The following is a 250,365-nucleotide window of genomic DNA, read 5'->3' as shown; positions in this document are numbered from 1 at the left end:
TGGGGTTTTTTTGCTTGTTTGTTTGTTTTTTGGAGAGGCCCTGCCACCCACTGGCTAGATTTATAAACTGCATGCCAGACTAGAAATAAAATATCAACATTCTAAAACATTAAGCACCTACTATGTGGGAGATGTCGTGCTCCATGCTGTAGGGGAACAAAGATGAACAAGACACAGTCCTTCCCTCAAGTAGTTATCTGGAGTCACGGACTTTTATTGGGACTAGATCTGTGATTTCACTCGCATACTGTCATTCCATCATTTTTCAGTCTTGTCAGACTCTTCATGACCCTATTTGAGGTTTTCTTGGCAAAGATATTGGAGTGGTTTGCCATTTCCTTCTCCAGCCCAATTTACAAATGAGGAAACTGAGACAAACAGGGTTAAGTGACTCACCCAGGGGTCACCCAGTTATTAAATGTCTGGGGTCAGACTTGAACTCAGGAAGATGAGTCTTCCTCAGTTTCCTCATCCGTAAATTGAGCCAAAGAAGGAAATGACTCCAAAATGGGGTCACAAAGAGTCAGAATTGAAAATGACTAAAAGTCCCATTCTACTCATTTTACAGATATGGAAACAGGCCCAGAGAAGGGAATTGACATGCTTAAGGTCATATATCAAGTTATTGAGTCTAGAAGAACCTAGGTTTCCCAAGTTCCAGCCCAGAACCTCTTTGTACCACATCATCTCTTGATGAATCAGCATTTATCGGATGAAAACTACCTAGCATTTGATCCATCCTTCCCTCAATATACCCACACTTCCTTCCAATCCCCTACTGTTGGCCCTACACATACATTTCTGGGATGTAGGTTTCTGAAAGGAGAGGTGCTACACAAGCTCTCATCTCTATGGAGGGAGGAAAAAGGAAGAAGAGGCTAACATTTCAGCAGAAGGGAAAGGGTCAGGGTGACACAAGAATTGGGGTAGGAACATGTTTTTTCTCTCAAGATTTTAAAGAAGTTGAGACATATTTCTGAGCTCTGAGAGAAGCTGTTCTGGGGAGGAAAAAAAAAAAACCTTCCTTGCCACCCACTCTCACATTAACTCCTTGCGATTTGGCTTCCTCCCTGACTCTTCACTAAAACTGCTCTCTGAGAGATCACCAATGACCTCTTTATTTCTCAGTCTACTGGTCTTCCCTCAGTCCTCATATTCCTGACCTCTCTATAGCATTTGACATTGCTTATCATTCCCCTTTGAATTTATGAGCATCGTATGTTATCTGTTTTCCTTGTCTGTTTCACCAACTCCTTGGGTAAAACCCACCTTTAGTGAGCATGACCTGGATGAAGATCCATCAAAGGAGATTGAGAAGGAAGAGTTAAAAAGGTAGGAGGAGAACCAGGACAGAACAGTGCCATAGAAACCTAGAGAGGTAGCAAGGTGAAGAGAATGAGAGGCAGAGTCAGAGGCTTCAGAGAGGTCAGGAAATGAGGGTTTCTATGTTTGTACCTTTGCAACACCTTTCCTCTATGCCCCCTTCTCTCCTCTGACACACCTGTCATCCTGGCACAGGTCTTTATCATCTCACACCATACTATTGCAACAGCCTCCTAACTGATCTTCCTACCTTGAGAATCTTTCCACTCCAATTCATCCTTTACTCAACTACTAAAGAGATCTTCCTAAGGCATAGACCTGAACATGCAACTTCCCTACTCCATAAATCCCTATGGCTCCCTAATACCTTGAAGACCAAACATAAAATCCTCTGTTTGACATTTAAAGCTCCTCACAACCTGGTTCCTTCCTACTCTAAAATCTGCTTACACTTTACTCTCTCCTACATACTCTGTGATCTAACAATCTTGGTCTTCTGCATTTTCTTGGTACACAATTTCCATTTCCCAATACCATTCTCATACCTTTTCATGGGCTGTCCTCCAGACTTGTAACATTCTCTCTCCTCACCTCTGCCTCCTGGTTTCCCTCAAGACCTAGTTTCAAATACTGCCTTCTGCAAGAAGCTTTTCCTGATTCCCATGCCACCCACCCATTCCCCAAAGTTAATGTCTTCCCTCTGAAATTGCCTCCAATTCATTCTGTATCTATCTCGTATGTCATGTCTTGACACGATCATAAATTATGACTTACATATCTTTTGAGAGGGCTGGGAATACCTAGATGAGAGGTTGGATAGAGATTACAGACCTTTCATCTGCCAGGGTAGGCCCCAGTTGCTTAGAAGTTTAATGCTGTATCATTTAATTCTAATTTCATGCAATAAATTTTTGCTAATTTTTAACAAGAGTATTTTCCTTTTGAGTCATGTGAAGGGAGATAAAAATCTAAAGGGAAAATGAAGCATATATTGAGTATTTTCCCAGAGTTTAAACTCTGGGTGGAGGCAAATGAATCAATTTATGACAAATTTATGAAATATTGTATGGGAATGAGTTTACATTTTAAACACTAGATTGACATTTGAAACACTGGGAAGAACCTAGGCCAGAGCACTAGGAGCTGGGGATTCAAAAGGCCTCCTAGGCATTAATGCCTTCATACCTGTCCTTCTTGCTATGCCTATGTAAGGAACAGGTATTTCTATATATATCCACTTGATTTTTCCCTGTATGGAAAGGTAGGCCAATTTTTTTGGAATAATCATAGAGGGAAGGACAGGATCTGGAATTTTATTGCTATAGAGAACTCTCAGATGGGGAATCTCCCTCTGTCAATGTACCTTGGCATCTTCTCTATATGGTCTTTGAGAATTGCCTAGAGCATTAAGAGGTCACACACCTAGGGTCACACGGTCAGGACTTGAACTCAGGTCTTCTTGACTCTTAGACCAGTTCTCTATCTATTATACCAAGCTACCTTTTATTGTAACTATGGATAGACTAAATATCTTCATCCTGAGAATTTGAGAGTGAGACTGGAGGGAGGATAACAGACAAAAGATGGGAAAGATCTGCAAAGATGTTTATAACAAACTCTTTTTACTGGATAGTGAAGTCACCACATTTTGCACATGAATATAGAGGTAAATGAACTTTAAAATAACCTTAAAAATACAAAGAAACATTTGAAGTGAAGAAGAATGAGAAAACAGCCAGCAGATGACTACAGTAAACATAGAGAGGCAACAGAACTAGTCAAATAGAATGGTCAATGGTCATGTGTCAGGGCTATTCCCCACATGTCCATGGGCTCTGGAGGAGAAAGTGAGGCTGGTGATCTTGTACAGCCCTCCCTCACTCAAATCAAAGTCAAGTGCAAGTCATGTCATCATCTTTATGTCATGGTCCTCTTCACAAGCATGGGGATATCATTGTGTGGCTTGAAGGGAGGCAGAATAGATATATCCAGCTTCTTCTACTCCTACCCTTCTCCAGGGGAGATTTTAATTCCCATCAAAAGGGAAAGGAAGGAGTTTGGGTCCAGAGGTTACTCTGCTCTCCTCAGAGAGAATGGCTACTGAACTAAAATAATATCGCTCTGCTCCCTTAAATACTGCTAGTCTAAGGGATATAATTTTTTGCTTCAAGCTAACTTCTGATTGCTGTTTCATTCATAAAGGAAGCAAGACCCCAAGCTTTATATCCAAGGCTTGACTCCCATCCCACTGAATACTAGCTCCACAATGGACATACATAACAACTAGCAAAGAAACCCTTCCATCCAAATTGGTAGTAAAATAGGAGTCACAGAAAGTATATAGAGAAGAATATGTGCCAGACAATACAGTGAAGGAGCTCTCCCACTGGGAGCAAAGTAACTCAGCTTAATTAAGAGAGTCTCAGATCTCATATAGGGGAAACTTCCCTAAGTCTCTAGTATAGCAAATGAGGATAGGGACACGGTGGAGATTGCCAACTCCTCTCATATAGACTTCTCTCTAGATTCTTTTACTTCAGCAATCTGATCTGGAGTTAGCATCTCCCATCTTCTCTCTCAAAATGGGAAGCCAAGCACCTGAAGGGACATGAAGAAGACTGAAGGGCCCCAAATAAAGAAGACAGTGGAATAGCCGAGGTAAAAGTGATTGGCACCTGAACTAAGGTGGTAGTTGTATTAATAGAGAGAAGGGGATGGATTTGAGAGATGCTGTGGAGTAAGAAATGGCAATATTTGGCAACCGATGAATATATGAGGTGATGGAGAGCGAAGAGTAGGGAATAATGTTAAAAACCTAGAAAAATAGAAGAATGGTAGTACCCTCATTAGAAACAGGGAAACTTGGTAGAGGACTGGGTTTAGGGGAAAAGATAAGGAGTTCTGCTTTTAGATATGTTGAGTTTGAGATGTCTCTGAGACACATAAGACTGTACACTAAAAACTGCTCATCTGTTGAAGTGGAAATGAACTAGAGAAACTAGAGCTTAGATCATAACCTGGTATCTTATAGAAATATTGTGCTGCAAATTAACTGTCCCAGTTCAGTACCCCTTAAGCATTGTTTCTGCATATCTCAGAGTTAGCATTGCCAAAGTCAAGGGACACATTTATACTTACTCTTAACAGTTTGGGGCTCTTGGGGGAGCGTGGAGAATGTATTTTATGAAGGAATTTATTCATTTGCTTTTTGGGAAGAATAGTTGAATCTGCGTAGACTTCTGGGATTTGGATCTACTCATCCCCTGAGGTAAGGAAATATTCCATGGATTGGAATTAGGCTTGGACCACAAAGCCTACTAAAAAAAGAGAAGAACACATGCTTAGCAGAGAAAGGGTACATACAGCACTAACACCCAGCCACTCAGGGACTATGGAGTGACAGAATCCATAAAGAATATAGAGCAGGGCTGGGAGGACATTAAATTGTGCAACCACATATTGACTTAGAAAACCATATAGTAACATTATCTATGTTCTATTGTGTTTTGAGGGCAGTTAGATGGCACAGGGGATAGAGCAATGGGCCTGGAGTCAAGAAGGCTTGAGTTTAAATCTGGTCTCAGACACTAGCTGTGTGACCCTGGGCAAGTCATTTAACCCTGTTTGCCTCAGTTTCCTCATTGGTAAAATGGGCTGGAGAAGAAAATGGCAAACCATTCCAGTATCTTTGTCACAAAAATCCCAAAGGGGCTCATGAAGAATTGGGCATGACTGAAAAACAATTAAACAACAAAACTGTGTTTTTATTTATTTTGTCTAATATTTTCTAACTGCATTTCAATCTGATGAGTGCCATATTTGGGGAGTGTTACTGGATGTGGGTTTGACACTTCTGGCCTACATCGAGTGGGAGCTGATGTGGTAGTGAAAAACAGTCAAGAGATACAGATTTCCAGCCCTATCTTCCACCCCTGGGGATACAGAGAAAGTAAGACTAGACAAAGGGGAAGGGGATTGGTTGTCAAAGAGATGTAGATCTGTGATGGTTGATCACAAAGTGAAATATTTCTATTTTTTACCTCTTTAACTGGTTATAGCTGGTATTCATTTCTAAGCATGTTCCATCATCCTGTTATAAACTTCATTTTAAAGAACTAGTTTTATTCCTTCTAAGAACCTGTGATTAGCAAAACCAATCAAGACATCTGAAAACTCTGAAATTATATTCAATATACCACACTCATAGAGCCCCACCTCTGCAAAGGAACAAAGGGAGGTTATTTCTCAAATATCTCCTTTAGATCTAAGCTTGATCTTTGTTTGAAACATGTAGTTTCAATCATTTTGGTTTTTGTTTTTCATACTCTTTGTTGTAGCCATGTATATTGTTTTCCTAACTCTAACTACTTTACTTTGCATCAGTTTCTATGTTTTTTATCCTCTGTATTCATTTTTTTTCTTATAGCACACTAATATTCATATTGCATTCATGTAACACAATTTGTTTATTCATTCCCCAAATGATGAGCATATACTTTGTTTCCAATTCTTTGCTACAACAAAAAGAGTTGCTAGAAATATTTTTGTGTACATGAAGCTTTTCTTTTTGTCCGTGACTTCTCAAGGTATGTTCCTACCAGTGTAATCTCTGGGTTGTTTTCTACTCTGTTAGTCTTTTTCTTGTTTCCCTATTTACATAGTTGCAGCTGGCCTTGCTGCTTCGAAGCTCGGCTCCTCCTGGTGCACCAAACTTCACACTAAAGCAAGATTCCATCCCTTCTCCACCAAATCTAGGGTAGCTCCAATAGAGCTCCAATAGATCTCCAAGAAAACAATAGAGTTCTCTTTTCCAGGATGCTATCTCATTAGTCCATAGAGACTTATAGGAGGGGCGGCATTATGCTATCTTTTAGTTTTAGATAGACAATTTATCATATTTTTAAAAATTCCTTTTATGCCTATGTTTCATAGGAGTTTTTTTTTTTTTAGCATAAATTAACATTGTACTTTGTTATAAGCTGTTTCTGCATCTATTAATAGAATCATGTGGTTTAGGGGATTTTTTCCTTTTTTAATATGATTAATTACATTCATTATTTTCCTAATGTTGAACCATTCTTGCATCCCTTCTATGAATTCAATGATTTTTTGGATGGATTGTTGCAGTCTATTTAAAGCCTTTTAATTTATATTCACTAATATTTTTGCAGGCCACTAAGTTGCACAGTGGATAGAGTACCAGGCCAGAAATCAGGAAGACTCATCTTGAAGAATTCAAATCTGGCCTCAGACACTTACTAGCTGTGTGACCTTGGACAAGTCACTTAACCTTCTTTGCCTCAGTTTCTTTATTTGTAAAACAAGCCAGAGAAGGAAATAGCAAACCACTTCCATCTCTTTGCTAAGAAAACCCCAAATGGTGTTACAAAGGGTTGGACATAACTGAACAACAACAATATTATCGATATATACTTTTCCTTCTTTGCTTTGTCCTTCCTTAAATTAGGTATCCATGATATATTTGTCTCTTAAAAGGAATTTAGTGGAGTGCTTTCTTTTTTTGTGTGTAGCATAGGTATTAATTCTCCTCTAAAATTTAATGAAAATCTCCCAGAAATCCATCTGGACCACAAGGTTCTCCTCCCCTCCCCCTTTAGTAGTCCCTTTTTTTTCTGAGACTGGATACTTTAAAAATTTAGTTTGGTGTTCTATTAATTTAGATCCTGTATATTTGGTAGATAATCCTCTCTTGAATTCCATTTTCTTGGCCTGTATCTATCTATAGTAGATTCTGATTTTTTTTAATTTAAACAAGTTTTGTTGTCATTTCACCTTGATCATTTTTAAAAATTTTATTTTCCTCCTTTTTTTCTTAATTACTTTGACTAAAGATTTTGTCAACTTTGCTAGTCCTTTCAAAGAATCAACTTTTAGTTTGATCACTGCTTTAGTTTTTTTGGTTTCTAATTTATTTATTTCTTCTTTAATTTTCAAGATTTCTTTTGTGCATATTTTGGGTATGTTTGCTTTCTAAATTCTAACTGCATATTGAGTTAATTAGTCCTTCTTTTTCTATTTTGTCAATGTATATTTTTAGGGATATAATTTTTCCTCTGCTGTGTTACAGATATTTTGGTATATTATCATTGTCTTTCATAGTTATTAATTTTTTTTGTGATTTGTTCTTTGTCCCACTCATTATTGAGGATTTCATCAATAAAGTTACATTTAGATCTATGTATTTTGCTTGTGTTATTTGTGTTTTTATTGTATGATAATCTGTAAAGGATACATTTAGTATTTCTGCTTCCTTACATATATTTGGAAGTTATCTGTGTCCTAATACATGTTCTACTGTGTAAAAAGTAGTACTGAAAAATATGTATATGCTTTGGTGGCATTATTTAGTCTTTTGATTCTAATTTCCCCAACAGTTTATGCAGTTCTATATTTTCCTTTTTGTTTATCATTCTGTTCGATTTGTTGATCTCTGAAAAAGAACCAGTAAGGTCTCCTACTATTTTGTTATCTCAGTCTATTGCAAGTCAGTTTATTTTTCCTTTATGAATTTAGATGTTCTGCCATTTGCAAACATATGTTTAATGCTGCTACTTGTTCAGTTTCTTTCTTAAAGTTCTTTATAATAATTATATTTATTTTTCAGTTGCAAAAATCCACTTTCCCTCCATTCCATCCTTCCCCCCAAACAGGAACAAAAGAAAAACAAATCCACTGTTATTAACAAATATAATTAAGCAAAACAAAGTTTTTCACTTGCCATATTAAAAAAATAAAACTTCTAAGTGCATTCTTCACCTCTCTTAGGAGGTAGATAGCATGTCTTACTATTAGACCTCTGGAATCATTATCCATTATGTTGATCAGAGTTTCTAATTCTTTCAAAGTTGTTTATCTTCATAATATTCTTGTCATTCTATAAGTTGTTCTCCTGACTCTGCTTACTTCGCTCTGCATCAGTTCATACAAATCTTTCCAGGTTTTTCTGAAATCATTTCCTTATCATTTCTTACATATTCCATCACATTTATATACCATAACTTTACCATTACTAAATGATGATCCCCTGCCTCAGATTCCCATTCTTTACCATCTCAAAAAAAGGTATATTTTTGTGCATCATTAGTTTGTTTTGTTTATAATTAAACCTGTCCATAATCTACCTTCTAATTCTCCCTTCTCCTCTTTCCTTCCTATCTCTCTATTGAGTGACATGTATTTCTGTATTCAGCTCTGTGGGTATATGTACATTTTCCCCTCCTTTGACCAGTTCAGAGTGAAATTCACATGTCAGTCACTCCCTCCATCTCCTCTTCCTTGTTTGTACAGATATCTGTTTGTACACTGATTATGTGAGATTATTTTCTTTAACCTTCCTTTCCCTTCCCTCACCCCACCCTCAGTATATTCCTCTTCCCTTCCCTTTCCGTCATCAAAACATAATGGATCCACTCTCAGGCCTTGTCTAATTAGGCTTCCTCTGTGAACTTTGATGACAATAGGGTTTAGAGGGCACACATGCAACCTCTTCTCATAGTTAAATAGTTTATACCTTTTTTAGTCCCTTATAATTGTTCATTTGTGTTTATATTTTCATATTTCTCTTAACTCCTGTGTTTATCAGGAATGGATCATTAAAAGATTCATTTTCTCCCCTGTAGGAGTATACTTAATTTTTCTGGGTAAGTTATTCTTGGCTGTAAATGCATATCCTTTGCTTTCTGGAATATCATATTCCATGTTCTCTGATCCTTCACAGTGGTAGGCTCCTAAATAGTGTAAAATCTTGACTGTAGCTCCTGGGTAACTGAATTCTTTGCTTCTGAATTCTTGCAGGATTTCTTCTTTGACCTGGAAGTTCTGGATTTTGGCTCTCACTATCCTGAGAGTTTTCATTTGGGAGTTTCTTTCAGGAGATGACCAGTAGATGACCAGATTTCTTTCTATTTCCATTTTGCTGTCTGGTTTTAAGAGATCTGGGTGGTTTCCTTTTAAAATTTCTTGAAATATGATGTCTAGGCTCCTATTTTGGTTATGACATTTACATAGTTCAATGAGTCTTCATTTTTTTCTCCTTGCTTTTATCTAGGCCAGTTGTTTGTATTATGTGATACTTTACAGGTTTTGGGTTTTTTTAGCCTTTAGATTTTGTTTTAATATTTCTTGTTGTCTCATGGAATCTTTGGCTTCTTTTTTCATCCATTCTAGTTTTCAGGAAGTTTGTTGCTTGAGCAAGGTTTTGTACTTCTTATGCCTAGCTGTTAATTCCCTTTTCAATTCTTTCTTTCATAGCTCTCATTTCTTTTCCATTTTTTTCCTCAACTACTCTCATTCCATTTATAAAAACAGTTTTTAACTCTAGCTTCATCATTTCCAAAAATTCTATTTGAGTTTGTCTTCAAGCTGTGTTTTTCTCTGGGGCAATGCTTATAGAAGTTCTAGAATCATTCTCTTCTTCGTTTGTGTTTTGAGTACCTCTGCCAGCATAATTGCTCATTACAGTGGGGTTCTTTTTTTTTTTTTCGGTTAGTCCAGTCTTCCAGGGACTTAATATTCGGGCTGAGCTCTGTGTACTTCTGGAGGGAAGGTTTGTTTAGGTCCTGTTGCTGCTTTATTGAGTATTGTATTATTCTAGGATCTCAGGGACAGGCTGGAAAAACCTTCAAGTTTTCAGTGCTCCAGGGCAAAGTCTGATGTCTGCCCCGCTGGTCTGAGCGATGCAAGTTCCTGACCTAGATTTGGGTCAAGCAAGAGTAGAATGGGCTCAATCAGCCAAATAAAGGAATCTGTTGGTTCAAAGTGACAGAACTATTCTGGGAGTAACGTCCTCATTATTCTGCTTCTGCTACTGCTGCTGCTGCTGGCTTCTGAACTTCCTCCTTTTACATATACCATTCAATGCTACATTGAAGGTCTCCTTCTCACTCTGCCCTGTACTTGTGACCCAATACTGGGAAATAGGTGACAAAGCTCCCAGTTGACACTTGTCCTCATTGAAGTACCTGTGTGTGGGTCCATGGGAGCCCCATTATGGGGCTGAGACTTCCTCTTGCTGTGGTGTACAGCCTCTCCCTTCAGTGTTCTTCCTTTGCCAAATTGTACATTATTGAAGAAATTTCCCTTTGGCTGGCTAGTTCCAACTCTCAAACTCAGACACTGGATCTCTTGGGAACTATACAAGTTAAGAACCTGAAAACTCTGGATTACCCACAAGATAAACTCTAATGCTAGAACTGATCCATCCTCAGGATCATTAGGCTCTGATCTAAAAAAGGAATCAGAAAGGCAGAAGGCATACAAGAACTAGAGATCCAGAACTGGAAGTGGGGTGTGAGACCCCACAAAGACCCAAGTACCAGGGGCAAGTTGCCTGAAGAAGAATTCACAGACTCAAGCATTGTTGAGGTTAAGGTAAAGATTTCTTATGTTTTTCAGAGGGCAAGAGTTCTTAGGGAACCTGCAACTTTAGAGGCATATAGGTAAAATTTATATAGGATATTCTATAGTGAAACATGTGCCAAATATACTAACTAGGTGTTTTGGGGTGGGATTAGGGAGTGGTTAAGGAGTGGTTAGTTCTTAAAGGAACATACAATTTTGGTATCTACTGTGCTGGTATTTTACCCAGAGTCACTGGGAAATAGCCCAAGGTGGGGCTACCTGGAGATGTGGTTTTAGGCCTGAAATATCACTAAGTCAACTAATGGTCAGGGCTGGCTCAGAAATACCAGGTTGCTCTCATCAACATCTTGTTAGACAAGATAAATGTAAGGGAGTATAGGTATGTCTAAATCTAGGATACCTGGGTTGGTTGATGAGTAGTAAATGTCATGCCCAGTGCACAGCTGGTTTAATCAGCACATAATTGGTTCAGACTAATAAATTCTTTAGGTGCAGCTGGCTGCTGTATCGGGAAGGGAGATAACATTGTTGCTGGGGCAGGCTGTGTCCTTGGGCTGGGGAGAAACTGCCTGAGATAGTATTTTGAGGCTAGGGAAAAATGATTGATTTTAGAATTGGGCCCAAGCACATGCACCCAAGCACCCCATCACTGGGAACCTCCACCCCCACTTTTCAGCTCTTTTGTGTATTGTCTTCCCCTGTTATAAATTCTTGAGGGCAGGGACTATCTTTCTTGTTTTGTATTTGTATCCCTAGCACTTAGCACAGTACTTGGCACATAGTAAGCACTTAATAAATGTTTATTGACTATTGATCAGAGACTACAGCTCAAGAGAGAGATTAAAGCTGCAAATTGGATCTGGGAATCATCTGTGGAGAGATGATAACTGAGCCCATGAGAACTGATGAGATCCCCAAATGAGAGTATAAAAGGAGAAGAGTCTTGGAGGACCTCTAAATTTAGTGGGTGTGGTCTGGATGAAGATCTAGCAAAAGAGATTGAGGAGTGAGGGGTTGAATAGATTAGAAAAAAAAAAAACCTGGAAAGAGCAATATCACTAAAATTTAGAAAGGAGAGAGTATCCAGTAGAAGGTGATTGATAGTGTCAAAAGTTACAGAGAGGTCCAAAAGGTTAAGGATTAAGAAAAGACTATTATATTTGACAGTTAAGAGAACATTAGTAACTAAAGAGAAAACAGTTTTAGTGATGAGGTTAGAAGCTAGATTGCAGAAGATTTAGATGTGATAGGAGAGAATATGGAAGCATTTAGTATAAATAACTTTCTCAAGCAGTTGAACTGTGACAATTACTAATGTGAATGTTGGATCAAGTAAGGATTTTTTAAGAATGAGAGAAATATGGCAGCAGGTAAAAAGTCAGTTGAGATAGACAGACTAAAGACTAGAGAGTGGGAGTGATAGAGGGGGCAATCTGTTGAAGAAGACAGGAAAGAATACGTTATGGGTGCATACTGAGAGGTCTGTCTTGTCAAGAAGAAAGGATATTTCTTCTTATGAGGAGAAAAAGGATATAGTTGGGAAATCTGAGTGATGTGAGATGCAGCAAAATCAATATACTGTAATCTCTTCAAATTGATTGAGAAGAACTCATTAAATTGATCAAAGGCTTCCTGATCAACCAATCTTATTACATTATGTTGGTGTCAGATTTTGCAGTGTCTTACATGCCAGCCTGTGGAATTTTTATTTTACCACAGACGGAACAGGAAGCACTAAAGGTTTTTAAACAGATCAGGCCCAAGATTATTTTGGCAGTTGCGTCGAGAATGGATTGTCAAGGGAAGAGACTTGACGTAGGTAGACTGTGAGAAATGATCCCAACCAATAAGCTCCCAACTGTGAGAAACATGTTCACCTTAAACAAAGAACCATACCTGTGAAATCAGGAAAGCTTTTATTAATCTTTATGTTTACTCCCCCTCAATGAACAGGTAGCTCCCAAGTAAGGGTACAGGAAGACTACAATTTGTTCAGACCAATGCAAGCCCTTTATATTGTTCCAAATTTTGGACTTCCCGCCACACCCTCTATTGGCCACATGACTTCATGTTCTCCTCTCTAATAGGCTTCCCCTAACAAACTTGTCAAACCTGCACACAAGTTTCTGACCTTTTACCTGACCATGCTAGGTCACAACTCCGATCACTTAAAGCTGGGAGGAATTTTAACCCTGTGGAAACAGAACTCCTTCTTTTGTTTCCCACACAGACCAATTTAAAGGCTATTACAATATTTCAGAGAAAGCATCCTGAACTAGGGCAGTGACTATATGAATGGAGAGATGGGAACTGATTGACCAAAGAAATTCTGTGGAAGTAGAATTCAAGACTTGGCAGCTATCTAACTAACTAAGACTATCCCCTTCCACCACTGCACTGCAGTGAGAAGAAAAAGCTGAGGATGACTCCAAGGTGATGCTTGGGTGCATATAGAAAGATGTTGGTATACTGGACCAAAGCAGAGAAGTTTGTTGAAGTCTCATTGATCTTTAAAGTTCAACTCAAATACCACCTACTCCACGAAGCTTTCCCTCAGTCAAGCTCCATAAACACCCTTCCTGCTCAAATTTCACATAAAAATTCTGGCGCCCTTGACGTGATAAGCAGCATAAGCAATATGTGGCATGCTGGATTTGCAGCAAGGAAGACCTTGGTTCAAATTCTACTCCAGTTGTATGACTTTACACATGTAACAACTTTTTTTCAAACTCAGTTTTCTTATCTGTAAAATGGATATAATAATAACTGTACTACTTGGTTGTCTTGCTGATTAAGATAATCTTTATGAAGAATTCTGTGAACTCAAAAAGTGCGATAGAAATGTTAGTTATTATAATTACATATTGCATATATGTAAATACTGCCCTTTTCCTCATGTGGGCATTTAACTTATTGAAGAAAGAACGAAAAGTACATTTGAGTAAGAAACAGAAAAGCAGCCTCAAGAGAAATATATTGCTCTGAGAGGGCTCCACTGAAAGTTGCCCCTTTTGTTGGCAAAACTACTGACTGAAGGCCGTAGTCCATTGTTTCCCAGCATCTAATTTAAATATGATTGCTTTAAAGACATGGAACTTTCCTTCTATGGAAATGAGTCAGGGAACTCTGAAAACCTTGACTATGTCACATCTGACAAATGTGAACTTGGTGTTTCTCAATCTAATACAGAGGTGGATAACTATCTAGGTGGAGTCCCTAATTTGCTAAGGGAAAGTTGATTGAAAAGCCAAATGAGAAGCTGGGGAATTAGATGGTAGAAGCCAATGGGATAAGCTGTTTACAGAAACTGAGACATTCCAAGCCAGAAGACAGAAAGTCAACAGATAATATCCCAGCTGATTCCAGCTGACTAATAAGGCAGAGGTTCTGCTGTTGGTGATATAGGTTGCTGATCTTATTAGAAGGAGCTCCAGCTGATCCTGGGAGATAACTGGAGAAAGGCTGCCTTGGTCTTTAGTACCATCCATATTTTGAAAGTGGGGAGACTCTTTGGAGGTTTGGCTACTTTGCCCTTTGTTGCTCTCAATGGCTAAAGAAGGAGAAACTACTCAAAACCAGAGAACAGACTTAAATAGTGTTATACATACTAGGCTTACAGGAAATGCTTTTCACTGAAAGTGTGTAATGCTGCCTCAGCATTCAGCCAAGGGAGTAGATCTGAAAAGCATTGCAGATTCCAGGCTTAAGTATAGAACAGATGAACAACATAGCCTACAGTAGCAAGGAAGCAGCTTTTTTGTCTGTCAGGGGAGAGGAGAGGCCTAGACAAGACTGGGCCATAAAGAGAGTAAGTGCTGCGGTTTGGCATGTTAGGTACCCTGAAATTCAAGGGTTGAGGGCAGGGGTCTGCCTTGAAAGAATTTGACCACTCAAGCCTTCTTTCAATCCAAGTAACATTTTTTTGGTGGGTTAGATTCCTAGTGAGTCTTTGGTATTTGTAATACCAATACAAGAGGGTCAGATTCTTAAGGAATCTTCACATTTGATGAGGATGGGATTTGTATTTTTATACAGAAAAAGACTGTGGGAAGATCTGGATGGGATTAAGGAGAGGCAGGTAGCCTGGGCTGGCCTGGAAGTAACAGAGAACGAAAGACTGGGCCGGGGTGGTGTTTCAGGTTAGGGATCTGGGGTACTGAAATTTGTGGGAAAATTCAAGGACCCTTTTTAAAGGTTCAGGTCCCATACTCAGTCATAAGGACCTTAAGACCTGTAGCCTAGAGTTGTCAGTTGTTCCAGGCACAAAGGTTTACTTCCCTGTTCACCTGCTTCACTGCTAAGTTTCTATAATTTTGTGTCTACTTTCCTCCATGGGCTCTATCCATTGTGGGTATGGCAGGTTTATGGACAGATAGTTATGTTATTAACATTATTGCTTTACGTCATTTTGTAAATGTTTCATGATTAAGAGTTAAGTCATCTTGATTTGTTTAAATGGGAAACATACCAGTGGGGCCTCAGGAGGGGCAGTAGTGAGTAAAAGCATGTCTTACCCCATCTCCCTTTCCCCAGCAGGATTTCCTGAAGACCGAGTTGTAGCAGCACAGCCACAGGGTGATTAGGGAAACCACCCTCATCTACCATAATGGTTGCAGCCATAACCCAGGAAGAATCTGAAGGAAATTGGGGGAGGGCTTCCCTACCTGTGCTACATGTCCGCATGAATATGGTCTATTCTTTCAATGGGAGGTAAGGGTCTTGAGAACAGAAACACTGTGAAGTTTACAACTTGTGTCTTCTGCAGGCAGGAGCACAGTGGCATTTTTTTTATGAGTTTTTTTTTTTTAAACACAATAGGCTCTTAGTAAACGCTGACATGAGTACACAGAAGGAATTGACAGACAAGAATGGTGCACTTTCCTCCTCCACCCGTTTTCTTTATTTTCTTATGCTCTCTCGTTTTCACATTTGAATACACGTACAAAATACAAGATAATTAAAATAAACAGGCAAGCCATTTAACCTCTGTTTGCCTTAATCCACTGGAGAAGGAAATGGCAAACCAGTAAGGTATTTTTGCTAAGAAAACCCTCCACTGGGTCACAAAGAGCTGGGCGGGACTAAATAACAACGAAATAAGCTAAAGTAAAACACTTAAGCATTTTTAAAAGATTGGTGAACTGGAGTAAAAGCTGCAGCTTGTAGCGCCCCCTCCTCACTGCCACCCAAGAGCGGCGCTCCGATCAGCATGCACACAAAAGTTTTTCGAAGCAGGCGGCCCAACTATACCTCTGACGCATGCGTATCTAATCCCGGGTCACCACCTAGCTTACTCACGTGCCCACAGCAAAGATGGACACAGAGGCCACGCCCACCTGGGAAGAGCAATTCGGCCTCCTTCCTCCTCTCGAGCGCAGCCTGTGGAGACGGGGGGAGGGGAAGAGAGAAACCGGAAGGACTTATTGCGCATGCCTCAACAGAATCCTTTTCCCCCCAGCCCCCGCCTCTCCCGTCATCCTTGCACCTTCTTCCGCTTCACGTCCAATCCTTGGAGGCGCCGACACCGGAACCGCCCCGCCTCGCGACCGGAAAGGGCTGTGCGCGAAGGCGTTGGGGCCGGAAGTGACGGGGAGGGGTGTTAGTGGTGTGGGGTGGTAGTTGGCGGGTGGTTGAGCTGATCCTGTCGCCATGTCCGCGGGGAGTGCGGCGCATCCCGGGGGTGGCGGGTGAGGCCTGGAGGGTGAAGGAGGTGGTGAGCGGGAATGGGAAGGGCTGAGGAGAGGGCGGAGGGGCCAGGCTAGCGAGAGAGAGGAGGTTGAGGTGAGGCTTGGCCAGGGGAGCGGAGGTGGGAAGGAACACGAGGAGGGGGAGTGAGGGAGGAGAGTTGGGGGGGGTCACCCAGAGGGGGCGGAGGGGAGGCTGAGGCGAGTGGGACAAAGCGGGAGGAGGAGCCTTGGGGAGGTCGCTGGGGGTTGGGGAGCCCGAGGAGGGGGAGGCCGGACGACCAATCGGGGAAAGAGGCGGGGCTGACCGAGAGGGGAAGGTGACAGGCTGCTGGGGCGGGGGCAATTAAAGGGGCTCAGATCCTAGAGTGGACGGAGTGGACTTGCACGTAGGTAGGAGCTAAATAAGTTGATCGAAATCTGGGGAATAACGATAGGTGATGTTAGGACGTATGTTAGCCCAAGAACAGCGGCCTTAAAAGTTACAGCATTTAGAACTGGAAGAGAGGTTACGAACCATCTCTTTCTATCCATGACATTATCTTAGGGATGAGAAGAGAAATGACTTGCTGAAGGTCATACATCTAATAAGTAGCAAAACCCGCTTTTAGCCTAGGTCTTGATGACTACGTGTCCATTGTTCGTTCCGCTGCCTCACAGAGGGCCGGAGTTTGTTTGACCGCTTAGTGGAGACACAACTTTGCGACTCCTTGTTATCCAGGTCTGCCACATGAAATTAAAGCTCAAGGAATCACACAAGAGTTGTGTCCCACTAAGCTGTTAAAAGTGGATAACTGCCTAATTGTGAGGGAAGTGCAAAGCAGGTTGTACACCTGCAGAGCATTGGGGGGAGGGGGCCACACCTGTAGCCTCTGCAGCTTAAGAGGCTAAGGCTGCGGGATAACATGAGTTCTTAGCAGCAGTAGGGCTGAAACCAAATGAACTAAATCAGGCACTAATTTCTGTGAGCCCCTTAAAGTGCAGGGTCACCAGACCCCCTGGGGACAGGCTAACTGATAGAAGTAGGGGAAACAAGGAAGTATAGGTTAAATATTGATAGATCAGTGGAGAACCAATCTGAAAGATAATATGTGTATATGTGTATGTTTATGCACATGTATATATATATATATATAGAGAGAGAGAGAGAGAGAGAGAGAAAGGCTATTATTATCCCAGGTAAAGATTGAAGTAAGGCAAGTTATCTTGAGAAGGTAAAGGAAAAAGAGAGTTGAAATTGAAGGGCAGCTGGGGCTTTCAGAGGGTTGACATTTTTATCTCATTCCTTAAGGCGCCGAAGTAAATGGGACCAGCCAGCACCAGCCCCGCTTCTCTTCCTCCCACCTGCTGCCCCTGGTGGAGAGATTCCCAACAGTGGGGGGAGTCCTGGGGGATCAGCAGCTGCTCCCTCAGGAGCCTTAGATGCAGCAGCTGCTGTGGCAGCCAAAATCAACGCTATGCTGATGGCTAAAGGAAAGCTCAAACCAACACAAAATGCTGTTGAGAAGGTATTTCAGGAGTAGGCTCACCTTTTGATATTCTCTTTTTAGAGGGATATAATAAGTGATTATTGGAACATTTCCATACTACTAAATTAGAGGACAAATCATTTTAAAATAAATTATCTTAATATGGTTTAAGATTGATGTGTTTAACCAATTTCTGAATAAAAGTACATTTTTAGTGTTGCATGAGCTAAAAGTTTAATAGACTGATTTACTTAATGACAACATTAAAATTTAATGAAAACTGAAGAATCGTGTGTGTATGTATGTATGTATGTGTGTAAGAAATAATAATATGTTGGGTACTCTGCATTTTTTTTGCTGAACATTATGTGGGATTGTAGAATCTGCAAAAGAGATGTCAAAGATTATTTAGGCCAACCTTTCACTGTTTGAAGCAATTTCTAATTTTCTGTAGCATTTTTAACAGCCATCTAACCTGTGTTAGAGTACCTTCAGTGTGATAGAACTTAATACTGCCAGAGGAAGCCCTCTTAATTGTTTGAACATTTTTTCATATGTTAAAATGAAATCTTCCTCCTAGTAATTTCTACCTACTGTTACGGTAGTAATGAACAAACGCTTGGGAAAAGGATCTCCTTGTAGCTGTACCAACAGGCCACAGGCATTAATTTATTAAATGCTTGCTATGTGCCAGGCACTTGTGCAGAGCCACAAGCAAAAACAAAATAATACTTGCCCTAAAGGAACCCATCTTCTAATTGGGGAAAGATCACACATAAAAGAGAGCTGAAAAGGATTGGGGAAGCATGTGGCTTAATGGTGGTAAAGTCTGAAGAGTCAGAAGCAGAGCTGGGAAATGAATGGAGGAAGGCTGGCCTAGTCCCTGTAGAAACTCATCAGTAGGAGAAGGGAGCAGAAGAATGTTCCTGAGTGAGAAGGCAGTTGAATCATGATAGCACAGTCTAAAGAGATAGAAGCTCCAGATTATTAGAATCAGAGTGACTACTTGAATATTCAGTTTCTATGAAGTTAATGGGCATTTTCATCAAAGTAGAAGTAAATTATTTTTTCCTTGAGTATTTCAGCATGTCTATGCTTTTAATTAGTTTTATATACAATTGTCCATTTCTTGTGATAGTGGTAGGGGCAAAGAATTGAATGTATACTGATGCAGAATAATCCTTGAAGTAGATGTTAGCCTTTGGTACCCCACATTTTTCCATGGACATATTATGTTTCTGAAATTACAATGGAACTCACTTAGAAAATGTGACTATATAGTGCTGTATCCACATTTTTGCTTTACACAGAAATTTTGTAGACCTGTTGTACAAGATAATGTCAGACTTTATTTTCCCCACATCACAAACCTGCTAGACATTGGTGGGAGGCATCCAAAAGTGTGAAAGAGGTACTCCAGGATTAAAAAGTCATGGGAAACGTGTAACTTATGTTGCTTGCCATGGGGAGAGCAGGAGAGGAATAGGGGGGAGAATTTGGAGCTCAGAATTTTTTTAAAAAGAATGTAAAAAATTGTTTTTACATGTACTTGGGAAAAAATTAAAAAAAAATTTTAGAATGTCATGGCATGTAATTAGAAACTGATAGTATTTTCAGTTTTGAGAAAAACGAACTAGGGTTTTTTACTTTGTATAGTTTTTACTGCACATAGTATACCTCATTAAGGTTGCTGAAACGAATAATCTAGTTTGAGAGTTTTGGAGTGTTGATAAAATAAAGCTAGATAGATTTGAGGTTCTGTGGCCTTGGGATATGGGATAAAGGTCTAGTCTGAGGAGTGTCATGCAATGGATCTCCCATGCATTTTACCACATGCTTATTACTTAGATGAATTAGGTTGCAAACCGTCATAGTTCAATCCACTCACATTCACTTGGTGGGAATAATTAATAACTTTTTAGTGTTTCTACAGTTTTATAGTAAGAAATCCATACACACATACTAAGATTAAAAATAATTTGGCAAAACGATGTCTTTACGTCCTTTAGTTTTCTGTGGGAAGCATGGTATAATATAAAAACGATGTCAAGAGCTCAAAATTCTAGTCGCTACTTTGCTACAAATAAGTGACATTTTATGTAGTTATGTAAAGTAAATCATTTTACATCTGTCTTCACTACACTATAGTAGATATAACAACTGTATTATGTATTTTTATAACAGATAAGGAAACTGACCTAAAGAGGTTAAGTTACATGCCCATGGTTACATGGCTATGTCAGGCAGTCTACGGTAATTGGAAATTCCAGAACTTTTTACACTATATTTCATTAACCATTTTACTTTGAGCCAATTGCTTCACATTATTGAGCCTCAGTTTCCTTATCTGTAAAATAAAGGGGATAGACTCTGATATCCATGGTCCCCTTTATTTCTAATGATCCATTTTTCTACTTTATACAAGGAAGACATACGTTTGAATAAACTCTTTGTGGGCAGCAACTGTTTTTCTCTTTGTATCCCCATTGCCTTGTAACATTGTAGTGCTTAATAAATATTTGATCATTTTAATTGAATGCGATGGCGTAGAGAGATGGAGGAATAGGAAAAACGTTTGGGGGACATGGGAGAAGCCAGTGAATATTTATCAGCTTAATGATTTTATTATTCTGTTTTTGTTCTGATTTCTTTGTTTGTAGCTTCAGGTCCCAGGCAAAGGCCTGGTCAGCAGTAAAAGCAAAGATGACCTGGTGGTAGCTGAAGTGGAAATCAATGATGTCCCCCTTACATGCAGAAACTTATTGACACGAGGACAGACTCAGGATGAGGTGTGTATGTAATTAATTTCTGCTTTTGGAATGGTAATACATAGAGGCATTTTAGAAAAGGAAAGATTTTTAGAACACAAGAAGAGATGTATACATTTGCTGTTTAGCTAAGGGATTATTATTCTGGTTTCCAAAGTCAAGATTCAGTTTATTTAAGAAAAGTATACATTTGAAGTTTGGAACTCAACAGTGTTGTGAGGATGCAAGAGGTAATGAAGTCAGGGAAATGGAACCTTAAAGCAGGGGAGAGACCCTATTTGCAATTTGACATTTTACCAGGGTGGAGCTTTAAGGTAGTAATTACTGGCTCTTTGGCTCCTGATTTGTGATCGACATACAAGTGAAGCATCTAGATAATGGAGACACAGTTAAATATCAACTTTGCAGAATTAAAACATAAAATTGTCATTTGTTCATTCATAACTGTCAACTTTGTCTTGGTTTCCTGACTCTTGGGAAAATCCCATGCAATTTGCAGCCTCTGTTATTAATGAACATGCAATTTTGTTCATTATGTTTTTTTGCTCTTTTTAGATCAGCCGACTGAGTGGGGCTGCAGTTTCCACTCGAGGGAGGTTCATGACAGCCGAGGAGAAAGCCAAAGTGGGACCTGGGTACAAATTAAAATTTTTTTCCTTGGTTCAAAGTGTTAAGAGTGGGAGTCACCAACTGATACTGCTCTTTGGGTCTGCTGGGTCCTTTCTATTGGGATACGTTAAAGATACTCTTATTTCTTAATTAGGAGCATGTTATAATGACTGCATAAAAAGCCCATTTGGGTATTCCAGGGTATTGTGTAACATTTGTGTCTTGGGTATCTCAGGTAGGGGTTTATGGAATATAGTTGGTTATTGAATGTGTACGTGTCAGATATGGATTATGGAGAATCTGTAGTAAAATTTTAATCCCGCAAGGTCTTCTATCTGCTATTTAATTGCATTTGACCTTCCTCTTCCAGTTCTCACTGTTGTCATTCTTTGGAAATGTCAAACTTTTTATTTTTTTAGGACTTTTTTACCTTCTACATATGAACCAGAAGGAAAGCAAAATTGAAGAGGTTATTTTTAAGTTAAAGGGAGACTTTAAAAAATGAAATTTTGGGGGGATTGCAAACATTTAAAAATATTGGCCTGGACAAAACATAATTAAGAGATGAAATTTGAAATAAAAACAAAAATCTCTTACAAATGAAGATGGTTTTTGGGCTACCTTGTAATATGGGGTTTATTTTATTATTAATTATCCACATCACTGCCAGCTTTTATCATGTTTAAACCAAAGTTAATTGCACTTTTGAGACCCACAATCCTATTTGACTTACACCTCATATGTGATTACTACACAATCTATTCTTACATATCTTGGTTATTAGCACATAGTACTAATGAAGTCATAGCTACAGTGCACCCTTATTGCCAAGTAGATGCAGTAAATTCATGCTTGATTAGCAGTGGATTCCAAATGAAATGTGGATGGATGTAGGAAAAGTATAACCATTCCTTCCTGGAAGAACAACTCACATGCCTTTTTAAGTCAGAACTATTACAGCTTCATATAGGACCTTGTATAGCTTTTTCCTCCCCTCAGTCACTTTTCTTAAGGATTTTGGAGACTGGCTAGCCTATATTGATTGGACCATTTTTGACAAGGAAGCCTCTTGTTAGTGCTTTGCATAGCTCTAATTAGCTCTAGTTACTAAATAGTAACTGTTTCCCTTTTACCCAGGCATCCTGAGGGTATTCCCCTCCCAGTTTGATTTTTTTGTTCTTTTATTGAAAGGGGCCATCCCTTAAGTAACTACTTAAAGAGGCTTATTCTTTGAATGGGTGTATCTCACTCAAAGTGAGAATCTGATGAGACCTCAGCCTAAAATGGCCAAGGTCTCGCATTGCATCCTGGGCCATCTCCAGTCATCCTGATGAATTCAGGCCACTGGACTGATTTGAGATGGCTCTGGAGGAGAAAGTGAGGCTGGTGACCTTGTACAGCCCTCCCTCACTCAAAGTCAAATGCAAGTCATGTCATCATCTTGATATCATGGTCTTCTTGGAGAATGAAAGACAAACATAAGCCTAGCTGTCCTAAAAATAAGTGCCAAAATAAGTTTCTCTCACTGTTGTCATTCCTTGGAAATGTCAGATTTTTTATTTTTTTTTGGACTTTTTTTTTTTTTTACCTTCTACCTATGAACCAGAAGCAAAGCAAAATTGAAGAGGTTTTTTTTTTTAAGTTAAAAAGAGATTTTAAAAAATGAAATTTAGAGCAGCTCGGTAGCACCATGGATAGAGCAAAAGTCCTAGAGTCAGAAGAACCTGAGTTCAAATCCAGACTTAAGACATTTACTAGCTGTGTGACCCCTGTTGCCTTAAAACAAAGAAAAGTCTTTGACCAGATGGTTCAGATTAGAGCTTGTCTGGTATTTTCGTGCACCATCCTTAGGAATGTCCTGCAAATACCATTGTGGTCAGCATTTGTGAAATATGTGGTTTAAGTCTTAAACTCTTACCGTCAGGGACTAATATAGAGGAAAGGGACTAAACTTAAATTTGTATTTGAAAACTAATACTCCAAATGTAAACTTAGGTCCTTAGAATGTTATTTCTTAATTTGATCATCCTTTGGTATCCAGAAGTATAAATAAATTGCCTAACTTTGACACCTTCATTTGTTTAATTTTCTTATTTGAAATTTTAAACCCATTTAAAATTAGAACATTGACATATGTTCCCTTTAGTTTGAAAGATCTACTTTATGTTCACTTTTCCAGGGACCGTCCATTATATCTTCATGTTCAGGGCCAGACGCGGGAGTTAGTAGACAGTAAGTAATCATTTTGCTTTATATTCAGTATGGCAGATATTTATTGTACTCTATTTGAAACACAAGTTGACTTTTGTGGGCTGTGTAACGAGATAAATGGACCAATTTCATCTTCTGTACACCTTCCAAATATGTAAAAGCTTGAAGAAAGCCACAGACTTGAACAGTGCATAAGATGGATTATCTGTCCTTGGGCTGTTGAGAATTGGACTTAACTTATTTTCGGGCACTAATCAGTCTTTAGGAGATTTACTTTCTGTGCCGTTTTAGGAGCTGTGAACCGAATCAAAGAAATCATCACTAATGGGGTTGTGAAGGCTGCTACAGGGACCAGTCCAACTTTCAATGGAGCGACAGTCACTGTCTATCACCAGCCTGCTCCTGTTGCCCAACTGTCACCAGCTATCGGTCAGAAGCCTCCATTCCAGTCAGGGGTATGTAATATACCTTGACCATCTTTAGGCCAGCAGCATAGTGCCTTGAATATTGCGGGTACACAGATATTTGAGTTTAATTTCAAGGTATTTTTGTTTAAAAGTTGAGGTCTCCAAGAGTTTAAGTGGATTGGGAGGTGGGATGAGGACAAATGAGAACAGTTTTCAAAAGAAGAATTACACGCTACCTTATATCAACAACTATATGAAAAATTGTTCCAAACAATAATAAGAGAAACACACATTGAAACAATTCTGAGGTTTCGCTTTACAGCAAATTAGCAAAGATGTCAAAAGAACAAAATACTCCTTGGACATGCTGTGGGAAGACAGATAAAAATATACTGTTAGTGGAACTTTGAACTGGTGCAACTGTTTTACGAAGTAATTTGGAATTGTGAAAAGCTATTAATTATAATAACCCTTGACCCAGGAATTCCATTACTGGTTGTACACCTCACAGAAGCCAGATAATAAAAACAAAGTAGGTGCCTATCAATTGGAAAATGGCTCAACAAATTTTGACACATTAGTGTAATAAACTATTAGATTATAAGAAATATTGAGTATGAAGAATTCAGAGAAACATGGGAAAATTTGTGTGAACTTATACAGAATGACTTTAATAGTACAAATTAAAAAACACTAAAAAACAGCTGAATTCTGGCTGATTCTAATGGCTGGTCTCAGAAAACTAGTTATGAAGCATATATTAGTAGACATAAGGGACTCTAGATATGAAATGCCATATATAGTGTCTGCCGCTTATGTCTGTTGATTTTGCTTAAATGTTTTTCTTGTTACAGGGGATGGGTGAAAGGGGGTAGATTTTAGGGCAAATGATTTTGTTTTTATACCACAGTCATTATATTTTTCACTTTAGGTTTAAGAAAAAAGTGAGATTAAGGAAACATGTATGATTAGCTGATTTGGATTACTTCTGAACTTGGTAGCTACTGGAGGACTAAGAAGGCTGAGTCTGATGAAGCTAGACTCTGCTGATACAATCCTCCTACAAAAAAGGGTTGGAGAGAGCAGTCCCACTTCGAGAATAGTAGAGGGCTGACTGTACTACCCAACATTATATTCCATCTTTTCATAGGAAGGAGCTATCCATAATAATTTCATGTTTACAACATATGTGTTACTTTGTAAAGTATTTGTATTGTATTGTGGGTGAGGATCCAGTACATGGGGTTTTTGAGTGGCATAATGTCATATGTAGTGTTTATTATTGAGAGAATTAAGTGTATGTTTTGTACGTGTTTTCTCAGGGAATAAGATTTTTGGGCTGAGATGTGATTCTTTTCTGTCTGCAGCTGCATTATGTTCAAGACAAACTATTTGTGGGTCTGGAACATGCTGTACCCACGTTTAATGTCAAGGAGAAGGTAGAAGGCCCCAGCTGCTCGTACTTGCAACACATTCAAATTGAAACTGGCGCCAAAGTCTTCCTCCGGGGCAAAGGCTCAGGCTGCATAGAGCCAGCTTCAGGCCGTGAAGCTTTTGAACCAATGTATATTTACATTAGGTATGTTTGAATAGGGTTAGGGAGGTGGGGGTAGGGGAGAAGTGTAGATCCTTAAACTATTGTTCAGAGCATTTATCAAGTGGTGCAGGCTGAGCAAAAGAAAATAGTTCTAAATTATTCAGTATTTAGCTAAAATATTAAAAGTAATTGTTAGACATAATGTCTTAAATATGATTAAAGGAAGTTTTAGAATCTTCTCTGGAAGCCTTTAAGCCCAAGAGATACCCTGCTTTTTTGGAGTTAGTTTCAGTCTAATTCTTCTTTTAGAAGTGGAAAGATGTGTTGGAAAAATGTTGTATTTAATATTAGATAATCTGAGTTCCAGTTACAGCCCTGACACTTTGTAGCTGTGTTGGCAGTGGACTGGTCACTTAACCTGTCTGTGCCTCATGAAACTTCATTTGTAAAATTATAATAATGATTAAAAACTTGTAAAACTTAATGGAATGGTAAGAAAAGTGCTTTGTAAACTGTTGAGCTTCATAGAAATTAAGCTTTTTTTAAAGCAGGGTATAACATCCTTTCCAATTCCAGTGTTCAGTTTTGCAATTTGTAATTGTAAAACAAAGTTTTCTTAATCTGCTGTCTGTGAATTTTTTTAAAAATTTTTTTATTTTTAAAAAAAATTTTTTATAACTGTTTTATTATGCATTTAAATGCATATGAGAAGGGATCTATAGTCTTCATCAAATTTCCAAAGGGATCCATGACTCAAAAAGAAGTTGAGAATTCCTGTAAAAGAAATGAGATGATATACGTAATTATGACAAGTTCTTTTTGAACCTATGGTTATTTTTATTATTTTCTTGGAAAATTGGATGAGCCTGGCATGTATTTTTCCCCCTTCATTTGGCTATATGAGATCTATGGGAGGGGGCATCTGTGTAAGGAAAGGTAGTAAAAATATTTATAGCCACCCTACTGAACATACTCCAAATACTTAAGGGCATGTTTCTATGTCATATTTTCAGACCTAGAATTTGAGGTACCATGAGAATTTGGATTAGATCATGGACAGTAGTAGACTGGAAATCAGAGCAGTGTGCTGGATTATTTATTTTTCTTTCCCACTGAATTCCTTGTCCTTGTTTCTTTGCAGTCATCCCAAGCCAGAAGGTCTTGCTGCTGCCAAGAAGCTCTGTGAGAATCTCTTACAAACAGTGAGTTGTATTGTCTTGTTTAGCGGTTTTTGCTGCCTTTGGGGCCTGACATGGCTTCATTTCTCACCCTACACCTGTACACACTTTGGAGAGGCCAGAATTACCAACGTGTGCGTTATAGTTTACGTACCTGGTCTCCCTTTTCCTTTTGGAATTTGGAAGTCACCACTGCATTAGTTTCATCATTTTTTATCCATTTTGTGGGGCTTTTTGGTTGCCTTTTTTTAACCTTAGATTTTTTTAACCCCAGATAGCCTATGCTCTCTTACTGCCTAGAAGGTGTGGGAGTTCAGGAGTATAAATATGTGAATATTTGCCAAAAATACTTGCCAAATCCAGACTAGGTAGATCTTAGAGTACAGTCTAAATAAAACGACTGACTGTGGAGCTAGTTGCTGCTTGAATGAGCCATCTTGTTGATGTCTTCAATCAGGCAGGTAGTGTGGGTGATCAAAAGTTTATTATATTATAGCTGTGTCTTGAGAGTCTAAAAGGCTGAGATGCTAAATTGAGCCTTGATCTTGGGGTTTATGGTTGGCCCTCATCTCCTGTTAGTTTTGTAGTCTCCTGCTTCCTTGTTCTTATACTGGGCATTTGTGAAGGGAAGAGGTGGGTGTGAGAGAGAGAGAGAGAGTGAGAGAGTGTGTGTGTGTGTGTGTGCGTGTGTGCGTGTGCGCACGCGCGCACACATACTGAGGGATAAGTGGGGGCAGAACCAAAAAGGTTGATATTTATGATGAAAAAATCAGGGAATGTTGATTATTATGTTTGGATTAACAACTTTGAAATTGTCTGATTGCTGTCTGGTGTCGTATACGAATGTTAAGTACTGTGTATATTGGAGGACAATGGTATTTTAGACCAAGAAAAAGTCCATTGCTTCATAGAGCTGATCTTATATAAGTTATCAGCTTCTCGGCCTCTACTCACTGGCCTCTTCGAAATAGCTGAGCCCTCCTATACATTTTCTCTTCCCAGTTAGAGTGTTAGTTCTTTGCTTTTTCTGTTTGTATCTCAAGTGCATAGCTCAGTCCTTGGCAGATAGTAAATATTTAATACATGCCTTTTTATTCATCCTGTCAAAATTTAGATTAGAACCCCTTGTGAAAATATTAAGTTCAGTTAATGTTTATTGAGTCATTTTCAAATTAATTTTCACAGCAGCTCCAAAATTCCCCAATTCTCTTTGAGAATTAGAAGCTCTAGAATTGCTTACACAGGTCTTGGCCTGAAAGAAATGTCTTCACCAGACCTACCAAAAATTTCGGGAAGCTTTTGCTATAATTAACTATGGATCCAGCCATACATACTTGTTAATTTCTTCTTTTTTCTTTCTCAGGTTCATGCGGAATACTCTAGATTTGTGAATCAGATTAACACTGCCGTACCTTTACCAGGTATGTATGCTTTTCTTTTGGGATTGTGAATCCATTTATTGTAACCAATGCTTATATTTGGGTCATGGAAACCGAGGCTAGGCCTAGAGTGCCCTAAAGTCCCAAGTAACATTACTTCACACTTATTTGTAATTTGGAAAAACATTTTGCTTCATTTTTTCCCCTTTCCCATTAGGTAATAAGTGTAACTCAACATGATTGTCTCCTTCTGCTGCAGCTGATAATAAACACTTTTTTTCTTCCCCCTCAGGCTATACACAACCCTCTGCTATAAATAGTGTCCCTCCACAACCACCATATTATCCATCCAATGGCTATCAGTCTGGTTACCCTGTTGTTCCCCCTCCTCAGCAGCCAGTTCAGCCTCCCTATGGAGTACCAGGCATAGTGCCACCAGCTGTTTCATTGGCACCTGGAGTCTTGCCAACGTTACCTACTGGAGTCCCACCTGTGCCAACACAATACCCGATTTCACAAGTGCAGCCTCCAGCTAGCACTGGACAGGTAGGATGCTAAAGGGTACATAAGTTGGTGTGGTTTTGGGGGGAAGGAACATAGAGTTTAAGAAAAGAATAAAGTATTTTACTCATTGAAAAAGAAAACCTATTATATAAACACATCAGATATCTTTATTCTGCATCCTCTGCTTCTGAATCACTTTGTCACTTTAAAAAGCAAAAAAACCCAAAAAATTAAAAAAAAAAAACAAACAACCCACCTCTCAAGATATCCTTAAATTAGAAGGTCCAGAAGGTGAAAAGGGTTTTAGCTCATCTCATCCCACTCCTACCACAAAGAGCTGTTTTTCTCTGGACCTTCCATTTTCATAATCTTCCCAAACAGTGCTGGCTTCAGGTTTTCATATGTACAAGTTTAGAAAGTTAGGAACAAGAGATCTTAGTCACAGCTTTAGAGTTGGAAAGGACTTTAGTGACCATCTAGTTTGAACCCCAAAGAATATATCTGCTACCACAAAGGGGCATCCGGCCCTTGCCAGAAACCTTTAGCGAGGAGTAACCTACATCTCAAAATAGTGTATTCATTCTGCTTTTGAATAACTCTTAGTTGTCAAGAATTTTCTCCTCATATAAAGCCTGAATTTGGTTGTCCATTGCTCTTAGTTTTTCTCTGTGGTCAAGCAGAGTAGGTCTCATTCTGGTTCCATCTAATAGCCCTTCGGGTCGTTGAAGATAGCTCTTATGTCCCCTACAAATCTTTGCTGATATGTATTAAATATTCCCAGTTTCTCCAATTGATTCTCATGTGATTTGGACTCAGACCCTTCATCATTCTGGTTGGCTTCCTCTGGGTGTTTTCCAACTTAACCAGTGTTCTTCCTAAACTCTGATCCCTAAAACTGAACATAATACTACAGGTCTGATCTGACCAGACCAGAGTAGATAGGATGAATGTCACCTACTTTCTGAAAATGCCACCTCTCTGAGTGCAGCCTAAGATTGCATTAGCTTTCTCGACTGCTATAATCACACTGTTGACTCATTGAGTTTGTAGTCTCTTTAGCTCCCCCTCTGATCTATTTCTGTCAAACTGCTATCTAGCCCATACCTCCTCCATTTTGTACTTGTGAAGTTTATTCTTTGAACCCAAGTGTAAGACTTAACACATCCCTATTGCATACCATCTTATTTTATTAAGCCAAATATTCTAACCTGTTAAGATGATTCTGAGTTCTGATTTTTCATTTTTGGATGGAAGTCAAATCAGCAAACATTTTTTAAACTCCTACTGTGTTCTAGGCACTGTGCTAAACCGTGGAGATACAAAGAAAGGCAAATCCAAAAAACAAAAACCACAGTCCTTTCAAGGAGCTCAGAGTCTAATGGGGGAGATAATATACATACAAGAGGAAGATAGGATAAATTAGTGGTAATCTGAAAGAGAAGGCACTGACATTAAGGGGGATCAGGAAAGCTTTCTTGAAGAAAATGAGATTTTAGCTGGTACCTGAATGATTCAGTGCGTTAACTGTCCCTTCCAACTTTGTGTTACCTGCAGTTTGATAGGCATGCTACCTACAACTTTATCTAAGTCATCAGCAAAAAGTACTCAGCAGCACTTAGCAAAACAGATGTGTGATTTACTCCATTTGGAGAACTACCATCTTCTAAGTTGACACTAAGCATTAGTAATTGCTTTTTGAGTCCAATCATTCAGTCAGTTTTGATCTGCCAGATTACATTATCAGCTAGCTTCTATGTATCTGTCTTTCCCACAAGAATGGCTTAGGAGACCTATGAAAATGCTATGCTTTTGAAATACGTAACCAAATGTTAAAAAAAACTCCACTAGATTTTTAAAATAAAGAGTAGATGGTAATCTTTCTGCAATGGAATAGGTACCATTCTTAATTTTTAAGAATCCATAAAATTTCATCGTGTGTATTTATTTCCCAATGCAGGTTTTAAATTCTACTTTTTACATAAGGACAACTATTTCCCAACTTTGATCCAGAATTCTTTGTACCTGTAATGGCATCTTAAAATAATAGAAGAAACTAGTGTCCAAAGAACTATTTTTTAGTGACTGGAAATAGGAAATGTAATTTTCTTTGCAGCACACGTTGCCAGTGGTTGTTTACTTACAGAGCTGTCATGCGTGATGAATGTCTTTAAATGTAAATATTGTTTGAATCCGCCTGGACTGTTTTTGTTTATAGAGAATGGGTATGATTTTAATAAGTGTGTCTGCCTTTTAATAAGAGCAGTAATGACACACTGAATTTGTAACAGGTCTTTCTTCCCAGAAGTTCAAAGTCTGTGGTAGATTATCTTCACATAGCCCTAAGAAGAAGGGAGATAGATAGTATTGCTATATTTTGTTAACATTACAGTAATTTTACTGGTGCCTAGGAGAAGATGAAAGTTTTTAATGAGTGTATCTCATAAAAATATATTATTCTCACTGTTTTGTATTCTTATTTTCTCTCATTTTCCCCTTCTTGGTTTGTTCTGGCCCCCAGAGTCCGATGAGTGGTCCTTTTCTTCCTGCTGCCCCTGTCAAAACTGCCTTGCCTACTAGTCCCCAGCCTCAGCCCCCACTCCCAGCCCAGCCCCAGGGGCAGAAGAGGCGGTTCACAGAGGAGCTACCAGATGAACGAGAATCTGGACTTCTGGGATACCAGGTCAAATAAAATATCCAGTCTTACTTTTCTCAGCAACTTACTTCTTAACCTTACTCTCCCTCTAAAGAGACAGAAATCCAAATCTACATCAGCAGTCCTCTTGATGATAATATTTGATATACCTATAATTAAGTCATTTATGATTTTATTCTTGAGGAATTAATGTGCAACCCTGGGACTGCCCTTTGTTTTGTTTTTTAAGTTAAAAAGGGCACAGTGATGTGCTTACCAAGCATCCCACTTTGAGAAAAAAAAACCCAAAAACCTTTAACTAGAACCTGGAAGGAATTCAGTAGAGGCCTGTTGCTATAGAAGATTCATTATGGTTCTCATTTTACTAGAGGTATCACCGAGATTTAGTAGTCTACCAATTTGTTGAGGGTTTTTTGTTGTTGCACCTTGGCTTTCAATTCACTATTCTCCCTCAGATGCCAAATAGAAAGCTGCCAGAAATATTAGCATGTAATATATTACCTAATTACTCTGGGGTACCCTTTCCCCCATCCAATAAAAGGATCACTTTCAAGACAAGAATCATATTTATAGTTGTCCCATATTAATGTAGTGTGCAAAAATTAATAGCTTTTCATATTATATGACTGGGCTTGTGCTATTCAGTTAAGTTGTGGCCAGTCTTGGAACAAGCAAGTCACGTTATTTGAATCCCTTAGTAAGGGACAACATTCTGTTTAAGGAAAAGAAGTTGAAATTCCTATTTTGAGAGTAGTTATATGTTGGCCAAATCTCAAGGAACTGTGTAGTTCAGACTAGTTACAGTTTACCTGAAAGATGGGGCACGTGACAGTTACATTAAGGAGCTAAACTAATACAGCAGTTGTAGATTTGCTAATGCCGCTGTATTTTTCTGCTCATAGCATGGACCCATTCATATGACTAATTTAGGTACAGGCTTCTCCAGTCAGAGTGAGATCGAGGGTGCAGGATCGAAGCCGGCAAGTTCCTCAGGCAAGGAGAGAGAGAGGGACAGGTAAGTTGATTGAATTGTCTAATGGGCAATTAACATGACATAAAAGATGATATTTGAGTAATTGCTACAGGCTTCATTGTTATGAGATTGAAACGAATATTAGTCAAACAAGCTTCTATTTGTTACAATGAATGCAACAAGTGGAAAACATTAATTTTCTTCTCTAGAGCCCATATAAAGACGTAGGTACAATCAGTTGTAGCTTTTTGAGGACATGGTTATCCAGGCCTCTTCCTTTGTTTAGGCCTGTACAACATATGGCTTGAGGGCTTATTGCAGCCCACCAAAGGATTTCAGGCAGCCCATGAAAAATGTAGGGTTGCCACTGCACATTCTCCTGTTTGTCATGTGACCCAAGGCAACCAGCTATCATCAGTTTTTCTCTAGTCTAGCCTATCTGCCCCCAAAAGTTTAGCCTGTTTTAATTTTGGCCCCTATCTACTGCCAAGTTGTGGGTCTGCTTTTACTTCTTATTGCCTGTATTTTAGCCAGTGCAATGAGAATGGATAAGTACTGAGTGAGGAGAAATTTAATTCAGCCAAATTTGTTAGTTGTTAATAGCTCTGGAATTTTTTGTTTTCTTTTTAAAAGATTTTGTGGATAGGAGCTTGAAACTAATGGTCAGAATGAATTTTTAAGGGACTATTTGTAGATTTTTTATTTTCCTGTCTTTACTTCACTCCTGAAAACTCAAGGACTGATTGAATTTGCTTTAGAATGAAGCCCTAAATGAACAAGGCGCCTCTAGCCATGATGGTTCTAAATCTCTTGTCTTTTAACAGGCAGTTGATGCCTCCACCAGCTTTCCCAGTGACTGGAATAAAAACTGAATCTGATGAAAGAAATGGGTCTGGGGCCTTATCAGGCAGCCATGGTGAGTATGGTGTAGGTGGGAGACTCTTTAGTCTGGGCTGTAACTTTTAGCTTTCTTATCTGATGTTCACTTGGGTGATCCTGAATAATAAACTGCTTTTCTTTGTGTTCAAACACATACCCTGTAGAAACCTAACCTTTTACCTTTTAACTGGTTTGTCCAGGAAGATTCTAGAAAATATAGTCAGTTTACATGGCACATAGCATCAACTTCCATATTTACCACCCATCAAAAAGGCTACTAATTGAATCTTTAAATTAAGTAGCAAATTTCAGAATTCAAAAGTAGCATTGCATGCTCTTTAGACACCAAGAGTTAACTTCCTCAGAACTAGTGAAGCTAATGCTAGATTCTTATAGATCTAACCCTGAGCCATTGCTCAATCTGAGAATCTTGCCTCTCATCCCAGAACAGTTGTTGTGGGCTCTAGAAGGTCCGTAGGATGTGGTGCTTTTCTGTACTTGTGGCCTTACTAAAAATGAACAGAGGCAAATACATTTCTTTTTTACTTCTTTCTTTTAACTCTTTAAAAGGTGAAATGTCAGTCCTTAGAAACTCACTTGCTAACTTTCCTTTTTTTCTTTTTTGTGTTTCTTTTTCTTTCTCTTTTCTTACATGGTTCTGGTGGATTCACATTTGCTGATGCTGGTGCTGTTTTCGTGTGATCTTCAACGGTTTTGGGTGACCATTGACCCTGTGACCTCAAAATGGTGTCCAACTAACCATTTACAATTAACATCTTTTTTTATTAACAATTTTATGGTATTATCTTTTTTCTTGGTGGGGATGGGGGTTGGGGTTGCATTTCTCTATTCTAGATTATCCAGCTAAGAAGATGAAAACTACGGAAAAGGGATTTGGGCTGGTAGCTTATGCTGGGGATTCATCTGATGAAGAGGAGGAGCATGGAGGCCATAAAAATGCAAGTACTTTCCCACAGGGCTGGAGTTTGGGATATCAGTACCCTTCATCACAGCATCGAGCTAAACAACAAATGCCTTTCTGGATGGCCCCGTAGAAGACAACAGAGCAGATCTTTGATCATCAGTGACTCTTCTCTAGCAATAATGCATGTGTATCACATAACAGACTGTGGAGCTGGGGGAGCCATCTTTAACGTTTCCAGAAGTTAGAGGTGCTGTGTCCCCTTTCAGAGGAGTTGCATTCTTTTAAAAATGTTCTCATTTCTGCAGCAGCATACCATCCCTTAAAAGATGTTTAGAATCACAGGCTTATTTCAGGGGAGAGAGGATGTCTTGAGAGAAGATGAAATGTGCTTGCTTGATAAAAGGAGCAAAGAGTGTTGCTTGTGGGTCTGGCCCCCATGTTATTTACAAGTATCAGACCCTAGCTCTGACATGATACAAGTAACTATTTGTATTTCTCTGCATTTCATGGATGATTATAAGCAGTGGCAGCCAAAATCTTAGCATTAATGGGGACGTAATTTTGAGAACTTGCATTCTGTCTTTTAATATTTAATTCTTCTAAGAGACTCTTTTCCATATTCCGTTGTTGGATTACTTTTGTTCTGAAAAATGCTGTTTTCTCATTTGAGAATCTTGGATCTAACCAGTTCCTGGATGGAAAGTTGAAGTTATTTCCTCATCTTTATTGGGATTATCTACATACCCAGAACCTTCTGCATATTTATGTCTTAAGACAGTCATTGCAACTTTTATTTCATCATTTTAAACTTTCCCTCTCTTCAGCTGGTCCAGATGAAGCTGCTTGACCATGAGCAGGTCAGAGCATCTGAAATTGTTCTCTTACTACTCTCAGTCTACCAGGTTCTTTTCCCAGCTGCATAGCTCATCATCATGGAAATTGTATGTCTCCACAGAACTGGTTGCAACTGTAGTAGAGAGACTTGATTGCTCTGACTAGCCTGGTGAATCATTTAGAATGATCGAAATTGCAGCTAGTTCCTTTTTTCTTGGCATTACAAAGGTCCTGCCAAAAGAACTTTTTTTTTTGTATTGAGAATATTGATTTGTGAATCCACTGAGAACCGTCGGTGCTGGCCTGCAGAGCAGGAGTTAGTGTTTGAGATATTGGGACTGTTGTTTTTGCACACTTGAACACTTTGCAGGCTGGCTTTGTATAAAATTTCTCTGGTTTCCTATATGTTGTAAATATTTAGAACCATAATTTCATTATAAATAAATATAAATATTCTGCATTCTGCTTCTCTTCCCTTCTATTATATTTTGCGTTGTCTAGCACGGAAAACTAGCGAATCATTATCCTGGATGTTAAGTACTGGCAAACACCATTTTTGTGTTTTCATAAAAATAAGCAAAGCTGTTACAGGAGGGAATGGTATAAGTGTAATAACCTTAACGCCGGATTATGATAGAATACGAAAGATTGACATTCTTGCAAAATCAGACCAATTGGGATACTACCCAGATATGCTAATATTGTTTATTTTCATGCATTAACCAGGTTATAGATCAGGTTTTAAGAAAAATAACCATTTTGGGGAAAGTTAGGGACTATGTAAAAAGGGGAGAAGGAAGATGCTTTCCTGTGTGTAAAATAGATACGTAAGATTCTGCCAAAACTTGTCCAATTGCTACCAGCCCGAGAGAGTAAAATTCATTTGAAAGCTGAACGTATGAAAAGATTACTAACGGTGCTTGCTTTTGAAGCACAGATCCAAAAAGAAATTGTTGGGAGACACTAAGCTCCAACTCAAAGGATGCCACAAGGTAAGAAAGCAGCCACTTCAAACGCCCTGGGTGCTGACCTCCTTGCCTTCCCAGGCCATGTGGTAGCAGCCTGCCAGGTGAGCCGCGCACAGCAGCTGCATGGAGTTTTGATTTCGTCAGTGGAGCCAGCTTCCATGCATCTTCCCCGCAGCCTGGCTCACTTTTCCGGGCACAGCTGTGCGCACAGGCCTTGAACCCGCTGCCACTGCAGGCTGCTTCTCGGTAGCAATCCACAGACTTTCCTCTTGCCAGCCCTCGCAGGTCTGGAAGGCAGAAAGCGGAAGTGGCGGGGTGAGGTAATAAACTCCGGGCAGCTGCCACCAGGCTTGGGCCAGTTAGTTCTGTTCACGGAAGTTCTGGGAAGGGAAACCTGCGCTTGTTTTCCCTCGTTTATGGGAAGCTCCCCTCAACTCCACGAAACGTTTTCCGCACGACAGCTGCAGCTGGACGGCGCTGCCGGGCACGGATACACGCCTCCCCCCTCCGCCCCCTCCTGGCACCGGGGGCCGGCCCCGCGCCCCTTTGCCCGCCTCTCGCATTTTAGGCAGGTGCCCACTTTGGACGTGGGAGCGTCCGCAGCCTGAGACGAGGTTCCTCCTAAACGGCGGCCGAGGCTGAGGCCTGAGCTGACGCGGCCCTCCGATGCAGCTCTGAGGTCGGGGCGGCCCCAGGGGCCTCCGGGTGCGGGCGAGGCGCGGCCCGGCGCCGGGGGAGGGAAGCAGGGGCGGGGCCTCGGCTCAGGCGCGTCACGGGGCCGCGGGCCCACCCCTCCCGTCCGGACGGTGGCGGCTGCAGACGCCATTGCCATCTTTCCCCTAGCCGCGGGAGGGGTTACAGGTCAGGGTTCCCGGAACGCTGGGCGGGGTCGGGCCGAGGTCTCCGGCCCGGAGTTGCGCGGTCCGGGGAGGCCGACAGGACCGCGGGGGGACGGGCTGAGCGGCGGCCACGGGGCCACAGGCCCTCCGGTCCGATAGCCCGGGGTCTCCGGCCCCGGCCCGACGCCGCTGTGGGGGCGTGCACGCCCGGGGAAGGGGCCAGGCCTCGGCGCGGGACCGGGGGCCCGACGCGCGCCTGGGGCAGGATGGACGCGGGCGCGCGCGCGGGCGGCGGCGGGGGATCCTCCGGAGGCTCGGCGGCGGCCGCGGCGGCGCAGTCCCGCGAGTACAAGCTGGTGATGCTGGGCGCCGGGGGCGTGGGCAAAAGCGGTAGGTGCCTCCCCGCGCCCGGCCCAGCCGCGAGCCGTTCTGTCCCGACCCCGCCGGGGCCGGAGCCGGGGTCGGAGCCGGCCCGCCTGTGTCCTTACGTGTGAAAATGGGGGTGGGGGTGGCGACGCTCCAGGGCCCCCCGACTCCGAGCCCCGTGTCCTCACGAACTCTCGCTTCCTCTTTCGTAGCCATGACCATGCAGTTCATCAGCCATCGATTCCCCGAGGACCACGACCCCACCATCGGTGAGTCGGGGTGACCGGGGGGGTGGGGATGCCCACGCGCGGCGGCACGCTCTCGTTACCCCTCTGGGAGGCCGCGTCGGCAGGGCCCCGCTCAGCCCGCCCCACTTCGGAGCCCCGAGGACGGGCTGTCGGACCCTGCCGTTGCCCCTTGCTCCCTGTAACCTTGGTGACTCCATCGGTTCGGCCCGGTTCCAGATCCCAGCCCTGGGGGCTTGTGCAGCATCGGTGCCCCTGATAGCGGATGCCCCAGGTTCCGAAGGAAGCCCCTGGAGAGGCCCGTGGGAACCTCCCTGGAGGACAGGTGTTCTTCCTTGGTGGCACGCCGAGGAGCGGGCCGCCTGTGGGCCTCCTCAGCCCGCGCTCCGTCCACGCGTCCGCAAGCCAGCCTGTGCGGAGCCTCGGCGGCACCCCCGCTCCCCTTCAGCCCTTGTGCCTGGGTCATGTAACACACCACGTAGAAAGGGGCGAACAGAGCCGCCGTGCCCCTGCCCGGAGCCCCCTCTGGCTTCGCTGCTCCGAAGGCCTGACTGAAGAGGTGCGATGGAACCGTGAGGCAGCCCCTTCGCACCAAGCCCTGAGCTCTGGCTACCCCGGCCCGCAGCCCGGCTGCTCCTCGCCATCGCCTCGCCTTGCTTCCTCTTGCCTGGCCGTGGTGCTTCGGGAGGGCCTGACCGGGGCCTTCCCATGGCTTTGACTGCGGATGGCAAGCCGCGTGCGCGAGGAGAAGTCTGCCCTTTGCCTGAGCTTTGAAGAAAGTGTTGGCAGCCCTCTCAGAGAGGGTGATGTGATTTCATGGGAGCACCGGATTTGGGGTCGGAGAACCCGGGCTCCGGGCCTAGCTCCCCGGCCACTTCCCTGTTTAGCTTTTCACTTTATACCTCCAGCACCTGGAACGGAGTAATTACTTAATAAATGATCGTTGATGGATTGGGAATTACACCTTTTTAAAACTCATTATCATCTTATAGAAAAGTTAGATAACTGTGCTTGGATTCACTCATTCAGAAAACACTTATCAAGTGTGCCGGGCTCAGGACAGAGACACAAAATGAAATACAACCTGCCCGCAGAGAGCAGGTACAAGGATAAGTAAATGCAGAATCTGTGCAACGCGTTGTGCATTGGGGGAAAGGGAGAGAGCAGCCCCTAATAGCTGGTGGGGAATCCAGAGCCTCTCTTAAGAGGCGGTACCTGCCCTGGGCCATGAAGGAACCTAGGGTTTCTGAGAGACAGAAGTGAGAGAATGACAGTCCGGCATAGGCTCCAGTCAGTGCAAAATGAGAACTGTATCAGTTAAATCAGTTTGGCTGGAATGTAGAATTATGAATAGGAGTAATGTACAGCAAACCTGGAAAAGGAGGGTGTAGCCAAGTTTTATTCATTCTTCGCATTTGTTTCCCCAGAATCTAGACCAGTACGTGGTATTTAAAAGCTTGTTGATTGATCAGGGCACAAAATATTGTGACTACTACTCTCAAGTTCCGAAGAATCAGGGTTGATTTAGAAAGCTTACCTAATGGTATTGAGAAAAATTTTCAGGGACCATTGTGACTGCTGTCATTCTCAAGGGGACAGCCTCTACAAAGCAGATCGGGCAAGTGTCTTGAATGTCAGATCACCCCCCTGGAAGAATTTCCATGGGGGCAGGCCTCTGGGGCTCCTCACCCCATCTCTGTAAATGCAAAAGATTGGTAATTTAGTCTGAGCATAGGTATGCCATAGTAGGCCAATCTTGTACATGGTCTTTCTCATGGGTTGGATCTAGAGAAGTAGAGGTCATGTTGTTTTACATGCTGTATCAAACTACCAACATTTACTATGGAGCTGTTCTGGGCATTTTAGAAATAAGTTTGGTTTTGATCATAAAATCATAGGCTCTTCAGATTTAGAGCTAGAATGGAATTTGGAGGTCATCTCATCCAGCTCCTTCATTTTACAGAAGAAACTGAGGCATAGAAAGTGAGGTGATTTGCCTGTAGTCACCCAAATGCCAGAGCCAGGATTTGAACGTAGGATTTCTGTCTTCAAGTCCAGTTGGTACTCTTGCTGTTAAATCAGGTTATCCACTATAACTAAGTTAATGAGTATACCAGAAACACTTGAAAAAATTGATAATTCTATGTTAATTCCTTATGAAGAAGCCATATTGCTGGGTTATTTTCCTTGTTTTCTTTTTTAGACAGTATAGCCTCGAAGGACCAAGACCTGGGACTTCCAGGAAGGGAGGAGTTTTTCATGTGTTACAAAGACATACATATCTGTATGTCAGTGAATGTTTGTTCCTGAATGTCGGTCACTTTGTCAGTACCAGCCAAAGAAAGATGATGCTTGAAAGATCCAAGTGGGACATAAGAAACAGTTCTGACAGTCAGGATTGCCCCCAAGAAAGCAAAACATATTGCAATGTTTCTTTTTACTCTTTAAGAGAGGTTATGTTGCCATTATTTAGATATTATATAAAATATCAACACTAGGTAGAAGAATGAACATTTTCTTAGACTGGATTTTAAAATATTTGTAAACAAAAACTTACAAAAAAATTTTAATTGTAAGCATAGTATGTGGTGTACTTAAATGAGACAAATCTCATTTGAGAGCAGTGGATTTAAAACATTTCTCTAAGAAAATATAATCCTTAGGGAAACTCAGCCTGCACCTAGGTCTACTAAATAGAAAAAGATAAAATGATTAAAATAAGATCCCATGTGTCAAATATTCATTCCTCATTCATGCCCTTTCTTTTTCCAACAGTATATATTACTAGCTAAATTTCTGCATGTCTTCCCTTTTGTAGAAGATGCATATAAAATCCGAATTCGTATCGATGATGAACCTGCTAATCTGGATATATTGGATACAGCTGGACAGGTGTGTGATTTTTAAAACCCTAAGTGCCATGAGTGAAAGCTTTTTGACTCTAGTGAAGTGATGGGAAAAGTTTATGTAGACAAGATCACTACCCCAATTCTATCTTTGTCTTTTCATGCACTCTGACTTAGGATAGCAGGTAATCAATATGCTTCTTTCTTAATCTGTAGCAACCAGTTACTGTGTCTGCCTCCAGTTCTGACAAACCAGAATATTCACTATTTCTTTTATAGGCAGAGTTCACGGCCATGAGGGACCAATACATGAGGGCAGGTGAAGGATTTATCATTTGTTACTCTATTACGGACCGTCGAAGTTTCCATGAAGTTCGGGAATTTAAGCAGCTGATCTATCGAGTTCGACGAACAGATGACACACCGGTGGTGCTAGTGGGAAACAAGTCTGACCTGAGACAGCTGCGCCAAGTAAGAACTGAGAGGAAGCCTCTGTTGGTGCTGTCTGATGACTTCTTTCCTTATGTCACTTTGTCTACTTTTACCTTGAATTGAAATTTGGGTCTTCTGTGTGGAGGACACCTGAAAAATCTCCCTGCTGCCAACATTATGTGAAAACATGTTGAATGCAGACTGTTATGGGGAACGTTTTTTGTGAAAGCAACTGTGGGTTTACTACATAAAAGAACACTACGGACAGTGGAAAGGGCACAGAAGGCTAGGGTTGGAATCCACTTCTGCCACTAACTACCTGTATGATCTTAGGGAAATCTTCCAGCCATTCTACACTTGAGTTTTCTCATCTCTGAAATGAGAGGAGGGGTTCCTTATAGCTTTAAACCTATGATTCTTTGATTCTCTGTTGTAAAAGAGGATCAGCTGACAGATGGAGACCCCCTTAAGTAAGCAGGAGTAGGACCCTGGGGTCATCCACTAAAACAGGTGAGTTGCAGCAAGAGGAACTTAATTCAAAGGTTTCATTTCCTGATAACACTGATGAGGATGACCTCAGAGAAATAATGGAGGACTTTAGGTATAGGAGATACTCAGCTATTTAAAGCAACTTCCCTAAGAGCAGGAAGAGAAACAAGATTAACTCTGAGATCCTTATTAGCTTTTAGATTGTATAGGGTGGGTCTCTCATTTTAAGCACTTTATCTGTCTAAAGTATATCATCAAGATAATAGAATTTGATACATATAATTGTTTTGTTTCTCAAAAAATTAGATTTGGGTCATTGGTTTTATCACGATCGAGTCCTTAGGTTATTTCATAACCTCATAGATTTTAGAATTGAAGGAAACTTAGAAGTCACAAGTTCCATCTCCTGCACATTTCAGAAGTCTTTATTATCTCCTTGACCAGTGCTTATCCATTCTTTGCCTGGATACATTTAATAATGAGGAGCTTATTACCTTATAAGAGAGTGGCCCATCCCATTGGCAGGGAACAACTTTTTTTTTTTTTACCAAGGAACTTTCTGTTGTGTTCTTTCTCCAAGGTCACCAAAGAAGAAGGCATAGCTTTGGCCCGTGAATTCAGTTGCCCCTTTTTTGAAACGTCCGCTGCCTATCGGTACTACATCGATGATGTGTTCCATGCCCTTGTGAGGGAGATCCGTAGGAAGGAAAAGGAGGCAGTGCTGGCCATGGAGAAGAAATCTAAACCCAAAAGCAGTGTGTGGAAAAGACTGAAATCACCTTTCCGAAAGAAAAAAGATTCAGTAACTTGAAGGGACAGATTAAAATGTTTGTACCTGTGAACTGCAGCACATAACCAGAGCAGTCCAGTGATCTGCAGAACTTGCTCTCCCTCCTGTTTGGACCATTGTTTTTTTTAAATAAGGCAGAGATGAAGGGACGTTCCTACTGGGGTTTTCCAATGAGGTGGTATTTGGAGTAATGGCTCCTAGTTTTCAGGCTTATGAGCCCAGTGGGACAGTGCCTACATTTTTGTTTTAAATTGTCACTTTTGAGTTTAACCTGTAAGTACTCTCAACTCAGTTTTTGGTGTTAATATGTTAGCACAAAATGTCTACACCCAGAATGGGGTGTGTCCCTCATGGGAAATGCACCAACCTCCCAAGAGAATAATTTTTCTGCTGTGCAATCTGTATTGTCTTTCAACTTTCAGTTTCCTGGTGTTGCCCCAAAGGAGGGACCTTTGTCTTTCCTGTTCATACTGTGCTTTCTAAAAGCAGAGCAGAAAGTCAGCCCAGTCAGGAAACCTGTTCAAGTCAGTGCTAAAGATCATCAGATAGCTGGTGAGCTGACTCATGTTGCCATGTGTGAGATGAAAACCTAGAGGTGGTGAGGCCAATAAGTGTGTGAATGTGCAGGGGCTTGACTGGGAATAGGTAGGTGAACAAATCATGAGATCCTCACAGCATACTAATACTGGCCTTGTTTTCCTAATATGTGCCAAAATTGCCATGTCTACTGGGATAGGTGAATACAAACAAATCAGACATAGTGAGGTTTCTTCTGTGGTTCCAGTTTGCTCAATTTGAACAGCTTTGCGTTTCTTTAGCCTTAGTGAGGTTAATACTATAGGAACCAGCAGAAGATTGCCAAACCCTTCATTTTACAAATCCTCAGCCAGCTTATCATCATCATGGTTAGAATAAATTTTTCAAAAAGAATTTTTCAGAGGCACATAAACCAGTACATTTACCTGCCTTGCTTCTAACTCCCTTTTTTAAAAATAATCTCCCATTGCTCTCTAAAGAGACAGTAATGCACTGCCATAGGGAGGAGCAAGACCTAGGGAAATATTTTGGGCCCTTCTTCACGCTGTTGAGATTGGATGAAGTTGTATGTGTGCCTTCTGGATATCCAGAGCCACTGAACTTGGTGCTTTAAAAAAAAGGGACATTTTGCAAGTGGTAGCCATCCTTGAGGAGGCCATATCTTTAAAGTTTTACAAGTTCAGTTTGTCCTTGAGTTTCCTCAAGGGAACCGTCTTGCCCATGTTGAAATGCCATCTGTGATGTTGAGTTCCCTGCCTTGCAGTGATCATTTCGACAAGAGGCCTTGGAATGTATAGAGATGGGATCCCAGAGTGCTCAGAGTAGTTCATATTTGCAAGAAAAAAGTTCTGACATTGTGTCCACCTTTCTCTACTTTGACTTTGAAGGAGACCTTGTGTTTATATAGCACCTTAAAAAGAATTAAAATTTGCTGTTCTTTCCTCAGGTATAAGAGAGGAGGAGGGGGAGAGGGTCAAGTTTGTGGTTCCCTTATGGGTTTGAAGAAAAGTGCTTGTTTTAGCTGAATATTGCTGCTGGATAAAGTGTGTGCTGCAATATTCACGACAAGCATGACCCAAAGTTAATATTCAGAGAAAAATTACTTTCAGGGTCATTTGTGGTTCTGGGGTCAGAGGGTGGATGAAACAGTACAATAGAGCAGCATTTCACCTTATTTTAAATGTCTTAAGAGACAAATCTTGTGAGAGACATGAGAATTTACATTAATTATGAAGTCATTTGTCATCCCAGAAACTAATAATTACAATAACAAAAAATGTTCCATTTTCTTCCCCTTCAACGGCCCCCCGGCCTTCTCCCTCCTCCCGCCAAAGATCTGTAAGACAAAGGGGAATTCTGGGCCATGTAATAGGAAAAGGAAATAGCTGGCTTTTGCTTTTAAGATTATCACTTCTTTTTTTCAGTGCCTGTGGTCAATTGACAAATGTTTATTAAGCTCCTACTACGTGCAAGGCACTGTGCCAGGTGCTGTGAGGGCTACAAAGCCAAATAAGGCACAGTCCCACCTTTCCTCCAAAACATTACTTCCAAGTGTTCAGATTTACAATCCAAAAATTAGCCAGGTTAGCCCTTTCTTTAATTTTCAGGCCTTTTTAGCCTATCTCTTTTAGAAGTTGCAAGTCAGAACAACTGGGCCAAATCGTTAAATTGCTGTACCTAGTACGATTTGCTTTCAGGAAATGGGAAGGGGGCATGTTTCTATTTTGAAAAAACTAGTTAAGTCAACAGCAAGTCTGTCTGTGATGATCAGGAAAAGAAAGATAATGCTTTTCACTTATTCACGTATATGAAGACATTCATTGTACTTGACGAAGAATAAAACTTAAAAAAAAAAACATCCTTAGTGCTCGCTTCTTTTGGTCTACTTGTGAGTGAAAGGGCTTGGAACCACACTGTAAAATGCAAAAGAAGTGCTTTTGGATTTTAAAAGAATTTAAAACCAATGTATTAGGTAATAGGAAGACAGATTTTGGCATGAGATGGAAAATTTGCCAAAAATCAGAACATGTAATGGCCAGTCTCAGGACATCCTTGCAGGTCTTTGGACAGAGGCTAGAGGACCTGCTGTCTATGTTTCTATTGTATAGGAATTTCTTGTTCTTTGAGGATTTGGACCTAGTAGATGGTCTCCGAGGTGCCTTCCAAGCTTTATGTGACTTGATTTTGTGGCTTTTTTACTCAAATACCACACATAAACACGTTCATCTGGTCATACACCCTCTCTTTGTTCTCTGCCGCATTGTTTTTCAAAGGGATGCCAGAGAAATAGAAGAGGTGGTCCCTGTCTTCAGTGAGCCTGTGCCATCCATGGATAGATGAGAAAAATATGTGAAAAAACTTTTTAAAGAGTATAAACTTAATAGGATAAAAGATAATGGGATGGAGTTGTTAGAGGATCAGCCTTGGAGTCCTGCCTCGGACACAAACTAGCTCTGTGACTGGGGATAACTTGCTTATTAACTTCTCAGTGAGCCAGGCAACTCTGCAGATTATAAATTGCAGATAAGTTATCAATGTGCATCTCCAAAAGGAGTTTTCCGCACAGGCAATTCCCCATGCTCATGAAATCACATGCCCAGACAAAAATGTATGTGTGTTGTGTGTGTGTGCGGGAAGGATTAGGTTTTAGAAAAGTTATGAAGGATAGTAAAGAATACTCCCCATCTCCACTAAGGACAATACTGGAACAAATGGGTATAAATGGAAACATAGGGTTTAGGTTAGTCACTAAGCTAGTGGTTTCCGAACTTCAGTATTCTTCATTTTTTCTCATACTATTTATTGCCTCCCACACACTTCATAAAACATTTTCACCTCATAGGCAATTCATGTTTTAATTTTATAACAGCATGTTCTAAACCTAAACACGAAAAATAACAATGGTAAGCAATTTATGCTTTTCATGTTTATAATAAAAAACAAATGACTTTAATGTAGGCTTTTTAAAATTTTATTAAGCACTTACTATGGGCAAACTTTTTTCATGAAAAGTTTCTTGATGTGGTGTCTGTGATATTGCTACTTAGAGTTCTTATTCAACCACTTTCCAAGACTCATATTTTTTCTTTCCAACAGCCATTGTGGAAAACATTTGTTTCACACTAAGATGTGAATGGTAGTAAAATTTGTATTACTTTATATACTCCGTACTAATTTGCGTATATGTTGTACATACAGAGAACTTTTTATTTACCAGTAGAAGAAACATACCATGTTCAGGTTCATAGGTTTGTACTATCACTCTTATTCAGGTGAATAATAACAAATCTCTCGTATGTAGCCATAGCCAATGGGTTTCTTACACATTTTTATTTAGGAATATGTAGGACTTTAAGGTAAAAATGAGGATTTCTTTTGTAGATTTTGTAGATTATTTTATTTCATTTGTAGGTCAGGATTTTTAAAATTAGGAAACAATTTTTTGCCTCCAACTTTCATAATTACAGTCATTTTGTCTTTTTCTGTCAAGAGCATAAATCTGAGGGCCTTGTTCATTCATTTAGAGTACTCAGTTTTTTAAAAGCGTCCAACAAATACACAAGTTTCAGGAGAAAATATTTATAAAATAATTTTATTTCATTTTTATTGTTATTGCTGAGAAAATGATGGTATCTGAGATTATCCCCAGTAGTCTTGACCTTTGCCCTACTGAACTTCAGTGCCTCTGGAGGCTGACTACTTTTCGAAACTCTGCCTCACTTAAATCCAATTTATTTGAAAGTCAAGAAATCTCTTTCCACGATATCGTTGGTCCTCTTTAAGGACAAACGACAAACGACAAGAAAAATCACACTTATTTTTGGCTCAAATACACTTTGAAGGATGGGGCACAAAAAAACATTTTGTAACAATATAGAAAGTGCTCTGATCCCAGTTGTACAAGGAAACTTCGTTTTAATGGACTTGTTTTTTGTAAAGTTGATTGCTCTTTCAGTAATGAAAAAATTTGTACCTCCTCACCCATTTCTCAGTCTAAGTGAATATCTGTAATGCAGACAAGGTAACCAAATTCGATAAGCGACCACATGTTAAACTAATGTTTGTTGGCCTACATTTTATTGTAATGTCATTTGTGTTTTGTTAATGCAGAGTATCATGCAGTTCTCCCCCAACTTATGATTTTCATTTTTAAAAATCCATCAATTGAAAATTTATCTTGAAAATTTATTTTTAATTTTGGCATTGCCATCAACAAGTTTACAAAGCAACAACATACGCATATATCATTAAATGAACATATTTAACTGCATCTGTTACTTCGCCTACTTGCAATATAAAAATCGGAATATATTCATTTAGATTGGACAAATAGGCAATTCTCTCACTGTATTATCTGCAGGTAGAACCATTTAAAACTGCTTTGCATTCTATTCACCAAGTATGGTTTCAGCCACTTCAATAGATGCAGGTTAACAACAATGTTTCTCCTGTTAAATCAGGTTTTTTACACCTCATATTTTGACAGGTAACCTGATATGATACTAAGGAATCTTTCTGATGTCACTATTTTTTAATTTTTTTTTTTTGCTCTTAGGCACCTAATTTCCTCTGGAAAAATATTCTTTGTCTTGCCAATATGTACATGGAAATTCAAAATGTTTTAATTGATTAGATTTCATGCACCTGAAACATTTATAAATTTTATACATAGCAAACAGTCTTTCCTCTCCACCAATAATAATACTTGTGAATCCCAATGATATTATAATGGACTGGATTTGTGAACTTGTGCTTTTAAATTTGTATTTATGCCCTTCTACTACTTTATTTTCTATGTACTAATTTTAGCCTCTCCAGTGGATTTTCACTTCAAACCACTTTTGCATTTATTTACTATGAAGGGATTTTACTTTAAAAATTAGAGACATTAAAAAGTTTAAAAGAAATTTAAATGTTTGACAATTTCAACCACCTATAACCATTTTCAGCTTATTTCAAATTTTTTACAAGTTGCAGGTTTGTTGTTTTGCTTTTTTTTCTTTAGAAACCAGACTATTATACCATGCTTACCAATTCACTGGACAGTCAGTCTTAAGATGGAGGCAAGAGGAGGAGACTGGGAAACTTTTGTAGACATCCTTTTAAGTTTAAAGAGTGGGAAATTCCAAAAAAGCAATTTGGCATTTGGGCTTCAACTCAAGTGAGAAAATGTCTTTCATCTTTGCAGGATAATCGTAGCTATCTTACTATCTCTTCAGATCAGCAGTTCCCACATTTTACCTGCCAAGTGGCTAGCCCTTGAACTTTGGTACTAGAAAACTTACAGGAAAGAAATTAACAAACTAGACTAGGAAATCTTAATTCTCAACTAAAGAGATGGCTTCTCTATCCCCTGGGATGAGTTGAATAAAAGCTTCCATGGAACAAGTTCTTTGTGTGTCTCTTCCCATCCTCCCCCATGACATGAAAGTCCCAAAGGAAAATCCCTAAGGAACTAGACATTCTATCTTTGAGGCAGTGGCTTTAGGAAATCATCTGAGAAAGTAGTTAGGATGCTTAGATAGATAACACAGTTTTCATCATTTGTTCTGAAAAATAAAGACCAGTGCCTTGGTTGCTAATCCTCGTTGACTGGGTGTTGCAGTTCTTTCTCTGTTGCTCTACCTGCTAAGCCTGTTTGCCTTTCACCTCCAAGAAGGAAGCTGTCATCTGAGGGAGAGAAAAACATTCCTCCACTTCATACTGCTAAAGCTGGTGCCCCTTTGTTGCCTTCTTGAGGCTATGTTGGAGGGGCCTAGGATCAGGATTATTGAATTGAGTCATTTCAGTTGTGTCAGACCCTTCATGACCCCATTTTGGGGTTTTCTTGGCAGAAGTACTGGAGTAGTTTGCCATTTCCTTCTCTAGCTCATTTTACAGAGGAAGAAACTGAGGCAAATAAGGTTAAGTGACTTGCTCAGGGTCAAACAGCTAGTAAGTGTCTGAGGCCAAATTTGAACCCGTGAAGTAGAGTCTTCCTGACTCCAAGCCCATCACTCTATCCACTGAGCCACCTAAACAAATATGTACATACATGTGCACACATACAAATACATATATAGGTATGTTAGTACTGCAGATCTATATGTCCATCTTTACATATATTGTATAATATACACATGGTGATGGGGATCCATGGAAGGGTTTGGAGTAGCGAAGTGACATTATCAAACCTATGATTCAGGAGTATTCATCCTAAAGTAGTTACTGGGTTGGGGCAGCTAGGAGGGGCAATAGATAGAATGCCAGGCATGGACTCAGGAAGGTGAATTCAACTCCAGATTCAGACTCCTAACTATCTGTGTGACCCTGGGCAAGTCACTTATTGCCTCAAAAAGAGAAGTTTTACATATATTTATTTATGTGTATGTATACATGTATATGTGTGCATGTTGGTATTGATGAACTTCTCCAGGCAAGAAAATTTTGACATGATTTTCCATAAGCCCTCATGACTAACAGTGTCAAAGGCCTTGGTCAGATCCACAAACGTTGTGTACAGATCTCCGTTCTGCTCCTGGCATTTCTTCTGGAGTTGTCAGGAAGCAAACACCATATCGGCTCTTTCTGAAGCCACATGTCTCTCAGGTATATGCCCATCTTCCAGGTGAAGGATCAGCCTATTAAGGAGGACTGTTGCAAGAATTTTGCCAGCAATGACTAAGAGAGAGATCCCCTTGTGATTGTCGCAGGACAGTCTATTCCCTTTACCTTTATAGAGATGGACAATGGAGGCATCCTTGAACTCCTGGGGAATAACCTCCTCTTGCCATATAACCTGGAAAATTTCGGTCAGCTTTTGTATGAGCAATGGTCCTCCTAACTTATCAATCTCAGCTGGAATAGAATCAGCACCAGGTGTTTTGCCACATGAAAGGAGCCTAAAGGCCCTCAAAACCTCTTCAGTTGGAAGTTCAGCTAAGGAGGGATTGACTTCAACCTGAGGTAAAAGGTCAACGGCTTCAGCATGTTTGCCTGGGTTTTGGATAGAGGACGATGCTCTCGTGCCTTCCCAGTCACCAGTGGAGTGAATCAGGGCTGTGTGCCTGCTGCCATGCTTGCATGATGTTTTCAACTATGTTGACAAATGCTTTCAATGACAATAAACATGGCATCCAGGTCAGATACCGTACTGATGGTAAGTTCTTCAATTTGAAAAGGCTACAAGCCAAGACCAAAGTGGAGGGAGTGTTGGTACATGATTTTCTGTTTGCAGATGATTGTGCACTCAATGCAGCCTCTGAAGCTGGGATGCAACAAAGTATGGATCAACTCTCTGCTGCCTGTGCTAATTTTGGCCTAATAATTAACACCTAGAAAACACAGGTGCTCCATCAGCCACCACCACACCATCCATACTTGGAGCCATTGGTTACAACAAATGGAGAAGTTTTGAATGCTGTGCATAAGTTCACTTACCTTGGTAGTGTGGTAGTGTACTTTTCAGGGATGTACACATTGACAATCAGGTTGATGCACTCATTGCCAGAGCTAGCTCAGTGTTGGGGAGGCTCCAAAGAAAGGTTTGGGAGAGAAGAGGTATTAGACTGACTACCAAACCTTCAGTTTGGTACAGAGCCGTTGTGCTGACCTCATTGTTATATGCTTGTGAAACAAGGACAGTCTACCACCACCATGCCAGGAAATGGAATCGCTTCCACTTGAACTGTTTTAGGAAGATTCTGAGGATCACCTGGCAGGATAAGGTACCAGACACTGAAGTCCTTGCTCAAGCTGAACTGCCAAGTATTCAAACTAGGCTTGAGAGAGCACAACTCCAATGAGCTGGCCACATTGTTCGAATACCAAATGTACGCTTGCCAAAAAGACTATTTTATGGAGAACTTGCATGGGTCAGGCGATCACATGGTGGCCAGAAGAAATGATACAAGGATACTCTCAAGGTCTCTCTCAAGAACTTTAGATTTGACTGTGCAACACGGGAGACACTGGCACAGGACTGCTCAGCATGGCATGCCCACATAAGAAAAGGTGCTGTGTTCTTTGACCAAAGCAGAATTGAGACAGCACAAAGTAAACACAGGATGCGCAAATTTGGGATATCCACCCCAAAAATTCTTATGGACTATTTGTGCCCAACCTGTGGTAGAGCATTCTGAGCTCATATTGGTCCAATCAGCCACAGTTGGACACACTGAAATTTCACTTTACAACGGTGATGTCATGTTGGTCCTCTTCGAAGATGAAGGACAACAACATATGTGCATGCACAGTACATGTATGTATGTATATACACATGCGTATATTATATATACATACACATATGTATATATACACATATACAAACATACATATAAATGTCAGTGATGATCATTGTTACCATCATTACTATGTAGGATTCAGAAACTTCCCATCAAAAGTTAGGCTTTCATTGACCTTAAGACCCAGTCCTCAAAGTGTCTGAGCTCTGGCTGGCACAAATCAGTGACTTTATTTAGGGATCCTAGATGATGGATTTGAGTGTAGTTTCTTCTTTCCTCAGCAGCACACATGGCTTCACCATTAAGTCACCCAGCTTTCTGAACAAAAGCTCCAGGGGTGGGGAGCAGGCTTACTTCCTGCCCTGCCCAGAGCTGGGCACTGCTGCAGTTTGCAGTATGTCTTGAGCCAAAGCAGAGTCATCCAAGCTCCAGAATCACCCTTGTAATATCTTCCCCACACAAGAACCTTTGGGAATGTGTTTTTATTTTGTTTTGTTTTTGAGGGGGGAAGAGTGGTCTCAAGGGTACTGGGTGCACATATGCAGGGAAGCCCCACATTTGTGTTGAAACCAAGCCCAGGCTAACAAAAGCCTCCCTTTGGTTCCGTGTAGAGCTTTGCACATTAGTCCCATTCACTGGTCATGCAGCCTGGACATGGCACTGGGCCCAAGACAGTGCCTTGCACTCAGGGAAGTGTTCTGTTGAATTGAATTAGATAGAATTGGACAGTTGCCCATTTCCTTTCAGGGCTGGCTCTTTGGGCCCTGTTAGTCTAGGGTCCCTCATCCTTCAGGTCGGCATTGACTCCCTGTCTGCTGGAGGTAATCTGGGTCAGTACTAGCGATGAGTCGGGGGGATAGAGGAGTGAAGAGTAATAAATGACCACCTCTAGGGCAGCAGTGATTTTATTTGTACTTGAAAATGAATGTCTGAGGAGAAACAGCTGGAATGTGTTGCAAATCACTTGTCAATTCCGTCCCACACACCTGTAGGTGGCCCTTAGGAAAATTTAATCTAGGTGATCCAAGAAAGGGGAAAGAACACTGACTTTGGTGTCAGAGGACCAGAGCTCAAACATTCGCCTCACCCTTTACTCCCAGCAACCCCACCCCACCCCCAGTTTCTTCATCAGCAAAATAGGAATAGTAATACCAGTGAAATACCTATCTCCCAGGGTAACTATGAGATTCCAAAAAGATATGCAAACTCTTAGGACCTATAAATGTCCATTATCATTATATGATGGAATTGGTTTCCTATAAACATTCATTTCAGCAAACCTTGATTAAGAGGTGGGGACAGCTGACCTCTGCTTTGAAAGGAAGCTAGAGATGCTAGGAGGATGTGAGGAGGGGCTGCATTCCAAAGAAGGGTGACTGCCTCTATAAAGACAGAAGCAGGAAATGAATGTCACGTAACTGGGGACAGTAACTGGGGCCAATTCAGATTAGAAACATAGATAAGGAACCCAACTGTAAATTTCAGGCTAAGGGTTTTGGAATTTAATCTTGATGGTAATAGGGAGTTACTGAAGGTTTTTGAGTAGGAGAGTGACATAGATCTGTGTTTTAGAAATATCAATTCTGCAGTTGCATAGAAGATGAACTGAAAAAGACTAGAAACAGGGAGATTAATTAGGATCTATCATAGTAGTTAAGACAGAGATGATCAGATCATTTAAGATAAATGATCTACTAGGTCCCAAACCCTTAAAAAAGGGCCAGTCATAGCTAAATTTATTCCCAGTCTTTCATTTGCAGTGCACCCACTTCTGTACCTATCATGGTCTCTGAAGTCCTCAGGAGACCAGGCCAAGTTTGGAGGAGTTTGGGTGTTGCCCAAACAGTGGCATTTGACCTTATGTAACAGTAGACAAGAGGAGGATATACAGAACCAAAACACAGTGTTCTCTCAGAATGTCCCATAAGAAATGATGAGCAGCAGGACTTCAGAAAAACCTGGAAAAACTTGCATGAACTGATGCTGAGTGAAGTGAACAGAACCAGAAGAACATTATACACAGAAACAGCAACATTGTTCCAAGACCAATGTTGATAGACTTTTCTCTTCTCAGCAATATAATGATCTAAGACAATTCCAAAAGACTCATGATGGAAAATGCTGTCCACAAAGTCTAGAGAAAGACGTATGGAGTCAGAATGCAGATGGAAAAACACTATTTGCTCTCTCTTTTGTTTCTTCTTTCTTGTGGTTTCTTCCATTGGTTCTAACTCTTCTTTACAACATGATTAATGTGAAAATATATTCAATACGAATGTATATATAGAGCCCATATCAGATTGAACACCATCTTATGGAGGTAGGAGAGGAAAATTTAGAACTCAAAATCTTATAAGCAAAGGTTGAAAACTAACAATAAATAAAATATTAGATGGAAAAAAGAATGTCAATAGCTGACCGAATTCTGCAGGAAATACCTGCTGCCTCTAAAATTCTTGAAAGAGCAAGAAGTACATATATAACTCCTTCTCCAATCCCACATCTAATTAACTCAAATGCTATTAACTGAGAAAAAGCATTGGGCCTGGAGTTAGAAGACCTGAGTTTAAATCCAGCCTCAGACACTTATTAGCTGTGTGACCCTGGACAAATCACTTAGCCCTGTCTGCCTCGGTTTCTTCTTCTGTAGAATGATCTGGAGAAAGAAATGGCAAGCCACTCTAGTATCTTTGCCAATAAAACCTCATGAAAAGTCAGGACACGACTGAACAACCACCAGCTGATTAATGATAGGACTGCAATATCTCTCAAATTTACCTCTTCCTTTCCTCTCCATTCCCACTGCCTCCATCTTCCTAGTCCATACCTACTGTTATCTCTTGCCTGGATCATTTGCTTTCTAACCAGTCTCTTGCCTCTAGCCTTGGACCTCTCAAATTCATTCTTCACCCTGACAGATTATCTGGGGCTGGGTATACTCACCCCTGGGTCTAAGTATGGCTCCCATGTCTTTTTGGCTTAGAATCCCTGGTCTTTTTTTGAAGCTCACGTCTACAAGAAGCATTTCTGGATTCTTCTAGCTCTTAATGTTCTCTCCCACATCAAATCATTTTGAATTTGTTCATTTGTTTACATATTGTCTTTCCCCGTAGGTGGCAAATTAGAGAGCTAGGATTTGAACTCAAGGCTTTCAACACTGCCTAATTCACTTTCCATCCTACCACTTGGTGATTTATTCAGTCATTTTTTACTTTTTGTGATCTCATTTGGGATTTTCATGGCAAAGACTGGAGTGGTTTACTATTTCCATCTCCAACTTATTTTACAAATGAGGAAACTGAGGCAAATAGGGTTAAGTGACTTGCCCAGGGTCACAAAGCTAAGAAGTATCTGAGGCTAGATTTGAAGCCTGGGAGATGAGTCTTCCCGACTCCAGGTCTATTTTTCTATCCACTCCAACATGTTGGTCATATCCTTCAAAATGGCAGTCCAAAGAGAACCGAGAGACCAGAGCAGAGGCATCACTTGAGTTGGGCCATGAGGGTTTTGTTGCAGGGTTGGAAATTTAATAGCACTGTCTTTGGGTGACGTCCTTTCTCTTCAGCAGCCTAGAAATCTCAGGGTGTTTGGAGGGGTCTCTGCAGCCTACTACCTAGTCTTACCTGACCTCCTATAGCATGAAAACGTAGTGTCATGGGGTGGAACCTATAAAGGTTGACTTTGTTTCATTTCCCAGTTTCAGAGAAACAGGCCATACTGAATGTGAATCAGTCTTTATTCTGCACGCGCACTGTGCATTAACAAATCCAACATACAAGATAGCGTTACATAGTGTAAGGTTAGCATCACAGCGTTATGCAATGTCACACAGTTCATGTTAGATGTTTTTCTTTTTTTTTTGTTGTGTTTTTTCTTTTTAAAATTTTTGACACACTGTTTTATTTAATTGTTTTAGACATTTCTGAGTTTCATTTTTACAAGAGAAGACACAAGGTAAAGAAAGACCATGTTGGAGAGGGATTGTGATGAGGGCAGTGGTGAGGGCACTACCTTGGTGATGGGCAGAGCCTTCCTGGACATGCCGCCTGCCCTCCTCAGTCCCTCCCCTGAACAAGCTGTCTCTGTCCGGAAAACCAATTATGTCTGGTTTTTGGATTGGGAGCAAGCTCTATTCCAATTCAACAGGGGCATTTCTCTTGGTGGCTGTTCTCCAAAGAGCTAGAAAAAAGGAACCACTCTAGAAGGGGGCTTTTGAGGCTGATAAAAGCTCTATTCTTCCTAGAAGGGAAATGCCCAGAGGCAAGGCAACCCTCCAAAGACAAATGATAATTTCCCAAACCTATTCCTGACCCCTAGAGAAAGAGTCTTGTGCAAAAAAAAAAAAAAAAAAAAGTGAGGTTGTGACTCTCTTGCCTACCAAATGAATCCTAGGAGGAGACAGTCCTCTGGCTCTGCCCTAACAGTGAGCCTTAGAAGGAACAAGCCAGAAGACCACAGCCAGCTATGAAACTTTGGATCAACAAAGTCAAGGTCACCAATGGATCAGGCCTGAGGTAGGTGGGGAGAACCTGGTACAGCCACCCCTCTCCCCAACATTGTCTTTCTTTGAGAAGGACAGTCATGGAGATCAGCCCCCTCCCCCCACCTGTTACTATTGAGGGTTTCCCTATCCCCTCCCCACCCACTCACTACTCAGGAGGTCCAAAGGAGGGGAAGAACCAAGCTACCAGGGGACGTGGGAGAGTGGGAGAGAGGGGGAAGGGGAGAGGCAGTTTTCCCAAACTTATGTCAGGAGGAGCTATAGAGGCACACACACAGCTGGGCCAAGCAAGGCTCAGCTATTTCCACCAGTTGCTTTGCATTGTTTCTGGGAAGGAAACAGAAGTGGGGATGCTCAGGGATTTCTGATCTTTAGGCATTAAGGCGATGAAGAGGAACCATTTCCATTTCTTCCTAAATGGGCTTCAAAACGCACCTGTTGGATTTACATTAAACTATCTCAAAGTGAGCTTTTAAAAAACAAAAAAAAAATTATTTTCTTCTACGTATGATACAGTATTTACAGTCCTCCGGGCACAGGACAGAGACTGGTCTTCCAAACACAACTTGAAGGTTGGAGGAAATGTGTTAGAATGCTGGAGAAGGAAGGGAAAGAACTGGGGTGGGGATGGGCACCCTTGTTATCTTTCTACCTACTCAAATCTTCTTGTTTTCAAGAGATAGTGATTAAAAAAAAGAAGAAATGTTTTGTTCTTTTGGGAGGAGTGAAGTGGAAGGATTTTGTTCGGTTTTGTTGTTGTTTTTTTTATGTCTTGCAGAACCACCTGAAAGGCTCAAGGCAAGATGTACATCCTTTGAGACTTTTCTGTAGCTCTCCTTGGAAGCAAACTGGGGAGAACTTTTTACGTGTAGTGATACCTCATTGGCATGTAGATGGATGATCATCAGGAGCCTGTCACTTGGCTGGTTGCTTCTGTAGTTTGAGGGATGCCCTATATGGCATTATGTGTTCTACTAATATTCAGGCTATCCCCAGGGGGGGATGTTGAAGTTGAGTCTTAAACTATCTCAAAACCAAGGGAGAGATCACTGGGCTGGGAGACAGGAGATCTGAATTCTCTTTCTAGTTTAACCATTGACTTGCCTTGAGATTTGGGACAAGTGGCTGAATCTCGAAAGAGGTCTTGGTTCACCATATATTAAATGATTAAAATCTCTAAACTATTCCCACCCCCAATTCCCAGAGTTGTTTTGAAACTCAGTGAGATTAGATGTATTTTGTACCTTTGGGGATTGGGGGAGGGTGTAAAAGGTGCTATAGAAATCCAAGGGTGGTGGAGACACATTTTTTGATGAGGCTGGCACTTTTGACTTGGGAAGCACTATAGAAATGCGAACATTTACTATTAATCTGTATGTCATCATCCCTATCATTTTCTTTCTAAAGAGTCATCTTCTCAAGAAAGTGATTTCTGAGAATATTTTCCTTTAAAGAACAAAAGTTAACCCCTAAATGAGGCTCTAGGCCACTTCAAAGAAACTCCTTGGACAATGTTTAGAAAAACCAAAGACCCAACTAACCCTTTAAACCACTGTCAGATTTCAGTCTAGCCACCAATGGATGACTTCTGTATGTAGCAGCAAAATGGGCCTGCAGGTGTCTTTCTCTCCTCCTTTCCCTGATCCTTCTCATTTAGAAAGAGACAGAATATGGTATTTGGGGACCATTACACAAATAGCAAGACAATGGCATTCTCTTTGGGTCCTGGCCCTTTGGATTTCCCTTCCCTTCCCTCCCCCTCCCCCTTTTGCTGTAAGACATCCTCTTCATTGACACCTCCATGGTTCTTATGGGGAAGTCTGATGGTATCACAAACCCAAGTTCCATCAGGGCAACCTCGAGTGTTTTGCTACCTATATGCAATCAAAGGACTTTATCAGTCATTCCCACAGTTCATTTAGCTAAATTTTTCTTTCTATTGGTAAACAAAACAAAACAAAATATAATCCTTTCTACTGCCCAGCCCCATGTTTGTTTCTTAGCTGACAGCAGACCTTTTAGCTTTTGGCTCATTCCTTGGTTAGGCAGCAGCCAAGGATCTCTCCCATTCTCTGGGAAGAGGCCAGAAGAAGGCCAAGACCAAGACAGTGGATGAGGAGATGAGGTGTTCAACGGCAAAATTTGGAATAAAAAACCAACCAAACAGATCACAACTCCCTCCAGAGAAGCCTGGTAAAGAGAGGCTAGTTTCAGGTGAACCTCAGCAAACAATTCAGCACAGAACACAACTTTTTTATGGATTAAAAACTGTAACTCATATTGGAAGTGACACTAATCACTTCAGTTTGTATTAGACATGCAATTAAGTGGTTACATTGTTATATATAGACTTGTATGGGGTCTTTCACTCTTTTTTCCTCATTTTTTTTCCTTTTTCCTTTTTTTAAAAATTTCTAGTGCCTTGTAAAAGGAAAAAAAAAATCATCCTTGCTAGGAACCAAAGAACCAATCTGTTGCTGGGGCTGTATGAGGTGTCCTCTGTGGGTTGTGTTTTGTACGAAAGTTTCTTCTATGACTAAAATGAGGTTTTGAGTCCGCCTCTCTCCATCATCTCCCCTCCCCCAATCCTCTTGCCATCCCACCTCCCCCCCTGGGTTTTGGAGTGGGGGGGTTCAGGATTAGTACTCGCTTAGACTGTGCCACTTGGCGACTGGCTTGCGGGGGCTCTCACAGACCTCTCGCCAGTGTTCTGCACCAGCAGCCGTGACACTGTGGGCCCCCAAGATCAGCCTCCCCACCACCTCATTCTTGGTGGTGCGGTCGAAGTCGATGACGAGGAACTCAATACTGATGTCAGGCAGCAGGTCAGTGGGGATATCGTAGATGAAGGACTCATTGAAGACAGGGTTCAAAGTACATTTCTTCACGTGGGTTTTCTTCTTGGCAATTCGCTTCCTGCCATAATAGAGGTTCATCTTGACGTAGGGATCTGGGTGCCCAGGGCAGTGCAGGGAGACAAAACAGGGAGAAACAGACCTATGACAAAGTTCTTTCTTATTTGCCACCAAGGCAGGGATTACAGCTATGGTGCCCAACCCCAGAGTTTCACTTATCAGAGATATAGTGGAGGGAATTTATGCTTGAAGCAGGGGATTGGACTAGGTGACCCATCCAAACGTAAAATTTTAAGGAACTACATAGGTAGTCAGATTTAGCAGAAGTGTGAATTAGTTTCTTTGTTAGAAAGGATGGCTTCATGGGTAGTTGGAGGGGTTAGTGGATATATTTGGACAAAGGTAATATAAAAGCAAAATATACCAATAAAAATGTTTTAAAAGAAGAAAAAAGATCTTAGGTTTTTATTGCCAAGTGCATTTTGAAGAAAATGGGCAGGGCATATTCACTAAATGTGTTATTAGCTGAGTGGGTGAATAATGAACTGAAAATCCGAGGTCAGAACCATAAGTAGGACAAGGGGCTAAGGGAATGGATCAGGGGTAGAATTGAACAACTTCACTAAAGCATGCTCCCTCATAGCAAGCAGCATTTTTAAGGACACAGGCCTCTAAGTAAATACCTAGTTACCTTCTGGGTGAGAGAAAGCCACAACACTCAGCACGCCTATCACTGAGTGTCTTGGCTGCCTGCCTATTCATTCCAACTCTAGAGAGAATACTTTGTGCTACCTCCCTCTCAGAAATGTGGGAGATGTCTAAAGCTAAGGATGAAAGTTAAGGGTGGCAGTTAGAGAAGAGAGAGAGAGAACTGAGAAATCCGTTGGCTGCTTGGGGTAAATAGCTGCTACCTGAGAGACCGGTGATATCCATCTTTGGCAAATGTCTTGCTTTAAGGACCACCACTGTCATTCTCTGTGCCACCGGCTGGTAGGACAGGGATACTTGCAGCTCCCCTCTGCTAATACACTTCTGTAAGGAGAAGATCAAATGTGAGGAGATCTGGCAGAGAGTGTGGGGAAGGAATATGAGGGATGCAGAGGGTGTGGACTTGGAAAAAAAAGTCCTATATATAATATATATATTGATATACAATATATATCAAACATTCATCCAAGAACTAGAAACAAAGCTTGTGCCTACCAACTGGAGAATAGCAAAGCAAACTTTGGTATATGCAGGGCTGTGCTGAACCATGCTGCTCCTGGCTCTGGAGAGCTGACTGTTAAGTTTTCAGTGTGAGAATTTATACCTCTGGTAAATGCTACAAATGAGGGTTTGATTTATTAGGGCTTGTTTTGTCAATTGTCTAGACTCAAGAAAGAGATGACAGAAATGTTAATTTTCCATGATTAAACTTAAAAGTGGGTTGTGTATATATTTCCTTCCTCCAGTTCCCCAAGAGCTGATTGAACATTTATCAGCAAACTCCTGGGTATATGAATGTAACATATAATTACTGTATAAGAAATTGTGGATACGAAGTATTTAGAGACACTTAGAAAGATTCTTATGAAATGACATAGAGCAAATTGAACAGAAGCTATGAGGTGGTGTACACAATGACCACATAAGGAAAAACAATACTGCAAACATTAAAACTCAAAATCAGACTACTGCAATGACCAGTTGATTCCAGAGGACTGATAATGGTACCTCCTTTCTCTCTATAAGGAAATGGTAGACCCCAGGTGCAGAATAAGGTACTTGTGTATATGTGATTAGAGGGTCAGTTGGCTTTCCTTATCTGCACTGCTATATATGTAAGAAGGGACAGTTCTATGTTGAATGAGATATTGTTGGGAAAGCGATAGAAATATTTCCCCCAAATCATTAATATAACATAGAGAGGAACTCAGGAAAAAGGCAAAAAGTGTGAGAAAAGGAAAAGAAAAGTAGAGCTGAGAGGGAAAGGAGAAGGTAACGGACAGAGTCCTTTACTTGGTCTGTGGAAATGCTCCCCCCATGTTTGCAGATCGCAGCCCCTCCTGCACACTTTAGTAGATTGCTTTGTGAGTTGCTAAGGTTCAGAAGTGTCATCATCCAACAGTCAGACCTCTGGTGATGATCCTTTCTGTATGTAGGCTAGTGCTCGAACAATAGATTCACCATCTGTTGCTAGAACAAACTTGACACCTTTCCAGCTGGGTAGGGCTTGCGAGAATTTGTGCCCTGTCAGCACTGTGTAGTTAACAGAACACTGGACTCAGAAAACCTGAGTCTGAGTCTGGGATCTGCAGCTCACTAGCGATCTGATGCTGGGCAGGTCACTCTGTGAGCCTCTCCTGTAAAACAGAGATAACAATACTTGCCCTGGCTACCTCACAGGACTATAGTGAGGAAAGTACCATAGAAATGTGAGCCTTTGGAAACCTAGGGGCAGAGCTGCAAGCAGGGCAGGGCTGTTGGTGCTTTGCCGGGTGATGAAACTCAGACGGCAAATATTTACACCTGGCAAACTCCTGGACCATCTTGCTCCTCCTTGGCTTAGCACGGTGCCTTCTACAGAGTAGGCACTTTTAAAAATGCTTCTCAGCTGACAGTGCAACTGAACCCATAGACTCTTTAGGTTGGATGCTCCCCAAGGTCCTTTCTAGTTCTTTCAGTCCAGGGCATTTTGCTTTCACATAAGCTCTCTCATTTTGTTATTATAATGTCTTCACGAGGAATTGTAGTAAAACCTATGACTACGTATAGTGGGGTAGGCACCTGGCTTAGAGCTATAAAGCCAGAGTTCAAATTCAACACTGCCACTTATAAGCTGTGTGACTTTGGACAAGTAATTCAACCTCTCTGAAACTCAATTTTCTAATCTACAAAATAGAACTTAATAGTTGCCCTGCCTGTGTCTCAAGGCTATTGGGAGCATCCAATGAGATAACAGATTAGAAAGTACTATAGAGCTATAGGGGGTCATTTTTACTGGGATGTTTTCTCTCAGACCTAATAAGCTTCTTTTCCCATCTTTAAATTCTAGTGCAAGGGCAACTAGGTGACTAAGTGAATAGAGTACAGACCCAGGAGTCAGGAGGACCTGAGTTCAAATGTGTCCTCAGACATTGCTAGTTGTGTGACCCTGGGCAAGTCACTTAATTCCAATTGCCTTAAAAAAATTCTAGTCCAGAAATTTAATTCAATTTAACAAATATTTATCAAGCACCTATTAAATGCTAGGTACTGAGACAAGGAGTGAGGTAATCTGAGTTCTAATACCAGTTCTTGCAGCAATTCACTACATGACCTTAAAGAAGTTACTCCTTATGTGTAAAAAAAAGGAATGGGGTGGGGGGGTAAGGGTGGGGGTGGGGGTGAGGAATGTTTTAGACTAAATGATCTCTAAGGTTCCTATCTGTTCTTTTTTTTTTTTACTTAGTAGTATTTGATTTTTTGCCTCAATTACATGTAAAGATAGTTTTCAACATTCATTTTTGTAAGTTTTTTAGTTCCTCCCTCCCTTCCTTCCCCCTCCCCAAGACAGCAGACAGTCTGATTCCCATCTCCTCTTAAATGATGTGATTCTGATTTTGGCCACAATAGACTTTTATCTTTCCCAATGATAAATTTTTTCCTTTTTATTTTTTAAACATGTAATCTTTCTGGAGTGAGCAAAAAAAAAGTTTTTACTTCAAATTTACATATATAAGTAATGCAGCTAGGTAGTGAAGTGGGCAGAGTGTCAGGCCTGTAGTCAGGAGGCCTCATCTTCCTCAGTTCAAATCTTACCTCAGACTCTTCCTAGCTGTATGACCCTGGGTAAGTCACTTAACCTTGTTTGCCTCAGTTTCTTCATCTGTAAAATGAGTTAGAGAAGGAAATGGCAAACCACTCCAGTATCTCCTGTCCTCTCTGGCTTCTTTCAAGTTCCAGCTGAAACCTTACCTTCTAATGGGAGCCTGTTCTAATCCCTCTTCATTCTAGTGACTTCTATGTTGAAGGTTTCCAACTCATTCTAAAATATATGTATACATATATACACACACATATATGTACACATACATGTATGTGTGTGTATGTGTATATGGGCACATATATGTATGTGTGCATATATACATCTATATATCTTGCTTGTACATAGTTGTTAGCATGTAGTCTCCCCCATTACACAGTGAGCTCCTTGAAGGCAGGGACTACGCTTCTTTTTCTTCTTGTGGTTTGTTGGTTTTGCTTTCCTTTTCATCCCTGGTGCTCAGCACACTGTGTGACTTTGGCACACAGTAAGTACTTAATAAAGGCTTGTGGATTGATTGGTCAGCTAACATTTCAACTAAAGCATAAATAGGAGATTTGTGAGCTTCTTAATTGTTCTTCCCTATGCACACTAATGCCTACTTTCTAGATCTCTGTAAAAATATCCATGTCAATTCTTAATTGTTGGCATGGGAAGCACTGGCATCTAGTAGAGCTTACAACTCTAAGCTGGTTCTCCAGTTTTTAGAGAGGTGACATGGTAGAGTATAAAAAGACTGGGATCAAAACAGGAAAATATTATGTTGGAGAAGATGTGGGAGAGTTGGAACTCTAATTCATTGCTGGTGGAGCTGTGAGCTGATCCAACCATTCTGGAGAGCAATTTGGAACTATGCCCAAAGGGCTACAAAAATGTGCATACCCTTTGACCCAGCAATACCAGTTTTAGGGCTGGATCCCAAAGAGATCATAAAAATGGGAAAAGGACACACATGTACAAAAATATTTACAGAAGTTCTTTTTGTGGGGGCCAAAAACTGGAAATCAAAAGGATGCCCATCAATTGGGGAATGGCTGAACAAGTTGTGGCATATGAATGTAATGGAATACTATTGTGCTATAAGAAATGACAAACAGGAGGACTTCAGAAAAACCCAAAAAGATTTATATGAACTGATGCTGAGTGAAATGAGCAGAACCAGGAGAATATTACACATGTTACACATATACTCTAGTGTGTGAGGACTGTATCTGATAAACTTAGCCCTGCATAGCAATGTAAGGGCCTAAAATATTTCCAAAGAACTCAGGATGCGGAAAGTCATCCACATCCAGAGAAAGAACTATAAAGTCAGAACACAGAATGAAGCAGACAATCTTCTATTTTGTCATGTTTTGTTTTGTTTTTTCTCATGGTTTTTCCCATTCATTTTAATTGTTCTATGCAATATGACTAATGTGAAAATGTGTTTAATAAGAAATGTATGTGCAGAACCCATATAAGATTGCGTGCCATCTTGGGAAGGGAGAGGGGAGGGAGGGGGAGAAAATTTAAAACTTATGGAAGTGATTGTTGAAAATAAATAAATTATATATGTATATATATATGCACACACACACACACACACACACACACACATACACATATGTATATAAAAGACTGGGACCCAGGAGAACAAGATTCAAGGCCTGGCAGACAATGATTATCTGTGTTGCCTTGCTTCAGGGAGTCTCAGTTTCTTCTTCTGTAAAATAGAGCTAAAACTACTATGTGAACTACTTACCTTGCAGGGTTATTGTGAGCTTTTGTACTTTGTAAGCCTTAAGTGGGTACATGTGCATACATGTGCATGAATGTATGTACGGATAGACAGAGTGGGTACATGTGCATATACGTGCATGAATGTATGTGCGGGTAGACAGAGTGGGTACATGTGCATATACGTGCATGAATGTATGTACGGATAGACAGAGTGGGTACATGTGCATATACGTGCATGAATTTATGTGCGTGTAGACAGAGTGGGTACATGTGCATATACGTGCATGAATGTATGTGCGGGTAGACAGAGTGGGTACATGTGCATATACGTGCATGAATGTATGTGCGGGTAGACAGAGTGGGTACATGTGCATATACGTGCATGAATTTATGTGCGGGTAGACAGAGTGGGTACATGTGCATATACGTGCATGAATGTATGTACGGATAGACAGAGTGGGTACATGTGCATATACGTGCATGAATTTATGTACGGATAGACAGAGTGGGTACATGTGCATATACGTGCATGAATTTATGTGCGGGTAGACAGAGTGGGTACATGTGCATATACGTGCATGAATGTATGTGCGGGTAGACAGAGTGGGTACATGTGCATATACGTGCATGAATGTATGTGCGGGTAGACAGAGTGGGTACATGTGCATACATGTGCATGAATGTATGTGCGGGTAGACAGAGTGGGTACATGTGCATATACGTGCATGAATGTATGTACGGATAGACAGAGTGGGTACATGTGCATATACGTGCATGAATTTATGTGCGTGTAGACAGAGTGGGTACATGTGCATATACGTGCATGAATGTATGTGCGGGTAGACAGAGTGGGTACATGTGCATATACGTGCATGAATGTATGTGCGGGTAGACAGAGTGGGTACATGTGCATATACGTGCATGAATTTATGTGCGGGTAGACAGAGTGGGTACATGTGCATATACGTGCATGAATGTATGTACGGATAGACAGAGTGGGTACATGTGCATATACGTGCATGAATGTATGTGCGGGTAGACAGAGTGGGTACATGTGCATACATGTGCATGAATTTATGTACGGATAGACAGAGTGGGTACATGTGCATATACGTGCATGAATGTATGTGCGGGTAGACAGAGTGGGTACATGTGCATATACGTGCATGAATTTATGTACGGATAGACAGAGTGGGTACATGTGCATATACGTGCATGAATGTATGTGCGGGTAGACAGAGTGGGTACATGTGCATATACGTGCATGAATGTATGTGCGGGTAGACAGAGTGGGTACATGTGCATATACGTGCATGAATGTATGTGCGGGTAGACAGAGTGGGTACATGTGCATATACGTGCATGAATGTATGTGCGGGTAGACAGAGTGGGTACATGTGCATATACGTGCATGAATGTATGTGCGGGTAGACAGAGTGGGTACATGTGCATATACGTGCATGAATGTATGTGCGGGTAGACAGAGTGGGTACATGTGCATATACGTGCATGAATGTATGTGCGGGTAGACAGAGTGGGTACATGTGCATATACGTGCATGAATTTATGTGCGTGTAGACAGAGTGGGTACATGTGCATATACGTGCATGAATGTATGTGCGGGTAGACAGAGTGGGTACATGTGCATATACGTGCATGAATGTATGTGCGGGTAGACAGAGTGGGTACATGTGCATATACGTGCATGAATGTATGTACGGATAGACAGAGTGGGTACATGTGCATATACGTGCATGAATGTATGTGCGGGTAGACAGAGTGGGTACATGTGCATATACGTGCATGAATGTATGTGCGGGTAGACAGAGTGGGTACATGTGCATATACGTGCATGAATGTATGTGCGGGTAGACAGAGTGGGTACATGTGCATATACGTGCATGAATGTATGTGCGGGTAGACAGAGTGGGTACATGTGCATATACGTGCATGAATGTATGTGCGGGTAGACAGAGTGGGTACATGTGCATATACGTGCATGAATGTATGTGCGGGTAGACAGAGTGGGTACATGTGCATATACGTGCATGAATGTATGTGCGGGTAGACAGAGTGGGTACATGTGCATATACGTGCATGAATGTATGTGCGGGTAGACAGAGTGGGTACATGTGCATATACGTGCATGAATTTATGTGCGTGTAGACAGAGTGGGTACATGTGCATATACGTGCATGAATGTATGTACGGATAGACAGAGTGGGTACATGTGCATATACGTGCATGAATGTATGTGCGGGTAGACAGAGTGGGTACATGTGCATATACGTGCATGAATGTATGTGCGGGTAGACAGAGTGGGTACATGTGCATATACGTGCATGAATGTATGTGCGGGTAGACAGAGTGGGTACATGTGCATATACGTGCATGAATGTATGTGCGGGTAGACAGAGTGGGTACATGTGCATATACGTGCATGAATGTATGTGCGGGTAGACAGAGTGGGTACATGTGCATACATGTGCATGAATGTATGTGCGGGTAGACAGAGTGGGTACATGTGCATATACGTGCATGAATGTATGTGCGGGTAGACAGAGTGGGTACATGTGCATATACGTGCATGAATTTATGTGCGTGTAGACAGAGTGGGTACATGTGCATATACGTGCATGAATGTATGTGCGGGTAGACAGAGTGGGTACATGTGCATATACGTGCATGAATTTATGTGCGTGTAGACAGAGTGGGTACATGTGCATATACGTGCATGAATGTATGTACGGATAGACAGAGTGGGTACATGTGCATATACGTGCATGAATGTATGTGCGGGTAGACAGAGTGGGTACATGTGCATATACGTGCATGAATGTATGTGCGGGTAGACAGAGTGGGTACATGTGCATATACGTGCATGAATTTATGTGCGTGTAGACAGAGTGGGTACATGTGCATATACGTGCATGAATTTATGTGCGTGTAGACAGAGTGGGTACATGTGCATATACGTGCATGAATGTATGTACGGATAGACAGAGTGGGTACATGTGCATATACGTGCATGAATGTATGTGCGGGTAGACAGAGTGGGTACATGTGCATATACGTGCATGAATTTATGTGCGTGTAGACAGAGTGGGTACATGTGCATATACGTGCATGAATGTATGTACGGATAGACAGAGTGGGTACATGTGCATATACGTGCATGAATGTATGTGCGGGTAGACAGAGTGGGTACATGTGCATATACGTGCATGAATGTATGTGCGGGTAGACAGAGTGGGTACATGTGCATATACGTGCATGAATGTATGTACGGATAGACAGAGTGGGTACATGTGCATATACGTGCATGAATGTATGTGCGGGTAGACAGAGTGGGTACATGTGCATATACGTGCATGAATGTATGTACGGATAGACAGAGTGGGTACATGTGCATATACGTGCATGAATGTATGTACGGATAGACAGAGTGGGTACATGTGCATATACGTGCATGAATGTATGTGCGGGTAGACAGAGTGGGTACATGTGCATATACGTGCATGAATGTATGTGCGGGTAGACAGAGTGGGTACATGTGCATATACGTGCATGAATTTATGTGCGTGTAGACAGAGTGGGTACATGTGCATATACGTGCATGAATGTATGTACGGATAGACAGAGTGGGTACATGTGCATATACGTGCATGAATGTATGTGCGGGTAGACAGAGTGGGTACATGTGCATATACGTGCATGAATGTATGTGCGGGTAGACAGAGTGGGTACATGTGCATATACGTGCATGAATGTATGTGCGGGTAGACAGAGTGGGTACATGTGCATATACGTGCATGAATGTATGTGCGGGTAGACAGAGTGGGTACATGTGCATATACGTGCATGAATGTATGTACGGATAGACAGAGTGGGTACATGTGCATATACGTGCATGAATGTATGTGCGGGTAGACAGAGTGGGTACATGTGCATATACGTGCATGAATGTATGTGCGGGTAGACAGAGTGGGTACATGTGCATATACGTGCATGAATTTATGTGCGTGTAGACAGAGTGGGTACATGTGCATATATGTGCATAAATTTATGTACGGATAGACAGAGTGGGTATATATACATATATGTATACATGTATATATACACACAGTTAGGTATAGATGCAAGTATATATATGTATATATATATATATATATAAAAGGATATTTTTGTACCTATATAAACATGTATAGAGAGATATGCATAAGTATATATACTTATGCATAATTACACATGTGCAGATATATAAACACAAGAGGGTATATATGTATATATACGTAAGTATTACCATTATACATATATTTGTAATATCTCACTTATATGTATGAACACATACATATGAACATATATACACATGTACACACAAGTACACACATGTGTATCACACACACATAGCTATTATTATTGGGTATCAAGCTAAAGGTCTGGACTTTACCTTATGGGCAAGGAGTTTCTTCAAGGGAGGTAGAAGGCCAGAGAAGCTACTCATTTATTCAACAAGAATTTAATAAGCATCTAATGAGTGCAAGGCACTATGTATACTAGGTGCTGGGGATGCAGGCAAAGGGAAAAATAGCCCCAGGTCTCAAGAAGTTGACATTCTATAGGAGTGATACAATATATGCACAGATAAGGCCATAAAAAAGAAATATTGAGTGAATACCAAGTGATGGGGAGGGGGAGGGGCAGAGAGCATTAATAATTGGGGAAGATTAGAGAGGTGACAGCTGAGATGAACCTTGCAGGGAGTCATGGATTCCTAGAAATGGACCAACAGACACCCATCAATCACGTAAGACTAAGGATGGGGGCACTGTGGGAATGACCTCCAGAAGCCCTGAGAAATGAAGAGGTTTGCCCAAGGTCTTACAGATAATAAGGAGCAGAGCGGATTTGGATTGAGGCCCAGTGCTCTTTCCAGAGAAGGCAGTGAGTGTCCTAACCTGAAGGACAGCAGTGAGTGGATACCAATCTGTCAAGAAGGCTATAATTCAGGGGTTCATAAAACTTATTTTTTTTAATGTTATGCACCCCTTTGGCAGAATCTGGCAAAGCCTGTGGACAGATTCTCAGAACAATGTTACACAGGAATACAAAGAAGGTAATTCTATTGAAGTAAACATGTCATTTTTCCCATCCACATTCATGGACTCCCTGAAATCTATCCATGGATCCCAAGTTAAGAACCCTGTACTATGCACAAAACTCAACTAGTGAACAAGTTTCTTTGCAGTTCTAAATTCTAAGATGTTATAAAATAGGTTGATCATTAGTCTGTGCTAAAACCCAGTATCTGAACCTAACTTTTTGGAAAACAAAATGGCTAGATATAGTAAATATTCGATCCTATATAGGGTGTCCCAAAAGTCTTAGTGCATTTTAGTCTTTGACAGCTTCAGTGTGCACAAAGATTTTTGGGACACTCTGTACCTTTCATGATACATTTCACTGTATTTCATGGTTCAGTTCACTTTAAGCAAGTAAAAAATAAAAAAAGATTAGGTGGAGATGACCTGCTCTCCTATTACAATACCAAAAGCTAATAGAGACCTCAGAGTTCATCTGGTTTCTCTCCCTGCTATAGAGAGAGATGAACCTAAACCATTTCAGACATCCTGCAGTGTCTCCTATAGCTGAAAACCTCTTTGGTTCCTCTTGATCACTCTCTCCAGCTTCTTGTGACCAAACAGGAAGTGGAGCTGGATGTCTGACTGAAGTTCCCTCCACTTACCACTTAAGCCCGTTTCCTTTTTTCATGTTCAGACATGAACATCCAGGGGCTCTCCTATCTCCATCTGAATCAAATATTCTTTTGGGTTACTATTCATGGGGTCTTCATATCACAGAGAGCTGGAAGGAGCCCCCAGAATCATTTAGTCTAATTAATCTCCATTTTGCAAATAAGAAATCTGAATTGAACTGATTTGCCTGAGGTCACACTGCTTGGGCAGGAGAGGGCAAAGCCAGGCTCCAAACCTCTTTTCCTCTGTACTTTACAGCCCTCACATTACCTCCCCCACCCTACACCTTCCTCTTCTTATTAATCTTCTACATGGCTGCTCATCAAATATCCTTTCTTTAAGCTGAATGCCCCAACTCCTTTCATGTTTGTTTTGGTCTCTGCATTGGCACAAGGCTCCATCACAGCCTGGGAGCTGATGCTTTCCCCCAGTCTTCCCATCTGGATGCCCAAATTTGTTGCCACACTACCACCTGAATGCCATTAGATTCTGCATTGAAGGCCCCAGGCCCAAAGCTATTCTCTGAGCCTCCATCCCCCTTTTCACACCCTTCTCCCCTTCCCCTGATTCCCATGCCAAATAGCAGCATCAATGAATGGGGCCTTTCAAAAAAAAAAAAAGGCTATTCAGCAGGGCTGGGAGGGAGCTCCTTTTCTCAGCCCTTCAACCTATTAAAGCAAAGACCCTGGGAGACATTCAAGCAGAGGAAAAAAAGGGGAGAAGGTTTTGTCCCTGCTCTAGTAAGGTTGAGAGATATTTTTAGAAGAGGGCTGAGATCTCAGCCTCCTCCCTTCTCCAACTATCCTCCCCTCTTGAAGAGGAGAGAGAATTAGGAACAGTGGTCCCAAGGGACAAACAGCAGCAAAAAATGCTTCAGAGAGTCATGTCCATCTATGTGTACAATTAGCAGGCAATTCATATCCTTCTTTTATAGCAATTTTCTAGTTAAAATTTTATTATTGTTCCCCAGAAGACTAGCATTTCTTGCTTTTTTCTTTCTCCTATCCCTCCTCAGCCCTCCCTCCCACAATCATTTCTCCAATCCAATGAAAAGAACCCTGAACCAGTAGTCAAGAGACATGTTTCCATGTCCCTCTATCTTTGGGACCTTGAATAAATCACTTTCGTCTCATGGACTCCTTGTCTCTAAAATGAGGGAGGTCGATGTCTGTAAGGATGGACCATGTGGTCAAAAGAGAGAGAATCTGAGAGGTATCAGTTGCCACTAGGACTATATTTTCCCATAGGCGACAGTTGAGAATACACTGACCTGAAGAGGACCTGTATGATGATAACAACAGTACAAATCTTCCAGACTGCTCTTTGATGACCCTCATTTGGCTGATTCCCATTGTGAATCATCCACAGTGAATTCTTAATAAATTCCTCCAATAATCCTTTGGCCTCTCCCCTCCCACTAGAGAAGGCAATCAAGGGTGACTGTAACAAGGATAACCCTGAGTAAGGTAGCCAAACTGTGACATTGCTGCTTTCCATCTCTGTCTCCCTGCCTTTGCAAGGCTGTTTCCTCTCACCTCCCACTTGTAATGCACTACTCCCTCACCTCTGCCTCTAAGAATCTGTACTTTCTTTCAAGATTCATCGCAGGTACAACTTCCTAATGAGGTCTTTTCTGATTCCTCTGGTTATTTTATTCTCTCCTCAAATTACATTTATTTGTGCAAATGGAGGAATTCTCTAGTAGAATGTAAAGTCCTTAAAGGCAGGGACCATTTTCCTTTTTGTTTTTAATCCAAAGTCTTTAGGACTGGGGTCTTACACATAGTAGGTGCTTAATCAATGCTTACATTGAATTTGATGGCCTTAACCTCTGCCCAATGGCCAATTCCATTTGTATTCTCATTTACCTTCTCAGCAGGTATTGATTAAGCAATGTGTAAGGCAGCCCTCCCACAGAGAGCCTGAGATCCAGAAGGGAGAAATGGAACTAAAGTGGAATGGAACTAAAGCCAGAACCAACCAGGACTTGCCAGCCTCTTTCCACTAGGGCTACCCTGCAGCCAAGCTGGAGGAAAGAAAGGGTCATTTCACTATTCAGTGGTGGGGGAAGGCTGGAGGATCCAGAGGGATCCTAGAAATAAGCAGCATGCACAGAGATCTCACTAAGGATTACTGAGGGAAGAGGAACCAGGCTAAGCATGTAACAGAACAGAACAGGACATAGCCCTTCAGAGATTCTGTCTTGAGAAGAGAGATTGAGTAGGGCTGCTTTTTTTTTAGCTACAGCAGATGGAATCAGGATTGACCTTTTAGAAAAATAATGTATTAACTCTCAGAGATATCACATGGGGTGAACTAGGGGACAATGAAAAAAATACAGAGGAACAGGAACCTTAGAGAGATCATCCACCAAGGGAGTTCTTAACCTGGGGTCTGTGAACTTGTTTTAAAAAATATTTTAGTAACTATATAGTTTCCTTTGTATTCCTGTGTATTTTGTTTTGTGTATTTAAAAACATTCTGAGAAGGGATCCGGGCCTTTTCATCAGACTGCCAAAGGTGGGGCCATTACACAAAAAAGACTGAGAATCCCTGACTGGTATAGATAAGGAAAAAGGCCCAAAGAGGGTAAGTGATCTACCAAAATTGCACGGCAGGCAAAGGTGGAACTCTGCTTCCAAATCTTGTGCTCTTTCTACCACATCACGCTGTCTCCCTTAGAAACAGTCTGGCGTCACTGGATCTTGTCCAGTTATTTTTCAGTTGTGTCTGACTCTTCATGACCCACTTTGGGATTTTCTTGGCAAAGATACTAGAGTGGTTTGCCATTTCCTTCTCCAGCTCAGTTTACAGATGAGGAAACTGAGACACACAGGGTTAAGTGATTTACCCAGGGTCACACAGCTAGTAAGTGTCTGAGGTCGAACTGGAATTCAAGTCTTCCTTACTCCAGGCCTGGTTCTCTATCCACTGAGTCACGACATCACATTGTCTACTCTAAAAACAGTCTGGCTTCATCAGATCTCTCTAGCCTTATCTTGTATTCCTCTCTAGTGTGTATGACATCCTCCAGTCAAACTGGATTCATCTATCCTTCTGCCTCTCTCTCCCCAAGTTCATTTCTCCAGGACTCAATCCCTTTATCAATAACATTAAATTAGCTAATTCTTAAATGAACAGAGTCTAAGGGTATACAGGTGGTAGTGTGGCAACAGTGGGTTGGGCTTTATGACATGTAAAGTGATCCCTAAACACAACCTGTGAGATTTCTTACCTCTGTATCTTTTCTTGTCTTTCATTTACACTGCCTCCTTTAAGAAAGCCTTCCCTGATTTCCCCACAGGTAATGTTCCTCCACTTCATACCTCACCCAACACTTTGTGCTTCTTTAATGTACTTATGTTTTTGTGTCTTATTCCCTCATTCTAATTGGTGTGTAAGCCCCAGGAGGGCAGGGAGTATGTCCCCTTCTTCCTCGCAGTCAGAAGCCTAGTGGGTCCTTAAGAAATGTTTATTGAATTAATGGCTGGCTGCCTCATTGTTAGGAGGGGTTTGGATGTGATGACACCTCTGTAGCCCTGGCAGTCTGGGACTTCTTTGTACAAACTCTTGTATTGTCTTGCTCTGAGGCCTTCTGGAGGGGCCTGGGGGGGAAGGGCAGCTGTCTCCCAGTCCCAGCTTATTCCTTCTGAAGAGAATTAATAAAGTGGAAAGAAACACAGCTCATGCCAAGAGCCCCTGGCTATTTAGCAAATGTCATTGACTGAGCTCTCTGCCTAGTGCCCTGGATTTGGGGCTGCTATGTTCCCAGACAAATCTATCCCCCATCTCCCCCCTCCCTTCTCTCCATAGAGGCCAGGCCCAGCCTGTTTTTCAGCTGGAGCTTCTGTGGGGAAGGATCCATCTTCCTTCCCCCTCCCTCCACCACCACCACCACCACCACCACCACCACCACCACCACCACCACCACCATAAGAGGGGTCCAAAAGGCTGGTGATGCCCTGGCTGTAGTCAGTAAGAATCTGGCTGACCACCAAGGGCTACAGATGTTTTGAGAAAGGGTAGGGGAAGAGGGACTGACTAATGGGGGTGGGGTGGGGGAAGAGGAGAGGGAACATGGCCAGTCAAAGGAGAAGGGCAGGAGCCTGGCCAGACTGAAGGCAAAAGCAGCCACCATGGCAGAGGGGGGCTCTGTGGAAAACAGATCAGTGCTTGGGGTGCAGTAGGAGTGAAGCTGAGGGTGCAAGGGAGACTGAGTAATCTCTGTCCCCACAAGTCCATACATATTCTCTGAGCCAATATTTGCACTGCTCCCTAAGCCTGGAGTGACCTACAGGTATTCTTTAATGCCCAGTCAAATGCCATCTCTGCTAAGATGTCTTCCTTGATCCTCTACCACTACCAACACAACTGGAACCCCCTCAGATCTCACATAGCATTTTGTTTTGTGGCTCTTTAAGGCCATTCTCATGGTATATTGTGGATTACAGCAATCTGGGATGGTGTTTCATGCCCCTGTCAGACTAAGTTCCAGTAGGGTCAGGACCAGGTTTTATAGAAACTTTTTAACTTCTTTAGGCTTCTGACATAGCACTCTCTTCACACAGTGTTTAATAAATGTTTCTTAAGACAGGTAGTCAAGCCTTTAAAGTGCTGGATCTGGAATCAGAAAAACCTGAGTTCAAATTCAGCCTCAAATACTAACTAGCTGTATGATCCTGGGCAAATCACTTCACCCTGTTGGCCTCAGTTTCCTCGTCTGTAAAATGAGCTGGAGAAGGAAATGGCGAACCACTCCCGTATCTTTGCCCAAGAAAACCCCAAGTGGGGTTTTTGGGATGGAGAGTCAGACATGACTGAAATAAGTGAATAATAAACACCCTCACCAGATCCCCTCTAATAAAAGACATGTTTTCAAGAAAAGTTTAGCACACACAAAAGTAGGCATGGCTTAGAGCAGATTAAAGTATTTCCTTTCCTGGGAGGACACGGCAGCAAGAATCAAAACCTTAATCTCAGAACTACAGCTGGAAGGGAATTCAGAGGTTATCTAGTCTAACCTTAACTCAATGGATGAATCTAATCTGCAAAAGTACTGACAACCTCCTCTGCTTGAAATCCTCTAGTGATGGGGACACTCACTACTCCCTGTTAAGTTAAAGGAATGAAACTCTAAGGCCAGAACTGAGAGCCAAGAGAGCTATATTTTACATCCAGAACGACCACTGGATGACCTTGAGCAAGGTCATCTTATTTCTGCGGGTATCATTGTCCTCATAAACAAAATAAGGCAGCAGATATTTAAGGTCTCTCCCAGCTAGGATGTTCTATGATAAAATAGAGGACATTTCGGGGTAAGGTTGTAGGACAGATACTGGAAAAACTATTTCCTAATTTCCCAAGTTTTTAGTTTTTAGACCTTCATCATCCCTGATATATCTCTGTATTTTATACATATATATATGCATGTATGATATAATAACATTATATATAATATGATATATTATACATAATGAGCAGTTAGGTGGCACAGTGGATGGAAGACTGGCCCTGGAATCAGGAAGACCTGTGTTCAAATTCAACCTTAGACACTTACTAACTGTGTGATCTTGGGCAAGTCACTTAACCCTCAGTTTCCTCAGTTGGAGGAGCTAGAGAAGGAAATGGCAAACCACTCTGGCATCTTTGCCAAGAAAACCCCAAATGGGGTCATGGAGAGTTGGACATGACTGAAATGACTCAACAATAGCAAAGTTACATATATTATATAACATATACATCTATGTATGTATATCTATATATGATTTTTAATTTTATTTAGCTGTATATATTTTGTCTACTCCTTTTCTACCTGCTCTTAAAATGTAAGCTCTTTGAGGAGCTTTACAAGGGCTGTTTCATTTTTGACTTTCTATTCCCAGCACTTGGTATAAAAAATGCTTATTAAATAAGTGCTTACTGAATTGAATTAAGGAAGAGGGGTATCCACAATGTGACCATTTACTCCTTTATCCTTAAAACTGGACCTGCCTCTGGAAAGTCAGCTATGGATCTGGAAATGGGAGCCTTTCATTTCAAATACATACAAGGGAAGAGTAGGAAAGGGGAACAGAAGCATATATAAGGTGAACCAGTGGTGTATATTTACTTGTCAAGTGCTGGGTAGGAAATAGATGAGTTACAGTTCTGGGATGGGGCTGGAAAAGGAATATACTAAGAGGTTGTCATGGTTTCTGGGTTGTGGGAAATAATTCACTGGAGGACCACATTTCACTCCCGGTAGGAAATTAAAATTAGCCCTCCTCACCCCCACCCTCCCATTCCCTGAATGGGAGCCAATGGTTAAGCTATAGAGTAAACCAGTCAGAAAGGATCCCAGGAGTAGGAGCTAGTGATAGAAGGTGGGACACTCTCTACTGGGCAGCCTGAACATGTTCTGTAGAAGAAGAGGAAGAGTGATAATTATGTCATTACTACTACCACTACTACTATTATTTCAATGCCTCATCATGCTGAGAGTGAGATCCTGGGTTCTTGACAGCTGTTCTAATAGGGCAGAAGTTCTGGAAGGTCTCACTTAACTAGAAATGCTTTGGGAATACTAGCCAAGCAACAGAATCTGGGTCTGTTGTCCAAGGACCAGCCCCACCAATTTCTGTGAGCCTCAGTCACTAGGTGATGAATTAATTTTTGGCCATGATCATCCACAGAGATTGTTTCACAAGACTATCAGGGAGGGATTGTTGTCTGCATTGATAGAGGTGGTACTGGAACCAGCAAAGTCATGAATCTTCAGAAGTATGGATGAATAATCATAATAATGTTAGTAATAGTAACTCATTTATAGATTGATTTATAGTTGAAGGGCCTCAAATTCTCTCCCTCCTTATCTGTTTCCTGCCTTCCTGACTTGCTTCAAGTAAAATCCCACCTCTCAGAGGCAGCCTTTCCTGATTCCTCTTCATGTTAGTGCCTTCCCTCTGTTGATTACCTCCAATTTGCCCTGTATGTATCTTATTTGTAAACTGTTAAACATGCTGTCTGCTCTATCAGACTCCCCCTTAGACCATGAGCTCCTTGAGGGCAGGGATTCTCACCTTTCCTCCTCTCCCCAGCACTTAATACAGTGCCTGGCACAAAGCAGACACTCATGAAATGCTTACTGACAGAATAACTGCTTTCATTACTTTATTTGAGCCTTATAACAGCTTGATGAGGTAGGTAGTGTAAATAGTCTCTCCATTTTACAGATGGGGAAATTGAGGTTGCCCAAGGTCACAGAACTAGTAAGTGGTGAACCCAGTTCTCAAATTTAGGTATTCTGACTTCACATTCAATGCTCCCTCTACTACACAGCAGTGCATGCCCAACATGGTACAAATAAGCAGAATTTCAGGAGCTCAGCTTATTATCATAACTGCTCCTCCCTAGGTTATCTCAGAGGCTCCAAGCAAATGCCCACTCAACCACTAAGGACATCTTGTACAGCATCACTCCTGCTTTCTTTGTCGCTCCTCAACCTCTCAGGTTGTCATAAGGATCAGCTGATTTCATATTTATTAGCATAGACAGAGTAGGTACTTAATAAATACTTATTCCCCTCCCCACTCCACAATGACACTGGAAGGACACTGAGCACTAGATGTGTAGAATCAGAGGACCTGGATCTAAGCTCTGCTCCTGATCCTTACTAGCCATGTACCTTTTGGTCTGCAGTTTTGGTTTTGTCATCTATAAAACAGCTATAATAAATCTTATGGTACCTACTTCTCCTTTACAGCAGAGGAAACTTTCATAAACTTTAGAGCATCATATGAATGCAAATCATCATTATCATTCTTCAGCAGTTTTATCCCTTTCTCACTCCCACCCAGAGATTCCCCTTTTTCCCTGCCCAGTGCTGGCCCATATCACCTGGATATTTCTCTTGATGATGTCCCGGGTCAGCTGAACCTTGCCAGTGCTGGGATCCACCCCGGCCAGTGGCACCATGACCTCACCAATGACATCATCCCGGGAGAATCGGTCGAAACTGAGGACCAGAAAGTGCAGCACGAGATCCTGCAGCTGGCTGTAGGGGATGCCATAGAAAGTAAAGGTCTCATCAAACACAGGGTCCAGTGTCTTGCGTAGCACTCTTGTCTTCACACGGTGCCGTTGATCTGGGAGGATGGTCATTTTGATGTAGGGATCAGAACCCTGGGTCTGGTCATCCATTACTGGCAGTCCATGGGCCTCTTGGATTGTCACTACCAGGGCTTTTTTAGGGAAATTATAGTCCACTGAGAAGGTAAGGGACCCCAGCATAACATCTTCTTCTGGGGAAGATGGGGAAGCTGTTTTGCTTCCCCCAGGGGTCAGGCTCTGAACTGGGCTCAATTCATCCCCATAGTCCACCTTGATGGGGAGCTGGTCTATACAAGGGCTAGTGCTCAGTACCCCAGGACTCTTCTCTCGGCTTAGGAGACCTGACTCAGCTGCATCTACCAAGAGATTCCCTCGTCCGCCATCCTGCCCTGGGCCACCTTTGTCTCTCCTCACACGAATGATTTTCTTCCTGTTGCTGAGTGTCTCCGGGTAGATGCTGATGCCCTTCAACATGTGGATAAACTTGTAAGGAGGTGTCTTGTGCTTCTTGTCGGCCTGTTGGTGGCAGCAGGTCCAGACAAAGACTGTCACTGACACAGACACGACCAGCACGGTGGCCCCGATGAGCCCCAGCACCACTGGTGATACATCTGAAGGAGAACAGAGCACAATCAAGGCTGGAGGACCACCTTTCTCATCTCCCTTGCCCCATGTCCCTTCTTATCCAGTCACTCATTCAGTCATTCAGAGTCACAGAATCTCAGGCCTGGAAAGGAATTCAGTGGCTATCCAATTTAACCCATAATTAAACAGGGTCCTCCCCTACCCCTGACCCACCATGAAATATCTCTAATAGAACTTCACTGTCTGTCAAAGCAGCCCTTTCCATTTTGAACAGTTCTAACTCTGAGGGCATTTTTCTTCCTTTGAATAAAAATTTCTCCTTCTGGGACTTCTTTTCTCTTCTGTCCTTGGGGGCTAAGTAGAACTGATATTGGAAAAATGACTAGATCTGGGAACAGAGGCTTGGGTTTGAATTACAGTATTGTTATTTCTTACTGAGATGACCTTTGACAATCATACTACAAGTATCTGCTATGTGCCAGATCCTGTGCTAGGCACTGGGGTTACTACTCCTACTCCTACTCCTACTATTACTACTACAACTCTACTACTATTACCACAACTACTACTACTACTATTACTACTACTACTACTACTATTACTACAACTACTGTGTTACTAAGTGACAGGTACTGTGCTAAGAGCTTACTGCATTTCATCTTCACAACAGTCCTGACAGGTAAGTAATAATCACAATTATTATTATGATAGCTAACATTTCTATAGCACCTATGTGCCAAGCACTATGCCAAGAACTTTACAATTATCTGATTGGATCCTTATAACAACTCTATGGGATGGGTGCTATCATGACCTCCATTTTACACTTGAAGAAACTGAGGCAAACATAGCTATGTGACTTGCCCAGGGTCCTATAGCTAGGGAGTATCTGGGACTGGATTTGAACTTGGGTCCTCCTGATTCCAGGCCCAGCAATCTATCCTAGCATTAGGTGGCACTGAGCCATCTAGCTGTCTCCATTCTAGCCATTCCAACTTATCAAAACTGATCTGGAGCTGCCCCCAGATAAGACAAAGACAAAAATGAAACAGATCCTGCCTTCAAGGAGCTCATATTCTATTGGGAAGACAACATATACAAATTTTTACACATGTGTGTACATATAAATATATATGTATATAATGTATATGTATATATGTATATACATATATTTATATGTATAAAATAAAGTGAAAGTAATGTTGGGGGAAAGACACCAGCAACTAGATGGATTGGGAAAGTCCTCATGTGAATGGTGCTTGAACTGAGCTTTGGATTCCATTAGGGATTCTAAAAGGCAGAGATGAGGAGGGAAAGGTACCCAGATGGGAGAAAGGTGGTCAGCTTGATTGGTCTTCAGTGTGCTACTAGAAGATCTTGAGTAAGGGGTGTGTGTGACATGATCACACATGTGCTTTGGGAAGGATGGATTGGAGAGGGGAGAGACTTGTGGCAGAGACACTGATGCCACGTATTTTGTAAATGTTTTCACTTCTTCTTTGTGGGTGTGACTTGTTCCTCTCCGTTATACTTTCTTTCAGTAGGGTGAGCCAGTGCTGTTGAGAGATGTGGTAAGACAGATGTCTGCCCAGGGATGGATTGGATTAACTGACCTTTGAGGACCCCTTTGGCTCTGACATTCTGTGATTTATCATGATATTCCCAGAGCTCCCAGTACAAGTTTCTCCAAACAATGGACACTCAATCAATGGTGTATATACAACTAGGAGACTGTAGGTAATAACACAGAGCTGGAAAAGTTGTATTGTATAAGGTTTGACAAATCAAATCAACTGGCATTTACTAAGTGTCTACTATGTGCCAAGTACTGTCCATCAAAAGACTTTGGTTTCAGTCCTGGCTTTGGAACTCACTGAGGGTTTAGGGAAGGAAGAAAAGTACAGAAGGAAGAAAGAAGGGAAGAAAAAAGGAAGGAAGAAAGGAAGGAAGGAAAAAGAGAAAAAAGAAGCGTATGTATAGTGCCTACCACATGCCAAGCACTATTGTGCTAGGCCCTTTACAAAAACTATCTCATTAGATAACAAGTAAGCCACTTGACCACCTAGGTCTCAGTGTCCTCATCTGTAAAACAAGGAGGTTAGACTAGATGGTCTCCAAACTCCTTTCAAGCTCTGACATGCTGTCATTCTATGATGGGTGAATCTTCTGCCATCTAAGTGCTCCTGGTGGGTCAATTTCAGCCAAGCCAAAGAAGTAAATGGTGTGACCACAAACACAAGAAATGGTCTTGGGGCAGGGCTGAGGTTCAGGGACTAAGAGGAGAGCTAGGAAGAAAGAAAAAGAGAGGTAAAGACTAGAGTAATTTGATATCAGAGAATTATAGAATACCAAAGTTGGAAGGGAATTTAGAGAACAATTAGCCACTTTACAGATGAGGTGTAAGTGATTTGCCCTAGGTCATGCAGCTAAAGAGGGAGTAGATTAGAACTAGAAGCCAAAAGCGCTTTAAGACTGATTCAATTATTTAAATGAGGGCATATTAGGGGACCAGACTTTTTCTTCTCTCTTTCCCCGGTCATGTCTTCTTCAACACAGCAAGTGTATCGATCTTGACAATTCCAGACTTTACTTGAATTTTCTAGGTAGCTAAAGCCAGAGACTAATGATCTGAAGAAGTAGAAACCTGGATGAGGGTGGGGTGGAGTGGAGAGAGTTAAAAATCACAGAATTTTGGAGTTGGAAGGGACATTAGTGGCTGTCTAGTGACAACTCATACCTAAAAAAGAATTCCTCACAGTCTTCACTACAATATACTCAACAACTAGTTTCTTTTTTTCTTATACCTTACTCATCCTCATTCTCTGTGATTCAGTGTCCCTGGGCTCCTTGCTTTTCCTCAAGTAAGATTTATTTCTGGGCCTTTTCTCTGGCTGTATCTTACATCTGGAACGTTCTCCCTCCTCATCTCTGCCTTCTAGCTTCCCTGACGCCCTTCACGTCTTAGTGAAAGACCCACTTTCCACAGGAAACCTTTCCTAGGCACGCTTCCTTAAATCTCAGTGCCTTCCTTCCCTCTGATATTGTCTCTAATTTATCCTATACATATCTTGTTTGTACATAGTTGTTTGTACATTGTCTCCTCTATTAGACTGTGAACTCCTTGAAAGCTCAGACTGTTTTATTTTGTTTTTGCTTTTCTTTGTATGTCCAGTGTTAGCACACAGCAAGGGCTTAATTAATGCTTGTTGACTTGACTTGATCTAAAACTTCCAGTGAAGGGGAGATACTACCTGTCTCCCCATCAAGGCAACATAGTCTATTTTTGGAAGTTTTTCCTGACATAACACTTTATGCATTAGCACAGCGCCTAGCATATAATTGGAGTTTAATAAATGCCTGTTGATTTGACTGACTTCAAGATTAAATTTGACTCTTTGCGATTTCTATACATTGCTTCTCCTTCCGCCTTCCTGGGCCAAATAGAAAGAGCTTAATTCTTCTTCCACATGCTATCCCTTTAAATGCCTGGCGACAGGTATTGGATACCTGCTGTGTATTTCTTTCTCAAGGCTAACTGTCCCAGATCTTTCAACTAAGCCTTCTCTAGCATGAACTCAAGACTCTAGGTGTCTCTCCTCTTAACGATATGCAGTTTATCAAAGTCCCTTCTAAACTGTAGCATCCAGGACTGAACACAATATTCCAAATGTGGTCTGATCAGTTCACACTATAGTAGGGTTATCTCTTTCTTATTCCTGGAAGCCACACCTCTCTTAAAGTAACCTAAGATGGCACTAGCTTTTTTGGGGCTGTCAGAGCACAAGTTGACTCATGCATGCTCTCAATAGAATTGGAAGTCAAAAAGATCTTGACAGATTGGAAGGCTGAGTTGGAACCAAAAAAAACCAAAACAAACAAAAAAAAAACAGATTTTAACAACGATAAATATATAGTCCTTCATTCAGGTTAAAAAATTATAGATGGTAAAATATTAAAGAAGGGTCATAGAAGATGCTTGATAGTAATTCATATGAAGATTCAGAGTCTGGTTCCAGAGAAGAGCAAACTTGATAAGAGTCAATGAGTGAAGTGACTGACAAAAAAAAGCTAAGACTAAAAATACATAAATAAAAGGAAAAAAAAGCTCAGGCTGTACTAATGAGTCGTATATATAGAACAAAGGGACCAGCCAGCACCTTGACCTGCTCAGATCACAGTGGATGGACTGTTTTTAGCCCTGGGCATATCTTAGGGAAGGAAGGTGACAAACTAGAGCTCATCCAGAGAAGAGGAACTGGGATGATGAAGGATTTGGAAACAATACGATGTGAGAAATAGCTGAGGGAATTGGGGATGTTAAATTTGGTGAAGACATGCCAGCTGTCTCTAACGTTCCAGAAGACTGTCATGTGGAAAGCTGAGAAGGCTTCTCTTTGCAGCTTCAGAGGGCAACACAAAGACAGAGAATTGTCACCAACTTCCTGCAGGACATTTTCAAATGGTCAAAAAGACATGTCCAAAATAGAACTCATTATCCTTCTTCCCTTCCTCAATTTTTTCATTCTGTCTATACCATGCCACAATTGCACAATGATCCTTCCAGTCACTGAGGTTTTCTATCTTGGAGTCATTCCTGGCTCTTCACACACACCCCTATCCAATCAGTGGCCAAGTCTTGTTGATTTTACCTCCATGATACTTCTTATATCCATTCCCTTCATGGCTACCACCCTTGTTTAGGCCCTCATCATTACTATAACAGTCTCTTAAATCAGCCTCCCTGCATCCAGTATCTCTGCCCACCTCCTCACCCTGTCCCCTACAATCTACACAGTTAATATCTCTTTTTTGGGGGGGCCATCAGGGTTAAATGACTTGTCCAGAGTCACGCAGCTAGTAAGTGTCTGAGGTTGGATTTGAACACAGATCCTCCTGACTCCAGGGCTGATGCTCTATCCACTGTGCCACCTAGCTGCTTCTAAAATTGCTGTTTCTAAACAAGAGGTATGACAATAATACTGTTTGCTCAATAAGTTTTGATAGCTTCCAAATGCCTTTAGGATAAAATTCAAACTTCCATGTTGGGTGTGTAAAGCCCTTCACAAGCTGGTTTTAGCCTCTCTTTCCAGGGATGTTGTATGTTGCTAATCTTCAATGGCCTGATTGCCTTTTCCTGTACCACATTCTACCATGCTTGGACTAGATGGCTTCTGAGACCCTGCTATCTCTGTATCTGTGATTCCACGATCTCTTGCCTTCATGCCTTTGCACTCCACCATGTCTAGAATGTGAGCCTCTTCAGCTCACTTAAGACTCTCTACCTTCACTTAACTCAAGTGTCACATCCTACAAAGAGTGGGGGGGTTGGGGGTGGTGGAATTCTGGCTAATGCCATTCATCCAGAAATTACTTTGTATTTACTTAGTCTATATTTTCATTTACTTCATGTATAGAATTTAGACCTGGTATGGAGTTTAGAGGCTATATTATCCAGCCCACTTATTTTACTGATGAGAAAACTGAGGTCCAGACTTGCCTAAAGTCATATAAGAAGTGACAGAAGTCATTCCCCCCTCCAAATTTCTCTTCCTCAATTTTCTCATTCTGTGTACACCCATACCATGAGATTCAAAATCAAGTCCTCTGACTCCAAATCTTGTGCTGCCTGTGAGAAAGTGTTGAATTCAAAGTAGAAAGTATTAGGAGACACAAATGACCTCTTAACTGCCAAATCTAATGGCCTTTTCTCAATTCACATCTTCCTTGACCTCTGCAGCCTTTGACACTGTGGATCATTCTCTCCTCAATATTCTCTTCTCTCTCTCTAGGTTTTCCTGACACCACCCTTTGCTGGTTCTTCTCCTACCTAACTGGCTACTTCTCAGTCTTCTTTGCTGGATCTTCATCTAGGTCATGTCCAGTCCTTGGGTGTTCCTCAGGCTTTGTCCTGGGCCCTCTTCTATTCTCCCTCTATACTATCTTACTCCCATGTATTCAATTATCTTTAAGCTGATGATTCTCAAGTCTGCTTCTCCAACCTTAACCTCTCTGCTGACTTTGAGTCTCACATCTCCAACCACCCAGTAGATATCCTATAATGGATGACCTGTAGACACCTTAATCTCAACATGTCCAAAACTGATCTCATTATCTGTCCCCTACCCTACCAACATCCCCTTCCCTTCCAAGCATACTTATTATTGTTGACTGTACCACCATCCCTGTAGTCACCAAGACTCTCAACCTAGATGTCATCCTCAACTCCTTACTCTCTCTTACCCCCCATATCCAATCTTGCCAAGTTGCTAAGGACTGTGAATTCTACCTTTATAACATCTCTCACATATGCCCTTTTCTCTCCTCTGACACGGCCATCACTTGGTTCAGGCCTACTGCTGGGTCTGCATGCTACAAGTCTTTCTCCACTCTAGTTCATCCTCAGCTATCTAAGTGAATTGCCTAAAGTATAGGTCTGACCATGTCAGCCCCTTACTCAATAAGCTCCAGTGGCACCCTATGAGTGCTTCCAGAGTAAAATACAAGCAAACAAAAAAAAAAAATAGGCAAGAAATGGTTAAACAATTAAACCTCCCCCTATTAGTTGTATGGAATTTAATTTATTGCCATGAACTGTTGCAGTTGATGATAATGAAGTGGTTTCCATTGTAAGATGATTAACATTGATATATTTGGGTCAGTTCTCATCACTTTCTCTAGGAGACAGTAAAAAAAAACCAAACACATGATAAAATATCACTCATAGCAGAGGAACTTGTTAGGTTCAGCAATGGCTCAAGGAAAGGGAAATTTTGCCACAAGTGAAGAGCCCTTAAGCTGTTCATAACTTGATCCTCCCCTACCTTTCTATTCTTATTATATCTTACACCTCCCCCCCCCATCTACCTGCAAATATTCTGTGATCCAGTGACCCTTGTCTCCATGCTGTTTGGTCCTCCAACAAGGAACTCCTCCCAACTCTGGGCATTTCCCTTGGCTGTCTTCCATGCTTGGAATGCTCCTCTGTCCTCACCTGTACCTCCTGGTACCTGGTACCTCCTTTCTTAGCCTCCTTCAGGTCCCAACTAAGATCACTCTTAACTCTATTGTCTTCCCTCTGTTGACTGCTTTTCATTGATCCTGTATATAGCTTATTTGTACATAGCTGTTCACATGCTGTCTCCCCCATTAGATTGTATCAGGAACTGTCTTTTGCCTTTCTTTGTATCCCTAACACCTTGAACAGTGCCTGGCACATATCAGGCATTTAAATATTTGACTTTATTGATTGACTAAAGGTTCAAGAGGCAATCAAACGATATCACTATTAAAAAATACACATGCACTAAACATCAAAGCAACCAAATCCTTACAGGAAGAGGATCAAAATATATATAGCAAAATAATAAGGTAATAAAAGTAGGAAATTTCAATACTCCATTAATGGGATATGACATTGACAAATTTAAATAGAATTTTGAAAAAAAAACACCTATTTGATGGGCATAAGGTGAATGTAGTAAAGAATATATTTTTAAAAATTGCATTGTAGTTTGATAAAAGTCGAATATGATCTAGGGCATAAAGAACTTATGAATAAATGTAGAAAGACGTAAATATGTACTTATGTATTCTTTTAGTAGACTATAAAATATACAGACTATAAAATTATAAAAAACTACCTATATTTGACCAAAAGATATAGCCCTAAATGGAGGCTAAACAATGACTTGCTAAGTAATGCATGGATCAAAGGTGAAATTACAGAAAAAATATTTTTAAATGACAAAAGTCATATAAAATATAAAAGACATATGGGATATGGATAAACCAATCCCCAAAATCAAATTTATGCCCCTAAATGTTTATATTGACAAAAGGAAAGAATTAATGAGCTGAATATGTCGTTAAAAATCAGAGAACTAACAAATCAACAAACACCAAGCAGCATGAAAGAGGAAATTACTAAGATTAAAGGTGAAAAAATAGAATTGACAAATTAATAATCAAATTAATAAATTAATAAAAAATAAATATTTTTTAAAAGATCAGAATAATTGATAAATTGTTAGCTTATCTGTGTTCATGTTGTCCTAATTTCTACATCAACCTACTTCAGAAGAATGTAAACTCCTTGAGGGCAGGGACTAGGTGTTTGTTTGTTTTTATTCCCAGCATCTAGCACTGTGCCTGACAAACATATTTGTTTACTAAGTACTATAAAATAAAATGCTAGTTGACAGAAAAACAATATGCATAATAACTATACCAATGTATATGGAATGAACAGCAACAAAACACCTGAAAGTGAATACAGCATAATTATAATTGCCAAGCTTGGTCCTGAAGGAGAGATGAGGAGATAGGCCTCCTGCTCTTCTTTGCAAAGATAGGGGGACTTTAGGCATGGAGCACTGCATGTGTGCTCATACTCAGTTGATGTGCTGCTTAGTTTTAATTAATTGCTTCCCCACCCCTTTTCCCTTTTAAAATCTTATTTATAAGTAATGACTCATTGGGTAGGAAAGGATAGATGATACATTTGGAAAATTAAGTCATGTAAAAATAAAAGCTATCCATAAAATTTTAAATTTAAAAAATGTTGAATGAACGAAGTTATAAAGAAACAAATTTCACTCAATATAAAGAAGGTTTTTATAACAATTAGCGCTGTACAACAATGGCACTGGCTGTCTTGTGAAGTAGTGAGCTCCCTGGTCAGCAGTTCAAGCAGAGACTGGATGACTACTTGTCAGTGATGCCGAGGAGAGAATTCTTACATGGGGGTGGCAGGTTAGACTAAATAATCTCTAGCTCATATACGGTTCTGGAAATATACGAACACTGATATAAGCGAAAAAGGAAAAGGCAATAAATTTTAAAAGAGAAGTTTTAAAGAGAATTTTTGTATGACTGAGTCTCTCTATTTTACCCAGGCTGGAAGTACAGGGGCTATTTAGGGGACCAATCCCACTACTGACTGATTGGCAAGGGAACTCTGATCCTCCTCTATTTTCAACCTGGCCCTGTTTTCTCTTTCTTAGGTGACCTGTGGTCCCCTCACTCCTGGCAGCTACTGAGGGTAGACACCTAATCAGCTTAGCCCACTGCCATTCAGAACTCCAAAGTTCAAGAGACCCACCAGCCTCAACCTTCTTGGTAGTTTGGGATTACAGGCATGCACTACAATACCCAATTAAAAAAGGCAATTCTAAGGCATACACAATGTAAGCAAAATAAATCAAAGATATCTAGACTGATGTATCATATTTAGGCTACAAAAAGGGAAGGGAGTCACATTCTATTATGGTAGTAATGTATATGGTAAGTTCTCAGAAGGGGTGGGGAAATCAAGGTTTATTAAACCTTTGTAGCAGTCTACCCAAACAGTACCTAATGTACTATCTTGTCCATAATATGTATTTTAACAAATATTTGTTGAATCAATGTATATATAGCTAGAGAAATGAAGCTTCAAGGACGAAGAGAGGCAGCTGGAAGTTTTAAACAATCAATCAGTCAAGAGGACATGCTCTCTGTGGCTTTTATTCACCAATATAGTGGTTTCATGAAAATTATTTGTTCCCGATTATTGAACATGGATGTTGAAGGACTCTAGGAGAGAAAAATTGGGTTAGACTAGAACTATAGAACCATGGAATTTGAGTGATAGTCCAATCTCCACATTTAGCAGACAAGGAAAATAAGACCCAGAAGGTATTTTTTGAGAATTATTCAAATTCAGGACCACTCAGCTATGTGGTGATTTACTTTGCACCAACCTTCTTGTTATCCTAGCTTGTGAAATTTCCACCTCCTAGAGGAACTGAGGATGAAAAAAGATACTGATTTTCCAGTTTGTGAACCAGAGGTGTCAAACTCATAGCCCAGCTGCATCTGGCCCAAAACACTCCTGAGTGCAGCCCAAACCAGATTAAAATATAATTGGCAGATATTTAACAAAATAAGTAAAAATTCAATAAGCCATACAAACGGTTACATTTTAAAAGTAAGCCAATATGCAGCCTCGCAAAGGTCCTTATGTAGGATTTAGTAGCCCTCACTTCTATTTGTGTTTGACAGTACTAATAGAGATCACTTCTCACTATTTCCCACTTGTCAATACATGTTCCTTATCATTATAGCACCCTACTACCATATCAAGAAACGAGGTAGCAGGAAATCACAGGACAGGAATGAACATCAAAGGTCATTTAATTAAATGTACTCTTGAATTAAAAAAAACCTCAAAACTCTACATCATCTTTAACAGGGTCCTGAAACTCATAGTTTGTAGACTTGATGGGGGAGGCAATTGAAAACAATGGTTAAAAAGAATTTTAGGGTGGTTGTGTATTACAGTGAGTTTTGTTCTTTTGGAAAAACCAACCAACCAACCAACCAACACCGGTATTCAAGTCAAAAGACCTGGGTTTGAGGGGTAGTTCAATCAATAAACAATCAGTAAGTGCCTACTATGTGCCAGGCATTGTACTAAAAGAGGCAAAAGACAGTCCCTGCCTTCAAGGAACTTACAACCTAACGGTTCTGTATGACTCTAGGTAAGTCATCAGTCTCTCTGAGGTTGTTTTCTCCTCTACAAAATGGGGATAATTATAATGGATTTTATAATGATTTAAAATATTCAAAGCACTTCACATAGTGCTTTGTTTCACAGTCACCCTAGGAGGCAGGTACTCTTGAGACCACCCTCATTTTACGGATAGGGAAACAGACTTGGAGATGTCATAGCATCATGGGTCTTCACATCTAGAGCTGAAAGAGACTTCAGAGGCCAACTCCTTCGACTCCCTCCTTGTACAGATAAAGAAATCAACATCTCATTAAGGTTTTTTCCAGTTTGCCTAGAATCCAAAAAAGAATTCTTTCCATTTCCTTGTCTCACCCTTGTGAGGTTCAAGGAAAGATAGTCTTTCCGAATCCTTTTTCCATACTGATCATTTCTACTAGGGATCTGGGACAAAAATTAAATGGCCTACTAAGGAAGCAGAGGAAGTGAATTGGAAGAAGGTAGAACTCAGTCACAGGAAGAAATAACAGGGTGATAAGGTCACTGACATCCTCAAGGTGATATACAAGTCCAAATAGGGAACAGGAAGCTGGAGATGCAGGAGATGTGGGAGAAGGAAATAATGACTGGGATTTTGAGATTTCTCTGGACTAAAGTGGTCCAATGAAGGAAGTTTCCAAGATAAGTTTTTATTATTTTTTAACTGTACAGTTTCCTCCTTGTGCCTTTTGAGCTTAGACCTACTTCCAGAGGCCTCAAACTTGGGAATGGGGAAAGCCCCCAAATCCAAGGCAGACTTTGTCCTTAGTCTGGTCATTCCAGGCTGATGACCAAGCTTCTTGGATAGATGGGGAGCAGAGGGAAGGGTCTCCCATGTGAGGAAAGACAAGCTCTCTTGTTCAGCACCCCTGATTATCATCAGCGGGGTAAACTAACAGGGAACACGGGGTGTTCCGCCTTCAGCGCAGTGGAGACGGAGAAAGTTGGGGGCTTAAAGCAGATAGCGGGACTCCCCCATGCAGGGAAAGGGCTGCTCCCTAACCTCATCCCTCTTCTCTTCTCTTCTCCCCTCCCCCAGGGCTGTAGCTTATCCAGCAGGGGCCAAGTGGGGCTGGGCTGGGACGGGCCGCTCCGAGATGACGTAATGCTTTCTCTGGTACACAAAGCGGCCTCCCCCGGGCCCCGGCCTCTCCCGCCCCTCCTCCTCCAGCTTCGGCACCGGCCCCTCTGGCGAGGGTTCGAATCCCCCTCCCGCGGCTCTCCCAGCGCCAGCCCGGGGGAGCCAGGGAACAAAGGCCGGGGTAAGGAGAGTCGGGGCGCAGCCTGGCAGCCTAGAAATAGACATCACGTCATTCTCCCGGCCCAGCATCGCCAAACGCCATTAGGTAGCATCGGGCAGACCCCACCATTACTACGCAGAATGAAGCCACCAGGAGGGCTGCACAGCCCGTCAGTCCAAGAGGTCTGGCAGAACGGCTCGGGACTGCTCCTCTCCTGCACCCCCTCCCCCAACCTCACTCCTGGGAGGCCGCCTCCCCTGGCTGCCAGCCACTCAGCCCACAATCCCCAAGCTGCCATCTTAATACCCCATCCCCGGTGCCACCTCCCTCCCCTGCAGCCTTATGATGTAGGGAGGAGAAGGGACACCGCCCTTCGTGCCTTAAGGGGGAGGGTTTGGCCTCCCCTCACCTGCACCCCAAAAGGAGGGGTTCAACTACGCTGTGCACTTGCTTCTCACCTCTCTCAGTGCTGACAGTGACCCAGGAAAGATTTTCAAACCTTTTTCTCGCCCCCACCCTCCACTACTTAGCTCTGGTCCAGTGCCAGTCCTGGCCTTGCCCACTCCTGCGGTCCACATCTCCGAGGTCCAGGGTTCTGTCCGCTGCCAGCTGCCCAGCATTCCTGTTCTAGGTTTTTCTGGGTCGGACACCCCATCTCGGTCAAACTCATTCCTCTGCTGTGGTTCTAACCACCCCCGGCTTCCTTAAGCCCCACTCACCAAAGCTGGGTCGAATATTGGTGATCTCGGCCATGGCGTAATCAGCAGCACTGGCTGTAAATGGGTTCCCAGCTTCCTGAGAACTCTTGAACCCCTCCGTTAGTGCCAAGGCCGCAGCTGCAAGACGCCAATATGGGCAGCAGGGAAGAAAGACCTCCCCTGCGATGGCTTGGCCTCCCCGTGCCAGCAGCGGGTCCACCTAAGATGCTCTAGGATGCTCTGAGCTAAAGATGCAGGTGCAGCCAGACTGGTCCTGAGGAGAGGTAAGCTCCGCCCTTTTCCGAACAGTCCCAGGCAGAAGGCTCCGCCCCTCTCCGAACAGTCTCAGACCGGAGGTCCCTCTACTTTCCGAAACATACCGAAGAAGAGACCACGCCTAGTTTCGAAGCTCCTGGAGTAAAGGCCCCGCCTTTTTACGAGTATTCTGGGAAAAGTGCAAAAATCCAGAGGCCAGAAGGAGGAGACTGGCAATATAAATCTTTCTTTCCTTGATTATCATAGGGAATCCTATAGCTCGGATGACTAGGTCTTAAAATAGTGACAGAATGTTCTGGGTGACAAGGAACACAGAGAAGTGGAAAAACAAATTTCAGACTTTGAATTTCATTATTGATTAGATCATTGCTGTTCGGTGCATTTCTGTGACCACAGAGTGTCATTGTAGAACCCTTCATAAACTCTAGATGTTAGCGATGAAGGACCAAACCACCAAAGCTGTGTATTAAAAAATCACGTCCTTCTGATCCTCTCTCCAGTCATCCTTCTAGGGATCACATTATTATATAAATTTACAAAACAAAACCAAAAAACCACTCCCAAACAGAAACACCTCCCTTAAAAACAATTCCATTCACCCACTCTCAGCATCATTTTAGTTATGGATCCTGCTTTAAAAACTACATGAAATTCACCAAGATTTCAAGTAAATCTTAGTATTTTTGGAAGGTGTCTTATAATGTCTTCACCTCCTAGGTCCTTGTAGGAGCTCATAATGCATAAATACATCAATGTCTGATGTATTTTTTATTTAATACAGTCCCTGAATCTCTTTCCAAGGTCCCACTGACTTTGCTCCTGGAAAGTTACTGTATTTGGAAACCATTTAAGTTAACGCTTTATTTTTCAATTCTCCAGATCCCAAATCCTGCATGCCATGACCAGCAAACGGCCCTCCTCGTGCACTTCAAAATGTCAGCTCTCCGTTGAGGGTGGGAGATGGGGAAGAAATGAGACTCCGAGGGATCCGTCCCTTTAACTTTTTTGCCAATGACAAACTTGTCCGCTCTGGCTTCATTTTGCCCCGACTCAAGATGTCGGCCGACACGGACGCATGCTCAGTTTCGGACCAACCTCCTGGAACGCGGTTCGGGGGCGCGCACATCCGTCCCTGACGTCGAGTGACTTCCTGTGGTGGCCTGAGCGGAGTTTCCGCGGGCTCAGGCCGGCCGGTGAGGGTGGCTGGGTCGCGGGGTCCGGGCGGGAAAGAGGCAGGCGGGAGCGAGGGAAAGAGACTTCCGGGGGGTGGAAGTCGGGGAGTGTTAGATCCCGGAAACAGACATGGAGCGAGGGAGCTGAGAACAGACGGACCCGATAGGAGGATGTATGAGGGACGGTGGGAGGCGGGAGTTGGAGGTCAGGGGTCACCTGGTGGACTTCGGCAGTCGGCGTTCGCCTCAGGGGGCTTGTGGGAAGCCGAGGCTTGGAGGCGTGCGGAGGTTCCCTTGCCTGGGAAGGTGCTGGGGGTGCTGGGGGCGGGGCGGGGAGGCGAACACCGGCCTGAGGCCACTTTCCAGGAGCAGGGACCCTGAGGCCTTGCCCCAGCGCAGTCGCCCCCGCCGTTTGTGGCTGCGTGGCCTCAGTCCCCGGGGGGCCAGGGGACTTCTGTGGGAACCGACTTGCCGTGTATCCCACTGTGCGGTGCTTGGCCCCTGGGTCCCAGTCCGAGCTCCTTCGACAGACTAACTTTGGGCAAGTAACTCCGTTGGGTCGCTTTTGTGGTGCCGTCCAGTCCTGGGCTAGGATATCCTAATCCCGATTTCCCCCCAGCATAGCGCTGACGACTTAAGCGTTTACTGAGCCCTTGTGAGTTGTTACCTTGGGGGTTCCATCGAGAGATAACCGGATTAGAGTGGGAGGACCCGCTAAGGGTTGGGATACCCTGGGCCAGTCACGTCGTCTCTTCAGGGCTCGGTGCCCTCATCTGTGAAAAGGAGGACTTAAGGGGAACAATCTTTAGTGTTTGTGCCTGTAGGAGGAGGTGCCCTGACCCAGGATTTCACCCGTTCAGGGAACTCACTGTGAAGAAACTTCCTGCTCAGTGCAGATGGAAAACTGTTCTGAAACTTAAAGTCTTAGAAAATTTTCGGGGGCGGGGTAGGAGTTGAGAGGGTAACTGACTTGCCAAGGTAACTACGTGTCAAACTTGTACCTAGGGATTCCTGACATAGACAACAGCTCTTTTCCCCCTCTTCGTTATTCTGTTTCCCATGTGATATTACAGTCTACATTAGAATCTAAGAGCTGTATTATCTTGTCAGACCATCCTTGTGTAGGCGTCTTCTCAACAAATGACAGGTGGTCCTTTTAGATTCTGCTTTATCGCTGTGCTGCAGAGTGAACTCAGTGTCTCACAAGGCAGCTCATTACATTTTTAAAAAGCTTTCATTGTTATAAGTTTTTATATTGAACTAGTTCCCTTCCTTAACTTCTCCCACTTTGTCCTCATTCTGACCTTTGAAGGTACATAAAGTATAATAAATCTCATAACAACCATTATTTGAAAACAGCTATCCTGTTCCCCCAAGTCCTTTTTTTAAATAGTGCCCATGCTCTTAATCAGTCCTTATAACATAGTTTACAGATCTTTCACCATCAGGATCATTTTCCAACTTGTTAGTGTCCCTTTCTGACCACTATAGTGTGGTGGGACTGCTACTCAACCTTGTTTTATATGCCATACTTTTAGAGCCTAAGTTTGTGTTAGCTTTTAAAATAGTCAGTCTGTTGAAAGGCCTTTTGAGTTTGCATTCATCTGAATCCCTAGGTCTTTTTCATATGAACTATTAAATCATATTTTTACTATTTTAAAATTTGTGTAGTTATTTTTTTTAGCATAATTGTGAAGTTCAGGACTTTATATTTGTTCCTATTGTTATGGGAAAGCCCTGAAAAATGCTTCTTCCGTCTTTAAAGGCCTCTGGATTTGTTAAACCAGACACAAGAATGCTTTTAAGAACATGATGTGAAAACAAATTAGTATGGTGCTGAGCTGTGTATATATCAGTACTTGTATGGTGCTGGGATTAATTGTGGAATAGATGGGTTCTGCTTGTAGTTCAAGGAAGAGAACACTGACAGGTGCTTTTGTTTAAGGGAATTAGTTCTTTTAATGGGGATGAGTGTGATCATGAATATAGTAGCATTGCAGTTCTTTGAGTTATTGTAATTATCACTAATTAGCACGGGAATGTTGAGTACTTGTTCTTGTCTTTTCAGGATGGAGCAGAACTGGGATTCTGCTTACCTTTAAAATGCTTCCTTGTAAGAAGAGGAGAACTACGTTGATATCATCCCCTCAGCATAAAGACAGCCAGGAGGAGACCCATTTAGACCTAGAATCAGCTACTACCCCAGAACCTGACCAAATTACAGACTTGGGCACAGTGTCCTTACCCTGGGGGCTGAGCCATGTCAGAACACCAGGCTTGGATGTTCAGCCTATGCAGGATGCTGGTGACCATACTCATAAGGAGGATCCATCTGCCCCCAGGTTGCTTGCTCAGGACACAGATGTAGCAATTCTAGAAGCTATTGATGTTTCCAACACTCAGGAAATCAACCTTCCTTCCCTGGAGTCCTCTCAGCCTTGTAATATCACTGTCACTAAAGGAAAAATCCAGGGGACTTGCCTCAGAAGGGGGAAGAGAATTGCACTTAGGCCAGGGCCAGCTCCTCGGGATGATCATCCAAACTTGAAGGAATCTTCATCCTCCACAGAGGCATGTGAGAAGATTAACAGTGAAAGTGGTAAGATATGAATCCTGAGTGTGGTCACTAGATCTCTGTTTTCTAAAACTGTGAGAAAAATTTTTCTTGTGTCTGACTTAAAACCTGTCTTGCTTCAGTTTAATTCACTATCTTTTGTTCTGTCTTCAGAGGAGTTATCTTGTAGGTAACTCAGTAAGTTTGCTGTGTAGTCACCAACATTTTCACTACTGCACTGCAGCAGTTTTCATTATGTGGTCTACAATCCTGGTACCTACCCAAGATAGTGTATTCTGAATTTCTGAAGCATGGTGGCAGATAGAATCTCTTTTACAGGAAGAAAGTCTTTTGTTGCTTTGTTGGGTTATTTGGAATTAGTTTGTTGGCTCTGCAGTACTTATGTTCCATCATATCCAAAATTAGAATTAGAATTGGATTTTCAGAATTAGAAAGGTTTTTAGCTCATTTAGTCTAACTCTTATTTTACAGATGAGGAAGATTATCTTATATCCAGTTGAGTGCTATACTTCTTATAGCACTCTTAAACCCATTGTACCTTTACTGGTATTTCCAGAGAGTTTTTTTGGTAGAGTGAAAAAGTTGGAATCAGTAATTAGATTGGGACCAGTGGTTGTAGAACACATTAAATTTCCTTGACTTCATTTTAATTTTCTAGTCACGAATTATATAAATAAATTTGTGTTTTGATCAGAGTATTTAACTAAAATACAGTTCCCTGCATAGAGCAGGCACTCAATTTCTTAGTCTTAAAAATTCTTATTTTGGTATTTGTAAATTCTGTTTATTGGGACAATTTCTTTGTCCCACTTGGAAAGAATAATAGGATCAGAGAATATTAAGATTTGAAAGATACATTGGAGGTCATCTAGTCTGTCCTCATTCTAGGTCCAAGAATCCCTTCTACAACATCTCTAACAAGTGATCATTTATCCCTTAGTTGAACATGTCCAGTAATGGCAAATTCATTAGTCATTAGACAGCCCACTTTGTTGTTAGTTTAAATTGTTACCAGGCTTGTTTTTATGTTGAGCTGATATTGACCTCTATATTCTATCCATTGGTTCCAGTTCTGTCTTCTGGAACTAAACAGAATAAGTCTAATCTCTCTTTTGCATGATAACCTTTCAAATATTCAAGCTGATCAGTCCTCTAATTCTTCTTCAGGCTATAAACATCACGGTTTTTTGGACATCTAGGTGGTGTAATGGATAGAGTGCTGAATTTGGGAGTCAGAAAGACCTGAATTCAAATGTGGCTTCAGATATTTATTTGCTGTGTGAATCTAGACAAGTCATTTTAATCTCTTAATCTGTCTCAGTTTCCTTATCTGTAAAATGGTGCTGATAATAGCACCTACCTCCTAGGGTTGTTGTGAGGATGAAATGAGATATTTATAAAGTACTTTGCGAATCTTAAAGTGTAATATATATGTTAACTATTATTCTTGTTATTTATCTTTTTCCCTTGTGACATTATTTCATGCCCATCGCCATTATGATCAACCTTTGAATGGTTCCACTTTACTTTGTCAATTTTCCTCTTAAAATATGCTGCCCAGAACTGAAAAACAGTATTCTAGTTGTGGTTTAATCAGTATAGAATAGAAGGGGAGTGTATAGAAGCTTGTATACCCTATACAGTATTTCGGAAATGTAGCCTAAGATCACACTGACTTTTTTTGGCATCACATCACTGTTGATTCTTTTGAACTCATAATTAACTAAAAAAAAAAAATCTCTATCTTTTTCATATGAACTACCAGTGAACAAATTTACATTTTGTATTTGAGTTCTTTAACTCAAATGCAGGACTTCACATTTATCCTGATTAAATTCAGCAGCACATTATAGTTTATTGTTTTAGCTTGAAATATTTTTGGGTTTGATATAAGCATGCCATTTTCATCTTTATCCAAGTCATTGATGGGTTGAGGACAGGTTGACATTGATCCATTTTTCAACACTTTTTGGATACAGTGGTTTAAGTATTTTCAAATCCATTTAATTCTTTTATAATCCGACCTACTTTATTCATTCCTGTTTTTTACAAGTTTATCACTAACACCTTTGTCAAATAGCTTGTTGAAATTAATATAAACTATATCTGCTGCAGCTTAGGTGGCACAGTTTATAAAGCACTGGTCCTGGATTCCTGTATCAGACACTTACTAGCTGCGTGACCCTTGGCAAGTCATGTAACCTCAAGCTTCAGCTTCCTCATCTTCAAAATGGGGATAATAGCATCTACTTCCCAGTGTTCTTGTGAGGATCCAATGAAGTAATAATTGTAAAGTGCTTGGCACAGTGCCTGGCACATAGTAGGTGTTTGTTTCTTTTATTCTTTATCTAGTAATACTGTTAAAAGTGGAAATAAGGAAGTGACCTGATGCTGTTGTATTTAGTGTGCCTGGGAAGCAGCATGGTTTAGTGGGAAGGGCGTTGTAATGGAAGGACCTGGGTCCACATCTCACCTCTGTCAGTCCCTGTCTGATCTCAGACAAGTCACTTCACTTCTCTGGACCTCTGCTTTGTCACCTGTAAAATGAAGAAGTAGTAGTAAATGGCCTCTTAAGGTCCTTTTCAGCTCCAAATCTATGATCCTATAATCTCTGTCTAAATGCTCATACATTATCCATCTAAGTAATCTTTCTAGAATTTCAGTGGAAATCAGAGTTAATCTTACTGGGCTATAATTTGTAGGAATAATCTCCCTTCCTCCCCTTTTGAAAACTGGGAAGATATTTTACATCTCATTCTTTCCTATTCTCCACCATCCTCAAAAATTACTGATAGTAGCTCAGAAGCTTGATGAAAATTAATTAAATAAATGTTTATTGAGTTTTTACTATCTGCTAGTTATTATGCTTGATATTGAGTTGGGGACTATGAAGTTGAAAAATACATATGGCTCTGGAGGAATTTAAAGTCTGTTAGGCAAAAGAAAATAATAAGCATATTAAAATGTAATGCAAAATAATGTGTGATAAATACATGAAAGGCAAAAACAAAATTCTGTGAGAGTTCAGAGGAGAGAATAAATAGTTTTGGGAGGAGGAATTAATAAGTATTTTTTGAACACTTACTATATGCCAGGTAGATTTCACAGAAGAATTGAGTGTTTGAAGAATAGGTAGGATTTCAGTAGGTAGAAATTTGGGGTCAGGAAGGAAGGACACTCCAGGCATGGAGAATGATGTGAGTAAAGACATGGAGATTATAAAGCTTTGGATGTTTGGGGAGAGGAAAATTGTTGTTTGTCAGGAGTGTGTTCACCCGAAGGGTGGTAGGAAGAAGATGAGACTAGAAAGGCACATTTGAGCCAGATTGTGAAGATACTTGAATGAATTTTCAGCTTTTTTCAGTAGTCAGCATTGGAGGTTTTTGAGCTGCAAGGTAGCCATCAGAAAGTGCCTTACATTTGAAAGTAGGAAAATGGAAGATTATATATACCTGATGGTATATATAATGGGTTACCAAGGCACATTAATTGAATTGCCTCAATCTGAAATATACAAATGTATTACTTCCAGTTTGTTGCCCATTTACATTTGCAAATTTCATTTGCCCAGTAACTTGGGTTTAGAATTCAGCTATTGAGAGCATCAGTAGAAGCATCATAGTACCGTGGAGAAATCATTAGGTTTGGAGAAATAAGATCTGGTTTCAAATTCTGGCTCTGCTTACTGTCTGCATAAACTTGGGCAATTCTCTTTGCCTTCTTGGACCTTAGTTTTCTCATCTTTAAAATGAGGGCTAGATTTTCTAAGGTTCCTTCCAGTTCAGTATCTTGTGATTCTTTGATCTGGTAGCATGCAGGATGGAGTAGAACAGAGGCTCAACTTTTTTTTTTTTTAATGTAAACCCCTTTGGCAGTTTGGTGAAGATTCTGGACTCCTCAGAACAATGTTTTTAATAAAATAAAATTAATAGCATTATAAGGGAAATCAGTTATGTTGAAGTACAGTTATCAAAATACTAAAATTGTTCAAGGATCCAGGTTTAAAACACTTTAATTAGTAAGAAACTAGAGGTGGGGAGAGTGATTAAATGCTATTATAACAGTTTAGACAAAAGCTAATAAGGTCTGAAGTAGCACTGTGTCAGTGACATTAGCAAGGTGGGGACAGATACAGGAGAAATGATAGATATCTAATGGACTGTGATGATAGGGTCTTAAATACCTCCAGGATTTCAAGTATGAGTGAGAATTGTGAGAGCAATGGTACCATTAAGAAAGGTAGGGAAGACAGAAGGAAGAGGAAGTTTTCGGGGAGTTCAGTTTGGAATATGTTGAGTTTAGGTAGCATTGTGACAGTTGGAAGTGAGAGTATGGAACTAGCTAAAGAGGTAATTCTGAGGCTATAGATTTTGGAGACATTTACATAAATGTATTTGAAGTTATAAAAGCAAATTAGTTCACCAGGGGAGAGATTATAGATGAGAAGAATGCCAAAGATAGAGTTTTGGGGAACTCAGATCTCTAGGGAAAGGAAAGGAAAAGGCAGATTAAAAAGTCAGGAGTAGCCACATAGAGCCAACTCCCTTTTTCCTTCTCCATTGGCCCATTTTAAATGGTCAGAATTCCAGTTTTGAAAGGAATTTTCCCTTTTGGATTTCAAAGAGATAACAGGCATGTTCTCTTCACTTGATATACTACAAATCTTTGTAGTTGAAAGGTTAAGGCAGTGGAGGAGACTGTAAACCCTTCAGTGCTTCTGTTGAAAGATGAAAGGTGATGAAAAATCATATTTCCTGGGCATTAAAAAAAAAAGACCGGGCAGTTTTTTTTGCAGTTTTTTTTTGACTTTTGACCTTGCCATCTCCTACCAGCAGCCTGTATATCTCTAACTCTTTACATAGTCAAAGACCTAGAAAAAGTCTTCTTCTCTAAAGGCAGTCACTTCCTTTCTTCTCACTTGTAATAGTCTCTTTCAGGATGGCTTTTGAATTTGTCCCTCAGCTGAAACTGTTCTCTCTAAGGTCAAGAATTATTTCTTAATTGCCAAATCCAGTTGCTTGTTCTCAGTCTTCATGTTTCTTGACCTCTTTGTACCATTTGTCTCTTTTGACCATTGCTTTCTTGAATACTCTCTGTGCTGGGTTTTGCTGACGCTGCTCTTTTGGTTCTCTTCCTACCCAGTTGATCACTTCTTTTCAGTTTCCTTTATTGGATTTTCTTCCCTGTTTTATCTTTTTATGCTAAGTATCCCCTAAGGCTCTCCCCTGGGTACTCTTCTCTCTCTCTGTTCTTTGATTTGGTGATCTCATTAGCTCTCACAGTTTCCATGATCATTTCTGAGCAGAAGACGACCAGATATGTCTCTCCATGAGCTCCAGTACCACATCACCAGTTGCTTACTGGACATTTCCAACTGGATGTTCCGTAGGCATCTCATATTCAGCACATCCAAAACAGAATTCATTCTTCTCCTTCTTTTGCCCCCACATATGTCCAAGAAACTCCCCTTCCTAATTTCTCTAATTCTTTTGAACGCTTCAAAAAGTTAAAAAACTCAGCAGTCATGCTTAACTTTTCACTCTCCCTTATTCCCTTAACCTATCATTTGCCAAGTCTTATTGATTCCACTTTTACATCTTTCATATTTCTGTCTCTCTCTCCCTCCTCACCCTGTCAGGCATTTTATCACCTCTTGCCTGGAGTAATGGCAATTTAGTATCCACATAATTGGTGTATCATGCAGGTGTTAAGTTGACATTCCTTCTCTGCTCAAGAAGTCCAGCTGGCTCCCATTTTCCATTAGGATAAACTTCTGTGTTTGACATTTAAAATTCTTTACAATCTGATTCTGGCCAGGCTGATTATATATTACTTCCCTTCCTACTATCTGTGTTTCAGTCATGCTACCCTACTTAATGTTTCCCATGCATAGTGTTTCATTTCTTCACCTCTGGACTTTTGTACCAGCTCTTCCCTTTCCCTAGAATATATTTCCCTTGTCTTGCCTCTGCTTAGAAATCCTGTTAGTCTTCAAGGCTCAGAAAGTGTCACCTTCTGAAAAAGGCTTTTCTTGTCCCCTCCAGTTATCAATAGCCTCCTCTCAAATTACTTTGTAAGTATTTTGTATTTACTTTTCTTGAAGGTAACACAGAACTAAATAAGATATCATTTCTTCCATCAAGGAACTTAAGAATAGAGAATAAAGGACATGCACACATACACAAAAATCTATTATAAAATAGGATAAAGTAAATATAACTAAAAGAAAGACACAAAATTTTAGGAGTTTAGAGGATGATTCAAGAAGCCTTCATTGTAGAATTAAGATTCAAGAAAACTTCAACAGAATGGAATGATGGACTAAATCCAGTAATGTGTTAAGGTCAACCTTACTAATGTAGCTTCCAAAAGGGGCAGCTGGGTGCTGCACCAGATAGAGCACCAGTGCAGGAGTCAGGAGGACCTGAGTTCAAATCTCACCTCAGACACTTGATACTCATTAGCTGTGTGACCTTGGGCAAGTCACTTAATCCCAACTGCCTCATCCTGGGTCATCTCCAGTCATTCTGATGAATATCTGGTCACTGGACTCAGATGGCTCTGGAGGAAAAGTGAGGCTAGTGATCTGCACAGCCCTCCCTCATTAAAAACAAAGTCAAGTACAAGTCATGTCATCATTTCTCTGATGGCATGGTCTTCTTTGGCAATGGAGAACGAACACACAGCTTCCAAAAATTTTTGGTGTAATCTTAGGCTAGATTAGTAGAAAAATAATGTCCTAAGACAAGAGAAATATAACTGCTTATTTTTCCTGTATTGACCATGTCATATTTGGATTATTATGTTCTGTTCTGGGTACCACATTTCAAAAGGGACACTGAAAAATTAGAGAATTTATTATGAATAATCATTTAATGAATATTGGATATTAATTTTGAGACAGAGAGGAAAAAGATAGGTGTCATTAAATTTTTGGAGGATATCATGAAAGTTGAATTTGTCTTACTTCATAGTATGGAAGTAGGAGCAATAGCTAGAAGTTGGAGACAGATTTCAGCTTGACAAATGGAAGAACATTTTTGAGCTGATGAAAAATGGAGTCAACTGAATAGGTATTGAGTCCCTCATGACAGTATTGATATCCAACCATCTGTAAAAGGTGCTGTAGAAAAGCTTCCTGTTTTACATAAGAGATTAAAAGTCTCTTCCAAATTTAACTTCTATGATACTGAAGTATTTATTGAGGGCTTTTTATTTTTCTAGCGTCTGTAGGGCTATGACAAAGCTCATAGTTTCATTCAGACACCATGAACAAATGTGAAGCAACAAGAAAACTATATAAAGCAACATAATGATTCTTAGCCAGAAAGGGTGGTAAGGACAATAAAGATGCTTTAAGAATTACAGGATTTCAGAATTGGAAGGAATATTAAGAGATTATTTTAGTCCAGCCCTGTCATATACAGATGAGAGAACTGTGGTTCAGAGAAGTACAAGGTGACTTATTCAAGGTCAAATATCTAGTGAGATCTAGGAGTAAAATCTACATTGTGCTGTTGCTTTGATGTGAGATTAAGGAGAACTCAGTGCGTTGGAGTAGTTAGGTAAAATTTTTTCAAAGAAGTAGGATTTGGATAGAGATGGGATTTGAATATGTCAAGAGGTTCAGGGAGAATATGACATATTCCATGGATAAGGAGAATAGTTTCATTGAAGTGGGAGCTTTTTTGTGAGAAGAATACAGGCATACCTCAGATAGAATGTGGATTTGGTTCTAGACCACTACAATAAAGCAAGTATTTCAATAAAATGAGTCACATGATTTTTTTTTTTTTTTGGTTTCCCAGTGCATATAAAAATTATGTTTATACTGTACTGTAGTCTGTTAAGTGTGCAACAGTATTTTGTCTTTAAAAATGTATATACATTAATTTAAAAATACTTTATTTCTAAGAATGCTAGCCATCATCTGAGCCTTCAGTGAGTCATAATCTGCTTGCTGGTCTTGCCTCAATGTTGATAGTTACTGATTGATAGATGCTGAAGGTTGGGGTGGCTGTAACAATTTTTTAAAATAAGACAGCCTGAAGTTTTCCACAGGGATTAACTCTTCCTTTCACTTGAAGACTTACAGGAAGTTGTAAAGCAATTAATTGGCCTAATTTCAATTTCGTTTTGTCTCTGGGAATAGTTTGGCTCAAGGAGAGATGGAAAATGGCTGGTTGGTAGAGCAGACAGAACACAACATTTATTAAGTTCGCTGTCTTGTGTGAGCGCAATTTCTGGTGCCCCAAAACAGTTGCAATTGTAATATCAAAGATTACTAATCACAGATAACCATAACAGATATAATAAAAGTGCACAAGTTTGAAACATTGTGAGAATTGCCAAAATGTAACAGAGACATGATATGAGCACATTCTGTTGGACTTGCCAATAGATTTGCTCAATGCAGAGTTGTTATAAACCTTCAGTTTGTTAAAGGCACTGTATCTGGGAAGCACAGTTAAACGAAGTATAACTGTAATGGGAGAATAGATTGCATTGGTCAGGTGGGACCACTTGTGGGAAGAGTGGGGTCCTGGGTCTCTTAAGGTCTAGGCTAACTATATGACCTTGAACAAGTTGTCCTAACTTTTGGCTACATTTGCCTTAATTGCAAATTAAGAAGACTAGATGATTTCTTAGATTCTTATATTTCTCACTGTGATAACTGTGCTTCCAAGTATATAGCGATGAGACCTTTGGCATAGAATAGTGGCAATGGAAATGAAGGAGAAGGGGGTGAATATGACACATGCAATTCAGAAAGAATTGATAGGATATGCTGATTGATATTGAGGAAGAAGAGGAAAAAGATGATTTTAAGGTCTTGAAGCCAGGTTACTTGGAAGAATGGTGGTACCTTTAAATGGAAAAAAGGACAATGGAGATGGGAAGATGCCTTTGAGTGAGCAGATGAGTACAGTTTTCAATCTGTTGCATTTGAGGAAGACTGAGAGAAAACATTTATAGTATGCAGTTGAAAATACAAGGTGGGAATCTAGGTAACAAGCTAGGCTTGGAGAGGTAGGTTTGGAAGTCAAAAGCATAGAGATGATTATTTAAGTTGAGGGAATTGGCACTCACTCCTGAAAGGAGAGAAGCTGAGGAATGGCCCTTTGGAGGAGGAAAAAATAACCAAGGAATCACTGCAGAAGTAGGAAGAAAACCAGGATAGAGTTGTTTTGCAAAAGCCAAGGCAGGAGAAAGATTTTTTTTTGTTTGTTTTTAAATTAAACATCTATCTTCTTTTATACCTCCCTCCCCCTTTGAAAAGGAAAGAAAAGCACAATGCATAGTCAGGCAAAACCAAATTCTCGTATTGGCTGTGTCCAAAAAATATGCCTCATTCTGCATCCTGAATTCATCACCTCTCTGTCAGAAGGTGGATAGCCTTTCCAAGTTGCTTGTCCTTATGTTGTTATTGGTGTGGTACAAATTGTTATACTGGTTCAGCTCATCACTCTGTTTCATTTCATACAAGTCTTCCTCCTGTTTCTCTGAAACCATCCCCTATAGCACAATACTATTCCACTAAATTAATATACCCTAATTTATTTAGCCATTATCCAGTGATGGGCACCCCTGTAGTTTCCAGTTCTTTGCCACCAAAAAAAGAAATGCTGGACAGGTAGGTCCTGATTAGTGTGCGTTAAGACTCCCCTTAAGTGGTCACATTATTCTAATTCACACTGCATATTTTCATTGGACTGGAACTAATTACATATTTTATATAATTATTTGACTTCAAATACATGCAGCCATTTTAAGGGATTCATTATTTGCACTAATTAAAACCTAGATGCAAATATTTTTGTGTATATGGGACCTTTTCCTCTTTTTTTAAAAAAAAATTATTTCTGTAGTGTATAGACCTATTAATGGTGTCACTGGATCAAAGGGTATGCATAGTTTAGTAATTTTTACACTATAGTTTCAAATTGCTTCCCAGCAATAGATAGATTCATAGATCCACATAGATCAATAGTTCATAGATCCACAGACAGTTCATTAATATTCCCGTTTCCCCAAATCCCCTCCAGTGTTCGTCATTTTCCTTTCTTGGTCATCTTTGCCAATCTGATAGGTATAGGTGTCTCTAATTAATAGTAATTTGGAACATTTTTTCATATGGCTATAGCTAGCTTGGATTTTTTTCCTCTGAAAATTGCTTCTTCATATCCTTTGATTATTTCTCAATTAGGGAAGGCTCTTCTTTTTAAAAAATTGAATAATTCCCTGCATATTATAAATAAGGCCTCTGTCAGATAAACTTGCTGCAAAGATTTTTTTCCCCAATTACGTGCTTTCCTTTTAATTTTAGGTGCACTGGTTAAACTCAGTTTTATATAATCAAAATTGCCCATTTTATCTTGTGTGATTCTCTTTATGTTATGTTTGGTTATGAATTCTTCTCTTATCCATAGTTCTGAAAGGTATTTTCTTCTTTTCTATTCTGATTTGTTTATGATATTGCTTTTTATGTTTTGCACCCATTTGAAGTTTATCTTGGTATGCAATATAAGATGTTGTTATATGCCTAGTTTTTTCATATTGCTTTCTAGTTTTTCCAGTGGTTTTTCTCAGATGGTGAGGTTTTTACCCAAAAGCTGGGATCTTTGAGTTTATCAAACACTAGGTTACTGTGCTCATCTGGTTCCATATAGTGTGTAGCTAATCTTTTCTACTAATTGACCTCACTATTCCTTAACCAGTAACTTAGCTTTGATGATTAATGCTGTGTAGTATAGTTTGAAATCTGGTCCTCCTAGGTTTTAATTCTTCACACTTTTTCATTATTACTATTGAAGTTCTCGATCTTTTGTTCCTTGAGATGAATTTCATTATTTTTTCTAGCTCTATTAAGTAATCTGTTGGTAGCTTGGTTGGTGTGGTTCTAAATCAGTAAATTAATTTAGGGTGTATTGTCATTTTATTATATTGGCTTGGTTTACCTCTGAGCAAGTATTATCTTTCCATTTTTTCAGGTCTTTGTTTTCATAGGATTTTAGGTTTTTGTATTCATATAGTTCCTGTGTGTGTCTTGGCAGGTGTACTCATTCTGTAGTTATTTTAAATGGAGTTTTTCTTTTTATCTTTTCATTCTGGGATTTGTTGGTGATATGCAGAAATGCTTATGATTTCATTGGGTTTATTTTATATCCTGCAACCTTGCTGAAATTATTAATAGTTTCAATTAATTCTTTAGTTGATTCTCTAAGGTTTTTTGAGGATTCCACCATATATCATTTGCAAAAAGTGATCATTTTGTTTCCTCTTTGCCAATACTTATTCCCTCAATTTCTTTTTCTTATGTTATTGCTTTAGCCAGCATTTCTAGCACTATGTAAAATAGAAATAATGATAATGAACAGCTTTGATTTACCTTTGATTTTAATGAAAAGGCTTCCAGTTTTCCCTATTACATTATAATGTTGGCTCTTGATTTTGGATAGATACTACTTATTAAGGAAAGATCCATTTATTCTCCTCTGTTTTTAACAAGAATGAGTATTGTGTTTTGTTAAAAGCTTTTTCTATATATGAAAGAATCATATAATTTTTTTGTTCTTGTTATCAAAATGACCTTTTATGGTGATGGTTTTCTTAATATTGAATCAATCTTGCATTCTTTGTACAATCTCAACATGGTCATAATGTATAATCTTTGTGATGTATTTCTATAAATTCCTTCCTAATATTTTAACATTTTTATATTAATATTCATTAGGGATGTTGGTTTATAGTTTCCTTTCTCTGTTTTTATTCTTTCTTGCTTTAGTATTGAGACCATATTTATATCATAGAAGGAGTTTGGTAGTACTCTTTCCTATTTTTTCAATCAGCTTACATAATTTTGGATTATTGTTCTTTAAGTGTTTCATAGAATTCACTTATAAATCCATCTGGTCCTGCAATTTTTTTTCTTTGAGATTTCATTTGTGACTTAACTCAGTTTCTTTTTCTGAGATTGGGCATTTTATATTTTTGTAAATCTTCATCTATTTCATTTTAATTATAAATAGGCAAAGTAGTTTCTAACAGTTTCCTTAATTCGTTTGCTATCAGTTCACCTTCATTTTTGATGCTGATAATTTGGTTTGCATTTAATTAGCTAATGGTTTGTCTGTTTTTAAAGCATCTTAATTTTATTTATTAATTCAAATTCTTTTCTTTCAGTGTCATTAATTCCGTTGATTTTTCAAGATTTCTATTCAATGTACAATTTGGGTTTTTAATTTTTTTTAGTTGCATGCCCAACTTGTTGATCTATTCTTTTTTTGATGAAAGTGTTAAGAGATAAAAATTTCCCTCCAAGGACTGCTGTGACTGGTCCCTAAACATTTTATGCTGCTTCATTGTTGTCTTTGTATTTAATGAAATTATCTATTGTTTCTATGTTTTTTTTATTAACCCATTCTTTAAGTTATTTAGTCTCTAATTATTTTCTGTGATTATTTATTGAATATAATTTTTTCTTTCATTGTGGTATGTAAAAGATTTATTTGATATTTCTTCTTTTCTGCATTTATTGGGGAAGTTTGTATGCCCTAATGTCATACCTTATCATTTTTTGTGAAGATGCCAGATACAGCTGAGAAGTGTGTATAAGCCCTTTCTATTCCCATACAATAATTAGCATATATCTATCATGTCTGGCTTTTCTAAAATTGTCTTCGGGCCCTGTATTATTTGGATAGATTTTGCTTTTTGTCAAAGGGGTGTGTTAATGTCCCCCACTATTATAGTTTTACCATCTGTTTCTACAACTCATTTAATTTTTCCTTTAAGTATTTAGATACTCTGCTATTGGCTACATATGTGTTTAATATTAATATGATTTAATATTTAATGTTGACGTGGTACCTTTCAGCATAATGTAGTTTCTTTGTTTGTCTTTTTTAATTGTTTATTTTTGCTGTTGCCTTGTTTGGATCATGATTATGACCTCTGCCTTTTTTACTTCAAGAATAATAGATTTTACTCTAGCCCCTTATTTTAACTCTATGAAGTTTCAGTTATGTTTCTTTTAAACAACATATTTTTGGATTCTGGTTTCTAGTCTATTCTGCTCTCACCTTCTATTTTATGGGTGAATTTATATCATTCACATTAATAATTATAATAGGTAATTGTGAATTTCCCTTCCATCTATTCTGTTATGCTTTTTTCTCTTTTTTTCTTGCCTCCTCCCCTTTATAAAGAAGAGAGTGGTGAATGAACCAGTGCTCAGAACCAGTGCTTTGGATTTGCTTCTGCTCTTCTGCCCCCTTTAATCTTTTTCTTGCCTAGAGCCCAATCATAGATTCTTATTCTTTCTCTTTCTTTCTTTCCTTCTTTCTTTCTTCCCCTTCCTTCCTTCCTTTCTTTCTTTCCTTCTTTCTGAACTCTTCATGTCCACTCTTCATGGTTAGAGATTTGTGCATATGATTAATTCCTCCCTGTTACTATTTTCTCTATTATTCTCCCCCATCCTTACTCCACTTTCACTCCTGTTTCCCTGTTGGGTGAAATGCTATTTTTGCGTCTTTCCCTGCTTTGTCAGTTCAAGTGAAAGTGAGGTTCAGGTCTCAGTTATTCCCTTCTTTCACTCCTTTTTTGTATAGATCTTTACTTAAGAAAGTACTTGATTATGTGAGATAATTTCCCCCACCTTTCCTTTTTCTTTCTCTCGTCCTCTTTTTTCCTCTCCATTTGCTTTCTTCTTTTGAGATTATCAAAACCAAAAAAGCACTCCTAAACAATCTTATTTGACTTCCTCTGTGACCCCTGATGATATTGGGTTCTGAGAAGACATCATCTCTCCTTATTAGAATGAAAATACTTCATCTTTGTTTAGTCTCTTATGATTGGTCAGCTTATATTTACCTTTTTATATTTTTCTTAACTCCTCAGTTTGAATTTCAGAATCACCCTCAGAACCCAAGCTTTCTCTGGATTATTGACCCCAATCGGTTTAGGCTAGTTTCAGGCTTGGTCCCCTTTATCAAGAACTTTGTGGTTTTCCGAAGACCACTGACTGTCTCCTGATTGGTTGGGCCCACCTGCAGTCTGCTAGCCTTCTTATCTGACTTGTTTTTTGTAACTTCAGCAACTGGCAATTCTGTGGAAACAACTCTTTGCTGTCTCACGCAAAATTAATTTTTAGCTTAAAAAAAAACCCTTGCTTTTCATATATTTTAGGAATTCTAGTTGAATTTGTGCCTAAGAAGTGGTTTTTCTTTGAGGTTTTACTTGTCATTTATCTTCTGAGTTTGTGTCTTGGATATCACTGTCATCATAACAGCTTCATGTTAAATTTCTTTCTTCATTTGTTCATTCTTCCAGCCTTACGTCCCAGCTTTGGACTAGAGGTGGTTCAGTGGATAGAGGACTAGCATATACTCAGTAAGACTTTAATTAAAATCTTGCTAGCTGACACTCCTTATGTGGTCCTGGGCAAGTCATTAACCTTTGTCTTAATTTCTTCATCATTAAAATGCAGATATAAATAAATCTATCTTCCAGGGGTGTTGTGAGAATGAAATGAGATAATGAAGCCACTATATAAATGCTTTTATCATTGTTCTCCTTGTGTTTGTTATTTGAGTTAGGGCCAAGCTCTAAAGAGTTCCAGAGTGAATTTATGGGCTGTGCTTGATGTTCCTTTGTATTGTTAGGTTCTTCAAAAATATCAGGATCAACTCACGCCAGGGACTTTGTAGGCTTACACTATGTGCAGAGCAATCTGATCCAGGGCTGGTTAACTGTTCTGAACTTTGCAAACTCCTCATCTGGGTTGGATCTGAGCAATACACTTGTGAGCTTGTTCCTGTATCAGTTCCAGTTGACTACTGCTAAATTCAAACCCTGTTAGCTATTTGGAAGGTTTTGTGGGTTCAGAGTTGTAGAACTTCAGGCTTCCCTTTGGGTTGAGCTTCCTGTCCTTGTTATTCCACTGCATATTTCAGACTGGGAGAGGAGTTTGATATGAGACTCCTCTCTGCTCTCAGGGTCATGCAGTTTCATACAGAAACTAGGAGTTTTATGGAGAGGGTTGTAGGATACCTGCAAAGACCTAGGCCTAAAGGGCCCAAGGTCTCCCAGTGCATCCTGGGTCATCTCCGGTCATCCTGATGAATATCTGGTCACTGGATTCAGATGCCTCTGGAAGAGAAGTGAGGCTGGTGACCTGCACAGCCCACCCTCACTCAAAACAAAGTCAAGTACAAGTCATGTCATTATTTCTCTGATGGCATGGTCTTCTTTGGCAGTGAAGGACGAATACAACAACACAATGAAAGAATTGCACATAACTTCAGAGCTGCAATTTGAGTATCATGTTAGATGAATTGTTACATGGGCATGGACTAGAGAACATATCTGTGGTACAAAATTACACGCTGAGTGGAGATTGTTTATAAATAGACTGTCAAGAGAATTGGTCCTATGCTTCATCTCCCTGACTGGAAAGAAATCAGCGTCCATAGGATAGCTGATATTTTGATATAATGATCATAGAACCATGGCTTTGTAACTGGGAGGGATTGAGGAAGTCATCTAATTGAATCCACTCCTTTTATAGTTTGAGAAACTGGCCTGGGATTTGCTCAAAATGACATTGATAATAAATGTCATAGGCAGGATTTGACTGACTCCACAGTCAGTTCTTTTTCCATTCTACCCTGCTGGTATCTTTTGTTTTTTATATCACAGTTATTTGTGGATATACCTTAACTCCTTTCATCAAATCAGTCTTCCTGTTGTAGGAAAGAAAAGCCAGTTAAGCAATACAAACTGACCCAGCAATTATGCACCCAGCCATGCATACAAAATTTTTCACCCATAGTTCCTGAGCTCTCTACTAAAAGTTTAGGGGCACTTTCCTTATCTCTTCTGGAGCCAGTACTGGTCATTACAATGCCTTAGCCTCTGACTTCACTTTAAATATTGTTTGTTTCATTATTGTTTTTATGTTTATTATTCTCGATACTATTTGATTCACTGTGTTCGTAACATTTTAATATAACATCATAACATAACTTTTCATGGTCTTGGTGTTCATTTCTTATGGTTCAGTAATATTCCATTTCATTCATAGATAAATAGGTCATGATTAATACAAGTTTGAATAATGTGAAATTTGATTGGGTTTGAATTGTAATATGATACCGGGTCCCATTTAATGTGAGCCAAAATTCAATTAATGTGACATGGTGTAACCTCATTGAGGGTTCTAACACACCCCTACATTGTCATCTTGCACTTTCAGTGTGGAGTTAGTGTGCTGCTGCCTATCATAGTTAACCACCAGTTGTGTTGATTTTTTTTTTTTTAAAGAACTCTTAAAATGGACAAAAGGAAGAATACTTTATTTGGAAGCCTTTCCAGCAAAAGAAAGAAGCTTGCTATTACATTAGAACAAAAATTTAATGGTATGCATGTAACCATACTAACTTTAAGATAGGAAGTTGTTGGAATGCTATTTGGAATATTGGAATATGGAATCTATAATATGGAAAACATGCAGGCACAATAAAAGAAAAAGAAAAAATTGCGTGAGTTTGTGTGTGTGTGTATGTGTATATCTGGTTCTCAAACAAGGAAGAGAAGAGTTAATACTAGAAACAGCATCGTTTAAGCTATATGGATTCAAGGTTGAATCAAGCATGCATTTCTCTTAGCTGTGCAAACAAATGAAAGCTTCACATTTATTTAAGGAAGTGAAGGAAAATGGAAATGAAGTGTATAGATAGTGAAGAAACTTTTACTGCCAGGTGTTGGTGTTGGTTGTTTCAGTTGCTTTAAAAGTTGTATAATGTTAAAATGACCATAGAGCTGGTCAGTGCAGATGAGAACACAGCAGCTAAACATCTTGCTGTTTTGAAGAAATTAATTTAAGAAGTGGTGGATGTACTGATCAACACATTTTTAATATAAATGAAACAAGCTTAATTCTGGAGAGGAATGCTTTCCAGAATTTACTTTTCTAAGAAGGAAAAAATTCAACCTGGATTTAAAGTGTCTAAGGATCACCTAACATTTATTTTAGGAGATTATGTGAAAGAGAATTTTAAATTAAAACCAGTGTTTGTTTATAGGTCTCAAAATGGGCAAATAAAGCTGTTTTTGAAGAATAGTTTTCACTTCAAAGTTTGTAATGATTACTCAACACTTACTTTGGGAGATAATGCAGAAGGGGATTTTGAGTTAAAAGCAGTGTTTTTTATTGGTCCTAAAATGGGTGAATAAAGCTCTTTTTGAAGAATGGTTTTCAAGTTATTTTAACCCAGCTGTTGAAAAGTATTACAAGTACAACAATATCATATTTAAAGCACTGCTGATTCTTGAAGATCTGGATAAAGCTCTCTACAACTACTGCCATATGTGTACAGTCTATGCTGAGAAAATATTTTAAATAACAATAACATGTTTTCATCATATTGGTAATGTAGGCTTAATTTTAGATAAAATATCCAGTATTTTTAAAAATTTCACTTGATATAACTTTGCTTATATAGAGAATTGGGCTGAATGATCTTTAAGGTCTGTTTTAGTTCTAAAATTCTTTGAATTTAGGAAATTGCTGAGAAGGGTGGGAAGAAATACTAGAGCTAAGCTTAAAGCAAGTTATTAGAGAGTGTCATAAAGGATCTATAAGGGTGTAGATTGAGGAGAGTGGTGGCATGTAAGGTAATAAGAAAGTTCTTATGTGAGTGGTAAAGAGAACTTTTTGCTCAGTTTTTAAAGCTGATTTTTCCAGACTGTTTGAATATTCCTTGACTTTTTCTTCTTCTTAAGCAACAGAATAGACAGTTTTCATTAGCAATCTAGTCAAAAAACTTTAAGGCCCAAATAAATGGAGATCTTTTAATAATCCAAAGGAAGAACTCAAAAAATGTTATGGACGATGGTGGTATCAATTGAACAAGTGCATAACTTCCCAAGGGGACTAGTTGAAAGAACAATAGTTACTTTAAAGTATAGTTATCATATGTTTAACTCTCCTCCTTCCTCCAGAGTTTGATTATTCTACAGTCACATGTCAATCCTTTTATTTTTTAGCATTTAATTTAGCATTTAATAAATATTTTATTTTTCCACAGAATTTTTAACATTTTTCAAAAATTTTTGAGGTCCAAATTTTATCCCTCCTCACATCCCTTCCTTTCCACTTCTTTGACATGGTAAGTAATATGATATAACTTATACATGTATTTAAAGCATTTCCATATTAGTCATTTTGTACGAGAAGATTCAGAAAGAAAAAAGGAAGAGGAAGGAAAGGAGGGAAGGAGTAATCCATTATAGTCATATGCCGCAGTTTGTTTGGTCATTCCCCAAATGAGGCCTTCCCTTTCATTTCCAATTCTCAGCTACCATAAAAAGAGCAGCTACAAGTATTTTCTTTCTTTTCTTTTTTCTTTTTTTTACTTTTTTCCTTATTTAGGCATCTATTGCATGATCCATCCACACCTTCAATACCAGGTTCTTATATTCTTTTCTTTTTTTCCCTATTACATACATGTTTCGTAGAAGAATTAAAATGAATGGGAGAAACCACAAAACAAAACATAATACAAAAGAAAATGGTCTGTTTCTATCTGTAATCCAATTCCATAGTTCTTTCTCTGGATGTGGAAGGGGTTTTGCCTCAAGAGTCCATTGGAAATTATTTAAGTCTGTGTGTTTCAGTGAAGTACTAAGTCTATGAGAAAAATTTCTTGCACACTGTGGTTGTTGCTGTGTGCAGATTTCTTGTGTGGTTCTGCTCCTTTTACTCAGCATCAGTTCATATAAGTCTTTCCAGGCCTCTCTGGAGTCCTCCTATTCTTCATTTCTCATAGCACAATAGTATTCCATTACATTGATATACCATAACTTGTTCAGCCATTCCCCAATTGATGGGCATCCCCTTGACTTCCAGTTCTCAGCCACCATAAAGAGAGGTGCTATAAATATTTTTGTACATCACATGTCTGTCCTTAAAAGTAGCTTGTAAAAGAAAGAGACAGTGATTTAATAATGGTCATAAGACAAAGTATAAAATTTGAGAGTGAAAGACTTTGTTTAGAAAGACTTTTGGGGATTCAGACCCAAACTGAGAACCCTATCCATTTGAATTTGACCAGTATTCAAACCAAAACTTTCTATCTTTTGTGAAACAACATGGTTAAGGATCCAAGAATGAACAGCTGAGTATAAACAAGGTTTACTGCTCACCTGTGATTTCCCTAGTATAAGAAGTTCTGCACCAGTGCAGAGGTGCATCTACTTTGTAGCTTATGGTCTTAGACTTGGTTGGGGCATAGAGAGTTAAATGATTTACTCAATCTTTTAGTCAGCATGTGTCAGAGGCCCAACTTGAACCCTGACCTTGACTCATAAACTAACTCTGTCTTACTATACCATGCTTCTCATACTTCATAGTCATATACGCCTAGCTACCTAGCCTTTCTGTTTTAAGGGTACTTGAGTAATCCATGGCACCTAGATGGTGTACATACAGGGCGTGGGCTCAGGAAGACTTGAACATGAATCCTATCTCAGATATTAACTTTGTGTGACCTTGGACCAATCACTTAACCTCTCTCAGCTTTAATTTTTTCATCTGTAAAATTGAGGTGATAATTTGTACATACCTCATTGGGTTGTTAGGAAGATAAATAATACTGTATCTATCTTTGCAAACTGTAAATGCTATATAATAGCCAGAATTTTTATAGAGCCTTTTTTGCAAAGCACTTGACAATTACTATGTCATTTGATCCTTATAACCTACTGGGAAGTAGATGTTGTTCTATGCCCATTTTACAGATGAAGAAACTGAGGTAGACAAATTAGGAGACTTGCTCAGGGTTACACGGCTAGTAAGTATCTGAGGCAGAATGTAAACTCTGGTCTTTCTGACTTTTATAGTACTTGCTAAAGGAAAATGTGCAATGAGAATAAGAAGGCAACAAAAATAAGTACCCCTGAATCAATTAACAACCATTTATTAAGTGCTACTGTGTGCCAGACATGGTGTTGGCAATTTAAAAAAAGCCATCAGATGGCCTTCAGTCTCTGTCTTCAAAATCTGTCCCCAAAGAAACCTTTCTTAATTCCATCACTGATAAATGTATTCCTCCATCTTACAATTTGTGGCAGTAAAAATCAGTCAGCAAACTTGTATGAAGTACCTACTAAGCACTTGTATTAGTGTTAAATATCTTTTAGTTTCCAGGCACTGAGCTAGGGTGTGTTGGAAATAAACTATAAAAATGAAATTGTTTTCTCATGGAGGGTTTCCAGTGAGGGGGAAGTGGGGAGAAGAGAGGATAGGGGTGGGAAGGAGGAGCAATACCACCAATGTTCTCAGATAAATACAGGGATATGCTAATTACTTGAGACAACGTAAGATACTTAAATTTACTGCCTTTTAAAACTTTTCAACTTTTTACATCTCTAAAAAACTTAATATGAAATATATCCTTTTGTTGCAGTCTCCTGTTTTATGATTTTGCATTACGCTCACAAAGATTTTTGGCACATTCATTCATCATCATTGTATATTAAACTTGTCATTGTCAAATAGTTTAGCCCTGATTATAGCCCATCTGCTTTCAATGTTTTAAATCAGATGAGTTCCCTGGTCATTGAAGCATGTTTATAACCATCTCTTGGATAAATTTCTTAACCTTTGTGACATGTGGCATGGGAAGAGGTTGGGAACTCTGGAACAATTCTATTTTTCACTATACCACTGCATTTATCAGTTCATGATTCTTTCCATGGAACAAGACTTACAGGATCCTTGGAAGTAAAAAAATCCCCAGAATGTCTTTTTCATATGGGAATGTTTTACAAGTCTGATAAAGATGACAGTGATTTTTGGTGTAGCCTTGAAAGAATTAGATCATTAGTAAAAATTGCCTTTTTCTAATCTTCAGTACTCTAGTCTTTGTATGTTTTTGCCTGTGAGGAACATTTTTTCTTCTTGGCAGTGATTAACAACTGGTTTTTTACTCGAGTTCTTCCAGCTTTATAATAAGAGTAGGAGTTCTTAACTTTTCTTGTGTAATTGCTCTCTTTGTTGAATGCTGAAGATCCTTTATCAGAATAATTTCTTTGAAAAAAAAAATCTTTATCGAAGGAAATGTTAAATTTCAGAAGTTCATGAAAATAAAGATGTGATTTTTTTTTCCCATTCAAGTTTGCAGATTCCTTGAATTCTATATGTAGACCCTTTGGTGGTCTGTGGACCCCAGATTAAGAATCGATGCTGTGGAGTAAGTAATAAGAACCTCTTGAGCTGCTAGGTTCCTTTGAAGATCTTTACTTGTTTCTGAGGATTAATTATGCTCTTTCACAGTAATGATTGGTGGGTTTTGGGTGGTAGTGCTCATTTTTTATTTTATTTTACTTTTTTAATTTTTTAATTTTTATTTTATTTTTTTTATTTAACTTTTAACATTCATTTTCACAAAATTTTGGGTTACAAATTTTCTCCCCTTTTATCCCCTCCCCCCCCAAACACCAAGCATTCTAATTGCCCCTATGACCAATCTGCTCTCTCTTCTATCATCCCTCTCTGCCCTTGTCTCCATCTTCTCTTTTGTCCTGTAGGGCCAGATAGCTTTCTATACCCCTTTACCTGTATTTCTTATTTTCCTACTGGCAAGAACATTATTCGACAGTTGATCCTAACACTTTGAATTCCAACTTCTTTAGCTCCCTCCCTCTCCACCCCTTCCCTTTGGAAGGCAAGCAATTCAATATAGGCCAAATCTGTGTAGTTTTGCAAATGACTTCCATAATAGTTGTGTTGTATAGGACTAACTATATTTCCCTCCATCCTCTCCTGTCCCCCATTACTTCTATTCTCTTTTGATCCTATCCTTCCCCATGAGTGTCGACCTCAAATTGCACTCTCCTCCCCATGCCCTCCCTTCTATCATCCCCCCCCACCCTGCTTATCCCCTTATCTCCCACTTTCCTGTATTGTAAGATAGGTTTTCCTACCAAAATGAGTGTGCATTTTATTCTTTCCTTTAGTGGAATGTGATGAGAGTAGACTTCATGTTTTTCTCTCACCTCCCCTCTTTATCCCTCCACTAATGAGTCTTTTGCTTGCCTCTTTTATGAGAGATAATTTGCCCCATTCCATTTCTCCCTTTCTCCTCCCAATGTATTTCTCTCTCACTGCTTGATTTCATTTTTTTTTTAAGATATGATCCCATCCTCTTCAATTCACTCTGTGCACTCTGTCTCTATGTATGTGTGCGTGTGTGCATGTGTGTGTGTGTACTCCCACCCAGAACCCAGATACTGAAATGTTTCAAGAGTTACAAATATTGTCTTTCCATGTAGGAATGTAAACAGTTCAACTTTAGTAAGTCCCTTATGACTTCTCTTTGCTGTTCACCTTTTCATGCTTCTCTTCATTCTTGTGTTTGAAAGTCAAATTTTCTTTTCAGCTCTGGTCTTTTCATCAAGAAAATTTGAAAATCTTCTATTTCATTGAAAGACCAATTTTTCCCCTGAAGTATTATACTCAGTTTTGCTGGGTAGGTGATTCTTGTTTTTAGTCCTAGTTCCTTTGACTTCTGGAATATCCTATTCCATGCCCTTCGATCCCTTAATGTAGAGGCTGCTAGATCTTGTGTTATCCTGATTTAGTGCTCATTTTTTAAAAACTACTTTTCTCTGCTTATTCTTGCAACTGATTCTGTTTTGTTGTGTGCTTGAATAATTCTTGAAACACTTGACTTCCCCACAACAGCCATTGCAATATCTGAGTTACTGAAGTGTGTGTGTTCTTTAAGAGCCGCAACTATTGCATGCTTCCTTGGGGTGTTATACATTCTTAATTAAAAAGCACAGCTAAAGAAAGCTGTGAAATTCATGTGTGCTTCTAGCATTTAGCTAAAAGGACTGACTGAAGTTGGAGAAGCCAGCTCATTCTGGTTTTATCTGGCCAAGATTAGATATGCTGAGTCAGAAATATAAAATGTGCCTTATGGGTGCTGTCATATGATAAGACCGTATTCCAGTTTTTGCTCATTCCAAGTAAGCAGAATACCACTGTGCCACATATATACAGTGGTGTGGGCATAGCATCCAATCCTCTTTGCACAGGATAGGATATTACTTTCTCCAATCAATTTCTGGTATGAAAGCTTTCCTCCTATCCTATTTATCGCTGAATCAACTCTAGAGCCTTCTGTCTCCAGTCAGCTGATGTCAGTGAAGCTCAGCTGCTTTGGTTTCTTTTGCCTTTTTTCTGCTTCATTTATGCTGCTGTCTGTTCTTTCTTGGCTTCTACTTTGGCTTCTAATGTTTCAGAATCAGGGTTTCCTAAGGTGTAGTGACCAATCTCTATCTTAGATCGGAAAACCCCAAATCCACGGTTTCTGTTAGATAAGACACTGATAGCTTCATACAGTTATCCCAGGAAGAGTTCTTTGAGTCAGAGTTTAAAACAAGTCATATGTAAATTAGCCTCTAGAAAACAATACACTGCAGCTATCTTTAATATCAACCAGTATTTTTGCCTTTGAAGGACATGCTTTCACTCCAGTCCTCTCAGAAGTTTGTGTTTTTTTTCTTCAAGTACTTTCATCTGAGGGGGCTGCTTTATTCTCAGGTATTCTTAGAACTGTTTGTTTCTCACACCTATTAGATTGGCTAATATGACAAAAAAAAAGGAGATGACAGATAATAGAGGAGATGTGGAAAAACAAACCCTAATGCGCTCGGGGTGGGACTGTGAACTGATCCAGCCATTCTGGAGAGCATTGTGCAACAATGCCCATATCCTCTGACTCAGTGATGCCGTTATTAGGTCTGTATCCCAAAGAGATCAAAGAATATAGAAAAGAATATCTAGGTAAGAAATGGTGGTGGCAGAGAGTTGGACATTGAGGGGATGGATTCCCATCAGTTGGGGAATGGATGAACAATGGAATACTATTGTAATATAAGACATGATCAGGAGGATGGTTTCAGAAAAACCTGGAAGGCTTATATGAACTGATACAAAGTGAATTGAGCAGAACCAAGATAAATAACAGCAATATCATATAATGATCAACAGTAAATGATGTAACTTTTTTGATCAATACAGTGATCTAAGACAACTCCTTATGAAAATTGTCATTCGCCTCTAGAGAAAGAACTGATGGAGTGTGAATGTAGATCAAAACATAATTTTGTAACTTCTCTTTTTTTTTGTTCTTTTTTGGCAGCATAGACAATATGGAAGTATATTTTGCATGATATCTCATGTATAATTGATGTCACATTTCTTGCCTTCACAATGAGTGGGGGAGGGGTGGAAGGGAGAGTGAAACTCATTTTTTTAATGAATGCCAAAAAAAATAAATTTGAATTTTTTTGAAAAGCAGCTGTTTGTCAAGCTGCTTTTCTTTGAGTTTCATACAACATTTCCCATTTTCAGTAAATAAAATGTCCATATAAGAAAGGGACACTCCCTTACTACAAAATAAATATGTAGTCATTTGGGACAAGGGCACCAACAATTGGAAATCAGGAAGGACCTCCTGAAGGAGGTATGACTTCCCTGACTCACTTAAATCCAATTTGTGCACAAATCAGGACACTACCTTCCTGATGTCATTGGTCTTCTCAGAGAATGAGGGAAGAACAAAAATAAGCACTTGAGCTGAGTGAGCTTGGAAAGGAGATGGAAAAGCATTCCAGGACTCTTTGTGAAGGCACAGTATAGAGAAGGAATGATATCATGCCAGTGTGACTGAAGTATAGATAAGTGTACGTATGTTAATTAATTATAATATGTTATATATGGTATATAGTGTCATATAATAGTATGTTATAGTGTAAGATACACTGGAGTCAGATAGTAAAAGGCCTGAAACACTGAACAGGAGTTTGTATTTTATTCTAGAGGCAAAGAAGTAGCATGATCCAGCCTGTACTTTAGTATCAGTTTGACAGATGTCTAGAGGAAAGATTGGAGAGGGAGAGATTCAAGGCCGGAAGACCTATTAGCATGCTATGGCAGTTGTCTAGGTGAGAGCTGATGAGAGCTTGAACCAGGGTGGTTGTGGTAATTAGATGTGAGGGGAGAATCAGTGGAAAAATAGAGGATTGTTCCTATGTTGTAAACTTGGGTGGTATCCTTAACAAATTGAGGCATTGGGATGAGGTGTGGTTTTAAGGGACAGATAGTGAGTTCTGTTTTAGACTTGTTAACTTTAAGAGGCCTATGGGGACATATAGGGGGAAATATCCAGCAGGTAGTTGGAAATATGGGACCAAGACTGGAGAAAGAAGTGGGAGCTTAATATGTAAGTTTGGGGTCATTAGCTGGGTTGAATCCATGTGAGTTGATGTGACTGTCTCAAGCAGACTGTTTTGAGAGCCAGTACAGGACAGAACTTAGTTTGGGCATGTTTCCTACCATAGGGTTGGCTACAACGAACTTAGCTTTTTCTTTTACAGCAACTCATGAAAATCATCTCCTGCTCACATATAACTTGTGGTTCATTTAGTGTGATGTTTATGGTTGTTTTTATACCTGGATCAGGAACATGGTCTATCACACACATTTTCTGAAGCAAAACCAGATTTTGCTTGTATAATTTTGACATTTGGCAACTTTTCCAGGAGAGTGGTTTAAGTTTGAGGGCTGTCCGTCCACATAAGTAGTAATACAGGGGTACTAATATGTAGGCATACATTTTTATCATGGTATTGATTGATTAACTGGAAAACTTTTTATAGGACAAAAGAGTGTGAATACTGACTGTATGGCATTACATTTGTGACCTTTCTACAGGAAAACCTCAAATGCAGTCTGAAGAGGAGGGGCCTTTACAGCAGGCAGGCAACCACTCTGCAAGGCTTGGAACTCAGCCAAAGAAATCCTCCCAACTCGGAGGGTTTACTTCTCAAGAAAAGCCAGCCAGGACTCCAGCTCTTCAGAATGAAGAAGAGATGGAGGATATTGGACTGTTTATTCCACTTGGTAGGTGTCTAGAAGATTTGTCATGTGTTCAAAAAGACCTACAGGGAATCAAGTGAACAAACCCAAGTTTTCACTGGCTTTGTTCATATTTAATACAGTGAATGTTTCATTAAGCTTCTTGTTGATATCACAGTCTCTATTTATCAGGGCAGATGTTATTATTAGACATTCCATAATATTATCATCTGCTTGCTCGATGCCTTGTCTTGAAGAATTAAAAACTATGTAGATGTTTTGGTCATCTCAAGACCTTATTTTCATAAATATAGCTTCTCTGTTTCATATGTGTTGGGAAATCCCAGAATGTTTTGATTGCAGATGGATTTCAAAGTAAGATAAAACATAATTTGGAGATTATCAATTCTTTCGATTATCCCTTTAACAACTTCCTTTTGTTTGTCTGGATAATTGAGATGTGTCTATGCGGGAATTTCTTACACAGGCTCATATTCCCCAACAAACTCACCATCAGAATCAAAGGAGTAAGAGATTTGAATTATTTTAGTCCCTCAACCTAATCATGATGATGTTTAGGGATTTGCATTTCAGATCTGACAAAAACCATCTCAAGAGAGAATTGATTTTGTGCTGAGGAGTCTACTTTCCTTGGTTTATTTCTCGTTGCTTTCCTCTTTGGAAAAGGCATGCATTGTACCTTAATCAATAAAGAGGATACAGGAGTGTTTTAACTCCCTAACTTCCCAATTCCTTAGCCTTCTTAAATCCTATGACCATAACTACCTCAGCTTCACTTATGAATGGTCACGTACTGGATCTCACCATTACCCAGAAGTGTTTCACTTCGTTAATTTGAAACTAACATTTCTCTTTCTGACCAAAACATCTTTTTATTCTATCTCCCTCTGTCTTTAACATCCCTAAATGTGTTCTTCACTCATTGAGACTTCCACTCTCCATCCCTCAGTACTTTATTGAGCAATTAGCTCTGGTCTCACTTCACTTTCTTCCCTTTTTGTTTTCAACCCCTTAGATAATCATATCAACTCTGCATTGGCCTCTTCTCTCATATCTCATATCTCTTGTGCCCTTGTCCTATTGTTGCTCATATATCTTGTCCAATTGTCAGCCTCAGGTTACTCTAACCATCTCTCCTCTTTGTCCTACTCAAAGGCTGCTAAATAGATCTGGAGAAAGTCACAGAATTCTGCTGACTGGGTACATTATAAATACATGTTTTCCAATATTAACTGGGCCTTTATTGCAATAAGGCAGTACTTCTGTTCCTCCCTTATTGCTTCTCTACATCACTTCCCACGGACCCTCTTTTCTTCTCAAGCCTCTGACACCTACCCCTTATTCTTCTCTGTCGGCTAAGGACTTTGACTTTCCTGAGAAAATTGAGACCAGTGGACATGAACTCCCTCTTCAGTTCTCTTCATCTTGGAACTCTGTGGTATCATCCTTCATTCTTTCCTCCTTCCCAGTTTCTGTTAGTGAGGTGGCCCTTCACTTTGCCAAGGCCAACCACTCTACATGTGTACTTGATCCAATTCCTTCCCATCTTTAGCATATTACAACTTCAGTCATCCCTTCTCTCTACTGTTAAACTTCATCTTATTTACTGGTTTCTTCTGTACTGTCTTCAAACACATACAAGTCTTTCCCATCCTTAAAAATTCTCATTAGGAGAAGATGTGGAGTAGAAGGGACCTGCTATAGCTCTCCCCGCAAAGTCCTCAAAAAATCTGTAAAAAAAATGACTCTAAACAAATTCTAGAGCAGCAGCAACCACAAAATGACAGACTGAAGGAAATTTTCAGCATAAGATAATCTAGAAGGTCAACAGGAAGAGTCTATTGCATCAGGCTGGGAGTGGAGCACAATTTGACATGGGTCACACCAGCATAGAACGAGAAGGAGTAGGCCTTAAAGGACTGAATTACTGGTGGCTGCTGTGGATTCCAGACTTCTCAACCCACAAATGCTAAAGACAGCTTCAAAGGTCAGTGGAAAGACCTCTCACCTGGATGAGAAGGGAGTGTGGTCTAGACCCAGTCCTAACCCCAACCCTAGGGCAGCTGCAGCCACTACTGAAGAAGAGCCTGCTTCTGGAGACTTCCACTTAACAAAGCTCCAAAGTCAAGTAACTGGCTGGAAAAATGAGCAAACAGGGGAGAAAGAAACAGACTATATAGAGTCTTATTTTCTTGGTGAAGAGGTATTTTTCTTACGTCATTGGTGATGAGGAAGATCAAAACATATAGGCAGAAAAAGATAACAAAGTCAAAGCTCCCATATCCAAAGCCTCAAAGAAAAATATGAATTGGTCTCAGGCCATGGAAGAGCTCAAAAAGGATTTTGAAAATCAAGTAAGAGAAGTAGAGGGAAAATTGGGAAAAGAAATGAGAGATGCAGGGAAAATCATGAAAAACTGAGTCAGCAGCTTGCTAAAGGAAAACAAAAAAAATGCTAAAAAAATAACATCTTTAAAATTAGACTAACTCAAATGGCAAAAGAGGGCCAAAAAGCCAATGAGGAGAATGCCTTAAAAAGCAGAATTAGCCAAATGGAAAAAAGAGGTCCAAAAGCTCACTGAAGAAAATAATTCTTTAAAAATTAGAATGGAAAAAATGGAAGCTAATGACTTTATGAGAAAATCAAGAAATCAAAAACCAAAAGAATGAAAAGACAGAAGACAGTGTGAAATATCTCATTGGAAAAACAACTGATCTGGAAAATGGATCTAGAAGAGATAATTTAAAAATTATTGACTACCTGAAAGCCATGATCAGAAAAAGAACCTAGATATCATCTTTCAAGAAATTATCAAGGAAAACTGCCCTGGTATTCTAGAACCAGAGGGTAAAACAGAAATGGAAAGAATCCATCAATCACCTCCTGAAAGAGTTCCTAAAAGAAAAACTCCTAGGAATATTGTAGCCAAATTCCAGATTTCCCAAGTCAAAGAGGAAAATATTACAAGTAGTCAGTAAGAAATGATTCGAGTATTGTAGTAACATAATCAGGATAATACAGGACTTAGCACCTTCTACACGAAGGGATTGGAGGGCTTAGAATATGATATTCCAAAGGTCAAAGGAGATAGAATTAAAACCAAGAATCACTTACCCAGCAAAAGTGGGTATAATACATCAGGGGAAAAAATGAAACTTCAGTGAAATAGAGCATTTCTAAACATTCTTGTTGAAAAAACCAGAGCTGAATAAAAAATTTGACTTTCAAATGCAAGAATCAAGAAAAGCATGAAAAGGTAAACAGAAAAAAGAAACCATAAGGGACATATTAAAGTTGAACTCTTTAGATTAGTAAAAAAAGAAAAAAATTCTCATTAGACAGTTATCATGCTATATCTTTCTTCTCTTTCTTAGCCAGACTGCTTGAAAGCGTTATTCTACTCAGTGCCTCCACTTTCTTGTCACTCAGTCATTAACCGTTTGGGTTCTAGCTTCTAATATTGTCACTCAAATAAAAATGCTCTTTCCAAATTTACCAGTGAACTCTTAATTGCCAAGTCCAACCTACTTTTCTCAGTCCTCATTCTTCTTAACCAGTCTACTGCATTAAACATTGTTGACCACTCTCTCCACATGGAAGCTTTTTCCAGTTTGAGTTTTCATGATACTTGTCTTTTTTGGTTCTCTTCTTACCAGTATGACTATTCCTCAGTTTTCTTTGTGGGCTCATTATCCACATTAAGACCCCTGTGAGTTGTTTCCAAGGTACTATTCTAGAAAGGCCCCTTCTCTTCTCTGTCTACATTCTATACATTCTTGGTAACCTCCTTAGCTCCCATGGATTTAATCATGTCTGTGCAGATGACTCACAGATCTATCTTTCTGTCTACACACACACACACACACACACACACGTGTACCCATACTCGTATGTATATTAATTAGTAATTATTGTGTCATTTTAGTTGTATCCAACTCTTTGTGGCCCCATTTGGGGTTTTCTTGGTAGAGATATTGGAATGGTTTGCCATTTTCTTTAGCTTTACAGATGAGGAAACTGAAGCAAACAGGATTAAATAACTGTCCAAAGACCCACAGCTACTAAATATTTGAATCCAGGTTTGAACTCAGGAAGATGAGTCTTCCTGACTCCTGGTCAGGAGTTCTCTCCACTGTGTCAGCTAGCCTCTGACCACGTGACCACATACACGTATCCAGTCTATATATCCAAAGTCTCTTACCTGAGCTTCAGTCTCACATTACCAGTTGCCTATTGGATATTTCAAACTGTATGTCACAGTGACATCTGAAATTCAGCATGTCTAAAACCAGACTTATCTTTCCCACTAAACCTTTCCCTTTTCCAAAATTTCCTTTTCCTTTTCTTTTTGAAGATGCCACCAACCTTTCTTCCAGGTTAATAGCCCTGGCTTGACTCCTTACTTATCCCACATATCTGGCTGCCAAACACCCTTTTTACTTCATGACATCTCTCACATTTGACCCTTTATTTCCACTCACATTTATTACGGTAGGTCCTCATCACCTTTGCTTTTTTTTTTTTTTTAATTTTAAATTATTTTATTTGTTTTTAGTTTTCTACAATCACTTCTGTATATCTTGGATTTTTTTCCCCTCCTGTCCCCTATTTCCTTTCTCCCTCCTTACTCCTTCCCCGAGATGGCATGCAGTCTTATATAGGTTTTACATGTATATTCCTATTAAATACATTTTCACCTTAGTCATGTTGCATAGAAGAATTAAAATGACTGGGAGAAACCATAAAACAGAACAAAACATAACACAGGAGAAACATAACACTGCTTCATTCTGCGATCTAGTTCCATAGTTCTTTCTCTGGATGTGGAAGGCATCTTGCCTCAAGAGTCCTTTGGGAATTTTTTTAGGTCCTTGCATTGCTGTGAAGGACTAAGTCTACGAGAAAAATTCCTTGCACACTGTGGTTGTTGCTGTGTACAAACTTCTCCTGGTTCTTCTCTTTTCACTCAGCATCAGTTCATATATGTCCTTCCAGGCCTCTCTGAACTCTTACTGTTCATCATTTCTTATACCACAACTTGTTCAGCCATTCCCCAGTTGATGGACATCCCCTTGATTTCCAGTTTTTGGCCACCACAAAGAGAGTTGCTATAAATATTTTTGTACATGTGGGACCCATTCCCATTTTTATGATCTCTTTGGGATATGATTCTAGAAGCAATATTGCTGGGTCAAAGGGTATGCCCTTTGGGCATAGTTCCAAACTGCTCTCCAGAATGGATCAGCTCACAGCTCCACCAGTAATGAATTAGTGTTCCAGTTCTCCCACATCTTCTCCAGTATTTATCATCTTCCTGTTTTGTCTTGTTAGCCAATCTGATAGGTGTGATGTGGTACCTCAGAGTTGTTTTGATTTGCATCTCTCTGACCGATAGTGATTTACAACATTTTTTCATAGAACTATAGATACCTTTAATTTTTTCCTCTGAAAACTGCCTGTATATTTCCTTTGACCTTTTATCATTGGGGAAGGACTTGTATTCTTGTACATTTGACTCAGTTCTCTTATTTATTTTAGAAATGAGGCTTTAATCACAGACACTAGTTGCAAAAATTCTTTCCTAGTGTTCTGCTTCCCTCCTAATCTTGGTTGCATTGGGTTTATTTGTGCAAAAACTTTTCAGTTTAATGTAATTAAAATTATCCATTTTGTACTTCATAAAGTTTTCTATCTCTTGTTGGGTCATAAATCTCTCCATTCTCCATAAATCTGACAAATACACAATTCCTTGCTCCCCTAATTTGTTTATAGTATCATTCTTTATACCTAGATCATGTGCCCATTTGGACTATTCTTGTGTATGGTGTCAGACATTGGTCTATGCCCAGTTTCTGTCACACTGTTATCCAGTTTTCCGAGCAATTCTTGTCAAACAGTGAGTTCTTATCCCAGAAGCTGGGATCCTTGGGTTTATCAAACAGTAGATTGCTATATTCATTGACTGCTGTGTCTTGAGTACCTAACCTATTCCGCTGGTCTACCCCTCTTTTTCTTATCCAGTACCAAGTGGTTTTGATGATTGCTGCTTTATAATGCAATTTGAGATCTGGTAGGGCTAGGCCACCTTCCCTAGCATTTCTTTTCATTAGTTCCCTTGATATTCTGTGTCTTTTGTCTTCTAGCTCTAGAAAATAATTATTTTTTTTCTTTTTTCTTTTTTTTATTTAACTTTTAACATTTATTTTCACAACATTTTGGGTTACAAATTTTCTCCCCTTTTATCCCCTCCCCCCCCCAGACCCAAGCATTCTAATTGCCCCTGTGACCAATCTGCTCTCTCTTCTATCATCCCTCTCTGCCCTTGTCTCCATCTTCTCTTTTGTCCTGTAGGGCCAGATAGCTTTCTTTACCCCTTAACCTGTATTTCTTATTTCCTAGTGGTAAGAACATTACAGTTGATCCTAACACTTTGAGTTCCAACTTCTTTAGCTCCCTCCCTCTCCACCCCTTCCCTTTGGAAAGCAAGCAATTCAATATAGGCCAAATCTGTGTAGTTTTGCAAATGATTTCCATAATAGTTGTGTTGTATAGGACTAACTATATTTCCCTCCATCCTCTCCTGTCCCCCATTACTTCTATTCTCTTATGATCCTTTCCCTCCCCATGAGTGTCGACCTTGAATTGCACTCTCCTCCCCATGCCCTCCCCTCTATCATCCCCCCCACCCTGCTTGTGCCCTTGTCCCCCACTCTCCTGTATTGTGAGATAGGTTTTCCTATCAAAATGAGTGTGCATTTTATTCTTTCCTTTAGTGGAATGTGATGAGAGTAGACCTCATGTTTTTCTCTCACCTCCCCTCTTTATCCCTCCACTAATGAGTCTTTTGCTTGCCTCTTTTATGAGAGATAATTTGCCCCATTCCATTTCTCCCTTTCTCCTCCCAATGTATTTCTCTCTCACTGCTTGATTTCATTTTTTTTTTAAGATATGATCCCATCCTCTTCAATTCACTCTGTGCACTCTGTCTCTATGTATGTGTGCGTGTGTGCATGTGTGTGTGTGTACTCCCACCCAGAACCCAGATACTGAAATGTTTCAAGAGTTACAAATATTGTCTTTCCATGTAGGAATGTAAACAGTTCAACTTTAGTAAGTCCCTTATGACTTCTCTTTGCTGTTCACCTTTTCATGCTTCTCTTCATTCTTGTGTTTGAAAGTCAACTTTTCTTTTCAGCTCTGGTCTTTTCATCAAGAAAATTTGAAAATCCTCTGTTTCGTTGAAAGACCATTTTTTCTCCTGAAGTATTATACTCAGTTTTGCTGGGTAGGTGATTCTTGTTTTTAGTCCTAGTTCCTTTGACTTCTGGAATATCCTATTCCATGCCCTTCGATCCCTTAATGTAGAGGCTGCTAGATCTTGTGTTATCCTGATTGTATTTCCACAATACTTGAATTGTTTCTTTCTAGCTGCTTGCAATATTTTCTCCTTCACCTGGGAGTTCTGGAATTTGGCCACAATGTTCCTAGGAGTTTCTCTTTTTGGATCTCTTTCATGTGGTGTTCTGTGGATTCCTTGAATATTTATTTTGCCCTCTGGTTCTAGAATCTCAGGGCAGTTTTCCTTGATAATGTCATGGAAGATGATGTCTAGGCTCTTCTTTTGATCATGGTTTTCAGGTAGTCCCAAAATTTTTACATTGTCTCTCCTGAATCTATTTTCCAGGTCAGTTGTTTTTCCAATGAGATATTTCACATTATCTTCCATTTTTCCAATCTTCTCGCTATGTTCTGTGATATCTTGCTTTCTCACAAAGTCCTTAGCGTCCATCTGTGCCATTCTAGTTTTGAAAGAACTATTTTCTTCAGTGAGCTTTTGAATCTCCTTTTCCATTTGGCTAATTCTGCTTTTGAAAGCATTCTTCTCCTCATTGGCTTTTTGAACCTCTTTTGCCAATTGAGTTAGGCTAGTTTTCAAGGTGTTAATTTCTTCAACATTTTTTTGGTTCTCCTTTAGCAGGGAGCTGATCTGCTTTTCATGCTTTTCTTTCATCTCTCTCATTTCTCTTCCCAGTTTTTCCTCCACCTCTCTAACTTGATTTTCAAAATTCTTTTTGAGCTCTTCCATGGCCTGAGCCCATTGGGTGGGCTGGGACACAGAAGCCTTGATTTCTGTGTCTTTGCCTGATGGTAAGCATTGTTCTTCCTCATCAGAAAGGAAGGGAGGAAATGTCTGTTCTCCAAGAAAGTAGCCTTCAATAGCCTTATTTCTTTTCCCTTTTCTGGGCATTTTCCTAGCCAGTGACTTGACCTCTGAATATTCTCCTCACACCCACCTCGCTTCTGGGCCTCCCAGCCAGCATTTGGGGACTGAGATTCAAATGCTGCTTCCAGCCTTAGGGCTTTTGGCGGGGGCAGGGCTGCTACTCAGTGTGAGAATTAAGTTCAGGTGCTGGGGGGGGGGGGGGGGGGAGGGCTGCCTCTCAGGCTCAGTTCCCTCAGGGGGTTTATGCACAGACCTTCCACAATGGATTCAGGCTCCCGCCCGCTTGGGGAGCCCCTGTCTGCAGCCGCCTCTCAGCTTCTACCTCTGGGGGGGGGGGGCCTGAATTATGGGGGCACCCCACTCCCCTCTCGACCTGCCAAAGAGACTCTCTCACCGACCCCGTCACCTGTGGGCGGAGGAACTTGTGCGGCCGCTGGAGATCCTGTCCCTGAAGCCTGCTTGGGTCTGTTTCTCTTGGTGCCAGGGCCGCGGCCGCAGCAGGTCTGGGCTGGGCTGGGCTCCGTGTCTGCAACGCGACGGACCTTTTGCGAGAGGTTTGCAGGTCCCTCTGTGGGTGGAGGGACCCCCGTGGCTGCTGGAGATCCCGTCCCCGAAGCCCGCTGGGATCTTTTCCTCTCGGTGCCGCGGCCGCGGCAGGGCTGCACTCAGCTCCCAGTCCTGGCGCCCAGTCCGCAGCGCGAAGGACCCCCCGCGAGAGGTTTGCAGGTCTCTCCGGAACAGAAATCTCCCTCGCTCCAATATTTCGTGGCCTCTGGGTGCAGAATTCACCGTGAGTTGCTCCCCTGTAGCCAATCTGTGGGTTGTGGGTTCGGAGCTATGTGTATGTGCGTCTTTCTACTCCGCCATCTTGGCTCCGCCCCTCTAGAAAATAATTATGTGGTAATTTGATTGGTATGGCACTGAATAAGTAAATTAATTTAGGTAGAATTGTCAGTTGTATTTTATTAGCTCAGCCTACCCATGAGTAACTGATGTTTTTCCACTTCCTTAGATCTGACTTTATTTGTGTGAAAAGTGTTTTGTAATTGTGTTCATTTAGGCCCTGGGTTTGTTTTGGCAGGGAGACTTCCAGATATTTTAGAGTGTCTACAGTAGCTTTAAATGGGATTTCTCTTGTTAGTAATATATAGAAATGCAAGTGATTTATCTGGGTTTATTTTGTAACCTGCAAGTTTGACAAAGTTGTTTATTATTTCAAGTAATTTTTCACTTGATTCTCTGGGATTCTCTAAGTATATCATCATGTCATCTGCAAAGAGTGATAACTTAGTTTCTTCTTTGTCGATTCTAATTCCCTCAATTTCTTTTTCTTCCCTTATTGCTAAAGCTAACATTTCTAGTACCATATTGAATAACAATGGTGATAATGGACATCCTTGTATCACCCCTGTTCTTATTGGAAATGCATCTAGCTTATCCCCGTTGCATATAATGCTTGCTGATGGTTTTAGGTAGATACTGCTTATTATCTTATGGAAAGTTCCATTTATTCCTATGCTCTCCAATGTTTTCAATAGGAATGGGTGTTGTATTTTGTCAAAAACTTTTTCTGCATCTATTGAGATAATCATGTGGTCTCTGTTAGTGTTGTTGATGATATGATCAATAATGCGATAGTTTTCCTAATATTGAACCAGCCCTGCATTCCTGGTATAAGTCCTACCTGATCATAATGTATTATTCTTGTGATAAGTTGCTCTATTCTTGTTGCTAATATCCAATTAAAATTTTTGCATCTATATTCATTAGAGAAATTGGGCTATAATTTTCTTTCTCTTTTTTGGCTCTTCCTGGTTTAGGTATCAGAACCATATCTGTATCATAAAAAGAATTTAGTAGGACTCCTTCTTCATGAATTTTCCCAAATAGTTCAAGTAGGTTACATATAATATGCAGGGTGATCGTCTCAGGAGTCGCTGCTATTACCTAAGTTACCTGAGGTTCTGTGGTTGTCTCACGCTCAGCTCCCATCCTGAGCTGATATGTTTGAGAATCCTCAGTGCAGCTGCTGCTCCAGACCGCCCGGGGCTTCTTGCTTGGCTTTGTTATGGCAGGGTCCAAGCTGATACAGCCTGTGAGCTATGTGCTCCTCCAGCCCCATGCAACAGATCCTTCCTGTTGACCTTCCAGTCTGTCCTGGGTTGGAAATCTGCCATACTCTGTCTCCTGTTGGATTCCATCTCTAAAATCTGTTCAGATTCTCTTTTTAGAGGTATCTTAAGGAGTTTTTCTTAGAGCTTAGGTGAGTAGTTGCTCTTACTCTGCCATCTTGGCTCCTCCCCTCCCTCGTCACCTTTCAACTAGATTATTACAGAGGCCTCCTAATTGGTCTCTTATCTTTACTGCCAAAGTGATTTTTCTTAACACAAATCTGACCCTGTTGCTCTCTCACTTGGCAAACTCCAGTAGCTTCCTATTCTATAATCAAATATTAACTCCTTGGTTTTGCTTTTAAAGCCATATACGATCTGGCGCCAACCTACCTTTCCAGCCTCACTGATCATTACACTCTGCAACACTCTGCATTTCAGTTATACTGGTGTTTGTCTTTCTTCTCATTGCCTTTGCCCTGATGCCTGGAATGCACTCTCTCTTTATCTCTGCTTCACAGAACCTTTTTTTTTTCCTTCAAGATGCAACTTAATATATTCCTTTCTAAACCACTTTATGTTCATTCTCTTTTTATTCTTTATTTGCTTATATAAGTACATATTGTCTTCCCCATTAGAACTTAAGCTCTTCCAGAGTAGGGATTGTTTCATTCTTTGGAGAGTAAGATTGTTTTAATCTTTGTACTTATACAAAGAATACCTAATACTAATACAAAATAACTTTGTACTAGTAGAGAGAATGTGCTAGTGCCTATCACAATGCCTTGCATGTGACAGGTGTTTAATAAATGCTTGTTGATTCTATGATTGAGCTCTTATCTTTTCACACAGGATGACCCTTCAAATATTTGAAGAGAGTGAACATATCCCTTTAAATACTGTCTTCTCCAGGCTAACTATCCTATTATTCTTTCATTTTATCCTCATAATATATCGTCTCTGGTCCTCTCATCATTCTTGTTTGGAAAGCTTCCAGCCTATCACTGGCATCCAGAACTGAATGCCATATGTCTGATGTGGTTGAGCCAGGGCAGAATTTAGCATGACCATGGCTTCTGTTGTCCTGGACACTCCATCTTTTAATGTAACTTGATATTAATTTGGTACTGCACCAAACCATTGAGTCATACTGAGCTTGCAGTTCATGAAAACTCCCATATCCTTTTTGTATGGTTTAGCCTAGTCTTGTCCTGTCTTGTACTTATGAAATTAATTTTTTTAAGTATAATAGTTTAACATATATATCCATTAAATTTTACCATATTAAATTTGGCCTAAAGGTCTAGCCCATTCGAAATCATTTAGAGCTTGACTCTCTCTTTCCACATATCCTTCCCAGTTTTGTGTCATTTACGTATATGTTAAGCATGGCATTTTTCCTTTTATCAAAATGATCTATAAAAATGTTAGACAGCAGAGAACCAAGCACACATCCCTGGGGCACTTCTAAGAGGCTTTGTTTAAAGTTGCTGTTAAATCATTAATGATTATTCTCTGGTTCTATCTATTCAAAGAATTCCAAATCCATAGAAATGGATTTCTGACTTTCCCACCTCTGTCCTTCTTTTCTTAAGGAACACTGTGAGTGACTTTGTCAGATACTTTAGTAAACTTCAAGTAAACTATATTTACAGCATTCCTGGTCTGTCAGTCTATTAGCCATGTCAAAAAAGGAGATGAAGTTAATTTTTCATTAATTGTTCTTCTGATGATTAAAAAAAAATCCTCTTCCCACCTCATTGAGCTCTCCCTTGTAATAAAAAGTTATGCAAAATCATCTGAGAGTCAACCTGAACAGAATGCATTATCATGCACTCTACCTAAGGAAGGACTGCACTCTATTTCATCTCTTCTCCAGGGCGCAGGTATTAATTTTTATGGGAACTCATTGTTACCTTCGTGACCTGTTCTTGATTAGTCATTGAATCAGCAAGCGTTTATTAAACACCTGCTTTCTACCAGACCTTGGGTTAACGGTTGGGGATATAAAGGAAAAAACAAAAATTCCTTGCCCTCAAGGAGCTCGTGAATATTGGAGAAAACAACATATACACACAACTGAATTAAAAATATATGCAAATCAAATGTAAAGTGATTTGGGGAGAGAGATTAGTAGCTGGAGGTATTAGGAAAGATTTCATGTAGGAGATTATGTTGGAATACTAAATCCTGCATGAAGAGAGTGCATTTTAGTCCTGGAGGACAGCCTGTGTAAAGCACAGGAGGTAGGAGATGGAATTTAATGTCTTGGAAGCAGCAAGTAGGTCTGTTTGGCCAGAACAAAAGGTATGTGGAGGAGAGTAATGTACAGTATTATGGCTTGGAAAGGTCGACTAGAGCTAATTTTAAAAGGGATAGAAATGCCAAATAAAAGCATCTATAACACTTTCAATAAAGGAAATAATATTTGTATGTCAGGACTTCATCTTGATGAAGCCATGACCCTTTCTGATCACCACTCCATTTTTAGATGTCTGCTAAGTCAGTCAAAGCTCTAATTAAGCGCCAGCTATCAGCCAAGCACTGTGTTTGGTACTTTGTATACAAAGACAAAAGTAAAGCAGTTTCTGCAAATGTTCCTTTTGGTGGTAAATTCTAGAATTTTATCAGAGATCAAAGTCATATTCATTGGCCTGGCATATAGTTTATGGACTCTTATAATCCTTTCCTTTTTTGACAATTGAGATGTGTCCTGTTCTCTAGTTCTGTAGTACTTCTCCTATTCTTCATAATGTTTTAGATGTTCCTGGCAGGGATTGACTATCTTATTTGACTTTTCTTTCAGTACCTTGGAATACATTTTGTCTTGATCTGATAACCTGAATTCATCCAGGGCAGCTGGGTATTTTCTTATTCTTTTCCTGCTTATCTTGGGTTTGTACTTCCTGTTAGCACTTTTTGTTTTTTTCCTTCCATTCCAAAGAACAAAGACTCCTTTCTGTGTAGGATTCCTTCTGAGATTTGAAGCTACAGACTGATCAGTTTCATTGTCCCCCATATTCCACAGCATATAACTGATCTTTAGTAGTATTGTTTGCCTCTTGGCTTCTGAGAGGTCTTAAAAGAAATTTTAGAATTTTTTTCTTAGGTTTATGAAGCAATAATTTTTTCTGGTTTAGAGAAATGTATATCATCAGTAAATGCATTGAAAAATAAATTCCTGTATTGATGATGTTATTAATAAGTAAGAAGTAACAAGAAACATTTTACTCATTTTGCTCTCAAGACTAAAGATTTTTTTTAACGTTTTTGTTGTTTATACCACAGTTGATTTCAGTGTATTTCATTGATGATTTTCCTTACTTGTTAACAGAAGAACAAGATGGTGAAGAGGGCGAGAAAAGACGGAGAAAGAAAAAGGCCACCAAGAGGAAACGAGATGGAAGAAGTCAGGAGGAAGGGGCCTTGGCTTATGACCTGAAGCTGGATGACGTGCTTGACCGTACCTTAGAAGATGGTGCCAAACAGCATAACTTAACAGTTGTCAATGTGAGAAACATCCTTCATGTGAGTAAGGCTGAGGTGGGTTTGGGAGCAGGGGGGCCAGCAGGAGATATGAGGCTAGGATGAGGAGGAGGGCCCAGAGACAGAAATTTATTGTGCAAATCAAATCATATTCAATTCAACTTAACAAATTGTAAGCACCTATTATCTGTGGAGTACTGTTCCATGTCCCATATATTCAGAGATGAAATAAAACACAGTCCTTGCTGTCAAGATTTGCTGCTGGTAAAATTTGCCTGAAAATAACTTTTACTACACGTTAGAATACAATAAATATAAAAGAAAGGTTCAGATTGATTACAAAGGGAGATTTGAAAAGACATACATCAATTCTATCTGGAAGTTCAAGGAAAGCTTCATGGAAGGGTTGGTACCTGAGGTGGACTTTAAAGGAAGGGAAGCATTTCAGCAAGTAGAAATGGAGGAAGAAAAGGTCCATATTAAAACAGAAGGGAGAGTGTAAGCAAAGGCATAGAGATGGAAGAGAGTAGGACAGGAGTAGACCAGTTTAACCAAAAGGAACAGTGCATTAATAGGATCATCATGAGAGATAGCTAGAAAGATGGGCTGGAGTCCGAGGCCTTGTAGGCAGCAGGTAGCCAGATATTTTCAGGGTGATGCTTTAGGAAGGTTTTGTAGGCAGTGGTGTAAAGGATCGATTGAAGAGGGGAAAAATTGGATGCAGGAACACCAGTTAGGAGGCTATTGCAACAGTCCTTTTAAGAGGTGAAAAGCAAAGGACCCAAAACAGAAGTTTGGGGGACATTCTTTGTTAGTGAGTGTTAATTGGATGAAAATCCAGAAGAGTAGCCTGAGAAGAAGTAGTCAGATAAGGAGGAGGATAACCAGAATACTGTCAGAAAAAACCTAGGGAGAAGACAGTGATTTTTTTAGTGGCCTCCTCACTTTCTTTCTCTACACAAGAGTTTTTCGGGTTTCTTATTTTTTACCTGTGGCATCTGTCTAGCTCACAGGATTTGTGGTAGGATAAAAATTATTTTTATTAGTAAAAACATAAATGATATGCTCATCAACATCGGACAACAGAATCAGCATTAAAAAAATCTTGAAAGGCTAGAACATTGGGTCCAGTCTAACATTGTGCAGTTCACTGGGAACAAATATAAAAATTTTGCACTTGGATACGAAAAAAATCACAAATAGAAGATAAAGGAAGTGTAGTTAGGCATTAAGTGTTCTGAAAAAGATCTGGGGGTTTTAGTGGACTGCAAGTTCAAATATAAGTCAGCAGTGTAATAGGGCAGCCAAAAATGCTAATTAAATCTTGACCTTATATTAAGAGATACATAGTTTCTAGGAATTGTAAGGCTCACTGTAATTTGCCATTGTCAGAATTCATTTGGATTTTTGTATTCAATTCTAAGTACTGTAGCAGAGCATTAACAAACTAGAGATTTTCCTGAAGAGGACAAACAGGGTAGTCTGCATAGCCCTGAGTTATTGAGGTTTGGTGAGAGGAACTAGGCATGTTTATCCTGGAGAAGTCCTAGGAGTGACATGAAAACTGTTAGGTTCAAGAAAGACTGTCACATGGAATAGACTAGTTCGGTTTGACCCTAGAGAGCAGATCAGGAGCATGTGGATGAAGGTTTCAAAGATTTGGTCAATTTAGGCTTGATATCAGGAAAAATCTTCCTATGATTTAGAGTTGTCTTGTAGTAAAATGTACTGTCTAAAAGGTGGTATGGGTACCTGTTTTTGAAGGTTTTCAGGCAAAGAGTGGAAAACCATTTGCAGTGGGGATTTCCTTTCCTGTATAGGTTAGACCAAATGGCCACAAGGTTCCCTGCCAATTCTCTGTTTCTTTGATTCTATAACAGAACTTTAAATTAAATGAACAAACCTTTGTTGCTTAAAGCAAAAATATCCTTTTTCTCCAGGAAGTGATCACAAATGAACATGTGGTAGCCATGATGAAGGCAGCCATCAGTGAGACAGAAGACTTGCCTGTGTTTGTGAGTTAATAACTCTTTAATGTGATGGGATTGATTTAGCCAGAAAAATTGGTGGAACTTGAGAGGGGACTTAAAAAAATAGATTTAACAGCATTAGCAATAGAATTAACATATCAAAACTCTCAAACCCCGGTGGTTTTCTTATTTTTTAAATTGATAATTTTGTTTTAGTAGCTGATAAATGTATTGAGTAAAACAATATAAAAGAGTATAATTGAAAATATATGCATCTTACCTTTTGTAATTTACTATTTTAAAAGAATAGAAGTCGTTTTCACTGTAATAAGATAGTTCTTAATTTAGTTTTTTTGTCCATGTTATCTTCTTATTCACGGTTGTAATCTATTCTTTTCAATCTGCTTGCTTCACTCTGCATTAATTCATAGAAATCTTCCCATATTTCTTTGAATTATTCATAATCACTGTTCCTTACAGAGTAATTATATTCCATTGCATTCATGTTTATTCAGCTCTTTCCTAATCTTGGGCACATGATTTGCTTTAAATTTTTTGCTATTACAAATAGAAATATTATTTTAAAATGGAATGTTTTTGTATAGATAGGCCTTCCCCCCACTATTTTTAAGCTCCTTAAGGGGAGAGTGTTGTTATAAACCTAGTAGCAGGACATTGGGGTCAAAGAATATGAACAATTTTATAACTTGTATTTCATTAAATGATTCCATTTTGCTCTCTAAAATGGTTATAACACATTGCAGCTCCACCAGCAGTGAATTAGTGTACCTGTTTTTTCCCACAATTCTGCCAACGTTGAATTTCTCCATCTTTGCTATTGATTGTAATTGTAATTGATATTTCAGAGTTGTTTTAATATTCATTTAATATTAGTGATTTGAAGACTTTTTAAGTGGTTATTGATAATAGTTTTCAGAATACAAATTGTGTTCTTATTCTTTGATCTCAAATTCATATTTTTTAAAGATATAGCTTTTAACCTTTCATATTTGAATTTGAATTTCTGATTTTTATCAGAGATATTTTAATGCATTTAATGTTTCCCATTTTGTATTTCTTCTGTTTGCTTTGCTTTCATTTGTACAAAAACTTTAATTTTACATAATTAAGATGATTTTTGCCTTTTATAACTTTCTATATATTTGACTACTTAAAAGATTTCCCCCCATCTGCAGTTACAATATAGCCTTTCATTTCTCCTAATTTTTTAATGGTGTGGTTTTCAGTATTTACCCCTTGTATACATTTGGAATTGCTTGTGTTGAAAAACAAATTCCTCTGATGCTGAGTGAAGTGAGCAGAACCGGAACACTGTACATAGTAATAGCAACATTGTGCAGTGACTGACTTTGTTAGACTTAGCTCTTCTGAGCAATACAGTGATCTAAGACAACTCCAAACGATTCATGATGGAAAATGCTGTCTGCATCCATAGAAAGAACGATGGTGTCTGAATGCAGGTGGAAACATACTATTTTCTCTTTATTTTGTTGTTTGTTTTTTTTTTTTCCTCTCATGGTTTTCCCCTTTTGTTCTGATTCTTCTTTCAAAACATGACCAATGTGGAAATATGCTTACTATGATCATACATATATAGCCTATCTCAGATTGTATGCTGTCTTGGGGAAAGGGAAGTGGGGAGGGGAAGGAATTTAGAACTCAAAATCTTATTAAAACAAATGGTGAAAACTAAAAATTTATTAATTATTTAATTTTTAGAAAAAAAAAAAAAGAAAAATGAGTTCTTTCCCCAGTAATTTTTATTCTTAGATTTATCTGCAGATACTGGAAGTGCAACTTCATTGAAATGATTAGCATATTTTTATTAATATCAAAATAATAAAAACCACATGGTAATCGATTAATAAGAAGCTTTTGACAAGATACAGTACTTACGTTAAAAATCTGTAGAAAGCGTAGGAGTGCAAGCATTCTTAATTATAAACATTATCCAAAATGAACACCTTTCATTATTTGAAGTGAGGGAAAAAATGGAAACCTTCCTAATAAAATCGGGAGTAAAGCAAGCATTTCCAGTCTCATCATTACACATTTCTTTTTTTTGGCAAAAATAGGACTTAATTCATAACTTTTGTTTATGTTATGTTATGCTGTGTTTACGACATAATTATTTCTGAATATGTACCCTTTCCTTCTCTCTCCAAGTTCCATCCCCCGCACCTCACTCCTCCAAACCTTTTCTCACAAAGAAAAACAGTTAAACAAAGCCAACTGACAAATAAAAGTGTCTGACAGTGTATGTCACATTCTTCACATATAGTCCCTCATCTTTCCAGTGCAAAGATAGAGGTGTGTCTCTGTATCCTACTAGGGGCCAAGATTTTACCACTGCCATTTAGCGTGGTGCTAGAAATGTTACCTATAGAAGAAGATAAGCGAAATAAATTAAAGAAATAGACATTAATAAAAAGGAAACAAATATTTATTTGAGAACCATACGATTTTCCTAGAAAACCTAACCTCATTTTTATTTGCAGTTTCTTTTCCCTTTTTTCTCTCTCTCAGGAACCTAAAATGACACGATCGAAATTGAAGGAAGTTGTGGAGAAAGGAGTGGTGAGTAGTTTTTTGCCTTCCCTTTGGATGTCTAATATATTAGGTTGGATTGGGTACTTACTGGAAAGAAATATAGCAAAGACAAGTTGGGAGATAAGCATTATATATCTTTACTGTGTCCAGCCATTGTGCTAAGCATTTTCTATGCATATTATCTCATTTGATCCTCACAACAACCATATGAAATGATGCTATCTCATTGTACAGAGAGGAAACTGAAACTGAGAAAAGTTTTAAGTGACTTGCTCCAGATCACATGGCTAATAAATAGTACCTGGAGCAGGATCAGAACTGGGGTCTTCTTGTTCCCAAGTCTAGAACTTAGAACTGTGTCTTCTGTGTAACTGAGCTGTCTAATGATCTTATAACTTTAAAACAATGGAAGTATTTAGAGATGTAGAAATCATATTCAGGGATCCATCCACTGGCCCACAGGACTGCTTCCAGGTAGTTTACCTTATTGTTATGATTATCCATGTCTTTGGAGATCATCTCTTTTTTGTTGGAATCTCAGAAGCAGGTGTAACCCTTCTTTGGGTCCTCAGTGTTTTAGGTGCTAATAACTTGGAGTTTGCTCAGACAAGGTAAATTCTGAGAGCAGCTATAATAATAGCATCAATAGATTCTGAACCTCTTATTCTTTCTTTTTTGTGCACAAACACAAAACATTCTCAGACACTATCATCTGTCCTGTTCCCTTCCTCCCCCCGATCCAGTCTGTAGCCCTTTGTGATAGTAAAGGAAGTAAGGAAGGAAGATTCTTCTTTTTTTTTTTTTATTTTGTAATGTTTAACAATCACTGCCATACAATTGCGATTTTATCCCTCCCCACCTACTCCCCACTACCCCCCTCCCTCCCCACGACTGCATACAATTCTGTATAGATTCTACATGTACTTTCCTACTGAGTATATTTTCACTATAGTCATGCTATGTAGTCAGACTAAGATAAATGAAAGAAATCGTATAACAAATCAGAACATGATGCACAAACACATACACATACACAAACATGATCTGCTACAATGTGTGAGTGACTTCCATATTTCTCTCTCTGAGTGTGGCAGGCATTTTGCCTTGAGATCCTCCATTGGGGATTTTTTTTTTTTTTTTGGTAAGAAGTTCTTGTGTTATTACAAAAATCTAAGTCTACCAGAAAAAACTCTCACACACTGTGGTTGTTGCTGTGCATAAAGTTCTCCTGGTTCTGCTCCTTTCACTCAGCATCAGGTCATATAAGTCCTTCCAGGCCTCTCTGAAGTCTTCTTGTTCATCATTTCTTATGGCACAATAGTACTCCATTACATTCATATACCATAATTTATTCAGCCATTCCCCAATTGATGGACATCCCCTTGACTTCCAGTTTTTGGCAACTACATAGAGTGCTGCTATAAATATTTTTGTGCATGTGGGACCCTTCCCCATTTTTATGATCTCTTGGGGATACAGTCCTAGTAGCGATATTGCTGGGTCAAAGGGTATGCACATTTTTGTAGCCCTTTGGGCATAGTTCCAAATTGCTCTCCAGAATGGTTGGATGCGCTCGCAGCTCCACCAACAATGAATTAGTGTTCCAACTTTCCCACATCCTCTCCAGCATTTATCATTTTCTTGTTCTGTCATGTTTGCCAATCTTATAGGTGTGATGTGGTACCTCAGAGTTGTTTTGATTTGCATCTCTCTAACCAATAGTGATTTAGAGCATTTTTTCATATGATTATAGATAGCTTTAATTTCTTCCTCTGAAAATTGCCTGTTCATATCCTTTGACCATAGGAAGGAAGATTCTTAAAGTAATAAGTGATTATGTATAAGGGAACTTACTTTTCTTAGTTTTTTTGGTAGGTAATTCCAACATGGAACATTTCTCCAATTAAGAAAGCCAATGAAATCAAGGTAAGCTTTGCCAATAAGACTTATACTCAGTGGTCAGTTCTGAAAACCTCCTTGTTTACTACTTTGTGGCTTATCCTGTTTGTGTTTTTACCATTTGCTATGAAAGTTCTCTATGAACTTTTGTCTCTTTAATAATCTAGTGACCTTTAATTACAACCTTTTTATTTGATTACATTTAGGGATGAATGTAGTCTGCCACCAGGGTTCCCTCTTGCTTCCTCCTTCTTAAAGTTCGTGTGTCTTGTATGTTCTTCCATTCTGTTGTCTTATGGTTGTATCATTGCAGCCTCCTCAGTTTGTGGATATTCCCCTTGAAGAGGATGATTCTTCGGATGAAGAATATCAACCAGAAGATGAGGAGGAAGATGAGACAGCTGAAGAGGTGAGCAGATAGCTTCCATGGCTCTGTTGAGTGCATCTCAGAGGTTTGTCTTCACAAGGCTAGGTTTACTTTGCTTTCTTGAGTTTATAAGATGACCTGTCCTATAGAAAAGATGGAGGCACAGTACTTTTGTCAGCTCCTTTCCTTGCAGTTTAGATCCAGAGATTGTGCTTGCTTGTTAATCATATCATTTTGACATTTTTATAGAGTTATTTGGTAAAGATAATCAAAGCAAGTGAGCCCAAATTCATTTAAGGGTAGTTGCAAAGAATAATGACTTGGTTTACTGACTTCCTTTTGTAGAGTTTATTGGAAAGTGATGTGGAAAGCACTGCTTCTTCTCCCAGGGGATCAAAGAGATCCAGAATGAGACAGTCCTCTGAGATGACTGAGACAGATGAGGAGGGTGGAATACTCTCAGAGGTAAATAAGAAATGTAATCAACTTTTGCTTGTCTGTATATGAATGAATTTGGATTACTCTCTTGAGAATTATCTATTCTAAACCTGGGATTTCTCCTCCAGCCCAATACTTAGTTCATTAGAAAAAGAATTATATATTGAGAGAGAGGAGAGTAAGAGGGAACAAGTGAGACAGAAAGAAAACTAGCATGGCTGTCTGTCTGTGAGCAAGTATGTTTGTGTGACTGATGATGTCACTAATTACATGTATCTAACGTGTTCTAGAGCTAACTTTTTTCTATTATTTATTATTTTTTGGTATGTTATATGATCTGCATGGCTCAGTTATGTAAATGATTAAGAGTTGCCCATAAACTCAACTGTAGTCAAAAGCCCTGGCTTTTGTGTCGTTCTTTTGTTTATATATCCAGCATATAAACTCGTTGACTTATTTTGAGTTTGGCAAAATGTTAAGCCATTTTGCAGTTTCATTGAGTTTGGAAGTTGTCATTTATTCTTAGCTGCTTTGGAATGAGTAACTAAGGCTTCATTGAAACTTACCAGTTTACTTTTCTTAGTTCTTCAGTAGAGAGGAGGAAAGGGCAAGAGACCCTGTATTTCACTTAGCCTTCCTTTGTCTGGTACCTTGTGTCTTTCATTTGTGCTCTTAAAAAAAAAATCAAGTTAAAGGCCTAATAATTTTCTCACCTCATGGCCCCCTTAGTAGCATTCCATTTGGTCTCATTAGAAGGCTGCAATAAGACCACTGTGTGGTAGAAAACAGAATGAAATAGAATCAGCCCCTGTCTGGATGGAGAGAGGTGGGTCCTTTATACTTATAAGGTCTTTGTTTAAGATAATTACCTTTCTTAATCAGGCTGAGAAAATCACCACCCTTCCCATCAGGCACATCAGTGCTGAGGTTGTACCCATGGGGCCTCCTCCACCTCCTAAGCCCAAACAGAACAAGGATAGTACTTTTATGGAGAAACTGCATGCAGTAGATGAAGAGCTGGCTTGCAGTCCAGTCTGCATGGATTCATTCCAGGTAAACACATGGGGACTCTAGGTAAATTAGGTTGTCAAGTGGAGTGATTTGGTGAAGTTTGGGATTCAGAGGGAAGGAGAGATTTTTCCCTTTGAATTTCAGTATAGAAGGCAGGTATCGTGAAAGCATAGCCTTGTGAATTCTACTTAGTTTGTGCTTTTTTGTTGTCAATAAGTATCAAATCTGCTAAAGACGAAATGGGGTGCATAGTGTAGGCAGGAAGTAATATCATTATGGACTACAGAAACACAGCCCAATCTTTTAACGCACCAATTCTGCCCACCAGTCTTCTGCATCAGTAGGGTGTGATGTCCAATAGTGAAGTACAAAATCTTCTAGGGGAAGAGTGTTTGAAAGACTGTTTTGCTTTTCTGCTTCTAAGGGAAGGATTACAAAACAAACTCTCACTAAAGATGAACAAAAAATATTTATAATATTTTTTTAAGTAGCAAAAAAACATGAATCTGAGGGAGTGCCCATCAACTGGGAAATGGCTGAACAAGTTGTCTGATAAATGTTAAATGAAAAAAAATTAAATTTTAAAAAATATGGCTGCAGTTATCCATTTCTGAGATAGAGCCTCCATGGTCTCCCATAGTTGTACATAATGTCTTACAGCTATCACAAAATCCCTTTGTTATCATGCATTATTTTTAAAGTTTTCTATATAGTGTTGTCTTTCTAAATGAAAGGAATAGTGGGGAGGGATGAAAAATCTTAAAATCATGAAGTTTGGGGAATATAGACTTTATTTTTATTTTTAAGTTCATCACTCAGGGAGCTTATTAGTTGCAGAAGTTTGAGATTTAAAGTCAGTTTCAACCTTAGAGAAGGTCTTCTACCACCTGAGTGTTTCATAGTATACTATTAAGAAATGAACACTTATCCCCAGTTGATGAAAAGTTCAAAGGATATGAACAGGTAGCTTTTAGAAAAAGAAATCAAACTACATACAGTCATGTAAAAAATGCTCTGAATTACTCTAGATTAAAGAAATGCAAATTAAAACAACTTTAAGATGTGCCGCCTCACACCTATCAGAAGAGACAGGTACTGAAGGCAGCTGTGGGAAAATAGGTGCACTAATGAACGTGGTGGAGTTATGAGCTGGTCTAGCCATTCTGGAGAACAATTGGAAACCGTGCCTAAAGGGATGTAGAACTGTGCTTATACCCTTTGACCCAGCAATACCACTGTTGGCTCTGTATTCCAAAGAGATCAGAAAAAAGGGAGAGGACCTCTGTGTAAAAATATTTATAGAAGCTCTTTTTTGTGGCAAAGAGTTGGAGATTGAGGGGATGCCCATTAATTGAGGAATGGTTGGACAAGTTGTGTTATATGGATGGAATACTGTTGCTGTAAGAAATGATAAAAGGGGTGGTTTCATACAATCGTGGGAGGACCTGTATGAACAGATGCAAAATGAAGTGGACTGAAACAGGAGATCATTGTACAATCTTGTAATGATGATTAGCTATGAAAGACTTAGCTATTCTAATTAATACAATGATCAGAGACAGTTCTGAAGGACTCTTGGTGAAAAATGCTATCTACATCCAGAGAAAGAATTGATGAACTCTGTGAGTGCAAATCAAAGTATAATTTTCTCACTTTGTGTATTTATTTTTGGTGCTATGACTAATATCAAAACTGTTTTGAATTGTTTCAGATATATAATTGATATATTGCTTGCCTTGTCAGTGGATGGGGGAGGGGATGGAGGGAGGAAGAGAATTGAGAACTCAATTTTTTTATAAAAGAACATTAAAAAATATTTTTAAAAATAGAAATGAACATTTACCACATTAACTAGGAATTCAGTTGGACCCCAGATCCTTACAAGAGAACAAAAAGGTGTAAGAGCATAACATACTGAAGAAAGATTGGACTTTGAGAGTGTGGACTTGATTCTGAAAACATATGACATTTATTGATATTCTGTTTCACCCTTTTTGCCATTGGTCAGCCATTGGATGACAGCCTCATTGCTTTCCGCACACGCTCCAAAATGCCCCTCAAAGATGTTCCTTTAGGGCAGCTGGAGGCTGAGCTCCGGGCTCCAGACATCACACCAGACATGTATGACCCCAATACAGCAGATGATGAGGACTGGAAAATGTGGCTGGGGGGGCTCATGAATGACGATGTGGAAAATGAGGGTAAGTGGTGTTCGTTGCCATCAGTTCGTATTTCTTTCCTAATCTCTTGAAATTTTCAGTTAACTGAAAACTTAGAGAATATGATGTTTGATTAGTTGAATTCAAACAATTCAGTTCATCAGACATTTATTCAGTGTTTACTGTGTGGTGTGTCCTGGGGATACAAAAACATAAACCAATTTGGTCCCAGTTCTCATGGAGCTTACATTCTATGGGGAAGTATAATATGCACGCTCTTATACGTCAGTTTGAATAAGGGGAAAGCATAAGAATGGTCTACTTGTTAGGATTATTAAAGGGGGGAGATTCTTGCATGAAGTGAGAGGTTAGATTAAGGTGACCTTGATTGCTAAAGTCCTCTTTTACTTAGGGTTAACATGAAACCCTCTTTTGTTTAAATCTTTAATGTTAAACTTTTCTAGAATCTGTAAGAGTGCCTTTCCATCTTAGTATGATATAAACATAATTATATTTTTCAATTCTATTCAATAAGCATTTGTTTATAGCTTGGTATATATTTTGTGGATACACCATATCCAGGAATAAGAAATTACAAAATTAATACAAAGTCAAGGAGATTGGGTCCCAAACCACTGGAAAAATTAAGAATCAGCCTCTTTGATGACTGCAATTTTTGTACTGCTTCATTGTTCTCATTCTGAATATCAGTATTCATTAATTAATAAGAAAAAAAGGAAAAGTATAGGGATCATAGAATTCCAGAATCAGAAGGAACCTCAAGAGCTTCATCTAGCACAGTCTAAATCATCAGTGCTTTGTATCTTATTCCTGGAACATATTCAGCTTCCACTTGAAGACTCTTTGCCTGTCTGACTTGGAATTCAATATCTGTTGAGTCAGTAGGAGATTGGTTTAAATCTCTATTTCTAATATATATTCTGGAATGTTAGAACAACCCCTAATATGTATTATATGATTACACATGTATAACAGATAGCAAATTGCTTGCCATCTTAGGGAGAGGGAAGGGGAGGGAAAAATTTGGAATTCCAACCTTTATAAGAAATGAATATCAAAAATAATCTTCACACGTAATTTGAAAAAATAAAATGCTACTTAAAAAATAGAATATTTATTATGTGTATTTCAGTACTTCAAGTGTTTGTGATTTTGTTCATGTGGATATTCCTTCTACTGATATTTATGGCTCTTTATGACTTCGTAGATGGTCTTCAAGAGTTTGGTTGAAAATTTTCTTTTCTAAATCTACTTAGCAAAATTCGTCCTCAGATAACTTACTTGATATGAGGCTTGGTTTGATATGAGGTTTTTTGGTGGGGTGAGGGTGGGGGGGGTGGTTTGACTTTATATGCTCAAAGTGGAGTTTTTGAAAAAAATTCTGGTTATTTGTGTGTATAACTGGATTATGGGGCTGCCATTCATTTGTGAAAAAGATCAGCTGTTCTCTACTGTTAGGTGTAGTAAACTCTAATTCTGCCTTTTTTTTTAAACTTTAATCATGTTGCTGCCATAGAGCATGCATGCCTCCATTCCCACATTTTTTATACATTTTATACTCAGAAGAAGAAAGGGTAGGTAGATGAATAAGAGATTTATTGGAGAATATGTGTAAATGGTTGACTAGGAGGGGCTAGATCACACTAGGTAGAAGTATGTTGGTACCCATGTGGGGTAAGAGTGGTCATTTCAGCTAACACAGGGTACTTGTAAGAATTGTACTTCAACCAATATGTATTGAAGATTTAGTGTGTGTGAGGTAATATTATAAGTGCTATGGAAGGATAGACAGCTTACTATTACCTAGTAAGAGAAATAAGAGCTCAGATATTTGGATGAATAGATATTCCAAAGCATAAGGCAATGTAAGCATAGTAAGTACTTAGTGTAAGAGTAGTAAGAGCGATAAGATAAAATGTCATAAAACTTTAGAAGAAACAACTTTTAGCTGGTGTGATCAGAGAAGATTGAATGGAGGAGATGGTATTTGAGGATAATTTTTGAAGGATGGTTATGATTTCTGTAGGCAGAGTTGGGGGTGGGAGGGCATTTCAGGGAAAGATAAATAAAAGAAGAAAAGTGAGAATATCAAGGCAAGAGCTGAGGATACATTTTTCCAGGAGCTTCAAGTGCTTTTATGTTTACTGGTAACTCACAGTTATCCATAGTTATGTGGGAACCTGTCCCGCCTAACTGCCATGGGCTGCCCAGGTCATCTTACCTATCTCCAGGTCTTCGGTGGCCAGCCGGATAAACGTATCGAGAGAAGAGACTTCCAGAGTCAAACAGAAGTTGTAGGCTTTATTCTGGATCTTAGCTACATGTCAGCATGCAGGGCGAGTTCTTCCTGAGGAGAAAGGAACCACACCCCCCAGTATGCAGGGCTAGTGCTCCCTGCGGGAGCCCCCCACAGGAGCCCCCTTCTCCTCCTGAGGAGCAAGGAAAAGAGAGAGAGGAACCCTCAGGCTTTCTTGTCCCCATTTAAGCTCTCCCCCTGCTAGTTCTCCTGTGGACACTGTGCATGCTCTCAGCCCCTTAGCCAATTAACAACAGGTGTGCTCAGACCATGGACCAATCTCAAGGGTGGGGTGCTCTCCCCAGCAAGTTTCCACTGAGAAGAGGTGGAAAAACAAGTCTCACTCCTCAATTCCCAGCTGTTCCCTGGGGGGCCTCGTGAGAGTTCTGCGGTTTAGAAGCCCTTTACCTGACCCGAGACTGTTCACGTGAGAACTGAGCTTATACCTCAACAGGAACCATGATAATTGAAAACCCTTATCCAGATAACTAATTTCTGGCCTTATTTCCAACCCTCTTTTCCACCAAACATTTGAAAGGAATTGTTGACAAGTAACAAACTAGACTGATTTAAGTTTCTTCTTTTCTTTTTTCCTCTAAGCAACAAAAAGTCCTTAAGAAATAAAATGAGGAAGAGATGAAACTCAAAATTTGAATGATGCACAAATAAGAGGATTAAGATTGTAGGAGTGAAGAGTTGGAAGGGACACATTAGAGATCACCTAGTCAAACTGCTTCTCCATCCCTTTTCACAGATTATAAGACTGGGGCCCAGGGAAATAAAGTGATTAATTCCTGAATAATTAGGAGTATTGTCCCTAATGAGGGAGAGAAGAATGAGCAGGAATGATTCTTCACATTTTGCAGATGATGAAATAGACACCCAGAGAAATCCATTGAGATGCCCAGAGTTACACAGTAAATCTGTGGCAAAACTAGGATTAGTGAACTCTGCTATGTGCTTTGAGGCATAAGCTAAGGCATTTATACCAAGTATTGAGGCGCTTTTGTTGATCTCACAGTTTTTTCTGTAGCTTCAGCTTTAGTATCTTGTTTTCATTATCTTAGTTACAAAGATTATAGCTGAGAGCTGGTAGAGCAGAAAGACCAGACAGAGAAAACTGACTTTCATGGTTTTGAGAGTCTAGGGGTGGGAGTAATGGTTGATAGGAGTTGTATCCTTTTTTAAAGTGTTTATTTTCTTTGTCTGCTAGAAAGAATTAAAGAGAGGGAACTTAGAATCAGTGACTCAGAATGTGTGTGGTCTCCTTATTTTTGCCAGCTGAGTTTGCTAAGAGTTGAACAAAGATGAAGGACAGCACCCAGCTTTAAACATATGCTGCTCTTTGTGTAGTAACTCATGGCTAAACTGTATTTTACATATGCCTTGCACTAAGTGTTCTGCATATTATTGAAACTCATTTGCAGAAAGTAATTAAGAAGTATCTTTGGAGGAGCACACTAGTCTAGAATAATTTAGGTGTATGTTGTTAATTACAGTCAAATAATTATGTCCAGAGGGCAGAATATATAACTAAACGACTAAAAACTGAGAAGGACCCTTCCTACAGTCTTTTTCAATATGCCTTCCAAACTGTCATAGAGACTAGTGCTCTGGAGGTCTGTTGACCTGCCCCATCTTTGCTATATTTGGTCAGGAGCTGTCCATAGATCAAGGAGGTTTGTAAACCAATACACAATTCCCTTATGCTACTGGGCATTCCCCAGAACCACAACTTCATTGTGCAGAGACCTAATTGATTTGGTAGGGAACTACCAAAGAAATAAAAGACAAAAGCACTTTTAAAAGACTTGTAATTTTATTATAGTGTGGATATACACTAAAAGACAACATAAATTATCATACAAATGAAATTATTGTAAACTGTGAGTACATAAATACTTTGAAAAGAAGTGACTAGAATTGAGTGGAGGTTAGAGCAGGTTTACCAAATAAGGTAGGGATTATTGAATGTTTTCAAGGATGACAGGGATATGTCTATGTGGAGAGAAATGGGAGGACATCATCTTGTACAATTACTTAATGCAGTTGTTTAATTTTTTTTAACATAAATTCAGGGCTTAAATTTATATTTACCCCAGATAAAGTTCACCTTGTTGGATTTTGACCTTATCAGGTGCCTTTGCAAAGGCATTGGTGCCGAAATGGACAAGTTGTTCTCTGGTCCTGGAAGAAGCACAACTGATGTGTTTGGCTAGAGGAAAGCCCTACCAAGGGTACAGAGATCCCTGAACATTGAGATTAGAAAGTGTCTAAAAATAATTTTCTTTTTTTTCTCTTTAGATGAAGCAGATGACGATGATGATCCAGAATATAACTTCCTAGAAGATCTTGATGAACCTGACACAGAGGATTTCCGAAATGACCGGGCAGTGAGAATTACCAGTGAGTCCTAGTTGAGTGTGTATCCAATCCTCAGCTCTTTGCCACTTTCCTTCTGGTGTCTTTTAGTATAAAATTTTGGGGATGAAATTTACGTTTTATCTTAGTTGGGGTGTTCAGATCTCTATCAGATGAGATTTTGAAGCTTTATAGCTTTAGCTACTCCAGAGTTGAGCCTAATAGTCCAATCAACACTGTGTCAAGCTGAACTTAGAGTTTATCAGCAGACATTTATTAAGGACCTACCAGGTGCTACCAGGGTACTTTACTAAGTCCTAAGAGATGTAAGTACAAAAATAATAGAGTCCTTGCTGTCATGGAGTTTATAGTCTATTGAGGGTATATAACATATTCACAGATGAGTGAAGTAAAGGATATATATGAAGAGGTTCTGGGTTCATAATTCTTCTCTGTCATTTACCCCTAATAACCATTGACATATTATTTTTATCTTTTGAGGCATCAGCCTCCTCATTTCTAAAATGAAGAGTTTGTACTAGATGACCTTTAAAGACCCACCTCTATAACTTGATGTTGGGTAGAAGGACCATTAACATCTGGGGAAGTGGGAAAAGGCCTTTTGAAGGTGATACTTGAGCCAAAATCCCCTGAGCTAGGGATTTTAGGAGGGAGAATAGTTCAGGTTTGGGGAAAATAGTTTGTGCACAGGCATGGGGATCAAAGGTGGGATGTCTGGAAAGGTAGGCAGGAATCAGATTGTGAAGGACTGCCAAGTAAAGGAGTTTGTATTTTATCTTAAATGTTACAATTGGCATTTCTTGAGCAGAGTAGTGACATCTACTCAGATCCATGCTTTTGGAAGATCAGTTTGGCAGTTGTGTAGATGATACGCTGTAGGGAAATCAGTTGTCTAGGTGGTTGTGTTGTGAGCAGAGAGAAGTAGAGAGATGCAAGAGCTATTAGAATTTGTAAATTAGTATTTGTAAGATTTGGCAACTGATTAATTATAAAATACTGAGCATGGTTCCTAGGTAAATCTGGGCAACTGAGGAATAATGTTGTCATGACCAGTAGGGAAATTAAAAGGAAAGATAATGAACACTTTTGGACTATCAAATTTGAGAGGCTGGTAGGAATCCAGATAGAGATCTCCAGCATAGAATTGGAGATAAAAAATTGAAGCTCAGAGAAATGGGGCCGCCTAGGGGCCAAGTGGATGAAGGGCTGGGCCTGAAGTCAGAAAGACCTGATTTCAAATATTGCCTTAGACACTGACAAGCTAAGCTACATGATCCTTGCTGGGAAAGTCACTTAACTTTTGACTGCCTCAGTTTCATCATCTGTAAAATATAAGGAGAGGGCGGGCCCAGGACAGAGCCCTGGGGTACATTCCTATACAGGGAATTGGGATATAATGATAGTCCTATAGAAGTCTGAGGATAGGTCAGAGAGACAGTAAGAAAATTATGATCGTATCAAGAAGGGCTGCATTCTCATCCTTCCTCTGGTACTTATTAACAGCATAATCTTAAACAGATCATTAAATTCTTGATCTCCATTTTCCTACCTGTAAAATGTGGGCATTGTACTCTCTAGCCTCTGAAGCCTCTTCATACTTTAAATCTTTGACCCTCAATTTCCTCATTTGTAAATAGGGTTAATGATGCCTGTGGAAATTGTTCCCCAGGATTATGCTGAAGCACAAGTGAGATAACATTTGTAAAGTACTGGGCAGTGATGCCTATCTGCCAGTTATAACTTAATGTACTTTCAGCTCAGTGATGTAGCAAATATTATGCACCTTCTCTGTTCACACTCATGTTTAAGCTCTCAGAATACAAAGAACAAGCAAAGCCATATTTTCCCTCAAAGAACTTATAGTCTATTTGAGATACAACATAAACACCAACATAAGAAATGGAAAATTCAGACAGAAAAGAACATTTCCTTCTTTAAAAATTAATATTTTTTCTAATTTAACATGAAGACAACTTTTAACATTCATTTTTTAAAATTTTGATTTCTGAATTCTCTTTTTCCCTCCTTCCACCTTCCCCCTCATAAGCAATTTGATATAGGTTATATGTATGCAGTCGTGCAAAATGTATTTCCATTAATCATATTGTAAAAGAAAACACACACACTCACACACATACACACACACACACCCATGAAAAACATAAAGTAAAAAATAGTATGCTTTGATCTTTGGAGGTGATTAGCGTTATTCATCATAAGCGCCTCAGACTGTCTTGGATCTTTGTATTGCTGGGAATAGTGAAGTCATTGACAATTCTAAGTCGTCTTAGGATATTGCTGTTATTATTACAACTTACTGTTATTACTGTTACAGTGTTCTCCTGGTTCTGCTCACTTTACTCTGCAGTTCATATAAGTCTTCCCAGGTTTTTCTGAAAGCAGGCAGGAAAGAAACATGGATGGTTTGGGAGCATTGGTGAGGGAGACCAGGAGGACTGACTGACAGAAATTCTTTGAGGTAGTAATGCATTCCAGGTGGCGAGGAGCCTACGTGTGCAACTTCATATCTGAGGAAGATGGAGTATCAAGTTGGAGCAACAACTTATATCCTAGCCTTATTGGAATGAAAAGTTCACCAATAGGAGGTGTAGTTTGAAATGTGGCTGGAAAGGCAAGTGGGAGCCACATTCTGAAGGAATTGTGTGCCAGACTGAGGAGTTTGTACTTTATGCTGTTAGCAGGGTGGATCTGTCAGTATAATTTTGCTTAAAGCCATGTCTAACCTTGTCACTCCCCTGCTTGGTAAATTCAGTAGTTTCCATTACTTCCAGGAACAATATAAACTCCTGTCTGCCATTTAAAGCTTCATCACAACCAAACTTCTTCTTTTATCTTTTCAGCGTTCTTTTTTTTTCTATTTTTAATTTTGTTTTAGACTCAAACACCAGAACACAAATATAGAATAGAGAAAAGGAATAAAAACATATCATAAGCTTAAGTATTGGAACTTAAATACAAAGTTAAAAAGAAAAAAAACATATGCATAGCAGAATATAAGAGGATTCAAATTATGTAACAGTATATTTTCATTTCAAGAAAGCCCGTATGATAAATATTTGTTGTATTAAAAATTGTCCATCTTTTCTTTACTTCCTTGTGAGTTCTTTTGTTCTCTGCTGTGCACTTTCTTGCTTTGTTCTTTTTCCCCTCCCCCATGTCCCCCAGAACGCTACAATGAAGTTTAGATATGTTTCTCTATAGTTATAGATACATACATACACATGTACATATATGGACATGTATTTTCCCAAACCCATTGTACACCTTATCTTTTGTTTTTATGTTTGTGCATATCTTTGGTTTCCTATCCCTCTTGCCTCCTTCCACTCACTACCTTGCCCTGCTATTACTTGCCTACCTCCCTCCAAGGATCCCTCCTCTATCCTTTCATTCCCATAAATCTAAACACTATTCCCCTCACCCTCCCCTCTAAAGATCCCTCCCTTGTCCTCTCCCTCCTCCCTATGCCCCTACTTTTTTATTTCCTCTGAATTTTGAAGATTTTTATATTCTTCTAAATATATATATATATAGTTCTCTCTTAAACCCGTTCCCGATGAAAATAGGTTACCAGAACTACAGCCCTCCTCCCCCAAGTAATTCCTCTGTATTAGTTCTTCCTCTTGTACCTCATTTGTTTAAAATAATTACTCTTTTTAGCTATTTCTAAATGGTTTTAGTTTTAAAATTAATGCCATAGTTGGGTTTACCCCCAGTCTTCGTTATGAGCTACCCAGTTATTTGTAAGAGTCTTAGACATTCATTTTACGTATATAAAAAGTAAACAGTCTGTCTTTATGAATCCCTTATAATCAATCTTTGGTATGTACCTTATATTTCTCTGGGTTCTTGTATGTCAAATCTTCTATTAAGTTCAGGATTTTTTTTTAATGAAGTCTTGCAAGTCTAAGAGTTTATCAAATGTCTTTTTTTTTTTCATTCTGAATAATGCTTAACTTTGCAGGATATGATATTTTTGACTGGAGAACATATATTATGTTCTAAGACCTGTGGTCCTTTAATGTCTTTGCTACTAGGTCTTATGTAATTCTAACTGTGGCTTCATCATATTTTAATTGCTTTAATCTTGATGCTTTTGATATTTTATCCTTACTGGGGCTTTCGAAATTGACCATGATATTCCTATGAGTTTTCCTCATAGGATCTCTTTTAAATGGTGATCAGTGGATTTTTTTCTATTTCTACTCCCCCTCCCTTCCTTGTTCTAATGCTTCAGGACAATTTTCTTTAATTATTTCTTGTATTATTGTATCAAGATTCTTTTTCTGATCATAACTTTCAGTTCAATTATTTTTATATTTTCTTTTCTTGATCACTTCTCCAAATCTTTTCTCCAAATTTCTTATAAGATGTTTCACTTTCTCTTCTATTTTTTCATTATTCATATTTTGTTTAATATTTCTTGATGTCTTACAATTTCATTGGCTTCACTTTGCCCAATTCTAATTTTCAAGGTGTCATTTTCCTCCTTAAGATTCTGGAACTCCTTTTCTAATTGGTTGACTTTCCTTTCCTAACGTTCTTGTTTTTCTTGGATTCTTCTATTTTTTTTTTTTTTTTAGTTTTTGCTCTGTCTCTGTCATTTGGTTTTTAAAGTCTTTTTAAAGATCTTCTATAAATTCTTTTTGGGTAGGTGATCATTTGGCATTACTCTTTGGGGGTTTCTTTACTTCAGTATCCTCCTCTGAAGATGAACCTGGGTCATCTCTGTTCCCATAATAGCTTTCTATGGTTGGATTCTTTCTCCTTTGCTTATGCATGTTTTTGTGGTAATAGCTTAATTTTTGTAATCACCTCTAGCCCTGGGGTGTGGGAATGGTACCTCTTGCCCCAAATCCTCAATTCTTCCCTCTAGCTTAGAACTAAAGCCAAACTTGCAACCTCCTGTAAGTGCCCACAGCCAGGGGCTTTCTTCCTCACTGCTTCTGCATTCACTGGGCGTGTTCTGGATCCTTCTCACCCTGCTGCTCTTCACAGCAAAGCTGGATTTGGAGTTCCTTATCAGCAGAGGTTCTCTCAATCTTCCCAGGCTCAAGTGCCCAACTCCCCCCCACTATTGGGGGAGGTGAAAGTTCCTGTGACTGGGGCTGAGGCAGCCTCTCAAACAAACCTCAGGACTTGCTGCTTGTTGTTTAAGTGACTTGTGGCTCGTTGTTAAAGGAGAACCTAGCATGGAGGTGTTTCCTCTTCACAGGGACCAAAACTGGTTCTGAGGTTTTTCTTCGATCTTCTTGAATTGTGCCAGGAAGACCCCTGTTGTGCCCCTGTTCTTATTTATCTCTGCCCACACTTTGTTCACCCTAAAGTGCTATTTTAACTCTTTTTGTGGGGGAAGATCTTGAGAGCTTGGAATTTTCTGACCTATTCTGCCACTTTCCCAGAATCCTCTCCTCCCTTTTCAATTTTCTTATACATTGCTCCCTTCCATATGCTCTGATGTACTTGTGGTTCTTCACACATGACCCTCTCATGTTTATGGCTTTGTATGGTCTATCTCTCATTCTGGAATGTACTTCTTGAGTTCCTTCAAAACTCAGTTCAAGTGCTACCTTCTACAAGAAGTCGTTCATGATCCACCCAACTGTGAGTGCATTCCCTCCCCAAACTACCTCATATCCTCATATTCACTTTATGTGTGTGCGTGTGTGTGTGTGTGTGTGTGTATGTGTATTCTGTACATACTTATGTACATGTTGTCTCCCCTCTTAGAATGTTAAGCTTCTTGAGGGCAGAGACTGTTCCACCTATGCCTTTGTATCTCTCACACTATTCCTGGAATATATTTGTTATTTAATAAATGTTTATTGTTTGGTTTGTGAGTAGGAGGAGTAAGATGTTCACACTTATGCCTTCTGAACTTTGACGGCTATATGGAGAATGGATAGGAGAAAAAAGACATAGGAAGTGAGAAGATAAATTGTTGCAGTTATCCAGTCCAGAGGTGATGAAGTCTTGGACCAGGATATTTACTTTGTGAATGGAGAGAAAAGAACAGATTTAAGAGATGTGGAGGCAGAAATGACAAAGCCATGAGACTTGACTGTTGATTGGATGTGAGGAATGACCTAGGGAAAAGTCAAGATAGACTCTGATGTTAAAAACCTGAGTGACAGAGAATGTGTTGCTTCCCCTAGGAGAAATGGGGAATTTTGGAGGAGGGTTACCTTTGAAGGAAAGATAGGAATTCATTTCGACATGTTTAGTTTTAGAAATCAAAAGGATACTCAGGTAGAGATAGCAGGCAGTTGATAGTATAGGATTGGAGTTTAGGAGAAAGCCTAGAGCATATATGAGGTTTGAGATTCATCTACAAAGAGATTATGTCTGAACTCCTCAAAATAGGTAAGGACATTGCAGCCAGAAGGTCTCTAGCAATATGCGAAAGGGTACTATTCTTCACCTTTTCCTAACCAGTATCCTCAACACTCTTGGGGAAGGTTGTTCAGCCATGACTCCGCCTAACTACTAAGTTCTAGGGAAGTTTCTTTCCATCTTGTCCATGAGACTATTGTGAGAAGTTTTATCAGATGTCTGATTTAAATTAAGGTAATCATTCCTAGCAAATTCCCCTGATCTACCAATATCATAATCATATCAGAAAAGGAAGCCTACTAGATCCACTAATAGTCTGCTTGGTTTTGTTATAGAAAAGGAAGTGAATGAGCTGATGGAAGAATTATTTGAAACTGTAAGTAGCAAACTTTAAGTGGGATCATTAATAGTGAAATTAGATGACCAATGAACTTTGACACCCGCTCCCCACCCCTATTCCCATGTTTGGGTTCTTTTCTCCAGAAAACTAGAATAGTCTGAAAGGGCAAATCTATTTCCAAAATCCAGAAAGTAACATAGTCTCAGGAGATTATTTTTTATTACTGTCAGCTCTCTATTCTCATATAATTATTTTCAGAAGAATTTTAGCCTCTCAAATTTTATCTTTCACATGGCAGACTATAACATGATCTCCTCTACTGTCATTTAGTAAGGTCTCAGGGATTGCCTGAGCAGATATCATTAGGAAGACTAATGTACTGCTTCAAAATCCTATACTGCATTACCAGATAAAATGTTAACAATCCTATTGGTATAGCCAACTGAGAGTTGACTTTGTGAGTTAGGTTTACCACACAAACACACACACGCACACACACACAAACACAAGTATATGAGACTTAAGTATGAGAATATGAGAACTCAAAATAATAGTGATGGCCTCTACATAGGCTCATTTTGAATGCCTACTTAATAATATCCTGTATCCATTTCTTTCTTAATCACTGGAATGAATTTCTTGAGGAATGAAGCTCAGGATATTAATCCTTTCCTCTTGCCCCTAGTTCCAAGATGAAATGGGCTTCTCCAACATGGAGGATGAAGGTCCAGAGGAAGAAGACAGTGTAACTGAATCACGACCCAACTTCAATACTCCCCAAGCCTTACGGTAGGATTGACAGAAATTCTGGATGACATATGGGGGGAAATGTACAATGAAGGATCCAGGCCTGTGGACATCAGCTTCTCAAGGGTACCTTGTGTAATAGATCTAGGGGACTTTGCCTTTGTCTTCACGGCTTATACTTTTTATTATTTTCAAAACTATTTTACTGTTCTCTTACTCGTAACCTAAAGTACTAAGCCTCTTGGAGCTTTATGGTCCCTGAGCCTGGTTAGCTCTGTGGCTACAGGGATCTATTGTACTCAGTTCCTTATTGCCTTTCTGGCTTGTACATCTTCTTTCTCTTCTACTCCTTGCCACCAGAGAATAGGTTTCTTTTTACATGGGGAAAAAAGTGTATACAGATTTAGAAAAAATATATCAGGATAAATTAATTAGAAATACAGATATTAAAATAATTCACACAAAAGCTGTTTGATCCCATAGTTGATAGCACCCTTTTTAAGCTCTTCAATCTGCTGTAGTTAACATGGTTTTGTATTGGCCCACTGTGATACTGTTCTGATCTGGTCATCGTGTTCTGTGGAGAATGGCTGAGAATGAGCCAAGGATAGTAGAATGGATGAACTGGCTTGATCTGGTATGCCTAGATACGAAGGACAAATTTCGTGAACTCGAAGAGTTCTGCCACCAGCTAGGAATACACTTAACTTTCAAAATGAACTTTTGGTGCACCACTCATGTGCCTTTAAAATCACTTAATCACCTAAACAATTATATCTATCTCCCTTTTCCCAGTTGAGGAAAAATAAGGAAATCTAAATGGTACAATGTTCCCATTCTTATAAAAAAAATCAGAATTATTCATCTTTACTCATAATTCACCCTCAAAGTTCACAAAAGACAATCCCTTTCCTTATATATGCTTTGTGAAAAAGAAACTGAGAAGCCTCTCTGGGCAAAGAAACTAATCTTTACTAAGAGAAACAAAAGTGGAGTCTACAGTCCAGCCAGACTCTGAGATACAAAATTCACAGTTATTTATAGGTCTCTTGATTCATGTGTGGTGCAGCAAAGTGCTGTGGAATCTGATTCATGCAAGATTACATTTTGTAGGTCATTATGTCCTAACTTTATGATGTCCTGTCTTTGTTCTTTCCATGATTTCTCAATTAGCCTTTTATAGGACTTTCTTACTTTATAATTTTAATATAAGGAATGCTATATGGGTATGATTATTATGATCTCATACTTATGATACGCACTTTATAATGATTTAGTTATTCTTCTAAAGTTAACTACCAGGAATTTCTTTGAGACTACATCATAAGTTTAGTTACACACAGGTTTTTTCACCTGGGACTATGTTCTTACCTATAAATCACACAATTATTTCTTATCCTTGTATTTTATCAGCTATAACCATAGTTAATAAAAAAGATTAGCAAGGCAATACAGAGCAAAGCACTCAATGCATTGAATATCGAACTTTTCCCTTTTCAGCTTGTGGAGGGAAAAGAAAATGAATTTTTGTGAACATTGGTTCTCCACAATAACGTTGAGTCTAATTGAGAACTGAGTGTCAGGTGAACAGGTCTCCTTTTTATGGGGCAGTGCAGCTCGAGGCCAAGCTGTATCTGTTTGGGAAGGGAGCAAAAGCAACAGCTGGCATCTCTAGCAGCCTCTCTGGATGAGTTGTGCTTGAGAGGTGTTGAATTATGTGACCAGCTACAGATTATTTTTCAAACTGTGAAGCCTACTATGTTGTACAGCCTTGCTTGTTCTTTGTTTCTCCTTCCCTTTTTAGCCTTATCCATTTAGGTCTGTAATGTAAGCTCTTAAGTACCGACTGCACACCCATGGGGTGCTCAGCGGTGTTCCAGGAGGTTGGGATAGATGTGCTTATATTTGTGTGTGAATTGAATTTGGTAAGCTAAGTGCCAGCTATGTGCCAGGCCCTGTGGTAGTTGTTGGGGATATAGAGACAAAAACAAAGCAATCTCTGACCACAAAAAAACTTACATTTTACAGGAATGCAGATTAGTGGATATAAAATATAGACAAAGTAAATAGAAAGTTTTTTTTTTCTGAAGGTTGGGGAGCAGAATGCTGATAATGTAGAAAATGACATTTCAGCTTAGTCTTGAATGGAATTTGTAGGGCATATACATTGATTTTTTTTTTTTTTATTAAGGATGCATTTACATTGATCCAACCATACTCTTTCATCTAATCCTCTTGTGAATAAGTTAGCTGCCTATTGTTAGTGTCTGGTTTGTTCTGCATAGGGATTAATCCTACTGCTTGTCCTTACTTGCCCAATGTTCTCATCTCCTACAACCTCCAGCTGTGAAGCTTGGGCCAGTAACTCACCTTTCACATTACTTGCCTTTTAAGAGCTTATAATCTAATAGGATCAATGAGAGAAAATATTGTGTAATAAATAGAAGCACTGATCAAGTACATCACAATTTTTAAAAATTCTCTAAAACTGAAGATTTCTGTTTCAGCTGGTCACTGCTTATTTCAAATAATGTTGGCTAGAATAAAATGAGTACAGTTTGTCAGTTTTGTGGATTATCTGTTGGATGTTTGTAATACAGGTAGATTTCCTTTTCTGTCCCACAGTTCCTTCTCCTTTCAGTTGGGAATGCTCATTTTAACACTAGCCTAAATAAGATGCAATGAAAGAAAAGCTTCAGCCCCTCAAGTAATATATAATTTCCAAAACAGAGTGTAGATCATTTTTTACATTGGGCACAGTTTTGGCTTTTCTGCCTCCCTGTGTCCTTGCTAAAGTCTAAGTAATTACTAGTTTACTGCCTTTGCTGAAGTATCATATAGAAGGCATGATGTTACTTGTCAGGTCCTCAGGTTTCCTTAACCTGTTGTCTCACCATTGAAAATAAAATAAACCCAGCAGAAGGAAAAAAAACAGTTTTTATTCCACAGGAGTTCATTAAAGAAATTACCGTCTTTTGGTTGTTGACACAACACAAGGGAGATGATAGAACATGCAAACTGGTCTTCCTAACAACTCAGGCAAGGCCTTGTCCCTTTTTCTTGTGGTGTCAGCATGGAACTACCACTGAAATATGGGTGGTATTTCAAGACCTTACTTCAAAACACAGCATTGTAGGTATTTAATTTCTTAGATTATTCAGGGGAACACCTTAGTATTTAATAAATTGCATTGTAAAGTAGGTCAGAGGAATAGTAGTTTATAGAAAAAGGTACTGTGATAAGTATCAAGAGGAGAAAGGTGAATGATGGCAACATTGTTAATATTAGAGCAACCTCCTTACTGACTCCTGTTTCATCAGAATTAGTGTGTGTCCCATAGGGCACCTCCCACTTCATCTTTGCACATGTTACCCTGTATTATACTGCTAGGACTTTGACTTTTCAAGAAAAGAGATAGTAAAACCTAGTAGAGAAAGGGGCAGAAATAGGGATGTAGAGGGTACATTTGAAGTACGTTTAGGACCTAATAGGTTTTCTTTGTCTTTTTCCCAAAAAGTCTCAATTAATTTTAGAAGGAATATTTAATGTGACATATCCAGGTAGTGCAAGAGTGTCTCCATCTGATACTCAGGGGTCCCTTAGTGTGTTTTGTTTTAGTTTTGTTTTGAGGCAATCAAGGTTAAGTGACTTATCCGGGGTCGCAGAGTTATAAATGTCTGAGGCCGGATTTGAGTGGAAGTCCTGGCTTCAGGGCTGGTGTTCTACCCACTGTACCACCTAGCTGTTCCTACACTTGTGTTTTATACTGGTGCCCTTTTTCTGCTTCCTGCTGTTCTGTCATTTCCTTTCTCATTTGCACGTCACCCAGTGGATGATCAGAGGAAAGGTGAGGTTGGAAAACTCATCCTACTTGGGCCATTGTTGCCTTTTGGGAAAGATGAGAGTAAAACCTATGGCTGAGGTGAAATTTAAGTGTTAGAAACCCTATCTGTAAATTTTAATTATTTGGATTCTCCTGGTACCCTTTCATCCTCTTTATAATGAAGAATAGATTCTGGGAAATTCCAAATTTTTAAAAAAATCTCCCTTTTGGAGACAGGTTTGAAGAACCACTGGCAAACTTGCTCAATGAGCAGCATCGTACAGTGAAGGAGCTGCTGGAGCAACTAAGGACGAAGAAGTCTTCAACGAAGCAACAACCAGAGGCAGAGAGGCCCAAGCCCCAGAGTGATAAGGCCCAGCAGACTCTGATTCTGGATGCAGCTCAGAGGAAAAGACTCCAACAACAGATGCAGCAGGTGAGGTTCCACTTACTAGGTTGTTATTTAGCTTTCATATGATCAGTTTGAGGCTTATAGCTAATTGAAGGCCATGAAATAGGCTTCTTCATATCAGTAAAAACTACATTATTTGACTATGAGACTGAAAGAGATTTTGAAATAGACATTCTCTTGCCGTGCATCCTTTAGCTTTAAGGATTTTGTTGTTCAGTCATATCCAACTCTTCATGATCCCATTTGGGGTTTTCTTGGCAAAGATACTGGGGTAGTTTTCCATTTCCTTTTCCAGCTCATTTTACAGGTGAAGCAAACAGGGTTAAGTGATTTACTAAGGGTCACACAGCTAGTGAAGGTCTGAATCCACATTTGAACTAAGGAAGGTGAGTCTTCCTGACTCCAGATCAGACTATATCCAGTGCACTACCTAACTGCCCATCTTCATGGATACAAGATTCCAAATATCCTTCTGTAATGCTTTCCAGAGTCTAACAACTCACATAGGACAGATGTAGTTCTTCCTTATGGCTGATGTGAATTCCTCATATTATAGCTGATACTCATTACTTCTGGTCCTGTCATTCTGATTAAGGGGTGCTTTTCTGGTAGGTCTCAGTCAAGACAGAAAGTTAAAGCTGGTCACTGTTCTCATAGGCCTTTAGGAGGAAAAACACTTTAGTCAAAATTACAGATATACTGGTAAAGTTTTCCTAGGTTCCTAAAATGGCAGCACCCTACATATCACCAATGCATTTTCTTTCTTTTTCTCCTTCCTAGCATGTTCAGCTCCTGACTCAGATTCACCTCTTGTCCAGCGCCAACCCCAGCCTCAGTTCGGAAGCCAATACCACCAAAATGTTTCTTGTAAGACTTGTCTGTCCCTAGAGTCTGAAAGCTAGAGTGTGAAATCATCTTGGCAAATAGGATTTTCAAAATTATTCATCCCTCATAATTTATATTGATTCTTTCACATGTATTGACCAATCCTTCTCGATTTTTATCTTCACTGTTTTCCTTATGAAAGTATAGATAATATATGTAGCCTGTTTCCTTTAGGCCTACCACCTCATATTCATTTGTTCCTCTGTTGCATGTAGGTCTACTCTAATTTTTTTTCTGTTTTTACTATATGCCATATTTTCTTAGTTATAAGAGCTAATTGGTCATTTGCCAAGCATGTCAGCAGTGATTTATATAGTGTACTATCTTTATTTTGTACAAAGTAAAAAATGATATGATGTGAATAGTTAAGTTGGAGAAAGGAGCAGAGCATCAAATCCTATAATTTGTCACTAGGAAAAATGTTCCTGAGGTTAGTGGCAGGGCCTTGATGATGTGTGCTATATTTTGGGATGTAGGCATCTTGTGTAATAGAATTGGCTAGCCTTGTCTCTTCCTTTTTGGTTAATATTTATTGAGGACCCATGTAATAGAAAACACAATCTCTGCTAGGAAACATCCTATGGTCTGTTTAGGAAGAAAGAACACACTCAGGAAGAAAACATTTTTCTAAAAAATGTTATGTTGTTTTTGTTTTTATATCTTTATTTCCAAATATATACCTCTTTCTTCCCCCTCCCCTAGGGAGATGTTCCTTATAACCAAGAATTTATAAAACAGGGGGAGAAAAAGTAAAGTTAAGCAAAAATAACAAACACATCAACTGCATCTTACGTTATATTCAGTGTTCAACATCCATAGTTCCTCACTGTGCAAAGAAGCAAAGGGGATAGTTTTGAAGATGAACATTTTTATGGAACATGTAAATGAAAATAAGTATAGTACAAACCGTACATATATTTTTAGTCCTCTCATTAAAAGTGAAAAAAGAATGAGGTGAGGTTAATTAAGGAAGTCTTTCTGAAAGAGACTATATACAGACTTTATTTTGTAAACATCAGTGAGATGTGTATCTGTCTCCACCTTGTAGCCTTTCCTTGTTGAAAGAATTCACCAGGGTCTAATCTGTATGTTTGGAACACAGATCATTTTCATGTCCATTTTTTCCCAGAGGGAGCTGGGGACTTTTGCTCAAAGTTCCGTCGTCCTTCACCATCAGTTCAACCCCAAGTTTCAGACCATGTTCCAGCCGTGTAACCTGAAGGGTGCGATGCAGCTCATTGAAGACTTTCACTCACACATCCACATTGACTGGAGCCCTCGAAAAAATGTCAAGAAGAGTGGTAAGGGATAGAGTGCTCACATTAATGTCCAATAGATGCATGATGGTCTTGGTCCTCTAAGGAGAGTTAACACCTGTGACTAGAGTGGGGAAGAAAACAGGATAAGCTTTTGACTATTCCCTCCTTCTCCTTTTCCTTTCTCTAGGACTATACACAATGTTTTAGTCCAGGAGGAAAGTGGATGGTAGATATTATATAGGGAGAAATGTCAGTGTCAGGAGTAGAACTATGTATGAACAAAAGTGAGATGAAACAAGAGAACTAACTCAGAGAAAAATGTAGCTGTGGTAGATAGGTAGTGTGTAGATTTATGGAAATTTTTAAAAATTGTCATATTTTCTATAATCCATTCAGTTTATTTGAACTCATATTTGATAAGGACCCCTTGAATTTTTATAGAATTTTATAGTATTTAAATTGTCAAAGCAGCCAATTCTCACAAAATTCCTGTGGGGTAAGTAAGGTATATGGAATTTTCATTTTGCATATGATAAACTGGTGACAGTAACTGCCTTTGGTTCACAGAACTCTAGTAGTGGTGCAACCAGGGCTAGAGCCCAGAGCTCTTCATTCCTGGTACTGACTCTTTTGAGGGATTTAAATCAAGTGAATTCCATTTGAGGGCAAGTTCAACTCTAGGACTTGGTAATTTTGTTTTGATTCAGTAGTTCTGGAAAGTAGAAATACAATTTTGCTTCCAGTTCACATGGATTCAGTAGATTTTATTTTGCGAAGTGGGGAACTTGATTTGCTTTGCTGTTCACAAAAAAATTTAGATCTGATTTGATTCAAGTAGATGTGTGAAAAAAATATGCTGTAGGGTTATGGGACTTGAGTTGACAGTGAAAGCAATAGAAAATCTCAAAGAATGTTTTAAATAAGATTTATTGGCAGCTTTATCTAAATGCACAGAGAATGTACTAACGATCTATGCCATGTAGTTCCAGATTACTCTGAACCATAGATTTTTCTTACAGCCAGTGAATTTCCTTGTCTGCCAAAGCAAGTGGCCTGGATTCTGGCTACTAGCAAGGTCTTCATGTATCCAGAGCTGCTACCAATATGTTCCTTGAAGGCAAAGAATCCCAGGGACAAGATATTCTTCACCAAAGCAGAGGATAAGTATGTATTCAATATCAGGAAAGAAGAAAAATAAAAAGCACAATGAGGAAGAGTCATATTCCCAATTCTTTAGGGGCTGCCAATTTAATGAAGCAGATAGAAAAGAAACAATTAAGGCAGACATCAAAAAGAGAAATGAGTACAGAAGACCTGGCTGGACAGAGCTGTCATCATCAACCATTAATGGCTGGGGACAGAGAGAAAGGAGATCATAGAACTGGAGTGGGGCAGGAAATGAGTTTGGGGAATTTGGAAAATTATTTAAAAGGAGAAGGGGCAAAACCTGTTTTTGAGTCTGTGCATCTTTTTCAGTTTATTAGCTCTGGGGCTGAAACATTTTGAAGGGACCGAGCTTCCAAAGCCTCTAATCAGTGAATATCTCCTGACTGCCAAATCTGCTCACCAGCTGACAGTGAGAATCAAGAACCTCAACATCAACAGGGCTCCTGACAATATCATCAAAGTGAGCTGCCCCTTCTAATTCAAACTCTCTTGTTTTGAAGCATTGTATTAACCTTTGCCATCATGGACCCCTCTCTCTCCCTTTGTAGGTACACACGTGTACAGGGAGTGTTCAGGGTGAGGGGCAGTGACTCTTTACCTTGTTATTGCACTTCCCCTTGGAGAGTTGAGCAGGACTTAAGCTTCATCTTCATTTCCTCTATTACTTCCCCTTCCCTCCCCTCTCCCCAGCTGTGTAGAGGAGAAAGAAACAGGACATTGGAACAAGGGGGGGATCATGCTAACTGAAGCATTAATTCAGCCTGAAGTGCAGAAATACCCAACTTGACATGTGTGTGAATCCTCTGTCTACTTACATCCACAGGAAAAGAAAATAACCTTGATTTCCCATGTATTTCTCTCTTCCCTCTTCTCCCCTCCCAACCTGGACTTATAACAAGAGAATTATCCCTGGTGTTTATTCTTTGTTCTCAGTATTATAAGAAGACAAAGCGGTTGCCCATATTGTTTAAGTGCTGTGAGGAGCTTCCACCTGATCAGTGGAAGCCGCCTGTGGAGAGGGAGGAACGCCATCTCCCATTCTGGTTAAAGGTACAGTCCTTATTGTTCCTTCTAGAAATACCTACAGAGAACCAGAGATATGGAATACTCGCTGCAAGAGACTTAATAATGAATAAAAGGATTTGTTCTATAAAACTTGGACTCAGTCAGAAGGCTGCATCCATGGACCTAGAAAGCCACAGGTTCCCCACCCCTGGTCTAGTTCAACCCTGCAAGACAGCAGTTATAAAATTGGACTATTAAGAAAGCTTAAGAAATATTCTCATCCACCTTGAATTTCTTAATTAGGTGAGAATCTCTTGTGTTGGAAAAGGTCAGGTCCAAAGATAGGAAGTATTACATGTAACATGAAATTTTTTTCAGTGTATTAATTTGTTTCGTTGAATTTTTTTTCTCTTCCTCTTTTTTTACAAAAATTCTTTGCTATCAGAGAATATTTTCTACAAGTGATGAGGGGAAGAGACACAAGAGAAAATCTAGATGATGTAAAATCAAAAGATAGAGGCTTAGAAGTCCCATAGAAATAGCTATCAAATGACATTCTTCTTTCTCTTTGACCCAGGTAAAAAAATAACCACAGTGCTTATCTTCCTTGTAGGCCAGTTTACCATCCATCCAGGAGGAGCTGCAGCACTTAGCTAATGATGCTGGGGAGTCAGGAAATGTATCTGAAACAGCAGAGCCCGGCTCTGAAACAGGACTTGACAAAGGCAGCTTGGAGTTAAGGAATGAGAATCGATATCCCCTCCTGCTGCCCAAGGGTGTAGTATTAACACTAAAACCACTTGCTAAACGGTTTTGTAGGAGGGCTTGGCGCCAGAGGAGGTCATCAGTCCTGAATCCCCTCCTTATCTGTCCCAGCCCTTCTCTCCAGCCTGGCTCCAGTACTGGGAGAACTCCAACTAGATTAACCCAGTCCGAAGCTCCTCCAAGCAAAGTGGTGGTCCGGATCCCCCGACTGATCCAACCAGCCACTGTCTTACAGTCAGTGCCTGGACCTCCTCCTCTAGGTGTCACTGGGGGTGATGGATTTGAACTTCCCATGGCTTTGCCATCTGTCACTCCTGAGAATGGAACTTGCCTTCCCCAAACTATGTCCCAAACCTTGCTCTCTCCTGCCCCAGCAGCTTTCCAACCTAAGGTCATGCTGCCAGCACTTGTCACCTCTAAGCCACGTAAGACAGGAACAAAGCGTGGAGCCCGAAAGAGAGAGCGGACCAAGGCCTCCCCACTGTTAAAAGCTGCTCCCATCCTTCGCCCTGCACCAGTCATCCTCACTGTCCCTGCTACCACTGTAAAGGTTGTGAGCCTTAGCAATGGCTGTAATATGATCCAGCCTCTTGGTGCAGCTGTAGCTCAGAACCCTCAGACTATCCCCATAACAACTCTCTTAGTTAGCCCCACCTCCTTTCCCTGCCCACTGAACCAGCCTCTTGTAGCTTCTTCTATACCACCCTTAATCGTCTCTGGTAACCCTGTGAGTCTCCCTGTGCCACCCACCTCGGAGGATAATACACAGGTGAAATCAGACATTCCTTGTCCTCCGGCTGAAGGAAAAAGTACCTTTGCAGCAATGGAGCCCAAATTGGAACCACAAGAATTATCTGCTCTCTGCTCAGCTCTCTCACCCAAAGAGGAACACAGTCCTGTGCCTCCCACACCAGGCAAGACCACCAGCCCGGAAGATCCAATTGAGGGTAATGCCCATAGCTGGACTGTTGTAAAGACAATGGAAGGGAGGGAAGTCCTAGAACCACTGCCTCAGACCTCCTGGGAAACTATAACTTTTCTCCCAGGGGATTTGGTGGAAATTGTTAAAGTAGAGCCAGAAGACCCTGGGGAAGAAGTCAAACTGCCCTGGAACAAGTCCCCTGAGCAGAATGTCTGTGGTGAAATCAAAGAAGAGGTCTCTGTGGAGCTGGATACAGGTCCTGCAGGTGAGGGGGCAAATAGTACCCAAGAGGTAAAGAAAGAGGCTGTTTTACAGGAGGAGGAGAGAGGTGAGACGGCAGAGATATCTTCAGTTCCCCATGAGACTCAGGGGGAAGGGAGCACGAGAGGAGAGGTGAGCAAAGGGTCTCCCAAGAATATTTCCTCTCCTACTAACCCTGCTGCCCTTAGTAGTCCCCTAGGGAAGCCCGAAGATTCATCCAGTATTGATGGCCAGTCAGTGGGGACCCCTGCTGGCCCAGAAACAGGGGGTGAGAAGGATGGGCCGGAAGAAGAAGAGGAAGAAGATTTTGATGATTTCACACAAGATGAGGAAGATGAGGAGATGTCATCAGCTTCTGAAGAATCTGTGCTCTCAGTTCCTGAGCTTCAGGTAAGTATTTAGGATACCCACTCTGGAGTAGTTGAAGACTCAGATATATTTAATAGGTAATCACATTTCAGTTACTCTATGCTATGGTGTATGGGAAGTGGTAGGATTGAGTAGTTTGGGAGGTAAGGCACTAGCAATTGGAAAGATTCAGAAAAGCTACACCCAGAAGATGGTGTCTGCAGTGTATCTTCAAGGAAAAGAGGGCATCTATGAGGAGGCAATAGTACAGATAACCTTAAAATAAATCATTTATATTGGTCTTTGGAATGTAGTGTGTATATTTTTAGCAAATTTACCTTTCTACCTATGTTTCACTTAGAATAGTATTAAAGTGACTAGACTTGCCCTGTGAACATACTGAATGATTCCTAGAGAAACGGGCAGAAGGATTGTACATTTTCTGTGGATGATCCACATCCAGAAAATTGAGTATTAATTATATGTACAGTTTTATGAAGGAGTGTGAATGAATGGAGTTAGTTGGAAGTTAGTGATGGAAAAAGGAGGGACAGTTATGGATCAACCCACAAAGCTCCCTGAAGGAGATGATGTTCTAAGTATTAAACATATCAGCATAGAGGCATCTTTCCGATGTTAGCTTCCCTCTTCTCTGCCATTCAGGAAAGTTGGCCGTAACCTTACCCATCTTTTATTCTTCATTTCTTAACTCAGATAGGGAATCATTTCCTGATATTTAAGCTTTTTTTCCGTACTGTCATTCCTTTAAGAAAATTTTTTTTGATTATCTTGTTTCATCATGTCATATAAGCTGGCATATGCATAGTTGAAACTTCCACAATATACAGTTCCTTAAAAGAGATTAGTAGAAGAACATAAAAGAGTAATTGTGCCTCACAGGCAATAATACTATCATTCTTCAGTAGTGTTTAATTTTTTTTGAAAAAAAGTACATGCTTTGTAAGTTACTGTTTTTATTTGTTCAGAATTGTTTTCATGTACCTGGTTGCAAATTTTATTATTTTTTTTGTTGTGCTTTGTTCACTGTATCATTTCACACAGTTCTTTCCGGGTTTCTATGCATTTTCCTTTTTCATTATTCCTCATCATTCAGTGACTGTTCATCGTATCCATATACTAGAATTCATCCACTTGGGCACAGTTTGTTTCCAATATTTTGCTACTACTAGGTTTTACTTTAAATATTTATCCAATTGTACGGAGAATGACTTCATCCCTTCTTAATGCAAACTGGCAAAGTTGGTGTAATTGACTCCCAAGTATCCTCATTTATCTGGATGGTTTTGTAGGAGACCATGGAGAAGTTAACTTGGCTGGCTTCAGAGAGGCGCATGAGCCAGGAGGGGGATTCTGAGGAAGAGAACTCCCAGGAAGAGAACTCAGAGCCTGAAGAAGAAGAAGAAGAGGAGGTTTCAGAGGGAATGGAAAACCTACAGAAGGAAGATGAAATGATGGATGAAACAACTGAAGATCCTGTTGAAAAGCCGCCTTCCACATTCACTTCACCTAAAGTTACCCCAGAAGTGGAGACCAGCAGGATTTCCTCAGGTGAGGTTTTCGGACTGTTTGCTGTTCTTTGACAATGATAGGACAAAAAATAGAGAGAGCTGGGTCAGGGTTAAGTTTCAAATGGGCTCCAAGGATTTCCAGAAAAATACTACTAATATTTACATTTTTTTAGTTCTCTTTTATGTTCCTCAGAGTACTTGACTTAGAATTTAGTACATAGTATGTATTCAGCATATACTTGTTGGTTCATCATCTCATCAATTATATTTACTTAGGCTTTGCCAAGCATTTTTTTTGTTTTTTAAAATACCAGTTCCTCCCCATTTTTTTTAGATCTAAGGCTGAGATATGTATACCTGCTATAGAAATGGTCTTCCTCAAGTGTAGGTCTCACCATGTGACTCCCCCTGCATAGTAAACACCATTGATTCCCTTTCACCTCTAGGATCAAATTTAAAATCCTTTGGTATTTAAAGCCCTTCATAACCTGCCCTCCCCTACTTATCCAGTCTTTTTATACCACTCCAGTACTCTGATCCAGTGACACAGGTCTCATTGTTCCTCAAACAAGATACTTCTTCATCTCTAAACCTAAGACATTTTCACTGGCTATCCTCCAATATTGGAAATCTGTATCTTCTTATCTTTACTTTCATTCAAGTACCAGCTAAACCCTACCTTAGTCTACAGGAAGCCTTTCCCAATCTCCCTTAATGTTAGTGCCTTCCTTCTGTTGATTATTTCCACCTTAACTTGTACAGTTATCCCTTCTACATCTCAAGGATTAGGGATGCAGTGACCTTGTGTAAAATTTTTTGACCCTCCCCTTGTACCAGAGAAGAAGAAATTGTGTATATTTATGGTATTAAAAGATAAAACATGTTGATATTATACAACGCTACACATATATTTCAAGCATTTATGACTTTCTAAGCTTTTTCTGTGTCTTCTGCTGGCCTTCACATGTTGTCTTTGGCTTCCACAAAACTCCCTAAATATTCCCATTTAAATTCTTCTACTGACCCACATATATTGAAACTGAAAGTGAAAGTCATAATGTGGAAGGGATGACTGTATGTAGCTTGTTTGTACATAATTCTTTGCATATTTCCCTCCCCCCATCAACTGAATTTCTTGAGAATAGGGAGTGTTTTTTGCCTTTCTTTATAGTCCTTGAATTTAGCATAATGCCTGCTTAAATACATACTTAATCAATGTTTATTGACTGATTTGACTGTTGGAAAACAAAGAGAGGCACCAGAGGTCCCACAGCAAAGGAGAGATTGAACCTTATTCTGTTTCTCTGAAATCCTTTAGGCAATAGGCCCTTGCTGGTTGGTATCTACATAGATAGAGATGGAGATATTTTACTTTCCCTTCCTGTCACAGTTGGTTTGACTAGACAAAGGAGGTTTTAAGATTTATCACTTTTCCTCATAACCTTTATTTAACTGGTCACCTTTGTCATCTGTTTTATATCTCTCCTAAGTGTTAGATGGGACAGTGGATTGAGCCCTGGGCCTGGATTGAGGAAGACTCATCTTCCTGAATTCAAATATGACTTCAGACACTTACTAGTTGTGCGACCCTGGGCAACTCATTTAGTATTATTTACCTCAAATTTCCTTATCTGTAAAATGAGCTGAAGAAGGAAATGGCAAACTACTTTAGTATCTTTACCAAGAAAACCTTAAATGGGGTCAACAAAGAGTCAGACACAACTGAACAACAACATTGTCATCTGTTATGGATTAATCCAATTTTGGAATGGTAATTGGGATTGTGTGGATTACCAGAAGAAAAAACTTTTTATCCATTATTTTAGGAGAAAGCATCAAAGCTGTTGGAAAAGCCCGGAGTAGTCATCGTACTCGGAGCAAGAGGGGCCGAACCCGAGCCAGCAAAGACACCTCCAAGCTGCTCTTGCTCTATGATGAAGACATCCTGGAACGAGATCCCCTGAGGGAGCAAAAGGACCTGGCATTTGCCCAGGCCTATCTGACCAGAGTGAGCAAAGGCCAACTTTTCTGTCAACCAGTCAATGCCACTTCTTCCTTGTGTGCAAAGTCCTGAGTCTAGATAATAAGGAGAGAGCTAGAAGAAGGTCCCTGCCTTCAAGGAACTTGCAGTCTAATGGAATTATGACATGCCCCCTTAAGACTATAGGCATATCTATAGTGGTGTTCATGGTAGATTCAGGAGTGGGAAGCTTGATTTCAAATTCCCAGGCCATTGGTTTTACCCTGTAATACCTCAAGGTTAGATTATTAAAATTAAACTCCTGAGAACTGCATCCTAGGCCATCTCCAATTTTCCTGACCTCTGTCTGGCCACTGGATCCAGATGACTCCAGAGGAGAAAGTGAGGCTGGTGACTTTGCACAGCCCTCTCTCACTTAAATCCAGTTCACTTGAATATCATGGCGTCACCTCCCTGATGTCATGATCATCTTCGGGAATGAGGGACAAACAATGTGAGATTGAAAGTTTAAGTGGTATTTTTGTCTGTATTCCTTTTATGAAGTAGTTTAGCCCCATATTTAGTGTAAAGTGTTTTCTTTGTGAAGGAAAAGAAATGTTTTCCTCATTATATTCCTGTGTTTCCTTATTGACAGTTTTAAAGTCCTTTATGGGTTTTAACTTTTCTTCCTTCAGTTTCTAGAACACTCAAGTAGCCCCTGATATCATTAGGTTCCATGCATGTAATATCTCGCTGGGTTCCCCTCCAGACCTCTCCCAGTAGTTATTCTCTGTTCTCTTCCAGTCATTGCAGGCTCAGGATGCGGGGTTCTGATAACTAAATATTCTTCCTCAGGTTCGTGAGGCCCTGCGCCACGTCCCTGGCAAGTATGAGGACTTCCTTCGTGTCATTTACGAGTTTGAGTCAAGCACACAGAGACAGACGGCTGTGGATTTGTATAACAGTCTGCAGACTCTCCTCCATGACTGGCCTCAGCTGCTGAAGGATTTTGCTGCATTTCTGTTGCCAGAGCAAGCCTTGGCCTGTGGGCTAGTAAGTAGATATCTTCTGTCTCTGGTGTGATGAGCACAGAGTGGAGGGGAATGAGGTGAGCAGAGTTGGACCTCCGTATTGGAGATTTAAAAGCCGAGTTAGGGGGTATCTCATCTTCTGCCTTTCCTCCCTGCCAAGGAGGAACATACACAGAAGTTCCAACAGTTGATCAGTAAACATTTATTAAGTTCCATTTACCACATCATTACGCGCTAAGTACAGCCTAAATATACCCATTTCCAGGAGTCCATCATCCTCATCTCAGTTATCCAAAGTGAAACAGCTGTGATGGGAAGAGGGGTCAGTGCCAAAGCTTGTAGCATGATTTGCATAAATTTTTACAACTGCCTTTGAAGACTGTCATCTGCTTCCTCAGCTCAGGGGTTTTTATTTCTAGATCTCTTAAAGGGCAGGGTGGGAATTATCAGAACCTTGGGAGTGACCCTCTCCTGGTTCCCTTTCCTGGCAGTTTGAAGAGCAGCAGGCCTTTGAGAAGAGCAGAAAGTTCCTTCGGCAACTGGAGATTTGCTTTGCAGAAAACCCTTCCCACCATCAGAAGATCATCAAGGTCCTGCAGGGCTGTGCAGACTGTCTCCCACAGGAGATCGGTGAGGTAATACATCCCAGTTCTACCTTCTCCCATCCCAACCATGGACTTTCTGAAGGAGAAAAAGGAACCTAGAGCTTTTGATGCTTCTGGGAAAAACTGGATTGGAGAGGGCAAGAATTTCTTGTCAGACCAGGAGTCTTAATCCCTCAGCCTTCCCAGGTCCAGAAAGGACTAGTTTTGTCTACTTAGAGGAGTATCCTTGGTTAGCAGTTTTCTTTCTGATGGTAGACCAGTTTGGGAGGAACTGAGTGGGAATAATTTTGAATCTTTCCTCTGTTTCTTAAGAGCAAAGAGAAAGGACAATAGAAAGTTAGACATTTCCAGCAATAAAAGCAGCAATCATATTGTGGTTGCATGACCACTTCTCAGGGATGTATAGAGAGGATTGCCACATGGAACAGAAGGTTGGAGTATATGACCTCTGAAGTCCTATTCAATTCTTAAGGTTCTGAGATTTTTGAAGCCAACAGGGTTGGTTTGGAAGAGGTGGGAAGCTATGCTTAGCCTTCTCTTGAACTTTTCAAGCTTAAGACTCAGATGTGGCAGCTGCTTAAGGGCCATGACCATCTTCAGGATGAATTTTCTGTCTTCTTTGATCATCTTCGACCAGTGGCTAGTCGACTGGGTGACTTCGAGGAGATTAATTGGACCGAGGAGAAAGAGTATGAGGTACAGATCCTGAGATTCCTGAGGGATTTAGGATTGAGGATGGGCAAAGAATCTATGGGAGCAACAGAGTCTGATGATGTTGGCACTGTCTGTCTTTAGTTTGATGGCTTTGAAGAAGTGGCTCTTCCAGATGTGGAAGAGGAAGAGGAGCACCCCAAGATGTCCACAGCCTCAAAAAACAAGAGGAGAAAAGAGATGGGGGGCCAGAACCATGATAAGGTTGGTCATGGGTAATGGTCTCTCTTTTTCCCCCCTTTCTCCAATGTTTGGTGGTTCTGTGTTACCTTCTTTCAGATTAACTGCTGAGGAGACTTGGAGGAAGTTCTGGTACTTTATAAGAAGAGATAGAGATAGAGATAGCATAGGCTGGGGTAGGGGTAACGCAGAAGATCTGAATAGGACATGAGAGGCTTGAATTGGATGAGCTCCAGGGTCCATTCTAGCTCTTAATTTGTGGGCCACCATTCAGAGAAATTATCCCCTGTTCTCTCTTTTCCTTGTGTTCTAACTTCCCTCTACTAGTAGAAAAGAGGAACTAAGAAACAGCCAGTAACTGCCTTTAGCCTTCTGAGAACCTTTACTATTTCATGGGGAGAAATCTGGTTGGTTGGATAAGGCCAGAGGGAATCTGTCAGTCAGTTGATTGAGCATTTGCTTTGTGCAAAGTCTTGTCTTGGGAAGAAAGAGACACAACCGCAAATGAATAGACAGGTCACATAGCCTTTCAGTGAACTCAGTGCAACACCCTTTTTGGGATGTTATTATAAGTTTGTAGAGTATTTATATTCAACTAATAGATGCCTGAAATAAATAGGGAATATGATCAGGCTTTTTTATTTTCTTATATTGAGATTTCATCATAATAGTTTTTGATCTGGTGTGCAACTGAGTACTGTGAGAGCTTAGAGCAGGGCAGTGTGATCAGCATGGTACTTGAGTTCTGGGGTGCTCCCCAGAGCTGGATCTTTCTGCCTAGATCAGCCTGGTGCCCTGGCTGCCAACTGAACCCATGTGTCTTCTAGGAGACAGAATGGCCAGATGGCCCCAAGGATTGTGTCTGTTCCTGCCATGAGGGCAATCCTGACCCAAAGCTAAAGAAGAACAGAAGGAGAGGTTGCAGCCATTGTAGCAGCAAGGTAAGTAGGGGCATGTTGGGGGTGGGGGGGGGGTTGGTTACTGGTACAGCTGAGCTCAGGGCTGACTGAAGCCCATCCTCCACCCCTAACTGTGGGCCTTTCAGATAGTTTTGTCATCTCTAAAACCAGATGGCCTCCAGTGTCCCCTTCCAGCACTAATGGCAGTGTCTGTGGGCTTATAACATCTGAAATAAATTCCTGACTTCTTCTCTTGTTTAAACTACTCAGGATTTGGAACTGGTTAGTTACTTGTACAAATCTAATTTGCTTTAGAATCCTGGTGCCTTTCTGTCTGACTTCCAGCTAAAACCTGCTCTGAGTGTTTTCTCCCTCTGTTAGACTTCGAGCTCCTTCAAGAGTAGGGACTGCCTTGCTTTTCTCCTTGTGTCTCCGTCTCTTAGCACAGTGCTTTGCACATAGTAGTTACTTAATAAATGCTTTTTCCTTCATTCGTTTACCCAATAGCTTACTTCATCAAAAGATGGTAAGTCAAATATGAATAGGAATATATATATTATGTATTATATATTATAAATAGAATTCTTAGTTTTATTTCATTCACCAAGCATTTATTAAGTCCTTGGGTAACTTGTGAGAATCCTCATGTAAAATGTAGTGGTTGTACTTAACTTTGAAGGAAGCTAGGAATTCTATAAGATGGAGGTGAAAGGAGAGTAAGTTCCAGTCATGGGGAACAGCTTATGGTAAGATGTGGGATATACAAGCATTAGTGTATGTGAATGAAAGTAATTTGTAAAGAGTCAGATTGTGCAGTCCTTTAAATGCCTGTTATAAAGGAAAAATGGAGTCGCTTTAGTTTTTGAGAAGGGGAACATACTCCAAATGTGCTTTAGGAATAGCAATTTGACAGGTGAGTGGAACGTGGAATGTAGAAGGTAGAAGTTGGAGGCAGTGGAAAACAAAGAAAAGGCATCTGTAATACAGTCCAGGTAAAATAAGGGCCTGAATCAGTGTGAATGGAGAAAAGGAGATGGCTCTGAGAGATCTCATAGAAGTAGAAATGACAAGTCATGGCAGCTAATTGAACATGAGCTTAGAGCAGAAAGAGCTAAGGATGACTTTGATCTGTGAAGCTGGATAAATGACAGCGTGCTGGTGTCCTCAACGTAAATATGTAAGTTAGGAAGAAGGAAGGATTTATTAGTAAACTTAGTGGGTTGTGTTTTCAATATGGTAAGTTTGAGGTACCTGTGGGACAATGAGTGTAGAAATGGAGCTCAGGAGAGAAGGGAAGGCAATGTAAATAAAATTGGGTGGGAGGTATTTGCATAGCCATGATAGTTGGGAGTTGTTAAGGTCACTCTTTAGAGTGGTGAGACAAGGGAAGACACTAGGACTGTTTGGAGCACACCTGTACAGGGCAGGAGACCTTAAAGGAGGAGCCCTGAAGAGAACATTAAAGGAAAGGAGGGAAGGAAGAAAGAGGGAGGGAAGAGAGAGTATCTTCCATCTCTCTACCATTGTCAGATACTGCACTGAGGTTAAGAAGAGTGAGGATTTAGAAGAGATCGTCAGATATGGCATTGGAGTTTTGGAAACCTTACAGTACTTGGAGTTGATTGACGCCATGTTGCAAGGGTTCGAGAAATGGATGAGATGCAGATTCAAAAATTAACAAGCATTTCTTTTTCTCCCTTCTACCTCCCAGGGCAGCTTATCTGTAAAAGGGAAAAGAAGATCAAACAGTTTTTTAAAGAATCGGGGAGACATATTTGTAAGCAGCAGAAAAGGAGGCAGTAGATAGGGAAATTTTCAAATTAGATGACATGGTTTTGGGGACAGGATGCCAGGAATATGAAATGAGATCAAGGACACAGGCAGAGATATTGTCCTGTAAGGAGAGACACCTCTTCAGAGATTGGCACAAAGCGGGAAAGAATGGAGGCTGAATAGCAAAAGGTTTAGGGAGCTTACAGGTTTTTAAAGAGAATCCTGCAACCCCTGTTTAAACTTTATGCATTCATATATTTAAAAAATATATATCCATCTTTTTTTAATATCACACATACTAATGCAACCCTCCTCACCCGCTCCCTGAGAACCCCCTCTTATAACAAAGAATTTTGTAAGTTCAGCAAAATTAACATAATAAAAAAGTCTGACACCACTCCTCTACAAAGAAGGGAGGTGGAGGCTGGAATGGGGTGGGTGGCCAGTGCTTTCTTACCTCTCTTGTTTTGGGTCAAGACTTGTTCTTGTAATCAGATTTTTTTTTCTGTATGGTTTTCTTTCTTACTTTAATTTTTTTTTGGTTACATTTTAAGTTCTAAAATGTCTCTGTATATAAAACTATACACTGCATACTTTCTGTTTATCAATTCTTTCTCTGGAAGGGGATAGGTCCTTTGCAGTTGATTTGAGTATTATAAGGCTGAGAAAAATTTAGTTGTTCACAGTTAATCTTTGAACAAAAAGCTGTTGCTGTATACGGTATTCTCTGTCCTACTCATTTCACTCCATCACATCATGCAAGTTTTCCCATGTTTCCCTGAAATCAGCCTGTTCATCATTTCTTACTATCACATCATATACCACAACTTATGTAGCCAGTTCCCAATTGATGGACATTCCCTCTATTTCCGGTTCTTTGCCACTACAAAGAGAGGTGCTATAAATATTTTAGAACATGTAGGTTCTTTTCCTTTACCCCTGATGAGGTCACTGGGTCAGAGGGTACAGTTTTATAACTTCTGGGGCATAATTCCAGATTGCTTTCCAAAATGGTCACATCGGTTCATAGTTCTACTGATAGTGTGTATCGGTGTCCCAATTTTATGTATGCATGTGTATATATGTGTGTATGTATATACCTTCTTGCAAGATTTTATTGGTGATGTATAGAAATGTTGATGATATAAATGTACATGAGTTCATTTTATATCCTGCTACTTTGATATTGTTTCAACCATTTATTTGACTTATTTGACTAGGACTTTCCAAGTATATCATCATGTCATCTACAAAAAGAGAGTTTTATTACCTCATTGGTCATTCTTATTCCCAATTACTTTTTCTTCTCTTATTGCTAGCATTTCTAATAATATTGGTGATAATGGGCATCCTTGTTTCACTTCTCATCTTACTGGGAAGGCTTCTAGCTTATGCCTGTTACAAATAGTGCTTGCTGATGTTTTAGGTAGATGTTTATCCTTATAAGAAAAGAATCCATTTTTGCCTGTGCTTTCTTTTTGTTTGTTTGTCTTTTGAGGCGCAAAAAAAAAGTAACTTGTCCAACTTCACACAGCTAGGAAGGTGTCTGAGGCTGGATTTGAACTCAGGGTCCTCCTTATTCCAAGGCTGGTATTCGATCTACTGTAGTACCTCACTGCCCCTATGCTTGTGCTTTCAAGTGTTTTTAATAAGAATGAGTATTGTATTTTGTCAGAAGCTTTTTCTGCATCTATTGACATAATTGTGATTTTTGTTATTTGTTATTGATATAATCAATTATGTTAATTTCCCTTTGCTAAACCTTCCCTGCCTTCCTGGTGTAATCCTTTTGGTCACAGTGTATATAATCTTTATGATATTGTTGTAGTCTCCTAGCTAGCATTTTATTTAGGATTTTGGTATCCATTAGTGAAATTGTTCTTTAATTTTCTTTCTCTACTTTTGCTCTTCCTGATTTAGGTATCAGCACCATATTTGTTTCATTAAAGGAGTTTGGTAGGACTCCTTCTTTGCCTGTTATTCCAGATGATTTATATATTGAAATTTGTTGATATTTAAATGTTAGGTAGAATTAACTTATAAATCCAGCTGGTCTTGATGCTTTTTTCTTAGGAAGCTCATTTATGGTCTGCTCATTGTTTTTCTAAAATAGATTTAGATATTCTCTTCTGTTAACTTAGGCAGTTTACATTTTTTCTAAGTGTTCTTCCATTTCACTTAAATTGTTAAATATATTGGCAAAATAATTCCTGATAATTCCTTTGATGGTATGGTTTTCTTAAAGCGAAGCAAAGGTGCGTTTTTATCAGGAGAGTGTAGGATGGATGGGGGGAAGGATTAATAGAAGAACATGGTAGCATTGTTACAACAGGATTTGAACTTTGGGTTATAGGATTACCTCTTTTCTCTAATTGCCCACTTATTTTGAGGAGGTGCTAGGCTCTAAAATGAGATTAATTTTTCAGTCCTTGAGGCTTCTTCCCTCATTGAGTCCCAAAGGGATTCATGACTCAGCACCTTCCCTACAGGTGTGTGAAAGCAAGGCCTGCAAAAACAAGGAGCCCCATGAGCTGCTGGGTGCAAGCCCTCCTCCTGAGGCCAGCCCTACGCCTGATGCTAAAGAGGCTGGACGAGGCAGGGAGACAGGAGAGGAAGAAGGCCTGGATGAGCAAGACAGCAGAGCCCCTAGAGCAGCCAGAAAAGGGGAGATGCCTGTTCCAGGTAAAAACATAAGATTTCATTATCATTTTCCCTAACCCCCTCACCTCCTCACCTGATGCTTCAGGCTGCTACTTGTTTTTCTGGACACTTCAGACCTCTTGTAGAGCACTTAAGAGTGATTTGAAGCTCTGACCCAACTTCCTGCCCAGTCCTCTCTTGCCTATCCCCTAGGTCTTTTTATGTAAACCCAGGGACAAAGACTTATCCAACTTTATTTGTAGGAATTTCATGGCCTTCAAATAATCTGAGAGGAGCACACTATGGCTTAAAAATCCAAAATGCTGCCTCCTCATACCTTCTATCCCTGCCAGCTGACTTTCTAAACTTATGAGGTCCTCCTTTGACCTCTGTTTATTGTTCCCTTGTGTTTCTGAGCAGGATTAGAAATGGGAAGAACATTGCTGTCCCCTGGAGAAGGAAACCCCACAGAAAAAGCCCCATTGGATGTCCCAGCACCTAGTTCACCAGAGAGCCCTCAACATTCCCCTAAAACTGGACTTGTCCCCAACTCAATCAGAAGCCAAGCTGGAACTGAAGGAGCCCATGGCCCATCCCCCAAACTGCAAACCTTGAGTGAAGCCCAGCAGGCAGGGGCCATGTCAGGTTCTGGGAAAGCATTTTCTGCTGCTGACTGCCCTGCCTCCACTCTGAGCCCTCTGCCCTCCAATACCACAGATGTTGGGAAAGGATGGGCCTCTGGGCAAGGGAAACCAGACATTCCAAACAGTTGGCTGCACCCTGGCAGGAAATTTGACATTAAAACAGCAAGCAGGATTCCCACCATCCTTGAATCCCCCCCACCAGTAACTACCACTTCAGGGCCTGTTCACAGAGTCCCTGTTGGAGGCTCATCCAAAGAGGACAGTGGCCTGCATGCCAGGGGACCTGAAGGAGAGCAACAGCTAAAGGCTTCAGAAGCTACAGTATGTGCCAACAACAGCAAGGTCAGCTCCACTGGGGAAAAGGTTGTCCTATGGACAAGGTAGGCATGGTAAAACATTGGGGGGTAGGGAGTTAAATAAGGGTCCCTATGGCCATCTTGGTTATCTGTGTCACAGGGAGGCTGACCGAGTGATCCTGACCATGTGCCAGGAACGAGGGGCACAGCCACAGACTTTCAGCACCATCTCACAGCAACTGGGCAATAAGACTCCTGGAGAGGTAAGGAGGGTTTTGAGATAGTAGATTGACAAGAGGAAGCTCACAACATTTTTAAGGAAACTCTGGGTTCCCTTGTTTTTCTATGTGGTTTTCGTAAAGTAAAACATGTTTTGTTTTAAAGTAAAGCAAATTCTATGAGGAGTGTGGGCACCAAAAGGTCTCCTCATATTAGGGGTGTGGGAGTAGGGGTCAAGAAGAGGATGTGATACAAATCCCACTTCCCACTCTCAGTGGGCTTTGGGTTCCCAGAGCAATAGGACAGAATAAAAAGGGTAAACTCGGACCAACAGGAAGCTGGGGAAGGTGATAGATGCAGGTTCTACTTCTCTGAAAGGCCAGTCTTGAAGAAAAGGAAGCTGAGTTCTGTGTCCACAGCAGGAGACAGGATGAAGAGAGAACAACACAAAATAGAAGAGGAAGAGCTGAGCACTGAGGCCGTCTCGGGGAGTGACAGTGACTAGAGGTTAGATATCAGTGAGGCAGAAGGCAAGGCCCGACTCTGCTCCTTCCTAGGTGTATTAGATATGTGCAAGTCTTCAGTTCCTTAATTGTAAATTAAGAATGATATTATTACTACCTGCTTCCCAGAGTTTATGAGAAAGTGCTTTACAAACTATAATGTGAGCTGTCAGGAGTGGGAATTTTAGTCACAAAAGGTCAGAAGCAGCATATGGACACTCGCATTGTTCTCCTACAGGTGTCACACCGGTTCAGGGAACTGATGCAACTCTTTCACACAGCCTGCGAGGCCAGCTCTGAGGATGAGGATGATGCTACCAGCACCAGTAACACTGACCAACTGTCTGACCGAGGGGACCTGCTGTCTGAAGAGGAGCCAGATGAGTGAAATTCTGGAGAGACACAGGTGGTGTTTGTACAGGACCAAACCTATCGTGGCACCTTACCAGGAGAGATAGGGATACCCTAGGAAGACACTCCCTTCCTGGCTCCCCATTATGGTCATTTTGGGCTCAGTTTACAAGGCTGGAGGAAGCAGGGAGTCCAATAAAAGGAGAGAAATCAGATTGGGGCGGGGAAGGGCCCTGGGGCTCAGCCTTCTTAATATTTGAAAGGCAGGCCTGTTATGAAGGCTGCACTGACCTGATTTGTAAATACTGTACCTGAAAGCCTTCATCCCCTCTGCTTTCCATGTTACATATTTATTGTTTTGTGATCCAATCACCATCTTTCTAAAGCATAATAAACAAGCCCTGTTGGTGTAGCTGGCCAGCCCCAAGACAGAAACTGCTGTACCCAGCAGTCATGTTTATTGAAAACTATTTTATTTTTCCCTCTCTGGGCTGCGCTCAGTTTATGAAGCTGTCTCCGTCTTTGTAACACTGGGCTAGGTTGTGCAGCTCCTGTATGGTTTCTTCCATGTCATCTTGTTCCACACCTGCTGCCAGAAAACTGGCCCAGCGTCTCAAGTCAAGGTTGGCCAGTTCGCCAGCCAGGCGGCCCAAGGCTCGATGTAGCAGCGAGGAGGAACACAGTGTAGCGAGCACAGGGATAGTCTCCACTGCTGTGGGAGGGACAGTGGAGTCAAAAGTAAGAGAACCCAAGCTGTACCATCTCTCTAAAAGAAAGGAAGAGATCTGATTTCCTAGAATGGGTGAGGGATGGGCCAACCCCAGACAAAATATGAAGTGAGAATTGTCTTTTCTGTGCCCTTTTCCTAGTTGATGGCTACCTTCCCCCTCGATACCTATGGAAGAGAGAATTCATTCTAATAGGACAGAGCCTTAAGTTAAAGAAACTATGTTGCGGTGTTGAGAGGTCATTCAGCTGGGAAGGGGCCAGGTGTCCTTTGGGGTGACATCTTTATCTCTGTCCCATTTCTTACCTGTCCCATTGTGGGTGCCATCCAGAATCAAACCCTGTTGGTTGAGTCGTGAGGAGAAGAATCGTGGGTATGGAGGTACTACCCTGCATGGACTCAGCAGCAACTGGGATGAGCTGGGGAGAAATGGGGGGGGGGGTTTCTGTGCAAAAAGTGTTTTTACACAATCTTATGGCTCAGCCTTTCCATGTTTTTTTGCTTAGGTGGGACTGTGGGGTATAATAAAATACATGTCAGGGAAACAGATGATGGGGCACACAGAATTAAGAGACCTAGTTTACAGGGTCCTTGAACATCACAGCTGCAAGGAACATGAGAGATCATCAGGGCCAACTAGCTTGGTATGCACATGCAGAATCCAAGGCCCAGAGAATAGTGACTAGGGATGAAACTGCCTAGGGGAGAAGTGAGGGAGCAGGTTAAAGCCAAGAAATTATTGGGGGAAGGAAAGCATGGAAACTTTACATACCTCAGGACCCCAGGTTGCAACTGCTGTAAATACTGGGCCAGCACCTCCTCTCCACTGGTGCAGGCATGGAGTGGAGAACTTGGAGATGTACCTGGGGAGAGCTGACTGCCCAATGAAACACAGAAACTACTATTATCCAGAATGAGTTACATAGGGAAAGGAGGGTGGGGCTGATACCCGCCAACCTAACCTGACCTTGAAAGCCCTGAGGATGAGTGGAGAAAAGTTACGCTACTCCACAGCAAGCTGCTGTGTATAAATGATGGGAAGACATGCCTCCTTTCCTTTACCTGGTCTGTTGTGTTTTGTCCACACCCCGAAGCACCACAGACTGTGCAAAGCAGCGGGTGCCACTTGGCTCCCCACAGGCTGAAAGTGGAGTCCAAGGTATGGTCCCTCCAAATTGGGCCAAGGTATCTGGAAGGGAATGGCCAGGAGCCACAGGGAAGGGGATGGAGGCTCCAGCTATAACCACCTGAAAGTGGAGAAGAAAATCAGCTTATGGGTCCCTTGATTTTTCATTTGCTAATCACTTCTAGATTTCCCCATTGGGTTTCCACACCTTTCTCCCAGAAAAGCTCAACATGTCAGCCAGATGCATCATGGAAATTGGGGAGGCACACAGTCGATAGGGGACGGTGATCGTGTCTAGGGCTGTAGCCAGGAGGGCACTGCTGTGGTAGGGCAGTGTGACCTGAAGAAAGGAAAAGGAATAATCAGAAATGACTGCTTGGTGAAGGCAAATGTCAAGTATCCTGGGTAATTGGGGGTAGGGAAGCTAGCAAGGCAGAAATAAGTATGATGGATAGGATCTGGTATGCTCTGTCTTCAGCCTGTGACCTAGGATTCTCCCCTCTTCTCTAGACACAAGCTGGCTCCCCAAACACGGATCAGAGACTTACATCATAACGTAAATGTGGAAAGGTGACTGGGGGCTCAGGCCGAAGCCCTAGGCCACCCCCAAGGGACAGCGGACAGACAAGTGAGCTGTGAGCAGCCATATTCACAAGGCCTAGGGCTGTGTTGAAGAGACGATAGAAGTTTTTCTGGGGCTCCTAATTGGAAGAAAGGAAAGGATGATGCTAATGGCATCTTTTTTACATCTCTCATGCTGTCCTTGTTCTCCCTCTCCTCATACACACCCTTCAGGGGGCACAATAGTAGTGCTACCTTTTTCTCTGTATCACTTACCCCCAGGGTATAGGGGCCAGGGAGCAAGCCCCAAGTCAGGATTCCCCGTCCAGCATACTCATCCTGAAGCAATTCTGTTGCTTTAGCTCCTAGGCCAGAGAAGCCATCATGAAGGTCACACAGGATTTGGAAACCCTTTGACAGGGAAGAAAGATTAATAACTGATGGGAAAGACACAGACCCTCCCTTATGTCCACATAGCCCCTCAGATACCTGCAAGTAGTCACACTCTTCCACGTAAAAGTGTAGTCTGTCCTCAAGCTCTTCCAGGTAGGTAGGCTCCCGTAAGAGGCTTTCACCTTGGCCAAAGCCCTCTAGACGACCTGCCTCTCTACCAAACACAAATCCCATGATTCAGCAAGAGCTCTTCTAGCCATAGGTAGGGATCTAGGCAAACATCCACCAGCCCCCAGGGCCCTCATACCCATCATGGTTGTATTTCTGGATAATACAGATACTTCTGGGGTGTAGCTGCACATGAAGAAAGTCAGACCAGACCTTGATGCTGCCCTCAGGAGGGATTAGTGATTTAGGGGTGTGGGGAAAGGCTTTGGTAAGTGGTGGAATACCTGTGGAGAAGTGAAGAAGTCAGGCTTTTGTAACATGCTTTGGGGTCTGGTTGTCCACTTTATTTCCTCTCCCCCGCCAAAGGCCTCACCTTTACCATTGGGAAATGCTTGGACTCTCCAGACACCATCACTACTCATCACTCCCTAAGAGAAGTAACAAAATCCGCACTTAACTCCATTCATCCTAGGGAAGAGTTGGCATACCAATGAAAGCCTTAGTGGGCCTTGCCTTCTAAAATTATTGAAAGGAGTTCATTTATAACTGAAGAAAAGATCACCCATTAAAGTAGACCACTTTCTCAAAAACCCCTGGATACCAACAAAAGCGTGGAGATTAAGTAAAATAATACAGATCACTTTGTGGTAACCGAGGATGCTTCCTTTTCTTCTAATGGGTCAAGTTTTATATAGTCTTGTGCTATATGGGTTGCTGAAGGGATACAAACAAGAAGTCAAAGTACACCACTATAATGTAGGCACTGTTCTTAATATGGGAAGCAACCTGCTGCTGGGTCTCAGACCTCTCACCTCTGCACTCAGAAGGTTTTGAAGAAAGGGGTTCTTGGCTTGGAGTTCCTCTTTGTGAGTTGTGAGTTTACCTTGCCTGAAATAAAGATTGGCCCCAGGGCCAATGGTCCTGAGACTCCTCTTTTTAGAGCTGCAGTCCCCTAACCTGCCCACCCTACTTTTCTCATCCCTCACCAAGCAATAGCAGCATCCAGGTGTTTGTCTTGGTATAGTCCACCTTCTTGTTTCAGGGAATTCAGGCTGCCTGTAAGGAAAGAAGGGTTAGAGGTACCCAGAAGCTAAGGGCAGCCCAGATGAACTTTCCATATGAGCTTCACTCCAAACCCCTTTTCTACATTTAACTGCTTGAGGAATCTTTCTCAGATAGGTGGTCTAGTGGGACAAACACCTAAGCAGGAAGAGCTCCAACCTTGCCACTTGTTAGCTGCGTAGCTATAAGAAGTGACCTATATTGGGTCCCTTGTGAGTAGCCAGTAAGCTAAACCGGTGCAGGTGCCCATCAGGCAGCTGGACCTGCAGCTCAGAACCAACTCTGTGTATACCTTAAGAGAAGTCAATGAACTTCTACATGCCTCACTGTCTTCACCTACAGAAGGGGTGCTACACAGTGTCAGAGGGGTTTTGGGTGGGGAGGGAGGTGCTGCTTTATTATGAAGAAAAAATTCTTAAAGCACCATAGAGGTGTATGACCATTTTTGTAGTGCTAGCGTAAGGTGGTGGAAAGCACTCAAGACAGGAGATCCATGATGTTGGGTAAGTCACTTTCTCTGCATCTCAGTGCACAAAACGAAACCCTTCCTGCCTCTAAATCCTATGACCATGCTGATACTCTTTAGCTGCTAAACTAACTTATTACCTGGCGAGTCACTGCCCTGGACTGAACATGAATGGTATGCAGAATATTTGTGGGTCATCTGCAGATAATAATGAAGACATTTTTTCTTAAATCCTAAGATTGTAAAGGGACCTGAACAAAAATGATCTCCTTACAATTTCCACCAATGTATTTGCATTGTGGGGGCAAGTAGTACAAATAGATCCTTCTCCCACGTAACAGCCTTCAGATGCTTGAATATGTATGTCATATCCCCTGTAAGTCTGGTCTTCTTTAGGCTAAGTAATTCCCAGTTCTTTTACTTGAGCTTTCTATAGCATGATCTTGAGACTTCATCATCCTGGTCACTATCTTCTGGACACTGGATTGGATTAGAGTACACTAACACTATCACCTTCTTCCTGCTGGTCCTTATGCCTCTCAGTTCAACTTCAGGCCACATTCTTTTGGGGGTGACTTATCACTGTTGACTTAATATTGAGCCTACAATCCACCAAAGCCCCTAAATCTTTTAACGGATAAATCACTCTTTGGTGAAACTTCTCTTATTCTTTTACTTGTGAAGATGTTTTAAACTTATGAGCTTTTACATTTATCTCTATTAAGTGTCATTTTAGAAAATTCATTTCTAAATTTAGATTCAACCCATTCCAGATTGTCAAAATTTTTAAAATTAGTATTGATATATTTGGTTTTGATATGTTTCCAACACACCAAGTAATCCCAATCTACAAAGGAAATTCCCTCTAGGAAAAAAACAAACAAACTAAGTGTGTCGGATTGATCTTTTGGGATTCTTGGATATATCATCTAGTGTGCTGGCCATTCCTTCCTGCTTTGTGCAAATTCACATATTTGTAAAGAATATCTACCATCTGTGCCTTGATCCATGTCACCAAAAAAAATTAAGTATAACGAGGTCAAGTAGAAATCCCTGCAGCTATCCACTTTCCAAGATGACAATGAATCATTAATGACTACACTTGGCTTCTGTCCAGTCAGTTTCATATCCACCTAAATGCACTGTCAGCTCACATCTCTCCATCGTTTTTCACATTACGTTATCATTCTGTTTCACAAGAATTGCCTTAATTCAATGGTTTTTATCAAATACCTAAAGGCATGAGAAACTTTGTTAGAAACTTTGCTAAAGTCTACAGTATCTATGGCATCCTCTTGATTGATCAGACTAGTAACTGTAAAAAAGGAAATGAAATTAGTCTGGCCTGATCTGTTCTTTAAAAAACCATACTGGCTCTTGGTGATGACACCTTTTTTTTAAAATCATTAATCATTCTAGAATTTGTCCAGGAATTAAAATCAAGTTCACTGTCCTATGCAGACTCCATGCTCCTCCCTCTTCTGAAAATCAGGATAACTGTTATTGCCCTTCTCTAATTCTGCAGGACCACTGTAATCACCAGTCTTTCAGAGATCACCAATGATGTCTTAGCAGTTTTGTCTGCCAGTTTTTTAATTAACCTTTGATGTAGTTTTGACGACAAATCAAGTGCAATTAGCTGCTCTCTTACTTTTCTTCCCTAACTTAACTCCCTTGAATCCCTGTTTGGTCTGTCATTTCCATACTTGGAACTGGAAGGACCCTTAGATTTAGTTTCTTTCTAATACAGGGAAAAAAAGAAGCAAAATCAGAGTTGAGCAGCACTACCTTCTCTTTGTTCTCCATAAGAATAGTTTTATCCCAAAAAGCAATAGTCCTATTCCTTCTTTAATCTTCCTCTTTTCCCCAGTATTGCTTTAATACTTTTAACAGTATTCTTACAGAGAATTTCATGCTTTAAAAACAAAAGATCAATTCCCTGCTACCTACTTTTACTGCCATACGAAAAAGTGATCCATACCACTAAAGACAAGAGAAGTACACATCAAAACAAAAGTAGTTTCACTTTACATCTGGCAAACTGGCAGTGAGTAGAGATGGAAAAATATCAATAATGGAAGGGCTATGGAAAGAGGCATAATCACATACTAATTACTGAGCGTGTAAATTAGCACAGTCATTCTGGAAAATCAGTTTAGAATTATGGCTATAAAGTGACCAAATCATCCATATCCTTTGACTCAGAGAATCCAGGTATATATCCAAAGAGGTCAAAGAACAATCCCATAGATGTCAAAATATTAATAGAACATTTTGTGGCATCACAGAAGGAAAGACCAAGGAGCTCTTCTTTGGGGGAGTAGCTTAACAAATTGCAGTTCATTAATGTAATGTGTTACTGCTATATAAGAAACAAATATGGAGAATTCAGAGAAGCTGGGAAAGAGGAGTCATTTCACTCATCCCACCAACTTCTAATAATACTTCTAAGAAGATCAAAATAGCTCCCTTGCATGAGGATCTCTAATTCACCTTGCCTTTAACCCATTCAGTTCAGTTGTTTTTCAGTCATGTCCAACTCTTCATGACCCCATTTGGGGTATTGGCAAAGATACTGGAATAATTTGCCATTTTCTTCTCCAACTCATTTTACAGATGAGGAAACTGTGGCAAACAGGATTAAGTGACTTGCTGAGGGTCATATGGCTAGTATCTGGGCCATGTTGGAACTCAGGAAGATGAGTTCTGACTCAAGGCCTGGCACTATGCATTTCAACCACCCAGCTAACCCCTGCCTTTTACCCATACTTTGTGTATTTGCATATCAACATCTGAAACTTTGAGTTTTATTGCTGGCTCCTTTCTTAGATATCTATTATCTTCTATGAATTCATGTATGTATGTTATCTTCCTACATTATATATTTCCAAGAAGTCTTTTCCTCCTCTTAATTAAAAGCCTTTGATGAAATTGGGAAGACTCTAAACAAGTACGTTTTTACTAGCTCTCATTGGATACATTTCATCCCTGGTCAAGGATCCATCATTTCTATATTTTAGATGTCTATATTTATTTTATATGTCTGCCCTCAGACACTATTTTGTTCACATCCCAAATCTGCCTCTCTTCAGAAGACTTTGCCTTTGATTGGTAGCCATAGTTTAAAACAAACAAACAAAAAATCTGTGTGTGTGCTCCCAAGGTCTTTTGTTTCTTTTTGCTTATAAATCTTTAGCAGGGATTTTTCTAAGTTCCACTTGGCAATATCACATTAGGCCTATGTGAATCATCAATAGTGGGTAATAATCACATGGTTTGATGAGTCTTAAGACATACTCTGTCACATTCTGAATACTTAACCAAGGAATACTAGGAAACTTTTTCTCTTGTAGGATCAGTAAGTAGCTGTCTCTAAACCCTTTGGACTGGGTGTCAGTACTACTTACTCCTGTCAACTTTCTCTAACTCTTACTGGATAATCTCATCTGTCAAAAGCTGCAGCTTTTTATCTTCAGTTCCTTGAAGGACAAGAAGCATCTTCTTCTTTGGATGGTCCAGTTCTCTCTTTAGGAAGAATTTCACATCTGTTACTTCCAAGTTTGTAGGAGGTTTTCTTCCCTTTTTCCTGTGTCATATTCTTTCACCCTTTAATTTCTTGATACAGGTCAGCATTCCAGAGCCTTTTCTTTCTTTGTTTTAATATTTAACTCACCATTCCTTCCTGTTTTGTTGGGTTTTTTTTTTTTTTACTTTAAAGGAATACTTCATTCTCCCTGACAATCCACAAAAGTTAGAGTTATTCCTCCAACTCTCTTGCCTTCTCTTTTAGGAGGTAGGCCAGTGCTGCTAAGCTTAAATAGAAATTCAAATAAGGTTCACTCTATTTAGATCACTGAAAAATTCTCTGATCTGTAAGTTTTCTGAAATAAAAGATATTTGTGTCATCTAAGAAAGTCTGAAGAACAAGGTGGCTAGAAGGAGGGGGGTGTGGTCTGCACAGAAAAACTTGTTTCTGATTATGGGAAAAACATAATTGCTAGGAAACTGGAACTAGTTTGACATTCAGTCAGAGAACATAAAGACTTGGAAGGGACCTAAGGGATCACCTTATCTAGTCAATGTCTTCATTTTACACTGAGGAAACTGAGACCCACAGAATTTGCCCGAGTCCCACAGCTAGATCGTGGAAGGGCTGGAGCTCCGTGGCGCTGCTAGGAGTCTGGCTTCCCACAAAGTGCTGTGGGGGCTACGCGGAAAGAAAATACTCGAAGGGACCGTACGGCGCGGGGCCCCATATGCCCACCCTCCCTGCCTGGGGGAGAGGGCACAGCTCACCCTTCAGGTCCATGAGGATAAGGCGAGGCGTGTAGGTCTCCTGCCCATGCAGGGTCTGGCCTGCTCGGTACAGGACATCGGGGCACAGCTCTCCCGGAAGCTCCTTGGGAACGGGCAGCTCCTTGACTCCGGCCAAGCGGCCCAACGCGGCATCCTGTAGGGGACGGGAGTGGCTGGGGCCGGTGCAGGCGCAGGCCCTGAGCCTCCTGGGGCAGGGAGGCACGGAGATCGGAGTTTGGGGATCCCCTTAGGGATACATGGGTAGGGAGGGGCTCACCTACCTGCTGGTTCCACCAGTGTGCCCCCACGAAGCCGGCGAAGTGTCCGAGCTGCAACGTGAGCACTTCCCGGGCCGCGCCGGCCATCCCTCTCCGCCCGCTCCTCCCCAGCAGCCTCCCAGACCCACCCGCCGCTCCACGCTGATTGGCTTGCTGTTTCCGGAGGTGGGGCTGGTCCCGCCTCGCCCCATTGGCCCACACCCCTATCCCTCCCCCCTCAATCAACGATTCGTTGCGCTCGCGAACTGCCCGCCCACGCCCTGTTTCCCTGTGGGTCAGTCACGCCCCTTTCCTCCGCGCTGTTCAATCCGGCTTCCCGAGGAGCTGATTGGTCAGGCGTGAGGCGGAACTCCCTGGCTGAGAGCCCGGGAGAAGAGGTGAACAGCGCAGGCGCGGCCTGCCTGCTCCCAGGCACTTAGTCTGGGGATTCGCTGCCACCTCCGCGGGACTTTCAGTACTGGGCATACCCACGGTTTAACTGCTGGTCCTGAAGCTGTCTCCTGCCCGAAGGCCCCAGTCTGTGCCTCCATCTCGACTGATCTTTGGGGTAGCCTCCACCCGGGATGTCCTCACTTGACAAACATCCCGCCTCCCAACACCCCCTTTCCCATCGTTGTCGTGCTGGGGTGCGGCTGGAGCGAGTCCTGAATGGGTCCAGCCTCATGTCTGCCTCCTGGCTTCCTTCAAGTCCCAGCTACAATCTCACCTTCTGCAGGTCCGTTCTGCATATCCTAACGCCTTCTGAGTTTGTCTCCAGTTTACCCTGCTTGCTTGTGCATCGCTGTTTGCATGTAGGAGTTTGAGCTCCTTATGTCTCTAACGTAGCACAGTGCCTGGCACGCAGGAGGCTCAGCCCTGGGTTCTTCCTCTTGTTCTTCCAACTTTCCTGAGATGACGGCGGTCCTCTTAATTTTTCTGTTCTGTCCTCCCATTGATTCTCCTCTCCGATCTTAGAGGATATCTTCCTCCTAGAAGTGATCCTCCTTAAAGTGATCTTCCTCCTGGCTACAGTTAATAATGCCAACCAATAGCCTTTATTCCATTCTCTCCCTCCAGGACCATGGTCCATGAAAATCATAAAATCCCACAATTAAAAAAACAATTGAGGGGTTGTCTAGTCCAGCCCATACTAAAAACAAAAACAAACTCCATTATGACTCACTGGACAAATGGATATACAGTTTTTGAGAGAATCCACTGCTTCTCAAGGAGGTTAAATCTACTTTTGAATATTTTAAATGTTAGAGTATTTAGCCCAAAGTCAAGACTAAGTTTTTGCCCACTTGGTTTTCCCAGTTGTGGCTTCTGGAACCAAACAGAACAAGCCAGAAGTCAGAAAGAGGGACCAATCCCTTTTTATAGAAAATAATCAGTGTTCAACTAGCATGTGTGACAAGCACAGTTAAGCACTAAAGGTATAAGAGAGGTAAAGAACAAAAAAAACCAGGTGCCTACTCTTAAGGAGTTCACCAGGATTTGAAGAGACATCAGGCAAACAACTATGTACAAACAAGATATAAACAGGATAAATTGAATAATAATAATAAACATAGGGAAGGCACTAACATTAAGGAGAATCTGGCAACGCTTCTTGCAAAAGGTAGGATTTTGGCTGGATCTTCAATCAATCAATCTACATGTATAAGTGCCTACTATGTGCTAAATACTGGACATATAAAAGGAGTGAAAAGACAGTCTCTGCCCTCAACCATCGTGAGACAACATGCAAAAATATATATATATATACAAATCAGGCTATATACAGGATAGACAGGACATAATTAAAAGAGGGAATGTAGAGGGCTGAGGGGAGTGGGAGTCCCAAGATCCAGGCCAGAGCGTAGGTGAAGCTGGTTCCCGTGGAACTTGTGCTCATACAACCCTTATCAAAGCTCTCCATGACCCTGAGAACCTGATGTTCTTGCAGACCAGATAAAGTGAGCCCCAGAGCCTGGGAAACCAGGCTCGAGGAACCAAGGAACAAGGACATAACTGACGTCATGGGACAAACTCTGTTTGCACCTGATTGTGGTTTTAGCCTTTAAATACCTTGACCCTCAGATGAATAAACGGATTGCCTGCTTGCATTCCCGCCTGCCCCTTTCTTTTCAACCACTCACTGAAGCACTTCATGGATGCTGGCCACCCACATCAAGGGAAGGTGGGTGACAGAGCCAAGATGGACCTGCTGTAACTCTTCCCCCATAGCCCATAAAATACCTGTAAAAAAATGACTATAAAGAAATTCTAGAGCAGCAGAAGCCATGAAACAACAAAGTGAAAGAGATTTCCAGCCTGGAAGGCCAACAAGAAAGGTCTATTGCACCAGGTTCAGAGCAGAGCACAGTGCAGCCTTGATTGCAACATGGCACAGACAGGATTGGAACAGGCTTCAGGGCAGGAAATCATGGGTAGCAACTGCAGTTCCCAGATTTCTCAACCCACAAATACCAAAGACAACTTCAAAGGTCAGTGAAAAAACTTTTTCACCTGGGTGAGAAGGGAGCAGGGGTCCAGCCCTAGCCCCAGCCCCAGGGCAGCAGCAGCCACTTTTGGAGCCCTGGGCCTAAAGATTTTGGGGGAATTGAGCAGCTGATCTGGGTCTCAGTCCTGAGTGGCAGTCCTGGTGTGAGGAGAAGCACTAGCGTGGTGGAGGCTCTGGAAAGGGAATCCTACTTGCAGATCCTGGGCAGAAAAGCTTGTGGTTGCTCCCAGACCAGAGTGCAAGCCAGGAGAGGAGTAAACTCTTCTCCCTTGATTGTGCCACCTTGGAGGAACTGAGAACTTACAGGTCCCTAGAGTATACCCTCCACTTGACAAAGGACTCACAAATCAAGTAACTGGCTGGGAAAATGCCTAAAAAAGGGGGAAAAAATAAGTCTATAGAAGGTTACTTTCTTGGTGAAAAAGTATTTTCTTCCATCCTTTCAGATGAGGAAGAACAAAGCATACCATCAGAGGAAGACATAAAAGTCAAGGCTTCTACATCCAAAGCCTCCAAAAAAAAATGTGCAGTGGTCTCAGGCCATGGAAGAGCTCAAAAAGGATTTTGAAAATCAAGTAAGAGAGGTGGAGGAAAAACTGGGAAGAGAAATGACAGATGCAAGAAAATCATGAAAAGTGAGTCAAAAGCTTGCTAAAGGAGACCCAAAAAAATGCTGAAGACAATAACACCTTTAAAAATAGACTAACCCAAATGGCAAAAGAGGTCCAAAAAGCCAATGAGGAGAAGAATGCTTTAAAAAGCAGAATTAGCCAAATGGAAAAGGAGATTCAAAAGCTCACTGAAGAAAATAGTTCTTTAAAAATTAGAATGGAGCAGATGGAAGCTAATGACTTTATGAGAAACTAAGTAATTACAAAACAAAACCAAAAGAATGCAAAAATAGAAGACAATGTAAAATATCTCGTGTGTGTATATACATGGATATGTGTATATATGTATGTATATACACACTAGAGGGCACATGGTGAGCTGAATATGAAGGAAGAATACCTAAAAAAAATAAAATTTACTGTTGAATGGAATGTACTAGGAGTTAGAGAAAGGAAGAGATAGAATGTAGCAAATCATCTCACATACAAGAGGGAAGAAAGAGCTTCTACAATGGAGGGGAAGAGGGAAGGAGATGAAAGGAAATAATTGAGCCTTACTCTCATGGGATTTTGCTTAAGGAGGGAATAACACACATTCAATTGGAATGGAAATTTATTTTACCCTGCAGGAAGGCAAGAGGAAAAAGGATAGGAGAGGGAAGATAATAGAAGGGACAGCAAATTGGGGAATGGGATGATCAGAAGCAAACACTATTGTGGGAGGACAGGTCAAGGGAGAGAATGGAATAAATGAAGGGCAGGATAGGAGCAAGAAAAATGTGCTTAGTCTTTTACAACATAAATATTATGAAAGTGCTTTGCATAGTTACACATGTATGACCTATATTGAATTGCTTGTTTTCTCAACGAGGGTGGGTGGGGAGGGAGGGAGAGAATATGGAACTCAAAGCTTTAAGAATGAATGTTAAAAATTGTTTTAACATGCAACTTGAAATTAAGCTATACAGGCAATGGAGTATAGAAATCTATTTTGCCCTACAGGAAAATAGAGGGGAAGGTGGATGGAAGAAGGATGAGTAATAGAAGGGAGGACAGACTGGAGGAAGGGATGGATGAGATGCATGCTGTCCTGGGTTGGGGGGTGGGGAGAGATAGGGAGAAAATTTTGAATTCAAATTCTTGTGGAAGTGAATGTTAAGAACTGAAAAATAAATAAATTATATATTTAAAAAATTAAAAAAGAGAGAAAGCACTAGAAATGAAAGGGGTTTGGAAAGGCTTCCTTTAGAAGGTGAGATTTCAGTTGGGACTTAAAAGCAGGGGAGGTCAGTAGTTTGATCAGAACAGGAGAACATTTCAGACATGGAGGATACCCAGAGAAAATGCCCAAAGCTGAGAGATGGAGTTTCTTGTTTGTGGAACAGCCAAGAGGCCACTGTCATTGAAGGAATAAGATATAAGAAGACTGGAAAGGTAAGAGGGGACTAGGTTATTTAAGTCTTTGAATGTCAAAGGGAGTATTTTATATTTGCTGCTGGAGGCAATAGGGACCCACTAGAGTTAATTGAGGGGGTTGATACAGTTTGGGATGCTAAAAAAAAATCAAATGGAGGGGAAGATCCTCAGGGTTTCTAGTCAAAAGAAATACAATTATTATATACATTCACTCTGAATCACCAGGGCCCAAACAATAACCATTAAATGGTACTTGGGTAGGGATCCATTGTTGGCCAATCAAGGAGAGCCAGAGTAATTGAGGCATGGTTTTTAAGAAAGAAATCTAGCCAGTAAACCTGTTGTGTTCTAATCCTGAAATGTCAGGGTTCAAGGCAGCTTCTGCCTGGAATGAATGCACTCAAACCTTCTTCCAGTCAAGAGACAAGGATTAGTGTAATGCCAATGGGAAGGGGCTGGGTTCCTAGTGAACCTGCAATTTAATAGGAGTGAGACAGTTTTCTATATACAAAAAGGATGGTGAAAAGAATCTAGATGGGATTAATGAGTGGTCAGTATAGGCCAGTAGTCTGGGGTGGGCTAAGAGCACAGTGAAAGGATGTCAGGTAAGCTAATTACATGATCTGGGGGACTGGACTGGCCAGGTGCCTTGGGCAGAGGCACCAGTGATCTGGGCTGCTGAAATTCATAGGAAAATTCAGGAACTGGCGTGCTTTCAAAGACAGTCTTTTCCTTTTAGGGGTCTAGGTCCCATCATGCAATCAAACCCTAAGAAATCTAGATAGGTTTTAACCTGCAAAATTTACTTTCCTTTGAGTAGAGCACCCTTAGGTAAGGGTATGATGTCCCATGTGAGGAGGGGAGGGTGGAAGGGGAGAAAGTAAGAGGAAGGGAGGTAATGGGAGGAGTGGAGAGAAAAGGACCTGAGTTGCCCAACTGGAAATGACCAGTTGGTTTCCCAGTGTGCAGCTTGGACTTACAGATTATGGTTTGTCCTTCATTCTGGAAGAGGACCATAACATCAGGGATATAATGCCATGACATGCAAATGAATCAGATTTTAATGAGGAAGGGCTGTGCAAAGTTACCAGCCTCACTTTCTCCTCCAGAGCCATCTGGGTCTGATGAGGTTCAGACTCTGGGAGCCTCCTTGAACTCTCCTTGAATCTTCCCACTCAATCTGGCAGTCTCTTGAGGCCCATAACCTTTTCATTATCACTGCCCAAATCTCTGTTATACTTCCCACTCTTGATCCTAGCAAAATCCCATTCTCCAGGCTACTGGCTACTCGCCACTCCCATCAAGATCCTCCCTAGATTCAATCTTTATTCACCTCAGGATACTGGTCATTCCCATCAAGACCTCTAGACACCCCAGGCCACTGACCACTCCCATCAAGATCATCCCTGGAACCCCCAGACTACTAGACCACCTCCAGATCCCTCCCACTGTCTTTCTGTATATAAAATCCTTCTTGTCTCCATGAAGGCGCCTAGATTCAATCTAGCTCAGACTCAATCTAGCTCAGATTGCATCTGGCCCTCTTGTTAATACAAGCACCACAAATGGGGATGCTTCTTAAGAGTCAACCCAGAAGATGGCGGAGTAGAAAGACACACAAACTCAGAGTCTCCCCACACAGCCCATAAAATACCTATAGAGAGGGACTCTTAACAAATTTTGGAGCAGCAGAAGTGGAGAACAACAGAGTGGAGGAGATTTCCAGTCCAGGGTGACCTGAAAGGCCCATGGGAAATGTCAGTTGCACCAGACGCAGAGTGGAGCACGGAGCCCGGCCCAGCCTTGGCCAGGCAGCTCCCAAACAGACCTTGGAGGCGGAATCTCCAGTCTTGGAATCCCCAGTCGCAGCAGTGGGTCCGCAGATCCCTCAACCCACAGGCACCAAAGGTTAGTGATGGGGTTTTCTCAGCTGGCCAGGAAAGGAAAAGGGCCTTCCCATAGCTCCGGCCTCAGGCAACGGCCCCCAGAGGCCACATCGGGCAGGCAGCAGCAGTTGGCAGCCCCTACATCAGCCCGCATACATTGTTGGATAGTAAAACCCCTAGGGGCACTGAGGAGCTGAGTCTTACCTCAGCCTTTTGTAAAGGCCCTGAGGGACCTGGTCTTTGTCTCACACTGAATGGTGGCCCTGCCCATCCAGCTTATCTGAAAATCAGCCCCCAGTGCTGACTTGGTGGAACTAAAGGCCAGGTGGCTATGGAGAGATAACTGCTAAGATTCTGGACACAGAAATCTCTCCCTGTTTCCAGATCAGTGTACACGCTGAATTGTGCCACCTTGGAGGAACTGCGATATTACAGATTCCCAGAGTATACCCTACTCTTGACAAAGGACTCAAAAGTCAAGTAACTGATTGGGAAAATGCCCAAAAAGGGGAAAAAAAATAAGACTATAGAAGGTTACTTTCTTGGTGAACAGATATCTTCTCCCATCCTTTTGGATGAGGAAGAATAATGCTTACCATCAGGGAAAGACATAAAAGTCAATGCTTCTGTATCCCAAACATCCAAAATAAATATTCAATGGTCTCAGTCCATTGAAGAGCTCAAAAAAGATTTTGAAAATCAAGTAAGAGAGGTGGAGGAAAAACTGGGAAGAGAAATGAGAGAGATGTAAGAAAAGCATGAAAAGTGAGTCAACGCCTTGCTAAAGGAGACCCAAAAAAATGCTGAAGAAAATAACACCTTTAAAAATAGGCTAACTCAACTGGCAAAAGAGGTTCAAAAAGCCAATAAGGAGAAGAATGCTTTAAAAAGCAGAATTAGTCAAATGGAAAAGGAGATTCAAAACCTCACTGAAGAAAATAGTTATTTAAAAATCAGAATGGAACAGATGAAGGCTAATGACTTTATGAGAAACCAAGAAATTACAAAACAAAACCAAAAGAATGAACAAATGGATGATAATGTGAAATATCTCATTGGAAAAACAACTGACCTGGAAAATAGATCCAGGAGAAACAATTTAAAAATTATGGGATTACCTGAAAGCCATGATCAAAAAAAGAGCCTAGACATCATCTTTCATGAAATTATCAAGGAAAGCTGCCCTGATATTCTAGAACCAGGGGGCAAAATCAATATTGAAAGAATCCACTGATCACCTCCTGAAAGAGATCCAAAAAGAGAAACTCCCAGAAACATTGTGGCCAAAGTCCAGAGTTCTCAGGTCAAGGAGAAAATATTGCAAGCAGCTAGAAAGAAACAATTCAAGTATTGTGGAAATACAATTAGGATAACACAAGATCTAGCAGTTTCTACATTAAGGGATCGAAGAGCGTGGAATATTATATTCCAGAAGTCAAAGGAACTAGGACTAAAACCAAGAATCACCTACCCAGCAAAACTGAGTATACTACTTCAGGGGAAAAATGGTCTTTCAGTGAAATAGCGGACTTTCAAGCATTCCTGATGAAAAGACCAGAGCTGAAAAGAAAATTTGACTTTCAAACACAAGAATGAAAAGAAGCATGAAAAGGTAAACAGCAAAGAGAAATCATAAGGGACTTACTAAAGTTGAACTAGTTACATTCCTACATGGAAAGACAATATTTGTAACTCTTGAAAACTTTTTTCAGTATCTGGGTAGTTGGTGGGATTACACACACACACACACACACACACACACACACACTCACACACATACACACACATACATAGAGAGAGAGACAGAGAGCACAGGGTGAACAGAATAGGATAGGATTATATCTTTAAAAAAATGAAATTAAGTGGTGAGAGAGAAATATATTGGGAGGAGAAAGGGAGAAATGGAAGGGGGCAAATTATCTCTCATAAAAGAGGCAAGTAAATGACATTTCAGAGGATGGATAAAGTAGGGAGGTGAGAGAAAAAACATGAAGCTTACTCTCATCACATTCAACTAAAGGAAGGAATAAAATGCACACTCATTTTGGTATGAAAACCTATCTTACAATACAGGAAAGTGGGGGAGAAAGGGATAAGCAGGGTGAGGGGGATGATGGAAGGGAGGGCAATGGGAGTAGGGAGCAATTAGAAGTCAACCCTCTTGGGGAGAGATAGGATCAAAAGAGAGAATAGAATAAATGGGGGGCAGGACAGGATGGAGGGAAATATAGTTAGTCTTACATAACACAACTATTATGGAAGTCATTTGCACAACTTCACAGATATGGCCTATATTGAATTGCTTGCCTTCCCAAAGGGACTAGGTGGGGAGGGAGGGATAAAGAGAAGTTGGAACTCAAAGTTTTAGGAACAACTGTTGAGTATTGTTCTTGCAACTAGGAAATAAGAAATACAGGTAATGGGGTATAAAAAGTTATCTTGCCCTACAGGACAAAAGAGAAGATGGGGATAAGGGAAAGGAGGGATGTTAGAAGGGAGGGCAGATTGGTGATAGAGGTAATTAGAATGCTCGATGTTTTGGGGTGTGGGAGGGGAGAAATGGGGAGAAAATTTGGAACCCAAAATTTTTTTGGAAATGAATATTGAAAACTTAAATAAATTTAATTTAAAAATAAACAAATAAATAAATAAATAAAGAGTCAACCCAATATGGTGAATCTTCAATAAACTTTGTTTTACTTTGGCTGAAAGAAGACTTGGATCGAATTCATTTAAGCAATACCTGGAGTATTGGTATTTTGGGGTCCCCAGCACCCTAAACCTCAACAGGTCCAGTGGCCCAATATAGATCAGGACCACTGGAGATGACTCAGTTGGAGCATGGAGGATAGCTAATGAAAACCCTCTGAGTCAAAAGTATCTTATACAAAGAATAACAAAAATGGTCAATGTTGGTGATTGGTAGAGTACCTGTAGAGGAGTATAAGACTGGAAATGTCTGAGGGGGTCAGGGAAGGGAAAGGAGGGGAGAGATGGAATGAGAAGAAAAGGGTTGGGGGGAGAGAAGGGAGGAAAAACATTTGAAAGCCAGAGGATTATGTTCAACAGTAATAACAACAAGCTTGATTACAAATATAAATGGATGAATCAGTACCTCAAAAATCCCTAGACTAAAACAAGAAATAGAGTATTTAAATCTGATCTCGGGGGAAAAAACTTGACCAAATTATCAATGATACTAATAAAGTAGGGGGAGGGACAGCAGCAGGGTAGAGTGGATTTAGCACAGTTAAGTCTTTGTACAATTGTGCTTGACTTTTCACAAAGGTGTAAGCAATGGGGAAGAGGTATTGTTTTCACAAGAGATAGGAAATAGGGGAAGGGATATTGTTTTCTAAGAGGGTCACAAAGCCCAGATTAACAGAAACCAGCTAGAACTGGTTCTGGGGTTGGAGTATCTCCAGGTGGGTCAAGAGTCACAACTAAAAGGCAGAGGTATGTTTAATGATCTCATGAATATTATCTCCCCTGCCCCAGGTGGAGCCAAGACTTTATTTGAATGCACATATGATGTATGTATGAAAACATGTTAAGGGAGTTTGTATTGTCAACCTGAAAGTTTGGTTAAAAAAAGGCAAACTGGCTACATATATATTGTTTATTCCCTTAAAGTTAGCTGTTACATGGTCATGGAGCCAGAAGGAAACCCCTGACTGAATGTTACAGGAATGACCAGGCTTAAATCTGTTTTAGGACAATCCAAGGATGTCTGTGTCCCTCAGATTTATGGTCTCTATATGTGTTTAACTATTCCATGAGAAAGGAATTGTCTTAATTGAATAGGTTGTAAATACAATAAGATAAGAGAGTTGACAAAGTGTCCATTGAAATTACAGGATATCTGTTTTCCTTACCGTTAGCATGCCATAGCACAGTATATGTGCACAAAATATTAAGATATGGAAAAAGTCCCATTATTCAAGATAGTGTCTCAGGTTAAGGGTCTCATAAAGTATGCTAAGTCAGCCCCATCTGGCCTTGTAGACATAAGAAGAGGTATTCTCTGAGTTTAGTTCAGAGAACAAAGAAACTGTTAGGTCTGGGCTCTTCTTCTGATTGATTAATTCAAGCTCTGGCTCTTATTAAAGTCCAAAAATGATATTAAATGTTATCATTATGAACAAGATGGATCAGAAAGGTGCACACCTCTGAGGACCTCCTGACTGGGACATGGTAAAAGAAACCACCAGGGGGTGTGTCTCTTTGTAGAACACCCACGCTTGTAACCTCGAATTAAAAATTGAAAGGTTTCCTGACTTTTAAATCAAGTGTTGTTCTTTCTAAATGAGCTCATTTCTCACAACCACATGTGGGATATTCTTGGCAAACATACTGATGCAAACAGGTCATATACCTAATAAGTGTCTGAGGCCAAAGACGAGTGTTCCTGACTCCAGGCTCGGCACTCTTTTCACTTCTCCACCCAGCTACCCCAGGCCCAAGGAAGTTGAACAGGCTTGGATTCACCCTCCCAGGCACTAAGTACCAGAAGAGGGAATGCCACATTGAGACAAACTCATGATGTTGAACTATTTATTATCACATTTCCTTCACCTTGCGGTCTGTTTGTGTCTCTAATCATGGAGAAACCATGATGAAAGAGCTCAGACTCCTCTGCCTACTTGCTGAAGAGGAGGCCTTTTCCTAGTGCCCTTCAGTGCCCTTGCAGCAGATTAAAACCACAGAAGAACTGAGAGCAAGACCAAGAAGATCTGAAGCACTTACCATCTGGAACATGCATTATCAGCCAGTTCTGTTTTGCACAGAAATGAACTGCATGGCAAAGAGTAAGAGTTTTTCCTTTGTCCTTCTCACCATATGAAGGACTCATTGGAGTTCACCGAAACAGCCTTTTATTCCTCCCTCGAGCCAGGCAGAGTCCTAAGCATTGTTAAGACAAAGGCAATAACAGTTCTGGATTTAAGGAAATCACATGCAAATAACTATGGACCTACAATATATATACAGGGTAAGTTGGAGATAGGGATCAGCTCAGGGAAATGGTCAGGAAGGATACAGAAGACAAAGCTGATAGTAGGGTGATCAAAGTTTATACTTTTCAAAGAGTCTAAGAGCTCTAGGGTTGACTTCAGCAATAGCAGACAAGCTTTAATAATAATAATAAAAATTGGAGTGGCTCTGGATAGAGCCCTGGCACTCAGAAGGACCTGAGTTCAAATCCAGCTTAAAGAAAACAGACCCTACAGGACAACAAACCTGTTCAGCTCACCCAGCTGACAAGTACTCAAAACACTATCACTATCAAGAAGAGATTCAAGGTTCCCATGACCCAACAAGCATGATTGATCCTCTGAATTGCCAATCCACCAAGCAATGGCAGCCACCAAGGCCTCTGGCCAAGAACCTTTTCCTACATCCAGGAGACCTCATTCAGGAAGATCTCAAATCTTTGACTCTTTTAACTCATTCTCACAACTTTAAAATTACTCCTTCTGTACACTTGCTTCTTAGAATCTAGATTCAATTTGCCTGTGCTCCTCTCTATACTTGGTAGCAATCAACCTAAAATGAAAAAGCCTAAAGTTGCCACATCTTTTTAATCAATGTTGTAGGCTATTAAGGCTGAAAGGATTTAGAAAAAAAAGAAGAAATGATCAGGGCAGCTGGGTGGCCCAGTAATTAGAACATGGCCCTGGAACCAGGAGGACCTTAGTTCAAATCCATCCTCAGATACTTACTATGTGACCTTGGGCAAGTCACTTGATCCCAGATTGCCTCAAAGAAAAAAAGAAGAGGAAATGATTGCTTTTCATAGCTTTGACTATACCCTCATGCTTCTAAGAATATATGATATATACGATTTAAAAGTGAGTGTCATATTCGGTAAGATGAAAATACCTGACAATACCCAATATGCTTGTCCACAGATGTTTAAAAGTGTAATAACAATTCTCCTAAGGAAAGCTGCCACGATCAAGCATATCAGGAAAAGGTCATGACTGAGGATCTGTACCCTGAGTAAGACATTTTCCTATGAATGTCTTGGGATATTTTGAAATGTCATATTATTAAGTCTTCTTATCATGGGGGAAGAATCATTATGAGTAAATACTGAAGCAAATGTGCTTCACCCATTGACAATCAGCCTGGCTCCAGGATTCCACAGACCTCTAGTCTCCACTGCCAGAACAGAACAGAATTGGGCCCAGACATTTGCCCGCCACATCTGTGCTGATCCCACCTCCTTTTCTACCTTTCTCATGGACTGATCATCTCATGGACCTTACTCTTGCTTTTGGGCAGATGGAAGACAGAGCCACAAAAGCAGCACAAGAAGGAAGGGGCCACAGGAGTCAAGGCAGATGCTGAGAAGAAAGTCATGGGAGTCCATCACAGGACCTGCAGAGATCCATGGTACAGTGACAGCATAGTGGAAGTATCAGCTCCGGCAATCTACAGCTCCATGTTGGGGTGGAGGGGGAGTGGTAAGTAAGGCCCAGCAGGGGACAAATAAGGCAACCCCTTCTACTCCCTTTTCTGGTTAGTTGCGGACACAAGATTCTTTGTTCTTTGTCTGTTGCTTTCAATCTAGATTTAATTTGCCCATTACAAAGATTGTTGGCCAGAACAAAGGCTAGGCTGTGCCTATTTTGATATAATTATTATTATTGTACCTGTTTCTCAGATTAAATTCTCATCTTCTGAAGCTCTTGTACGCTTAACCTACCCTGATAATCCCTTTGGAATCTTGAGCTTCCCTAATCTCATCCCATCTAATTTTATCCACTGCCTTGACCACCTCCATTTACCCATTTGTAGAAGGGGTGCAGGGAGAATATTATGGAAATTCAGTCTGTACTACTTTGAGGGAGATGCTGAAAAGAACTTAACCATACTTGGCATGTGGAGACAAAATATGAAGATACATAATAGAGGGCCAATGGGAAAATGGTGCATGTGTGTAATCACTGTATAGGTATTCTGGAGAAGTAGAGAAGAAGGACCTGTTGTACCAGGGTGAGAAAACTCTTGAGAATTGTCATAGACTGTGACTAAGGATATTATAAAACGATTGCTAGCAATACAGCTAGGTGGCGCCATAGGACACAGTTCGGGGCCCGGAGTCAGAAAGATCTGAGTTCAAATGTGACCTCCTAATTTACTAGCTGTGTGGCCTTGAACAAGTCACTTAATCCTGCTTGCCTCAGTTTCCCCATCCGTAAAATGTGCTGGAGAAGAAAATGGCAAACTATTCCAGTATCTTTGCAAAGAAAACCCCCAAAGGGGTCCCAGAGTGGGATGTGACAGAAATGACTCAGCGATAACAATTCTAGCCACAGATGATCTAAGGGATGAAGCTAGTTGTCCAGAAATGTGAACCCCACATATGGGGGCATCAGAGACAATTCTTGCCATCTGGATTCTTCTGTGCTGAGCACAGAGATGCTCTAGTCATGTGATAAGATCATCTGCATGCTGCTGTTTCCATAGAAACCCCAGAGCAATCAGCAGACAAAAGGACTCCAATTAACGAGGAAGCTGAAAGGCACCTTAAAAGACTTCATTCATTCCACTGCATGTTATATTTGTGAGAAAGGTGAGGACTGAAAGAGTGAAAAGCAAAGATGGGGGCATTTCCCCCACCCCTTCGTGGTCTTTATTAATTTAGGTGAAAAGACATTTGGGGGAGGAAAGAGGAAGGAAGAAATGTTTTCGGATGACAAGTTTTTTCCATTTAAGCAGGGACCACACAGCTCATTTCATTTACAGGCAACAATGCAAGTGGAAGAAGAAAGAAGAGTACAGCCCCAGTGGAGACTCCCACAGCTTTAGCTTTCTCTGACCGACTACACTCTGAATAGTTTGGGGGCTCACGCTGATTCAAGCTAATTCCCTCTCCAACGAGCTTCTGTCCTGGCAGCAGTACAGAGTATGTAAAAGGCACTGACCTCAGGATGAAGGGCCCTGGATTTTGTCTCTTGTTGGCGGTATGACTCTAGGCAGGGCGTTTAACTTTCCTGGCCCTGTACAATGAGAATGATCTTAGCTAGTCAATCTTCCATCTGTGCAACTGTAGCAATAAGACTTGATTGATTTTTTTTGTGATGCGTTCTGCATGGTGGTAGATGCCTTGGCTGTTACAGAAGAAATTTACGATATTACCTATCCCAGGTAAGGGATAAGTAGTACAGCGGAAGACAGGAATTAGAAAGATCTGGGATCTTGTAGCCTTTTATAACACCATCTCATTGTATGACTTCAAATGGGTCTACTGAATCAAATGAGTCCAATTCTTTGGACTTGTCTCTCCTACTTGTAAAACAAGGTTATCTGTTCTTCCTTACCATAGAAGCATGCAGTCAGGATATGGATAAATTAGTGAAAAAAACATGTATTAAGAGCTTGCTACACTTTGCTAAGTGCTGGTGCTACCAATTTTAAAAGCTAAGAAGATCTCTAACTGTGAGACCCTGGATAAGATACTTAAGCACTGTTTGTTTCAGTTTCCTCAACTCTAAAATGGAAGTGTCTGAGGCTGGATTAACACTCAGGTCTTTCTGACTCCAAGTTCAGCACTCCATTCACTTCATCACCTAGCTGTCTTCAATGACATGTTATCGTCACCTAAATCTGGCAAACAATTGATAAATATTTGCTAATGATGTTGGGAAACTAAAGCTTTAATTGGTAGTTTGCTTTAATCGTAACCCTATGTATTAATTGATCATCAGTCATAACTTAGATGTAACTGTACGTAGATGTAAATGCTCTTTGCCAGAACTAGCAAAGAGGCCCCATCCATCAGCCTGCTTCTGCGTTGTAATGAAAAAAGACTTCTATGTTCCCCTTGCTTGGAAACTGGAGCATTCTGTTATCATGGGAGGGCAGTATTAATTGACAAAGACTTGCCAGAATGGCAAGGGAAACATATGGCCTCCACCAGAGCAGAATGGGAACCTAGTGATGAGCACTGATATGAGATACTCTTGTTGGTACCTTTTGGGATCAGGTTGGTGTTTATTCCCAGCCTTCTAGGAATCATCCCTTGTCTATGTTTGTATTGTTAAATAGTCAGGAATATTTGATTGCATCTATTGATGAGTGCACTGAGATGATGAGTCTTATGAGTGTACTGTCAACTGTAATAAGCATGGAGACAGTAAATTGGTTTTGTCCATGTACTGTGGATTACGCATTAAGCAAGTCTCATAACTTTTCAGCCTTACTTCATTGTCTGTAAATGGGGATAATAATCGCTCCTAGCTCACAGGGTTATTGTAGTGATCAAATGAGATAACATATGTAAAGCATTGTATAAGTGCTAGCTTTTTTGTTATTATTATTGCAAAGATTCCAAGTCAGTGGTTCTAGAGCTGAAAGGGTTATGGAAAATAGGCCTGCTATAAACTCTATATGGAGCTATCTGAAAAAAAGTTAAGTCATTACTCTCCTAAATGTCACGTTCTGCACTCTGAGAGTAAATCATAAATGCAGAGGTAACTAATTGGGTCAGTCTCAATACTGGTGAGGTGTAAGAAATGGCCCTGGATTTCTCACCTGGAATCTGGGCATCCAAACTGAGAGCCATGTTTCATGATGCCCTGATGTCTGTATGCAGAAAACATCCTGGCTCCAACTTAAAGGAAATTAACCAACTGGGACAATTTGGCTGCTACTGGACCTTTCACACCTGCCATAATGTGACGTGCTGAGCTTGCAAGATGGCAAAATATCAACATAGTAAGAATTTAAGGTTAAACTGATTGAGGAGAAAGCTTTACTCTTATTTGTAAGTAGTCTTCTGTTAGTTTCCCTGAATTACTCTCACTGCCTTTGATTTATTCCAATCCATACGCCACCATTTCAGGTTTGAGTCCTGTATCTAAATAAGTGATTCCATTAAGAATTATTTGATAGTACAGTGTAGCCTTTAAGCCCTCGTTGCTGGAAATATCCCATAATGCTCCTGCCTACAGTTATGAACACACTGACCACAACACTATGCTCTTTAAGCTGTATGGTAATCCATAATCACCTCAATTATCAAGAGATTAGTAGAATGTTCCTATCCATTTGATATTTATAATTATATTCCCTGCATTGATTTTCCTGCTAGCTGTGCTCTAATATAAAGAATCTTTTATTAAAACCATGTAATGAAGGAATAGTTGAAGAATCCAGCTAAGCTGAGAGTGGAAACACAGCCAACACTGAATTTGAATTCAGAGGTCTTTGGTTTGAATCCCAGCTCTGACATGTACTACCTATGTAACCTTGGCCTCTCTGGGCCTGTTTCTTCATCTTTATGTAATGGGGGTCTGGAGCATGTACATACCCCATCAGTTTGCTCAGCTGATACAGCTGCCCTACAAGGAAACCTTAGGAAGTTTGCTTCTAAGAGAGTAATGATGATATATAAGGAAACCACTTTGAAGGGATTCTGGAGCATGTGTGGACATTCTGTAACTGTTTCTGGTTGGCTAGAAGTGATTACAAGAGCCTTTTGGGATTGACTGTGAAGCTAGAACTTTTGGCTCCTTTCAAAAGGCCTGAGTTTGGCTTTGGCTACTTCTTGGCTTTATTTGAGTGTAGGGGAAACCTGGTGACTCTTTCTTTTACAGCATCAAATGAGATAATATTTATAAGCACTTAGCACAGTTCCTGGCCCATAGTAGGAGTTTAATAAATGTCTATTGAATGAATGAATGTTCAAGCGAAGTGTGCTGGGGAGCCGTGGTTGATGGAGGCTGACAAAGGCCCTTATGAGACACAAACAATGACACAGCAACAGACAGCTAATGCTCATGAGCCAAAGACCCAGCTCACAGCAGCTTTGCTTCCCTATGTTCAATTTGTGATGCAGCTTTGTGTCATATGCCACACTAGGTTATGTGACATTATTTGATTGGTACTGGAAGCTCATTGTCAGCTGAAAGGCCCCTGAGACTAAAAATCAGTAGGATAGTCTAACTTTCATGGATATTTTTACAAATTCTAGAGAACAGTGATTATCTCTGTGACTATATGATTACTGACTAGATTTGGTGAAAGATAAAGACATGATTTTTGGACCAAAGGTGGTGGAGGGGAGGTGAAAATCCATGCTGAACTAATTACCTACTTCTTATGTGACCTTGGGGAAGTCACTTAAAATTTCTGGGCCTCATCTATCTATGAAATGAGGAAGGTGAACTAGATGACCTTTAAGGTGCCTTTCAACTGTAAATCCTACCATTCAGGGTGTCTGGGGTATTCAGGGAGGATTAACACTTCTGGTTCCAGGGCTTGTTGAATACTTTTCAGGGCTGTTCATCCACCGAAGTCCATCTGTCACCTAACTCTTACCTATGACTCCAAGAAACTTGTAGCATGTGCAGTGGCCCCACCTTGGTGAGATCATCTTGGCAGAAGGGCTTAACCAGGTTGAGGATAATTGAGAAGCCTCAAATCCGTTGGTGAGATAAGGGGATGTCTACCCAAGTATGTGAAGACTTCCCTGGTGGAATGGGCAGATGAGAACCATCTGTGGTGCTCTTAGAGCTTGGTCAGACATCGAAGACAACAAGGTCATCCATGGGATCCTAGGCTATCACCCAGGATATCACCAACTAACTTCAATGACTCAGGAATAGTGAGTGAGGCCAAGGATTTTGTGCAACTCTGCCTCACTTAAATCCAATTCACTCCAAGGTTAAGATATCACCCCATTATATCACTGGTCTTCTTCAAAAACCAAAGGATAAATAAGAAGCAGTAGGGGTGGGGTGATTTATGTACTCAGTCCCACCCTACTTCAAGTCAGTGAGAAGATTCCCAATCAGTTCTAAGACTCAGATCAAGTGGGAAAAGACCTTTGAATTGGAATCATTGCACAAGAAGCATTTTGGATAGGCTGAGGGGATTAAGCCATGTCCCTGGGACTTTCTATCAATTATAGAAAGAACTGAGAAAGGATTTCTTCCAGAAATTGGAGCAAGTGTGTCTCCCAGCATAAGCATGAAAAGGAGCCACCTGGATGTTGGGGTAGGGTTCAGATTTTAGCTTCAGCCTTGGCCAGGTCTCTTTCTTCCCTCCATCATCCTGTGGCAAGAGGAGACCTCATGAATTTCGAAAGATTTGGAAGATTTTGAACTTCTTATCTTACCATGAGTGTCTCAGGCATATCCCCAAATGAACTGATGGAGTGGAAAGACACACTCAGATTCGCTTTAGCAGAATTCCTTGAGCATCTGACAAATGGGAGAAGAGGATTTCTAGCAACTAAGAGCTGTATGTTACCCCACATGTTGCCACATGTGCAGTCTTAGCTGGAGCCCACTTTCCCCTGGACTATGTATGTATTCTTGAGTGTATCAGAGACTTGGGGCGGGGGGGAGAGAGAAGAAGAGAGAGGGAAATACCAACTATTCTTACTACACGAAAGTACTATTTTAGTAATACCTCTTTCTAAAAGCTCCTTAAGTCTAACTGACTAAATGATTCTTTAAAATATATATGTATATATATATATATATATATATATATATATACACACACACACACACACACACACACACATATATTTAATGTATTTATTTTTAGTTTTCAGCATTTACTTCCATAAGATTTTGAGTTCTAAATTTTCTCCCCCTTCCCCAAGACAGCATGCAATCTGATATAGGCTCTACATATACATTCATATTAAACACATTTTCACATCAGCCATGTTGTAAAGAAGAATTAGAACCAATGGGAGGAGCCATGAGAAAGAGGAAACAAACCACAAAAAGGAGAACAAATGGTATGCTTCAATCTGCATCTGGATTCCATAGTTCTTTTTCTGGGTGTGGATAGCATTTTCCATCATGTCTTTTGGTATTGTCTTAGATCTTTGCTTTGCTGAGAAGAGTTAAGTCTATTAAAATCAGTCATTGCACAATGTTGCTGTTACTGTGTACCACATTCTCCTGGTTCTGATCACTTCACTCAGCATAAGTTCTTATGAGTCTTTTCAAGTTTTTCTGAAGTCTACTTGTTCATCATTTCTTTTTTTTTTAATAATTAAATTTATTTATTTAATTTTTAACATTCATTTTCACAAAATTTCGGGTTACAAATTTTCTCCCCTTTTATCCCCTCCCCCCCCAAACACCAAGCATTCTAATTGCCCCTATGACCAATCTGCTCTCTCTTCTATCATCCCTCTCTGCCCTTGTCTCCATCTTCTCTTTTGTCCTGTAGGGCCAGATAGCTTTCTATACCCCTTTACCTGTATTTCTTATTTCCTAGTGGCAAGAACATTACAGTTGATCCTAACACTTTGAGTTCCAACTTCTTTACCTCCTTCCCTCTCCACCCCTTCCCTTTGGAAGGCAAGCAATTCAATATAGGCCAAATCTGTGTAGTTTTGCAAATGACTTCCATAATAGTTGTGTTGTATAGGACTAACTATATTTCCCTCCATCCTCTCCTGTCCCCCATTACTTCTATTCTCTTTTGATCCTATCCCTCCCCATGAGTGTCAACCTTGAATTGCACTCTCCTCCCCATGCCCTCCCTTCTATCATCCCCCCCACCCTGCTTGTGCCCTTGTCCCCCACTTTCCTGTATTGTGAGATAGGTTTTCCTACCAAAATGAGTGTGCATTTTATTCTTTCCTTTAGTGGAATGTGATGAGAGTAGACTTCATGTTTTTCTCTCACCTCCCCTCTTTATCCCTCCACTAATGAGTCTTTTGCTTGCCTCTTTTATGAGAGATAATTTGCCCCATTCCATTTCTCCCTTTCTCCTCCCAATATATTTCTCTCTCACTGCTCGATTTCATTTTTTTTTTTAAGATATGATCCCATCCTCTTCAATTCACTCTGTGCACTCTGTCTCTATGTATGTGTGCGTGTGTGCATGTGTGTGTGTGTAATCCCACCCAGTACCCAGATACTGAAATGTTTCAAGAGTTACAAATATTGTCTTTCCATATAGGAATGTAAACAGTTCAACTTTAGTAAGTCCCTTATGACTTCTCTTTGCTGTTCACCTTTTCATACTTCTCTTCATTCTTGTGTTTGAAAGTCAAATTTTCTTTTCAGCTCTGGTCTTTTCATCAAGAATGCTTGAAAATCCTCTATTTCATTGAAAGACCATTTTTTCCCCTGAAGTATTATACTCAGTTTTGCTGGGTAGGTGATTCTTGTTTTTAGTCCTAGTTCCTTTGACTTCTGGAATATCCTATTCCATGCCCTTCGATCCCTTAATGTAGAGGCTGCTAGATCTTGTGTTATCCTGATTGTATTTCCACAATACTTGAATTGTTTCTTTCTAGCTGCTTGCAATATTTTCTCCTTGACCTGGGAACTCTGGAATTTGGCCACAATGTTCCTAGGAGTTTCTCTTTTTGGATCTCTTTCCTGCGGTGTTCTGTGGATTCCTTGAATATTTATTTTGCCCTCTGGTTCTAGAATCTCAGGGCAGTTTTCCTTGATAATTTCATGGAAGGTGATGTCTAGGCTCTTCTTTTGATCATGGCTTTCAGGTAGTCCCAAAATTTTTAAATTGTCTCTCCTGAATCTATTTTCCAGGTCAGTTGTTTTTCCAATGAGATATTTCACATTATCTTCCATTTTTCCATTCTTCTCTCTTTGTTCTGTGATATCATACTTTCTCACAAAGTCCTTAGCCTCCATCTGTGCCATTTTAATTTTGAAAGAACTGTTTTCTTCAGTGAGCTTTTGAATCTCCTTTTCCATTTGGCTAATTCTGCTTTTGAAAGCATTCTTCTCCTCATTGGCTTTTTGAACCTCTTTTGCCAATTGAGTTAGGCTAGTTTTCAAGGTGTTAATTTCTTCAACATTTTTTTGGGTCTCCTTTAGCAGGGAGCTGATCTGCTTTTCATGCTTTTCTTTCATCTCTCTCATTTCTCTTCCCAGTTTTTCCTCCACCTCTCTAACTTGATTTTCAAAATTCTTTTTGAGCTCTTCCATGGCCTGAGCCCATTGGGTGGGCTGGGACACAGAAGCCTTGATTTCTGTGTCTTTGCCTGATGGTAAGCATTGTTCTTCCTCATCAGAAAGGAAGGGAGGAAATGCCTGTTCACCAAGAAAGTACCCTTCAATAGTCTTATTTCTTTTCCCTTTTCTGGGCATTTTCCCAGCCAGTGACTTGACCTCTGCATATTCTCCTCACACCCACCTCGCCTCCTGATCCTCCCAGCCAGCGTTTGGGGTCTGAGATTCAAATGCTGCTTCCAGCCTTAGGGCTTTTGGCAGGGGCAGGGCTGCTATTCAGTATGAGATTATGTTCAGGTGGGTGGGGGGGGAGGGCTGCCTCTCAGGCTCAGTTCCCTCAGGGGGTTTATGCACAGACCTTCCACAATGGATTCAGGCTCCCGCCCGCTTGGGGAGCCCCTGTCTGCAGCCGCCTCTCAGCTTCTACCTCTCGGGGGGGCCTGAATTATGGGGGCACCCCACTCCCCTCTCGACCCGCCAAAGAGACTCTCTCACCGACCCCGTCACCTGTGGGTGGAGGGACTTGTGCGGCCGCTGGAGATCCCGTCCCTGAAGCCTGCTCGGATCTGTTTCTCTTGGTGCCAGGGCGGCCGCAGCAGGTCTGGGCTGGGCTCCACGTCTGCAGCATGACGGACCTTTTGCGAGAGGTTTGCAGGTCCCTCTGTGGGTGGAGGGACCCGCGTGGCCACTGGAGATCCCGTCCCTGAAGCCCGCTCGGATCTTTTCCTCTTTGTGCCGCGGCCGCGGCAGGGCTGCACTCAGCTCCCAGTCCTGGCGCCCAGACTCCAGCGTGAAGGAACCCCTGTGAGAGGTTTGCAGGTCTCTCCGGAACAGAAATCTCCCTCGCTCCAATGTTCCGTGGCCTCTGGGTGCAGACTTCGCCGTGAGTTACTTCCCTGTAGCCGTTCTATGGGTTGTGGGTTCGGAGCTATGTGTATGTGCGTCTTTCTACTCCGCCATCTTGGCTCCGCCCCCTTGGCTCCGCCCCCTCTACTTCATTTTCAAAGAAGACCTTGTTCATCATTTCTAATGGAACAATAGTATTCCATTTCATTCATATATCATACCTTGTTCAGTCATTCTCCAATTGATTGGTATTCCCTCAATTTTCAATTCTTGACCACCAAAAAAGAGCTGCTACGAATATTTTTGTACATGTGGGTCCTTTTCCCATTTTTATGATCTCTGTGGGATACAGACCTAGAAATGGTATTGCTGGATCAAAGGTGTGCACAGTTTTATAGGCGTTTGGGCATTGACTAAATGATTCTTGACTGATAATATTGGGATGGTATTAGAGCTGATGGTATTTGAGCATTACTGCTGACCTTCCCCCATCCCTCCCCTTTTAAAAATTTTTAAAAATTAATTAATTTTTAGTTTTCAACATTCACTTTTATAAAATTTTGAGTTCTAATTTTTTTCTCATCCCCCAAGATGGCATGCAATCTGATCACTCCGTCTCTAAGTCCCTAAAGTTTGCAATTTCAGGATTATCTTTCATTCCTAAGCTCAGTTTCCTTCTCTACCTCAAGCTTTGCCAATTTTTCCTCGGCGAAGTCTCTGGGATTCATCCCTTCCTCTACATTTTCAGCCATCATCTCATATTTTAAGATTTTAAAAAAGTTGAACATAGCAATCACCAAATGAAATGAACATTTCCACATACAAAGTGAGCAGATAATGAGGATTATATCTGAAATAATGAATATCTATTACATACAGCTTGTTTTTCCTAAGTATAGATTAAATTCAGCATGTTACTACCAAAGCAGTCCTGCTTATCTTTGTTTGCTAGAGACCTTCCTTCTGTTTGCTACAGTGTAATAAAAAAGTTGTCCTTTCCTCTTTTTTATTAACATTATTGCTAACCTTATTCTCTCCATATTCCCTCCAAAATTGTAAAAAAAAAAACCCCAAAAACAAAAATGGGGGGACACACAAAAACTTTCTAACAATTGTGCATATTCAAGCAAAACAAATCCAACACTTTGGCCATGTTTAAAGATGTAATTTCTCATTCTGTATCCTGAGTCTATCACCATTCCATCAGGAGGAGGGTAGCATGTTTCATCACTGGTCCTCAGAAGTGAATCATGGTGAGTATGGTGACCATTTGTTCCTTCATATGAATTTTGTTATTTTTCCTAGCACTATAAAATTTTTTTTTATGGGTATAGCCCTGAATAAGTACATTAATTTAGGTGATGCTAATATCTTTATTACATGCTTGAGCAGCTCATGAACAATTACTACTTCTCCATTTATTTAGTTCTCTCTTTATTTCTGCAAAGAGTGTTTTAAAGTTAGAGTCATATAGTCCCTGACTGAATTTTGGAAGATACACTCCCAAGTATTTTATAGCTTCTCTACTTATTCTGAAAGGAATTTTTCTTTCTAGTTCTTTCTGTTGGAAATATGCAGGAATGCTGATTTTTTTTTTTTGTGGATTTATGTTATATCTTAAAACTTTGCTTAAATTATTTCAATTAATTTGTTAGTTCTTTAGTTAAACCATCATATTATGTTCAAAGAGAGAATTTTATTTTCTCTTTGCCTATTCTTATTTCATCAATTTCTTTTTCATATACCTATAGCTCGCATTTTTAGCATTATATTAAATACTCCTGGTGGAAATTGGTATCCTTGATTTACCACTTAGCTTTAATAGAAAGACTTCTAACATTTTATATTTATGTGTGAATGTTTTCTCATGGATTTAGATCTTTTTTTTTTTTTTTTACCATATTAAGGAAAGGTCCATTAATTTCTATGATTTCTACTGTTTTTAATAGAAATGAGTATTGGATTTCATCAAAGGTCTTTTCAGCCTCTTTTGGTATGATCACATGGTTTTTATTATTTATATTAACATGGTTTATTATATTTATAAATTTCTTTATGTTGAACCTACCCTATATTAAATAAATAAATGAAAAATAAATTCAACCTAGTCATGGTGTATAACCTTTCTAGTACATTAGGTCAGGCTACTTACTAGTATTTTGCTTAAAAAATTTATATCAATGATCACTAAGGATAGTGGTCTATAGCTTTCTTTCCTCTGCTTTTTGATACCTTGTTTCAGGTATCAAAACCATATCTGTAATAGAGATTTAAAGGGTACCCTCTTTTCGTATTTCAAACAGTTTATGTAGAATTAGAATTAATTATTGTGTAAATGTTTGATAGATCACTTGTCAATCTACCTGATCCTGGAAATTTTACTTTGGAAGTTTATTTGTGGTTTGTTTAATGTCTTTTTCTGATGTTGGGTTATTTAATTAGTCTATTCCTCTTTTTAAAAATCTGGGTATTTCATATTTTTGTAAATTTTCAGTTATTTCCTATCTCAGTTTTCTTGGCATACAATTAATTGGGCAAAAGTTTCTGATAATTTCATTTCCTTTTCAGTCCTCTGCTGTTTACTCTCTATCACCCCCTATATAAAACTGGAAATCCCTATAACTACCAAGTTGACATTCCTAAAACACAGGTCCAACCATTTTATTGCTCTTTTCAAGAAATATCAATAACATCTCTTATTATCTCAAGGATAAAATACAAACTCCTTTGGTAGTTAAAACGTTTCGGAATCTGACTCCAACCTGTCTTTTTAGGATTTTACATTGCTATCTCTGATTGAATCAAACTGGCCTAGTTGACATTCCCCATACATATTTCTATCTCTGTCTCTGTACCTTTTTAGGGGCTGTTCATCATTCCCGGAATGTTATCTCCTCTTACCCTCGACATCTTGAAACCACTAGCTCCCTTCAGTGCTCAGCTTGACAGCTGTCTCCTTCAAAAGGCCTTTACTGATTCTCATTCCATTGTTAATTCTGACAATTTGTTTTTGTTATTTCTTGTCTATGTTGTTTCCTTTCAAAAGAAGGTCCCTAATAAGTGTTTACTGAACTGAACAGACGCCATCCAATGAACCTGATTTCAGAATTTTAACCGCACCAACTATGACTACTTTGAATCTGAAGTTGTTCTGGTTAGGAAGTCCTTTGAAATAAGAAAAAAAAGCCATAAAAATCTTAACCACTTCTGCTTCTTCAGGAAAAGCTTGAGGGTAACTACTGTCTGTGACTTTCCATCGATCTAAGCACCCATACTTTCTCTTCATAGTAGGATGCAGAATGCAAGGAGATGAAAAGGAGACAATGGGAAAACTGGATAGCATTTCCAGATTCCTGTAAATCGGACTAATGTAGAGTTCTCATTAGTTTGTTTGAATTGAATTCCCAGTTGGGATATAGCCAAATTAAAACAAAGTGCATAAACAGCATCTAGGGTTAAATACAAATGATTTAGGGATTGGTCATGCTCAGTTCCTTCCACTGGTGCAAATAATGGAAGAGCCAGTGGTAAAAGCTTTACTGTTAATTTGTGAAAGTTTAACACATTTGTTCTGTTTTTGTCTTGGATATGCATGTGAAATCTGTATGATCTTATGGTAGAGTACAAGGTACCTGAAGACAGGACACCACATATTGCTAATTATCTGTATAGTACAGCATTAGCCCCATGTCTAATGATGGGCATTTTATAAATCATAATGATGAATTCTACTATAGGAATTCATACTCAATTTTTATTAATTTGCTAGACTTGATTGTTAACAAATAAAAACAACCTACAATGATTGTTTCTGATAAGATGTGCCAAATTATTCCCATTCTTGTAAGTAAATATATTTTCTTTCCTCTGAGACTGTGATTGGCTATCATAATTAAGAGTACAGCTTATTCATAGAGCTTTTAGTTTACTTGATTGTATTCATTGTGCATATTGTCCTAGTTATGCTTATCTCATTGTGCATTAGTTTATCTTTCCTTATTCTCTGAATTCTCATACTTGTCATTTCTGACCATGTGATATTTTCATTACGTTCATATAGCACTTTGTTCGTTCATTCTCCAAGTTTGTTTCTAGTTTCTTGTTACCACAAGAAGTACTCTTCTGAATAATTTTGGTTTGTTTGGATCTGTTTTTGACCTTTGGTTATATATATGTCAAGTAGAGAAATTGAATGACCCTAGGTCCTCACCCTTGGGCTGAGAAGGCTGGGGAACATCTCTACTACTCTACTGCTACCTCACTACTCAGCAGAAGCCTGTTCTTTTTCTCCCTAGATGCCAGATCTCTTCCAGTCACCTGTTGGTTTTTCATTGTTAAATGTTTCTCTTCATTTTCAGTTTTTTGTTCATTAAAATGCAGTGACTCACTTTTGGTGAGATTTGTGGACGATTTAGTTTTGGGGGTAAATATCCTGCTTTTGTCATCACTAGGTAGCTGAAGGAATATTTCATATCCCTTGAATAAAGTAAGTTCACTCTGTCCTTTTGGTGACCTCTCAAGGAATATAACATATGTGAGTTGGCCATGTATTAATGTTTTGGGAACTAGCCACTCCCGGAACACATAAATAATACTTGGAAGATTTGGCTAATCCTCCCAGCATATGATTAATTAACATATCTTGTGGCCCCCGTATGATATCTCCTTGATGGACAAACATCTGTATTCCCATGGCCATGTGCCTGACCAGCTTGGAACAGTGTGCAGAGCCGTTGGCAAAAAGCTTTCTTTGTCTAGGTCCCTATAAACTCTCCTTGCTTAGTGTAAGTCCTTGGAATCTCACCCATGGAGAGGACGCTCTGTCTGGGACTATTTGCTCCCAATTCAGACCCTGAAAGCTGTATCCCGGGATTCCCCAGTTGAGAAAATTCAGTTGTTGGTGCTTCCCTGAATTGGTGATGTTTTTCTATTTCCTCTTATATCTATATTAATATTGCTATAATTATATTAGTACTAGGTTATATTAATTATTTCTGCTATAGCTCTAAACTGTTCATGCATTTGCCTTTTCTGTAAATCAATAAAATATCCGGCTTCTTCTCAAATGTGTCTTATTGTAGGTGCGAATCTGAACCATAAATTTCCTTAATCACACAGAAGCCCTTCAAACAAGGTGAACTTGTGTTTTATGGGATATCAATTTAATATCTGAGTGCCTCACACTCAAGTAGCTTACTATTTAGAGGCAAGACAAATGCACAGGAAAGTGGTAAAAATAATGCAAAGTGACACTTTAGTAAGTGACAAAATGAGTGGTTATGGACAGTAAATGCCACAAGAGATTTGAGAAAGATGGACTGATTCAGTTTTAGATACTTAACACCCCAACTCCCTCTTATCTTCCTCTCCCTTTTGACTGGAGGGCATCGTTTGTCGTTCTGAAGATCTGGGAGCAAGACTTTCCAGAAAATCACTCTCACCCCAATTACCCTTTTTGTGTGTAGTCTTTACCCAACAGATTGTAACTCCTCAGGGCAGGATCTTTCTTTTTCCAATTTTTATTCCCCAATACTTAACACATTCCCTGGGGTAGACTTAGTAAATGCTTAATAAGTGTTGATTGAATAGAATTGATAAGCAGTATATAGAGGAAGGAATTAAAGATTTACCTTCTTCCTTACTATATATTTCTATATGTTTGACTTTGATTTGAGGGAGGGCTGTGCAAGATCACCAACTTCACTTTCTTCTCTTGAGCCATCTGGATCCAGCGCACAGCCTTCCCGCACTCAAATCAAAGTCAGTTGTCATATCATCTTGATTTCATGGTCCACTTTGAGAAGGAAGAACAAACAGAACCTGTGAGTAGCAGCTTTCCTCCTCCTTCTCCAGTGTTCCACCCCCAAAAGCTGCCTTTTTTCTTCTGGGTTTACTGGCTACATCTTTTGCTCAAACATCAGGCCTTAAACCCAATTCACCCGGGAGCTCATAGACTAGACAAGTCCCCAACCCACTTAACACAGACTGGATTTAAACACTAAATAGCAATTGTTTCTTTTTTACCTAGGAACTCCGAGGGTCTCCTCCTCCCAGTTGTTTTTTTTTTTTAAATTAAAGGGGTCATCCCTTGAGCAATTACTTAAAAGAAGCCCATTCATTGAATGGGTGCATCTCTCTCAAAGTGAGAATGCTATAAGACCTTAGCCTGAAAGGGTCAGGGTTTCACATTGCATCCTGGGCCACTCCAGTTGTCCTGATGAATATCAGGCCACTGGATCTAGATGGCACAGAAGAAAGTGAGGCTGGTGACCCTGCACAGCCCTCCTTCCCTCAACTGCAAGTCATGTCATCATCTTGATGTCATGGTCCTCTTGGAGAACGAAGGACAAACTCAACAACAATCTATATGTTTAAAGTTAATATTTGATTAGTTTCTTCTCACTAGAGGTGGTAACAGATTCTTAACTTTGCCTCATGGACCTCTCTGGCAGTGTGGTGAAACCTATGGACCACTACTAAGGAGTTTCTAAATGCATAAAATATATGATTTTAAAGGAAACTTGTTCAGTCTCTAACTCTGTGACTCTATTTGGAGTATTCTTGTCAAAGATACAGCAGTGGTTTGCCATTTCCTTCTTCAGTGGATTATGGCAAGCAGCAGTTAAATGACTTGCCCAGGGTCACAGTTATAAAGTGTCTGAGGCTGGATTTGAACTCAGATCTTTCTAACTTCAGGCCCAGCACTTTATCCTAATGTGTCACCTAGCTTCCCCCACCATATCACATTCATTGTTTTTGTATTCTCTGCACCTAACAGGAATACCCTGCATATAGCAGGTATACTCATATGTGGCTAAGCCAAAATTTGAACTAAGATAAAATAAATCACATCCAGTAATCTAAACCGAGCACTCTTTAGACTTTACTATGGTGCCTAAGTGGGTCATATCTCTCCATTAGGTTGTAAATTTCTGAGGTGTAGCATGCTATAGTAAAAAGAGTATTCAATGCGGAGTCAGAAAGACCTGGGATCTTCCACGTTCGCTAGCCACAAAACTATGGTCAAAATCACTTAACATCTTTAAGCCTCAGTTTCTTCAACTGTAAAATGAGAACAATCCCTTGTAGCACTTAGCTTCCAGGTTCATTGTAAGGATCAAATGAGATAATTGGATACTCTGAAGATGCAGACTGCTGTCCATCTGAGCCTACCCCAGGTCACTACTGTCTCAGTAATTCTTGCCAAAATGCTTGGGGCACTCCTATGGCACAGGATCACTAGCAATGGGGCACCCCAACTGTGCATGAATGTTTCTTCACCTGTACCATTGACTGCTCTCTTTTCCAGCAATAACCTTCCAAGGACATCTTTTCTTGGCACCTATTGTACAGTTCTTGACTGATAATATGTGTCAGCCTTCTTATGCCAACAAGCACCTCTCCTCAACTTTAAATCTTTGGACTGTTTTGACAACTGGGTTGGTTCCCAACAAAATACACTGTAAAGTTTAAAGCTTATATAAATAACAGTTATTATCATTAAAAAATAACATGTATCACTGAATCAATAAAGAAATGAAAACAAAAGGCAATCTCTGAAAAAGAAGTTTCTTTATGTTTGCACCAAAATCAGGGTGGTGGCATGGTGAGGTGTTTTGGACTAGGAAAGAGCAAATCTAAGCCACCAGGGTAGCAGTTTTTCACAAGCCCAGCTTGGTTCTTCTCCAGTGTCTCCTCTTGGAGTTGTATCTAATCTTATTGCCGGTTTTCATGCGGATCCACTGAGGAATGGGACGATTTTGCTTCTGCTTCTTTGCAAGGAACCTCTTGATTCTGAATGTCTTGTGGGAAGACATGGTGAGGTCTCAGGTGGACAGCCAGAAAATAGCACAACTAGTGAGAGAATACCTTAGTATTACTACCAGAGACCTTGAGGATTCCACATACCACATCCTGCATAGACATTTCTACAAATAAGCATAGGAAACTTAGGGTCGACTTTGCACCCATTAAATGGAAGCAACTACAAACATACTCACACAGGCTATGTTGCACTTCCCTAAAGCTTATTTAGAGCTGATACTCCTTCACACACACACGTGCACTATAGATAGCACTACATTACGTGCTGTGTATTTATTGTTACTGTGTATTTTACATCTTACACATCACTTCATGTGTTTATGTAGTATTTTCATTTTACATCGCATTTGTGTTGCTAATTATTTTTAACATCTATTACAAATATTCTAATTATTCCAGTTATCACCTGAAAGTTGTGTCAGTTTGCAGTTAGATGCTAAGTTCAAATCTCACTTCAAACATTTACTACTTGGGCAAATCACTTGATCTCTTCGTGCCTCAGTTTCCTCATCTGTAAATCAACTGTGGCCTCCGTGGTCCTTTCCCGATCTAAAATCACTGTCTTACGGGATCCTGCGCCATTTCCATGACCAGTATTTTAAACCACATTTAACCCCGATTCTTTCCCTCTCCCCCGGAAGTGGCCCCCGGCCTCGCCCGTTTCCTCCTCCTAAAGGCGACCGGGCCAGAGCCTCTACAGGCCGCGCCTCCTCCCCTGCACGCCGGTCCCCGGAACCACGCGCCCAGCACTCCGAGAAAAGTTCCGGGGCCGGCTCCTCGTTCCCACGCGCACGACTAGCCGGCCGGGGAACTTGGCACTTTTCCCGCGCACGAAGAGGTCGCCTTCCGTTTAAAGGCACACCAAGCCCGAAGCCTGGCCCTGCCTGGCCCCCTAGAGCTCACTCACCCGAGGTTCCCGCGGCAGCGAGGCTCAAATCTTAGGGCAGGACGCGACTCAGAGACCGCTCACAAGCCAATAAGGGAGAGTAACGGACGTCAAACCCACTAAGAGCTAGCTTTGGAGTGAGGCGACTTCCGCTCAGGCGGCGAATTTAGTCTTATCTCTACTTCCGGGTCATGGACGTATTACGTGCCACTTTGTGCCTCCCATTTCATGGAGTCTGGCGCTAAGGCCCGATTTGGCCGGCCGTACACCCCTGCATTTGGCAGGCATGGTATTGTCCGAAGCTGAGAGCAAATCCCTTTTTCCCAAACCACTGCAGCCGACAGGAATGGAATAGTCTCGTGCTATGGACAAGTCTTTTTTTTCTCACACCCCTCCAGCGAGCGGGAATGGAATAGTCCAGTGCAGAGAACAATTCTGTCTTGTCACACACCTGCAGCAGGCAGGAATGGAATAGTCCTATGCTAAAAGACCTGTCTTTTCTCACACCCCTCCAGTTGGCGCGAATGGAATAGTCCGTTGCTGTGGAAAAATCTCCTTTGCTTGCAACGCTCCACGGGAGGGAATGGAATAGTCCGGTGCCGAGGACAAATCTCTCTTATTCACATACCTGCAGGGGGCAGGAATGGAATAGTTTATAGTATGGGATATACTATATAGTATATAGACCATATAGTCCAGCATATATTATAATAGTGTACAGACCAGCATATCCCCCTGCGGAGGCGGGAATGGAATAGTCCCACACAGCGGGAGGTCGGGGATGGGGCCGAGTGTTCAGTGAGTGGTGGCGCATGCGCGATGGGAAGACTGGGGCAGGAGGTGGGAGGAGGCCAGTGGAGCTTTAGGAAGCTGGGCGGGGACACTTGAAGTGGAAGCTGGATTCGAGGAGGTTGTTGCTCCTCAGGCCAACCCGGCCCCAGGCTGGGCTGGTGTATTCGGGGGAGGGGAAAGGCGGACAAGAGCGCCCTGCTAGCGGCCCCTGACGAGAGGCGAAGAGTGCGAAGCGCGTGAGCCCTGGGAGAGGCACCGCCGCGGAGTGGTGGGGAGGGGGCGGGGCGTGCGTGAACGTGTGTGTGTTTGTGTATGTGTGTATATGCGTGTGTATGTGTGTGTGTGCGTGTGCGGGTACGCACACGTGTGCATGGACCTCTTCTACCCCGTACAGCCGGAGCGCCCGCCGCTGGGGGTGCGGGCTGGCTAGAAGTATCTGGGGGGGGCGGGTCCTGCAGACGCTCCTGGCACAGGCCTGGTGCTCTGGAGAGCGACCTAGCAGCCTCTCCTCCCGGGGAAGATAGTACGGGGATGGGGGTGGGGGGCCCCCGAAGAGAGAGGAGCAAATAGAGGTGGCGCTGGACCGTGGAGTCCCCAAGCGTTCATTCACTGCCTACGCAGGTGCCAGACCCCGAGCTGCTAGCCAGAGATACAAAGAAAGGCAAAACCGCCGCCCCTGCCCTCCGGGAGCTGGTGGTTTAACGGAGGAGACGTAGTGCAATTAGCTGGGGGTGCAAGATGTCCACAGAGGCGAGGCCACCTGCGGGGACCACGGGAGGCCAGTCCTGAAGGGGGCCGGAGGTCCGGGAGGGTGGAGGGGCGCAGCGTTTTTGTGCCTGGGTGGTGGTGGGGGCATCCTAGCAGGCCCTGAGAGTATTGTAGAGTGAGTACCAGGTAGGGGTTGGAGGGGGGAGGGCTTCAGTCTGGACAGACTAGGTGGTCTTCTGGTGTGGAAGAAGGATGGTGGGCTGACCTGATGGTGGACTCCAGAGTGGCCATTTTGTGTATATGGAGACGTGTATAAACAAGCAAGTTTTTAGAATTGGGAAAAATGGAAGTGCCTCCACTAATTTACGTGTATGGGGGTGGTTGTGCATAGCCTAGCTAGGAGGGGTTATGTGAAATACACTCTCTAATAGGGAGTATATGGGAACGATAAGGAGACCAGTGGCATGGGGACATCTAGGTGGCTCAGTGCATGGAGCTCAGGCAAGAAGGGCCTGGAATCAGGAAGACTTGAGGGCGATTTCAGCATATGACAGTTAACTAGCTGTGTGACCCTGGGCAAGTCACTTAACCTCTGCTTCAGTTAATTCATCTGTAAAATGGGGATTATAATAGCACCTACCACTAGGGCTGTTGTGAAGATCAAATATGCTTAGTACAATGCCTGGGGACGTAGTAAGCACTGTATGTATTAGGCATTATTATAAAGGGGGGTTATTTCATGGGATTGTATGTATTTGTATAGGAATAGAAGTACCAGAATGGCTTGTTTGTATTGTAGCGGGTGGAGTGTCTCTTATGAGTAGGCCCACACATTTCATAGGCTTTCTGATTTCCCTGACGTATTGGTTTGTGTGTATAAATAAGCTGGTTTTTAAGAGTTGGGAAGAAGTGTCCCAAATAATTGATGTGTAGGTGGGTAGGTATGTATGCTTTCATATGTCCCGTTTTTGTTTTAGTATAAGTTTGTACCTAACAGGATGCTCTGAGTCAGTGGGGGAGACCAGGAAATCTTTTTTTTTTATCAGTTTTTTTGGATGAATTTTGTTTTTTATATCTTCCACTATTTCCAATGTTTTATTTTCCTATCTCCTTCCCATAGATTAGTCCTTTAAACAAAGAATAAAAAAGAGAAAATAAACAGTTCAGGAAAAGTTAACCAACATATTGGACAAGTATGACGATATATGCAGTATTCCACAGTGAGAGTCACCCTACCTTTGAGATGAAGAGGATGAGATGCTTTTTCATATTTCTTCTTTGGTACCAAGTTTGAAACATTGTTTCACTTGTGTTTGTTATTTTTTTCTAATTTATGTTGGTATAGTCATAGTGTATATAGTCTTCCTGGTTCTACTTGCTTCACTTTACATTAATTCATACATGTTTTCCCATGTTTTCTCTGTGTTCATATATTCTTTTTAAAAAAACTAGCTTAATATGCCCTTACTTTCATGAGCTACAGCTCTTTTAGCTTTTCCTTGACTGATGGATGTCTACTTTGTTTCCAATTCTTAGCTATTACAAAAAGTGCCGCTATAAATATCTTGGTGTGTGTGGCAGCTTTCTTTTTGTCATTGACCTCTATACCTAACAGTGCAATTTCTGGATCAAAAGATATGGACATTTTGTACTAGAACATTCTTAACAGGAAGGTCAGTAGTGTATTTAAAAAATGGATAACTTATTTTGTATTCTTGGAGTTCTATAAAAATGTCCTAAATTTGGATGGTACTTTTATATGTTTTTGCTGTACTTTTTCATTCATCTCTTTCTGGACCTGTGAAGCAAAGAAGGAATCCACATTCACTTCTTAGTTAGTCAAGATTATTCAATAGCAAGGATAATGAAGAGAGATATGTATATTTTAGCCCATAGTTCCCTTGCTCCATCAGAATTACTGAATTTTGGGCTGCATCCTAACACTGCTTTAGGAGGTATGTTTCAGTCTTACAGAAAGTGGAGGAAGAGTTGGCTCAGGCAGGTTTTTAACACTTAGGGTTGTTAGAGCTCTATCAGAAGTCTGTTGCTATCTTGAAATTTTCTCTACATTTCTCTACATTTCATCTACATTGGGACCCATGGACAAAGGCAAGGTGATTCAAAGAGGGAACCTGAGTATGTAGGTTTTTCTTCATTTCTATGGTTACATGTTATCAAAAGTCACAGTCCAAAATCATTCAGCCTATTATTATAATTATTACATATTATTATATAAAGTAATTATTATAAAGTAAATAAGTCCTGCCTTTCTGGGAGGGAGTAGAGCAAAGAACAGAGTTGTTTGTTTCTTTTTGTTCAGTAGTTCAGTCATATCCGACTCTTTGCATAGTAAGTGCTTGATAACTTCTTGTTGATTGGCAATACCAGATTGAGATCTCCAACTGGATGTTCCATAGTTCTCTCAAACTCAAAACAGAACTCATTACCTTTCCCCTAAATCTCCTCCTTCTCCTATTTAAAAAAAATTTTTTTTGTCAAGGGTACCACCATCTTTTCAGTCTTCTACGTCTACCACCTTAGAATACTGTATCATCATGCCTTGTATTTATTCAGTTGCTATTTTTTGTTGACTCTCCCTATGTGTCATTTCTAATATCTGTTCCTTTTTTCTAAAATTTGAATAACTACCAGCCTAATTCCAGCCCTCATCACCTCTTGCTCAGTCTATTTCAGTTGCCTCCCAATTGGCCCCCTCTCCCCCAACCTCCCTTCTCTCCATCTCACTCTCTACACATCTGTGTTGTCTCCAGTGCCTAGAGTGTTGTCCTCACTTCCACCTCTTGGACCTCGTACTGGCTTCAGGGCTTAGCTCAAGGGTCTCCTCCTATGTGAGCCGTTTCCTGTCTTTAGCACAATGTCTGGCACATAGGTAAGTACTTTATATTTGTTGAATTGACTGGATTAACCTTACAGAATACGCTGAATGCCTACTGGGGGATTGGCTGAATTGGAGTAAGTTGATCTGTTAGATAAGCTGGTTTGTGTAGAATTGAATCTGGGAAACTTTTTTTCTTCAAAGATGCAGTGTGGTTATATGTGGTTCAGGTCTTCTAGATGGATTGATATAGAGAAAGATCTAGGAGAATTTACCCAATAGAGTAGTCATACTGTATGGTAGAGGAGCCTTGTATTGGCCATTTGTGATGATTTTTTAGGAGGCACTTCCTAAACTTTGTGTTTATTCAGATGGACCTTTGATGTCTTCAGTTTAGATGTTCCTTCCGAGGTTGAACATTGTAACCCATCTGGGCCTGCCTGTCCTTTGTGATATTTGTCTTTGTCCTCATAACTTTACCACAGTGGCTGCATCCAACATCCTGAAGACTTTCTTTGATTTCTCTTGATACCAGTGGAGTATTCTGGCTCTAACAGCTAGCTCTTGTCCTGGACAGGTGAGTAGATGATATTTTTCTGTCATAGAATTTCTTTGATGATATCCTTTATTTATATTATTCTTCAGAATATCTCATTTGTTAGGTGTTTCTGGCTGCTTACATCCACAATCTCTGTAATAATAATTTGTAATTCTTTGCAGGCTGTTGTATTCTTTATCTCATAGCTATGTAACAGTGCTGACTACCATATTTGAAGCCTTTCCAGCATGGAAAGAGTCTTGAGCTTTGTTGTCATGCCCTTAGAAAATCCAAGGTGCCAGGATCAGGCTCTGGAGTAGGATTTTGTAGAGGAAACTTTGTGTTCAGAAAATTGCAGGCTCTAACTTATATTCCTGTATATTCCGGGAAGTAATATTCCTGTTGGGTGCTTATAATATGAACCCAAGGACACTATCAGTTTTCCAGTAATTATAAACAACTTTGTGTTTAGGAGCAAGAAATGGCTTGTTTTCATGCTTCTGGGAGTTGGTACTCGGTATATTTTGTGACAGGTTAGTGCGTTAGAGTGAATAGCCCTTTTGTAACCATGAGAGAGTTGTCTTGAGCTGGTAGGATAGTGCTTATGAGAACATAGTGGTTCCTTGATAATTTGCTTGTGACTTGTACATGAATTTGCATTAAAACCAATGAAATTACTAAAACAAAAAAAAAAAGATATTTATGCCTTAAGTGTAAATAGGACTGTTTATTGAAGTCCTGTTTAGTAAACAGGACTACTTATTGTAGCATTAGTTGTTGCAACAAAATCTTTCAACCTTCAAGAAATGATGTAATCCTTAGAACTGAATTGTAATGGGAGTTGAAATGTTTATGTTTCAGGTGTTATTGAAAGCCCTGGCCCTGCATCTAATGTGAGAAAGGGGAAGGGGAGAGAAGATGATGATTTCTGTTCTTTAAAGAATTTTTATGGTTCACTTTTTACATTATCTGTATTTCCCAATGTATCCTTCTTCCCAGAGAGCCATTCTTCATAACAAAAAAATAAAAAAAGGGGGAAAAAATTGGTCAGCAAATGTAATTAACATGTAGAAAAAGTCTGAGATTATGTTTTGTAACCGTTGTCTTTTGCCTCAGCAAAGAAGAAAAGGAATTGTCCTCTCTTATCTCTTCTTTGGGGCTAAGATCAGTCATAATTTCATAGCATTCATGTTTAATTGTTTTATTCTTATTTTTCCCATTTATATTGTAGTTGTGTTTTTGTTTTTCTAATTCTGTGTATTTTGCTTTGCATCATATAAGTTCATATAAACCTTTCCATGCTTTTCTGTCTATATTTATCATATTATTTCTTATTGGTCAGTGATATTCCATTATATTATTAACTATTCCTCAATAATTGGGTGTCTATGCTATTTTCAGATCTTTGTTGCCTGCTAGAAATATTTTGGTGGATTTGCGACTTTTATTTCTATCATTGGGGTATATGCCTAACAGAGCATGGATATTTTATTCACTTTCTTAGCATAATGCCAAATTACTTTCCGTAATGTTTGTATTTGTACAAATTCAGAACTCCACTAACATTTTATTAGTGTTGCCTATCTTTTCACAATCTCTCCAACATTGATTGTTCCCATCCTTGGTCATCTTTGCCAGGTTTGAGGTGAAACTGGTGAGTTGTTTTGATTTGCATTTTCTTCATCCTTAGTGATTTGAAGCTACCTTTAATATGACTGTTAGTGATTTGTATTTAATTTAATAACTATTTGTTCATGTCCTTTGAGCACTGGGAATGACTTTTGGTTTTATACGTTTTGGTTTCTTGACATTTATACTCCTATCAGAGATATTTGATGTAAAGATTTTTTCCCCCAGTTGATCACTTCCCTTCTTATTGTAGTTGCATTAATTTTATTCATGTAAAATCTTTTCAGCTTCATTTAAATAAAAATCATCTAGTTATCCTTTGTGATCACCTCAGTCCTTCGTTTAGTTAAGAATTTTTCCTCCATATATTTTAGAAATAAGGTCTTTATCACAGATACTAGTTGCAAAAATTCTTTCCCAGTTTTCTGCTTCCCTCCTAATCTTGGTTGTTTTGGGTTTGTTTGTGCAAAAACTTTTCAATTTAATGTAATCACAATTATCTATATTACACTTCATAATGTTCTCTATCTCTTATTTGGTCATACATTTCTTCATTCTCCATAAATCTGACAAATACACTATTCCTTGTTACCCTAATTTGTTTATTGTATCAGTTTTTATACCTAGATCATGTATCCACTTGAACTTTAAAAAAAAAAATTTTTTTCTCCAGATAAAGCTATGAAAGATACCTCAAATTTTCTTTTAATTTTTTTTTTAGTGATATGACCCTATATTCAGGTTGTATCCAATTTGAGCTTAAAGTAGTATATGGCATAAGATACTGGTTTAAATCTAATTTCTGACTAACCGCTTTATAGTTTTCTCTGCAATTCTTGTCAGATAGGGAGTTCTTCCCTAGGTAATTTATGTTCTTGGGTTTATTGAATCCTGGATTACTTGACTCAGTTGATTTTTATTCTTCTTCCTTCCTAGTCTACTGTACTGTTTTAGTTGTTCATTTAAAAAATCCTTACTAAATAGTTTTAATAATTTTTAATAATTTTTTTTTAGTATAATTTTAGTTCTGGAAGTGATATGTCCTTTTTGATCTTACTTTTTTCATTATTTCCCATGAAACTCTAGGTCTTTTCTTTCTCCAACTGAATTTTCTCATTATTTTGACTAGCTATTAAAGTATCCATCCCTTTGGTAGTTTAATTGGTAGAGCATAATGTCTATAGGTTCTGCACCAGGGAGGTGGCAGTGTCAGAGAGGAGAAGGGAGCATATTTTAGAGATGTCACAAAGGTAAAATTGACAGGCCTTGATAATAGGTTGAATATAGGGGAACAAGAGAGAAGAGTCGGCGGTGACCCTTAGGTTGTGAACCTGGGGAGTATGAGGATGGTGGCAGCCTCAACAGTAATAGGGAAATTAGCAAGAGGAGAGGAGGGTTTGGGAAAAAGATAAGGTGTTTAGTTTTGGACATGCTAAGTTTAAGTTGTCTTATGTTGGGACATCCAGTTCAAGATGGAATGGGAAGCAGGGAGGATTTTGACTCAGCTTCTGGGATCAATGAACTGGTGGATCTGAGGTATGGTCCAACTGGTATTAAATAGAAAGTTCTGGGGTGCTGTCATCTAGGGGAAGCTGGGTCTTTCTTAGAGCTGGGTGATAGAAAAAGCATGAAGGAAAGAGGTCTAAAATAAAATAGATCATTAGTTCCCTAGAAGAGGTGGGTACATGTGAAGTGGGATGTTGTAGAGGATAGAGAAAGAAGGAAGGAGGCAAGCAAACAAGTATTTATTAAGTGTACCAAGCACTGTGCTGTGTGAGTAGGGTTGTGGTGGATGGGCATCAGAGAGAGGTAGCAGCTAGGTAGTAACAGGGGCATAAGATCTTGCCCACCCCAAGGGAATGAGTCCAAGAAGAGAGTTATCTGATGGGATCTGCTTTGATGAAGACAAGTAGGGTCTCTTAGCTGTGGGAGGTTGGTCTGGGCTGTGTCAGGAGCATCTTTCTCCTTCAGGCAGGAGTAGAAGCAGTGATGTGCTGGACCAGGGCAAAGCTGATGCTACTCCCTGCCTTATTTTTTTAGGTGATCCTGCAGTCCATTGAGGTGGGGGTTACTTGATATGATCACTCTTGTTCTTAATTAGTTTCTTTTAATTCTTAGTGATCCCTGCTTCTTTCTCTAGAGAGTCATACACTGGAACATGATTCTGATAGGAATGAAACCATGAATCATAAATGAGTGACTGAAGCTCTCAGGATAGAAGGGGCTAAGAGGGAAGGAGTATTTTGGGAAAATGGATATTCAAAGTGTTCTTAATGTGCCTTTTAATTGACTAAGACCATCCACTGCGTTCTGGTCCCATCACCATTGTCTTGACTCTCGTCCTGCCGCTGGACTTTGATGACTGGAAGAGAAAGCGAGGCTGATGACTTTTTACAACTTGGTCTTACTTAAATTCCATTCACTTGCAAGTTAAGACATCACCCATCGTCCACTATTTTACTCCAACATCATGATGTCATTGGTCTTCTTTGAAAGTGAAGGACAAACAGTAACAGTGTGCCCTGTTGTTGTCACCAAACCCATGAAACCATGAAGTTTTCAATCTGTATAAGCAGCTTTGTAGCAAAATGTGTTTTGGTAGCATCCTGGTATTTTTGGTTAAATGTGCCACCTGTACGTTACTTTTCAGCAGTGTAAAAGTTTTAATCATCATCTGGAACCATATTTTTCTGTTTTTTTTTTCATGGCAGGGGCTTAATCTTTTGGATTTGTGTATCTGTAGGAAACCCTTCAGAAATATCAGGGTTGAAATCTTGTTGCTGTTTGATAATTGTATATTTTGTCCAGGAATTTGGGACGGGATGTGAAAAAAAGACTTGAATACATTTGTCACTTCAGATGATAAATTTGTGAAATATTGAAACTGTGATAGGACAAATTAGAGGTTTGGGGAGGAAATTGCTCTGGAAATCTTTAGGATTTAAAAATGACTGGTATATTTAATGTCTTCATCCCTGCATTGTGGTAGGAATGGGGTTTCCTTGGTACATTGCTTCTCAACCACTGATGAGCACTGTTCCCCCTCAGTTTAACCCAAAGTGATCTGTTGATAGACATTAAAGATTTTGTGCTGTGCTTGCTAAGGGCTAAAGGTCTAATTGTTAGGGATGTATACCAGTTAGAATCCATTGAGATCTGTTGCAATCTTTTAACATTGCTGTGTCTGTGTTGTGGACTACTCTTAGCCTGCCTTTCTGATAATGATGAAATTATTAAAACTAAGTTTAAATGTTTGGCTGTCACAAGGGAGGAAAACACAGTGACTAACCAGCAGTTTAAGGCATAGATCAGCCTGCCAAGTTGTCTCATTGGTATTTCCCTAAAATTATTAATAGTCCTATTTATTCTTTTTATTCATTCATAAATTAGAGGCCTGGTTTTTCTTTTTTTTTTTTTTTTGGATTTGTTAATGTCTTTGTAAATTCTGTTCCTAGTCTTATAATTCACACTTTAGAAATCACACACTGTGACATTGGTTAACAGCAGCAGAGTTCATTGTTGACCTAAGCTGTGAGTTCAAGTTGCGACAGGAATTTAACTGATGACCTTATTCCTATTTGTGTTTTATGTTCTTCACTGTATATTTAAATTTTTTTCATTTTTTATGGAGTTAGAAAGTTTAGAGTATTTTAAAGTATCCCTAAACTGCTATTTCTCTAAATTGTTAACTATCATTATTATTTTCCTAGTGATTAGCCATTCCCATTTGAATTGTATAGTTGAATCATCTTAGAATAATATTTATTTTTCCCTTCATAAAAACACAGATTAGACATTTCTTCTTCTTCAAGGTCAGTTTTAAAGATTTTTAAAAATAGTGCCTGTTGATGATCAGTAGTAAACTGTTTATACTAGGTATTTCTGTTATGCTGAACATTTTGATTGGTACTAATAAATATTTCAGCTTCACTTCTATTTCAAGAGGATTCACTCCCAAATTAAAAAGAGAGGAGTAAAAACCAAGATGAGTGCTTTTAAATGTTCTCATTGAAAAAAATGAGAACATTTAGTTCTACTGTTTAATGCTCCCTCATTTACCAGCTTTCTTCAAATGTATAAGTGAGATGAAGTGTTCCTTGTATTGTTGCCCCCCCCAGACTTGTTTCCTACACAGCCTTGGTAGGCACCATTGAGGAAGACAACTCATCTGGAGCAGGAGGTCCTGCTATCTACACTATCACCAGTACCAGCTGTCACTGATGGGGCAGGCAAACTAGACTCACTGAAACAGCAAGACACTCTGAGAGACAGGAGGCAGTATGTACCAGGCAAGTCAAATCGTCTCCTCCTTACAGACCTCTGAACCCAAAAACCCTGAAAATATCAGCCTCCCCCCAACCCCTCAGCTCTGCTTCCTTCTCAGCTCCTTCAGACACCACTGAGGAGAGCAAGCTGTGCCTGCCATCCATGCCAACCAACTGCCATTTATGATCAGCTAAGCCTAAGAGTCGTAGGAATAGCAGCCCTTTGCAAGTCACCAGCCTTGTTTCCAGCTTGACTTTCAAAGTCAGAATCTAGGGAAGCAGCCCTTGTGGAATTAAAATTTCTGCAGGTTTTACAGCCCCAGTTACCATAGTCCTGGAAATGAATGTTCTCATAAGCACAGGCCTTAGGACTGTGAAGTGGTTCAACCTGAGGAGTTGATGAGATTTTTATCAGAGGAAATGAGAGTAAAGAAGATGCACTGCTATTTGCTTTGCTGCTGTACTCCTAGGACCACATGACTGACTTGCAGCTAAAACCTCATGTCTTATCTTTTTGTCAAAATGTGAGCTTCTTGAGAGCAGGTTCTGTTTTTCTTTTCTATTTGTATCCTCAGCTCTTAGCACAGTGCTTTGCACATAGTTATTGCTCAATAAAATACTTTTTCATTCATTCATTCATAGTGGTATATACTTTTAAGGCCATGTTCATCTGATGTTCTATGACTATGACTCACAGAATACCATAGTCTCTAAGGAATTAAAATTGACAATCATTCAAAGAGCAGTGGAGAAGAAAAGACATGGTGGATTGACGAGGCTGCCTCAGTGCCGTACAAACATGTTCTCATGAAGAAGTGATGTAAAGGATGTCATTGATGAAGCTCATGATTCAAAAAAAAATAGGTGGGCTGGTTATATAATAAGGGCAAGGAATAATGGATGGTTTGCTTGTATGTACCATTGTCATCTTTGGAATATCAAAAGGACTTGAAGAAGGGTGCTAATATATTGGGTGAATCCCTTGTGATGAACTTATGGGAAAACATGGTCAAAAGTTAAGCAGGATAGAGAGGCATGGATGGGCAGTAATTTGCTATGGTGGAGGGAAATCCCATACTGACATGAATATTTGTGTATTGAACAAGAGAACTGGTGTTCTAAGGCAGAGTTATCAAAGTATCAAACCCACAGGGTTAGAACCATCCTGATTGGCTAATTGATATGAGAGCTGGTAGGGAGAACTTCCTTTGTCCTCTAAAACTTAAAAAAAGAAAAAAGTATTGCTTTTTCATGGGATTAAAATAATTCACTTGGAAACACATAGCTCTTGCCCTTTGGCCGTTGACCAGTTTGGTGATAAAAGATGAAGCTAAATCATCCTATGGACTGAGTTTGTAACACTTCATATTTCTTTAAGATGTGGATAAGACCTGAGAGGCAGTACTCATTTACAGTGATTCATGGATCATAACCCATTATCATAGCCATAGCAGAATGATCAGGGATATCACCTTAGGCATGGAACATCAGAAATAAAGTGGTGTGGGATAGGACTTGTTAGGAGGATCTTACAGATGGGATTATCATTTAACCATTTATCAGTTCCATATTTTTGTCCATCAGAAACACTCCATCTTCCCAGTAGTACCACAGGGTTGCATACTACCGAGATCAGAAGTAATATGGGAGGCTGACCACACTCTCTGCCTTTCCCTGATGGGCCTATGAGAGTGGAAATGGAAAAGAGATCGAGGACATGCATAGCCTAGAGAACATAGAGTTCTGTTAACCAAGTCTGACCTTGACACTGCAGCCCGCTGCCTCACTGGCCAATATAGATGACCTGCTTTGTACCTCCACATATTGCAAAATCCTCCAAAGAGGGTACTCATTGGTGGCAGATTGCTGTTTTAGGGCTTCTTCAGTTGTAGAGGGAGTGGGATTTGCTGGGGCTCTCATTGACCCGTAGTCAGGTTTTTTTTCTTTACTATAATTTATTTATTTTCAGTTTTTAACATTCACTTCCACAAGATTTTGAATTCCAAATTTTCTCTCCATCTCTCCCCTCCCCCCAATCCAGGACAGTGTCTACCGCAATTTGCCCTTCCTTCTATGGCCCCCCTTCTCCTGTTCCCTCCCCTCTATTATCCTGTAGGGCAAGATAGATTTCTCTGTCCCTTGACCTGTACAACTTACTTCCCAGTTGCATGCAAAAACAAAAAAAAGCTTTGAGTTCCACATTCTCTCCCTTCCTCCCTCCCCACCCACCCTCATTGAGAGAGCAAGCAATTTGATATAGGTCATACATGTGTAAGCATGCAAAACATTTTCATAACAGTCATGTTGTGAAAGAGTAATCACATTTTCCTCTATCCTATCCTGTCCTCCATTTATTCTGTTCTCTCCCTTGACCTGTCGCCCCACAATAGTGTTTGCTTCTGATTACCCCTTCCCCCAATCTGCCATCCCTTTTATTATCCTCCCTCTCTTATCCCCTTCCCCCCACCTTACTGCAGGGTAAAATTGATTTCCATACCCAAGTGAATGTATATGATTCCCTCTTAAGCCAAATCCAAAGAGAGTAAGACTCACTTATTCCGTCTTACCTCCCCTTTTTTCCCCTCCATTGTAAAAGCTCTTTCTTGCCCCTTTTATACAAGTTGATTTACTATATTCTACCTCTCCCTTTCTCTTTCTTCCAGTACATTCCTCTCAACACTTAATTCTATTTTTTAGGTATTCAGCTCACCATATGCCCTTTGTCTCTGTATGTATGTATATATGTATGTGTGTATATCCACACATATACATACATATACCTACACTTATGTAATATACACATAGACCTAGACTTATATAATACACACACACACACACACACACACACACACACACACACACACACACACAATCCCTCTAATTACCCTAATACTGAGAAAGGTCTCATGAGTTACAAATATCATCTTGCCATGTAGGAATATAAACAGTTCAACTTTTATGGCTTCTCTTTCCTGATTACCTTTCGTGTTTCTTTTGATTCTTGTATTTGAAAGTAAAATTTATCCATTTAACTCTGGTCTTTTCAATAAGGATGCTTGGAAGTCCTCTATTTCATTGAAATTCCATTTTTTTCCCTAACGTATTATACTCAGTTTTGCTGGGTAGGTGATTCTTGGTTTTAATCTTAGCTCCTTTGACCTTTGGAGTATAATATTCCAAGCCCTCCAATCCCTTAGTGTAGAAGCTGCTAAATCTTGTGTTATCCTAATTGTGTTTACTCAATACTTGAATTGTTTCTTTCTGGCTGCTTGTAATATTTTCTCCTTGACCTGGGAACTCTGGAATTTGGCTACAATATTCCTAGAAATTTTTCTTTTGGGATCTCTTTCAGGAGGTTATCAGTGGATTCTTTCCATTTCTATTTTACCCTCAGGTTTCAAAATATCAGAGCTGTTTTCCTTGATAATTTCTTGAAAGATGATGTCTAGGCTCTTTTTTTTGTCATGGTTTTCAGACAGATGAATAATTTTTAACTTATCTCTCCTGAATCTATTTTCCAGGTTAGTTGTTTTTCCAACGAGATAGTTCACAAAATGTTTTTTTTCATTCTTTTGGTTTTGTTCTATAATTTCTTGATTTCTCATTGTTATTAGCTTCCATTTGCTCCATCCTAATTTTTAAGGAATTATTTTCCTCAGTGAGCTTTTGGATCTCCTTTTCCATTTAGCCCATTCTGCTTTTTAAGGCATTCTTCTCCTCTTTGGCTTTTTGGATTTCTTTTGCCATTTGGGTTAGTCTGTTTTTTAGGGTGTTATTTTCTTCAGCATTTCTTGAGTCCCCTTCAGCAAGCTGTTGACTTGTTTTTCATGATTTTTTTTGCATCACTTTCATTTCTCTTCCCAATTTTTCCTCTATTTCTCTTACTTGATTTGCAAAATCCTTTTTGATCTCTTCTGTGACCTGAGACCATTTCATATTTCCTTGGAGACTTTGTATGTAGTAACCTTGACCTTCCTATCTTTTTCTGGTTGTTTACTTTGGTCTTCCTCATCCTAAGAAAATACCTTTTCACCAAGAAAGTAACCTATAGTCTTATTTTTTCCCATTTTCCCAGCTAATTACTTGACTTTGAGCATTTTGTTAAGTGGAGGGTGTACTATCCCAAGTTTTAGGGGTTTTGTGCAGCTGCTTTCAGAGATATCTCTAGGGACTTGTAAATTCCCAGTTCTTCCAAAGTGATATGATCAAAGGAGAGGTGTTTACTCTTCTTCTGGCCTCCACTCTGGTCTGTGAGCAACCACAAGCACCCTTTTCTTCCCTGGAGCTGTGAGTAGGATTCCTTCTCCGCAGCTGCCACCAGCTGTGCCCTGCCAGCTCTTCACCCCAGGATCTCCACCCAGGACTGCAACCCAGATCAGCTGCTTGATTCCCCCACCATCTATGGAACAAGAGTTCTAGAAGCAGCTGCTGCTGCAACAGTGGCTACCGCTGCCCAGGGACTGGGGCTAGGGCCAGGGCCAGGGCCAGAGCCAGAGCTGGTCTATGTGCCTCTCGTACCCAGGTGAGTGAGCTTTCCCACTCACCTTTAAAGCTTTCTTTAGGGTTTGTGGGTTGAGAAGTCTGGAAACTAGTATAGCTGCTAGTGATTCAGTGCCCTAAGGCCTGTTCCAGTTTCGTCTGTGTCTGCATGACCCATGCTGGACTGTGTTCTGAACCTGGTGCAACAGACCCTTCCTGTTGGCTTTCCTGATTGTCTTGGGCTGGGAATCTGTTTCACTCTGTCATTTTGTGGCTTCTGCTGTTCTAGAAGTTGTTCAGAGTAATTTTTTTTTACAGGTATTTTGAGGGGTTTGGGGGGAAGAGCTCAGGCAGTTCCCTGCTTCTACTCTGCCATCTTGGCTCCTCCCCTCCATAGTCAGATTTGACTTTGTATTCCCAAACACAGAGAATGATGGAAACAACCATTAGAGGATTAACAAAATGCCATATGTACGGTCATAATCTATAGCTTTGATCAAGGTGATTGTGAGAGACAGCAAAAGTTAAGTTGCCACAATAAATTATTGTTAATTGATGAAGTCATTGAGAAAAAGTCAGATAATAAGATGGCCAGTAGACTGCAGGTGGACTCAACCAATCAAAAGACAGACAGTGGCCTTCAGAAAATTACGAAGTTTTTGATAAAGGAACCAAGTCTATAACTAGCTGGAACTAGCCAAGAAAAATAACCTAGAGTAGGCTTTCCTTCACTGTGCTTGCTTAATGAACTTCATGCATATAAGCAGATATACCTCGCATAAAATTATCCCTTCATTCTCTGATGATGGGTCCTATGTTAAAGCATGTTTGGGAGGGGGAATCATACTAAGGGGGAGTTACATAATGGGCATGTAGAGAAAATGATGACCTAATGGAGGTTGGACCAGTCCATCTCCTGGTGGGAGGATCTGTCTTGAACTAACAGTATATAGCTCATCTTGCTTCTATATTCATGTGCTCCCTCCTCCTGAAAAAGAGGGTGGGGGCCTACTTTGGCAAAGTGGTTAATTCCTCTAAACTCTGCTGTAATAAATTTTCCTTGATACGTTTTTAGTGTCGAGTGTTTTTAACAAGGACTTTCTTCTTATTAATGGAGTCCTTGGATTATAAACCCAGTAATAGAGGCTCAATTTCAAAGGGTGTGGACATCTTAATCACTTTATTTGCATAATTCCAAATTGTTATCCAGAATTGTCATACTGTTTCACTGCTCCATTAATATATTTGTATCCATTATTCCACAACCTCTCCAACATTGACTATTGCCACTTTTTGCCATTTTTACCAATTTGCAGGATGTGATGAAACACCTGTGTCACACACACACACGCACACACACACACATACACACACACACACATCTATTTATCTTTGGATGTGGCCAGTGTAAGAATTTGTTTTGCTTTATTGTACACGTTTATACCAGGGGTTTTTTTTTCTTGCTTTCTTAGTGGGAATAAAAGAGGGAAGGTGACTTTTCAGAAAATAAATTCTTATGGAGCGAGGGAAATGTCTAAAATTACTCACTTTCTTTTGGGGACAGGTTTGTTGAACTACTAACAAACTTGCATAATGAGCAAAATCATGTCATAAATGAGTTGGCACTTTTAGTGACCAAGAAGTTTTGACCTAAGCAGAAGCAGGAGACACAGAAGGCCAAACCAGAGATGTCCAAGCCCCATGGTGATACGACTGTACCCACAATGGTTCTGGATACAGCTCAAAGGAACAGACTCCAGCAACAGATGCAACAGGTGAGATTCCAATTACGGGGGATAATTTAGTCCACATGGAGCCTGAAGCCAGTAAGAGACTTTTTAATATCCATAAAAACTAAATCATAGCTTCTTTGGGAAGGGATCTCCAAGGATCTGTCATGAATGATTATGTCAAACATACCTATAGTCTTCAGTGTACAAGATAACAGGCGTCTATCTGCAACAAACTCTAGAACTTAACAGCCCTTACAGAGCAAAGGGAGTTTTTCTTTATATCCAATCTTAATTCCTCATGCTCATTTCTTCTTTTATATCTGGTAAATGGAAGACAAGGAAGCATATTTAAACTGGTCACTGTCCTCCACAGGAGGCACAATATTTGGATTAAAGTTGCAAACACATTGGTAAAAACTACGTAGGTTCCTGAAACAGTAACACCTTCCATGTCTCTGATGTACTTTGTCTTCTTTTTTTCTTCTTCCCCAGCATGTTCAGCTCCTGACTCAGATTCACCTTCTGACCAGCACCAACCCCAGCCTCAGTTCGGAGGCCAGTACCACCAAGATGTTTCTTGTAAGGCCCTGTTTATACACGAGTCTGAAAGTTTAAGTGCAAAATCAGCCTGGCTAAAAGTTTTCCAAAATCTCTCATCCTACAAGATTTACATTGATCCTTTCATTTACATTAACCAGTTCTCCTTGATCTTTATCTTAGTTATTTTTACTTTTTCTTCCTATTTCTTCCCATATTGGCTAAAAGTTCATAGGCATTTGCTTACTGCCTTGTTCCTCCCATGACATCAGGTTCCTATGAAAGGACAGAGAATATATTGTTTCCACCACCTCATTGATGTCCATTAGTTCTGCCTAATTTTGTGTAGGCATGCTGGCTTTTTTTTTTCCATATCTTAGCATGTGTAGTATTTTCAAATGAACAGTTACCACTAGTGATTTATATTCCAATCTTATTTTGCACAATGTAAAAAATAGCATAATGTAGGGAGTGAGTTAAAGGAAGAAGCAGAACTTTAAATCCTGAACTTTCTTCCACTCTAAAACCATCCTTGAGGTTGGTAACAGGGGTTTGATGAATTGTTTCGTAGATCTAGGTATTTGAATGATAAAGTTGGTGCTGGCCCTTTAATCTTTTCCATGGTGATATTTGAGTGCCTGTTTGTAATTGTAAGTGCTTTACATACACTCTCTTATGAGCCTCAAAAGAACCTTAGAAAGATAGGTGCTATTATTTTCCTTATTTTACAGATGAAGAAACCGAGGCTTAGGTAAAGTGCTTTTTCTACAGTCACAGTGCTAGTAAATGTCTGAGGCAGGATTTGAATCTCATTCCTCATGAATCCAAATTCAGTGTTCTAACCAGTACTGCATCTTGTACTCCTTCTTCTCAAATAGCTTATGATCTAATTTGAAAAAGAATACACTAAAAAAAAAAGACATTTACAACCAAAAATAAGTTAATATAGTAGCATTTTGACTAAAGGAAGAATCAGAATAGATTGAGGCTTATTAGGAAATACTTTCTTAAAGAGACTATCTAAATAGAATTTGTTTTGCCACTAAAATACTATTTTTCTCCACCTTGTAGCCCTTCTCTGTAGGTAGGAAGAGTTTCTTGACCAGGGTTTGTGGGTTGCATGGTATTCCTTATGTGTTTCTGTGATATAGCTTAACTATTGTGTTTTATGTTTTCCCAGAGGGAACTGGGGACTTTTGCTCAAAGTTCTGTTGCCCTTCACCAGCAGTTCAATCCCAAGTTTCAGACCACATTCCAGCCTTGTAACCTGAAGGGTGCTATACAGCTTATTGAAGACTTTCATTCACATATCAACATTGACTTGAGCCCTCGAAAAAATGTCCAGAAGAGTGATGAGGGACCAAGCCCCGAATGTCCAAGTAGGGTTCTGAGTGTATGGTGATATCAGTCTGTTGGGGGGACTTGTCAAATGTGACCAGGGCTGACAAGAGACAGGATGGCACTTTATGTTCTCTCCTCTTTTGTCTTTCTTCTCTGGGACTCTTCCCCATCCTTTACATGGTTTTGGATGGTTTAAGCCAGAAAGAGAACATGGGTAGATAACAGTGGAGGAAGTGTATAGGGAAATGAGTTTTTAAAGTGGAGATAGAGACAGGAATGAGATTAAGTATAAGAGCTGGGGCAAGGAGAATATAGGCCTAATAAATGGGCATATGCGAATTTCTGGGAATTTTTCAGGTTGTTTTAGTGTAAATTCTACATTGAGTTTACCTGAGTGCATGTCTAATAAGAATCTTAATTTATGTAATGAATTTAGATTTTAAAGCACCCATCTTTTTCACACATATTTGCCAGGCAAGTAGATTTTCATTTTGGAAATAGATTGTGATGCAGAGACTAAGTAATTTTATTTGGTCTGTGTAGTTAGAAATGATGAAACTAGGACTAGAGTCCAAGTTTCCTAAGTCCTAATACAAGATTCATTCCAGTAACTTAGATGAAATGAAATGTGAATTTGGGTCAGGTATAGCTCTAAGACATTCTAAGACATTCATTTCATAGTGCTGTGTTACTACGTCAAGGACCTGTGATTTCACTGGTGGGCCCTTTTTGCATCTGGGAAGATTATAGCCTATCTATAACTTAGAGAGTTGCTTGAAACTAAGATAGTTTAAGTAACTGGCTCTCTGGCTTCTCACTGAGTGAGGGGCAGGTCTTGGACCTACTAGATCTGATTTTCTGAACTCTGCCGCTCATCACAAAACATCAAGTAACGGGTTAGTTCTGGTTTCCATTAGTTTACTAGGTATTTTTTTAGGTGGGGTTGGGAAATAGAGCTTTGATTTGGCTTACTGTTCATTTATAAACATATACATTAAATTTGGATCAGTACCAGTATAGTTTGATCTGTACCTTTGTTTATAGTTTGGTTTGAGTTAAAGTCCTTGGTTCTTTTCATGAAAATTAAGTTTGTGAAGGACATACACTCACCAAGATACCTTCTGTAGAAGTCTTTCATTGAGAGTTCACTGATGTCCGTTACATTCAAAAGTAATATCCTGTATTTCTAGAGCCAAAATGATTTTTCTTCTGGGACTTTGAAACATTTTATAGAAGAAGAATTGAATTCATCAGATCTATTCAGAACAACAGTGACATTTAGAAGTGAATGGGCATTGAAGGACTTCAGTTGTTTCAGGCCCTTTTAGAATTTTCTAGTTACACAGCTTGGTGTGAAAGTCAAACAGAGAACAAGAGAATATAGGAACTGTGAAAAAGAAAGGTTAAAAAACCAGAGACCTTTGGACCTTTTGGAGAAGGCTCTAGGGGAATCATGCAAATAAGAGTACATTTATATACGAGACCAGTGGGGTGGCAGATGTGTAACTGGTCTTTCAAAGATGTGATAAATAATTATTTGGAAAATGGCACCAATTGATTTTTACCTAAAAAATTGAGGATACTTGAGTTAATGTCTAGGGCTGGAGGAAGTATCTGAAGGATCCAATCAGTTACCAGATCTTGCCATTTCTACCTCCGTAACATCTCTTGCATCTGAGCCCTTTTCTCACATGGCCACCACCCTTAGCCCCCTCATCATCTTTTGCCTCCTGATTAATCTTCCCGCCTCAAGTCTCCTCACTCCAGTCCAAAGTAATTTTCCTTAAGTTCACAGTTGACCATGTCACTCCCTTTTTCACTCCCAGTAAATTCCAGTGGCTTCCTGTTGTCACTATAATAAAATATCAACTCTAGTAAAGTCCTTCAAAAACTAATCTGGACCTGTCTTTCTAACTATATTATGTTAAACCAGGGATTCTTGACTTGTGGCCTATGAACTTGCTTTTAAAATATTTTGGTAACTGTAATTCAATATTGTTTGATTTCTTTTGTAATCTATGTATTTTATTTTATACGTTTAAAAGCATTATTCTGAGGGAGGATTCATCAAAATGCCAAATGGGCCTATGACACAAAAAAGTTAGAACCCTTGTAATTAGACATTACTCCCCTCCCTGCACACTCTGGTAGCAGTCAAAAGGAAGTATTTGTTCCTTACAAATAGACCCTGTCTCCTGAATCTGTGTCTTTGCTTTGGCTAGCTCTCATACTTGGAATATATCCTCTTCTCACTCCTACTTCACAGAATTCCTGTGTTTCTACATGAAGCCTTTCCTGATCCTCCTCCTCTCCCTTACCCCAGACAACTCTAGTTTCCTCCTTAACAACTTTGCATTTAACTTCTTTAAAAATTTATTCTTTAAATCTCAACATATTTGTTCTGTACATACTTAATAAATGTAACAAATGTCTCTCTTAAGGGAAATATAAGCTCCTTAAGACTTAAAAAAAGCCCACTATCTCCAATGTCTGACATAGTGCTTGGCATGTAGAAGACACTTAATAAAAGCTTATTGATCAATGCCACAATCTTCTGTAATTGCCTATTCTAAAAAATATTATATATGATTTAAAGACATCTTAGGCTTAAGAATGCAAAGAGATATACTGATTGCTCTCTGAGTCCTTATAATTCTAGCATTCTATGAACCATAGATTCTTCTTACAGACAGTGAATTTCCTTGTCTGCCGAAGCAAGTGGCCTGGATTCTGGCCACAAGCAAAGTCTTCATGTATCCAGAGCTGCTACCAATACGTTCCCTGAAGGTGAAGCATCCCAGGGATAAGATATTCTTCACCAAAGCAGAAGACAAGTAGGTATTCAATCTTAGGAAGAAGGAAAAATTAAACAGGGAGAAGTCACAGGCTCTTCCTTTGGGGAACAGCCAATTTAATGGGGCAGATAGAACATAAACAATATGACAGACCTCAATAACAGAATAAAGTGCAGAAAAACTAGTTGGACAGAGCTTTAACCATCAGTCATTGGTGGCTGGGGAACAGAGAGAGAGGAGATCGTAGAACTGGGGGAGGGAGGGTGGAGAGGTATGGAAATGAGTGTGGGGAGTTGGCAGAAGTATTTGGAAGGAAAATGAAGGCCTGTTTTTGAGTCTGTGCATCTTTTTCAGTTTATTAGCTCTGGGGCTGAAACATTTTGAAGGAACTGAGTTTCCTAAGCCTCTAATCAGTAAATACCTCCTGACTGCCAAGTCTGCTCACCAGCTGACAGTGAGAATCAAGAACCTCAACATTAGCCGGGCTCCTGACAATATCATTAAAGTGAGCTGCCCCTTCTTTATCCTTTACATCTCTATCCCATGCCGTCTTCCTTTTGTGGGAAAGGGTAGATTTGTTTGATAGAATGTGGAATTGGGGACCCTAAGTTTTAAGTTGAACTCCCTTCTTTTCAAGCATTGTATTAACCTTTGCCATCATGGACCCCTCTTTCTCCCTCCATAGGTACACATGTGTACAGGGAGTGCCCAGGGTGAGGGGCAGTGGGTGCCCTTCTTTTGACTCTTTGCCTTGTTATTGCACTTCCCCCTGGGGAGTTGAGCAGGACTTAAGCTTCATCTTCATTTCCTCTATTACTTGCCCTTCCCTCCCCTCTCCCCAGCTGTGTAGAGGAGAAAGAAACAGGACTTTGGAACAAGGTGGGGGGATCATGCTAACTGAAGCATTAATTCAGCCTGAAGTGCAGAAATCCCCAACTTGACATGTGTGTGAATCCTCTGTCTACTTACATCCTCAGGAAAAGAAAATGACCTTGATTTCCCATGTGTTACTCTCTTCCCTCTTCTCCCCTCCCAACCTGGACTTATAACGAGAATTATCCCTCGTGTTTATTCTTTGTTCTCAGTATTATAAGAAGACAAAGCAGCTGCCAATATTGTTTAAGTGCTGTGAGGAGCTTCCACCTGATCAGTGGAAGCCGCCTGTGGAGAGAGAGGAACGCCATCTCCCATTCTGGTTAAAGGTACAGTCATTGTTCCTCCTAGAAATACCTACAGAAAACCAGAGATATGGAATACTCGCTGCAAGAGACTTAGAGAGTCTAGTTCAGCCCTGCAAGGCAGCAGTCATAGAACTGGGCTGCAAGAAAGCTTAAGAAATATTCTCATTTACCCTGAGCTTCTAACTAGATGAGAATCTCTTGTGTTGGAAGTGCCTTACAGAGATGACACAATTTCATTTTGTTTCTAGTATAACTGAATCTGAAACTGGGAACTTTGAGGAAAAAAAATTTTCTAAGCTTAGTAACTATGAATAAAAAACACCTTCAGATATTCAAATGAGAATAAAAATGATCTTATGTGAAACAGTGAACTAAATATGAATATTGTTTAAACCATATGGTAACACATTCCCTTTTTGCTTTCTTGGTCTCTTCAGAACTTGTTTTCCTGATTTTGATACAGTAAAATTCTAGTTTTCCATGGGAAGATTTTCAGGATTTGGGGAAGGAGAAAGTGTGTAGAATACAGTCAGAATCATTATTTGGGAAGTAGACTCAGAAATTTGTCAGTGGGAGAGGAATAAATATCTTTATTTTAGAGAAAGGCCTTAAAGTTCCATAAAGAATATCAGATTCCTGACAGCCTCCTTATTTCTCCTCAACTCTAATAAGAAATAACCAGAGTGCTTGTCTTCGCCACAGGCCAGTTTGCCAGCTATCCAGGAGGAAATACAACATTTAACTAAGGATGGTGGAGAATCAAGAAATATGTCTGAATTAGCTGAGAAAAGTTCTGACCCAGGTCTGGAGTCAGGGAATGATAGCCGATATCCCCTGCTGCTACCCAAGGGTGTGGTGCTGACATTGAAACCACTTGCCAAACGATTTTCATCTAGAAGAATTTGGGGGCAGAGGTCATCAGTCCTGAAACCCCTCCTTATCCGCCCTGCCCCTTCTCTTCAGCCTTGCTCAAATGACAATACTCGAGTCAGATTAGCTCAATCAGAAGCACCTCCAAGGAAAGTGGAAATCCAAAACTCTCAGCCGATCCAGCCAGCCACCGTTTTGCAGAGAGTACCAGAGGCTTCACCTTTGAGTGTCACTGGGAGTAATGGCATTAAGAATCCCAAGACATTGCCAGCCGGAGCCCCCAAGAATACAGCCAGGTCCCAGACCTTCCTTTCTCCTTTCTCAGCAGTCTTCAAGCCCAGAGTCTTATTGCCATCATTTGTCTCTCGGAATCGATGTGACCCAGGGATGAAGCCCCCAAAGAAAAAATGGGCCAAGGGCTCCCGTCCCTTGAAGCCTGCTCCTGTCGTTCCTTCTCCCCGGGTAATCCTCACTGTTCCTGCCACCACTGTAGAAGTTATGAGTCTTAACAGCAGTTTTAATGTGATCCAGCCTTTTAGAGGTATAGCTCAGAGCCCTCAAACCATCCCTGTAACTACCCTCTTGGTTAGCCCCACATCCTTCATCTGTCCATTAAACCAGCCCCTTATAGCCTCTTCTATCCCACCTTTAATTGTTTCTGGTAACTCTGTGAATCTCCCTGTGCCACCTACCCCTGAGGAAAATACACAGGTGAAACCAAATATTCCTTGTCCTCAGGCTGAAGGAGAAAGTGCCTTTCCACTCAAGGAACCCAAGCTGGAACCCCAAGAGTCATCTCCTCTTTGTCCAAGTCCATACCCCAAGGAAGAACACAGCCCAGGGCCTCCTGTAGTAAGCAGGGAGAGTCAGGTTGGCTTGTTTGAGGGTAATGCTCACAGCTGGACTGTTGTGAAGACACTGGATGGGAGGTACGTCCTGGAGCCACTGTCTCTTACCCCTCCAAAAGCCATCGATTTTCTGCCAGGGAATTTGCTGAACATTGTTAAAGTAGAGCCTGAGGAGCCTGAGGAAGAAGCCAGCTTGACTTGGAACAGGTTCCCTGAGCCAGACATTTGTGATAAAATAAAAAAAGAGGTCTTCATGGAGCTGGATGTGGGACCCCCATATGAGGAGGCAAGTAGTACTCAAGAAGTGAAGAAAGAGGCAGATTTTAAAAAGGAGGAGGAAAGTGAAACAGCAATGACATGCTCATCTCCCCAGGTGACTCAAGGTGAAGGGAACGAGGGAGAAAAGATGAGCAAAGGGTCTCCCAAGAATACTCCCTTTTCCACTGATCCTGATCCCATACTTAGTAGTCCTCTAGGTAAGCCTGAAGACTTATCCAGTGTTGTTGGCCTGATGGTGAGGACCCAACCTAGGCCAGAAATGGGGGGTGAGGATAGGCCAAAAGAGGAGGATCTTGACCAAGATGAAGAAATGGCTTCAGTCTCTGAAGAAGCTGTGCCACTTGTCCCAGAGCTTCAGGTGAGAGTTTGGGGTATAAACACTGTAACTGAAGACTTAAATATATGTTTAATGTATAATTATCTCTTGATCCTGGAGTGGGTGTAGGGACAGGAGGGATGGATGGAGAATAATAGCACAGATAACCTGAAAATAATTTTATTTGGCTTTGAACTATATTGTGTGGTTATCATCCTCCTCCCCTTTTATAGTATACTGAGAATATTAAAAATTGCTAAATGACTTCATGGAAGGATACTGCTCTTGAGATAATTGAGTTTCTTGTGGACACAGTTACACAGGGGAGTGCGAATGGGCATGGCTGAGAGTGCTGTAGAAGGGGGAGGAACAGTAGTTCAGGATGACAGGACCCAAGACATCATCAAGCCTGAACCTTTCAATTTTTATGGATGATAGAATTGAGGTCAAGAGACTTGCAAAAGGTTATACAGGTAATAGTAAAGTAATGTAGATAATGGTAGAACTAGGATTCAGACTCAGGTACTGAAAAAAACTCCAAAACTGGGGTGCTGCCTTTCAGTTTCCTGGAGCAGATAATACTAAAAATCTCCAGGAAAGAAAAACCATTTTATGTTCATCTTGTCTTTTGTATTACCTATAGGCAGGCTGGCAGTTGACCCACCCATCTTTTACCCTCCTAGTACCTAAATTATGAGTAATGGCCAGATAGTGGAGGTTTTTTCCCTACTGCCTAACATCTTTTTCTGTTGTATTTGTAAATTTGGATCCTCAATGGATAGAGATATGAGCAATGATAAAAAGGGTTTTGTAGGAGACTGTGGAGAAGCCAACACGTCTGATGTTTGCGAGGTACATGCACCAGGAGAGTGATTCTGAGGAAGAGAAACCTTGGAAAGAGAATTCTGGTCCTGAGGTGGTGGTGAAAGTGGAGAGAATGGAAAGCCCACAGAAAGATGATGAGATGATGGATGAAGTGGACAGAGACCCTTCCTTCCACCTTTGCTTCACCTAACACCTTAGGTTCCACAGGTGACCAAAAGGACACCCAGGTAAGTTTGTTAGGTTCATCTTGAGGAACTCTCCTGAAAGATGGCCATTCACTAGTCTTCATTAGCGCCCCCATCAGGCACTGGAAAGAGGGCTCAGTTCCAAATTTGTGTGCAGGATTTCCATTGAAATATCACCAAAAGTAATGAATGTAACTTGAGAGGAAGGATCATGTCTTACACATTTCTTCTGTTCATCAGAGGGCCTAGTACAGAACTGAGAACACAGTAGGTGATTCTCATCAAATATTTATTGGTCGAATCTCATCAAATGCCAGTTTTCCATTTCCCCTCCTCAGCTTCTTTATACCAGTCCCTTACCGTCTTCTTAAAGATGAAGCTCAAAGGTTCCTCAAAGGTACCTGTTATGATAAAGTCCTCTTTTCACCCAAACACAGGAAGAGATCCATGAGGCCTGAACACAAAGAAGAAATTGGAGTTGATTCAATTTGTTTGAAACTTGCCGCCTTTGAGGCAATATATGTTCTTGTCAGTTGGCAATATGCTCAAGCTCTGTCCCATGAATATTGGGCAAGAGGGCAGTTTTATAGGTCTCTGTCTTCTCATATCTTTCATTGATTGCCATCTGTTGATTATGCTAAAGTTCAGATGGTCCTTGGGGGGATGTGCATTATTATCACAGGGATTATTTTTTTGTCCAGATCTGTGCCTTCATTAGTGTAAGGAACTCTTAATGAATTAATTGCTTCTTCTAATAGAGGTCAACATCTGTTCTACAGATTAGTCTCACCAGTGTAGAGTTCCGTATGTGTAGTAGCTGTGATTTGAATCCAGAGCTTCCTGAATCTGAGGACAACTTTCTGCTATACCAGACTGCCTAGCAATTTCTCTTAAATTCAAGTTTTTTGGGTTTTTTTTTTTCCTGTCATCAAATAAAGCCAAAATTTTCAACTGTGCTTTTAGGGGAAAGCACCAAAGCTGTTGGACAACCAGAACTAGTGAAACCCTGTAGGGGCCAGAAAGGACACCCTAAAGCTGCTTCTCCGATACAGTGAGTGCATCCTAGAATGGAACTTCCTGAGGGAAAAGTATGTAATTTATTGTTCCAGTGGACCTAGCTAGTATAAGACCACAGATGCCTATGGGACTTGCTTTGGACAGACTGTCTCTGTTTCCTGAACTGACCTACCTCTATTCAGATGGGCCCTCACCCAGCCAGTTCTCAGATTTGTTCTTGTGCCTTGCTCTCACTTTGTATTCCTGTGTTTTTTTTCTGTGTGTACATTTTGCAGTTGGTCCAGGTAATCCACAAATGGTACTTAACCCATCATGTGTGATTGGCTAGAATTTCTGTAACCTGGTTAGCTCATCACTTTGTCCTTGGTTGTTAAACTTTTGCTTTAATTGGTTTGCTTGCATATAACTGCAAGAGCATGCCCTCATTTGAAAGATGCAGTTGAAACACTCTGTAATGTTATAAATTGACTGGTTCAAGCTAGTAACTTTTGCTGACTCAAGCTGCTGGAAATTTTATAAAAGTCTGCAAAAGCAGACACCTCCTTGTGTACTTTTCAAACTGTATTGAGGCCAGAGAAAAATTCCCAGTGCTGGGAATCCTAAATTGAAAGGGGTAACACACTCACTGCTGTCATTGTTATATCTGCCATTCCTCGACTGAGCATTCTTCCAAAGCAGGTGGTTTATAATAGCCTACCAGTGTTATGGGGTTCTTGAGGTCAGGAGTGACTCTGGGTTTCAAATGCACATGTTTTCTCTTAGGTATCCTTGTCAATAAATTGCTTTTATCAGCTTGGTAGTGAGTATGGCTTTCTTCCTTGTCTCATACTGGAATTAGAACACTGAATTGTCACAGACTTGCACACCTAGAATTTGCTCAGGCTTACAGGATCAAAATAAATACTCACTTGATGCTCTCAGCCCATCCAATCTAGGCCCTGAGTTTTTTCTTACTTATGGAATCCTGCCCTGGCTGCCGGGAGGAGATCCAGAGGAAGAAGTAGTCATGAATCTCAATCTAATTGGGGATTCAACACATATGCTGCTTTAGACACAAATAAAAGACACATCAAATTAGTGTTGATTTTGAGATGTTTTTTACAGAACATCCATTTTGAAATATTCAGTAGGCAGTTGGTGATGTGACTCTAGAGGTCAGGAGAGAAAATTAAGCTGAATATCATCTTCAGAGATGATAAGTGAACCTTTGGGAGCTGACATGGTCATCAGATGAGAGAGTGTTGAGAAAGAAAGCCGAAGAAAAGAGCCTTGGACTTGATGGGTGCCATATGGATGGTGATACAGTAAAGAAGACTGAGAAGGTCTTACAAGTTGGAGAAGAACCAAGAGAGAGCAGTGTCAAAGCCCAGAGAAGAGAAAATCCAGTTAGAAGCAGATGGTAAATAGTATCAGAAATAAAGACAGTAAATAAAGAGAAATAAAGATGAAGATGTGGAAAAGGCCATTGGATAGCAATTAAGAGATGATTACTGAATGGAGAGAGCATATGCAGGTACATTATGAGGTTGGAAGCAAAACTGTAAAGGGTTGAGAAATGAGAGAAAACATTGGAGTAATGAATATAGGCAGTTTGTTCAGTAAGTTTGGTTGAGAAATGGACTCAATTCCATTCCTCCTCAATTGATTTTGAATCATTAAGGACTAAGTAATTTTGAGAAGTGATTTTTTTCACTGGCATAGATTAAATACCAACTGGACAGAAAGAGGAACTAGGTAAGGAATTTGGGAAACAAATCATAAGCCTGACATGGAGCCAGCTGAGCTGTATAATTGAGATTCCCCCACCAATGTACTATATTGTGACACAGACATTTGGGAGAGTACATTTTGGAAAAAAAAAAAATTCTTGCCTGACCTTAGAAATAATCTCATTCTTTAAGAGATTAAGAAACCAACAAGGCTTTTCTGTATCTGATTCTCAATGACAGTGAGGAACAGATTGCTTGGGCAGAAATAATAGAGGGAAGTGACCACTTTCTTTTGAGTATTTGTGGAAAGGATATCCAGGTGTATTCTGATATTCATGTACTCTGGATTTTGATAAAAGTTCGGTGGAAGGATGGGTAAGATAGGGAAGGTGAGTCCATGACAGATGTGCTCAAAAGGGAATTCTGAAGACAAAGGGAAACACTTCTAATGAGGAAGAATACAGCATGTCTGAAGATGATGTGGATTCATCAACAAGGAAGCAACATCCAGCAGTTTTAAGACTTTTTTTAAAATACAGAAAATGGGAGCGAAGTTAACAGAATGGTTTCATAAGAAGGTCAAGAATGGAAAACTTAAATGAGCTGAGGTTGGTGAGGGCAGCTATGGACAACAAAAAGTTACTTTTTAAAAATGCAATATTGTGAGAAAAGGGGACAAGATTACCTTTTCTTGGGGGTGTATGGGATGAAGATCTTTGACAACAGAGAATACAAAACTAC

The 250,365-nt window shown here is 40.3% G+C and overlaps 7 protein-coding genes, 1 long non-coding RNA gene and 1 other non-coding gene across 30 annotated transcripts; 6 read left to right on the top strand and 3 right to left on the bottom strand.

The window, feature by feature from the left end:
- Positions 1-16,300: 16,300 nt before the first annotated feature.
- On the top strand, positions 16,301-35,174 carry KHDC4 (KH domain containing 4, pre-mRNA splicing factor). 2 transcript variants are annotated; one of them, XM_072637825.1, is made up of 14 exons: positions 16,301-16,391; positions 17,680-17,896; positions 20,518-20,646; positions 21,181-21,260; positions 23,414-23,466; positions 23,737-23,900; positions 25,220-25,431; positions 26,531-26,591; positions 27,931-27,988; positions 28,239-28,492; positions 30,969-31,130; positions 32,006-32,118; positions 32,901-32,992; positions 33,811-35,174. In XM_072637825.1, the coding sequence occupies exons 1-14, from the start codon at positions 16,354-16,356 to the stop codon at positions 34,008-34,010; spliced, it is 1,833 nt and encodes a 610-aa protein (XP_072493926.1). In that variant the 5' UTR covers positions 16,301-16,353; the 3' UTR covers positions 34,011-35,174. The 2 variants fall into 2 exon arrangements, with proteins under 2 accessions (XP_072493926.1, XP_072493927.1); XM_072637826.1 differs by lacking the exon at positions 33,811-35,174 and having other exon boundaries at positions 32,034-32,118.
- Positions 24,856-24,984, top strand: LOC140530645 (small Cajal body-specific RNA 4). Its single transcript, XR_011976073.1, has one exon.
- A 967-nt stretch (positions 35,175-36,141) lies between the features above and the next one.
- On the top strand, positions 36,142-42,087 carry RIT1 (Ras like without CAAX 1). 3 transcript variants are annotated; one of them, XM_072637828.1, is made up of 5 exons: positions 36,142-36,361; positions 37,100-37,156; positions 39,951-40,024; positions 40,258-40,449; positions 41,480-42,087. In XM_072637828.1, exons 2-5 carry the CDS (start codon positions 37,102-37,104, stop codon positions 41,708-41,710), a joined length of 552 nt encoding a protein of 183 aa, XP_072493929.1. In that variant the 5' UTR covers positions 36,142-36,361; positions 37,100-37,101; the 3' UTR covers positions 41,711-42,087. The 3 variants fall into 3 exon arrangements, with proteins under 3 accessions (XP_072493929.1, XP_072493928.1, XP_072493930.1); XM_072637827.1 differs by having other exon boundaries at positions 36,341-36,543; XM_072637829.1 differs by lacking the exon at positions 36,142-36,361 and adding an exon at positions 36,463-36,911.
- Positions 42,088-57,181: 15,094 nt separating this feature from the next.
- SYT11 (synaptotagmin 11) lies at positions 57,182-90,506 on the bottom strand. Its single transcript, XM_072637824.1, has 4 exons — positions 90,231-90,506; positions 76,945-77,768; positions 58,713-58,836; positions 57,182-57,899 (listed from the first exon to the last, which is right to left on the bottom strand). Exons 1-4 carry the CDS (start codon positions 90,262-90,264, stop codon positions 57,589-57,591), a joined length of 1,293 nt encoding a protein of 430 aa, XP_072493925.1. The 5' UTR covers positions 90,265-90,506; the 3' UTR covers positions 57,182-57,588.
- Positions 90,507-91,571: 1,065 nt separating this feature from the next.
- Positions 91,572-184,373, top strand: GON4L (gon-4 like). 9 transcript variants are annotated; one of them, XM_072637814.1, is made up of 33 exons: positions 91,572-91,678; positions 93,726-94,256; positions 120,019-120,207; positions 133,853-134,046; positions 135,945-136,019; positions 138,522-138,572; positions 140,421-140,471; positions 140,758-140,853; positions 141,157-141,276; positions 142,132-142,302; positions 144,269-144,461; positions 149,041-149,142; positions 155,808-155,848; positions 156,498-156,601; positions 160,620-160,818; positions 161,575-161,661; positions 162,809-162,980; positions 163,958-164,102; positions 164,415-164,565; positions 165,039-165,155; positions 165,724-167,448; positions 168,717-168,975; positions 170,762-170,943; positions 171,751-171,948; positions 172,418-172,561; positions 173,084-173,227; positions 173,327-173,446; positions 174,250-174,363; positions 178,584-178,776; positions 179,155-179,758; positions 179,835-179,937; positions 180,635-180,802; positions 183,111-184,373. In XM_072637814.1, the coding sequence occupies exons 2-32, from the start codon at positions 93,761-93,763 to the stop codon at positions 180,782-180,784; spliced, it is 6,690 nt and encodes a 2,229-aa protein (XP_072493915.1). In that variant the 5' UTR covers positions 91,572-91,678; positions 93,726-93,760; the 3' UTR covers positions 180,785-180,802; positions 183,111-184,373. The 9 variants fall into 9 exon arrangements, with proteins under 9 accessions (XP_072493915.1, XP_072493916.1, XP_072493914.1 ...); XM_072637815.1 differs by lacking the exon at positions 183,111-184,373 and having other exon boundaries at positions 165,724-166,822; positions 166,922-167,448; positions 180,635-181,182; XM_072637813.1 differs by lacking the exon at positions 183,111-184,373 and having other exon boundaries at positions 180,635-181,182.
- MSTO1 (misato mitochondrial distribution and morphology regulator 1) lies at positions 181,199-189,940 on the bottom strand. Of its 2 annotated transcripts, XM_072637823.1 has the most exons (14): positions 189,828-189,940; positions 189,547-189,700; positions 184,709-184,778; positions 184,535-184,610; positions 184,096-184,150; positions 183,862-184,006; positions 183,651-183,768; positions 183,438-183,572; positions 183,149-183,301; positions 182,809-182,940; positions 182,537-182,721; positions 182,247-182,351; positions 181,781-181,893; positions 181,199-181,459 (listed from the first exon to the last, which is right to left on the bottom strand). In XM_072637823.1, exons 1-14 carry the CDS (start codon positions 189,909-189,911, stop codon positions 181,245-181,247), a joined length of 1,740 nt encoding a protein of 579 aa, XP_072493924.1. In that variant the 5' UTR covers positions 189,912-189,940; the 3' UTR covers positions 181,199-181,244. The 2 variants fall into 2 exon arrangements, with proteins under 2 accessions (XP_072493924.1, XP_072493923.1); XM_072637822.1 differs by having other exon boundaries at positions 183,438-183,768.
- A 1,117-nt stretch (positions 189,941-191,057) lies between these two features.
- Positions 191,058-193,659, top strand: LOC140522413 (uncharacterized). Its single transcript, XR_011973333.1, has 2 exons — positions 191,058-192,292; positions 192,756-193,659. It is a non-coding gene; the product is annotated as an uncharacterized lncRNA (long non-coding RNA).
- Positions 193,660-219,586: 25,927 nt separating this feature from the next.
- On the bottom strand, positions 219,587-220,893 carry LOC140522406 (large ribosomal subunit protein eL39). The gene is made up of 2 exons (XM_072637812.1): positions 220,763-220,893; positions 219,587-219,885 (listed from the first exon to the last, which is right to left on the bottom strand). The coding sequence occupies exon 2, from the start codon at positions 219,846-219,848 to the stop codon at positions 219,693-219,695; it is 156 nt and encodes a 51-aa protein (XP_072493913.1). The 5' UTR covers positions 219,849-219,885; positions 220,763-220,893; the 3' UTR covers positions 219,587-219,692.
- A 652-nt stretch (positions 220,894-221,545) lies between these two features.
- On the top strand, positions 221,546-248,711 carry YY1AP1 (YY1 associated protein 1). 10 transcript variants are annotated; one of them, XM_072637790.1, is made up of 13 exons: positions 221,585-221,769; positions 225,013-225,131; positions 225,563-225,654; positions 231,363-231,533; positions 237,647-237,763; positions 238,214-238,300; positions 239,439-239,637; positions 242,289-242,433; positions 242,749-242,899; positions 243,480-243,596; positions 244,278-245,930; positions 246,703-246,940; positions 247,862-248,711. In XM_072637790.1, the coding sequence occupies exons 4-12, from the start codon at positions 231,525-231,527 to the stop codon at positions 246,901-246,903; spliced, it is 2,679 nt and encodes an 892-aa protein (XP_072493891.1). In that variant the 5' UTR covers positions 221,585-221,769; positions 225,013-225,131; positions 225,563-225,654; positions 231,363-231,524; the 3' UTR covers positions 246,904-246,940; positions 247,862-248,711. The 10 variants fall into 10 exon arrangements, 9 of the variants coding, with proteins under 9 accessions (XP_072493895.1, XP_072493891.1, XP_072493893.1 ...); XM_072637795.1 differs by having other exon boundaries at positions 221,698-221,769; positions 237,553-237,763; XM_072637794.1 differs by lacking the exon at positions 225,013-225,131 and having other exon boundaries at positions 221,546-221,769; positions 237,553-237,763.
- Positions 248,712-250,365: the final 1,654 nt, after the last annotated feature.

The sequence above is a fragment of the Notamacropus eugenii genome, chromosome 2 (genome assembly GCF_028372415.1).
Source record: "Notamacropus eugenii isolate mMacEug1 chromosome 2, mMacEug1.pri_v2, whole genome shotgun sequence".
NCBI classification, from domain to species: Eukaryota; Metazoa; Chordata; class Mammalia; order Diprotodontia; family Macropodidae; genus Notamacropus; species Notamacropus eugenii.
Note: the sequence above shows the minus strand (reverse complement) of the source record. Positions and strands in the feature narration are given on the sequence as shown.

What these genes read in the sequence shown, in the direction of transcription:
- KHDC4 (XM_072637825.1), top strand. Translation starts at nt 16,354, where the DNA reads ATGTCCGCGGGGAGTGCGGCGCATCCCGGGGGTGGCGG. An exon ending in GCGCATCCCGGGGGTGGCGG is followed by an intron (nt 16,392 to 17,679) that starts GTGAGGCCTGGA and finishes TCATTCCTTAAG; the next exon opens with GCGCCGAAGTAAATGGGACC. An exon ending in GACGCGGGAGTTAGTAGACA is followed by an intron (nt 23,467 to 23,736) that starts GTAAGTAATCAT and finishes GTGCCGTTTTAG; the next exon opens with GAGCTGTGAACCGAATCAAA.
- RIT1 (XM_072637829.1), top strand. Translation starts at nt 36,788, where the DNA reads ATGGACGCGGGCGCGCGCGCGGGCGGCGGCGGGGGATCCTCCGGAGGC. An exon ending in TATTGGATACAGCTGGACAG is followed by an intron (nt 40,025 to 40,257) that starts GTGTGTGATTTT and finishes TTTCTTTTATAG; the next exon opens with GCAGAGTTCACGGCCATGAG. An exon ending in ACCTGAGACAGCTGCGCCAA is followed by an intron (nt 40,450 to 41,479) that starts GTAAGAACTGAG and finishes TCTTTCTCCAAG; the next exon opens with GTCACCAAAGAAGAAGGCAT.
- SYT11 (XM_072637824.1), bottom strand. Translation starts at nt 90,264, where the DNA reads ATGGCCGAGATCACCAATATTCGACCCAGCTTTG. An exon ending in TCATCAAGAGAAATATCCAG is followed by an intron (nt 58,837 to 76,944) that starts GTGATATGGGCC and finishes TTCTCCTTACAG; the next exon opens with AAGTGTATTAGCAGAGGGGA. An exon ending in TATCACCGGTCTCTCAGGTA is followed by an intron (nt 57,900 to 58,712) that starts GCAGCTATTTAC and finishes CTGGGCACCCAG; the next exon opens with ATCCCTACGTCAAGATGAAC.
- GON4L (XM_072637814.1), top strand. Translation starts at nt 93,761, where the DNA reads ATGCTTCCTTGTAAGAAGAGGAGAACTACGTTGATATCATCCCCTCAG. An exon ending in AAGGTTGTCCTATGGACAAG is followed by an intron (nt 179,759 to 179,834) that starts GTAGGCATGGTA and finishes TCTGTGTCACAG; the next exon opens with GGAGGCTGACCGAGTGATCC. An exon ending in GCAATAAGACTCCTGGAGAG is followed by an intron (nt 179,938 to 180,634) that starts GTAAGGAGGGTT and finishes GTTCTCCTACAG; the next exon opens with GTGTCACACCGGTTCAGGGA.
- MSTO1 (XM_072637822.1), bottom strand. Translation starts at nt 189,911, where the DNA reads ATGGCCGGCGCGGCCCGGGAAGTGCTCACGTTGCAGCTCGGACACTTC. An exon ending in TATCCTCATGGACCTGAAGG is followed by an intron (nt 184,779 to 189,546) that starts GTGAGCTGTGCC and finishes CTTTCCTTACAG; the next exon opens with GCAGCCTGAATTCCCTGAAA. An exon ending in TGAGCTTTTCTGGGAGAAAG is followed by an intron (nt 182,722 to 182,808) that starts GTGTGGAAACCC and finishes CTCCACTTTCAG; the next exon opens with GTGGTTATAGCTGGAGCCTC.
- LOC140522406 (XM_072637812.1), bottom strand. Translation starts at nt 219,848, where the DNA reads ATGTCTTCCCACAAGACATTCAGAATCAAGAGGTTCCTTGCAAAGAAG.
- YY1AP1 (XM_072637790.1), top strand. An exon ending in ATCTCCCATTCTGGTTAAAG is followed by an intron (nt 243,597 to 244,277) that starts GTACAGTCATTG and finishes TCTTCGCCACAG; the next exon opens with GCCAGTTTGCCAGCTATCCA. An exon ending in CACTTGTCCCAGAGCTTCAG is followed by an intron (nt 245,931 to 246,702) that starts GTGAGAGTTTGG and finishes AGGGTTTTGTAG; the next exon opens with GAGACTGTGGAGAAGCCAAC.